This window comes from Cnephaeus nilssonii (genome assembly GCF_951640355.1).
Source record: "Cnephaeus nilssonii genome assembly, chromosome: X".
Taxonomy (NCBI): Eukaryota; Metazoa; Chordata; class Mammalia; order Chiroptera; family Vespertilionidae; genus Cnephaeus; species Cnephaeus nilssonii.
Genome location: NC_137071.1, coordinates 10190240 through 10478597, shown reverse-complemented (window position 1 = coordinate 10478597; position 288358 = coordinate 10190240). Strand labels below are relative to the sequence as shown.

Sequence of the window (288358 nt, the reverse complement as noted above, 5' to 3'; positions counted from 1 at the left end):
CACTGCTGTGGAGCCAGGAGAGGTTCCAACCACCGCCACTGCGCTCGCCAGCCATGAGCCTGGATTCTGGCTGAGCGGTGTATCCCCTGTGGGAATGCACTGACCACCAGGGGGAAATGTCTGCCCCCTGGTGGTCAGTGGGCATCATAACAACCGGTCATTCTGGTTGTTCTGCCATAATGGTAGCTTAGGCTTTTATTATATAGATAGATGCTTACAAGTAAGTTAGTAAAGTTAGTGGTAGTAGGATGAGGCAATCCTTTTCTGAGTACTTCTGTTTCCTCAACAAATTAAGAAACAAAAATCCTTAAAAAGAGTGATTTTGAGGAAAGAGGACAAAGTATGAACTAGTGGTCTCAGAGAATAGGAGAGCGAACTGAGCATAGAAATATCACAGGATGGTCCTGGCAGTTGAAATTTACAGCCATCAATTTAAAGTGAGGCCAGTTAGCAGGGCTGTGTGTTTTTCTCCAGTGGTGTTCAGCTCCTCAGACATAAAAGGAGCAAGTGTTTTCATTTAACCTGCAAGAGGATTGAGTAACTTAGAGGCCAGAGGTTTGAGTAGGAGACCTCCTCGAAAGTTCCAGGAGAGTAATCAACAGAGGAGTAGTGGCAAGAGCAGAAGGAAAAGAGGGAGGGACGGGGGGAGGGAGAGAACCATAGCTGAAATCTTCATTGAAAGAGGGGTGGTGACTAGAAAGCTTGCAGATGGAACAAAAGGTCTGTAGTGCAATAAAAGGCTGGTAAGATGGTGGCATGCGCTTCAAAGAAGCTTTAGTTTGGGGAGAGGGAGGAGAGCTGTAGGGAAAGCAGTGTCTTGAAAGGAGTTCGGTTGGATCAGTGGTTCTCAACTGTGATTATGTCCCCTAGGGGACATCTGACAATGTGTAGAGACATTTTTGGTTGTTACAACAGGGGCAGGTGAAGTGCTAGCGACTTCTAGTGGGAAGAGGCCAGGGATGCTGCTGAACATCATGGTACAGAGGACTGAGAAAGCCTGAGTTAGATCAAGACGGTAAAGGAGAAGGGGGTTCTCCATGGGCAGAGTAGAAGGGCTTGAGGATTGAAGAGGCTGTGGGGAGCTGAGTGGAAAGAGGAGATAAACAAAGGTGTGGGCATTCAGAGGGACCAGGGAAGACTAACTGCTTGGTAGTGGCTAGGGGATATAAGATTTCAAGGGCTTGATTCTGAGGAGGAGATGGAAGAGCAGTTCTGTGTATAGCCTTCTTTGGAGCTGTGGATTGAGATGAGGGCAGTGTGAGAGGTGGAGGGAGCACCCCTGGTGTGTTCACCAAGCACAGAATCAATCCCACGGGTGGCTCTTCTGTCCTCCTGTCAGTCCCAGGATAGTCAGCCATGGGAGGGGCCATCTTAACAGGAGCTTAACCAAAGTTTCCAATCTAGCCCATGGTAAGAAGATAGCGTTTTATTGTACAGGATCCAGATAGATGTCTACAAATGGACAAAAGCTCAAAGTCATAAAACTGTGTATTAAAATGTCACATTTTGAAATGATGGAAACTGAATATGTGTGGTGTGATAAAAAAAAATGTTGTGAAGTGTTAGTGTGCCAGATAAATGTACCTTAAATGTATCATTTACATTGTGCCAGTTTCAAATGCTCCCTTTTTATCCCTTCCTTTGTGCTAGAATGTTGCAATTTCAGAGAAATTTGTGGCTCTTGGTGTAGAAAGATGCCCTCCCCCTATTTTCATAGAATTATTGAATTGAAGAAAATCTACAGATTTCTTAGAAATTTTTTTTTCAAAACGAATGAATAATTTCACTAAGATTTTAAAAACAAAATTAATATTAATGAGTACCCGCTCTGGGTCAAGAACAGTGACCCAAAGGAATACAGTAATTCAATGATAGCATTTCTAGGTATTTCATTAAAACTCATTTTTGGAGCAAATCAAACAGCACAAAAGTTTAAGATGATCATTCAAATTCACTTGTAATGTTTTCAACTTTAAGGATTTTAAAATTTGCCCATGTAGAATATTTCACATTTTAAAGTGTGCCAGTTTCAAATTTAAAATATATCTGTGATTTAAACCATTGAATAAGATTTCAATATCAGCCGAAACCGGTTTGGCTCAGTGGATAGAGCATCGGCCTGCGACTGAAGGGTCCCAGGTTCGATTCCGGTCAAGGGCATGTACCTTGGTTACGGGCACATCCCTAGTGGGGGGGGGGGGCGTGCAGGAGGCAGCTGATCGATGTTTCTCTATCATCGATGTTTCTAACTCTCTATCCCTCTCTCTTCCTCTCTGTGAAAAATCAATAAAATATATTTTTTTAAAAAAGATTTCAATATCAGGTAAATTCAAATTCAGTCAAGTCAAAACACTATTCACAACCCTGAATTATCTTATTTCAAGTACCAAATTATTAAATTATTGCACTATGAATCCACATTGTTCAGAGATATTTTCATGATGAGCGAATGACCAAATGTTATCAATACACTGAGTGGCCAGATTATTATGATCTCTGAACACATAATAATCTGGCCACTCAGTGTATATCCTATATAATAAAAGGCTAATATGCAAATTGTCCCCTTGACCAGGAGTTCGACCAGCAGGCAGGCCGGCCAACTGCCCATGTCCCCTCCCCCTGGCCAGGCTGGCTGGACCCCACCCAGGCACGAATTCATGCACCGGGCCTCTAATATATATAGAGAGAGTGGCCAGATTATTATGTGTTCAGAGATCATAATAATCTGGCCACTCAGTGTATAGCTGTTTGACTGAGTTCAAACTCCCCAATGGTGATTGTTAAAGCAGTCCTCCTGGCTTCCCTCTTGACCACCTTGTCAAGACATATCTTTGGTCTCCAGGGGACCTGAGTTGCAGTGTGGACAGATCAACTGAAATTCAGCAATACCACTGGGAAAGCCTCCTAACACTGAGTGTAAGGAAAACAGTGGAAACCTCACTTTGAAATGCTGCTTAAACATCAGTAAGGTGTTTTGCTCTGTGTGGATGATAGTGGGCCTAGAAAAAAACTGTGTCTGCGTAACTTATTGAGGTTGCTGGTAAATTTTGGTGCAGGTAACCTCTTGCTAGGATGACCAAGAAAAGGATTATCTTCAAGTGAAACTGTGTCCAGCGCCACTGCTTCCTCCCAGCAAGGACATCAAGATGGAAAGGGACTGAGGTGGGCGAGTTCAAAGGAATGAAGCCATTTATTCCTTTAGAGAAGGAAAAGAAAAAGGTGTGGGAGGGAATGAGAAAATGACGCTATCTATCTAAAAACACCTTGGTAAAGACTTCTTTCCTCTTCTTTTTATTTGTCTGCCTAGTGGAAAAATAAACAAGAAAGAAGAAAGAGGGAGGGGAGGGAGAAAGAAGAGAGGAGGAAGGACGGGAAGAGGGGAGAGTGAGGGGAAGAGAAGAAGTAAATGCAAGGAAAGGAAATGGAGAGGAGATGCTGTGTCATTCTGTCCCTCCCCTGCTCCCCCTCCCAGGACTCCTCTGGCAGCTGATGGAAACAAAGGCTGAGAAAGCTGCAGTCCTGTTGTGAATGAATAAGCTGTGAGGACTTGAAATCAAAGCAAAGTCACAGAGCAGTAGAGCCAGGAGGAGCTCGGGGAGTTCAGCACCGCAGCAAGCAGATGAGAAAAAGGAGCCAAAGGTTTCCCTTTCTAAAGATGTAAAAGTTAAGAGACAAGAAGACCAGGCATTATCATACGTGTCAAACGGTGAAGAGAGGAAATGTTTCAACTTAGGCGGGCTAACTTGACAAGCTGCAATTAAATAGCCTTTGTAACTGCTGTATCTTTTATAATACAAGTCTAATAAAAAAGCCCTAGCCCAGTTGGTTTAGTGGATAGAGCACCGGCCTGCAGACAGAAGGGTCCCGGATTCAATTCAGGTCAAGGGCATGTACCTCAGTTGCAGGCTCTTCCCTGGCCCAGGCCCTGGCCCGGGCACATGCAGGAGGCACCCAATCGATGTGTCTCTCTCACATCGCTATTTCTGTCTTTCCCTCTCTCTTCCACTCTCTCTAAACATCAATGGAAAAATATCCTCAGGTGAGGGTTAAAAAATAAAAATATAAACAGATGCATGTTTGGTAATTATAGTATTGGAAATGCACATTCTTTCTTGGGAGGAATTTAAGCAGCTTCAGGAAAACTGTCATAACAGCCCCACTGAAAAATGAAGAAGGCATCGGCACCCAATTGGCATTCAATAAACATTTGTTGAAAGGATCAATAAATGAATTGTAAACCGAGGCGTATTAAAAGGTTTAATGGTTTGAGAAAAAGTCGTTGTGAATTGGGCAGTATCCCATCTAACAGCCAGACAGGAGCATAAAGGAGCTCCTCAAAGTGGAAGACTTCTACAGGCAGAAGGAACAGGCACAAGGAAGTTATGCCAGGCAACAAAGTGGATTGCCTATTGCAAAGTCACTTCCTTTAGGCCAGTGGTCGGCAAACTCATTAGTCACCAGAGCCAAACATCAACAGGACAACGATTGAAATTTCTTTGGAGAGCCACATTTTTTAAACTTCAACTTCTTCTAACGCCACTTCTTCAACATAGACTCGCCCAGGCCGTGGTATTTTGTGGAAGAGCCACACTCAAGGGGCCAAAGAGCCGCATGTGGCTCGAGAGCCGCAGTTTGCCGACCACGGCTTTAGGGGATAGCAAGGGTATACCAGGCAGATTACCTGACTAGTGCTGATCAGGTGACCCCTAACTTGGCTGGTGTTAAGATTCCATTTCTGGGAGAGCCAAAACTATAATTAAGTCTCCTTTTGGCGACATGGAGCTTAGCACAAGTGACTCCATTTGGGGCCTGTTGTCTTGTTTATAACAATAAATGAAGGCCTGCATTAATGAATGAATGAATTCATGCAAGCAAGCTGGACACAGAATCCTGAAAATTTCAGGAAAATGTATTCAGATTGAAAAAGCAAACTCTGGATAAGAGAAAACCAAACTTACAAACTATCAGAAGATGCCTCCTCCTGCAGTGGAGAGCATCACTCAGCTGTTAATGACACGGTATATGCATATTTACACTGAAATAACACATGGACTTGACAGTTTCGTTCACAGTGTTTTCTCCTCACCACTTTGTTTCTTTGGAAATCTGCTAAACAAGAGCTAAAGGCCCAAATGTATGCACTGTGGCATTTCTGATGCTGAATGACAGTGAACAACCTCTGTGGCATAATGTGATAGGCATTTCCTCCCAGGAAAGCTTCCCAGAATGTGCAACTTGCATCCCATTTGCGGTGCTTGAGACCGAGTGATGTGCCCGCCATTAAACATGCTTTGTAGTTAATCCTCTCAAAAGTGTGTTCGTAAGCCAACCAAAGAGCTCTGTGCATTAAGAGATTTGGTCAATGACCATGTTTTAATGACCATCAGATCACCAGGCAGTGGAGTTCTTTTACCTGCAATTTCCCCTGATAGGCCCTGCTTTGAATATGCAGGCACTGGGAGAGGAGCTGGGAAACCAAGCCAAGAGGAAAGAGTGTGAATTATAAGCACATCAGAGCCTTGGAAATTGGCAAGCCCGCTTCATAAGTAGAAATGTCCCTTAGCAGAGGCCATCTGTCTCATATTCCATGTTGAGTCTTTTACCTGTTCTTTTAAGTAACAAAATATGGCACAGCAAGAACTTACCACCCAAAGGACACGTCTTCCAGAATAAATGAATAGCCGAAACCAGTTTGGCTCAGTGGATAGAGCGTCGGCCTGTGGACTGAAATGTCCCAGGTTCGATTCCGGTCAAGGGCATGTACCTTGGTTGCGGGCACATCCCCAGTAGGGGGTGTACAAGAGGCAGTTGGTCCATGTTTCTCTCTCATCGATGTTTCTAACTCTCTATCCCTCTCTCTTCCTCACTGTAATAAATCAATAAAATATATTTTTTTAAAAACAATAAATGAATAGCTCCATTTAAAAAAGCTCTCAAAATATTGGATATGAGTCTGGGGAAAAAGCAAGGCCACCCTTACCATACCCTTCCAAGCTGGCTTAGCACCTCCCTCACCACACGTGGCCCCACCACCATGAAATGTCCAGGCTCGTCTTGGTTTCCTTCGGCATGATTTTGTAGTTTTTATCTAATTTAGGTCAAAGCATCACAGATCTTGATTCAAGTAACTTCCAGATTTGAAACTAACACCTTCACTTTCTGGCAATGTAATCCTGGAAGAAATAATGTGAACCTCATTAGGACTCCATTTCTTCATGTGCAAAATGGGATAAGACTAGTACCTCTTTCATGGGGCTCATGTGAGATGTGGGATAACACATGCAAACTGTTTATCAAAGTGGCATATAATACATACTCACTGGATGCTCACCAATAATAATAACAGCTGTCTATTATTGTAATTACAGATATCCTATGCAACTGTCAAACCTTAAAGGTAGCAGAGGTTTTAAGAGCATTAAAAATCATGGCTCCCCATTAAAATCCACTATTACTATGGTTCTGTTTTTTAGTACTGATCCTCCTGGTCCCACCCCTCAGAGATTGTGATTGAATTGATCTGGGTGGGGCCTGGGCACTGGGATCTTTTTTTAAAAAAATAATCTGCATTCATTGCATTCTTTTTAAAAATATATTTTTATTGATTTCAGAGAGGAAGGGAGAGGGAGAGATAGAAACATCAATGATGAGAGAGAATCATTGATCGGCTGTCTCCTGCATGCCCCACACTGGGGATGGAGCCCACAACCTGGGCATGTGCCCTTGACCAGAATTGAACCCAGGACCCTTCAATCCTCAGGATGACACTCTATCCACTGAGGCAAACCAGCTAGGTCAGAGTCAAAAACTACAACCCCCCTCATGTTACAGGTGATGAGAATGAGTCCCAAAAAGCTGCATCAACCTCTTCCAGGTCACATGGCTATTTGGTATGGTCAAAGAAAAACCAGAGCTAGACAGTAGTTAAAGCAGTACAAATTGATTTTACTTAGGATTTTTGTAATAGGAAATTTTATTCAGGATTGTTGGAATAGGGGAAAGAGACCACGGGGCTCAATTTGGCATACAGCATGAGCAAGTAGCCAAGGAGCAGCAAGGGGGGCAGTGGATAAAAAATTACTAAGACCCCTAGCCAGTTTCACTCGGTGGATAGAGCGTCGGCCTGCGGACTAAAGGGTCTCAGATTCGATTCCGGTCAAGGGCACATGCCCAGGTTTCGGGCTCGATCCCCAGTGGGGGGCATGCAGGAGGCAGCCAATCAATGGTTCTCTCTCATCATTGATGTTTCTATCTCTCTCCCTCTTCCTTCCTCTCTGGAATCAATAAAAATATATTAGAAAAAAATTACTAAGAGAAAATGTCAGGGGTAAGGAGGATTCTTTCTAAAATGACTTTGCTGGGTTCTTTGCTAAAGACAGGCCACATTGATCAGACATCACCCAGTGAGTGCTGGAGGATGAGTAACCTGATTTGATAGTGAGGGGGATTAGATATGCTGATGGAGGGCTCCTGCTAAAATGACTTAGAACGGTTCTTGCTAAAATGAGATTTTATAAGGAAGTACCCAGATGGGCCTAGGAGAAGATTCAGGTACCTGATTAACGTTGGGTCAAGCAAAGAATCTTTATCAGTATGTCTGAGCCTCAATCCCAGTATTGGTATTTCTGTCCCCTGCTTAACCTGGAAGGGTCTCCTCTGTGAAGTTCTACGTGACAAGACATTCCTTATCTTCCAAAGAATGTATTTTTCACCTACAATGAAGCTTGAGGAAAAGAAGATGCCCAGTCCTTGGTTGGTAGGTAGCCCCAAGGGGCAGCACAGTCCTCAGTTTAGGGAACCTAAGTGTTTAATGGTCTGGGACCCAAACAATGATTGCTGGCTCCTGGCCAGTGAAGCATAAGCTGTTCGGATGTTGTCACCAGGGGCATGTGTGACAGAGGGCCATCCTGGTGCAGGCTTCCCTGTCCGATGCTCAACACAAGGGCAGTCAGGAAACGGACAAATTAGTCATATCTATTAGAGCCTGTTTAATATCCAGGCCATGGCTTTTCCTGCTTCTGCTTTTCTTCATTTTGGATCATGGATGTCTAAGTATAAAATCTAAAATCTTAAACAACATAAATTTGGTTATGCAGCAGCCTTACTCCAGCCCAGGCCTATTCCTGCCTCCAGGCCTTTGAGTATGCCATTCCACCCTCCAGAAGTGCCCTCCCTTCGCCTCCTCCTTCCTCTCTATGCAAAATTCTACCCATTCATCAAGGTCCATGTTTGTCTTAATTAGCTCTACTTTGAGAAATTTTCTCTTGCCTATGAACTATCACGCCAAGTCAATATCACACAGTTCAATATTTAATCCAACTTAGAAACTTAATTATGAGCTCCTCGAGGAAGGGAATTGTGGGAACATTTTTCTGCATATAATACAACACTAGAATATAGCGGAGCACATATCAAATTTTTGATGAACAACTCTGGTTTGCTTCAGTTTGGGTCTATTACTTCCTAAAGGGGAAGTAATGGGTAGGTTAATGAAGGAAAAAACAGTATGGATAAGCTAGGAATTAAAATTTTAATGGGCAGATAAACATTATAAGAATAGATTGAGGAGGAGCTAATAATAACAAGGAGGAAACAAGCATATAAAGAATCTATCAGATGCTCAAACCTCAGAGGGAAGGTAGGGGAGGGTGAGGGTAAGGGGTAGAGGTCAACCAATGGACTTGTATGCATGCATATAAGCATAACCAATGGACACAGACACCAGGGGGGTGAGGGCATGAACGGGAGTGGGGTGGGGGGCAATGATGGGATAAGGACACATATGTAATACCTTAATCAATAAAAAAGAATCAAAAACCTCTACTCTGGAGAGCAAAAGTGGGCCTCCTGGAGGTCATCATGGAAGAGAGGATGGATCCTTAAAACCCTCATTCTCAGTTCACACAGAATATTTATAAGGAGAGCCGAGGAAGTACTTTCTTCCCTTTGACACTCAGAGGAAGAGTTGAGGTACCTCCTGCAACAGCTTGGATTATTGTTCAGCAAATATTCCTCCCCCTAGCCCACCCACTATGAATACTCTACTTGCTTGCCCCCTTGATGTTAGACTTCAGCGTGTTAGAAGACATGATACAAGCAAGGCCTTAAATGTCCTTATATAATTGGGCTTGGATCTTCCACTCCAAAATTCATCCATGAAAAGACCATGCTACAAAAGCCAAAGCTCCTTCAGCCTGGGCTCCAGAAACAGGTACATGAAGCACACCTGAACCCAACCCCCAACTTGAAGCCAACTCCAGCCAACATCCAGCTTGAAGAACAGCTACCCTGCCGGAACCAGCCAAACTACAATCAACCTGCAGCCCTGTGAACAGAATAGATGCTTGTTGTTATAAGCCACTGAGTCTGGGGGTTGTTGTGCAGTATTATTGGGCAGCAGCTGGCTAATACACCATACATAGTCTGAAGGGGAATGTTGGGTTGAATGTGCCCAAAAGTAATAACCCAGATAAATTCATTATCTGAGTCTACAACACCCGGTTTTATAGCTTACATGACTCATGGCCTTCTAAGTAGAGCCAGCGAGAAACAAAAGTTCTAAAAGGGAGAAAATATCCCCCGGCTGCTGCAAACATTTTCTTCAATACGGCAGCACCGAAACGTCTATCTAAAAGAAGCTTTGGAGAGGTAATAAGATTGGGGGGCAGCAACTGCTGAGTTGAAATCTCTATTTGCATAACAACTGAGAATTGTAACTCTCCTCCATATAAAAGATTGGAAGTGGCCAATGACAATTCGGAGGGAGGGCTGAAAAAGCCCTTATGCTACCCTTTGGTGTCATGCGTTTTTTCCTCCATATGAACCCATAGAGAAGGGAAGGGAAGCATCCACAGGTTTAAACCAGACTCATCTGATCCTATTCTATTTTGGGGTTTGATAGAAGGTAAAGTTCATAGGAACAGCATGAGGGAAAAAAAAGGAGAAGGTAAAGATAAAAGGCTAAAGTATTCAAGATATCAACATCTTTCAATTTTATATACATACACATATACATATATATTTACTTTTCCAAAAGGTAATACATTCATGTTATTGAACATTTGCATAGATGTGTGTTTACAGGCATGTTTATGTATATATGTATGTATTTACATATATGTGTATGTGTGTATATATGAAAACTCTCCCACCCTGTCCCACATTAATCTATTTCCCCATACCCTAAAATCCACAAGTAATTACATTTATTAATTTCTCAAATATATGTCCGGAATTTCTTTAGGCAAATAGAAATATGCATTATCATTTTCTCATTTTTAACACAAAAGATAGCACTGCTATACCCACTGCTGTCTACTGCTTTTTTTACTTCAGAATATATCCTGGAGAGCTTTCCATTTCAGAACAGAGAGATATTCCTCATTTTTAAACAGTCACATAATATTCCATTCCTTGATTGTTATTGTGGCCTTTTCAACTTCCAATAAGACTGTGTTCCTGCTTGAATGATTTCAAGTTTTATATTTCTTACAGATAAATGGGTTATCACTACATTTATTATAAATGGGACAATAATGATTCAAAAGGAAAATGTGGTGATTACAGGATGAGTTTTATGATGTCTGAAACAATCTCTGAGATGTCAGGGACCTTACTAATAAAAATTCAAGAATCCCAAAGACTTCTTGGCAGAAAATGTGAATTTAAGAGTAAGAAATTCCTCTGGGGGAACCATCTTTACAAAACAGAAGAGTGGACTCATATTAATGAAACGCCTACAGATGTGAACTAAGAGATCTTGTCCTTAGGTGCTCATGTTTTAAATCTTTTCCTGGGGAGCAAACTAAATTGGGCGAAACAAAGTCCTCTTTTTGTTTGCTGTAGAATTCCGGGAATGTGACTACTATTTCCATAGGTCTTTTGGGGCCACGTTTCTCTTGTTTTTATCTTCTCCCAGGGCACCATCTGGGTTTAGATTTAGTGTCTATTCAAAACTCTCACTTTTATAAAATCAATTTCCTTGCTTTTCAAATACAAGCTGTTGAAACCACTGGCTGAATGACAAAGTTTAGCACAAACTCCATAATGTCGCCTGCTAGGAGTTAAAGAATGGGCTTCCCCGGGAAAAGGGAAATTTACAAATTCAGGGTCAGGAAACATGGAAGTCACACGTCCCCCCATCCTCTGTTATCCTGAAGAGAAACATGCTAAGTCTTAGACAATCTGCTGGTCATAAACCATGGGTCTGTGTTCCCCTAAAGCAGTGGTTCTCAACTGGAGATGAACTGCATATTGGGGTCACCTGGCAGTATCTGAAGACAGTTTTGATTGTTACAAATGGATTTGGGGGGTACTATTAGCCTTTTGTGGGTTGACACCAGAGATGCTGCCGACGCTCCTACAAAGGACAGGTCATCCCCCCCACAAGAAAGAATGATCAGGTCCATAATGTCAATAGAGCTGAGGCTGAGAAACCCTACGCTAGAGGACTTTTCCAAATATGGCAATCTCTCTCCAACTAGGTTCTGCATTTCAAAACGTCTACTCTGCTAACCTTGCATCCTACAGTAGGATGGGCATATTGCACCATTTGATTTTAGTTCTTCCCCAAAAGCAGAGCCTGAGACAAGTCCCTCATGGCATGGCTTGCATACAGGTAGTTTAGTTTGGAATATAGCCCCAAGGAACAGAAATGGGGTTATGGAGAAGAGTGAAATAGTGAGGGTGGGAAGCCAATTTAAGGACACAATATTATAGTCACTACTGTGAACAATTGGAGCTCAGTCCTTCTGAAGATGCCTTGAAGGGCCACGTAGAATGCACCTCAAAACTGTCTGCCCTAGGGACTAATATTTATCTACTGACTGCCATTCCCCAAAGGCCAAGCATTTTCCCATGGGAGTGAACTCCCTTCAGGTTTCTACATTCAGGCTAATTAGTGAAGCAGTTAAGGTAAGGTACATATATCCATCTACATAGAGCTGGATACCACCACAGAAAAATAGGCGGGGAAGAGGATATGAGGCTGAGCACAAGGTATGTCGAGTACACACTGTTGAGCTACTTATTTTGCAGTAGGGGGTCTGGTATTAAACCCTTCCTAATGCCCGTCATTTAACTTGACAGATAGAAATAAGCAATCAGACATCTAGCAATTTTTCTAGCCAAGGGTGAGGCTCTAGCCTGGAGAGAGCTTGATTCTCTTTCCTGGTAATGTTCCACTTCTAGCTGTTTTGGCTATTTTCTAAACAGCTCGTAGGTGGTATCCTCAGGATGCCCCCAGCTGCTCCGATAGCATCCTGGGGTGATGACTCTCTCTCCATCCTCCGTCCTTAAGAGTTCAGAGCTTTCAGACTCTGGAGGGAACAGAGTGGGCTGCTTCAACCACCTGATACCACCATTCCGCACACAGGATTCTGCTCTCACAGTGAGCCCCCCACTCCAGGATTCCCAAATGTCAAGCTTCCCCGTGTTCTAGTATTCTCAGGTGGACAATAAAGCCACTGGGCCACTGGCCATTCCTGGGCTGAGTTGCCTGGCCTGCCCACACAGGGGCTATGGCAATTCAAGATCAGCATGGTCATCCAGTGGCCTTCCCTCATCCCAGATGACCCTGCTCACCACCTGTCCAGATACCTTATCTGCATCCCCAGGAGGGGTATCTCCTAATGGCAAGGTGGCCCACTGGCCCCTTTCCTACTGGACAAGATACATTTTGTTCACCTGCTGTGTCAGGTGGTCCAGTGTGGTTATCACCTCTTGTGTTAAAGGACTGAAAGTAAATGCCACGAGGTAACACCATATAATGTGGGCACATACAAGGCCAGGGTCATAGGATAAGAAAGGACACAAATGTTCCTCCTTCCCATTAGATACATGAAGAGGTATCCCAGGGCCAGGTCATTGGTTTGCATTCCTGGATATGACACTGGCCCTTGTACTCTCAATCTTAGAGCAAATATGAGAGAAACTGGCCTTGGCAGAGAGGATACAAACACGTTCCTGGGCACCATGCTGTCTGGATGTGGGTCCCAGCTGTTGGCAGGAGTTGTCTGAAAATACCAACTGGCAGGTATCTGGGGTATATGGGGCCTATGGGAAGCACAGCCATTTCTGTCCAGGTAAGGGAGCTGCACATCCCACGGAAAGCTGAGCGTGGGTGCAGCCACTCTTCCTGGGAGAAATAGGCAACGAGCTCTATGACCATCCAATCCCTTCAAAAATAACCAAAAAATCAAAATAAATAAGAGAGATCCGCCATCATTGCATTAAAATTCCAAAGCAGTAGATGTACTTGATTGCTAAAATACAACCTAGAAGAATCGGGAGGGGCTAATGCTGACTTTCAATATTGGGCTGGGAAACAATGGGGAGACACTGACAAGCAAAACACTGCCTGTGTTCCGATTTTCTCTCTCTCTCTCTCTCGCCACTACTGCAGCCATTAATTTTCTGCCCGGATGACAGCATGCCTCCTAATGTTTGCCTTGCCTCTTTGCTTTTTGCCGATCAGCTCCAGCAAACCCCTTGCAAAAGAGAGTAAAACAAGTGCTTGGTAAGGAAAACACAAATAAAGCTTCCCTGGTCTAGACAGACATGTGCCATCATCAGCTCTGACAGCAGCCTTAGAAAAGGAGCCTCCAAAATGATTTCCTTCCCTTCTTTTAAAAAAAAAATGAGTAAGAAGGGAAAGATCAAATTATAATACGTATTGGGGAGGTTTCCTTAAAAAAGGAGGTAATAAAAAAGACTGCCATTGTGTTTGAACACAGTTGATTCCCAGTGTGTTTCCAGAACAGACGACAGAAAACACGAGAAACTGCAAGTAAACAAAACTGCAAATGTCATTTGGTCCCGAGGGATGCAGCACCCGAACAGCCCAAACGCTGTGGAGAGAATCAGTAATCACGTCCTCCTTCAGCCTGTGGTTAACAAATCAGCAGCACCCGGCTCTCTAGGTATAATGGTGTTCTAAAAATAGCCGCCTCGCCTCCTTATGTAACCCCCAGGCAATCTCATTCCGTTTCTAAATTTAGAGCCCAAGGCAAAGGCCAGTCTGGTGGGGAGGTAGTTGGTGGTGCCAGTTAGCAGAATGACTCATAGATCTCAGCTAATCAAAATTAAGTTTCTCTCCCCCTGGAATAATATATGAAAGCATACAAGTATGGGAAGCGTTTTTAAGAGCCCCAAATAAGATAAAGTGAGCTCCATTATTGCAATCGGGGAGGGAGAGGACAGCTCAAATTCTCTTGTAATAGAAACAAAAATCATATGTTTATCTAGTAACCTTACGAGGAGGGATTCTGAAAGCGTCAACTTGACGCCACTGATTGCAGACTGTTTATATGTATGGGTCAGCGACTGGGTTCATGGTGACAATTTCTGAAGCAAAAACAAGACTTATTTACTTTGAAGTTTTCCACTAAACAGACACACATGTTTCCTATTTGAACCCCCTAACCCCCACTGATCATCTTTTGCATCTGTTTTAACAGCAAGTTTACAAACAGAGCGACACACACATACACATTACAGATGCATATCTCTGTCATAACATACTAAAATGGACAAGTAATAAAATAGCCAGCTTTGTTTCTAGTCTCTATTCACAAATTCTCATTTACCCCGGTAAAGCTTCCATTTATCCAGCATGCACACCACCAGGAAACGCTAACAGCCAGAACTGTTTGCAGTAATGTTCCAAAATAACAAATGCTCGCAATGGTGGTTGAAGTGTTACAATAACCTAAAGTATGTTTTGAATTATGATAGAAAGACAGCTTTCTGGTTGGAAGGAAATTGTCTAAATGTAGATGGATGAGAGGAATTTTCCACAGGCTGCAGGATGGAAAACCTAGGTCCGAGTCCAGCCTGCTAGCAATTCACTTCAGAGGAATTCATTTAAACTTTCTGAGCCTCAAAAACCCTCACCTGTAAAATGAGGCTAATAATAACTTCTTAGCAAAGTGCTTATAAGCATCAAATGCAATGTATAAAAATATTTTGAAATTATCAACTATAAAATTGTTCAGTTTTATATTTTATGCTCTAATGACTAGGTGGAGCAAAATTTAACAGCATAATCCTTTCAATTCTAGATAAATATAAATTCATTGTATTCAACTTGTGCATTTGTACAGTAACAAAATATAACCACAGTGAAAGAAAACATCAAATTCATAACTTGCACTTTTATTTACACACCCATTTCCAAAGCTAATTATTTATTCAACTAGAAGCGTCTTCCCTAAGTAGAGGCTGTAGGGAAATGAGATGTTGGAAAAGAAGGAAACATGATAGTAATAGCTAACACTTGTATTGCCTGCAGGTTATACCAAGTGCCCGCTGTACACTGTTCTAAGTACTTTGCAAATATCAATGCATTTAATCCTCCTAACCACCCTCTGAGTAACTACTATTATTGTCTCCGTTTTATATATGGGGAACTGAGGTGCTGAGAGGTTAAAAAGAACTTTCCTGAGGTCTCTCAGCATCTGAGTGACAGCTAAGAGACCCAAACGCTGAGTCCAGCCCTTGAGGCTGGGTCTTTATTTAACCACTATACTACACTGCCTGAACCTGGGGTCCTTTTCCCCCAGTGAGAATTCAGTCTGCTGACCCTGACTTTGATTCCAGATCCAGAAGCACCCGTGTCACATGTCACCATCTGTAAACTCTGCTCATTGGAAAAGAAACCTGAAGCCCTGCATATAAAATTCCAGTGCTCAGCTTTGTTTGACTTAACAAACAAATAACAAGTAAAGGAGATTGTAATGGACTTTCTGGTTGGGTTTTAGGGTCCTTTTTGCCTCTAGGGCCCAAGGCTTTTGGGGAGTTTCTTGCCCCAAAGAAACCCAAAAAGGGCTTGGACCTTGAAGATGAATAGTGTGGGGTATGATAGCCGATCAATGATTCTCTCTAATCATTGATGTTTCTCCCTCCCTCCCTCCCTCCCTCCCTCCATTCCTCCCTCCATTCCTCCGTCTCCCTTCTTCTCTGAAATCAATAAAAATATATTTTTTTAAAAAGGGAAACCCAAGGTAGTATTCAAAAGGTACAGTAATGGCAGGCCATGTAAGGAATCAAAACCCCTCAATTGCATCAGTAGAGCCTGAAGACTCAGCACAACCATTGTTATTCATAGTGATCCTAACTCATCCAATACATTTAGACCAGCAGTCGCCAACCGGTGATCCACAGACCACTGGTGGCCTGTGAGGTCTGAAAGGTTGGCCACCACTGATTTAGACCACATTCAGAATTCTCGAGTGAGGGAGTCAAAGAGGTAAAAATACATTATTAAACATTTCCATAAAATAATTAAAATAAAATGTTGACATGCATACAATTTTTCTCTAAATGGAAAGTTTCTCCAAATGGACCATATCCTTTCATTATAATGTCAGCACATTTACTGGTGATTACCCTGAAGAATCTTTGCAATGCACCGTACTAAGAACTTACTAGTAAAGCAATGGCATTCAAATTAGACTGTCTGAAAAAAAATACAGAAATAGGGTTTAGGGTTTACTCTCTAGGCAAGGTTAATGGAGAGGCTGAATGTGAAGAAGAAGAAAAGAAGGAGGAGGAGGAAGAGGAGGAGGAGGAGGAGGAGGAGGAGGAGGAGGAGGAGGAGGAGGAGGAGGTCATAAATGATGAGAAAAGAGAGGGAAGAGCATTTGCAGTTGGAAAGGCATAGTCATTTTAGATGCAAAAACCCTGGAGTGATAACATTATCAAAGCTCTGAAATCCTAATCAAAAACCTTATCATATGTGAAGAGATGCTATCTCTGAAATTTAAATCCTTGAACCTGTTTGCTTACGATTTCTTGAGACTGCAGCACCAACACCTAGGTTTTCAAGGGATGCTTAAAATTCTCTGGAAGACAGGAATCTTCCAGAAAATCCAGTTTCACAATGTTGCAATGCAAAGGAATCCCACGTGGGGAGCTTGCTGTCATGCCAGCACCCTTAAAGGTAGGTGAGTGAATGAAACAGCCAGAAGTTTTGGGGTGTGGAACTGGGCTGAATGAATCTTCGTATTTCACACTTTGAGCTGGCCACAAAGCACTAAACAATATGGTGCTTGTTTTGTGTCACCAAAGCCAGGAAGCTCAACAAATCCTAACATATAGACACACATTTAGCTGAGTCAACAGTAGCAATACTCTTTATTTCCTACGAGAGGTGCAGCATATTGATCCGACTGCTATCACTAGGCAGAGAGACAGAATTCAGATTTCATCTGTTTTCCTTTGTACAGAAAAGCCTTTCCATCCAATGGGGCATAGATGAATGACCTACACAAGCAGGTATTGGTATGTTTATCTTTCTCAATATTTGTATTTCCCCTATATATGTGTGTATATACAGCATAGCTTCCCCCATGACTACTGTAGTGAACGAAGTTGGAATAAGATGATGGAAAATCCCCTCACAGAAATCCCTACTGTCAAACAGCATCTCTTACTGAGTCATTTACTCCTCTAACTGCCTAGAAAATGGCCTCTTCCAGGGAACTAAATGGCATCTCAAGTTGCTTGAGAAATCTAATGCACCACCTTCTACCAGACAATCTGTTCTCTTTTCATACGTACCATTAGGCCTATTATCCTTAATTCTACACCCACACAGGCTGTTACCTAGGCAACAATACCCCAGATCACAGATTGGTCAAGACAAAATTTCCATCCATCTTTGTGAATCAAATGGGTTGCTAATATGATCAAATATACCAAAGTTGACTTTCAAACAGTTATAAAAGGAAAATTGTAAAAATAGCTAGAATCTCAGTGGTCAAAAGGAAGGGTAATGTGTGCAGGGAGATGTTTATGTGGTTTTCAAGGCATAAAGATAAGGTCTCTATAGACCAGTAGAGTCATACATACTAATACTTAGCCTCCCCAGTTCTAGCAACAACAGAGAAGGTGCTGCTGGTTGTTTGGGGATTATTTTTTTAATCCTCATCTAAGGATATGTTTTTTTTAAATGGATTTTTAGAGAGAGAGGGAGAAAGAGAGGGAGAGACATCAATAAACATCACTCAGTTGCCTCCTGCATGCACCCCGACTGGTGATCAAACTCGCAACCTGGGTATGTGCCCTGAACAGGAATGGAACCCATCACCTTTTGGTGTATGAGACAATGCTCCAACCAAATGAGCCATGTGGCTGTTTGGGAGATTTTTTGTTTTTGTTCCTTAGAGGACAATGTATGATATTGTTTCCATTTGAGATATCCTAGAAACAGATCCTGACCCCAGGATTTGGGTACAAGTAGTTTATTTGGGAGAGGATATACAAGACAGGCAGAAAAGGGAAAGAAGCCAACAAAGCAGTAATGATCTGGTTATTGTTGTGGAAAGTTGGGGCCCCATCCACTGGACACCCTCTAAAAAGAGTATGGAACACAACTCAGAATTGTCTGACCAGCAACAGGGAGCTGATGTATGTATCCATCTTTTTGGTTGAGGGCTGATCCCATGCATGAACTCCCAGGTACTTTCAGTAATTTTCCTAACTTATTTGTGCCTCAGTTTCCTCATCTGTGAAATGTGGATAATTCTAATACTTAACCCAGGATTGTTGTGAGAGTTCAATGGGATTATCTTTATAATGTGCTTAATATAATGCCTAGCAAATCCTACATACTCAACAAATGGTTGGTCAGGGGAAGAAGAGGGATTGAGTAGGTTTGCAGACTGAGGGTATGGAGGGTATGGAAAGTGAGATGTTTAATGATAAAGTTGGAAAATAACATCCTAGAGGGAGAAGAAAGGGATAGAATTAGGAATCTAAAGCATTATATTACCCAGGGAATTCTGTTTAAAACTCTCTAATGATGATTCATCTTGTTGGGTCATAATTTGTTGTTTATGGGACTAAACTGAACACTTCCATGAACCTATGCTTATTGAGCTCAACCAAAGAAGTGAACTGAGCAAAGTGCTACCCTCATAGGGCTTCCCGTGGTGTGGGGGAAGACAGGCATAAATAGACATAAACAAATACATAACAGAAAGAGTAGGCATGAGGGCAGAAAAAAGAGGAGGGCACAAGGGTGGCAGGTGAAGATCATCAGGGAAAGCTTTGCTAATAGACTGACATTGAGCAGAGACCTGATAAAAGTGAAGGAAGGGGTCACATGGCTATCCTGAAAGGAGTATTCTAGGCCAAGGGGAGAGCAAAAGAAAAGCCTGGAGGCATCGGGACCATCACTGAAGAGTGTGGGGAAGAGCATGGAGGCCAGTGGGGTGGCCAGTGGAGCCGGAGTGGAGGGAACAGGGGAGCTGTCTGAGCTAAGGTCCCAGAGGTAGCAGGAGGTCAGGTAAGGCAGGCGGTCTCAAACTCCAATGCACGGTTACAAGCACATGGGACGCTTTGGAAAATGCCACATTTCAAGCTGTAGCACAAACAGGTTGAATTAGAATCTGGGGTTGGGACCCTGGCAGGAGATCCCCAGGAGATGGATGTGAGGCAAAATATGAGAACCACTGATCTGGTTCTTTGAAAGCCATTTTAAGAGCTCTGGCTTTACCTCTGAGAAGGGAAGCCATTGGAGGGTTTTAAGCAGAGAGAAACACGATTTCTATCGTAAAAGGCTTGCTCTGGCTGCTGTAAGTAGAATAAGCTAGAGGGGAGAGAGGAGTGACACAGCTAGAGCAGTTAGGAGGCAAGCACTACCTTATTGATTTTCTGTAACCCAGATGCTTAGGACAATTTCAGGCATAAAATTAATATCCCAAAGACATTCCCTCTGCCTGAAACCTCTTCCTCCAGACATGTGCATGGTTTATCACCATAGTTCCTTCATAGGGGTGCCAGAAAAATAATTAGGACATCCAGTTAAATTTGAATTGCAGATAAACAATGAATAATTTTCAGTATTGCATGAGACATGCTTATACTAAGAAATTATTCATTGTTTATCTCGTAGTCAAATTTACTTGGATGCCCTGTATTTTTATTTGCTAAATATGGCAACTCTACCTTCAGGACTTACTTAGAGAAAGCTTTCCCTGACTATCAAATATAAAAATGAAGCACTATCCCCCAAGGATCCTCTAGCTTTTTTTTTTATCCCACTTCATTTATTTTCAAAGCTCTGATCATTATCTGACGTGAAATACACTGATTTCTCACTTGTCTCTCCCACTGGAGAATGCTACAAGAGAGCAGGAATTCTGTGATATTCACTGTGGTATCCACAGAACCAAGAACAGTGTCTGGCATATAGTAGATACTCAATAGATGTTCGCAGAAGGATGGAAAGAAGGAAGGAAAGAGAGAGAGGGAGAAAGGGAGGGACACGATGAATACATAGAAGATAGGAATGCAAAAAAAAAAGAGCAAAAAGAGAGAACTTATGGATAACAGTGTGGTGATTTCAAGGGGAGAGAGAGGGTGGAGGTGGAAGAGGACATAGAGGGGATAAATGGTGATGGAAAAATTAAGTTAATATTTAAAAAATAAGATAAGAATGGATGACACTATATATACATTTTCTAGAGGAGGAAAAGAGTTTAGAAAGCTCAATTCTGACTTTTTCCTCTAAGGCCATAGGAGTTGAGGTTATCTGCTAAAACTGTGGGAGACACAGTTGGGCCTAAAATTCAATGAGAGAGAAAAATGTTTAGAAAGTCACAGTGGAAAAATGGGAAAGTGAGTAAAGAGTGGAAAACATAAAGAATCGTTAGAATAAGGAGGAATACCTGAGGTTGATAAGTATTGGTTGTAATGAAACTCAGGCTAGGTAAGCTCACAATTATCTCCAGTGGTACTCAGAGAAGTAGGATTAGGAAAAAATATACATAAAGCAGTTTGGGCAAAGGCCTGAGGCTTAAGGGCCAAAAGATCGAGGAACCCATAAGTTGATTCATAACATAAAAGATCCTAAGATTCAGGCTGGGTTAGGAGGTGAGAGGATCTTAGGGGGCGTTACTAGACTTGTACTTGAGGAAGGAGCTGAAAACCAAGTCTTGATGTACAAGAGTGTTAAATTAGGTCATTGTAGCCATAGAGAAGAAGTTTATAGAATATGAATCACTAGAAGAGGTAATAATCTAGAACAGTTATAACAATATACTGTAATGAAAGTTATGTGAATGTGATCTCTCTCTCTCTCTCTCTTAAAATATCTTATTGTACTGTACTCACCTTTTTCACTTAAAGGAAGCACAGCTTCTCATTGGCCTGTCCAAATAGACAGCATCACTTCTCTTGCACTTGCTTTATAAATTGTGTTGTGGTGATTAAGTCAGTTAATTTATGTAAAGTACTTAGAATAGTTCACAGTAGGTAGTTTGTAAGTATTAGTTATCATAACTATGGGTGTGGGTTGTTACCATTTAGTAGAAATAAAATACATTGTAATATAGGAGATCCACAGTGAGACAAAGAGATCAAATATGCCAGATTAGTTTCATCTTGAGAAAAAAGGCAGAAATAACTCCAAGGAAAGTTAAGGGAAGGAAAAAGTAGAAATAAACATATAAAACAAATATGAAAACATCATAAAAACAGAACTGATCGATTCAAGACTTAGTTATTTGGGTAACATGTGTTGGCAATGATGTGGTGAAAAGGGAACCCTTGTGCACTGTTGGTGGGAATACAAATTGGTGTGGCCAATGTGGAAAACACTATGAGGATTACTCAAAAAATTAAAAATATACCAGCCATGCCACCCAGAAATCCTACTCTGGGTATATGTCCAAAGGAAAAGAAATCACAACCTTGAAGACATATCTCCCGCTCCCATGTTCATTCCAGCATTATTTACAATAGATGAAACATGGAAACAACCTAAGTGCCCATTAATAGATGAATGGATAAAGAAAATGTGGTAATATACAGTAGTCCCTCCATATCTGCAGGAGGTATGCTCCAAGACCCCCAGTGAATGCCTTAAACCATGGATACTACCGAGCCTTATATACACTTTGTTTTTTCCTATACATACACAATATGACATTTAATCAAATACTACCAGAAGCGAAGAAGCCCAAAAACCAACAGAAAAATGGATCCTGCTCATATACTCTCAGAGAGGATCCAGATATAAGAGTTAGCAAGCAAGAACTTTGAAATACCTAAGTTTAGTAAAGAACAGCAGAAAAGAGAAAGAATAGATGAAAATAGAGAAAGTATCATCAGAGAAATAGCACCTATTAAGAAGGAATCAAATGGAAATTGTAGAACTGAAACCTACAATATTTGAAATTAAAAACTAAACAGATGTATTTACCAAGAGATATGACATAGCAAAAAAACAGGATGTATAAACTGGAGCACAGGTCAATAGAAAATATATAGACTGAAGCACAGAGAGGAGAAGCTAATGGAAAATACTCAAAGGAATATAAGACACATATGGAAAAAAGTAAAATATCTAACACAGTCACAGAGAAAAGGAAAGACAGAAAAGCACCAAACCACAGATTCAAGATGCTTAGTATATGCCAGGCAATATAAACAAAGAAAAGCAAAGCTAGGCTTATATTAGTAAAATTTGCGAAAATCAAAGACTAAGAGCAAATCTTTAAATCAGAGGTAGAAAGATACATAGAGGGAAAAAAATTAAGAGCTAAGCAGGTTCCCCAAAGAAGTATAGAACCCAGAAGGCAATAGAAGTGGCACCTTTGAAGTGCTGAAAGAAAGTAACTGCCAACCTAGAATTCTATACGCAGTAAAATGTGCCTAAAAATGTGGGTGAAATAAAGATATCACCTAGCAAAAACTGAGAGAATTCATCACCAGAAGGCCTGCAACACAACAAATTCTCAAAGGAATTTTTCTGGAAGGAGGAAAAGCATCTCAGAAAGAAACATGGAAATACAGGAAGGAAGGAAGAACAAACAAAAGGTAAAAATGAAAGTAAATCTAAATGAGTAGTGAATATAGAAAATGATGAAAATATTTTCTTGTAGAGTTTAAAATATACATATAATAAAATTGCATGACAACACTAGTATAAAAGGAAGATGAGATAAAGTTCAATTCTTTTAAGATCTAGCATTGCCTAGGAAGTGGAAAAAGTAAAACCTTTGATTAAACTAATAAATTAAAGAAGCAGGCCAGAGTCTCTGGGGTACCATTAAATGAATAGGAAAAAGATGTATAACTAACAAGCTAACTGAGATGGGAAACTGAGTAATAAGAAATACTGATTATCCAAAGGAAGGTAAAATTAGAGTGAACTAAAAGTACATGGACCACTACAGAAACTGCCAGTTACTTTCTAATCCTCTCAATTGCTGAAATTGGACAGAGGTGATCAAGATTCCTAGTGCATCTAGGCATCTGGCAGAAGCAAATGGGAACCTGCTCTGGAGGAGAATAGCATCATCTTGGGCCCCAAATTAGTTTTACAATTTTTCAAATACAATGTCCATCAGGCAAACAAAAGCAGGCAAGACAACATGAATTAAGACCAGCATGAAAATAAAAAACAGAAATACAATAACAAGGGAGGATGTTGGAGTTACCAGACAAACACCTTAATATAAATATGCTCGCTAAATTCAAAGAGATAAAAAACAATTGTGAGAATTGCAGCAGAGAAATGAAAACTATACAAGAGAACCAAGGTCCTTCTCCCAGCAGCAAAAATCAACATGTCAAGTCCAAAACCAAGTGGACATTCTTTGTAGCACTAGCATATGAAATTACTGATTCGTTTATTTAACAGGAATATATTGAGCTAGTTTTCTGTGTAAGCTATAGTTAGACACGGAGGGAGCTAGGAAGAGAAATAAAACATTGGTACCCTGCTATTAAGGACTTTATATCTTATAGCCATATTATCATGTTATTCTATTCAAAAAGCACTGACCGACAATGCCTTAAGATTCTCTCTCTGTTGTTTTCTTTAAAGAGAATATGTTTTGATGTTTAAATGGTCTGGTCCTAAATCTATTCTGTAGGGAATTTGCTAAAGATGGATGGATGGGAGGCCATCATTAGGTGTATAAGGATGGTCACTTTAATCTGGAATGTCAAAAGAGCCACAATCCTTCATACCTCACAGCACAATGGCTTCCATCTAAGTATTATGATCACATAGGACTTCAGGTCAGCACCATTCTTCAGCCCACGTCGGAAGCACAAGAAACTGGCTCCCAACTATACGTATTTGAAGCTGGATTGATTTGGGGGCTGTTGAAAGCAATATATTTCTTTTCAATTTCTTTAAAGCAGGAAACTGCTGGGGCCTCCTGGAGGAAATAACCTATTCTCAATGCTGAGAGGACACTTGAATTAAAGTGTAAGTCACTTAACTTCCATGATAAATATCCCTCATTGTGAATATGGCCTTGAAAATTTTCCATTTGGAGCCTGGGAGGGAACAAAGTTATTTCTTAGAAGCATAACTTCTCTAAGCAGATGCATAAAACAAGGGGATTAAAGCTGATGTGTTAAAAGAAAGCACATCCTAAAAATCCCCTCTATTAAAGGACTATAGAAATTAGGAAAATCAATGTCCTCTTATACCACTCTCCTAATGGATGTTCTTGTATAATGGGTAGTCCAATGGTCTAATTAAAGGTAACATTTCTTAGGTGGTTAGGTAGTTGTTGCGTGGGTTATTATAGATATTTGGTTAATAGTTAACTTAAGTGTATTCTATAAACAGGCAACTATAAGTGTTGGACATGCATAGTCACAGAGAGTTTCAGAGAGATTCCAGTTTATCTACCATTCTTTTCTACTAGGAAATGGAAAAAAAATCACTGATTAAGGATAATTAAAGATAGCAAACCTCTTATAATTCATTTTCTCTCTCATCACATTACTGGTGCATTGTACACAAACACATTTCTGTAACTGTCCAATGTGGGTCCAAGCTGGCTCATATTGGACTCATCCTGCCCTCGTATCAGAGGTGATATATATATATTTGAGAAGTAGTCTCAGGGTAATTTATGAAAACTCAGTGTTTAAAATTCACGGCCTTCATCAAATGCATTTCTATGGCTCCATTTCCATCGCTATTTGCAATAGGTTGTAACTATTCTGCAGTATAACTGAGTTTTATAATACCTTCTGCCAAATCCCTGCAAGGCAAAGCCTTTTACAACGTGGCTGCGGGGGTTCTTCACCTCTCCATCTTTAGACAAGAACAGGGAAAGTTATGCTTTGAAAGTTGCTTGCAAGAGCCTCCCCACTACTAAGACCACCCTTGTCTGTAAGATTGCTTCCTGTTCCCCACTCTCAGCTCCCTTATCAGCAAGAGCTGATAAGATAGGCATTGGAATGTTTCTGTCTCTTACACTTACTTTATTTAACTGAAGAGCTGAACACTCCTGTTTGGGAACTGGGGACCCAAAGCTTCTAATATGGACTAGACTCTGGAAGCCAGGGCTGGGCACAACATGGAATAGAGATTGCTCTCAACTGGGAAGCATGGATCTGGAGCTGACCAAACATATTCATGGGTGAAGGTAGATTGAAGATCACACAGACAATGCAACAGAACCACTAACCCCAAGCCAGATGGGGAGAGGAAAACAATACAGTAACAAGGCAGACACTGACCACAGTGCTCTGGGTGGCTGGGTTCAGAAGACAGATGAGAGGCAGATCTGAGCGATCACCTGGGATTCTTAAACAATAAGGGCTTTTTAAAGGATGCATCTGGCCTTAACTATAAATGAAAAGGGATACCAGTAATGAAAGACTTGGCAAGTTTAATCTAAAAACAGGCTGTTTTTGTTTTGTTTGTTTGTTTTTACTTAAAAAAATTTTTTTAATTCTTCAATTCAGTTGACATACAATACCAGTTTCAGGTGTACAACCCAGTGATTAATAGATATTATATAACTTACTAAGTGATCATCCAAATAAATCTCATACTCATCTGACACTGTACATAATTATAGTGTGAATGTTACTGGACAGGGACTGGCCCAGAGCCGGTCTGCCTCGGACCGGGCTGTAGTCGGTGGGTCCTTGACTTCGTGGTAGGAAATATTTCACAAGACTAGCCCAGGGGATTCTAAGAGGATGTTCATTAAAGCTGGGGACAGTGAAACAAGAAAGGGCTTAGGGTAGAAGACGTAACAGGAGAGAGCCTACGCGGTGCTATGCTGTGGCTCCCTAGGAACGTTATAGGAAAGAAGTGAGCCAAGGAGGGGCTGCTGTCCGCTCAATGGGAAGTCAGAGGAAAGGGGGGCTTTGGGGGGAAGTTTAAGGCAGCGGTCGCCAGCCTTTCGACCTCACGAACCACCAGTTGTCCGCAGACCACCGGTTGGCGAGCACTGCTCTAGAGCAGCCCACACTGAGTCTTTGTCCTGAGGGCTTTTTATCTCTCTTCTACAAACAAGAATCTTAGGGGAGGGTTTCAGGTGAATACTCATTAGCTTTCCGGGTGAATTTTTAATATGCTGATGCATCAAAATGAGCGTATAGGGGAGTTTGGGATTATTCTTTGGTCTTCTTCACTGTTTTACTTTTATCTGGCTTTAATGGGGTTTTTGTTATTTGTCCCCCAGACTTCATCTGTCCTTGGCTTTAGCTGGCACAAATGGCATTCATTGGGTCTTTGTTCTCTATTTTCCAAGGCAGGGTGATTTAAGCTATGTATTCTCGGGTTAGGGAGGAGAGTCTAAACCATTTGCTTTCAAGTGTCCTTGGTTGGGGAAGATAAGGTCTCGAGACTCACAAATTGGCTGTAAGCTGTTCAAATTGTTTGGCCTTGTTTAATTTTCTTGTCTCAGTTTCCCTATTCCACTTGCCTAGGAATTTTCCCAGCTTCTTATCATCCTGCCACATTAAGAAGTCAGTGTAGAGGTTACTCTTAGAATGTGGCACAAGGGACCTCGAGGGGTTGCTGGTTATGTTCCGTTTCTTGCTCTGTGTACAGGTTAAATAGATGTGCTCCTTGTGTGATCTGTGATTTGTACCATTTTCTGTAAGTATGATATACTGCAATAAAACATGCCAAGATCTACATTTTATTTATGAAAAAATGCATAAATAAAACCAGGCTCTTGAGAAAAAAATTTTAAAGTATTCACATTCCCCCTTTTCAAAGATGGATTATTTGATAACACATTAATTCTCTTTTTTAAACATTTAAGCTGCTGTTTCTAATGTACGGCCATAATTATTTTCATAGATCTCATGTTCTCTAGCTGCCATCTGGGACATGTTTTCTTGGGTAACCTTGAGTAAAGTTCAGATTTTACATTCAGAACTATAAAATCATGGGGGTCGGGGTACTCTTTTCCATAAAATGTTCTAAATCATCACAAAATTTTCCAACCACTTTCTTCTCAAGAAATGACAATAAAAGAGGGAAGCCTCGATCTCTCCAAAGAGTCCATGAATTAAGGCAAAAGGCAATATCAATTTTATTTAAATCTCCAAAAATCAAGAATATGTGTTGTGGTAGGCAGAATAATGCCCCCATCCCAAAATGCCCACGTCCTAATCCCTGGAATCTCTGAATATGTGATGTTACACAGAAACATGGAATGAAGTTTTCTAATCAGGGGACCTTAGAATAAGGAGGTAGCTTGGATTACCAGGTGGGCCCAATGTAATCATGCAGGGCCTTAAATGGGGAAGAGGGAAGAGTTAGAACCAGAGCGACGCCATCATGAGATTCAATCAGCCACGGTTGACTTTGAAGATGAAGAAAGAGATCACAAGCCAAGGAATGCAGGTAGCCCCTAGTCTAGGATATGGATTCTCTCTAGAGGCAACAGAAGGATCTCAGCCCTGCCAACACCTTGATTTTAGCCAAGTGAGACCCAATTCAGACTTCTAGCCTCCAAAACTGTAAGATAATAAATTTATTGTTGCTTTAAGGCACTAAACTTGTGGTGATTTGTTACTGTATCATATTAACACAAGTGTTGAAATGCTTTGGAGCATTTTGGACTTCCCTGAGGTAGCCAGTCTCTTTAGAAAAGCTGGCACAGAGGACAGTATTTCTTGAGTATTCATGCATCTTCTTTCAAATAATCCCCATGTTTCTTAACATGCCACTGTGGCCAGCCAGGATTCCCCTGACACATTAAATTATTTTCCCCACACACAAACTGCTGGGCTCCACCCCTGGAGTTTCTGATCTGGGGTGAGGCCCAAGAATTTGCATTTCTAACAAATCCCCAGGTGAAGCTGAAGCCGCTGTTCAGGATGTTATCATCGTAATTAGCTAGTTAATGTTAATAAAAAGAAGATAGCAAGGGGAGAGTCAGACATTATTGAGCATATACAGCTGGGAAGCAGAGGCCTGTTTGCTCCACCAGGAAACTACAACTTCACACCCCAGGGAATAGCAACATTGCCCCTCTAAGGGGATTAGCACCTCACCTTTCCCCCCTCTGGTACTGGATAGTCGGAGGAGGAGGGGGAAATAAGGACATGCACGGTAGAAGTCAGGGTGGCCCAGGGAAGGTGCTTGCCTGTCAATCTAGTCCGGGGAATAATGGATTGGTTAGGGGGTGGACCCCATCAGAAACACACAAAATCTTGGAAAGTTAAAATCCCCAGATAAGAATTCCTTTTCTCTTGCTCTTCTGCTTGTTCTCTTGCTCTCTCTTGCTCCATGACCTGCACTCACCTGTGTGCTCACCTGTTCTCTCTCCATAGCCATGTGGCCTTAAGCAGTTGCATGGCCCATGGCCTTGGGGACCCCACACACAATGGACTGCAGCTGGGAACACAAGCTAAGCTAGCCAGATGCTGGGCTGGACTGTGCTTTATTATGGAGCAGAGATTCTGGCCAGTGGCCTTCATTCAGGCTCTGCTGAAGGCTGGACTTCTTCCATGGTGAGACAGATGGAGATGAGACCTTGCAGGGGAACCCCCTTAATTTTACATTATCAATAAAGCTTTCCACAAAACCCTGTGCTCCCATAGGGGGCCTCAGGAAATTCTTTTCCTCGCCGCCCCCGCCAAGAACTGCACTTCCACTGATAACCAGGGGACCACCCTTTAAGACTCACAATTGTAGTGGAATAAAAAGGAGTGTAAAGAAATAATTAAATACAGTATGATCACTGGCATGATGTAAAACATACAAATGGTACCATGATCACAGCGCGGAGGCATCCAAATCTTACACTTGATTGGAGAAAGGCTTTAGAAAGAAATATTGTTTCCACTAATACTGAAAATATATTTTCAAAAACAGAAAAGACAATGAAAAGGCGAGGAGGGGGAAGAGATTTGGCAGAGGGAAACCTGTATGGTAAGACACAAAGGGGGAAACCAACAGCTTTTTTAAGGACACCAAAAAGGTGGGAAATGAGGCCAGAGAGGGAGACAGGCCAAATATGAGGGCCTTTTTATGCTAAACAAAGAAACTGACATTTTCCCAAATGTTAGCGCTGTGTATTAGTGTCTATAAACAGACTTACATGTTAGAGGGCTTACTTGGCAGATGTGTTAGATGAGTGAGACCGATGTGAGATCAGAAGCAGGGAAAGTGCCAAGAAGGCTCACCCAGCAGTCCCCAGAGGAACCACGAGTGTCTGCACCACGGTAAAGGTAGAATCTACAGACCGTGGCTACCAATTAAATATGGGGAATGAGGGAGAAGTGTGGAGGCTAAAGAATGACCACCAGGCCCTAACTGGGTTGGCTCAGTGGATAGAGCGTCGGCCTGCGGACTGAAGGGTCCCAGGTTCGATTCCGGTCAAGGGCATGTACCTTGGTTTCGGGCACATCTCCAATAGGGGGTGTGCAGGAGGCAGCTGATCGATGTTTCTCTCTCATCGATGTTTCTCTCTATCCCTCTCCCTTCCTCTCTGTAAAAAATCAATAAAATATATATATTTTTAAAAATGACCACTAGGGTTCTGACTTGTACATTTGGTTGCCTAAGGGAAATGGATCACCAAGAGAGAAAACAGTAGAGGAGGAGTTTCCTGGCTGGGAGATGATGATGAGGTGATGGATTCATTGGGATTGGGATTGAGGTGCCTAGATTAATCCAAGGGAAGTAAACCAGATGAGAGTTATAAATACCTATGAGTTGCTAGTATATCAAAGCACAAAATGAAATTTAATGTTCAATCAAATAAAAATGTTTACTTACGGACTTTTTAAAATAACAAAGGTAGTTCTATTTTCATCAGATACTTTTCATAGAACAGTATGCAGCATCCTTCCAGTCTTCTCTCACTTAATGTGTGGCAAGGCCCTTTCAAAGTCAACAGCATTGGGAAAGAAAAAAGAGAATAGGAAAAGATTTAGTAATCACGTATTTGTGACAGAATAAACCTAATGGTAATTATACTGAGGTAGGTGCTCTTTGTCAAAGCACCTATTCTGGAGTTGCCTACTACTTAGCTCCTTCTCTCCTATAAACAGTCAATGACTTGAAGATGTTCTGTCTGTGCCCTAAAGAAAGAACTGTTGATTGCAGTGAAACATAGGCAAAGTGTGGAGTAAATTAAAGTTAATGTTTTCAATTTTAAGTGACCATATAGATATTGCCTTAATAATCTAAGTAAGTCCAGCTGGCGTGGCTCAGTGGTTGAGCACTGACCTATGAACCAGGAGGTCATGGTTCCATTCCAGGCCAAGGCACATGTCCAGGTTGTGGGCTCAATCCCCAGTGTGGGGCATGCAGGAGGCAGCCAACCAATGATTCTCTCTCATCATTGATGTTTCTCTCTCTCTCCTTCTCCCTACCCCTTCCTCTCTGAAACCAATAAAAATGTTTTTTAAAAAGAATCTAAATAATTTATTTATGCCCTAGCCGGTTTAGTTCAGCGGGAAGAACGTGAGCCTGGGGACTGAAGGGTTCCAGGTTCGATTCCGGCCAAGGGCATATGCCTAGGTTATGGGCTCGATCCTCAGTAGGGGGGTGCAGGAGGCAGCTGGTCAATGATTCTCTCTCATCATTGGTGTTTCTATCTCTCTATCCCTCTCCCTTCCTCTCTAAAATCAATAAAAAATATTTTTTAAAAATAAATAATTTATTTATATTGAGCCCTAACTAAAACATATCAAATGCCATCACATTCAAATGCAAATAAGTCATGTGGTTTTAAAAGATAAAAATTAGAAGTGAACCCTCTATAACAAGTTCATTTAATTATTAATAAAAGAAAAAGATTGTACAAAAGGTTAAAACTTGAAAACTTTTTTACAGAGTATCATATAAATGCATGTAAAAATATATACCAAAAAATCACCTATAGAATGACAGATAATTTTAATATTTTAGCCTTTTCTACGTTGTATATTCAATAATGAGCACTATTGCTTTTTAAAACTAAAACATGATTTTAAAGCTATTTTCCCTAAAAAGAATAAAAGTATTTTGAATTACATTCTTAAGTATATTCTAAACTGAAAACCTAAGATTATGCAGACATCTGCCCCTATAACAGATGTTTGCTTAACTGCCCTTTCACTGTCTAAAATGCAGCTAAGTGGTATCCAAAGCTATGTCAGTCTTAGTGACAGACATCTGGGCTTATGAAGAGCTGGGGGGCTAATAGCTTGTTCATATGAGATTGAAATATAACAAAGAGAGATATGGGAAAGCTGGACTACATGGAGAACAGAAAGTTTTAGGATATCTTGGAATAAAATAAACAGAGAGATGGGAAAGCTGTGCTACATAGAGAAATGAAAGTTTTAGGACATCAACTTAGAAAGCCATTTAAGATTGTTGGGAACCATGAAAAGATAGGGTTAAATGGATGGTTCTTCTTCAAAGTAGCCCACCCTGTGACTATGGCTCTATATGATCCCTGAATACACATCTGTCCTTCATAAAGAATAGAGCTTAATCTTCAAGGTAAGAGCAAGGTAATAACTCAGCTGTTGTACAAATGGCTGCCACAATTTTAGGAGATCCCAAGACAGCAATTCAGAAGAGAAAATCTGGAATACGGTTTTATGCTGATAAGCACAAGACTTTGCATATAGTCTTCAGTAATTTGATCACCAAGACTCTAGGAAACACCAGCTGCATATGTAATGTCTACTTAAACTTAATTCTCCACAATTTGTTCAAGGTTACTATGCAGTTTATTGAAGGTTAATCATCCTTATAACTTGGATATTAATGGGGAAACTGGGAAATGAATATGTGCAGATGATAAAACCTGAAGAAAATATTTAGTGTATTAAACCCTTTCAAATGTGAACTCTCCCCATGTCTGAACATCAGATATTTGTAATTCATATTTTTAAATATCACATTAGAGCAAATTTTAATTGTAAAACTGAACAGTGTGTGATTCTTTGACTACAAGGAGAAAGTGAGAACAAAAATGGCTTGTGTGAGTTAGCTATCACTGTGTAACAAGCATCCAAAACTCAGTAACTTAAAGCAATAAGTATTTATATTATTTCTCACAAAACTACAGGAAACCTGGGTGGTTCTTTTGGTCTCAGAGGAGCTCCTGCATGGGTCTGCAGTCAAGTGTGGCTTAGGTTGGTAACTCTGCTAATCTTGGCTGGGCACTCTCACATGTTTTGAGTTTGGCTAACTTTAGGATGGCTTTAACTCTGGGATGGCTTTGAATAGGAAAAATGAGCTCTCCTCAATGTGTTCTCTCATGTCCCAGCAAGATAGACCAAGTTGGTGGCAGAACTCTGGGAGCCAAAGCAAATCACAAGGCCAGCCCATATTGAAGGGGATGTGGGAGGGGGAACCAGACTCCTTTGATAAGAAGAATTGTGAAGACACACTGAAAGAGCAGAGATATAGGAAGGGGTGAAGAACTGAGACCAATTATGTACACACATAAACCAAAGAGAAAATCCAAGTCAAATGTTAGGAAAAAGTTAAAATACAGCAAGCAATGGTCAATGAAGTAAGCAGTCCATTTCTTTCCTATTGTGTGATGACTTGTGATTAAAAAACACACACAACTAGATTAATTCAGCAGAGGAAAAAGGGTTCTGTATCCCCACTTCATCCCAGTCATATATGAATTTCATCTATCCCACGGTTTTACCTAGGTCTGACCTTGAAAGATGCTTAAAACATAACTGAGTTCTCCCTATTAGAAATGAAATATCTCTGTTGACTATTTTGTCAAAGAAAAAATATATTATTTTATCCAGCATAATGCTGTTGCAACTGTTATGAGATGTGCCAAATTCTGACACCTTTCAGAATGATTCAGATGAAACTCTGCCAAGAAAATTCCAATACCTGAGGCATTTTGCTGAATTTTGCATTTAATTATCTATTTCTTCCCCTTCCTTCATTTTTATAGACACAATCCAAGCAGATTTTATTTTCCCATCTGTGGTTCCTGAGCCATTTGAAAATCAAGAATACTTGGATCCAGAGTAATAATAAAAATATTTAGCCCTGGTCAGTGTGGCTCAGTTGGCTGGGTATCACCCGTTGTACCAAAAGGTTGCTGGTTTGGTTCCTAGTCAGGGCACATGCCTGAGTTGTGGGCTTGATCCCCAGTAAAGGATGTGCAGGTGGCAGCTGATAGATGTTTCACTCTCACATTGATATTTCTCTCTCTCCCTTACTCTCTCTAGCTACAAAATCAATACAAATATATCCTATCTAATAATAGACAAATATGCAAATTGACTGCACCTTTGCTACGCCCAAGCCACACCCACCAGCCAAGCCATGCCCACCAACCAATCAGGACGAGTATGCAAATCACCCCAACAAAGATGGCGGCTAATTTGCATATCAAGACAGCCTCGAAAGAAGCCAAGAGCTGCAGAAGGGAGTAAAGCTTTGGAGAAGCAAGCAAGCCGGGGGGAGGAGAAGGGAGGAGCGGAGGCAGGGCCGGGGGAGAAGGGAAAAGCAGGTGGGCTGGCGGAGAAGGCGGGGCGGAGGAGAAGGGAGGAGCGGAGGTGGGGCCAGGGGAGAAGGGAAAAGCAGGCAGGCTGGCGGAGAAGGCAGGGCGGGGGAGAAGGGAGGAGCGGAGGCGGGGCCAGGGGAGAAGGGAAAAGCAGGCGGGCTGGCCGAGAAGGCGGGGCGGGTGACAAGGGAGGAGCGGAGGCGGGGTAGAGTGCAGCAGGAAATCCTATTGCAGGATTTTTCCTGCAACGGGAACGCTAGTATTTTTAATATTTAACAAAAAGGATGGCATGGGCACTGACCAGTCAGAATATAGCCTGGCACTGGATTTTGCTATGCTGTGAATCCCACCACAACACCACTTCCCACTAGGAAGAAGGGATGGAAGATGGCCGTCCCCAACACCCGGCACATACCCTCACCCCTACCCCTCACCCCCCACCTCCCACCCCACGTCTGTGCCCAGAGAGGAATTCTTATCAGCTACAAAAGTGCTCATGAAAGAATCAATTCTTTAAAATTATGGGCAGGCCCAGAAAGCACCAATCCAGTTTCTTATAGCACCAAATCAAGTGAGAACTTTCCTATTTCCCTCACCTCTCCTACCCCAAACCCTTGCACTCTGACTCTGGAGAATCAAGACTTCCAGTTAGTGGAATATGGGGAAAGAAATTAAAGAAGATGTCACTAAGGCAAGAAGCTGACCACAGCATTCACCCCCAACTGCTAGTTTTCTCCCAGTCACAGCTGGGGAAGCGGGGAAAGGCCTCAACCTTAAATCAATTCCAAAGTTTGACCATAACATTTAATTACTAACAACAGGGCTTACCATAATCTAAAAGAGTAAACAAAAGTCATGAGATAGCCCAAATTTTCACCTGGGGCAAAAGAAAATATAAAATGAAGCAAACAGCAAGAAACAAAATTAAAATATTTTATAATTACGTAACACTCTTTGTCTTTCTTTTATGGACCAATACAAAAACCCACCTGTCTTTAAAATGACATTCTTGTAGAGGAAATAAAACTAAGAAAGCAATCTATACTAATAAAAGGGTAACATGCTAATTACACTGGGTTGACTGGACATCTTCCAGATGTCCAACTTCCTTCTGGACAAAGCCACGGTGGCCAGGGGCCAAGGCAGAGGCGGTTAGGGGTGATCAGGCCGGCAGTGGAGCAAGCAATTAGGGGCGAGATCAGGCTGGCATGGGGGAGCAAGCAGTTAGGGGGCAATCAGACAGGCAGGGGAGAGCAGTTGGGGGCAATCAAGCCGGCAGGAGAGCAGTTAGGCGGTGATCAGGCAGGCAGGTAAAGGTGTTTAGGGGCAATCAGGCAGGCAGGCAGAGGTGGTTAGGGGCGATCAGGCAGGCAGGCAGGTGAGTGGTTAGGAGCCAGTGGTCTCGGATTGTGAGAGGGATCCCAGATTGGAGAGGGTGCAGGCCGGGCTGAGGGACCCCCCCACCCCGTGCACGAATTTCATGCATCGGGCCTGTAGTAAGTTTTTTTTTTAAATATATTTTATTGATTTTTTACAGAGAGGAAGAGAGAGGGATAGAGAGTTAGAAACATCGATGAGAGAGAAACATCGATCAGCTGCCTCTTGCACACCCCCTACTGGGGATGTGCCCGCAACCAAGGTACATGCCCTTGACCGGAATCGAACCTGGGACCTTTCAGTCCGCAGGCCGACGCTCTATCCACTGAGCCAAACCGGTTTCGGCGGGCCTGTAGTAAGTTATATAACTGGTAGTACTAGTGCCATGAAGAAAAATTAAGCAGAATTAGAGATACAGAGGGAAGGAGGGGATAGTGGTATTTTCCACAGGGTGGCAAGAAAGGCATTTGAACAGAGACATGAAGTGAAGATCTGTGGGAAGATGGTCCAAGAAGGAAAAAAATAGCAAGTGCAAAATGCAGAAGCAGGAATGAGCTTGGTGGTCTGATAATCAAAGAAAGGGCTGTATGGCTAGAATAGAGGGAGTGAGGAAAGAATAGAGGCCATGAGTGTGGAAAATTCACCAGGAGACTAATTGTACACAAAAGTCACGAAAAAGAAATTGATACTGAAGTCCGGGGCAAAACCATTTGAGGGCCAGTTTCCATTCTCAAATGATTACCTTGGTTGCTACATACACAAAAGATGATAGACCCCTGAGAATGGAGACTGGGTGACTGGCGACTAAATCTCTCAGACAGCTGCTTCCAAATCACCTAGGATACCTACTGAAAGGGCAGATTACTAAACCCCACCCATCCCCCAAACTTACTGAATCGGAATCTTGTAAGAATAAGGCAAATGATGCTATTTTTAGCTGACTCTCCAGGAGATTCTCTCTTGCTGTCAGATTTACACAGTGTCCATTTTATGAGCACCCACAAAAGGACTTTAGTTCAGTATCAGACTTACGCTCTCTGTGAAATGTGAATATTTTGACTTGCTTCTTTGCTTTAACCACATTTCATCCAACATTAACAATGGTGCAGGACCTTCTGGTTTAAATTTTTTTGGTTCCAACTTTAATTTAGGCTTGATTTTATTATTTATTCTACCTTCATTATTATTTTCCATGATTTTTATTTCTTATACTTTTTTTCAGTATGTATGCATCCATTTTATAGTTTTGAAGAATTAAAATGCCATTTCAGCCACCTTCAGAATAATATAATGCACTGTATATACATTTAATTTAGACTTACGTTCATTACTAGAGACCTGATGCATGAAATACTTGCAAGGGGCTTGGCCCTCGCAGTCCCAGTCAGCCCTCACAGCCCCTAGCAACCTCGGCCTGCCCTCGCATCCCCAGCTTCATCTGGAAGGTCGTCCAGATGGTCATTCTGCTGTTTGGTCTAATTAGCATATTAGCTCTTTATTATATAGGATAGCTTCAAATTCTTTTCTGACAAAAGGAAGGGTTCATATTATTTTTTTTTCCTTTAAGAAACATTAACATTAGCCCAGCTGGAGTGGCTCAATGGTTCAGCATTGACCCATGAACCAGGATGTCATGGTTTGATTCCATCAGGGCACATGCCCAGTTGCTGGCTCAATCCCCAGTAGGAGGAATGCAGGAGGCAGCAGATTGATGATTTTCTCTCATCATTGATGTTTCTATCTCTCTCTCCCTTTCCCTTCCTCTCTCTGAAATTAATTTTAAAAAATTAACATTCATTTTATTATCTTTCTGCATACTACAGCTATTCAAAGAATAACTGGATGAGTTTACTCCTAATGCCATTTAAAAATTTTGTCACAGCATGGAGGGACCTGGACAGTATCATGCTAAGTGAAATAAGCCAGTCAGAGAAAGACAAGTATCACATGATCTCACTCATATGTAGAATCTAAGTAACAAAATAAACTGATGAATAGAGTGGACCCATAGACATGGAAGAACAGAACAGAGTGCGGAATCTCGGAGGGAAGGCAGGGGAGGGTGGGTGGGTGGGTGCGAGGTAATCAACCAAGGACCTTGTATGCATATATGCATGGCCCATGGACACAGACAATGGGGCAGTGAGGGCCTGGGGGGGATGGAGGGGGTCAATGGGGGGAAAGAAAGGGACATATGTAATACCTTTAAAAATAAAGTATTATTTAAAAGATAAAAACAAAAATTTTGTCACTACGACGTATTTATCTGATCTGCTTTGCTGCATAACATATGTTTCCTAAACCGAAATGAAAATAAATCAAGTTTTAAAGTCTGTCTTTATAACAAGTGAAATTTTATCATGATACTAATTTTTTGGTCCAATACAATGTCTAAATGGTTTCATACCACATTCAACCCTAGTGGATTTCAATAAAAGTAGGAGAGCTCTGCATAGATAATGAAAAGACTTAAAGTGATTTTGGAAACATGGAATGATATTGTATCTTAACAATCTTAACAGTAATATTTTAGCAGCCCCTAACCTCAGGCAAAAAAGATAATCCAATTTATACCAATCAAAGTACCTACAATAATATAATAGAAGCATTTACCACCAATATTTCACACTATTGCCCTCTGTGCTTCTAATAACAAGGCTTTCTCACCAGAAATATTGAATTAACACTGGACTCTCAGATCGCTAGGTGTGAAAAAATCACTTACTTTTAAAAAAAAGTGTATTTGTTATTTCAGAGTGGTAAAGATTAAAATGTCCATTTATAATATTTCTAACTTCATCTCTAAGCTCAGAGATGCGTTGCCATTATTCAGCCAAAATAATAATTTATTTTGCCTGTATCCCACAAGATAAAATGATAAATTAGCAATGAGTTCATCCTTTCCCAAAAATAAATATATTCTAAATTCATATACTATAAACTAATAAATTTATCTACATACTATACATTTCATGTTTATATTATGTACCATTTAAGGGAGGAAATACTTCATGGTGGTTTATTCAAATGATTTATAATAAGAATGTCAATTTATACATATGAATTCTGTATAAAGTGTAAATGGTCATCTTAGCAGTAATATAAGAAGTCCTTATAATGCAAAAGCTGATTATAAAGCACCTTATAAAGCAGTGAAATTTATGTAATTTAGTCATTACTTTTCTACAATAGAAAGTTATCCAGTATTCTTCACTGTTAACTTCATGCTAATATGTTTCAAGTTTAGAATCCTTTACCAATAAAAGGAATAGGAAAGAAATTAATAGCTTCTTTTACTTCAAGTAAGAGGAAAAACTCTTATCACACAGTAATGAAACCAAGCAAATGTGGGTCTGTGACTATAAGAATGCCTATCATTAATAAATTATTCAAATTCCTCCATGGCACTTAAATTGTAATTTAAAACCCAATAAGCAAGAAACCATAAGAAAAGGACCCAACTCTAAAATAAAATAAGGAATTATACTAAAGTCTATTCAGCCCTAAGTATTTAGTTGAAGACAATGGCTGGAGTAGCACATGCTTCATCTAAATGACACCATTTAAACAGTGCTAAAATATAATGTTACTTAAGACTAATAAATATGGTACATTATGTGACTCCAACCATTCTGAAAAAAATGTACTAACAAGTACTGTAACAGCATCCCCACCAGCTTGGAGCCTACAAAGTCAATTACATTGGCCATATCTTTCCAAATGATTTAGGAGTGCCTTTTAACATTACAAACATAAATCTATCGCAGTGTTGGAATTCCGATGTATTTTTGTGCTTCTGGAGCTGCCTAAAAATGAAAAGGCATCCAAGTGAAATGCATTATATACTTATTATACTCAAAATTGCAGTGCCTAAAATGTGAAATAATTCTCTACCATTTAGCTGTCTGCCTTACAGTATATTCTAGATTGCTACTTATATTATACTTTGAAAAGTTAGTGGCTAAAGATGTTTTTTAAAAAAGATAGTATGTGACTGTGCTTAAGTTTATATAAAAATAGCATCTTTACAACCATACTGAAATTTAATCCTACAAAAGGTAACAGAACATATCACCAAAAACAAACAAACAAACCCCAAAACAAAAACAATACTTTTGAAAGGGAAATAATGTAAATTTATTTCAGGAACTCATATTACAAAAGGTCCTCTAGGTCATTTTACCACACTAAAGTAACAAAGTTGTTAAAATACAGCACATTACAGTATAGAACTTGAAATAAATCCTAAAGTCATTGGTGTTATAGCTATCTTTATAAGAAGTGCTTTTCCTTCCTAGTATGTCAAATTTTAATTACTATATTTAATGCGTTTTTCCTCCTCATCTCTTCAGTTCCCTTGTTAATATGGTCTGTACAGTATCTTGTCCGATCTGAACGATATGATCCAGGAAGTGAGGTTGGGGAAAGTAGACCTTGCATTGGTGGAGGTAAAAATCCTTTTGCTATAGGGAAGGCCATATACCAGGATTTGTTTCATCTGGTTGTGTAAAGGGAGGGCCCAGAGTTTCTTGTTCTTCAGTGAAGTGGGGTAAAAAGTTAGGATTGTGATGGTTTAAAGCTCATTTTCAAGCAAGTGAACCACCATTTTGAGATAGAGGAGATCCTGGAGAAGAGTTCATATAAGGTGGCACCTGAGCAATAACATATCCAGGGGGAAAGTTACTGGTAATGGATCTGAAGTCATGGGTGGAGGTAGCTGATCATTGTGCTTGTGTCGTACACATTGCCTAGGACAGTGGTTGCCAACTGGTGGCCTGCAGACCACTGGTGGTCTGTGAGGTCCAAAAGGTTGGTGACCGCTGGCCTAGGAGGTGCAGACAGCATGGTGTACTGCTCTGGTGGAATGTGGGTCACGTGGTCCTTGACCAGCAGCATTACAGGGGTATTAGCTATTGGTGAGGAAATACAAGGATGAACTTTTTCCAGCGGAGCACAAGTAACAAGTTTTTCAGTTTTCTTATGGCAGTGGTTGATATGAGGCTTATAAGTCTCTTGGAGAAAAAACATGTTCTCTTGCATCCTTGGACAGTGCTACATGTGAAGATAGAACTGTGCATGCTCCTCAATTCACAGCACAGGAACACTGTGGCCTGGACACATCTCCATCTTTGGGGGGATTTAGTTTGTTTGTTTCTTTGTTTGTTTTGCATAAGTTAGCACAGTCATAGCAAAAAGCATGCTTGCATGGAATCATGTGCACACAGATTTTAATAGGAAAATCAAATTTGTCATAGAAATGAACTGGTGAATCATCCCTTTCACCTATGATGTTTACCTTAAAGTCCTCCCAAAGGCATTCAGGAAAATCTTTGTTTTCTCAACAGTTTACCTCCATTACAGTCAGACCTTTCTTTGTTATATTCAAATTCTTCACCAGCAGGCCTCCTATTCATAGTCCTTAGAGTTTGGCACATAAATCTGCCTTTGTTCACCTGCTTGAAAATGAACTTTAAAGGAGTCCTTCAAACATCAAGGCCACACAAGGATCCAGAACTCTCAGCATCTGGTAATCAATTATCAGCGTCTGTGGGATCCACATTGGCATAATCTATGGAGCCCAGGAGACAGAGGTTAGATAAGATCCCACTCCCAACCTGTGTAGCTATAACCTCCGAGGGCTTTCTTCCTCTCCCCTGGCCTATCACACCACTCTGGTGAGGGAGTCAGGCATAGTTTGGACAAGGAGAAAAGAAGCTTCAGTGTTGAGGTTGCAAAGGCTCCTCTTCCTGTGCCATAAGAGAAAGTGGTCTTTAACTGGGAAAGAGACCGATGGGAATGGGGAAATAGGGCACAGCCAAAAGAATAACTTCGGAGAAACCAATATGGCGGCATAGGTAAGCACCTAAACTGCTGCCTCGCACAACAATTTCAAAACTACAACTAAAAGACAGAACGGACATCATCCAGAACCACAGGAAAGCTGGCTGAGTGGAAATTCTACAACTAGAAGGAAAGAGAAAAGCTCACAGAGAATCAGAGGAGCTGCAAAGGGCTGAGGTACAGAGACATGCACGCAGAGAGGAAGGGCGGCCGAGTGCCTGGCTGGCTTTCTCTGGCGGGAGGGGGAAGAAAGCCCCCGACTGCACTGAACCCCAGTTCCAACTGCACTGAACCCCAGTTCCGGCCGAAACCCCATGGACCCAGGCTCGTACGGGGGGAGTCTGCACTGTCAGGTAGAGAGAAAGGCACATGGAGACTCGGAGACTTGGGGAAGCTGCGGCGGGCAGGGGTCTGGAGGCGCGTGCGCACAAGTGCGCGCAGAGAAGGCTGACTGCGGAGGTTGCCGCAGGCTTTCCCTGGCGGAAGGGAGTCGGAAGCTCCTGACTGCACTGAACCCCAGTTACTGAACCCCAGTTCCGACTGCACTGAACCTCAGTTCCGGGAGAACCCCTGGGGACCCACGCTCTTACGGGGGGAATCTGGACTGTCAGGTGAAAACTCAGGGGAGCCGCGGAAGGCAGAGGTCTGGAGGCACGTGCGCGCGCAAGGGCAGGGCTGACAGAAAGTCAAGACTGTCTGCTCAGCCCTGAGACTCCGCCCCTTCCAAGCTGAGCACAGAGGCTTTTGCAATTTTGCAAGTCTGGTCCTATAAGGCTGTCTCCAGTACAGAAGGTCTCCCGGCGTAGACACAGCTGATACTCACAGGCAATTGGCCTGGAGGTCAATTCCTCCCAGTGATACCAACAACAATCAAGACTTAACTATAACAAGGCTGTACACACAGTCCACAAAGGGGTGCACCAAGAGTGTCCACCTCAGGTAACTGGGGAGGCCGACCAACTGGGCCATACAGGAAACCTAGCACACAAAGCTACCCTACCAACTCAGGGAAGCAGCAAAAATGTGGAGACAATGAAACAGAACACAAATGAAAGAAATGGAGGAAAACAAACAACTGGATATAGAATTCAAAACCACGGTTATAAGGTTTTTCAAGAATTTCCTAGAAAAGGCCGATAAATTTAGTGAGATGCTCGAGGATATGAAAAAGGACAAACTAGAAATTAAACATAAACTGACTGAAATAAAAAATATTATACAGAGACCCAACAGCAGACTAGAGGAACACAAGAATCAAGTCAAATATTTGAAATACAAAGAAGCAAAAAACACTCAACCAGAAAAGAAAAAAGAATCCAAAAAGTTGAAGATAGTGTAAGAAGCCTTTGGGACAACTTCAAGCGTACCAACATCAGAATTATGGGGGTGCCAGAAGAAGAGAGAGAGCAAGATACTGAAAACCTATTTGAAGAAATAATGACTGAAAACTTCCCCCACCTGGTGAAAGAAATAGACTTACAAGTCCAGGAAGCGCATAGAACCCCAAACAAAAGGAATCCAAAGAGGACCACACCAAGACACATCATAATTAAAATGCCAAGAGCAAATGACAAAGAGAGAATATTAAAAGCAGCAAGAGAAAAACAGTTAATTACCTACAAGGGAGCACCCATATGATTGTCAGCTGATTTCTCAACAGAAACTATTCAGGCCAGATGGGAGTGGCAAGAAATATTCAAAGTGATGAATAGCAAGAACCTACAACAAAGACTACTCTACCCAGCAAAGTTATTCAGATTGGAAGGTCAGATAAAGAGCTTCACAGATAAGAAAAAGCTAAAGGAGTTCATCATCACCAAACCAGTATTATATGAAATGCTGAAAGGTATTCTTCAAGAAGAGGAAGAAGAAAAAAGTAAAGATAAAAATTATGAACAACAAATACATATCTATCAACAAGTGAACCTAAAAATCAAGTGAATTAAAAATCTGAGGAACAGAATAAACTGGTGAATATAATAGAATCAGGGGCATAGAAAGGGAGTGGACTGATAATTCTCAGGGGAAAGGGGTACGGGGGGTGCAGGAAGAGACTGGACAAAAATCATACACCTATGGATGAGGACAGTGGGAGGGAGGTAAGGGCAGAGGGTCGGGTGGGAACCGAGTGGAGGGGAGCTATGGGGGGGGGGGGGAAAGGAGAAACAATTGTAATAATCTGAACAATAAAGATTTATTAAATTTAAAAAAAAGAATAACTTCCCAGCAGGTCCCACAGAGCATTGCCTTCTGGGATATCCTGATTTTTCTCCGACTGCATTTTTGTAAACTGCCTTAAATCTCTTGATGGTATACGTGTGCATGTGTGAGAATGTGTATGTGTACACATATATGTATGTGTGTATATATGTACACAGATATACATATATGCACACACATCTTTAAGATTTTGTCATGATACAGTTAATTTAAAATCATCTTTGTCTGGAGGAAAGGAGTACCATATTTATCTTACAAAGGAAGAGTCGTGTGAAAATGGTAATTTCACAGGACTAGACATTTGGTATCCTTGCTTAAAGAATGATGATGGGAATTTAGGCCAAATTTCCTCAGGTTTCACATTTCTGCAGGTAGAAACAGGACCTCAAAAATAATCACTTGGCTCCACCCCTACCTCAGAGGGGTCTCTCCTGAAGACATTCACCTTTTTGGCTATGTCAACTGTCAAATATCCCCAGAAAACACCAGGGGGGAAATCACTGATCAATCAAAGAAAGTTTTTAAGACTTAACTGCAGTATAGGAAAACACTGCCTTAACAGAATCTAAATAGTGTCTTAGAAGAAGGATGATAGCAGGCTAGAATATCAGGGACTGGGCTGGCTGATTTCAGGGCAGGTCTTTAAAGGTTAATTGGGCAGATTTTATAACATGACAGCTATAGATTGGTAGGCACAAGGAGGTGAGAATACTGAAGTGAGTATTAACGGGGACCAGGTTATTCTTGTTAAGTAAACTCTCTTCTTTGGCTCATGATTTTATCTTTTAGGAAAAAGTATTTCCTGGAAAAAATCACTGAGTTTTGCTTATTAGAATTATTTAACACTAGAGGCCCGGTGCACGAATTCATGCTCAGGTGGGGTCCCTCGGCCTGGCCAGTGATCGGGGCCAATGGGGGGCAGGGGGTGGCCGGCTGGGGGAAGGGACCACGGGAGGTTGGCTGGTCAGGGGAGGGACCATGGGAAGTTGGCCGGCCAGGCCAGCCGTGGGAAGTTGGCTGTGGGAGCGCACTGACTACCAGGGGGCAGCTCCTGTGTTGAGCATCTGTCCCCTGGTGGTCAGTGTGCATCATAGCAACCAGTGAACCAGTCATTTGGTCACTTAGGCAGATAGATAGATAGATAGATAGATAGATAGATAGATAGATAGATAGGCACAGAAAACTATCCACATTCCCATTATTATTCTGCATGATGACAGGAAATTATGTTGGTTTACTTTTCTCTGGTCTGGCTTGTTGGGCTGTTGATTCTTGGCTACACCAATGGCAAAAGCACAATAATGCCATGAGAGTTACCACAGGCACCAGTACCCAGAAATGCCCAAAGTCACTGCTGCCCTAGGAAAAAAACAATACTCACTGGAGGTGCTGCTGAGTCCAAGAAGAACAATGGGCTTCCTTTCCCTCTTTCCTTTCACTCTATTACATGGACTACAAAGCACTTCAGACTCAGCATTTCCAGTGTGTTAAAGAGAGTTTGCTGAAATCACTCTTTTAATATTTACTTGCTCTGAACTATTGCCCCTGACAAAGACTCAGGCAGTGCAAACTGATGGTGGGTGGTTTAAACTTGAATATTTAATGCCATTCACCTCTGACACCTCCTCTATTTCTTGAGCCTTTTCAGTATTCCAGCAATGCTACCTTCTCTTAGGACCATTCACTCTCAGAAGGCAACTGCATCCGCTATGCAAATGCATTCCTCACGGGCCCATCTCATGGAGTCTCCACCTAACCTACCTAAACTCTACAGCCATCACACTTTATTCTCTTAAGCCAGGCCTCCTATTACATGTCGATTTAAATTTCATTAATGTGAAATTTTGTTGGCTTTAAAAAAAAGCTGTATCGCTCTAACCGGTTTGGCTCAGTGGATAGAGCGTCAGCCTGCGGACTGGAAGGTCCCAGGTTCGATTCCAGTCAAAGGCATGTACCTTGGTTGCGGGCACATCCCCAGTGGGAGGTGTGCAGGAGGCAGCTGATCGATGTTTCTCTCTCATCAATGTTTCTAAGTCTCTATCCCTCCCCCTTCCTCTCTGTAAAAAAGCAATAAAATATATATTTTTAAAAATAAAAAAGCTGTATTTTCTTGAATAAGTCAAAGTGGTTCTTACCAAAGTATGGATGTTCTACTATTATAACCAGCAAGTCAAAATTCTGAGCAAAAACTAAAACATAGCATTAAGACATACGCAAACATTCCTGTTTTACAATTACTATTACTTGTTTGCCGGGCAGTTTATGAGGGTTCAGTATTTTTTTAATGGATGTGCATATAATTCAAAGACCATGAATACAAAGGGGGAAAGTCTGTCAAATATAATGTCCATACTTCTTTTCTTTCCCAGAACCAGTGTTTTTCTGTCTAAATTGAGACATTTCTCATGTGACAAAATGTCCTTACACCTGACCCTGAGGGAAAAAAAGCCAGCTTTCTTTCCTAGTTAGCTAAATTTGCTTTTGCTGCTCATTGGGTCTACTTCAAATTATTTTGTAATAAATTCTAAGTTCAGCCTTTGCGTCATGAAAGCATTCTTCACTACAGACAAGTGATGTTCACCTTTTGCACTCGGATGTCGAGTGTGACTCGACACGGTTAGCATCGGTAGCAGCTCGTATGTCGAATTGTATTGAATGTATCAATAATTTGAAATATAAAAAATCCAAATAAATAAGTTTGTATGAAAAGAAACTCGAGTTTTTTATTCTACTGCCGTGCTTTGTAAAATCTGGGGTATTTAAAAAATTAAATCCCAAGTAGAATAAAGGAATCGAGAAAAAAGCAAGCGAGTACAAAGGGTTAACTTGTAGTCTAGACACCCCACACCCAGGAGCTGCTCTGGTTCAGCACTTGCAATAGCTCTGCTTAAAGTGTGTGCTTGTTTATAGCTGAGAAGCCTAACCTGAAAGCCCTTAATAAATATTATTTGGTGAAATTGTTGATAAAATAAAGGGTACTGACCTTCCATTTATCCCCATCAGATTTAAGAAGCTATCTTGCTATACTTGAAAAGCTGCCATTACAAATTGATTCCTATTTAGTGCTTTTAAACAAAAAGTTAAATGGGCTTCCATTCAGCCACCTCCTTTAGGACATAGCAATTCTGTCCTTCAATATCATTCTCTTAAAAGTTGCTAGACTTACATTGGATTGACAAAAGATTCAGTGTCAGCCTATAACAGTGACTGGATATCAAAATATTTGGGTTTGGAGATTTAGAAGAAATTGGATCTTTTGAAATTGCTTGGATTCATGGAGGCCTGTTTGATTTCGACTGCTTCAAAAAAAATCTAAATGAGGTTGGCGATGAAGAATTATGGACTGCACAATGAAGATCAACGTGCACAATTAATGCTGGGAAACAGGATGAGACATCTCCGTTTAAGCCACGTTGCCATCTGGCCCAGACGCAGTCATTCTACCAGAGTGACACCAAAGGTCAGCGGGAGCGAGAGCCGTATGTCCCTCTGCCAGGCTCCTGGATTTTATTTCTCATTTAAGGGAATCTGATCTGTCATTCTTCTGACTCCTGTGGGCTTTAAATTCACATAATCAACATATCACTGCCAGAGACTTAGTAATAGCTGAGGCAGTTTAAAGGTGAGTGGAGAATAATTGTGCTCCCAAGCCAGATGCCTTCAGTTTTGCAAAGAAATAAAAAGTCCATCTCTGGTCCAAAAAGTAAGGCAAATTGCCCTGTTTGAAAAAGACCTTGGCTGTCCTCCCAAATGTGCCAGTAGCTATATTTTACATCCAAGCAGGGCTGGCCCTCTGCAAAAGTTTAGAGCAGTGGTTCTCAAAATGTGGTCCATAGACCCCTAGGGATACCCAAGGTTCTTTCTGAGGGTCCTTCAGATCAAAACTACTTCTATAATAATAGTATGATGTTATTTGCTGTTTGACATTTGCAATGATGTTACAAAAGCAATGGTGGGTAGTACTCCTGACATCTTAGCACTAAGCAAGGCAATGGTACCAAACTACACCAGTCATCACTGTATTTTTTACTGCCACACAGTAAAAAGAAAATACCAGTTTCATTTAAGAATGTCCTTGATGAAACTCTAAAAGTTATTAACTTATTAAACCTAAACCCTTGAGTCCTCATCTTTTTCATCGTTTGTGTGACAACATAGAAAGAACTCATAAAGCACTTTTGCTGCATACCGAAGGACAATGGCCGGCGCAAGGAAAAGCATTTATGGTGCCATTTGAGTTGGAAGGTGAACTATCTGCTTGTTTCGTGGAACACTATTTTCACTTGAGAGAGCGAGTGACAAACTATGGCTATTCAACCTTGGGTATTTGGCAGAAATTTTCTCAAAAATGAACAAAGTTAGCCTGTCACTTCAAGGAAAACAACTGACAATATTTATTGCCAATTATAAAATTCAAGCTTTTGAATGAAAATTAGAATTTTGAAAATCATGCATCTGTCACCATGATCCTGACAGTATTTATATGATGAGATCAGTGGTGATTAATAATGAATGTATTTTTTAATTGTATGATGAAATGTGTCAACATTTAGAAGTTCTTCATAACTCAGTGAACCAATATTTTCCAATGGTTGATGTTATAAAATCATGCATGATTAAAAGACCCATTTAAAATCAAGACAACAATGAATTTTAATGTAACAGAATATGAAAGCTTCATTAATATGCTTCAGATTCCATATTGCAAATAACCTTTAAAAAATTATCACTTGTTGAATTTGGGTTTAGTTTCAAAGAAGACTATACAAAATTATCTAAAAGGCTATTCAAATAAACCTCCCTTCTCCAACAAATCTATAAGAACCTAAATTTTCCTCCTTTATTCCACCAAAACCAAATATCACAAAAGATTGAATACAGAAGCAGATATGAGAATCAGGCTGTCTTCTATTTAACTAGACATTATAAATATTTGCAAAATTTTACAACAATGCTGCTCTTCTCAGTAATTTTTTCCTTTGGGGAAATATCCTATATAATAAAGAGGTAATATGCAAATTAACCCTCACACCCTCACAAGATGGCTGCCCACAATCAGGCTGGCAGAGGGGTTAGTGAGGGACGACCAAACGACTGAACAAGCAGGATGCGTGGGGCAACCAGGCCAGCAGGGGGGTTAGTGAAGGACGGCCAAACGACTGAATAGGCAGGCTGCCTGGGGTGACCAGGCCGGCAGGGGTGAAGTTGGGGGCAACCAGGCCAGCAGTGGGGGCTGTTGGGGGCGACCAGGCCAGCGGGGAGGGCAGTTAGGGGCAACCAGGCCAGCAGGGAGGGGGCAGTGAGGGGCGATTAGGCAGGCAGGCAGGTGAGTGATTAGGAGCCAGTGGTGCAGGATTGTGAGAGGGATGTCCGACTGCAGGTTTAGGCCCGATCTCCCAACGGGTCCCAGATTGGAGAGGGTGCAGGCTGGGCTGAGGGAACGCCCCCTCCCATGCACAAATTTCGTGCACCGGGCCTCTAGTATTTTCATAAAAGTGTTGATTTATTATTTTTATGTTTAAATTAAATAATAGAAATATATATTTTTAAATTTCTCAATAGATATACTCCATATAAACAACAACTCTTTGTGGTCATCAATATTTAAGAGGGTATAGGAATCCTGAGAGTAAAACGTTTGAGAACTGCTGCTCTTGGTGATCTTTAACATCTTTTCACCTTCCCTCTCAGAGACACGCCACCTCTCCTCACATTAACTGCCCCAAACTCTCTCTCATGCAAATTGAATTGCCCAGAAGGTCTCAGATGGTTCTCATCTTCAAAATAAGCAGATGGTGGTATGGGAAGGGAAAGAAAGATCAAGATCACTTAAACACCAAATACTGTGCTATGAATCTAATATATGGTATCTCATTTAATCTTCACAACAGCCTTATGAAATGATGATGATGATGATGATAATGTGCCCAAATAAAGGGGCTTCAGGACACATGGGGAGCGAATGTTATTGCAAGGGTCAGCAAAACCACCGTCTCACTAAGAATTATCTGTAGACCAAATAAATAAAAGCATCTTACAAATACAACACTACTAATTTTCAAATATAGGTGGGTACTGCTATATTGAAATAAAACCTCATTGGAAAGCATTATCAAATTCACAAAAGCTTCTGGTCATTAGTTTTTTTAAAAATTTCAATCAATGAATCACAACACATGTGGGAGATAAAAAAATTTTTTGACAGTGTAAAGGGAACAAAGGGATCCTCATCTTTGAAAAATATTGAGAATCTCTGCACTGTAGCATTCTAACTATACTGAATCCACAGCAAATTTAGTACTTTCAGGACAATGCTAACCTGTTTAGAGTGACATCGTCACTGCTAAAAGCTCACTTTTGCCATCAAAGCATTTAAAACTCTAGACAGGGAAGTCAATAAACACATATGAAAGCCAACAACAGCCTGGTATAGTACAGGGTTGGGTGAGGGAAATGGACAGAAAGCGCTGTGAGAGTCCTGGGGACATGGGAGAACTTCTGGCTGAGATCTTCAATGAACTAAGACTGGATCTGCATCTTTAAAGATCGAACATAAATGGGCAGAGAGGAGAGTGACTGGCTTTCCAAAGGAATGACCTAGACAAAAACTCATGTGGGAAGCAGTTGTATTCCAAGGGCAATATACTTGGCTCAATATAGGGGTCATATAAGAAAACAGTTGGGAGATACAGTTGGGAAAAGCAGTTTAGGGCCAAATGTTGGGGGACCTGGATGGACTAATGAGGGCCGTAACTTATCCTATAGGCAATTAAAAAATCATTGAATAAAGATATAAAAAATTGAGCAGAGTGTAGTGTAGATTGGTAAACTGAGACAGAAATCAGAAAGTCCTATGAGGAAGCAATTTAGGGCTGAAGTTGTTCAGGTCTGATTGTGAAATAGAAGCCAAAAAGAATGAGTATGAGGGAGATATTGCAAGGTTACAGTCTGAATGGCAGCAGGCAATGGAGAGGAGGAAAAGATTCCCAAGTTTTTCAAGCCCAAAAGATTATCACATGGTCTAATTAGGGAGGAACCATTTGGCCTGGGGCACATCTACTTATTCAACATCCCTGTAAGTTTGGTCCTGGTCCACCAGACAGTCTGAGGCCTTTGTTTAGTGAGGAACTTTGTCTTAAACTGAAAAAGAAATCAGAACAGTATCCCAAACTCACTACTAATCAATTCTTCAGCTGTCTGGAAGATGCCTACTTTTCCCCACCCTATGACAGTGAGACTTGAACTTGAATGCTGCAGTTCCCACTCACTACTGAACAAGTCTGCTGGATTCTCCCTGGGCTTTTGGACCAGCAAGGCCTTTGGACTCAGCTTTGTTTTTAGAGGACGTTACCTTGGACTGGGAACCTTGGTTTTGTCCTGTCCCATGGCTCAATTATACTTGACTTTTCTCCACAGCTGTGCACCTGTTTGGGCTCCCTGTTGTTTTCCCACACCCTGTTTAACTCTACCTTTTCCCATCAGACGGAGAGCAAGATCAACTAGGCTTTTTGCATAGCACTAGGTCCAGTTCTGAAAAGTCTTTGGCAATAGTTAAAAGTAAAGAGATCAGAGAAATGACAAGGGGGAGGACAAGGAAAAAGCTAAAGATGAACATTTTCATTCCAGAGAAGGGGCAGGAGGTGGCATGATGATGACGAGACAGTATCTTCAGGTACAGAAAAGGCTCTGTTGGAGAGAGGAAGCGTGATTGTTCTCCCCTCCGGCCAAGGGCCAGCTAAGGGGAGCCAAGGGCTTAGTTAGAGCATGGGAGATTTATAGAAGATAAAAGAATTTCTTAGACAAATGCAGAAATGGGTTTCAGAGGAGTTTTGTGTAATTACCTTTGCAGGACATGGCTAAGAATAGTACAGCTCCTCTGGCAGCCGGAAGGCGAAGAGGTGTTCTGTGGAAAGCAGAAGGTGAACTTGGATGATTTCTTGTTGCCCTTTCCAGAACTACCCTCCCCGACACACACACACACACACACACACACACACACACACTTCTTTTACGGTTTTATGGTAGGAATAGAAATTTCCGAACTTGGTTAAGCCCCCATGGAAGAGCTCTGAATCCTTCTTCAGAGCAAAGGCTCTGGGCCAATTCCTGATATTTTTAGAATAAAATCAGCTAGTAAAACTGTTGCCCCAGTGGTCACCAGAGCACTGCAGTGTTGATAATTCCAAAAGCCATAGAGCCAATTTCTGCCTAAATGATATCCTACGCAGTCTAAAAATTGTTTCTTTAACTGAAGGGTTGCATGGCTGGTTTTTAATTAGAATGGATTAATACAGTGTTCCCATTTATAAAAACCAAAATTGAAAGGAAGGAAATGCAACAAGGTAATTCAAGTAAGGAAAATATTCTCCAGGACCTCTCCCACCCAAATATAACCTTAAAAATAAAGAAAAAATTTAAAAAAATATTCTTTATATACCTAGACACTCTCTATATCTAAAATCTCACAGGTATCACATAGTTGTGTAAGTTTCATATATATAAGGGTGTGTGTGTGTGTGTGTGTGTGTGTGTGTATTTACCCATATATGTGTATGCATATTTTATACCTATGTAATCATCCATGCACATGCACAAATTGATTTTTTTGTATTACAGTATATGACAATGTATATAGGTACCACTTTTATTCTATTTTCAGAATGGCACTAACACAGGGCTGCTCAGATAAACTACATTTTTCCCTCTCAACTGGCTCATTTGGAAAATTAAGTAAAGTTTGCATGCTAGTGCATAAGATGATCTACATGATTATCCACTGGAAACACATATGAAATGTGTCACTGAGTTTTCATTCTAAGAAGCATACCCAGTCTCTTATCTACATTTCTACAACAAATGCAGGGTTACCCAAGAATACCAACAAAGCAAGAGCTCAAAAAAAAAGTGGGTAGAAAAAATTTTTTTTGAAGAATATGATATTCATTATTTCCCTCAAAATGCATCAAATTAGTTATTTGGGGGGGGGGGGGAATCAGAACTTACGTGGATTTTTTTGTATTTATTTTACTGTTTAAAAAAACTTTATAGTGACGCCCGGCCAGTGTGGCTCTGGGGTTGAGTGTAGACCTATGAACCTGGAGGTCACAGTTCGATTCCTGGTCAGGGCACATGCTGGGGTTGCAGGCTGGATCCCCAGTATGGGGCATGCAGGAGGCAGCCAATTAATGATTCTCTCTCATCATTGATATTTTATCTCTCTCTCCCTCTCCCTTTTTCTCTGAAATCAATAAAAATATATTTTTAAAAAACTTTATAGTGAAATATACATATATAAAAGTATACAAATCATTAATGTAAGTAACATCCAGATTAAGAAACCTAATAGTATAAGTATTTCAAAAGCCACACTTGTGGGACCTTCAAGTCACTTACCTTCAAAAACCAACCATTGCCCTGATTTCTAATGGCATACATTAGTTTTGCATATTTTTATGTTTCACATAAACAGAATTATAAAGTATGTCCTTTTTATGTCTGGTGTCTTTCATCCAGTATTATGTTTGTGAACTGGCAACACTCATATGTGTGTAGTTGTAGTTTGTACATTCTTGCCCTTGAAGACTAGTGTTCAATTATTTCCTTTACTGTTGGGCATCTGGACAGTTTCCCGTTTTAAACTATTATAAAAAGTGCTTCTATGAACATTTTTCTACATGTCTTTTGGTGAGCATGTTTGCATTTCTGTTAGTAGTACATCATATTGAACAATAGGAAATTGCCAATATTCAACCATTTTGACCTATTAAGATAATAACTTAATACCTAGAAATAAAATTACTGTGTCATAGGATACATGTATATTTTAACTTTAGAAGATATTGCCTAATCGCTTTCCAAAGTGCCTGTACCTGTTTATAATCACAACAGCAGTATATAAGAGTTCTGCTTATCTAAATTCTTTTTTTTCTATTTTCGCCATTCTACAGAGAGGGGTATATAAATAAATCACACTGTAGTTTTAGTTTGCATTTCCTTAATGACTATTGAAGTTAAATACCTTTTCATAGATTTGTTGGAAATTTGGATATCCTTTTGTGTGAACAAGTTCAAGTAATATGCCCAATTTCCTGTTGAGTTGTCTTCCGTATTCATTTATTATTATTATGTTGATTTCACAGCTGAGAGAATTGTAATTTTTTTCATTACTTGCCTTTATAAATATTTTTATCCAGTTCTGTTCCCAAAGAACCCTGTGTTCACCTTTATTCTACGTTACATTATACTGCGGAAATATTTTCATATGTACTTTTCCTTATGAATTGTTAAATAATTTTTAAATCATTAAATAATTGGGAGCTACAACTCTTATTCATCATTGTATTCCCAGTCCTAGATAATATCTAAAAAGTGATTCAGTAAATACTTGTTCAGTTACCTGATACGCATTTGACATTTTATTTTTCCTAAATTTGTGTTAATTTTCTATACTCTTTTGTATGAAGCTTATTCCAGCAAGGCAAATTATATGAAATAGAGCAGTGGTCAGCAAACTGTGGCTCACAAGCCACATGCAGCTCTTTGGCCCCTTGAGTTTTTAGCAAAGGCCAGCTTAGGAGTACACTAATTAAGTTAATAACAATGTACCTACCTATATAATTTAAGTTTAAAAAATTTGGCTCTCAAAAGAAATTTCAATCGTTGTACTGTTGATATTTGGCTCTGTTGACTAATGAGTTTGCCGACCACTGAAATAGAGCATTCTGCCTGTCTCCACTACCTTACAAAAGAGCAACATTAGTTAAAGAAGTACAAAGATGAGGATCGGAGCGGAGCAATAAAATTCTCCATTCTCCATTAAAATAAATAACTACAAATAATAAGTAATAAAAATATCACAATTGAAAAGAAAAAAATCAAGATCTTAATAGCTTAATGAGCAAAAGGCATTGATGTGCAGGTAACTTACAGGAAGTGAAGTGAAAACCAGAAAGTTAATTAATAAAATTAGCAGCCAATCACATTTTAATATATTCAATAGATGCAAAATATTAGTAAAGATAAAGTTAATAACACCGAAAGCTGATCAGGTTTTGCTAAATGTGGTACCTTCTTATGGTGTCCTTTGTTACAGTTGTTGGTTTACATATCTATTTCCCCCAATATACTGTAACTTTTTTATGGGTAAGACCCTTTTCTGAACTGGTTGTGTTATAAAACAATATATGAATCCTCATACATGCAACTTTGTAAAACGCAATTTGTTACTATATTTCGAAAGCCACAAAAGCACATACATCATTCCCCTCTGATCAAATAAATTCACCCTTTGATATTTATTCTAAGAAAACAATCAAGAGGAAAGGGGAAAAGTACACATTAAGATATCTATCTCTGTGTTATTTACAATAATTAAAAATGAATTCGCTAATCAATTTCTAACAATAAAAATGATTGAATAAATCTTCCAAAGAAGATTATTCTGCCATTTAAATGGACTATTATAAAGCACCATGGATGCATGCCAATAATGAATGGAAAAAAAATCATGCAAAATTATATTATACTCTGACTAAAATTATACCATATAATTATGCCTGGATCCAGAGAGCAACATGGAAAAAGACAAATACAATAGAAGTAATTGGAAATTTAAAGCAGTGAGATTATGTAGAAGTTGTTGTTTTTTTTCTTAAAATGTATTATTGTTCATTTATTACCTCCCCTGCCACATTCCTGGACACAGCCATCTCTCGCCTGGGTGATTGCAACAGCCTCCTAATTAGTCTTCCTGCTTCTTCTCTGGTTCGTCCACAGGCTTACCACAACCAGAATCATCCTGGAAATCATGAGTCAGATCTTTTCACTTTTCTGCTCAAAAGTCTCCAATGGCTTCCCATCTCACAGAGTGAAAACAAGAGTTCTTACAATGGTCTACATGACCATCAACAACCTGAATGCCAGTTTTCATTCTGATGTCATCCAGCTACACTAGCCTCCCTGCTAGCCCTCAAAGTCCTAGGGATGCCCCTACCTCAAATTGGGAGTTTTTATGTTACGCAGAATCCAATCTTATCTTTTCTTAGCTATTATAATAAAGCAAACATGCATGAACCTTTGGTATTTTCCACTTCTCCTAAAGACGTATAACTTAGTCTTTGGAGAATACATTTGAGATGAAAGGAATGTATCTCTGTCCACCTTCCAAAGTTGCCTAGGAATATATCTAGGAGAATGCTAGAGTGGATTTGTCACAGATGCTCTGAAGAAATTTTGACTTATCAACAAGGGCCAAGAAAGAGAGAAGACAAGAGAAAAGAGAACTGGCAACTGGTTAGATCTAGGAAGATGTAAGCTAGGTGAGATGATAGACTAAGAAAGTGGATGGTCCTAATTTCGATAGGGTTATATGAAAATCATGCAAAGACCATTTCAGGCAAAGCAGTAAAAGTCCTGAGACTGAGAGGATAGGAAAAAGCTTAGTAAATCTGAGAAACATAAAGAATACCAGTGTAACTAGCAAGAAGTAATGGAGACATGACGGTGCAGGACCTGCAGGTTAGGGTAAGTTGTAATTTTATTGTAAATATAATGGGAAGATCACTGAAGTGTTTGAAACAGGAATGATGATGCTGTTATTATGAATTGTTTATGAAGTTTGAGGTTAAAGTCACCAAACTCCCGGATTAATCAAAATGCAATATGACTGCTACAGTCTGCTTCATGTGTTACAGGCATATGTTAAAGGACAATTTACTTTTTTCTTATTCTGTAATAAATATTACTTCATAGATAATGCCCGAACCTGGTGAGGGAGTACCTTCATCATTACTAGCATTTGCAGAGTCGTTTTAATATGCTGGAGGCTTTAAAACGGTTTTTATTCAATGTTCTCAATAAAATTGAGGCACTGAGCTTTCAGTTCCTGAAGAACCATTTAAGCTTAAAAAGGCTTTTGATTGATTTCTTCCCAACAAGCTATGTGCATTAACTCAAACTCAATCTGTGCAGGAGCCTGCATATGGGTGCAAATGAGGGCTGAAATGTGAATCTCCAAGGATGGAACTTGGCCCTTGTTGACAAGTAAAAATTTCCTCCGAGCATCTGTAACAAATCCACTCTAGCATTCTCCTAAATGTTAGGCCACTTTGGAAGGTGGGCAGAGATACTAGTACATTCCTTTCATCTTAAATGTATTCTCCAAAGACTAAATTATATGTCGTTAGGAGAAATGGATAATACCAAATGTTTACTCTTGCTTTTTTTTATTAAAATAGCTAAGAAAAAATAAGATTGGATTCTGTGTAAAATAAAGTGTCCCAATATTCAGCAGTTTAAAAGAAGCTTTAGACTCTTCACTTACAGATATTGCTGGGTACGGACGATAATTCAGTGTAGAACTATATCTATAGCAGCACTTCCTTCAACACAAATTTTTATTATATTTTCCCATTAGAAAACAAAATGTAGGCTTTCAGTTACTCGGATATCAATCTATTCTCCTTCTAACAAAAAAGATACTAAAAATATTTTTAAATTCATAAGCTCACACAGGCAAAAGTAAAAGACCCCTACTAGAAGCAAGCTGAAGTACCCTGTAGAATACCAGAAGGCCTCAGGCCTTGGAAGCTCTAAGTAACAGTGAATGTCAGTATGCACGATAGGTTAAAAACAGGGCAACTACTGAAAAGTCTGTAACTGAACTCACAGGACCTCAGCTACCTACAGGCAAGATAGCAAAGGTTTTATTCTCTGGAGAAGATGACCTGGAGACATTCTGGTTTCACAAGACCCAACGGAGAGCACAGGCAATCACAGGGCTGAACACAGGTAAATCATCTGAGCTGGAGGGTTATTTCAGCCCAGAAATTCAGGACTTAGGGTCACCACAACTATACATTTGCCTATGGTAGTGCGTGGATAAAACTAGATTCAAATCTGGCCCAGCAGTTTGCTAGCAAAATAATCATGGGCAAGCCAATGACCCCTCCAAGCTTGGGTTGCTTTACTTATAAAATGGGAATGATAACAGGATAATATTGGAGCTGTTGTAATGATTAAATTGGATTAAATATAGCATTTAGTATATGTCGGGCAGGCACATGGTACATGCTCACTAAATGGAGGCCAGCATCATCAGTGAAGAACAGGTTCTGGGGCACTTTCTGAAAGACTCAATATGGAACTAATACCTCTAAACTGATTCCTGTCTATGGAACATAACCTGAAATCCTAATAAGGTCAAGGTCAATATTAGGTTTGTGAATACTGTCCCATATGCCCAAAAGAGCTAGAAGTCAGACAAAATCAACTTTATTCTTGGCTCCTCCAATAACTAATGTGGTCTTGGCAAGCCATGCAAGCATTCCTCACCTGTGAAGTGAAAACACAGTATTTGCAAGACTGTTGTGAAGATTAAGCTATAATGCATGCTAGACACTAGCAGAATGCCAAGGACATGGTGGGTGTCAAGAACTGAGAGTCATTTTTATCATGATCATTATTAGGAAAAAAATCATTTACAAATGCCAACTAAAAAACTGGACAATTTTGGAAAAATGTGCTCTGGGTTATGTTTTTTTTCTTCATCAAATGTCACTGGAGTGAGGATTGTGTGACTGTTACCAGGGAACTGATTCTGCTGACTTCTAAGTCAGTTTGGAAGTTGACAGAGTATACTTCTAAATGGTAAACACTTCTCTTTTTGCCTAGAACATCTGCAGACATTTCAGCCCAACTGGCAGCATAAATGATAATCAATGATTCAGGTATACTTTACACTGGTGATTTTAATTTACTCACTTAGTTCTTCTTTCTCTGTACAGTGGAGTCTCAAGCCAGAATTACTTCAAACAGTACTTTGGTGGCTTAGACATGGACACATCTTCATTTCTTGGATTCTGAGCCGCAATTTCTCTTTCAAGTAGAGAAAACATAAAACAAGACATGATGAGTAGAATTTCTCATCTCATAATGAATGAAGTAAAAATAAATTTCACATAAAATCTCTAAAGATACTAGAAGATATAGCGCAAAACTTTTATTTCCTAGGATATTTTATTTACCGTCTCAATGGAGTGTATTTTAAAATTTTAGAACATATTGTAAACCCGTGGCATAGCTACAGAATCTTCTATTCAGTTATCTTCCTAATTGAGACAATTAACAAAACAAAATACACATTCAAATGAGACATGTATCTAAACCATTTAGAAATAATTAAAAATTATAGATCAGGTTTTCTTTCACTGATCACAAGCGATAATAATGCTTTTGTGGTGCTCATTTCCTGGCTCACTTTTGTGTGTTTATTAAAACACGGCACTGTCAGATCACAGGGAGTATCTTATTTTCATTTTCATATCTCCAATTCTAAAGGGGATTAATTTATCCAATTAAGCTGTTAATTAAAAAGACTCCTACAGAATGAACTGCAGGCTACCAATTGCATTTCACATTTTCATTGTGCTGTGCTCAAAAGCAATTTCCTAAATCCTTAAGAGCTCAAAGTTACTGCTTCATATTTCACTTTAGAGGGTGCAGGTGGGATGGCTAGCTGATAGCCAAACCCATTTCCTCTTCTTTTGGGGCACACAGCTAGACATATATCCTAGCCTCCCCTGTGGTAGGTTTGGCCAATGGAATATGAGCAGAAGTGATGTAGAGAACTTCTAGGCCTCTACCAAACCTTCTACTTAGTATTTCCCATGGTCTCTTCTCCTCCACCAGCTTCTTGTAGGTGAGCATGCATTCAATCATGTCGAGAATGGTGAAACCACAATATGAAAGGAACGTAGGTCCCTAAATCACCAACTAGAAGAGAGAATCACACTGATCATTAATATCTACTGTGTATGTAATGAAAACAAGAACTAAACTTCAATTGGATTAAGACATTGAAAACAAGAACTAAACTTCAATTGGATTAAGACATTGAGATGATCTGCTTTAACAGCTAGTGTGATCTTAATAAAGCAGCTGAACTTGAGGAACATGCAAATACGTACCTACAACCTAATTGGGAAATATTAGTTTCCTTCAAATTTTTATCATACATATAAATTGAAGCAGAGTCAATACCTCTAGTTCTGTATCAGGGTGGGGAACATCCAGCCCACAGGCTGTATAAGGGCCATGAAATCATTTGGTCTGGCCCTGCCAAGGCATTAGGGTGAGTTAATTAAATATATATTTTTATTGGTTTCAGAGTGGAAGGGGGAGAGAGAGAGAGAGGGGGGGGGAGAGAGAGAGAGAGAGAGAGAGAGAGAGAGAGAGGGAGAGAAACATCAATGATAAGAGATTGATTGGCTGCCTCTTGCACGCCCCCTATTGGGGATCGAGCCCGCAATCCACGCATGTGCCCTTGACTGGAATCGAACCCGGGACCCTTCAGTCCGTAGGCCAACGCTCTATCCACTGAGCCAAACCAGCCAGGGCAGGGGGTGAGTTAATTAAATGTTTGACCAAATATAGCAGGTTAATTTTTAAGTTGATAAGTTTGTATGGCCCGCAAATGATGTTATAAGTACCTAAATGGCACCTGGTAGGAAAAAGGTTCCCCACCTCTGGTCTATATGGTCTATAAAATCTATCAGATAAACCATAGCAAGAGATTCTAGACTTCTTTCCCCCAAAGTCCCTTCTTCCTGCCCATGCCTCCGAGATCACTCATAAACTGACATTTTTATGCATCTTTCCTTCTGCCACTACCCTACACACAAAAATTCTTATTTCAAAGGTCAGTTCACAAACTCTTTAAGAAGGGCATTAACAGGCCATACTCAGTTACTTACTACCCACCAAGTCTTCATCCCATCTGAGGTCTAGCTCCTGTACATGGATGTTGTTGCACAGCTACTACAAACCATTGCATACTTTCCCAGATCTTAGAACATATTCATGCCAGAAAGATCTTTAAAATAATCAACAGGGTTGGGGGGTGGGGGCGGACTGGGAGAGGTCAATGGGGGAAAAAGGAGACATATGTAAGACTTTCAACAATAAAGATTAAATAAATAAAATTATCAACAGGGATTATTTTATTTGTTAATTGAGACAATTAACAAAACAAAATACACATTCAAATGAGACATGTATCAAACCCATTTAGAAATAATTAAAATTACAGATTAGGTTTTCTTTCACTGATCAAAAATTATGGTAATGCTTTTGTGTTGCTCATTTCCTGGCTCACTTTGGTGTATTTATTAAAACACAGTAGTGTCAGATGACAGGGCGTATCTTATTTTCATGTTCTGTACTGGCACTGACAGCTCAACACAAAAATTCACCAGAGAAGTTAGTATGAATGCCATGGTATGCCTCTGTATTTGTCTGGGCTCAGGTAAGGCAGTCAAGCTTTTGTTGTCCTGCACCACTGAGTCATTGTCCAGAGGTCGCCAGGGGACAGAAACTGCCCAGCACTTACAACTGCAAGTTGCATGGGGCAAAGAGACTCCAGTAGCATGAAGGCAGCCACCCTAGAGAGTCACAGCGAATTATAAAAGAAAGCACACAGAAGGTGAGGCTAGGGTGCCCAGTAAAAGGGATTTTCCCTATGGTGGTTGATAACTGGCTCAGAAGCCTCTTTTTGCCTCAATCGGAATATTATTGCATAAGCAATAAGCCACATGTGTTGACTTACGTCCTGGAAGAAAATGCAATGACGACCTCGCAAGTCTCTCATTGTCTGTGGATAAAGTTACTGCATTCAAAACCCACTTTCCTAAGCCAAGAAACCTAGTCTAGTACAGTGCTTTGTGTACTTTATGGGCAAATATTATTGTCTAAAACAGAACTAAATAGGTTAATAGATGTAATATATTTTAATATTCTTTAAAATAAGAGGAAACAGAAATTTTTCAACTTTTTATTGTCCTTAAAATGATTGTTCACATTGTTTCACAAGCAGAGGAAGCAAATACAATGACCATTTAGATATGAAATGCATAATCCAAGAACATCTTTCTTTAAACCAGTGGGGGGCACTGCCACTGGCGATGAGAATGTTATTGCATGAGATAATCATATATCCTTCTATAACTTAATATGCAACTGAGACATTATGCTAAAAATATCAAGGACGAAGCCTATCAAATGCGGAGATTATAGAAATACTATAAAATGAGCGTATTTAGAGATGGGTAATCTAAGGGATGAAGGCTAATGCCAAGGTCAGCAGCCTTCTCTGACTCTGGAATACTTGACAAGTGATTTCAAACCTTTCCACTTCTCTGGCATGAGCATAACCTGTATGGCAAGCCATAGCTCCTACTTGCTTCTTAGCAATGCTCCAGGGATAAATCAGATAAAAATTTATGTGCTATGCTTTAAGCTCCATTGAGGAAAGGCACTGAATAAACTTCAGGATAATTTATGAATCCTGAGCTTGCATTAATCATGTCCAAATCCATCTCATAAAAGGAAAAAAAAATGGAAATAAGAGGCCAATGCTGTGTAGTTGGTGAAAAGCTCAAGAAACTTTGGGCAATGGTGGTAAGCCCAAACAATAACATTTTATATACATGAAATCCTTGACTAATCCAGATTTTCATAAAAAAAAAACTAACTCCTTCCAATGCCCAGAAATAGTTCACTGGCAGAACATCTGGTATATGAATCAGAGAAGTGTGTTATGGCAGTCCTAGTCTGAGATCCAATATCTAATTTCCTTTTAATTTACCATAATTATTTTTATAAAACTTTATGGCTTTCCTTCAGTGGATGTGCTTAGCGAGGACTGCCAAAATACCGCCTTCTCTTCAGAATCACATTCTTAGGCCAGCTTCTCCCTACTTGTTTCCTTCCCTTCCAATTGCATTTTACCCTCTACCCTTAACCACTGTCTGCTTCTTTTCGCAATCTGTATTGAATAGAAGGGACAACCAGCGTGTAATCTGAAAACTTAAACGCAAGCATGTATTCGGAAATACAATCCTACTAGTACATTGTTCTAGCTAGAAGTGATGATTTGGTACTAATGCTTTGGTTTCATTTTATTTTAACAATGGCCATCCTTTCTCCAACTTTCAGTGTAACTGAGTTATATCAAGTAGAGTTAACGAGAACAAGGCAGGCTCATCATTTAGAAACTGTGAGGCTCCCAAGTGATCACCAATCAGTTTTTCTAAACCAACAAGTGACTGAACAATTCCCATTTTCAAAGTCATAATTCTATGCTTTTATCAAACACTTGCTCTGATTTGCAGGAATGTGTTTATTTGGAGTTTAAAAAGACAAATGTAGAAGGAAAATGCTTTTCCTAAAAGCCTAACAACCCTCAGCTGATTTTAAATGTCCACGAACAGGAATAAAACAAGGAGTTATCTTGTTATGTCTAAAACACATCAGAATGACTCCTCTAGAGAAAAGGGACATATGTTTCCATCACCCCTAACCTACGAGTGCTTGTTTTTAACATTACAAACTAATGTCATAGTAAGCCATAGTTAAGAGGAGGAAAAGGTAGCTGCCCTTCAGAAGTTTATCCATTCGGAGAGGAGGAAGTCAAGGGGAAAATCACTCTCCTCTGACTAACACAGTATAATTATTTTCCTCATGATGGTGCCCCTGCATTTTTCTCCCTTTAGAAGTTCCCATGGTTACAAAAGGACATGCCACACACACACATATATTTTTTTAAAAGGAGGACAAATCACAAGGATGCAAAATGGCCTCCTATAGTCGGTCTGAATTTGTCATTTTGCTTTAGAGATTTTCCCATTGGCCCACTTAATCCAGAATCACATGTACAATGAATAATGTAAACGGAGGGATGGCTATTTTAAGAAACCGGAAATGCCAAGTAAACACTTGAAGGCCATTACGATTTTATCCTGCGCACACACACACACACACACACACACACACTGATAAGAGAGAGTTCACTTGAAAGGATAAAGCTCTGAAGATCAAAACAGTACGGCTCTTCCTTACAGACTCTTTAGAAGAAGACTTGAAGCATAAAAATGTTTATTTGAACTATGGAAAGAACTTTACATTTAATCAATAGATTTGAAAATGACTTCAATCAAGAAATGTTTCAAAAAGGTTTTTTAAGTGACAGCTAACATTAACTGAACCCAAACAGAAGGGCACTTTGTGCCCTCCTCAATGTAGTGTTTGGCCCTTTGCACTAAAATGGAATGAAAGCTCTCTGTTCCTAATGGGAAATTCAAACAGCATTGACTCGGTGCCTACTAGTTTTAGAAACAGGAGAATGTACATATAGGAGGGTAACAAGACAAACAGCAATTGGACTAAAGAGAAGTGTCTGGCAGACAGACATAATCACTGAGGTTTGAGCAGACTACATCAAATTTTGGAGATTTCATCTCCTAGTGTCCCTGCTGTTACATGAGTAAGAGTTTTGACTTCTTCTGGGACGTTTTTCCTATTTGATAAACTCAAGTCCTTTACCAAGTAGCCTTTCTCCCAGCCTTGTTCATGCCGACTTGAACAAGGCAATCGGCTACATCGGATACAAGCTGTGAGGCCATTTTCATCCCAATAGATTCCAAAGCTAAAGTCAAGCACGTCATCAAAAATTATAAAATGAAGATATAACATATTTCTAATGTAACTACCTAAGATTTAATAAATGCTGGGTAATGACAATACATAAAATCTAGTAACACATTTCACAGAGCAGGAAAACCTCCCAGATATCCACGAACATGTCCTCATCATTTAGGGTTCAAAGTTTAAAAGACAGAATTTTTTTCTGGATACATTCTACTTAGGCCCCTGAAAAGCTGTAGATTAAAATGCTATGTACCACTTAGCTGTGGCTGACACACTAAAATGGACAATTGTAACAGTTCAGCAGATAGCGTTTTAACAAAAGTTAAGTATCCTAGAGATTTTTGTTGGGTTGGTTCTCTAAAGAAACATGCTTGGTTCACTTCTTGTATTCCATTTTTTAAGGCTTACGACTTTGAAAAGATACTGTTTAGATCCAAGCAATACCCAAATAATGAAAATGCATTAAAAATAAAGGTCCTCAGGGGAATATAGGCCTAACGCAGTAGGCGGTGCATGCTCAGTGCAGCCTCTACTGGCGCTGTACAGCTCTCTCGGGATGGCATACACCAGCAGTCCAGCTACCAGAGTCGGCAGGAATCCGTGCCTCTGTTCATCGTGGAATTGGATGGACAGTTAAAAGCTTTCTGGAATTCTTCAAAGTTGCTAATTGCACCATTGACCCTAAAAAAGATATTTAATGTCATTTAATTCTTATATATCAACAGGTTCTGATTAAAAGTGTAGCAGCATATTGTTAGAAGGGATGTTGCAGTAATCTAATCTCTGTATAGGGCAGATAAACTGAAGCCCCAAATGTTTAAGTAAACTTCCAAAAAAATTTAACAGAGCTGAGACTAGAACCAGCACCTCCTCAATACCAGGCAAACAATCCTATTCATCTTCCAAATATTTTCAAATTCCTATAAACTGTAGGATTTACAGTTCCAATATAATGAGTATAAGACTGTATAATCCTAAACCTTTACAAATGCCTATAAACTGTAGAATTTACCGATACTTAGCTTCTCTATTTTTTTACCTTTTTGGGGAAGGTATAACTGATATAAAGTGCACATGTCTTAAATGTAAAGCCCATAGTTGTTTTTTTTATGTGTATAACATACCCATGTTACTATCACTCAGATCAAAACATGAGATATTTCTAGCACCTAGACAGCTCCCTAGTGTGCCTTACCAGTAGCACCTCCAAGGATAGCGACTAGTCTGACTTCTATAGCCATAGATTAGTTTTACCTGTTTTTGAACTTCATATGAATGGAACCACACAGTAGGCACTCTTTTGTCACTGACTTCTTTTATTCAATACTTATGTCCATAAGATTCAACCATGTTGTTGCTATCACTATCTTTAAAGAACCCATTCATTCTACACAAACACTTTCTCTAAATTCCTATTATGTTCGAAGGCTCATATGTATCTAGAATCTGGTTCATGTAACAACAAACCAATGAATGGTGTCTAGTAGTTATTAGTGAGTAATGCTTTATTGGCATTAACTTCAAAATCTGGGGTTCTTGCAAGTTCCCCCAACTGCAGTAAAGGCTGCAGATTACTACTTAGCACTCTGGTTGTAACTGCCTTGGGGAAGTAGTATTTCCATTGTGTGATTTCTGCCGTACTCAAAATATACAGTTATTGCAAATATCACTAATAAGCCAGCAGAAAACTCCCTCTTCATTTATTTCTTACTCAACTGCATGTTCAAAGGGCTGACTTGAAGATTCAGCATTCTCAGTCACTGACTATTTCTTCCCTAATGACTTCTTTACCTATGAGCATCTGAATAAATATAATGGCCAATATCCAAAAAACATCCCCATAATCTCCTGTGTTTTAGTTGAGATGTGTAGGTAGGGATGGATATTTCATGGTGTGATTCATCCTGCATAAGTGTTAAAGATAGAATTTAGTTGATAATTAGTGAGTATGCTCTGCAAAATTATCAGCTAAAATCAAACATTATAGGCAACTAGTTAGTAAAAGGAAATTCGTTTCTAAGAACTTATCTGTTGAGTAATTAATCTACCGCATTTGTCAGAGGGCGCACATTTTAGTCCATTAGAGACTGTCAGCATTCTTGACAGTTTAGGCTAGTGGGGGAGAATTTCTAACACAGTGATTAGATTTTATGCTATTGGGTAATTTATAGTCAATTTCTGAAGCATGTTTAAGGCAAGGTTTTAGGAATAACATTTTAAAATATAGGAGAAATTTTAGATGATTTTCTTGCAATATGCTAATGTACTCATTTAAACATTAAATATAAAAATATACAGATATAATGTTCTAAGCAAAGAATGAATAAATATAGTTAAGGTTTCCTATATTTCCCATTATAATTCTTGTCCCCTACTATAGAAAATTTCCCTCAAACTATGCTAGACATCCAGCACAGGCCAAGTAATATTAAACTTAATTTTATTTTTACTTAATATTTTATACATTTTGACAATTAAATAAGATTGTTACTCATAATCCTTTTCCCTTCATATGTAAGCAAATGTTTCAAAATAACATTCAAACTAAAAGCCAAAATACAGAGCTTTTTACTCTAGATATGAATTATAATAGCTTAATATGACCATATATCTTCCTTTGTGTTCAGAGCTATTCAGAAAATGGGCACTCATTTATGTTTGTTGGTCGGCTGCATAAAGAACCAGATGCATTAAACAGTATATTCTATAACACAAAATAAACCAGAGCTCTCTGTGTTTTAAGGCACAGTACGTAAGATCACATCCTTGTCTAAGAAGAGACTTTTTGGGCCCATGCTTAGTTTCTATTTGGCCAGTATTTTTGCCTATAAAATGGAGATATCACAATTCACAATACAGGCTTTGGTTCAAATCACCTATTTGGTAAAGCGCTGAGAGGGCTGCATAGGGGAGGAGGAGGGGAGATGTACATTAAAAACTAGTGTTAAAAAAAAAAAAACTAGTGTCACCCATTCGCCCTTTTACCTAAACTCGGGAGGGCTGTGAGCACCAATTTGGACTTGTTCTCGGGCAGCTTCTGGTCTGTAGGAATTGCACCTGACCTAGAAGAGAAAAGCATACTGGTAATTACATTTCCATTCCAATTACACATTTTCTACTGCTTTAACTGCTCCATATTATACTGAAGAGTAATTTTAGACTCAATGGATGACAGTTTCAGTAAATCAGATAAAACCTTAATCTGTAGTAACATCTATTATTCTAATCCCTAGAGTAGGTTTTATCATTGTAAATAATTCTACAATTTGAGTAAATTAGGAAGGTTTCCAGACAAATGCTATAAATCAAGAGAACGCTATATATGCCCAGGAATCAACCAATGTATTCATTCAATTAATATCATGCTTGGAATAGCCCTTATCAAATGTAACCATATTTGAGTCAATAAAATGAATCAACCACCATTATTAAGCATAGTCATGAGAAGTCAGTTTTTTGCTTGCCCTACCTTAGGCCAGCCCTTGGATAGGAGGACACTTCTCCATCTCCTTTGAAGTTAGGCATGGCTATATCACTTGCTCTGACCAATGAACTAGGACCGTGGTCGGCAAACTGCGGCTCGCGAGCCACATGCGGCTCTTTGGCCCCTTGAGTGTGGCTCTTCCACAAAATACCACGGCCTGGGCGAGTCTATTTTGAAGAAGTGGCGTTAGAAGAAGTTGAAGTTAAAAAAATTTGGCTCTCCAAAGAAATTTCAATCGTTGTACTGTTGATATTTGGCTCTGTTGACTAATGAGTTTGCCGACCACTGAACTAGGAGAATTGACATATGGCACTTCCTAGAGAAGATTTAAAAACTGGCAGAAGTTTTAAGAGCCTTCAGAATAATTTAAGATGCTACACTAAGAACCAGTGCACATTTCCTCATATTTCTTTCCTACTCCTGTGGTGACCATGGAAGCACACGTCAAGATAAAGACTCTAAAACCCAGGTCCTTGAGTAATAACTATAAGCAGAGACCCATTAATGACCGATGTTGGACACAGATCATGAACAAGAAATAAACTTCCCTTGTTTAGTTTGTCCCTGTACCATAACCTACTTAATCCTGACTTGAAGCATGTCTTGAAACATGATATAGTCTTGAAGTATGAAAAGAACTAGGACACATGAATATGATTGGGGGGTGATTTAAAGTGGAGGAGAAAAGGGAAGCAAAGACATATTTGAGAAAAAATAAAAAGAGCAAGACACTCAGCGTGGCTGGACTGTGGTGCCTAATGGGCAGCAATGGGAGACCAGGGGTGATGGTGCCAGGTTTCTGAAATTCTGACCAATACCCTAAAGTGTTTAAACTATACCTAAACATCATTATGAGCAGGAAATGATAAAATCATATTTTAGAAAGATGTATCTGTCAGGGGCATATAGAAGGAAATTAGAAACTAGTTAGAAGATTATTTATGCATGGGCCCCAGGAAGGTTCCCAATGAATATCCACTAAATGAGTAGAAATGGGAATGGAAAGAAGTAGAAAGATAAGAAGATCTGAAGGGGGAAATTGGCAGGTCACAGGAACTATAGGGATATAGAAAGCAGGAAAGGCGGTATGATGCTATCACTTTTCATAAAGATAAACCATCAGTCTCTGTGGTTCTAAAGTTAACTTTGAAGATGTTTTTTCTAAAATGATTCCTTAATTTCCTCAGAAGCTAGGTACTGTGAAGTTGTTTCTAGCACTCCATATTTCTTATATTCTTACACTAGAGGCCCAGTGCACAAATGTCGTGCATGGCGGAGGGGGGGGTGGTCCCTCAGCCCGGCCTGCGCCCTCTTGCAGTCTGGGACCCCTTGGGGGATGTCGGCCTGCCAACTTAGGCCCATTCAGCAAATGGACATCCCCCGAGGGGCCTTAGCGCTGCCATGGGAGCTACGCTCGCCAGCCATGAGCTCAGCTTCTGGCTGAGCAGCGCTCCCTGTGGGGGCGCACTGACCACCAGGGGCAGCTCCTGTGTTGAGTGTCTGCCCTCTGGTGGTCAGTGTGCGTCATAGCGACCAGTCATTCTGCCATTTGGTAGATTTGCATATTAGCCTTTTATTATATAGGATTATTGTATAGTATTGTCTTTGCTTCCTATATCATTTAAGCGAATGCTAAAAACACATTATGGTTGTTACTGTTTTCCTAGGACTTTCTCAGGAGGGAAAATAACTTTGCTCCCTATAAGCAGACATATTTCAAGGTGCAAAATATTTAAAATCTCCTCACTCTGTCAGTAGGAAAAGCTTCAAGATAAATTTCTCATTAGTGATATAAAATGGTTTTCCATGTTTCCTAAATCTCTTTAGTTTAAAAAAATCAGATATGGTTTGGAATTTTATTTGGAGGCATTTCAAAAGTATGACTGTTAATGTTGCTATCAGTTTACTTCATTCATCTACAAGGAGCTGTTGTGAACTAGAATGTAACTAAGATGGACCTTAAGTTAGTAAGTAAGAACCTGAGTAAGAACTGATGGACCTTGCACCTTAGAGTAGGGGCCAGCAAACTTTTTCTGTAAAGGGAGAGATAGTAAATATTTTAGGTTTTGCTGACCATAAGATCTCTTTCAACTACTCAACTCTGCTGTTGTAGCATAAAACCAGGCATGGACAATACGTAAAAGAAAGTGCATGGCTGTTTTCCAATAAAATGGCACTTATAAAAACACACAGCAGGTCATATTTTGGTCCTAGTTTGCTAATCCCAGTTCTAGAAAGTTCTGACTATGTGTGTGTGTGCTTATTTTAGATATATGACCCAGTACTGACCTATAACCAAGTCTCCTTCATTGAACTGTGTTAGTCTTATACTTATCAAGTATCTTCAATATACCCAGCATCTTTGCTGGGTGCTATGGCGATACATAAGAAATGTAAGGATCCAGAAGATTAACTGTGAATTTAAACTAGAAGTCTTCAACATTTTGAGAACAGTTAAATATTCAACTACATGGTAATGAAGGTAAGTATAACAAAATTGGAGATTTATAAAAATGAGAACTGGAGTCCTTGTGGAAGTGTATGGATGGTGTGGAGGAGGTGGAACTTGACATGGATCCTGAAGGATAAATATGGGATTCAATAATCTGAGGGGGAGGAGAAGACAGAGGGTCACATTATAGAAGGAAAATCAAAATCAAAGCCAAAGAGACAGTAATGGGCATGGCATCATGGGGTGGAAGTGAGGCCACCTTCCCAGCAAAAGATGAGTCTTATGGAGCTGTGGGAATTAAGAGCTAGTGGGTAGAGTTGGATAAGACTGAGGAGAACTTTTAAGAAAGGTAACTGAAAGTGTTTGGCCTCAATGCGTTAGGACTTGGGAGCCACTGCAGTTCTTTAGCTGGTCAGTAATGAAATAAAAGTGGTATTTCAGTGGTATGTAAGACAGACAGTGTTGGAAAGATGCCAAAGTCTGGAAAACGTGCCATAAGGCTGATGGAATAATCCAGAGTAAAAAAGATCAAGGCCTAGCCTATAGATGATGAAATAGGGTAATGGGGAGAAAGAGAGGCTGAATCTGAAGAGCAGTTAAAAGAATGAAACATCTAGCTTTTGGGGCATATGTCATAAAAACAAGGATAGATAAATCAAATAAGACCTAAGAATCCAGATTTTCTAAGCAGGAAGACCCAAAGACTGGGGGTGTGTTAAAAGAAATGGGAAAACTTAAAAGAAAAGTCATTTTGTTCATGATTACACTTTTGCTGATATTGGGTCAGTAAATGATAATTTATTAAGAGCTGTTATGTCCAGCTTTTAGAAATAAAAGACCCCAGACAGGTGAGAGTCATTTAACCAGAGTTAACTGAAGGATACATGGGAATGCATGAACTTACTGAGAGAGAATACTGACTTAGGAACCAAAGGTTGTACTGATGAAAACTCTTGTCTAGTGTTGAGCATACAGATACACATCTGCCCACTTGAGGCCATGTGTCAGAACCTTCCACAATTCATCTCTGAGTTTTTGAGCATGAGGCCTACACATTTGTGACATAAACCACTAATATAGTTAATAGCAACGAATTAGCACTTGCTTCATTAGCCAAAGACTGGAACTCAGAATTGTGCCTTATTTAGTGCACTTCTTTCTATTTCTGCTCAGAGAGCCTATTAAACTCACAAAAGAGTTACATGACTCTTCTTGCCTTTATTGTTGTTGTTTTCAGCTCTAACAGTCATCATATATTCATTTGACAGTTGAGAACACCAATGAATGAGTCACTAGAAATGGTTATTAATAGTATCAAATAGTAACATTGAGAAGTCAGGCTATATTACACAAATACCAAGTGAGTTACCATAGTAACCCTTGATGATAAAAAAAAAAGCCAAAAAACTTTGATTCAATCAATTAATTATGTCTCATAGTTGGGGGACTGGATGAAAAAGGTGAAGGAATTAGGAAAGTACAAATTGGTGGTCGAAAAATAGTTCCAGGGATGTAAAGTACAGCACAGGGAATCCTATATAATAAAAATGTAGTATTCAAACTGTCCCCTTGACTGGGAGTTCGACCAGGGGGCAGGGCTGGCCCGGGAAAGGGAGGGAGGCCCAGGTCAGGGACTGCAGGGGCAGGAGACTGGGGGAAGGGAGGGAGTACCTGGCCGGCAGCCGGCAGCCGCTAGGGACCCTACCAGTGCACATTATTTCATACACTGGGCCTCTAGTATAGTGAATAATATTGTAATAACTATATGTGATCCATGTGGGTACTGGAAATATCATGGGCAAGGTTTGGTAAAGTATGTTATTATCTAATACTAGAGGCCCAGTGCATGATTTAATCATGCACCTGGTGCACCAGCTGGCTGGCTGTCCGCTGGTGCACCAAGCCTTCTGAAAGCCTCTGGCGTGGCGGAGGCTTTCGAAAGGCCTTGTGCCGGAGCAGACAGACAGCCAGCTCCCCCGCTTTGGCTTTTGATAGTGGGGGAGCTGGCTGTCTATCCGCTGGTGCACCAGGCCTTCCGAAAGCCTCCGGCGCAGCCATGGCACAGACACTGAGCTCGCGGTGCCAGTGGTGCCACGAGCTCAGCGTCCTGCTGGCCCAATCAGCTACCCCGGCCACCCTGAGTCCCGCCCCCTGCGCCTCCTGCTGGCCCAATCGTGGGCGTAGCGGAGTGATGGTAATTTACATATTACCATTTTATTATGTAGGATGCTGTACACCTGAAACTAAGAGAAAATAATACTGAATATAAAAATGCTTCCAATTAAAGTATAATCGACTAAAACTTTATGTCTCATAGAACACTTAAAAAATGAAATTTTCCCGGCTGGCATGGCTCAGGGGTGAGCGTGGACCTATGAACCAGGAGGTCACAGTTCAATTCCCAGTCAGGGCACATGCCCAGATTGTGGGCTAGATCCCCAGTGTGAGACATGCAGGAGGCAGCTGATCAATGATGCTCTTTCATCATTGATGTTCCTATCTCTCTCTCCCTCTCCCTTCCCCTCTGAAATCAATAAAAGTATTTTTTAAATGAAATTTACCCTGAAAACAAGCAGCAAGATAAAATTTCAGCTAAAATCAAAGTTATGCCATTAAACTTTTGTTCCAAACTTTTGATCAAGGAAGCAAGCCAAAGTCCCACATTTCATCTTTGATGTCCCTTCCTTGTTCTACTCACATGAGCATAACTCAGGAAGAAGAGCTGGTTATTGGTGAATGTGATACCTGGTAGCAGAGGCTCCTCAACTCCCTGCCTCTTGTCATTTATCCATTTCCTATAAGCCTGGTGAGAGAAGCAAAATGAATGATCCTCTGCAATGATGGCTTTTCTCTTTCCATCCAGTGCAGAGATAGTAAATATATCCTCTACCATGTGCAAAATGTATTTTGTCAAGGTTTCCTTTAAGAAAACAAACCTGGAAATGCAAATCAATGTTGTATGGCTTAACAGTGAGGCGGGTTCACCTGCAAAAAGACCTTACATTCAATAAATACCAAAGCAATAGGGCCAAAGTGTTCAATAACTACCCTCCCTGGGGGAAAAAATGTTCTTTCTCTTCCTACCAGGGAACAAACAAATCAAGCACAATGACAAAGCGTATGGAAATACATTTTGGGGTCAAAATACTGCCAATTTTTAAATTTTGCCAAGTAAGAGGGAAAACAATAATCTTCGATAACCATCATCTTGTAGAAATAAAATATATTTTAACTATAATAGAGGAAGGATTTAATCTTGGAATAACACCCTGGTCTTTACATTGAATGGATTTAGCTTTATGAAAATCTTTCCATATCACCCTTATGTTTCTTGTTTAACCACAAATCAGTGGATGATGAAAGCATTATTATGGATTCTTACCTGGCCCACTATATGAGAACCACTAGCCTCTGGTCATAATATATAAGTTTGATAGTTTAAGAGAAAATTATAAGGAAGGAAAACTCATATGAACCTAGCCCCCAGGAGATTTCTGTAGCCTGCTTTGATATTATTATATATCTTTTATTATGTATCTGAAAACTAGCTTTTAAATACATGATTCTTAATAATAAATATTATTGTTTAGGAAGTAACTTTACACCCTAAAAAGGAAAAAAAGAAATGTAGCTCTATTCATATAATAGAGTATAATACAGTCAATGGGGCAATATATTTCTACTTACAGAAATTCACAGAATTTACAGAAATCTAATTCCTCAAGAACATGACTATGCTGTAAATTGAGATGTACCCATACGGTGTTTTAGAGCTTAATTTAAAAAATCACAGCAAATGTTGCAGTACATACCCTAAAAGCTTCCCGCAGACCTCCATTATCGGCAATATTTTCTCCCAGGGTCCTCTTCCCTTTTACCTAATAAGAAGAAAAGGAAAAAAGAGTGTTTCACAGTCAACTATCATTCAGCAAGAGGCATAAATATGATAGCAATAAAAAGTGCCATATTTTAAAGAGAAAATTACATTCAATAAGTCAGAAGTAGTCATAATATATTTTGAGATAGAAAACTAACCCCAGCAAGGTGCTCCTGAATATAATAATTTCTATTTTATTATGCAACACATTTCTTTCTCACCAACCTCTTTATTCTCACCCATTTAACCAGCTCCAATAAAATGTTAAAAAATATTCTCAGTGACTCTAGTTTAAATGGGGAAAAATAAAAATGTCAATATACAGATTACTTTATCTGATTAACTCACTTAATGTATTTTTTTCAGTGTGTTCATGTTTCCAAAAATTTACCATCACATAGGAACAAGAGTTTCAGACCAACCATCACCAGTTCACCTTCACCAATTTCCAAGAAAAATTAAAAGGAGAGTAGTTTTCATGGGGAACAAAGGTCAAGGCTTGCAATATGTATAACTAGCCAAGCATGGTGAAGAAATTCTTCTAAACATTTGAAGATTATTCCTTAAACCCTTTTATAGGCTATGACAAAGAACAATCTAAACCAATACAGCCCACAAGCCAAAATCCAACCTGCTGCTGTGTTTGTACAGGCTGCAAGGTAAGACTGGATTTTACATTGTTCAGTCTTTGGGGAGGAGGGATAGAAGAAAGCTATATCATAATATTTTGGGGTATGTGAAAATTATGTGAAGTTCAAATTTCAGTGTCCATAATTCAAGTTTTATTCGCACACAGCCATGTACATGCCTATTCATGTACATGTTGTCTGTGGCTGTTCTATCACTACTGTGGCAGGGTTGAGTTATTGCAACAGAGAACTTATAGCCCACAAAGCCTAAATTATTTACCAATTGGTCCTTTACAAAACAAAAGTTTGCCCATCCCTGCATAGGAGGCAGAATAATGTTCCCTGCCAAAAGATGCCTATGTCTAATCCCTGGAATCTGTGAAAATGTTACCTGATGTGACAAAGGAAATTTTTAAAATATGATTACTGTATTTTCCAGCGTATAAGACGACTTTTTAACCCAGGAAAATCTTCTCAAAAGTCGGGGGTCGTCTTATACGCTGGGTGTCATCTTATAGGGCGGATATATCCCAAACTCTATATTTTAACTGGAAAAGTTGGGGGTCGTCTTATACACCCAGTCGTCTTATACGCCAGAAAATACGATAAGGTAAGGATATTGATATGGAGATATTAGCCTGCATTGTTCAAGTAGGTCTAATGCTATATAATAAAAGCCTAATATGCAAATCAACTGAACAGCGGAACAACCGGTCAGCGGGGGGGAGGGGGGATGGCGAGCGGGCAGTGCCAGGCCAGCCAAGGTGGGTGCCAGCGGGCAGAGGGAGGGGACAGCGATCAGTAGGCAGCGGCAGCTACAGGGCAATGGGGGGGTGGGGCTGGGTGCTTGCCAGCCAGTGCTGTCCCCCAATCAGCCCCGCCAGTCAGCAGGCCTAAGCTGTCAGTCAGACATCCCCTGAGGGCTCCCAGACTGCAAGAGGGCGCAGGAAGGGCTGAGGGACGCCCCCCCCCCCCACCGAGTGCACAAATTTTCATGCACCAGGCCTCTAGTGTAATTATAAGGGTCCTTTTCAAATAAGAGAAAAAAGAAGTCAGGAGAGTGAGTGTCTCAGAGTGATGCAATGTGAAAAGACTCAACCCGGCATTGCTGGTGCTGAAGAAGGAAAGGGCCATGAGCCAAGGAATGTGGGAAGCCTGTAAAAGCTAGAAAAGGCAAGGAAACAGATTCTTCCCTAGAGCAGCTAGAAAATAAAGCAGTCCTAGTGAGACCTGAGTCAGACATACAGAACTGTATAATAATAAAGTTGTGTTATTTCAAGTCACAAAGTTTGTGGTGATTTGCTATAGTAGCAACAGGAAACAATACACCCTGTTCTAAACCTGCAAGCCATGGATCCTATCAACTCTTTATTTTCATGCTAGCCCAATCACCCAAGTATCAGGCAATACAAACGAATGAAAACAAGTCTTCAGATAACATTGATCTCTATAATCACCCAGGACTTTCCCAGCTTCAGTCTCAAAAAGTTACCACTCCAGCTTTACATATTATCTTACACCACAAACAAAAATTAACTCAAAAATGGATTAAAGACTTAAACACCTAAAACCATAAAACTCCTAGAAGAAAACAGGCAGTGCGAGCCCCTTAACAGTGGTGTTTTTTTTTAATCTGACACCAAAAGCAAAAGCAAAAATGAACAAGTGGGACTACATCAAACTAAAATGCTTCTGCACAGCAAAGGAAACCATCAACAAAATTAAAAGGAAACCTACTGAAGGGGAGAAAATAATTGTACTAGTAAATCATTTATCAGATAAAGGGCTAATATATAAAATATACAAAGAACTCATACAACTCAATAGCAAAAAAAAATTCAATTTTTAAAAATGGACAGAGGAGCCAAAACCGGTTTGGCTCAGTGGATAGAGAGTCAGCTTGTGGACTGAAAGGTCCCAGGTTCGATTCCAGTCAAGGGCATGTATCTTGGTTGCGGGCACATCCCCAGTAGGGGGTGTGCAGGAGGCAGCTGATCGATGTTTCTCTCTCATCGATGTTTCTAGCTCTCTATCCCTCTTCCTTCCTCTCTGTAAAGAATCAATAAAATATATTTTTTAAAAATTAAAAAATAAAAATAAAAATGGACAGAGGATCTGAATAGACTTTTTTCCAAAGAAGACATATAGATGGCCAATAGGTACATGAAAAGATGCTGAACATCATTAATCATGAGAAAAATCCAAATCAAAACCACAATGAGATATCAGCTCACAGCTGTTAGAATAGCTACTATTAAAAAGAAAAGAAATAACAAGTGTTGGCTAGGCGTATAGAAGGAACCCCTGTATACTTTTGGTGGGAATGTAATTAATGAAACTACTATGGAAAATGGTATGAAAGCTCCTCCAAAAAATTAAAAATAGAATTACCATATGATCCAACAATTCCACTTCTGGGAATGTATCCAAAGAAAATGAAAACACTAATTCAAAAAGATATATACACCCCCATATTCACTGCAGTAGAAACAATCTAAATGACCATTAATGATAGATGCATAGATAAATAAGATTTGAAACACCCCCCCACACACACAATATGGAATACCACTCAGCCATAAAAAATAATGAAATCTTGACATTTAAGACAACATGGATGGACAATAGATGGTATTATGCTACGTGAAATAAGTCAGACAGAGAAAGATAAATACCATATGATCTCACTTATATGTGGAATTAAAAAACAAAACAAAAATGAAACTGAATTCATAAAGAGAACAGAGTGGTGGTTGTTAGAGGCAGAGGGTGGGGGTAGAGGAAATGAGTGAACTTGTTTTTGTTTTGTTTTCAATTTAAATAAACTGAATTAAAATTATTTTTTGTTAGTCCTCACCCGAGAATATTTTTCCATTGGTTTTTAGAGGAAGTGGAAGGGAGGAAGAGATACAGTGAAACATCAGTGTGAGAGAGACACATTGATTGGTTGCTTCCTGCACACTCCGACTGATGTTAGGGATCGAGCCTGCAACTGGGGTACATGCCCTTGACAGGAATCGAACCCGTCACCCTTCAGTCAGCAGGCCGATGCTCTATCCACTGAGCCAAACCAATCAGGGCTGAATTAAAAATTTTTAAGAGAAAAAAATAAATAAGGCTACTGATTCTCTCAGCAGAGCTTCCTTGACAGTACTGCTATTCTACCGTGAAGAAATAGTTTAGCTGGGCTCTTTATAATTTTGACTACTGGTTAGGGTGGGAGCATACCTTGGACATTTTTCATGGAAATATTTGAGCAAGAATTGTTGGAAAACTACATAATTTCATCTAGTCATTACAGGAGATGGACAGCTTATTTATAAGGTTGCTGTTCTTTGTTTCAGTATAAAAAAAGCAGTGGAGCATCAGAGAAATACAAATTAAAACTACAACAAGACATCGCCTCACACCTGTCAGAATGGCTACTATCAACAAACATGGGTAGAAGAGGTTGTGGAGAAAAGGGAACCCTCATGCACATTTGGGGGGAGTGCAAATTGGTGCAGCCACTGTTGAAAGCAGTATGAAGTTTCCTCAAAAAATTAAAAATGGAACGGCCTTATGACCCAGATATTCCACTCTGGGAATACATCCAAAGAAGCCCAAAACACTAATTTGGAAGAATATATGCATCACTATGTTCAATGCAGCATTATTTACAATAGCTAAATTCTGGAAGCAGCCCAAGTGTCCATCGGTAGATGAGTGGATAAAAGAGTTACGGTACATTTATACAATGGATTACTATGCAGCTATAAAAAAAGTAAGAAAATCTTACCATTTGCAACAATAGATGGTATTATGCTACGTGAAATAAGTCAGAGTGAAATAAGTCAGACAGAGAAAGATAAATACCATATGATCTCACTTATATGTGGAATTAAAAAACAGAACAAAAATGAAACTGAATTCATAAAGAGAACAGAGTGGTGGTTGTTAGCATGGGTGGATCTGGAGAATATTATACTAAGTGAATTAAACCAGTCAGAGAAAGATAAGTACCATATGATTTCACTTATACGTGGAATCTAATGAACAAAATGAACTAATAAACAAAATAGCAACAGACTCATAGATAGAGAACAGACTGACAGCTGTCAGAGGGGAGGAGGGAGGGGGCTGGGTGAGAAGGGTGAAGGGATTAAGCTAAGAAAAAAGAGACTCATGAACACAGGCAACAGTATGGTGATTGCCAAAGAGAAGGGTAGGGGAGGTAAACGGTAAAGAGGGAGTTAAGTGGTAATGGAAGGAGACACCACTTGGGGCAATAAACACACAATACAATAAACAGATTATGCATTACAGAATTGTATACCTGAAAACCAGTATAATTTTATTAACCAATGTCACCTCAATAAATTAAATTTTTTTAAAATGTTATGGGTGACTAGCTATCTTGTTCAGGACCAAAAGTTGGAATTTGTCCCTTGCCATCCTGTGGCAACCCGATGGCTATAAAGTAAATCCATGCTTCTTAAAGTTAACACCTAAAATCCCTTGTACTACTAGACACTTGGACTTTAACTACTCCCCAAAACACAGCACATCTTGACACAACCTTCTTCCCCAAATGTGAGTGAACTGGAAAAATAAAAGAATTTGTATTCCTAAAAATTCCCCAGGGGAGAATGAAGCTGTTGGCCTGGGAACCACACTTTGAGCACCAATGGTCTAAAGCAAGCTAACATCCAAACGAGAAAAAATCCACAATATGTCCCCTTCACCACTGTCATACTCACATTTAAGCCAGCTTTCTTCCAGTAATAGTTGCTATACTGGTTAACCATGCACTTTGTTTTTTCCTTAAACTTTTCTTCGGAGTCTAGAGACCACCAAGGATCCAGGTTTCCATTTTTATCATATTTTCTACCTAGCAAAAAGGCAAGTTAGAATATATTTGTATTATTTATGGAAACTAATTTCTTCATCTTCCCTATCCCTCATTTCAACAAGTCTTGAAAAGGAAGTCCCAAGCAACAGGGACTACTCCTGGGAGCTGCTCCCACCTTCTCCCCAGTGTTAAAGGTTCATTGTAAAAGAGGAAAAAGGAGAAAGAGGTTTGAGGAAGTTCTTTCCTTCGAAGCAACACAGAGCATTTTAATAAGATTCATCAGCTTATGGCACGCACCATTCTTAACCAATCTTGGATTCTCTGTAGTCACCTAATCTGACCCAAAATCTTCTCTGGATTATGAAATTAAATGGCTTCATTCAGAAAGCCCGTGGAGGGAGTCGGAATAAACATACCAGTGAAATTCCAAATGATCCATAGGAACAGCCCTAATGTGTCATTCACACCCTGCAACCACAGCCCCTGACTCAACCCTATAGGAACGTGTTTCCTCCAAGTTGCCAGGAACTGAGAGACACATAAAACCTGTGTTATGAATCATTCCACAGCCATCAGTGTGGATGGAAGGCCCATCTGTCCTGCTATGACAGGAAGGTTGCTCTAAAAAGAGAACTTGGAACAAGAATGGAAATCTCCAAAACATAATGGGAAATGTTTTTGTATTTTTTCTACAGGCTCACTCTTCACTTTCTCTATACCCTTCAAAAATGTTTGAGTGTATCTGAACTATCTTCTGTACTCACTCAAGATTACTATTGGTTTACTTTAGTTGTTGTTGTTGCTAATCCTCATCCCAGGATACTTTTTCCATTGATTCTTTTAGAGAGAATGGAAGGGAGGGGGAAAGAGAGAGAGAGAGAGAGAGAGAGAGAGAGAGAGAGAGAGAGAGAAACATTGATGTGAGAGAGACACATTGATTGGTTGCCTCCCACACGCACCCCGACTGGCACTGGGGCATCGAGCCTGCAACCGAGGTATGTGCCTTTGACCAGAATCGAACCCATGACCCTTCAGTCTGCAGGCCAATGTTCTAACCACTGAACAACCCGGCTAGGGCTAGTTTAAACTTAATTATGCAGAGAACTCTTTGTTGGGCATAAAAGAAAGCTCCCTAACCAAAGATGTTAGTTGCTCCGGCTGATGTGGCTCAATGGTTGAGCATCAACCTATGAACCAGGAGGTCACAGTTTGATTCCTGGTCAGGGCACATGCCTAGGTTGCAGGCTCCATCCCCCAGTAGGGGTTGTGCAGGAGACAGCTGATCAATGATGCTCTCTCATCATCCATGTGTCTATCTCTCTCTCCCTCTTCCTTCTTCTCTGAAATCAATAATATATATATATATATATATATATATATATATATATATATATATATATATATAGATGTTAATTGGAATAATATGAAGCTCTTCAATAAGGCTAGATGCCACTACCACCCTCTCTGGAAGAGTATGGAGTCACCGTCCTCCAACCACTAACCAACCAATTATAAAATAGATACTGGGCATGTCATTATATGTACAATGTACTGTTCTAAGTACTGATTACAGAGTGAAATTGCCATCATTAGATTTTGTCCTTTGAGAGACAATCCTGAAGGCATCTAGAAGATTCTGAGGAAGAATTGTACTTAAATTTCCTAGGAAGAAAGACCCAGAACCAAGAGGCCAATACTGGCTTTTGTTTCTTATCTTAGCCTATCCTCTCAGATAAACCAAGCATGCAAAGCTAGAAAGTATTGCTCTGGGTATTCAGATGACTACAAGGCAGCTATATTTTAACAGGGAGGAAAGACCAGGAGAGCACAAAGCCTATGTGACTAAGGAAGGGCTAATGGGAACACAGGAAGAATTGTCCAGAAGGAAAAGAACCAAAATGGTCTCTGGCCCTGGGTAGGCACCCAGTAAAGGATGTTGGAGATATCACAGACATGAAAGAAAGAGGTCCCTCTATTAAACAGTGCCTTGAGCCAGCCGGGTTCTTGGGTCTACATGGAAATCTTGGTGTGGATGTAGATGTAATCATAATTTACTGCTAATTCATAACTTTTGGAGATTTCATATGGCTTTCCAATAATACTCCAAACATAAAGGAGAAAGAAGTGCTGTCTAAAAATGGTAACTCCCAAGGAGTGATCATTTCTTTAGTTTATGCCATATTCTGCTCTTTTCTTTTGCTTAAATGTCTTCAGGATATATAGCATATTCTATATTATGCATTATTAGGGAAGCATAGCCTTTTTAAAATTCTGAATATATGCCAGCATAGAGAAAAACAGAGATTGAGCATTGCATAATCCTTGAAACGGTATAAAGGAACCAGTCAGCCAAGCTCCAGATTCCTAACTCACTGAGTCCTCATTTGGCAGCATGTATAATCATCCTCAGAGCAGAGCTCACACCTCCAGGGAGAGCATCTCAAGATGGTGAATAAAGAAATGACAAAGGGAAGAAGCTATAAAGGAATTCCTATAATTATTGTGGCAGCTACAACAATTGTGATCTAAATGCACAACTAACTTCATTGAAATGACAAAGTCATTTTTTCATCATTCTATCCCATTGCAATGGGAACAATTATTTATTTATTGCAAGCTATCTCTGCAAGACATGGGGAAAAGTTTTCAATCAGCAATCATACTATATTGGATAATCGTCAATCTATGATGATGCCACTATGCAAAAATAATAGCGACAATTACCATCCACATAGTCAACATTATCATAAAAGCAGCAGCTTATACAATGAACCAGTACTTACCATTATTATCAAATCCATGTGTAAATTCGTGTCCGACAATTACTCCTATAGCACCATAACTCAGAGATCTACAACATAAATATATAATTTGGAGAAAATTACAAGCATGAATCTAAGAGCATAATCCTTTTTTTTTTCAATGAAAAGCAAAGATAATTTGTTTTCTAGTACCCATGTTAATAATAATCACAAAATTGTAAAAAAAAATCTAAATGTGCCCTTCTCATTAAAATGGACAAAGAATATATAAATTCTAACATTATCATTATGACCATATATGGGCCTTATTTTTCCTATGCTATAAAATTAGGAGTGTGAAAGAAATGATTTCTAAAGTCCCTTCCAGCCCTAAGATTTTTATTATTCTATATCAGCTCTAGCTGTAGTTCATATTTATAAACACCCAAAGCAGTAGCAGGGTTTGAAAAGATCCCGTCAGTCAACATACCATTTATTTTTTATCTGAGAACCTGTTGAAAAATCGCTACAGACTTAGAAGTTAAATTGTTTTTCAAATGTAGTCATAAAAAAGGAATAGAGCAGAGATTAAAAGGGATCAGCCTGCTGTCAAGGTAGTCACGTTTCTCTGCTTTTGTGACAGACACGCTCACAACTGAATGACAAAGACTGTGAAGCCTTAACCAGATTTGGAAAAGCCATCTTATCATTTCTCTTCACCTCTGAAGATGCATGTGGTAGATTACCTACAAGGGTGACCACTGACAATTCCACACAGCCTGAATGCATGTGCCACCTCCTCCCATCAAGAGGCAACGACTTCCTTTCCCTTAAATCTGGATAGGCCTCCAGATTTGCTATGCTCAACAGAAGGCACAGAAGGGGCCGGATGTGGCTTCTGGACCTAGGCTTTGACAGGCCTTAATGCTTGAAAATGTCCTGCCTTGGCAGTCAACTTCCATGTAAAGAAGGTAGACTAATCAGCTGGACACAAAGAGGCCAAGTGAAGCAAGCAAGAGACACCAAAAGTTGTCAGACTTCTAAAGGAAGAGACGTAGCTAGGCCCCAGCCTTTCAAGGCAGCCCAACTGGGACAGCAGACATGTGAGCAGTCATCTTAGATCCCCTGGTCCCAGTCAAGTTGCCAGCCAACAAACACCACACAGAACAGAGACAAGCATCTCGGCTGAATCTTGCCCGAACTGTGGCTTCATGTGCCAGTAGTGGTTGTTCAGTGGTGCTTTGTTACATGGCAATATAACTGAAACAAGCATGTTAATGATATATGAAGTATTCAATAAGGGGGCTTCCACTCATGTGTGTCTGGGATCTTCTCTCTCAGCTTTAAGTTCTATGAAGGTCAAACCCTTATCTATTGATTGCTGCTAAATTCTCTGTACCTAGTACACAGTATGAAAGTAACAACGATTTAACTAATAGATTAACGTTACCGTTTCATGCAAGTGACAGATTGATATGTACCTTATTTTAGTTATTTAATGTATGGATAAGGATTATAAACAACTTAAAATCCTTGTTATGAGGATACTTCCTGAGATTTGCAATTATGCTAAAAATACCAGTATTTCACAGTTGCTTCCTGACATGCAACATCAAAGTAACCCGGCAAATAGACAGGACCAGTAAGTGGAAGGAACGAGAATTTTTGAAGCAACATGTTATTACAGGACATAATAATCCTTAACATGCTAATTGTTTGTCTCAACTATACCCAAGGAAGTGCTGCAAGATTTAATTTTTCCCCTTGGTGGCAATTCTTTCCTTTGTTATTTCTTTCCTGCAAGGTAATTTGCATTTGAAAAAATGCTTCCTACTGTTCTCCCATCACTGCAAACCTTCATTAAAGAAGTAAGAGTGAAATTATGCATTTCAATCATAGAGCTATCATAGCAGTGTGGGACAAACTTGTAATTTTACATAGTGCTAATTTTTGCAGCAGTAGCTATCACTGTGCAGCCTGTAACATTTCGTTTTTCCAGACCTCTCAGCCCTGACAATCATATTCGATTCTCTACAAGCCTTGGTCAGTGCTGTTGAATTTAAGAGATGAACAATGGACATTTACCGGAACTGTTCTACAATAAATATCCCTTCAGAGAGACTGCTCCAATAAGCTTCCTACTTGCAAAGGGTAATAGAGAATTCAGAAAATGATTGAATCATTGTAAGTTCTGATTCTCGGCCAAATAATTGCAATCCTTTGGACAAGAGACAAAGAAGTAATTTTACATGACTAAGCCTTACAATGATAATGGTTCATAATACTAAATTCACATATTCCACGTTATCAATGGACATTATTTAAATTAGCATATAGTAAAAATAAATAAATAAATAAACAAATAAGTAAAACTATGCCTTTTAACAATACGACTGGCTGGCCAGAAAAAGAAGACTCCTGCAGAGAAAAATCTAGCCTTCCAAAAATAAAATGGGAAAGATGAAATGTTTCCACCTACTCAGTTTCTCTTTTGTTCTTACTACCCAATGGACTTAACAAATGCACAGGATTTGCTGTCAACAGGGAATCAATCATACTGCTGTCTGGAGCAACCATTATCTCAAGCGGTCATCAAGTAAGGGCTACTCTATGCCTGAAATGTAAATTCATAAAAATCTCAGAGTTAGAAGTGTCTAAGGTCATCTAGTTCTACTCCTTAGCTGAAGCAGGGCCCCCCACCCCTCTACAAAAAAAAAAACACAGTTCAAAAGGTCCTAAGACTTCTCCTTGGGCACTTTCAATCACCAGGAGCTCGCCCCCTTCTGAGGTGGCCCATTCTCTCATCAGTGGTTGTAAATAAAACAGATCTCGCCCTGGCCGCTTTGGCTCAGTGGATAGAGCCTCGGCCTGAGGACTGAAGGGTCCCAGGTTCGATTCTGGTCAAGGGCATATGCAGGGGTTTCAGGCTCGATCCCCAGTTGGAGGGCATGCAGGAGGCAGCTGATCAATGATTCTCTCTCATCATTGATGTTTCTATCTCTCTCTCCCTTTCCCTTCCTCTCTGAAATCAATAAAAAAATATATTTATAAAAAATAAAAATAAAATAAAACAGGTCTCCCTATTGTTAAAATGGAATCTCTTTCCTATGTCTTACTAGTATATCCATTGGTCTAGTTCAATCTCTCGCTGAACACCCTCTGACATCCCCCCCAAATATAGTAAATCATTCTGCCATCTTAACTTTCTTTCAAAAAATATGAAGTTATGAGGTTCTTCCTCAAATGCTCTCTTCTCAAGTTCTTTCAACTATTTTTCTTCAGTCATGAACCTACACCAACATTTCCCAAAACATAGAAAAAGAGGGATTTTAGGAACCTCTAGGTTAAACACATTTAAATAAGTTTCTTTCTCATCTGCCTGAGGACTGGGGGGGAGGGGGTCCCAGGTTCAATTCCAGTCAAGGTCACATACCTTGGTTGCAGGCTCCTCCCAGGCCTGGGCTCTGGTTGGGGCTCATGCAGGAGACAACCAATCGATGTGTTTCTCTCACATCAATGTTTCTCTGTCTTTCCCTCACTTTTCCACTCTCCCTAAAAATCAATGGAAAAATATCCTCGGATGAGGATTAACAAAAAATAAAAATAAATAAATAAGTGAGTCTCCGTCTTACAGAGTTTCTTAGGAATTTTTATGCTGCTAAGTATTGTGGTTCTCCAAAACAAAGGGAAGGGGAGGATGACTTACCTCTATTACTACTTCATGGAACACACACTTTGGAATATGTTGTCTTAGGCCATTTACAATCCTGATTCTCTCCTCTGGAAACAATTTAGCCTACCAATGCCCCCATCATTATACCCAACACTCAGGGGAGGGCTAAGCTGACCAGTGTGGGCAGAAAGGATAAGCACTAGCTGGTTCTGAAGGCTATCTGTCCAGAACAGATGCATGTATGGGAATCCATCTCACTGGACTTTGATTCCCACGTGTCCAGCATCTCCATATTTCCAATGCTGATCTTAATAGAGGAGGGATGGTTTCAGTGCAGACACAGAACTCTTTAGGGCAGTGATGGCGAACCTATGACATGTGTGTCAGCACTGACATGCGTAGCCATTTCTGATGACACGTGGCCGCATGCCAAGGATGAAACATTTGCTGCTCCTGAGGATGAAACATTTGCAACTAGAGTCTTGGAGTTAGTTTTTTCCTCAAAGTGACACACTACCCGAGTTATGCTCAGTTTTTTGGCGAAGTTTGACACACCAAGCTCAAAAGGTTGCCCATCACTGTTTTAGGGAAAAAATGCAAATCTCTCTTTCACTGAAGTCTCAAATATGGCTCAGCATAAGGCTGAACTAATAAATACTATTATTATGTCCTAAGTTCCTATTATTTTAATTCTTATATTAAAAAATCATCTCACAGACCCAATAAACAATTTCATAAAATCAATAACTTCAAAACTGAACCAGACTATTTCCAAGTCTCCAGGTATATAACCACAATAACAGAAGATCAGTTAAATTGCTAGTGATGAGCAGATTCAAAGAATTCTAGAACTTTTTTAGTTTGAAGGGAACTTAAAGAATATTTAGCCTAAACCTCTAATCCTACCTAATAAAAGAGTAATATGCAAACTGACCGCACCTTTGCTATGCCCAAGCCACGCCCACCAGCAAATCAGGGTGAGTATGCAAATTAACCCAACCAAGATGGCGGTTAATTTGCATACATACCTGGGTCCGGGGAACCTCCTCGGCACCCAGGTCATTCCCAGCCGGCCATCAGGCAGAGGCTTTAGTCTTGGGAAGGGGCCGAGCCTGCGATCGGAGAGATGGGGGTCCCCTTCCCAATCCTAAAGCCTGAGGTGGAGGCTTTAAGCGTGGGAAGGGGCCGAGCCTGCGATGGGAGGGGTGGGGGGTGAGGGTGGGAGAACCACTTCCCAAGCCTAAACCTGGGGCAGAGGCTTTAGGCTTGGGAAGGGGCGGAGACTGCGATCGGAGGTTCCGGGCGGGGGGTGGGGAGGAAGATCCCTTCCCAAGCCTAAACCTGGGATGGAGGCTTTAGGCTAGGGAAGGGGCTGAGCCTATTATCGGAGGTGCAGGGGGTGGGGAGGGACCCCTTCCCAAGCATAAACCCTGGGATGGAAGCTTTAGGCTTGGGGAAGTGCTGGGGGGAGCCCCTTCCCAAGCTGAGCCTGTGATCGGAGGTTCTGAGGGGCTGAGCCAGTGATCAGAGGTTCTGGGGTGGGGGGAACCCCAAGCCTAAAGCCTGGGGCAGAGGCTTTAGGCTTGGGGAGGTGTTGGGAGGAACCCCTTCCCAAGCCTAAAGCCTGGGTTGGAGGCTTTAGGCTTAAGAAGGGGCAGAGCCTGAGATCGGAGGTCGGGGGGGACCCCTTCCCAAGCCTAAACCTGGGGAGGAGGCATTTGACTTGGGAAGGGGCTGAGCTTGGGATCAGAGGGAAGGGGAAAAGATCAATGGAAACATATCCTCAGGTGAGGATAAAAAGAAAAATAAAGAAATGTCATATTCTATGAAAGACACATCTTGAAAATGCTTAAAGAAAGTTGTCATTTTTTCATGGTGAAGGGACTGGGGTCTGTGGTGATGAAAATACCTGGGCGGCTGTGGTGACTGGCAGTGGCTGCAGCAGAGGGGTGATGGGGCAGGCGCTTTCCCCTGATCAGCCCAGTCGCCTCAAGCAAAGGGAGGCCAGACTGCGGCTTAGGTACACTCCCAATGGGGAGTGGGCTTAAGCCATTCATAGGACATCCCCTGATGGCTCCCAGTATGTGACAGGGGGCAGGCTGGGCTGAGGGACTCCTCCCCAGTTCACGAATTTCGTGCACCGGGCCCCTAGTTTTATATAAATATATTTTTTTTCTAATCTTAACAATAGGGAAAATTCATTCCAAATATCTGAACACTAATGAAAACTATGCAGCTGAGGCCTGGGATGATGTTAATGGATTTGGGCGATACGAACCACTTTCATTTTCATTTATGCTAACAACTTTGCTTTCCTACCATAGGCTTTACTGTTGCCTGCTCCTGTCCACTCGGCACTCACCATTTCTAAGCACAACAATCCAACTTTCAACTGGCAGCACCTGAAACTACAGGTGCTCCTCCATTTGCAATAGGGTTACATCCCAATAAACCCATTGTAAGTGGAAAGTAACTTAAGTTGAAAATGCATTTAATACACCTAACCTACGGAACATCATAGCTTAGCTTACCTTAACTGTGCTCAGGACAATTACATTAGTCTACAGTTGGGCAAAATCATCTGACACAATGACTACACTGCAGAGTATCAGTTATTCAGCTTCATGATCACTTGGCTGACTGGGAGCTGCAGCTCACTACTGCAGTCCAACATCACGAGTATCACACCACATAACGCTAGCCCGGGAAAAGGTCAAAATTTCCACCAAATGCATATTGCTTTTGCACCATTGTAAAGTAGAAAAATCTTAAGTTGAACCATCATAAGTCGGGGACAGTCTATAGTTGCTTGCAGACTTTTCCCGGCCACCAAAGCCCTCTTGGCCTAGGCTGGGGAATGCCAGAAGTTAATACACCTGGTGGAAGCCCTCAAGCAATGATGGAAGGTGAGTTGTAGGATAAATACTCCAGCTCCCTTGCCCTTGAGACAGGATCACATTGAAGCATATTCTACAGCTCTGCAGCAGGACTGAGCCCTAGTTGTCCACAGTGATAACTGGCTTTGTAACAGATGTGTCATAGGCAGAATAGTGGCCCCCAAAAGATGTTCACATGCTAACCCCCAGAACCTGTGAATATGCTATTACATGGCAAGGGGTAATTAACACTGTTTATCAGCTGAGCTTAAAATAGGGACACTATCGTGGATTAAAGAAGACAGTGGGAAGAAGATGTGACTACGTATGAATGGTCAAAAAGATGCAACTTCGCAAATTTCAAAGATGGAGGAAGAGGGCCATGAGCCAAAGAATGTGGACCACCTCTAAAAGCTAGAAAAGTCAAGGAAATAGATTCTTCCCCAGAGCTTTCAGGAAGGAATGCAGCCCTGCCCATACCTTGTCTTTAGCCCAGAGACCCAGGTTAGACTTCTAACCTACAGAACTATAAGCAAATAAATTTATATTGTTTTAAGCCACCAAGTTTGTGGTAATTCATTATGGCAGCCATAGAAAACTCTTACAACACAATTTTTTGGCTTCCTTCCCTCCTTGTCTCTTTTCCCCACTCTACTGCTGGTGTTTCCTGGTGTCACCTCCCAAAAGAACTATGTGCAGTTGAATCCTTGTCATAGGGTGTGCTTCTGGGGAAGCCCAAATCAAAACACTGACACCATATTTAATCATATTTAAATTGCCATTTATACAAACCAAAATACAAGAGACTGGACTTCTAAAATCAAGACTAAATTTTCTGTGCACTAAAGCAAGGAAAATCACATAATAAAAGTGGTGATGTTATTGACAATGATTATTATCAGAATTCCCACTATGTATAGAAATTCTGCATTACTTAAGTCTACAATCTGTTGGTATTAATGACCTTTAAACTGATATACATAACTCCAGACACTGTCAATTTTTAAACTATTGTATAGCTACCCAGATTATATTTCTAAAGACAAATCTGATTATCTTTACTTGCTCAAAAACTTCAATATTTTCTATTGGCTATTAATGCCCAGGCTCTTTACCCGGCATTCAGAGCCCTCCATATCAAACATCAACCTTCTTTTCTTGAATTCTTTTCCATTGCTTCCCTTCATATACCACTTAAAACAGTCAAACTAAACTCTTTGCTAGTCTGTCAACACATTTCTTTCCTTTTCTCACATTGTTTCTTCTATCTGGAATATGGTTTGTTTGTTAATCTTCACCCGAGGATATTCTCTCCATTGCTTTTTAGAGAGAGTGGAAGGAGGGAGAGAGAGAAACATCACATATCAATTGGTTGCCTCCCACATGCACTCCAACCAGGGCCTAGAATGGAACCTGCAACCAAGGTGTGTGCCCTTGACCGGGAATCGAACCAGCAATCCTGTAATACTCGGGCTGAAGCTCTAACCAATGAGTCACACCGGCCAGGGCTGGATGGTTTTAGATCCATCACCATCAACTCAAATGCCAGCAATCCTTCAAGCTCCAAATATTAGTAGTATGAGTCAATGCATAAGTGAATAAATGCATAAAAATTACAACTACCTGTATATTAGTTGGCTTTTCTGTCCAGACACATGCCCTGGTAACAAGAATCAGAAAACAAATACCTAAAATGGTGAGAGTGGGTCCAGCCCATGCCAGGTTCCATGTCCTCTTTTTGTTGAACAACTACTGACTTTGTTTTTTGTTTTTTTAAACTTCTGTGTTCTGCCAAAGCAGCATGTTCTTATTTGTCAATAACTGGTTTCTTTACTCATTTACTTACCGAGGATATTCTGTTCCCCAAAAGAAAGGCTTCTGGAGCTCTCCTGCTGGAAATCCTGGGAGAAAGACAAACAAAGTGTAAGGGATACAGAGATTGATTTGATGATAAGTACCTGGTTCCAGCTTTAGCCTTGAAGTTTCAAAGGCCCATATGAAAGGTACTCCTCAGGGAGCTGGGAACCCTCTAAGACCGTGGTCGGCAAACTGCGGCTCGCGAGCCACATGCGGCTCTTTGGCCCCTTGAGTGTGGCTCTTCCACAAAATACCACGGCCTGGGCGAATCTATTTTGAAGAAGTGGCGTTAGAAGAAGTTTAAGTTTAAAAAATTTGGCTCTCAAAAGAAATTTCAATCGTTGTACTGTTGATATTTGGCTCTGTTGACTAATGAGTTTGCCGACCACTGCTCTAGGAGATCCAACTGTCTTGTCTCTAAGATGATATTAATTCAACTGAATTTGAAATAAGTACATTATATCAATTTCTCTTTCATCATTTTCATATGATTTATTTTTTTAATTTATCTGTATTGGTAAAAGTATTACAGATGTCCCCTTTTTTTCCCTAGTGACCCCCCTCCACCTTTCACCCACTCCCTGCCTCTGGCCTTCACCACACTATTATCTGTGTCCATGGGTTATTATATATATGCATGAGTTCTTTGGTTAATCTCTCCCCACCCACTCACCCACCAACCCTCTGCCTTTCCTCTGAGACAGTCTTTCCATGCTCCTATGTCTCAGGATCTATTTTGCTCATTGGGTTATTTATTTATTTTTTAAATCTTCATTACTGAAAGTATTACATATGTCCCCTTTTCCCCCCATTGACCTCTCCCAGCTGGCCCCCGCCTTCCACCCCAGGCCTTCACCCCCTATTGTCCGTAGGTTATACATATATGTATACAAGTTCATTGGTTGATCTCTTCCCACCTACCTACCCTCCCCTGCCTTCCCTCTGAGGTTTGAGAGTCTGTTTGATGCTTCTATGTCTCTGGATCTATTTTTGTTCATCAGTATATTTTGTTCATTAGATTCCACATATGAGTGAGATCATGTGATACTTGTCTTTCTCTGACTGGCTTATTTTTCTTAGCATAATACTCTCCAGGTCCCTCCATGCTATCTCAAAGGGTAAGAGATGCTTCTGCATAGCAAAAGAAACTATCATCAAAATGAAAAGGGAGCCCACTGTATGGGAGAACATATGTGGCAATGATACATCTGATAAGAGGTTAATTTCCAAAATATATACAGTACTCATACAACTTAACAAAAGGAAGACAAACAATCCAATTTAAAAATGGGCAAAAGACCTGAATAGACACTTCTCCAAAGAGGACATACAGATGGCCAAGAGACATATGAAAAAATGTTCAATGTCACTAATCATCAGAGAGATGCAAATCAAAATGACAATGAGGTATCATCTCACACCTGTCAGAATGACTATCATCAACAAATCAACAAATGACAAGTGCTGGTGAGGGTGTAGAGAAAAAGAAACCCTAGTACACTGCTGGTGGGAATGCAGACTGGTACAACCACTATGGGAAACAGTATGGAGTTTCCCCATTACATCAATTTCAAAGAAACTATTTTGCATGCATATGCTATTTGCATGTCTAGCCTGCTATGAACTAGAGTCCTTCATACTCAGAGTGTGCAGGAGACTTCCAGCTATCCAGCAGCTTCCCCTAATACATGAAGGATCACCTTTATGGACACTCACCCTGTGCAGTCATACAGGCCCTCCCATGCAGAAGGACCCTAAACTTGGTTTAATGCTCTGCTGTCACTGTCTTGAAACTCTTAATAATTTTATCTTTGAATTTGATTTTATAAGGGGCATCCAAGGGGACAAGGAAATATGTGTGTGAGCAAAGGAGCCATGCATGATTTGCGGGCCCATGGTTCCTAGATGCCTCACTTGCATTAAGTATTCATGATACTCCCCAGGAGCACAGAACTCCTGTAGACCCAAAATGTGTGGGAATTCAGCAAGACGCAAAGTAAGTATAAGGTAAGCATGCTACATCCAGGACTGAGTAGGTGGGGGCTCTGACAACTCCAAGAGGGCTCTTTCCATTAGAACCAGAATGTGCTTTGATCACCAAAAGGCAGTAATGGCATTCTCAGAAACAAAAATGATTAAGGTAACCTGTCATGCTCTTTCTTACTATATTAGCCAACCACATACACCAAAAAATGATGGCATAGAAGGAAAGGGAAAGATAAGGTGGCCCACAGTTTCTTTTCCTTTCAGTCCTTTCTTACTCATCAGTAAACGAAAGGTAGAGTAGATAGAATGTGCGTGTATTAAAAAGTGAAATAAAAACAGCTGAGTTAGTTTTGTGCAGTGTTCTGGTAAGAACAAAATACATATGCATGTACCAGCTACAAAATACAAATTGAATAATTTAGGTGATTCCACATACAAGTTAAAAGTTCTTATATTTGCATTTAAAACTGGCATTGCACAATATAAAGATGAACAGTAAAATTATGCTGAAGATTTAAAATTTTAATTTTCCTCACAACAGCACTAAATAGCAAGTAAAAAAAAATGACAAGTCTGGAGAACAAGAGGCCACAGAAGGCAGGATAAAGTTTTATATTTTAGCACCTTTAACGGTACTTTTTCCTGCTTTCTGAACAGGGGGCGCCCATATTTTTATTTTGCACTGGGCCCTGCAAATTATGTAGCTGGCTCCAGGTGCAGATGAGTGGGAGAAATGCTTTGCTTTGCCGTTGCAGCTCACTACTAAATTTAGCACCCCAAGTTGATCCCAGGAGCTGCACTTACAAGTCATCACAACTGGGAATACAAAGAATAGTAACAAAAAGAGAAAGAGAGATGCCGCCTTCAATGTCCTTGCTTGCTCCAGAGCCACTGTTCAAAGCCCCTTGAGACTGAAAACTCTTTTATAAGATAAAATGCTTTCTCTTCTCTCTGTCCCTCTTCAACATTCTTGCTACCTCCCCTCTATGGCAGAAAACTGTGAGAAATGAAGGTAGGAAATCAAGTCCTTTTTTAAAAAATATTTTTTTTTATTTATTTCAGAGAGGAAGGGAGAAAGAGAGAGATAGAAACATCAATGATGAGAGGGAATCATTGATCGGCTGCCTCTTGCACACCCTCCACTGAGGATGGAGCCCGCAACCTGGGCATGTGCCCTGACCAGGAATTGAACCGTAACCTCCTAGTTCAAAGGTCAATACTCAACCACTGATCCAAGCTGGCTGGGCTCAAGTTCTTAATTTAGAAATGAAATGTTAATTCTATGTAACTTGTAGGTATGTATAGTCTTTATATCTTCTTAATAATGTCATAGTTTGAGATTTCAAGGTGTAAAACCCTAATTGCAAAACAGAGATGGTCCCAGCTAGCAGTTCTCCCTCTTCCTGTTGCTTTCTGACTTTGAAGGGTAACATCATATTAATCTTCATAATCTCTACATTTCCTTTCATATCTTTTACATCTTTATATCAATAGTCCATCCTCTCTGCTGGTGAATACTTTTAGTAACTCATTCTGATTTCCATATGTACAAACCACAGTGTTTATAAGCAAATTCCATCTCACACAATATATGACCAAAGCAATGCTATTTCCTAATAAGAACAATGACCATAAGCGAATGTGATTTAATTATTAAATCATTCTGGTTTTCCTGCTTGGAAATGTGCCCAGCTGGAAGCATTTATGTTCACTGCAAATCTCTTTGCAGGAAAACATCTAACACTGCATGAGCCTCCATTTTGCCACTTTAGCTGTTAGATAGAGGCCCCAGACTCACAGGCGGTGGCCATCACACTCCCCTGATCAGCTGTATCTTTCCAGCTTGTGGGGGCCATGGAACCCAATACTGATCAACAGAAGAATCTGATGCCCTTAGAGCTGTTTTGCTGAAGTGAATGGATTAACAGTTTAAGCTGCATTTTTGGAGATGTCGACTGGCAAGAGTGATAGATTGAATCCCAACAGGGCCAACTCAATATCTTATCTCATAAGTGGGTAAGTTGTATTTAGCAAAGGTAGAAGTAAAAAATCTATAATAATAACAGCATAATATGCAAATCAACCAAATGGCCGAACAGCAGAACGACCATTCGGATGACCTTCCAGACGACCTTCCGGACAAAGCCGGGGCTGTGAAGGCCTACTCTTGCATGAATTTCGTGCATCAGGCCTCTAGTAATTAAATAAAAGGAAAGGGAATTCTTTTTCTCGCCCCTTTTAATGGGCTTTTCTTATGTTTTCTTGCATCTCCATTGCATTTCCTTTCTTCCCCATTTCAGCACTGCCTCACCACCTGTTTCACACTTTTAAACCCACTCCTTTTTCTATCAGTGTATTTGTGGAAGGCATTCCTCGCAATGTAAATGTGTACACACATATATGTATATGAATATGAAAGAGGGAGGGAGATGAAAGAGAAATTTAACTATTGGGTTGACACAAATTAATAAATTTAATAATAGGCAATATTGGCCAGGTGTAGGAAGTGTGCTGGTGGGAGTGTAAATTGTTGCAAGCATTTGAAGAGCAATTTAGTGATCTCTTAATGCTTTAAATACCATTTTAAAAATTAGTAACTATATCGCCCTGACTGGTTTGGCTCAGTGGATAGAGCGTCGGCCGGCAGACTCAAGGGTCCCAGGTTCGATTCCAGTCAAGGGCATGTACCTTGGTTGCGGGTACATCCCCAGTAGGGGTTGTGCAGGAGGCAGCTGATCGATGTTTCTCTCTCATCGATGTTTCTAACTCTCTCTCCCTCTCTCTTCCTCTCTGTAAAAAAAATCAGTAAAATATATTTTTTAAAAATTAGTAACTATAGAGCAAGGGGTGGGAACATCCAGCCCTCGGGCCATATAAGGCCCCGAGAAATCATTTGGTCTGGCCCTGCGAAGGCATTAGGGGTGAATTAATGAAATGTCTGACCAAATAGAGCAGGCTAATTTTTAAGTTGATCATTTTGTATGGCCTGTTAAGGATGTTATAAATATCGAAATGGCCCTTGGCAGAAAAAAGGTTCCCCACCCCTGCTATAGACAAAGCATGAAGAGATGTTATTAAGTAAAGAAGATAAGTGAAAAAATAGCACTCAGTCATGTATGGGGTCCTTTTATGTGTAGCACATATAAATGCACATAGTTCTGCTGTAACACTTGTACTGAAAAGGCAAATTTGTTCCAACATGACTGATATATTAGGGGGAAAACTGGGGCATATCTCCAATTTCACATCTGCTTATGTGCTATTTCCTTCACGAGAAATGTTAGATGAAGGCAGAAAACTGCACCCAAATGAACTGCATAGGAAGACACAAAATGCACACATCCCAACATGGACCAGCTACCTCCATTCACTGTGTGTGTTAGAAGCCTCACCCACCCACATCTCATATTAAAACTGTCCTTCCAATTTCAGATAACCCTCCTTCTACCACTACACAATAACTCACAAGCTGCAAGCCCTCCAGGGCCCACTTGCACAAGCAAACTTCAGGTCTTTTCTAGGGAAAGTGCCATACTTACTGCAGCATTTATGTATTTACCCATTTAACATGTGCAAAACTGTGCTATTATTTTTATTAGGCTCCTAACTTTTTTTTGTGTGTTGCTGACAAAGTTTTTGATTGTTGTGTCCCTAACCCTTTTTTCCCATAAGCCTTGTGGATTTTATTGAATAATTTTGCGCTGCATAGTGATGTTTAGGAACACATGTCACATTATAGCAGAACTGATTGTATATGTACACACACACATCTTACATATCTATATGCATATTGCTGGACCCCACCCTCAGAATTTCTGAGTCAGTAGGTCCAGAGAGGAAGATAAGAATTTGTATCTCTAACAAACTCCCTCATGATGCTGATGCTGCTGGTCCAGGGACCACACTTCAAGAACCACTGCCCAATCACTGGGTCACGTGCACTGTGGAGTCACGGCTAAGCCTGCACATTGCTGTGTTGCTGTAATTGAGAAAAGTGTACAACAAAATAAATGTCCATCAGGAGGGGAATGACAATTATGTATAACCATATTATGGATTGCTATGCAGCAAATGAAAAGAAAGACACAGGGCTCAATAGTCTAGTATGGAAAAAAATCCAAGACATATTGTTGGAATAAAGCAAGGCACATATATATATAAATACTATTTATATATTTTAAATAAATATCCTATCAGTATGAATATACAGGTGGGGCAAAGGTAGGTTTACAGTTGTGAGTATGTGAATTTATTCCTGTATTATTTATTCATTATTATATTATCGGCCATATGAACAGCTGTAAACCTACCTTTGCTCCACCCTGTATGCATGTAAGTGCACATAAAAGATCTGTAAAATACATGTGAAAGTGATCACAGTGGTTACCTATGCCCAGACCTATTAAGCCACAATTTCTAGGATGGAGTTCTGAGCATCAGTATGTTTTAAAAGCTCCCCAGGCAAGTCTAATGTGCAAAATTTTCAGAATTATTGGTCTAGTAAAAACAGGGAACTGCTTATGTATGTAAATCAGCCCTCCTGTCTCATTCTCCTTTCTTAACCACTCCTCGACATCATGCTTGTAACATACAATTAGCTATTTTTATTATAATTTTGCAGACTATTCTTTCAAAAATGAGACTTTACATGACTTAAAAATTATGACTGTACAAAAAGACAAAAATAGCTTTAATTGCACCTGCCTTGGAATATCGAGGATTAATGCTCACTCTAAGAAAGAATGAGTATTACATCTTATTCAGGATTAGTTCCTGCAATCAGATAAACTGGATACCATTCTTCTAGAATCTAGGGGTCCATCAGTTGGGACATGAAAATCTCTGCAATTACAAAGCACTTTTGGTTATGTTTTTTTGCTATATGGGGGTTTCATTATCATCACTCTAAGATTAATAGTGGCTTTTTTTTTTCCATTTAGCATCTTGCAGTAGTTTGGTGAATACCAACCTTCTCCTTTCCAGAAAGTATCCAGTTCTAACAGCTGTGACTCATATCAAGGGATTCAGCAAGATGCCTTAGCCATCTGCTGGCTTCCTGCAGGTAACCTCCTGCCACCACATCTATCAGCCTAGAACTGACAAGCAGGAAGCAGCTTCTAAAACCTGCCTTCCATCCTGAAACCTTCTCTTCTGTCCCTTCTATTCTTTTTCTGCCATAGTTACCTTTGGGCTGCAACAAAGAGAACCTCCTCTTCTTTCCCAGGGTGACTAACCACTCTGTTTGCCCAGGACTGAAGGGGCTCCTGGGATGTGGCATTTCAGTGCTAAAATTGGGACAGTCCCAGGCAAACCAGAATGAGTTAGTTCCTCTCCCTTTACCCAACCAAGCTGTACCTCTTTTGAATTTGCTGCATTTTTATAGCTCAGTGCTTCTCAAACTTGATCATATAGCAGAACTTTGATAGTTAAAATATTAAAACATGAATTACTGGGCCCACCCCTGAGGTTTCGGATTCGGTAGTTCAGGGTAGGGCCAGGTAATACTCATTTATCACAAGTAATGCTGATGCTGCTGACCTAGGGACCACACTTTGAGAACTGCTGTTATAGTTCAACACCTGGCAGAGAAAACAAAAAGTTCCTCCCACTTGAAGCTCAGTATCTCATATTCTACTCATATTCCAACAATTCCTTTCATACACACAATTGCTGTCCTAGGTATTCAAAACTGACACTAGAGGCAGTGATGTCCAGCCTAGGCCTGAGAAAGCAGCAGATTCTCAACAAATACTTGGGTGGGTTCATGATTTGTATCTGGGTATGAGATAATGGTCTCAAGAATAAATATATGACTAACATTTTCTCTCATATCAATTAGACCAAAAAACTGAGTCTCTTTATTCGTCTCCTTCAATAATATCTTTACGATGTATATTTGGTAAAAGAAACCCATCTCATCTATTGTTAGAGGAAATATAAACTGGTAGTGATACCACTATAATTAGCTAGTTATTAAAAACTAGTGGCCCAGTACACGAATCCGTGCAAATTGAAAGGAAATTAGAAGAAATATTTTAATATCACTATTTGCCCTTTCTCTATAATAGAAGTGTCAACCAAATTCATGATCGACAATGACAGATCAAAACACACGCGTGCGATTGGCGTCAGCGAGAAATTTATATGTATCATGCATGCGCAAATCAACTTAGCCTTTTATAGATATAGAATGAACTTGCTTAATTAGACCTGCTTTCTGATTTAAACTTTTTCCAGCCCAGTGAAGCACCCCAACTTCTCTTTCAGGTACACAGTAGTAAATATCAACATGAAGCAGATTATTATTGTAGATCACACAGGGAGAACAAAGGGTAAAATATTTAACTGTGGCAGTGTTTGACTATATTCTGGGCAGTGAGAAAACCTGAAGTCATTTTCAAGGTCTACCATTTCTTACTTCTTTTCAGTCAGGTCAAATTTCTAAGCTTTCTAAATCTCCGTTTTCCAGCTAATGAAAAGAAAGCAGGATTCTACCAAGTCTCCTATCTACCTACTCCAGGAGTTCTGTGAGGATCAAATGAGATGAGGCACTGGGAAAATGCTTCACAGACATTTGGTTAAAGTGTAAAATGTTTGCACCTGGCTATAAAGCAAGTCATGTTCCTGGGCTGAAGAAATTCCAAGGAGGCTAGTCTCTAGGGAGAGGAAGCCAGGCGGTGCTACGTGACGTCATTACCCAGCGCCCACAGCCACTGTTTCTGGGCTGGGCTGGGCTGTGGGTCGCATATTGTGCCATGGGATCTTGGCAGCGTTGGCTGTGATTTGGTCGAGTGTCACTCCGAGGTGGTGGCGGGGCCTGTGTCCCACTTGGGGGAAGCCGAGTGTTGCTTTGTGGGTGTCAGGTCCACAGTGCTGTTTCTCTGTAAATGGCCAGTGAGCACCATGGAAGCTCCTGCATTGAGCGTCTGCCCCCTGGTGGTCAGTGTGCTTCATAGTGACTGGTTGGATGGACACTTAGCATATTAGCCTTTTATACAGATAGACAGGAAAGGAGCAAAGGGATGGCCAGACACTATAGGCCGGTCATCTGGGCAGCTTAACCAGGAAGCTACAACTCTGTAATCCCCAAGGAACCACTGGCCTATTCCCTGCAGATCACTGGGGGCAGGGGTCCAACAAAGGGGAGATGAATGATGCACAGTTAAATTGGGGTGGCTAGGAAAAGTATTGTGTATTGGTCACACCTGGGAACAGAGATCACTGGCCAGAATGGGTGTGGCCATTGTAAGCATTTGAAAATGTGGTAATACATAATCTCCTAAACCTAAACAAAGGAGTTCTCTCTTGTGCTCTTGGCTTGCTCTTGGCTCCATTGCATTCACCCGTGTTTCCTCCATAGCCAAGTGGACCTGTTTACCCCACATGCAATGTAATGATGGACTGCAGCGGGAAACACAAGCTAAGTTAGCCTGGTACTGGATTGGACTCTGCTCTAACATGGAAAGAAAACTCTGGATACTGGCTCAGATTTTAGCTCTGCTGAAGCCCCAGATACACTTCTTCTATGGCAGGATAAAGGGGAATGGGACTATCCCATCCTCCTATGTGAATATCAGAAAATTCTTTTTCTCAGGATATCACAAGAAATCCACCCCCACTAGCACCAGGTGGGGACTAGGACCTCTCTTATCTGAAAACAGTACCACTTTTCTCAAGGGAAGTCAGGTATACTGTATTTTAAAATCCCTAAACTGGGCATAATGTTTGACTCATCAATTCCTCCACATCTAGGAATTTTCCCTTTAAAAAAGAGTCTCAGATTTGCACAAACACTTAGCCACAAAACAATATTTTCTACAATGAATATTAGCTACTTTTAAAATAAGGATAAAAGACAATTGATTTTTTTTCAAGGGAGGATGTGTGAGATTGTGACCATCAAGATAAATTAGTGAGATTGCTCCCTGACTTCCTGTTCCCATCAGCATGGCTCTTTTCCAGCTCCCTGATGCTCTCCTCAGTCTGGCTTACATCCAGGTTGCTCACTTCATGCGAGTGACCTACTCACACCATACCTCTTTAATGGACCCTGATAATCAGTCCATGCTTTCTGCTACCAGCCCTGCAGCAAACCTGCTCAGTCCTCTACTATCTAAAAACAAGTACCTTACAGGCGGCAAATGGGTCCCTCCAGGCATTGGTCCTGGGACTAACCACAGTAACAGGAATGCCATGAGACTACAGGGCTCCCCACTTGAGAGTACTTTTGTCCTCTGGTGGCACTACCCAGAATGTCAATCTTGGCTGCCTCGTTGGTCAGGCCTCAGAGACAGGGGCTGTATTAGGACCTCCAGAGTCCTTGACTGCATCAGGACAAGAACGTCTTAAAATAGCTGTAGCAGGTGATCCAAAAGCTTGCTTCTTGAATGCCTTCATGACATGGTTGCTGGCTTCCCCAGAGTGACCAAGTCAAGAGAGCAAGGCAGAAGCCACAATGTCTTTTATGACCTAGCCTCAGAAGTCATCCTCCATCATTTCTATAGTATCCCGCTGTTTACAAAGGTCAGACTTATTCAGTGTGGGAGGGGGCTACACTGGGGCATGAATACCAGGAGGTAAGAATCACTGGGGTCTCTATAAATATTCAGTGAATAACTGGAAAAAATTACTAAGAGTTGCTCTAAGTGTCAGGATCTCTTCTAGATAACGAGAAGCTTGGATTAGGTGACCATTTCAAGTTTCCTTCCTTCTAGCTTCGAAACTGTGGAAGACTATTCCCAAAATGTCCCCCCAAAACAGCAGCAAGTGGATTCGGGAATTCAATTCCACTTTATGGTTTTAGGCAGAGTCAATGAAGTACAAGAAATTCTCCCAGCTTGAAACATAGTTTTTTCCTTAATAGCAAAATAAATCTATGTTTGATTTCAGGATTAATTCTATAGTTTGATGGTAGCATAAGCCCAGCCTCTGGACAAAGGCTTATTTTCTTTAGCAGAATATCTGTGATTAAACTGAGGCAACCAAATCCCTTGTGTATAACAGCAAAGATAATAACATCATTGGTTTTAGTCCTCAGGCCTTGCCTATTTACAAGCCAAGGTTTTATTGGCTTAAAATAATTCCTTAATATGACTTGAGGCATATGAAAATAAACTGAAATGAGGCACTTTGCAGATATGCTTTGATATTGAATATATGAAATGGATTTTAGTCTAAAGACCAATCCATCCATATAAGTATAAATGAAAATCAAAGGTGAGCTGTTCACTCTACCACCCTCCAACACAGTTCCAGTACTGAGAAGGTGGTTAAAGTAGAAAACAAGGAGCTGAGGTGATTGGTTTCTACCTGATTAGATCCAAGTTTAAAACTTGTCAAGTCTCCTGGCTCCATCCTCAAACAGTGCTCTACAATAGGGGTGGACAAACTACAGTGCATGTAAATAGTTTTACTGGACACAGCATGCTCACTCGTTTATGAATTGTCTGCAACTGCAGTGGCAAAGTTGAGATTTTGCAACAGAGACCACATGGCTCACAAAAACAAAAATATGTACTACCTGGGCCTTTAGAGAAAGTTTGCTGATCCCTAGTCCAGTGGTCGGCAAACTCATTAGTCAACAGAGCCAAATATCAACAGTACAACGATTGAAATTTCTCTTGAGAGCCAAATTTTTTAAACTTAAACTTCTTCTAACACCACTTCTTCAAAATAGACTCGCCCAGGCCGTGGTATTTTGTGGAAGAGCCGCACTCAAGGGGCCAAAGAGCCGCATGTGGCTCGCAAGCCGCAGTTTGCCGACCACGTCACTAGTCTATGCCTCTGGAGGCTTGGCCCTGAGGTAACCTGTTATTAATCCAAAATGTCTATGCATGCTATATGCTGTTCCAAATAATTTCATGGGGGAAATGAGGGTATCACTGTTGATGTTGAGGTATTACATACATACAGTAAAGGCACACGTTTAATGGTAGGATTCAATGAGGTTTTACACATGTATCACCTGTGCAACTACCTCCCAGATCAAGATAATATTTCCTGTGCCTCTTTCCAGCCAATACCCCAACACAGATAGCCATTATTTTCACTTGTAGTCCCTTAGATCACAGATTCATTTGCTTGTTCCTGAACTTTATGAATGGAACAATGCACTGTTTCATTCATCATTAAGTCAGTGGCATTCTTACATACTGTAGAACAAAGCCATCTGCTCATTTTCATTGCTATATAATATTCAATTGTATTAACATATCAATTTACCTAGTCTTCTGTTGATGGACATTAGGTTCTTTCCAGGTTTTTGCCATTATGAATAAAGTTGCAATGAACATTTGTGTTACATGTCTCATTGTGAGCATAAGGATCCATCATCAAAAATGGAATTTCTGGGTTACAGGAGATATCAACAAACTGCCAAACACTTTTCCAAATTGGTTGTATTTTTTCAGTATGTAAAAATATTGTTTTAATTTATAAAATATTTTGAGATCAAAAGTCCAAAATATGTCCCTCCAACATTTTCATATTTTGCTGTCTATTCTGTGATGGACTGGCTCTCCTGGGGATTACTGGCATACCAGTTACCTATCTATATAAAAGCCTAAGCGACCAGATGACCAGCTATGATGCGCACTGACCACCAGGGGGGCAGATGCTCAAAGCAGGAGCTTACCCCTGGTGGTCAGTGGGCTTCCACAGCAAGAGCACCGCTCAGCTGACAGACGGGTGCTAGACGCCAGGTTGACAGCTGGCAAGCGCAGCTGTGGCGGCACAAGCCTCTCCCGCAGACACTCCCCCTGCACAACTGAGCAGCAGAAGCAGACACAGCTGGGCCAGGATGAGTAGGAGTGATGCAGCACTGCGCCCAACCCAGCCTCGGGCTCCTCCCCTGCTGCCTGCCCCTTCCCACACTACTTCGTGCTGTGCAGGATCAATGCAGACAGTGGGCTGGAGCCCAACCAGCTGGCGGGTAAGGCCAGGCTGCAGCGGCGCAGAGGTCCACTGATACCCACAGGCCAGGTCAAGGGACCCCACCGGTGCATGAATCCATGCACCGGGCCTCTAGTAGATATATAAACCCTAACCTTGGCAATGTGCTGGTACTTTTCAAATTCATCTTATTAAATCCTCACCCAAGACTCTGTGGGCTAGGTAATTTCAACATGTAGCAGATGAGGAAAACAGGGGTGAGGAGGGAAAAATACCTTGACCAAAGTCAAAACTAAATCAGTGGAACTCAAGGTCTCCCATTGAGGTTCTCGCTATTCCCCTACTCAAACTAAGCAGACCAGTTTTGCTGTTACCACAAAGTTAGAGAAGCCCAAGCTTGGGCACCAATCACCTCAGCTCCTTGTTTTCTACTTTAACCACCTTATCAGTTCAAATACAATTAAATTCTGTAACAGTTCCTGAGCATAACTCCTCCTAGAGCAGACTTAAACCATTACTATCTTACTATTATTTTGTATCTGAGGACATTGCTACCCAGCTTGACAAGGGTAGAAAAATAAGGAACTATATCCACCCTGCAAAAAAATCTAACATTGAAAGACAGTCACAAATCATAGTGTTTCACACAAAGGTGTGGATTTGAAAAAAAAAAAAAAACTACAGGTTTTTGGTTTTTCTATTTTCTGCTCAGGTCTCTACTGTATGCAGAAGCAGACTTAAGTGGCATAAATCAGAAAATGATAATGGGAACTGAATGAAATCCTCATAAATCACGTTACTAAGTATAGTTACATCTTAGATGTGAAACCCAATTAAACAGATGGCCACATGCTGTCAGAATCAGGCCCTAATCAATAAAGATGTTCATTTCAGAAAATCACCTCAATTTTTCATTTCTTCAGTGAAGCAAAAAGAAGGCAGTTGGGGCTGGGGTGTCCCAGGAAACCCAGTGGGGAAATGTATAAGAAGGTACTCCACCTGCCTTAATTTGTAGTCCAGAAAAATCAGAAAGGAGAGAGAAAAAAAAATCGCCCAAAGGATTCCTTGTCATCTTGTCTGGGAATGTAATTTACAATGAGAGCAAACACTGGTCATTAGGAAAATAGAAACAGCTGAATCTCTTAATTAAAATACCACTTCAAATTGTTCATTCCAAACCCCCTCTGCTAATGAGCTTTCCAGAAAAAACTGGGTTACCCTAAAATGGTTGCTTCTTCAGTAAATCTCTGATAGGGGGAGAAACCAAGATGGCGGCATAGGTAAACACCTAAACTGCAGCCTCGCACAAAAATTTCAAAACTACAACTAAAAGACAAAACGGACATCATCCAGAACCACAGGAAAGCTGGCTGACTGAAACGCCTACAACTAGAAGGAAAGAGAAAACCACAAGGAAAATCAGAGGAGCTGTAAAAGCCTGAGGTATGAAGACACGGGTAGAGACACGGGCGCGCGCGCGCGTGTGGGGAGGATGGAGCCGGAGAGGACAGGGCAGCTGAGTGCCTGGCCGGCATTCTCTAGCGGGAAGGAGATAAAAGCTCCAGATTGCGCTAACCCCAGCTCCGACTGCACTGAACCCCAGTTCCGGGCGAGACCCTGGGGACCCAGGCTCATACTGGGGGAATCTGGGCTGTAAGGTGGAAACTCAGGGGAGTGGCGAAAGGCAGAGCTCCGGAGGCATGCACGTGAATGCGCGCAGAGGATGGACTGTTGACTGTGCCGCTGAATTGCCCTAGCAGGAAGGAAACAAAAGCTCCGGTCTGCGCTGAGCCCCAGTTCCGACTGCACTGAACCCCAGTTCCGGGCGAGAATCTGGGAATCCAGATTCATTGGGGGAGAGACTAGACCAATTATGGGCAACCTTTTGAGCTTGGTGTGTCAAACTTCGCCAAAAAACTGAGCATAACTCGGGTAGTGTGTCACTTTGAGGAAAAAACTAACTCCAAGACTCTAGTAGCAAGTGTTTCATCCTCAGGAGCAGCAAATGTTTCATCCTCAGCATGTGGCCACGTGTCATCAGAAATGGTTACGCGTGTCAGTGCTGACACGCGTGTCATAGGTTCGCCATCACTGGAATAGACTGTTTGGCAGCGGACGAAACTCTAGGGCGCCTTTCTCTCAGAGGTGCTTGCAGGGAGTACCGAGGGACACTGAGGGACACTGAGACCCAGGAACCTCATAGGGCGGGGCTGATGGGAAGCCAAGGCTGTAGGCTCCACCCTGAAACTCTGCCCCATCCAAGCTGAGCACAGAGGCTTTTACAATGTTGCAAGTCTATTGAATAAGGCTGTCTCCCGGCATAGACACAGCTGATCCTCACAGCCAATTGGACTGGAGGTCAAATCCTCCCAGTGTACCAACAGCAATCAAGGCTTAACAACACCAAGACTTTGCACTCAGCCCACAAAGGGGTGTACCAAGAGCGACCACCTAGTGTGATTGGGGAAGCTGAGCTACCGGCCCCTATAGGTAACTGACCACACAAAGCCACTCCATCAACACAGGGAGGCAGCCAAAATGCGGAGACACCGAAGTATGTCACGAACAGGAGGGATGGAAGAAAGTAAACTAATGGACGACACAGTGTTAAGAACCACATTTATAAGGTTACTCAAGAATCTTCTAAAAACCGCTGAGAAACTTGAAGAGACCTTCAAGGACCTTAATGAGAATACCAAAAAAATGGAAAAGGATTAGTCAGAAATTATGCATATACTGTCTGAAATAAAGAATATACAGAAACTCAACTGTAGATCACCATACCCCAAGAGTCAAAACAAAGATCTGGAACATGAGGAAGCAAAAAACATCCAACCAGAGAGGCAGAAAGAAAGAAGAATCCAAAAGTGTGAGGATAGCATAAGGAGCCTCTAAGACGGCTTTAAACGTACCAACATCCGAATTTTTGGGGTGCCAGAAGAAGAGAGAGAGCAAGATACTGAAAACCTATTTGAAGAAATAATGACAGAAAACTTCCCCCACCTGGTGAAAGAAATAGACTTAAAAAGTTCAGGAAGCGCACAGAACCCCAAACAAGAGGAATCCAAAGAGGACCACACCAAGACACATCATAATTAAAATGCCAAGGGCAAAAGACAAAGAGAGAATCTTGAAAGCAGCAAGAGAAAAACAGTTAGTTACCTACAAGGGAGTACCCATACGACTGTCAGCTGATTTCTCAACAGAAACTATGCAGGCCAGATGGGAGTGGCAAGAAATATTCAAAGTGATGAACAGCAAGAACCTACAACCAAGATTACTCTACCTAGCAAAGCTATCATTCAGAATTGAAGGTCAGATGAAGAGCTTCACAGACAAGAAAAAGCTAAAGGAGTTCATCACCACCAAACCAGGATTACATGAAATGCTGAAGGGTATTCTTTAAGAAGAGGAAGAAGAAAAAAAGGTAAAGGTAAAAATTATGAACAACAAAAAGACATCAAATACATACCTACCAACAAGTGAATCTAAAAATCAAGTGAATAAAAAATCTGAAGAACAGAATGGACTGGTGAATATAATAGAATCAGGGACATAGAAAGGGAGGCGATGGAAAATTATCAGGGGGAAGGGGGTTTGAGGGGTGCAGGAAGAGATTGGACAAAAATCTGACACCTATGGATGAAGACAGTGGTGGGGGGTAAGGGTATTGGGTGGGGTGGGGAATCAGGTGGAGGGGAGCTATGGGGGGAAAAAAGAGGAACACCTGTAATAATCTGAACAATAAAGATTTATTATAAAAAATAAATAAAAAATAAAAAAAATCTCTGATAGGATCGGTTCTTCCCAGACAAGGAAAAGGCTGAGCAGGGGTGAATCCTGGAGACAGAATTATTATGAGACTTACTTAAATCTTCAAAGGAGCAGTAAGCATTCACTGAGTATGGAAACACTTGTGAATAGTCTATCTCAATGCCATTTCTTGCATAACAGCTGATCTATTATACTCACTACTATATTGGTAAAAATTAAGTCTACCAATGCCAAGAAGTGATGAAAATGATAGTTGATGAAAACACTTCTGTAGTCTGGAACACTCACATTGGAAAACATTTGGTGTTAGCTAGTAGAGTATTTGCATACCCTACAAGCCAGTAATTCCATCCCTAGTATAGACTCCAAATACTTTTTTAGGGGACATGTATGAGAATATGGTGAGCAGTGCTGTTCATAATAGCAAAAATATAGGGGGAAACACATAAGTCTCTCACCAGAAAAGATCTGTAAAACAAATAAGTAATCTGGGATACAGTCACACAATGGAATATTATATGGCAGTGAAAATAAAATAAACTACTGCCACATGCTACATGGATGAATCTTAAAAACATGTTAATTGAAAAACCACATTTGCTTAAGACTGCATATCATTCTTACTATGCTACAACATAAATAAAAATAAATATATTGTTTGGGGATACTTAAATTATTTAAAATTTATTTTAAAAAACAAGAAAATGATAAACACACAAATCAGAATAGTGGTTACTTCTATGGTGTGGGAGAGGAATAGGATGGAAAGGAGCATGGACAGATGCAATAATATTGGGAATGTTCCAGTTCTTGGTTGGGTGGTGGATTCACGGGCATATATTTATCATATGTTTCCTTATATCCTTTATAACTTTATATATTCTAGCATGTTTTATATATTATTTTACATGTACCAAATCCTATATAATAAAGAGGTAATATGCAAATTGACTCTCACACCCTCACAAGATGACTGCCTATGACCAGGCCAGCAAAGGGGTTCGTGAGGGACGACCAAACGACTGAACAAGCAGGCTGTGTGGGGTGACCAGGCCGGCAGGGGGAGGCAGTTGGGGTGACCAGGCTGGCAGGGGGGGGGGAGTAAGAGGCAACCAGGCCAGCAGCAGGAGGTGCAGTTGGGAACAACCAGGCCAAAAGGGGGGCAGTTGGGGGCGATTAGGCTGGCAGGGGGGGGGCAGTAAGGGGTGACCAGGCCGGCAGGGGGGGCAGTTAGGGGCAACCAGGCAGGCAATCAGGTGAGCGATTAGTAGCCAGCAGTCCAGGATTGTGAGAGGGTGCAGGCTGGGCTGAGGGGACCCTCCAACCCCTGTGCATGAATTTCGTGCCCCAGGCCTCTAGTATTACATAAAACATTTTATTTTACTGTGGATAATCTACAGAATTTTCTATTGCCCAATAGGTTATTTCAAGTAATATTATAATTCATACTAGAGGCCCAGTGCATGATTGAATCATGCACATGTAGGGTCCCCTACATGCTTTCGCTTTTCGCGGTGGAGCTGGGTGCCTGTCCGCTGGTGCACCAGGCCTTTCAGAAGCCTCCGCCGCGCCGGAGCAGACAGGCACCCAGCTCCCCCACTTTTGATGGTCCGCGGCCACTGAGGGGGCCTGCCACGGACACCCAGCTGCGCCTCTCAATGGCCACTGAGGGGGGCTGCCGCGGACACCTGGCTACCCTGCCCTTGAGAGGCCTGCCGCGGATCTGGCCGATGAGAGGCACAGGGGGCGGGAGTCCCGCCCCCTGCGCCTCTCAACAGCAGGGTAGCCCCCATCAGTGGCAGCAGATCCGTGCCTCTCAATGGCCAGATAGGCCACCCCGAGTCCCGCCCCCCAGCCTCCCGCCCAATCGTGGGCGTAGCGGAGTGATGGTAATTTACATGTTACTCTATTATTAGATAGGATTATATAAATATAATTCATATTATTATAATTTATAATAATTTATAATTGATAACCCTAATATCATGTTTCCATATGCAGCATAATTTTTAACTTGGAGCTATATTAAAACATCATGCTGTACATTTTAAGTTCAGACAATTTTTATTTGTCAGTTATATCTCCATAAAGCTGGGAGGAAGAAAGCAATGGTATTTTCATGATAATAGTGAATACTTGTACAGTAAGGAGTGACATTCAAAATATTTAATAACTGATTTGATTACATAAATTAATGTAAAAATCCAAAATTACCACCATCTGCTTGTTTTCCTTCTGTTCACTACCCTCTCAGACCAGTCCTGCAGAGACTGCCATACCTAAGTGTGGCCACATGAGGATGACTCTAAGGAGATGTGCCTGCTAGGAGCAGGAGACCACAGCCTCAGGGCTGTCCTCTGTGGCCAGGGAGTCCTGTCCAGATGAGGGCCAGCATGAAGGGTATACTGTGAGCATGCAGGATGCCTCACTGAGAAGGTAGTATTTGAGCAAATATTTGAAGGAATTGGGAGTGTGAACCATACAGATTACTTAGGGAAGTTTTCCTACTCAAAGAGAGTCCAGAGTATAAATGCCAGGAGGGAAGGGTCTCATGCTTTAGGAACACGAGGGAGGCCAATGTGGCTGGAACAGATAGAGGTAAAGGCATCCTGGTAAGAGGCCCCTGGCCATTGTAAGTAGCTTGGCTTTTAATCTGAATAAGATAGGAAGCTGATAACAGGTTCTGAGCAAAGGAGGAAAATGAGGTGATTGTAAAACATCTTAAAATGGCTGCAATATTATATTTAGAATAGATTGAAGGGGGATAAGGACAGAAGCAGGGATGCCAGAGAGGAGGTGATTACATGTATGGGGAGCATGGTCAAGAGTGGCAAGTCTTTATAAATTCCATCCCCCACATTCAACAAACAGCACAGAGATGTGCTTAAAACCATGAGATTAGATGTTATTGCTAAGCAAGGGAGTGAAGATGGAGACCTGAAGCTGTGGGGAGGGGGGATGAGAAACTTGCAAGGGCTCAAGCAGGAGAGGACCACCTTCTCCATAACAGGTCACCACCAACCTGAATTCATCATTTGTCATTCTCATGAATGTCAAATAGAATTGTCCTGCATGCTTCTGAACCTCGTTTATATAGTAGCATACTCAATATATTTTCCCCAAGTTGTTTTTTCCACCACACAATCTAATATCTGTGAGGCTCATCCATGTTAATACATGTCACTCTGGGTCACTCGTTGTTCACTGCTATGTGGCATTCCTTTGTGTAAACATGCCACATTTAATTCATTTTCCTGTGGAGGGACACAAAGCTTATTCCCCTTTTCCTGCTATTATAAACAATACTGTTATGAGCACTCGCACATGGGCCTCACTATATGAGACTTCTTTAGGGCAGTAGTTCTCAAACTATGTTAGAGTCACCTAGAGAGCTTAATAAAAGAGATTTCTGAGCCCTGTGTCCAGGGTTTGTGAACAATAGGTCTACGGTGCATTTTAACAAGTTCCCCCGTGATGTTCTTTCTGTTGTCCCAGGACCACACTTTGAGAATCACAGCACTAGGGCGCATGCCAAGAGTACAAATGATGGTCAGAGATATGCATGTACAACTTCGACTTTCTACATTGCCAAATTGCTCTGCAAAGTGAGTGAACCAATTTATACTTTCACCAGCAGTGAATATCTGTCCTAGGTGCCAACACTTGGTGCTGTCAGATTTTTAATTTGTGCCAATCAGATCTTTAATAATTTTTAAACTTATCATGGCATTTATAATTACTAGTACATATATCCACAGCATGTAAATAAAAGAAAGTCAAGGCTTTGCATCCTAGGGTTAGTCAGAACATTTCCAAACTTTATATATATATATTTCCCCCCCTCAGGTTCTACAATCTCCCAGTTATTTGCTTGTTTTTCTGCTCAATCCTAAAAATAAACAAAATGGTATAGACAAAATCAGTAAGACCATTCTGAGAGAAAAGTGGAAACTTGTTTCTTTTCATGGCTAACTTCATTGTATTTTTATTTATTGTAGTTGGGTGTTTTTTTCACTCAATGGTCATATAAAGCTTTAAAAAACTTGTAAGGTGAAGGGAGTGAGGAAAATTGGGCATATCGGTATGGAAACAAACTTCTTTCACCAAAATACCTGGTCACTTTTGGGGAAAAAACAGAAAATGCCCTACCCTTAATCAAAGTCATGGAAAAGTTCCCTCCATTTTGTACCAGATTAACAAGGAGAAGAGAAGCTGAGTACTCACGGATCTGGTTGGTGGATGCACTATAGAAGGCATTGACAGTCGTTGGGTTTGTAAACCACCTGTAGCAAGAGAAACAAATATCACCAAGTGCTCATCATTATCCAGGCAGGAGGGCAGGAGAACAAACACAATGTTAACCAGGGAACAATGGGGATATGAGGCAAGTGGGGAAATTATCGCTTCAATTTAGGGCTATTGCTCTGCTCAATAAACAATCTCATCCTAAACTGAACATGGTTCAATGAGAATATATTAACATGCCTGGTTATTCGCTGTTACTAACTACAGAGAAAGTCAGCACCAGTGCTTCTGAAACAGTTTAATGAGAAATCCTAGACTCTTAATGGGCTCTCCCTGCAGATGGAAACATGGCAACAAGCTGATGTTTGCCAGGCCCTGTTTAATGGGCCCATGGGACAGCTGAGTTACTATGCGGCATAACCTCTGACCTGTCCACATTAAAAAAAAATTTTTTTGGAATAGTGTTAACACAGAGGTCCATGTAAAGAACGATTAATAAAGTACAGCCATGCTACCCAGAGTATCTGCCTACTCTGGTAGAAACTTTACTGACTTAACCACCAAAAGATCAATTGACTCATTCTGCCACTCTCACCAACTAGCTGTGCCATGGTGGAACAGTCGCCCACTTTCTGAGGATCGGCTTTAGCTATGAAAGTAAGGTTGCATTAGGAGATCTTGGGAGTACCTTCCAGCTATGAAGAATCTACACTCCACTTAGATTAGAGCTCAGGAAAATTTTTTTTCTGTGAAGAGTCAGATGGTAAACATGTAGGTATTTTGCAAAGAGGCAAAATCAAGGATGTTATATAGGTTCTTCTATAGTGATCAATTTTTCCAGAAATCTTTAATGAAATTCAAAACATAATAACCATGTACAATTTTTTGTAATATAGGACTATTAATAAAAAGAATGGAATTCTTTTAGTGCAGGACAACATTTTGCCCAATTGGGGTTCAAATTTTGTGCTTTGCATCATCAAATCAACTACAAACATTTATCTCTAAAAATCATTCTTAGCTCACGAGCCATACAAAAACAGGCAGCAGGCAAGATTTAGCCACAAGCCATAGTTTACCAACTCTTGACTCAGATGGCTGTGAGTTTCAGCCACTTCCGTTTATGATTAAAACAAAGCAATTTGTTTGAAGCTAAATTGCTTAATATAAATTCCTTTTCAGAACAATCATTTTACTAATTTATGTTTAATAGAATAATTATGTCAGTAATCTGAAACTAGTAGGAAATCTAAGTGTTGATTCTAGTTGGCTCACCCATACCTTCTCCCCATCTATAAAGAAGTCCATGAATATGTCATTCTATTATTATTATTATTACTAGAGGCCCATTGCACGAAGAGATTCGTGCAATAGGCCTTCCTTCCCTTGGCTTCGAGTACCGGTTTTCCTCCAGCATCCAGGACCCAGGCCTTCGCTCTGGCCAGAGTCTGCCTTCTTTGTCTTTGCTGCAGACTCCGGCCGGAGTCTGCTATCTTTGATTTCACTGCTTTGCTGCAGACTCTGGGAGTCTGCCGTCTTCGTCTTCACTGCAGACTCCAGCCGAAGTCTGCCATCTTCACTGCAGACTCCAGCCAGAATCTGCCGTCTTCGATCTTCGTCTTCGCTGCAGACTCCGGAGTCTGCAGTCTTGTCTTCGCTGCTGCGGCACTCCACTCCTGTAGATCCCTTCATACCCCTCCCCTCACCCTCCCTCTCATAGCAGGCGTCCTGCCCCATCTTTGGCCTTCTAATTTGCATACTCACTCTGATTGGCTGTGGGTGTAATGGAGGTATGGTCAATTTACATCTTTGTCTATTATTAGGTAAGATTAACTAATATTCACTAAGCAATTACTATGTCCTCAGCACTTCCTATTAATAGGTTTTTCCCCATAGCAACTATAACAATTATTAGCCCATTATACAAATGAAGACAATGAAATTTACAAGCATTATATACTTGTACAAAGTCTGGTCAGTCTGAACTTCAAACCAGTTTCTCTTAAGTATTATAGTATACTGGAGACATTATTGGATATCAAGAAAGAGAGTGTCCCTTCTCTTGTCAAAACTGAAACCTATACTCTCTTCCATAAGTGTATATTCTTTTCATTCAACTTTAAGATTCATATGTCAAAAGGTCTTAATTATTAACACAAAGTTACTGACTGGACTATTTTCCTGAGGAAATAAGTGGATATAAAAGCACCTTTATTTGTTGCTATCTATAGTAGGTAGAATTATGGCTCCCAAAAATATATCTACATACTAATCCCTGGATCCTGTGAATATGTTACATCTCATGGCAAAGAGGACTGCAGAGTAATTAAGTTTAAGGACCTAAAAATAGGGAGGTTATCCTGGATTTTCCATGTGTTACCATTTGAATCACATGAGCTCTTAAGAGCATTAAACCTTCTCTGACTGGAATCTGAGAGATCCAACATGGAAGAGGAGGAAGTCAGAAGAGATGCTACACAACCAAGTCCAGAGATTCCAAGAGTGAAAAGGATTCCACACACTCTTTCTGGCTCTGAGATGTAGAAGCCATGTGCAAGGACCAGAGAGAGACCTCAAATGAAGAGTGGCTCCCAGCTAACCATCACGAAGGAAGGAGGAACCTTAGTTCTACAACCACAAGAAACTGGATTCTGCCAACACCTGATGAGACTGGAAGAGGCTTCTTCCCAGAGCCTTCTGCTAAGGGTCTGCCCAGCTGACACCTTAATTTCAGCCTCGCAAAACCTGGAGTCGAGAAACCAGCCAAGCCAACCCACACTTCTAATCTACAGAACTGTGAAATAATGCATTTGTGATTTTGAGTTGCTATGGTTGTGGTAATTTATTACAGCAGTAACATAAAAATAATACATTACCCAAAGACCCAGGCATTTGTATGTCTGCTTTTTGGGTCAAGAGGGGGAGATTCCAGGTGTATCTCAACTTGTCTTTTAAATAACATTGGACTGAATTATAATATGTTCAAAAGATTAAGTGAATTCCTAGAGCTCACCCCTTCTCTTTCCATCCCTCCCAACTCCTCTCCCTTTTGCAAAGAATAAACTTTCAGAATATCAGGGTAACAGCCATACAAGGAAAATGTTTATAACTGCTGATGGATCAAGATGGACAAAACAAAGAAATCAAACAACCACATGGGTGCTCTAAAGCTTCAGCAAGAATACCTAGAACATTTTATTTCAGATACATGACCTCAGCTTTCCTGACCTCCCAGAGCTCTTGCTGATTCTAGGGCATATTTAGAGCCTTGATTATACCCAGAGCTCATATCAGTTGTGGATGCTATTATTTCTTACTAGAGGCCTGGTGCACGAATTCAGGCACAGGTGGGGTCTGGCCACCCACCCCAATAGGGGCTGATCGGGGCCGGGCTGGCGGGCGGGGAGGGGATGCAGGAGGTTGGCTGGCCAGCCCTAACCCCGATAAGGGTGGGGGGCCAATCGGGGGCAGGGCTGGCTGGGGGAAGGGGCTGTAGGAGGTTGGGGGTACTGATCAGGGCCCCTATCAGGCTGGTTGGCCACCGCAGTGCACGTCATAGCGACCGGTCATTCCAGTCGCTTGGTTTTTATATAGATTGGTCAGTGCCCATGCCAAAGCATTTGTTAAATATATATATATATATATATATATATATATATATATATATATATATATGTATAGGGCATAATGTCACAGGAAAATCATAGTATCCTGCCACCTGTGAAGAATAAGCCCAAGTTGCTGTTGGATGTGTTATTCACAGAGGAGCCATTCTTCAGGCACTCTGCTCTCTTCACACCCAATATTTTCTATATCGCCCTTATTACATCCAAGTTTATTATGTTCTAGAGGCCTTGTGCACGAAATTGGTGCATGGGAGGGGGGGGGGTCCCTCAGCCCAGCCTGCACCATCTCCAATCTGGGATCCCTCGAGGGATGTTCAATTGCCTGGTGGGATCAGGCCTAAACCAGCGGTTGGACATCCCTCTCAAAATCCAGGACTGCTGGCTCCCAACCACTCGCCTGCCTGCCTGCCTGATTGCCCCTAACCGCTTCTGCCTGCCAGCCTGATCACCCCCTAACCACTCCCCTGCCAGCCTGATCGATGCCTAACTGCTCCCCTGCCAGCCTGTTTGCCCCCAACTGCCCTCCCCTGCAAGCCTGGGTCCCCCCCAACTGTCCTCCCATGTGGGCCTGGGTCCCCCCCAACTGTCCTCCCTTGTGGGCCTGGTCCCCCCAACTGTCCTCCCCTGTAGGCCTGGGTCCCCCCCAGCTGCCGTCCCTTGTAGTCCTGGTCCCTTCCAATTTCCCTCCCCTGCTGGCCTGAATACCCACAACTGCCCCCGTGCTGGCCATCTTGTGTCCACATGGGGGCAGCCATCTTTGGCCACATGGGAGCGGCCATCTTGTGTGTTGGAGTGGTGGTCAATTTGCATATTACTCTTTTATTAGATTAGCTTTAGTTTTATTATTCTCTAATATAAGGCTACCTGTGCTAGTTCTAATCTGTGTTTGCAATTTTTTTACATCCTCCCATTAAGAGGTGAAATCTAAGCTCCTCTCCTCTTGATTATAAGTTAGCCTCGATGACTCACTTCTAAAACATACACTGCAGTGGACAATGACACCATGTAACTTCCAATGCTAGGCAGTTAATGGTGATACAACCTCTCTCCCCCACCAGGTGATCACATGTACTGCCCTCCCTCACTCTCCTTCTTAGGAAACTTGCTCTTTGAAGTTTCTTGCTCAATCAGCATGCTATAAAGAAGCCCAGTACCCACGGAGAGCTGCAGCAGGCATTCCAGCCAACAGCCTGCATTAACCACTAGACCCGAGAGAGGAAGCCTTTCATGTAACTCCAGAGTCAGTCACTATCTGACTGTGACTTACATGAAAGACCATGAGCAAGAACCATCCAGATGAGCCTAGTGACCTCCAGAGCCACAAGAGAGAATAAACAATTACTGTTGTTTTAACCCTCTAAACTTTAGGGTGGCTTGTTATACAACATTACATAATTGAAATACTGAAAAGTTAGCTGTCCAGAGACTAAGTGCTACCCTATAGGTCGAATTTTTTCATAAAAATGTTTCATTTGCCCAACACAATGGTTTTAAAAGGTACTAAATTGGAATCCCTTAAAATGAGGTGTATGATCACTAGTGCTCCATAGTACACTCCATCCCGTACATTTACACCTGTCTAGGCCACCATTTGTTAGCTCATGGGCCTTAAAGGCATTTGAGTTTGCATAACTTATCTCCCAACAAGATTTTAAGTTCCTTATGGGCTAAGACTATTGTCCAAGTGGTATGTGCTGAGCAGAAGATCACTAAATCTATTTAAATGAATATACTGCTATGTATACAACTATTTGGATAAGTAATGTCATTCATGTGCTTTAAATTCTTCTTACTATGTCTTTAGGGTGTTCCTCTATGGTATGTTTGGGAAATGATTTAGTGGATAAGGAGGGAAGAGGTCTCATATAAATTTCAAATTCAAAAATATATGGAAATAAAATTATACGAGACAATGGGATACATAAAAGGACTGTAATACTGAAATACAATAATCTAAAGAAAAGGACATTGGCACCCTGATTTATATGAACCCTATAAAATAGTTGTACATCAAGCTAGAGTTTTACATTTTACCTATCAACTCTTAAAGATAGTCTAAGGAGTACAGAATGGAAAAATTATAGAGTATTTACTGCTTTATTTCTAATATCCTGTAGATTATATCCTTCACATTCCATGTTATAGATAATGCTTTTGCAAATAAAAATTCGGCACAGGACCATAATTTGTGTAGACGTTTGATATATTTTTACACATTTTTTTCAGAAGCTAGAGAAAGAAAATCCAGTCATGTTTGGTCACGGTAGAATGAGAATGAGTTAATAGGGAAGCTAGCTTAAAATCATTTCTGTCAAAGAAGGGGGATCCTGAGGGAAAGAAATTACTTTTGATTCAAGCTGAGAAATGAAGTAAATCCCCTATTTTTAAGCAAGCTGATGAAGTGACAATTCTGAGAACCAATACTAAATATGTACCTTCAGGGATGACCACCCAATTAATTCCATTCTTACTGACATTTATCATCACATTAGAAACTTCTTAATGCACATTAGTGCAGCAAAAATGGGTTGCATGAGAATGAAAGATAAAGGGTATTTATCTCCTATACCCACAAAGAAGCAAAATGTTATTTTAGGGCTTTATAGAAATATAATCATGATGTGCTGAACTAAGTAAACTAGTGTAGTGGAGATACTCCACAATCGTCCTCACTCTATTAACTCATGAATTTTTAGACCTAAAAGATGTCTATTAAATCCAATGGGTATCATAAAGGTAAAATTACCTACCATGCCAGAAAAGGACCAGCCCAAAATTTCTTTTAAAAAATTAACTATCACATCACCTTATCATGTAAAAAGGACCTTAAATTCCTTAATGTTGCTTTCCCTGAAATAGACATATAATCAGAGAAAACAAGAATTACTAGCATTGTGCTGATTTTCACTCCTGAAGAACTTTCCAGAAATATTAACCAATTTAATGTCCTTCTGAAATAGTTATTTGTGATGGAGAATAAAACTTATGCAAATCACAGTTTTTCTAAGCCTACAAAGTCAGCCAGCAAAAAATTAGAAATAGTCAAGGCTTTTAGAACCTGACAGCCCATCAGTATTTTAGGATGATGTTAAAGATGACACAGATAGGAGTTTTTCAAATAGCAACCCAGCCTTTGCTACACACCCTAATGAATAACGTCATTTTGAAACTGAACAATTAACTTGGCAGCATCTCCAATACAAAGGAGTCTCTGAAAAGACCCAGAAATTTCACAGAAATACTGGTAAGAGTCTTGCATTTTCCACAAGTTGGAAAAAAAGAGTTTGAATTGATCTGAAGTAGATCTGAAAGGGCAGGATGATATTCACAGATCTGTGACTACCGTACTACATGTAGATGTTCATTAGGATATTGGAAACCATTTGCTGAAGTCATTGGATTTGAGAAGCTAGTTTTAGAACCCTAAAGGTAAAATTACTAGTGAATGATTTAGGTTGGGAATGAAGTAGGATAGACTAAGCGATACTATAATGAGAGGAGTGAACCAAGGGTAGTGGAGCAGATGGCTTTAAACCAGTTATCTGTCATTTCCAAAGAAGCTCTAAAGCCTTCTGCTTTCTTCCTTTGTGCTTTTGATTGGCCTCAGGGATGGGTAGGGGAGTGATTCAGCTTTAGGCCTACTCCTGAAGTCAAAGTTTTCACTAACTGTGTGGGTGCGTATTATAGGAAGGTTTGAATGGCAGGGGGCAGAAATGGCTAGATGGGAATCATGGCTAAGAGGGAGAGGTGGTAATCACAGTTCACAGCAAGGGATGGTATGGGACCTAGATTGTCTAGAGGCCAGAATAGAGCAGGGAGTTGGAAGAAGAATAACAAGAGACCCAGAGAGCATAAAAAGAGCCAGCCAAAAATCTGGAGACCAGAATATAAGACAGGTTTAAAAAGTGGGCCATGAAAAAAAGGTGGGCATGGAAGCCAGGCTTCCAGCTATGATGTATGAGAAGGTCAACAAATCTTTCCACAAAAATCACTTGGACAAAGTTGTTAACAAACAACCATTTTAGGGCTCTGGGAATTGATCAAAGGCAAACAACAAATTGAAAAAAAAAAGGTTTTATTTAGGAAAAACTGCTAGAGCTGGAAGTAAGTAGAACAGAAGTCTATAGCCTAGCCGAGGACTGCTCCCATCCCTCCCAGCTCAGTCCATGAGAACTTACTTTTATCAGGATAGGGCTGGCTGGACAATCAGCAGCTTTTTGCCACAAGGGGTGGACTCAATTAGGAGTGGGGGTGAAAACCTGCAGCTTTGTCAGCTCAAACTGTTGAACTTGTTAAAAAATAAATGAGGAAGACCCATAGCTTTGCTAGCCTGAAATTATAATTCCCACTGGGGAGAGCAATGGACCAGCCAGAAATTTAAAAGTAAGATCCTGGAACTAAGAGTCTTAGAAGGGTGAGATAAGCTCTCCACACATCCCTGTCTGACTGGGAAACAAGGAACATATAGAGGGGACAGCAGAGAGTGCCCAGTGGGAAGTAAAATCTAAGGCAGGTTGTAACTTTGAATGCACTCCCAACTCCCACCACAGACCAACTGGCAGAGGGTAAAAGCCCTACAGGCGAGAAGTGTTTGAGTAAAGCACAATCCCGATCTCCTGAGCACTAAACTATGCAGATATAAGGACAAACTCTAGGAAGTGAGGCTAATAAATTTTAAAAAAGAATTTAAAAAATAAGCAGAGACATCCACAGCTGCATACCATAGGGGACACGGATTCTGTAGTGTGAGTCCAGGAACATTACTTTTTAAAAAGCCTCAGAAAAATCAGGATCCACAGTTGCTAGAATATGTAAAATGTCATTTTCACACTTTCAACAATGAAGATTTTTAAAAATGTCATTTTCAATATGACAAAAATATGCTATTCAAAGAAAAAGTATAAAGTCAATAAAAAACTATCAATAAAAACTGACTCTAAATGAGCCCAGTTGTTGAGTTTAGCAGACAAAAACGTGAAAGCAGCCATTATAAATTAGTTCAAAGAAATAAAATAAGCTATATTCAAAGAATTAATGGAAAATATTATAATGATTCAACAAATAAAGAATCACAACAGAGAAACAGAAACTATAAAAGGCATCCATATGGAAAGAAAAATACAATAACCAAAATGAAAAATGTGTTAGATGAGTCAACAGCAAATCTGAGAATGCACAAGAAAGAATCAGTGAATTTGAAGCTAGAGCAATAGAAATGATCCAATCTGGAGAACAGAGAGATAAACACATTGGAGAAGTGGGCCATAGCAGATCAGAGTCAAAAGTGCTAGCAAGAATGAACAAAAAGTCATCTAAACCTGAGCAGAAGAGTGTCTCAATTGTAAGCCTCTTATTCATTTGTAAAATGGGGATAATAAGTAGTACCTAGACCTCACAGAATTGACAAGAGGATAAAATGAATTAAAACATGTGCAGCACTTCCTGGCATACTATAAGCACATAATTGTTCCCTGTTGTCATCATCATCACACACATTTTGTTAGGGGGAAAATATCTAGCCCAAAAGTTCCTAAGGAAACTTTCTTATCTTCAGGGACAGTACCTATAGGCAGCTGAAAAGAAGGGGGGTGAATCATAACTACTATTAGAGGGAAATAATAGAGCTATCAGTTCTTTGGCACTTATTATCTCATCAAATATCCTCTAGTTACTTACTAATTATACTATTACTTCTACATTTGTAATCATACTTTATTTTTTTAATATTTGTTCTTTAAGATCTTTAAAAGTTCCTACCTGAATGTGACATTCTAGAGAAATTTATCATATATACAAGTTATATATATATATAACAAGATCTAGAAGTGCTTTAAATGCGGCATCCTAATAAGCCCTAATAAGCCTTCTTTTGATATGCGTTGATGCTAGGAGTGAAAGAGCCATAATTAAACTGAACAAGTGATTCATATAATAGCAGAAATAAGAGTTGCCAAAACATAACACAGATTTTGCCAAAGCAAGATAACTGGCAAGCCAGTTACTCTGACTTGAGGGGAATTACAAAGTCTGGTCCAAAGAGACTCCTCTTCCCACCAACATTATTTATCTATTTCACTTTTTTTTTTTACTCACTCTGTTTTTGGAACAGCTTTTCTCAGCCAGAAGAAATCAGACTGTGCTAAATACTTGCGAGTCTGCAGGACGTTGCCAAAGTAGTCAGATTCTGAAAACTTGATCTGAATAAAACAAACCATAAGGATCATTGTTCTAAGTGCAGATAAGAGGTAGCTCTGAAAAAAAGATTTCAGCGCACAAATGAGTGATCAACAGAGAAGCTGCACTCTTCACCGCCTCTCTCAGCCATCATCAGTTAACAAAGCATTCACAAAGCCATGAAATTTCATCTCAGTGATTTTCTTTTAAAATAAAAAGCACAAAAATCAATATGGTCATTTCTGGATCACAGTGAGAAAAAAAAAAAAAGAGCAAGGCAAGCCGCAATAATTTACAATGTGTTTCCTTTGCTTTATAATTGAAAAATCTACTTGAACCCTCACAGAACATACTATCTTAGATTTGAAATTTCTTGGCCCACATGATTCTTTGAACTTTTCTAAAATGTGTGCCTTATTTATTTGTCACATAGGTTCTTCTAACAACATTCAGTTTTGTCAACTGAAACCTCATTTAGCTTATAGGTGATTATTTTAGTCAAATGTTCAATCTAATTTACTGTATTCGACATTTGCTCATGAAGGGAAAAAATGAAAGCTATTCAGAGACTTATTTTCCACCACAAGCACAACTGAGTCACAAAGACAATTTAATTATTAATAGAATTTATTTATTAACACCCAAAAATGTACTGGTCACCAAAAATTAATGAAATTACAGAGGCAAGTCATAGATTACAGCTTGCATGGAAAAACAAGAAGTTGTTGGCTCACAACAATGTTGTCTAATAAAATAGGGAAACAGACATAATTGATTCTTGAGTTCCCTTTTCTTTTTTGAAAGGAAAATGGCAGGCAGTTTCAATTCTATAGGCACTCTCTACATAAAATTAGCAGTATTTAGTTAAAATATTGTAAATAATATCTGTGTAAAAGTAAAAGCTATGGTTTTAATGACCTCTAATGCTTTGGTTTTAAAATATAATATTGTATCAAATAAAACAAGAAAAATATACATTGTAATAAGCAAATAACCAAGAGAATTAAATTCTTATTAGTTGTAATATTTTGTAAATTTAAACCATGAAACTCTTTTATAGGTAAAAATTAAAGTGCAGCAAGGGAATGTACAGAAAACCCACGGGGATTACAGTACAGATATAAATGTATATTTACAACTTGATGATTATAGACTTGACAGCGACCTATTTGTTGGCCAATGTCTGGCTTAGGTTTATCTCTTCCCTAACATATAGTGGGTACCCATTATGTCTGTAGAGTAACTTCTGTTAGTGATTCAGCTTAGTCTTTTCAGGGGGCCAGGCCAAAATAGAAAGAAAGGAGCAAAATAACTAAAAGCACAGGTAGAAAAGGCAGGAGTGAAAGTATCAAATTCTGGCATCCTTGGTGTTCTACTTGACCAACCAGTTATCTACACTAATAAAAGAGAAATATGCAAATTGACCATACCTCTGTGATGCCCACCAGCCAATCAGGAGTGAGTATGCAAATTAACCCAACAAAGCTGTTGGGTTAATTTGCATACACAGGCGCAGAGCGGCCAGGCGGGGTAGGACGCCTGCTATGAGGGGGAAGGCGAAGGGCGGAGGGAGCTACAGGAGCGGCACTCCAGCCAGAGCAGAGAAGACTGAAGGCTCCGGCCTGAGCAAAGACAGAAGGCGGCGGCCAGAGCGAAGGCCTGGGTCCCGGGTACCAGAGGAAAACTGGTGCCAGCAGCCAGGGGAAGGAAGGCCTATTGCACGAATCTTCGTGCAATGGGCCTCTAGTAAAGATATAACTTTAAATTGTCCCTCCATCAATCCTCTTATGGGGGTAGCTGATAAATAAATTGTGGTATAATCACATAATGGAAAACAATACAGCAGTTTAAACAAATGGTCTGTATGCATGAATATGAAATCATCTGAAAAGCAATGCTGAGTAAGACAAGTTATATGTCTGAAAGAATTTAAAATTTTATAACATGTAAAACAATAATGCATGTTGCTTACAGATATGTACCTATCTTTCGCAAAAGCATAAAGAAATGCATGGGAATGATAAACACTGAATTCAAATTAGTGTTTATACCTAGGGAAGAGGAAGGCAGGGGAGAAGGACATTAGGTCAATGACAAGTGCACAAAGAATTTCCAATATATGTTTTATTCATTTAAAATATGTGTGTGCATGTATAAAGTTAATATGGCAATATGTTTAATGTTTGTTAAAGCTATTTGTTCAAAATATGATTTTACCCACTTTCCCAATGTTTGCGATTCTTCATATTAAAAAGAAATCTTATAATTAATTGTATTTTAAGGTAGATATTCGTACTCAGCCTCAGAAGAAACAGAGTAAGCGCCTTGTTTTAGGAAGCAACCTCATCTAATAATTCTAATGTATTCCCAGTTTAAAAAATGTGTCCACTATTCAACCCTTAGCTTTTTTCAGTTTTATTCCCAAGATAGTTCTGCCAGAACTCTCAGAATATGACTGTAACAGAAAATTCAGATACATTATTGGGTTCAGAACAATTTCCAGGAAATTCTCCCAAAGTAATTTCCATCAAAAATATTAACTTTTTGCCCTGGCAGGGTGGATCAGTTGGTTGGAGCTACATCATGTGCACCAAAGGGTTAACGGTTCAATTCCCAGTAAGGGCACATGCCCAGGTTGTGGGTGCGTATGGGAGGCAACTGATCAATGTTTCTCTCTCGCATTGATGTTTCTCTCTCCACACCCCTTCCTCTCTCTCTAAAAAAAAAAAAATCAATAAAAACATATTTTTAAAAAATATTAACATTTTTGGTAATATCAGTAGAATCAGTTGTTACTTTTAGAAGAGTTTACTATTTGTGAGATTATCCTGTCCATCTGAGAAAAAAACTTGACATTCAGGTTGTTCTACAGATATCAAAAGAAAAACCAACCAAACGTTTCCTAAAGAAGAAGAGTCCCATGTCTAAAAATAATTTTAAGTAAATAAGGTCCTACCACATCCATGAAAATAACCATGAGGACCAAAACTCAGAGGTAAGTAATTACAATTTGTCAACAGTTTATCATCTATGTTTAGAAGAACAATTTAAAATCTGTTTTATTAAATGGATAGTATTTGCTATTAGCCTGGTTTAGTTGATCTATTCCATTTATTTAATGGAAGTTACAGGTGATAAGAGACAAATTTTACTTTTTCCTGTGAGACAGGTTAAGTGTGGGGGTAGAAAAGGGTCAGCCACAGATATTACCTTGTGATAGATGGGACACAGTTAGAGAAATTATGCAACTTGGCAAAGCCATATGGTCCAAATCATTAGGTTCCTACTTCAATGTTATTTTCATTAGTCTTACTAAGAAAACCAGTGATTTAACAGAAGGAGTACAGGGAAGAAGGAGGAAAAGGTAAGAATTACAGTAAGAGAAGCAGTGACTAAATAAATCATGGTACAGTTTAGTTTACTTAACATATACAGCTGTTAAAATAATGGTAATGAAGGCTACAGAAGACAAGGACAAAATAATAAAGGTCAGTATACAACATTATATATAAACACCAATTACAGCTATAAAAATAGAAAGAAGACACTAAAACGAAATTATGTATTAGCATGTTCGAGTACCAATATCACAGGTACTATCTCATTCCTTTTCTCTAGTTCCCAAATTTCCACCATGTGAGAATACTTTGATAATTTCAAATATTTTAACAGGCCCTTGGGTAAGAAACAACTATGCAACTTAGCAACCACGGGGAAAGTTCCACTTGTAGAGATAGCAACAAGAATGAACGCACATGAATATTTTAAAACCACGTGTAATCCTCAAAAAAATGTTTAAACTCTGCAAGGGACAATAGTTGGCTGAACAGCCTCTTGTCCTTTTAGTTACTGGTGAAAATCTAGGTCAAGTTGGTAATGACTTTTAATCAATTCCATCGCCTGACTTTTCAATTGAGCGACCTTTGCAAAATTAATTGGGACTCTTCTGTCCTTTCCTAAGAATAGCTAACCAGATCATAAAATTTAGGGGAATCTGAATTTCTCACCAAATGCCTCAGACTAAATAGAAGAATGAAGCTACCCCCACACACACACCAAAGGTGAAGAACATGTAATAAGGACAGAGCAAGTATGTTCAGCTTCTCTGCAGAATCACTAAGTACATGTTGACTAAACACTACATAAGTCAATAGGAAGTATAGATTCTAGAATACTTTTTGTTTATGTTAAATCCATTTAAAGAGACTCAGAGATATATCCAAATATTTTATATTAGGCACACAAAGAACTTTCTGAATACTTAATGCATCCAGATTTTTTATTTATGCTTTCCCTTATTTAAATAGGAAAGCAATATGCAAGATTGTTTTATTTAGATAGCTTTGTCCATAAGTAGTGTGCATGTGTGTACATGTGTGTACACACCTACATTCAAAACGTTTAACAACCTACATATACGGTACACTGCGGAAGATGCAGTTCCCACAAGCAGCCACAAAAGGTGAGATAGCAGTAGGTAGCACACCAAACAGGAACTAGATGGCACCAGATGCCCTGTCACCACCACCAGGGGTAAAGGGAAGTCTTGGTCTGCTCTGGCCAGTGGAGCACTCTAGATGAAGGCCAGGGTGTGGGAGTTACAGAGGGCTGGCTGGAAGGTTGGTGGATACCCCCTTCCAATGCCCACTCTTGGCTCTCCAGGGCCATGGTGGCCAGAGATCACTTTGGGAGGGCTGAGGGCAATGTTTTATTTTGATCTTCTACTAAATAGTACAGAGGTATTTCAATGTTTTAACAACCTGTCTTTCTGGAGCATTCCACCTAAATATTACCTCACTCTTGCATAGTGGCAGTAGCACTCTCTGTCGTTTATACACACATAAAACACGCAACACATATAAATATTTATACATTTATACACACACACAAACACACACACACACACACACACCACATATATATGAGTGCTCCACTGGCCATAGCAGACCAAGACTCACTCTAGAGAATATTATGTGGGTTCACAAAATACCTATACATCTCTATATGTATATTTATGTTTATATGTATGTTTGTATCATTCACCAGAAACATTGATCTTTTCTGAAAATTTACCCATATCCAGCCCTGGCTGATGTGTCTCAGTTGGTTGGCATTATCCTGTACAGTACACCAAAAGGTTACTGGTTCAATTCCCGTTCAGGGCACATGCCCAGGCTGAGGGCTTGATCCCTGGTAAGGGGCGTGTAGGAGGCATCTGATTGATGTTTTGCTCTCACATCTGTGTTTCTCTCCCTCTCCTTTCCTCTCTCTCTAAAAATCAATTGAAAAATGTATTTTTTAAGTTACCCATGTCCAATTCGCCTAAGTAAATGGATGTCAGCTGTGATTCTGATTTTAGTCCCTACTACAATTCTCTGCTGGCTTTCACAAGAATGAGTAAAGTGCCTAATGGTGCCAATTACTTACTTATTGTCTCTCGGATACATGCCCACCCTTTCACTCTGTTCTAGAATGCTGGGGCTGGGCATCTGAAAACTATGTTTCCCAGGCTCCATTGCCAGTTAGCTCCCTACCAACAGGAGGGACTGGGGGAAAACAGCAGTTGGCAGGAGGGGAAAGAATTCTGTGTTTGATCTCTTTCATTCTTTCTCTCCTCTTTCTTTTTCTAACATTGACGGTAGAAGAATCTTCATTTCCTCTTCACAGCCCCAGCTAAAATGGCAGTTCCTCCTCTGTTCTCCTAAATGATGGTAACATCACTTCCTCCCTTTTGTGCCCCTAGATACAGGGATGGTAGTAGCTTCCTGAAGTTATTGTCTCTGATCTACCTCACCTTCCTGATTTTTGCCTTCCCAACTATCTCCTGTATGAAATCTCCTCTCTTTGAAATACCTAGTGTGGTCTGGGCTTTTCTTGATGATACAGTAATCTTTCCAAGGTTGGTATCATACCAGTCTTGAGTCTGTTTCCACCAAGGAGCAATAAAGGACCAGTTAGTAAGGCTAATTTGAAAATGTACTGATACCTACTGTTTTTGGCTAATCAGTAGGCTTTCCTGTATGCTACTGGGGGTTCACATAAAGGACATTTCCTTCATTCTTGCTCTTTCCAAAGACTACAAAAAGATTATTATTCAGAAAAACAAATGGGTGTATCAATTTATCTTCTCTTCCTCAAAGGTTGCGGGGGGGGGGGCAAATTTTCACTAATTCTTTACATTTGCCTCTAAGTTCTTTCCCAATTGCTCTTATCTCAAGGCCCAACTTCGGTTTTCAGCCTTTCTCCTTGACCTTCATCTAATCCATTATCTAATGTCTATCCTCTTTCCTTTTGCGTTTGTACCTGGTAAATCATATCTTCACTTGTGTCAAATAAACTAAGCTGTTTTTCATTTGTAAAAGCCTCTCTCATGCTCAGAGCTTGTATAACCAGACATTTCTTATAGGCCCTATAGTAGTCCTTATCTACATATTTCTCCAAACTGAAAATACAGTTCCATTGTGTACCTGCAATACTTTAGTCCTTTTGCTATTAACATCAGTGACACTATTGCTATCACATCAAGCAAGCATCCTTTACCTATTTTCTTTTCTTTTTTTTTTCAAGTTGCATTTTATTCATATTCTCTATCAGTTTCCAAACACAAATGTCTTTTATTTTCATGTATTTGGATTTTTTCACTGTCTTTTAAAGTGTTAGAAACTCTTGGGTGTAATTGTGTCTGCTTTTTAAAAAAATTTTTTTATTGATTTCACAGAGGAAGGGAGAGGGAGAGAGAGATAGAAGCATTAATGATGAGAGGGAGTCATTGATCGGCTGCCTCCTGCTCGCCCCCGACTAGGGGCCGAGCCCACAACCCGGGCATTGAACCGTGACCTCCTGGTTCATAGGTTGATGCTCAACTACTGAGCCACGCCGGCCGGGCAATTGTGTCTGCCTTGGCAATGAGTTACACAAAAACCATTTCTTCACAAAAGTGCTTAAAAATCTTGGTTTCTAATGGCTTCTGTTCAGACCTTGAAGAAATGAGAGAAAATGCCCAACACCGCATCCTGTTCAGCATCTGGTTTCTTTTTACAAAAGGTACCATATTCAGTGAGTCAAAAAATGTGGGGCACTGACTTTAAACAGCAGCACACTGCCAACAAAACATGATCAACTAAATAGTGTGAGTGAGCCCTAAATACTACCTTATTTGATTAAAGCTTGAGACTGTTCCATTTGTACAGCCTTTTCAATCAATTTGAGATACTTGGATACTAGATGAGTTAATTCACAATGACTTTTCCAAACAAAAATAATTTACTATCATAAGTGCAAACTGAAGATGTCATAATTAACTCACATATTGTGCTTATTGTGCACCAGGATCAGTTCTCAATACTTTAAATATGTTAACTTATCTGATCCCCACAGCAGCTTTATAAGGGGGGGATTATTATTATCTCCACTAGAGGCCCGATGCACGAAATTCGTGCAAGAGTAGGCCTTCGCAGCCCCCGCTGCCTCGTGGTCCTGGCTGCCTCATGACCCTGCCCCCACCCACTGGTCATTCGGAAGGTCTGTCCGCCTTCTGGTCTAATTAGCATATTAGCTCTTTATTATATAGGATGTTGACATGAGGAAACTTAAGCAGAGATCCTAGTTCACATAGCTATGTAACAGTAGACCACTACACCAAACTGCCTCTCAAACCTTATTATCTGTATCCTTGACTCGGAATATTTTCTGATCACATGTAATTGTACAGGTTCTCCTGCAAAGGTACTTTGTGCCCTGGTGATGTTCTTCTTAGCAGCAATGGTTCTCATACTAATCCACAAAGTAACAGCTACCATTTATAGGGCGCCTACATATGTGCCAGTCATTATGGTAGGTGCTTTTACATTTATATAATCTCCCTTAATCATCCCAGCAATACTAAGACTTGATTATTATTATCTCCAATATCCACATAACCAAAAGGAAGCTAAATGAAGTTATGCAAGCTATACAAAACCAAACTAGTTAGTGGAAGAGGCAGAACCACTCTAACGCCTGCGCTGTTAACAACTGGACAATATGACCTTCCTTCTTCTCTCCGCCCTTCCAACCAGCTCTAGGCAAGCAGCTCCCACCAATTCTTCAAACCCACCCCTCTGTCCCTCCAGCACGGCTCCCTGACAAGGACCCTGCAGAACCCCCTTTCAGATTACAGGCAGAACCCCCTTTCAGATGACAGGCAGAGCTTCCTAGGCCCAGATTTCAGTCCTGGCTTTGATACTCTGTGTGGACTGAGGAAATCATTTAACTTCTTTGAGTCTCTACTTCCTTTTCTGAGAAATGGGGCTAAGCACCATGTACTTCAGAGGATCACTATGATGCTTAAAAGATAATGTACACGAATGTGTCAAGTGCATTAGTATTTTTAATTATAATAACTGTGAGCTTTTTCAGCATCAAACAATGTAGAATAAGATAGGTGTCTGAACTTTGGGATACTGTGAAGCATAATTATCTTCCTCCATGACAACTAAATCAATACTTGGAAGGGCATATCTTAGAGTCCAATGGAAAAACTTACTAATTAAAGCCTTCTCTCACTTTTGAATAATCTTGCAGAATTCTGACATTCATCTACAAAGCTGGAATTGCTTTCAGATATACAACTTGTCAAACCTCAATTTCAGGTAAGAGCTATACCTCAGAACCAGATATTTAAAGAATTCCAAAAAGAAGTACTTTTACAAGAAAATCCAGTGAATGGTTCAATCAGGAGTTTTGTAAGGAATCACAATTCTTTATCAGAAGTATTTAAAGAAAAGGAAATAACAGTGGTTGTGATTAGAAATACCTGTAGTGAATACATCTATTGGAAAATACATGTCCCAAAATATTGGAATAAAAAAGAATTATTAGTATTCCGACATCACTAACTACTGAAAATATACAGTCCAAGTCACAATAAATTATAGTCATATGTATATGCACTTAATTTGCAAAAACATTCACAAAGTTTAATAAAGTTAACTCCTATCTGGCAGATTTATTACTAGTCATTTAATATAAATGAAGCACATAAAGATTAACAACAAATATCATACATTCACCATAAGAACATACCCACTAATTGCAAAATACTCAATTTGCTTCATTCTTTCCTTTATGATTAAACTGGGCCAAATCCAAGCATTTTTGCTTTATGGTACCTACTCAGCTATACATTCTTTCTGACACTTCCTTTATTTTGAATCTGTTCTAAATCTTGTGATATGCCTGAATATTAAGGCTCATTTCTAGCCAAGGAATGAATAAAAAGTTGGTGCTTTCTGGCACCACCAGGTTTAATTGCTTGGATTTGGGTTAACTGAAAGGCATGAGGCCAGTAAAACTTGCCAGAGGAAAAAAATACAGTAAATTTAGCACTTACTGCTTTGAGGTCTTCATTAACGTAAGTATCATTCATTATAAACTCAGGATAGCCAACTTTTGACAAAACAGCTCTTGCCTATAGAAATGAAAAAGAAAATTTATGTCAGCATTTCAGCACTTAAACCATTAATAATCACAGAATGTAGGAATGCAACCTTCACCTGAAAACTACATTTACTGAATATCTACTATATGCAACCCACTGTGAAGGGCAAAAAAAAATTGTTAGTCACTGCCCTAAAGCACTAAAAAAGAAACTATAGTGAATGTAGCAAATAACTGTATGTATAACATAAATAAAATAAAGGCTTTAATAAAAATAGATACTATTGTTATCGAAGTCCAGAGCAGAGATTATTTCCACATGGGGAGAATGCTTAATGGAGCAGGGGCCAAACTGACTCTTAATAGAATGGTTGGGATTTCAAATTGCAGAGCCGAGCAGAAGGGCACTCCAGGAGAGGAAGCAGCAGGGGCAAAGTCAGGGAGATGGAAACAAAGGGCATGTGGGAGAGATGGTGAGGAGCTGCTATACTTGGACCAGGAAGCACATGGGCGGGAAGCAGAGAGCAGTACAGAAAAACTGGCTTGAGCTAGATCACAGGGATTCCCGAATGCCATGCTAAAGAGTCTAGATTTTATTTTACAGATAACAGAGAACTAAATATTGTTAGCAGGAGTAAAATGAGAGAAGCCACACTTCAGCAAGATTATCCGTGCAAAACTGTGAATGGTGAAAGATTGGAGGTAGGGGGTCCAGCCTAATTTAGGATGCATTATAACCATCCTTTTGACAGCCATCCTAATTATTCCCTGTGTTTTGCAGCATATACAGAATGGGTAAAGCATTCACCTTAGGCACATACAAGGAACCTCCACAGGAGGAACAGGCAAACTATGGCTCCTAGGCCAAATCTATTCCTCCCTCCCTCACATCTGCTTTTATAAATAAAGTTTTATTGTGACACTGCCATGCCCACTCATTTACATGTAATCTATGGCTGCTTTTGCACTGCAATGATGTTGTTGACTAGTTGGAACAGAAACTCTGTGGCCCACAAGGCCTCAAATAATACTACCTGGCCCTTTATAGAAAAGGTTTTCCAACCCTTGCATTTGCAAGTGAAAATTTTTCTCTCTCCTCTCCTCAGATTCTGGGTTTCATAAAAACAAAAGAGCAGTTTACTCAAAGAGTAAGTACGTTATTGGGGCTTTCCCCAAGTCTACTGGGACCCCTTTAATCACTTCTGTACATCCCCTCCCCAACATCTATATTCTTTTTCCAAAATATATTTATATTATTGATTTCAGAGAGGAAGGGAGAGGGAGAGAGAGCTAGAAGCATCAATGATGAGAGAGAATCAATGATCAGCTGCTTTCTGCATGCCCCACACTGGGGATCGAGCCCGCAACCGGGGCATATGCCCTGACTGGGAATCAAACCATGACCTCCTGGTTCATAGGTGGACACTCAACCACTGAGCCACGCCAGCTGGGCTCTTTTTACTTTCTAATGGCCAGCACCTGAGAGTTTGAAGGTCCCTGGGAGTTTATCTGTCTCCAAACACATCCCCATACCAGCAGCCCTCAGCTAGTGACTGACTGCAGGAGCATGAAAGCCCAGCAGCTCCGTTGCAGTTCAAGACAAACTTCAAGATATAACTGGTGCTCCAGAGTTCCCCCAAGGATCAGTCTGTCTGAGATTTCCCCTGAAATTCAGCCTTGCCCATCTCTCACCCTTCCCTGTCTAGCTTCACTCATTCCCTTGCTGGTTGCTCTTGAGAGAGCACTTGCTGAATAAATCAAAAATCACTTGCACACAAATCCTCATCACCAGCTTTGCCTCTGGCTTTGCCAAGATAAGACCCCAGGCAACCCCAAAAACATTGAGTATTTTTCCAGCAAAGCAAAATCAGTGACCTTTACATACTGCTCTTGGTAACAAGTTTTTTCCTTCACTCCCTTTCAATTTTCCTCACTCAAAATATAAATAGAATTAAGATAGTACATTTTCCTTATCTTCTTTGAGATAATTCAAATGTTAAATATCAGCAGACACCTGAAACTCAAGACTCAGAAAGGATTTTACAAGTGCCATAGGACACAGTTATAATGGAATTTGCTGTTCCAGAGACGCAAATATAGCATAGGTCAAATTCTGTCTTCAAAGCCCTGTGAGTTACACTGAAAGCCTGATGTGACCCAGATACCAGCTAAGTAGAGATTACAACTCTCTCCTCAACACCAAACAATATGGCATCTGTCTATAGGTTACCATGTTCCAAGACTGTTTCATTATTTTCCTCATTGTATTTAATACCTCATTGTATTTTATCAGCTCACCACAAGGCGCATACATACCTACAGCAAATAAAGAGCTCCAGACAGTTTCCCCCAAAATAAAGACATGTACAAGCTGAGTCATCCACAACTGTGTTCTGAACACTGGTCTTTCCACAGCATACTGGTAAATTATGCAGTTTTACAAACCTCACGCTCTGAGACCCCACATTGCATTATGAAGCTACACAGAATATATTATCGTCTGCACCAGCTATGCAGGTCATTGAATCCTTTTTTTTTTTTTAGCAACACCATAACTTGAACAGAGCCAGAGCAGAGAAATGATTCCTATTCATCTTCCAAGGACACAGAGGTTGAATAAGGTAATAATACTAGTAGCAACATTGCCAAAATCTGAACAGAGTTCTCTTCTTCCCAAAATGTGCCAAATAAATGTCTTTATTCAAACTTAAATGCTCCTTCTGCCAGACAGTGTGTTGTCAATTCCACATCATCCCATCCCACCCCATTCTCCATTCTTCCCTGAGAAGCTTCAGAACTACATCTCCCAAAATTCCATGGGCATGGTTCCAGGTTAGTCTCTGCCAATTAGAAGCACTAGAAGTCACTGTTGGTAGCGTGGACAGGTACAAAGACATCTGCAGACAGCAAATACAACACTTAGTCAGAAGTTTCCAGGCATTCTCCTGAGAAGACCCCTTTTGTGTTAGGGCAGCAGAGATCATTGGCAGACTCTGCTCTTCACTCCCCAGCCTTCCCAATGGTTGCATAAGCCCGCAATTCCCCATATTACATATCTTCCTGCTTCATATACTTAGAAGGGCATCTCTATTCCTGAATAAACTCTATAACTGATATACACTTTAAGGCAAATAGTGATCACATCACCTTTTAATTTTTTTCAGAATAAAGGCAATGAAGCACCAACAGTTTAATGACTTGTTGAAGGGTAAAGTATTAGTGAGGCAGGCCTGAAATCAATTGTCTCACAGGCTACATGGACAAGAAGCAAAGGCAAGTCCCACTGCAAATACTGAGAGAATAGTGGCATTAATAGATAGCAGACTGTATATTATGTCCTGCAAAAAATATTTCCTAGCCTACTTGTGGTTGATAAAAAATTCCAGTTTTCCTTAACCAGTGCATGTATCCCCATCCCTTATTCACACAAACCTCTGGAAAGAGTGTGCTCATGACAACTGCCTATTATCTACCTAATATCCATTCTCCTTTCCTTCCCTTACTATCAGACCCAAATTCTGATCGGGGAGATAATGAACCCAACAAAAAATAGATGCATTGCCCAGCTTCCTTTGCAGCTAGAGTTGGCTGTGGGATGAGATTCTGGCCAATGACATACAACAAAGTCTTTGGTCCACTTTCACAAATCCATTTTCAAACAGGATAGACTCACCTGGCATATGCTTTCTGCCTTTATGCCAGTTTCTCTGCCTTAGCACTACTGACATTTCAGGCCAGATAATTCTTGTTGTGAGCACTGTCCTGTGCACTGTAAATTTAGCAGCATCTTTGGCTTCTACACACTAGATGCTAGTAGTAATACACACACACATCCTAAGGTTGTGACAACCAAAAATGTCTCCAGGTGTCGCCAAATATCTCTTAGGGACAAAATCACACCCAAATGAGAGCCACTGTTTTAGCCTTTCCTCTTCTTCCTCTCTGTAATGCTGATGCAATGCTAAGGGTAGAGCAGTTGTAACCACAGGCAATAAACATGAGAAAGAAATCTACAGGCTAGAGATGCTGGAAAGAAGTATTAATGGTATCTGAATCCCACCATATCAGGCCTGAAATGCCTTTTCCCCCCTCCAGGACAGGAGGAAAATAAACCCCTTATTTAAGGCACTGTATGACATGTTTTCTTTTAACTTTTGTTGGATGTAATCCTAACACACCCTCCTATTCATCAGATATAGTTTGAAGGGGAAAACCCAGTACCTACTTCATAAGGTTGTCTGTAGTGATTCAGGATGACATACATAAAGCACTTTTTATGCCTTGATTCAGACTATATGATGAATAAATATTGCCTGTATACTACACAGGGAAGTAGAAACATGACTTCTTCCAAGGATTTAGAATAACTGTTGGGTGCCTGTTTGGAGGGTCTTGGACAGGAGCTCAGACAACATCACACCCTTAATTGAATACCTGAACTCCCCTGTGGACATGTCACTCTCTTTGGTCATAGGCCCAGTTTCAGGGGGCCACACAAAATGGTGAGAAAGAAAGGCTGTTGAAGCAACTCTGAGATCAATGGGGAGACAAATATACCCACGAGGTTCTTAGAGCATGGTGAAAAATTTCTGGAGCAAAGCCAGACTCTAAGCATGAGCCAGATAACCCAGGCTATTCACACCCCAAAAAATTCTGAGGATTCTTTTGAGGGACCCTATTTGCACACCTCAGAAAATGGATACAAGAAACACTATGAAAGCTGATTCTAGAAAAGATCAACAGTTGCCTTCGCTATTTGCCATCTTAATGTTGCCTTCCCCTCCTTTCTCTTTCCTGCATCCATTCCTCTCAACACCTAGCTAGCAGGCCCTGGGTGTCACAACACTTGCTCTCCAATCATACCCAAACTGGCCTCTCCTTGGCAATACACTCTGCTCCAAATTCATCTCCCTTTCCCTCTTCAACCATCAAAAATGTTATTCTTGCAAAGCAGCTTATCCATTAGCTGTCATTGGGTCCTCAAACTAATTTAAAATAAAATGTGAGTGACTAATAGGAATCATTAACCCTGAAGAAATATCTGTATTTAAGAATGGTTCGTTAACCAAAGGGATAAATCCAATTATATGGGAGATTTTATAACTAAGAGAGCCTTCCTTCTCATACCACTCAAATTAAGCCAATAGCCTGTTCCACATAATCACCATTGTGTTCCTCACATGGAACGCAGTGGAAGGCACATAGCAAGTGATCAATGCTCAATATATATTGACTCATATAATTATTAATTTATTTGATAACCCCATTCTGATCAATGTCACCAATCGTATCAGACAATATGAAAAGTTATAGTCTAAAATATGACCAAGAACATCATTCAATGCTGCTCACATCATGACATATTTCCATATTAACTGACCTTACCATAGGAGAAAAATGAGGAGAAAGAGAGAAAGACTTTGTAAGAACCTAGGGAACTTTCTTTAAAATGAAGCAATGTTTCAAATCCATTGAAATCTAGTCTTGATGATAAACAAAACTATATTTGTAATTTATTTATAGTGTGTATGGGGGGGAGGTTAATTTAATGTCATAAGACTACAAAGGACACAGTTCCTTAACATTATTGGAAGGTAGTAGATTTGGAATACCAAAAATATCTTCCTTTATTTCAGCATTTCTCCATGATTATAATAAATCATCAAGAACCAAAATATATGGAAAGTGTTTAATTAAAAAAGATAATATCCATGTTCAATCTCCCTGATAAAGTGAGAAGATCCTCTTAAGATAACATTGCTTATATTAAAGGAGAGAACAGTTTTCACAAGGATGATGCCTTATTTCTTTTTAAAATTTCCATTAAAATCCTTGGTAATACTAAATTTAAAAAAAATTATACTTAAGATTGCCAACAAAATAGGAAATGGACTTAGATATAAAACTATATTTTTAACATAGCTTTTTCAATCAATTGACAAATACTGATAATGCAGTCTTGGCTCAGGACTCTCCTCAGTGCTAAAAGACATCCTACCTAATAATAGACAAATATGCAAATGACCATACCTCCGACATGCCCACAAGCCACGCCCACCATCCAATCAGAGCGAGCATGCAAATTAACCCAAACCAAGATAGCTACAGCCACAGAGAGCAAGGTTTCCTAGGTAACAGAGGAAGACAAGCTTTCCACCTGCCCTTGCCAGGCCTAAGCCTCCACTCAAGCTACAAAGTTTCAATTATAGAAGGTAAACAAATTCAAACAAATGGCAGCAGAATGGAGCTTGAGAGAGCAGGCCAGGGTTGCCACCGGCAACAGGGGAAGCAAAGCTTTCCGCAAACCCTGGCCGGGCCCACCCGCTTAAGGCAACAAAGTTTCAATTATAACCCCAACAGAAATGGCTGCCGGCCTGGAAGGAGCCCCAGGCTTGGCTCCGCTCCAGGTTACAAAGTTTCAATTGTAGAAGGAAAATAAATTCCAGATACCAGGGCCTCCGCTTGGGTTGCCAGGGGGTGTGGCCGGCCTGCAAACCACCACAGGCCCCTCGCTCAGGCCGCCCCATGCCCCAAGGGAACCCCCACCTAATCTGGGACACCCTTCAGGGCAAACCAGCTGGCCCCCACCCCTGTACCAGGCCTCTATCCTATCTAATAAAAGAGTAATATACAGATTGATCATCACTGCAACACACAATATAGCTGCCCCCATGTGGTCAAAGATCCTGCCCCCATGTGGACACAAGATGGCCACCACAAGATGGCCAGCAGGAGAGGGCAGTTGGGAGGCACCCGGCCTGCAAGGGAGGGCAGTTGAGAAGGACCAGGCCTGCAAGGGAGGGCAGTTGGAGGTGATCAACCCTGCAGGAGAGGGCAGTTAGGAGTGACCAGGCCGGCAGAGGAGGGAAGTTGGGGGCAAACAGGCTGGCAGCAGAGTAGTTAGCGGTTAGGGGCAATCAGGAAGGCAGGCAGGCAAGCAGTTGGAGCCAGCAGTCCTGGATTGTGAGAGGGATGTCCGACTGCCCGTTTAGGCCCAATCCCCGTGGGCAGTCGGACATCCCTTGAGGGGTCCCATATTGGAGAGGGTACAGGCTGGGCTGAGGGACAACCCCCTCAGTGCAGGAATTTCGTGCACCGGACCTCTAGTTATATATAAATGATCCATGGCCTCCCTGTATTTGTATAAAGGAAATGAGGAAAAACATTCTATGACTACCAGACATTATCGTGACTACAAAGAATCAGCAATACCTTAACTTGCTGAACCTTTCTGGTCCTCAGTTTCCTCATTTGTAAAATGTGGAAAGCTTACTTCTAATACCTACACAGTGACATGGAGAGTTTGAAAGAGACATTTGGATGATAAAGGAATTGGGAAAGAAGTTGAATTATCTAGATCAGGGGTGAACAGACTTTTTCTATAAAGGGCCAGATAGTAAATAATCTTAGTTTTGCAGACCAGATGATCTCTATCACAACTTTTTAAAAAATATGTTTTTATTGATTTCAGAGAGAGGAATGGAGAGGGAAAGAGAGATAGAAATATAAAAGATGAGAGAGAAGCATGGATCAGCTGACTCCTACACACCCCCTACTGGGGATCAAGCCCAAAACCTGGGCATGTGTCTTGACCAGGAATCGAACTGTGACCTTCTTGTTCACAGGTCAGTGCTCAACTACTGACCCACACTGGCTGGGCTCTATCACAACTTCTTAACTCTGCTGTTGTAACTGGGAAAGCAGCTATAGATGACACAGACATAAATGGCTGTAACTATGTCCCAGTAAAACTTAATTTATAGGCTTCCAGTCAAGATGGTGGAGTAGGTAAATTTGTATCCTCCCACAATCACATCAAACTTAGAACTAAACTACAGAACAACCATCATTCATAACCACCAGACAGCAGGCTGAATGGAATTCTACAAGGGAATTAAAGCAGACTGGTAGGAGGGGCTGCAATGCAGGCCCCACCCCCATATATAGAGGTCTTCCCTGAGAAGCGAGGGGTCCCAGGCCTTCACCAGGCCCCCTAGCCTATGGTTCTGGTGCCAGGAAGAAAACTCCCCATAGTTTCTGTCTGTAAAAACCAGCGGGGATTGTGGCTGAGAGGGAGGGCAACTGGAGCCCTAGGCAAGCCTCTTAAAGGGCCTATGCACGTACTTACTTGGACTCACTCCCTCTGAGCTCCAGCACTAGGACAGCAGCTCAAAAAATGCCAGGAATATACAGGGAGGAATTGAATTGTTTGGCTTCAAAGCAAGAGCTGAGGGCCAGCTTTCTCCCAGACAGAAGTGCTGGCAGAGGCCACTGTGCCTTTGATGAGCCATTCTCCCCAAAAGCCAACAGGTAGGCGCCATATCTGAATCTTCATCAACCTGGCTAGCACTGTTCACTCCTCTGGTGATTCCCTGAGATCCCACCCCACCCAAACTGCAGGCCCACCGAAGCCATTTCCAGTGGTTTTTCCATACAAATGGTCTGTCTTGGCTCATGCTACAGACTTTCCTAAAACATCTCAAATAAGCAGCATCTGGCCTTGGCATGCCCTGAACCTCTCTTTAAGTGGACCCTGGCCTGGCTCTAGCAGAAGCTGGCCTTGGTTCACAGCTTGGACCCTCCCAGGCACATACAAACCAGCACAAGTAGCAGGTATCTAAAGATAGCTTTGTAGCTCATGCCAAATGGCTCCAGGTAGGGCACAGGCAGTGCCTGACATTGGCCTGCATTTCCTAGGAGGCCTCTAAACCAGTTCACCCAGTGGCCAGCTTCTGGACAGCTTCATACCACACCACAGCATCACCCAACCACCTCCACAAGCAACACATTCAACAGGCAGACTCATCCAGCACTCATTCAGAGCCCTGCTGAAACAAGTCCTGCTTCATGGGGTGGGATCCTCCAGAAAAACAACTAAACAAAATGAAGACAAGCAATCTACCAGATGCAGAGTTCAAAACACTGGTTATAAGGATGCTCAATAAACTTAGGGTAAGAGTAGATTAACTGCCGAAACCGGTTTGGCTCAGTGGATAGAGCGTCAGTCTGCAGACTGAAAGGTCCCAGGTTCGATTCCGGTCAAGGGCATGTGCATTGGTTGCGGGCACATCCCCAGTAGGGGGTGTGCAGGAGGCAGCTGATTGATGTTTCTCTCTCATCGATGTTTCTAGCTTTCTATCCCTCTCCCTTCCTCTCTGTAAAAAATCAATAAAATATATATATAAAAAAAAGAGTAGATTAACTTAGTGAGGACTTCAACAAAAAAATAGGAAACATAAAATCAAAGATAGAAACCATAAAAAAAGAACCAGTTAGAAATGAAGTATACAATAACTGAAATGAAGAATACTTTAAAGAGAATCAACAGTAGATATAGCAGAGGATTAAATCAGAGATTTGGAAGATAAGGGAGCAGAAAAAAAACAATCAGAACAGCAAAAAGAAAAAAAACAGAATTTTTTAAAATGAGGTTACTTTAAGGAGCCTCTAGGAAAATTTCAAGCATATCAACATTTGCATCATGGGGGTACCAGAAAGAGAAGAGAAAGGGCAAGAAATTAAAAACCTATTTGAAAAAAATAATAACAGAAGACTTCCTTAACCTGGTGAAGGAAAAAGATGGACAAGTCCAGGAAGCACAGAGAGTCCCAAATAAGATCAACCCAAAGAGACACCAAGACACGGTATAATTAAAATTCCAAAGGTTAAAGACAGAAAGAGAATCTTTAAAGCATCGAGAGAGGAACAGTTAGCTATTTACAAAAGAGCTTCCATAAGATTTCCAGCTGATTTCTCAACAGAAACTTTGCAGTCCAAACGAGATTGGCACAAACCATTCAAAGTGATAAAGAGCAAGGAGCTACAACCAAGATCACTCTACCCAGCAAAGCTATCATTTAGAATTGAAGGTCAGATAAAGAGCTTCCCAGACAAGAAAAGCTAAAGGAGTTCATCAACACCAAAACAGTATTACATGAAATGCTAAAGGGTCTTCTTTAAGAAGAAAAATTTTTTTAATAAAATGGCAATAATTATTTTAAGTGCAAATGCAAAGGAATTAAATTATGTAATACTGTACATAAGCTCTAATTGAAAAATAAAAATTATTTTTTTGTTTAACCCCTTAACTTTTTTAACCAGCCCCGCAATGCCCCTTCCCTTTGACAGCTGTCAGTCTGTTCTCTATCTATGAGTCTGTTTCTATTTTGTTTGTCAGTTTAATTTGTTCATTAGATTCCACATATAAGTGAGATCATATGGTACTTGTCTTTCTCTGACTGGCTTATTTCACTTAGCATAATGTTCTTCAGGTCTATTCATGTGGTTGTAAAAGGTAAGATGTCCTTTTTCACTAGTATTCCATTGTGTAAGCAAAACACACACACACACACAGACACACACACACACACACACACACACACACACAAAAAAAAAAAAAAAAAAAAAAAAAAAAAAACAACCACCTCACAAACACAGACAATAGTATGGTGATTACCAGAGGAAAATAGAGGAGGGGAGAAGTACAAGAAGGAACAGCGGGGTATAAATGGTGATGGAAGGAAACTTGACTTAGGGTGGTGAACACACAATACAATATACAGATGAAATATTGTAGAACTGTACATCTGAAACCTACATAATTCGATTAACCAAAGCCAGTTAGCATTAAGTTGACTGGCAAAAATGTCACCCCAATAAATTCAATAATAAATAAATAAAAGAAAAATAGCCCTGGCTGGTGTGGCCCAGATGGATGGAGCGTCATCTGTACATTAAAAACAGTGGCAAGTTCGATTCCTGGTCCGGGCAGATTCCAGGTTGCAGATTTGATCCCCAGTCAGGGTGTGGGTGGCAAATGATTGTTTCTCTCTTCTCTCTTCTCTCTTCTCTCTTCTCTCTTCTCTCTTCTCTCTCTCTCTCTCTTTCTCTCTCCCCCCCTAAAATCAATTTTAAAAATTTTAAATAAAAAGTATTTAATTTTTTAAATTTTTTATAGACACAAAATATTGAATCTCATATACTTTTATGTATCACTAGAGGCCCGGTGCACAAAATTCGTGCACTAGGGGGGGTGTCCCTTAGCCCAACCTGTACCCTTTCCAATCTGGGACCCCTCGGGGGATGTCCGACTGCCTATGGGATCGGGCCTAAACAGGCAGTCGGACATCCCTTCCACAATCTGGGACTGCTGGCTCCCAACTGCTCGCCTGCCTGCCTGATTGCCCCTAACCGCTTCTGCCTGCCAGCCTGATCACCCCCTAACCACTCCCCTGCCAGCCTGATCGACGCCTAACTGCTCCCCTGCAGGCCCAATTGTCCCCAACTGCCCTCCCCTGACAGCCCAGTCACCCCCAAATCCCTTTCCCTGCATATTCCCTCTTTATTAGATAGAGTTTTTTCTTTAACATATTGGACAGCCCTAAATGGTTAACTCAGTGGATGGAGCATCAGCCTGCAGACTCAAGGGTCCCAGGTTTGATTCCAGTCAAGGGCATGTACCTTGGTTGAGGGCACATACCCAGTGGGGAGTGTGCAGGAGGCAGCTGGTCGATGTTTCTCTCTCATAAATGTTTCTAGCTTTCTATCCCTTTCCCTTCCTCTTTGTAAAAAATCAATAAAATATATTTTTTTAAAAGAAACGTTTAAGGTTCCTCCATATCTACCTGGCTGGTGTGACTCAGTGGTTGAGACCCCAGGCTGCCGCTGGGAGGGGATCGCTCCGTGGGGGTGCGCGCCCCTCCCAGGCTGAGACCTCAGGCTGCTGCTGGGAGGGGATCGCTCCGTGGGGGTGCGTGCCCCTCCCAGGCTGAGACCCGAGGCTGCCTCTGGGAGGGGATCGCTCCGTGGGGGTGCGCGCCCCTCCCAGGCTGAGACCCCAGGCTGCCACTGGGAGGGGATCGCTCAGTGGGGGTGCTGGCGCCTCCAAGGCTGAGACCCCAGGCTGCCACTGGGAGGGGATCACTCCATGGGGGTACGGGCACCTCCAAGGCTAAGACCCGAGGCTGCAGCTTTGTGTGTGTGGGATCACTCTGTGGGGATTGAATTTGTTTTTGTTTTTTATAAAGGGTCAGGAGGACCTCTGGACAGCATTCTGCCAGGCCGCTTACGCTGCCGGCTCTCAGCGGCAGCCCTCTCTGAGACTGGGTGACTCCGGCGGGGCTGAGAGGACTGAGCGCCGCCATCTTGTGACTATGGGTGCCACCATTTTGTCACGGAGTGATGGTTAATTTGCATATTACTCTTTTATTAGATAGGCTGATATAGTCTTCTTCTTTTGATTTCTTTAAACAATTTAAAAATGTAAAATCTGTTCTTAGCTTTTGGGTGATACAAATACAGGCAGCATGGCATGCCGAACATAGTCTGAGAGCCACAGTTTGCTGGGCTGACAAAGATAATTCAATGAGGGTAGATTGTTCAGTGAGCTACCTCAATTAGTGTGGCACAGAGCCTAGTACACAGTAAGTGATCAACACTGCTTTCCAAATTGAACAGTATTAAGTGTGTGTATGTATGTGTGTTTGTGTGTGAATGCACATGTGGGTTTGTGCATCTGTGGCTTAGCTACATTTTTTTGTTTTGGTCTTTGCTATTACTTACATGTATATGCAACAAATCTTAATTGCTTAGTTTATTACTTGCCCTAAAATCTTAGGGCTACAGCTTTAAAAATTACAATTAATTTCTGTGGAAATAACAGAGTTCATAAAGTGAAGATTATTATTTTGAGAGAGGAAAATATCACAATTGAACTCCAAAAAACATTGAAAATTTAAAACACAATATGATTTAACCTCAAGGACACCCCCCCCCCACCCCCGCAGAAGTTTCCACAAAGTATACTACAACTTGATAGTGCCGGGGGAAAGAACAGAACCAAACGTAATTCTGCTTTATTTGGCTGTGAGCTCTGAAACAGCATACAAGTTTTACACAGATAACCAAACTGATTTAAAGATTGGTTAAGTTGACTGCTTTACTTCTGAATTTTCAAAGCCATTTACCAGTAGTATTAAGCTGATCGGCAAAAGGCAAGACAGAAAGCTCATTTGTTTTAATCCCCACTGACTTGTCTATTTAGGAGAGTCAGGTAAATTTCAAATGCCTTGCATGTATTACATCAAGGCCTTCTCTTTAATCACTTAATTAAATAGCTTTGTGTTTTTTCTCTACATAGTTAAGTCTCCGCATATTTTTCTTTTTTATTAAATTAACCAACATAAGAAAACATGGAACAACTGATGATCAACTGCCCTTTAATAAACAATTTATAGCACAACATTCTTAAGTTTACAATGGCTTTGAAAGTTTCAGTCAGGTTTAACCACACCAAGGCCTCGTTCTCTGATGAGTTCTGTAATAATTAATAAACATAAATCAAAATTCTGAGCTTTAAGCACTCAGAAGTTCAAGAGCGTGTACATAAATTATGCTATCCTTCAAAGCAATGGCTGTTTCCATAATGCCAAACAAATGATTGGCTGAAGATATTATCCTAAGCAGAGCTAATGGCATTGATGAAAATTAGCCTGAGGAACAGACTTTAATATCCTTTGAGGCTATCTGGATCCCACAAATAATAACAATGCAGTTATCTAACAAATCTAATTTTATCATCTCGATAAGAATGGCACTGATGTATTATGAATCTTCAAAAACTTTAATTCTGCAAATTGCTTTTGGGTGTGGTTCACAGGCTCATGCATCATGCTGGGGTGGAGGCTAGGTAAGCATCCTCATGAATTGGAGAGCTTTATAAGTACAAGTCACAGTTTTGATTTTACAAGAGCTGGAAGACAGGAATGCACAGATTTTGGGTCTCCCATCCTTAACCCTGCCTGAGGACCATCTCAGTGCAGCAGAAAATCCCCATTTCTCTCCAATATGGACAACATTCTAGGAAGGCATGTTCCAACTTATAAGCCAGCTCCATCCATCCATCCTCTCTTGAAAACACCAACTCCATGTATTTTGGAGGTGGACAGTTTTTCCAGTCTGAAAAAGGAAACTAACTACTCAGGCCCAGGTAAGTCATAATTGAGCCACAATGACACTAAACATTTCCCTGGTGTCTTTGTGATTGTCTTCTCACTTGGGTGGGTACTGTGTTCAGCAGAGTTAAAGAAAGAAATCAATATTTATGTTTTCTTAGTAAATAAATGGAACAGGGAGTAGCAATAGAATTAAGAACCCCAAACCTTCCAATGATTAATCCATAAAACAACACATCCTCCTGAGGGTAGGGGCAATATTACCTTAAAAATATAGACAACTCTCATATGTCACCTTTAAAACTGAATAGGAGAGTGGCCAGATCATATAATCTTTTTTTAAAAATTAATACCGTTTTATTATTTTCAGTTACATGTAATAAATTGCTCACAAAGTTTTTGCAAATAGAATAGCTGCTAGACCTGCTCAAATGAGTAACCTAAGTCTCAATTACCGGTAGTTAAATCTGTATGTTCAGACACAGCCAAGATAGATATATGCCCACGAGCCAGAACAATCCTATATTATAATTAGATTTTTATATGGGTAAAAGTAAATAATACCTTTCTCTGTCCAACACACCAGGCTCTACCATCAGGGGTCATAAAACTACAACCTGCAGGCCAAAACCAGCCCACCACCTGTTTTTTTAAATAAAGTTTTACTGGAACACAGTGAAGGAGTCCAGCATATACTGCTGTGGCATAAAAATTATTTTGACCTGAAGGCGTTTGAGAATCAACAACTGCAACAAGAGGCCTTCTCTGTACTACCCTTATCTGCCCCAAAGCAGAGACTTCCAAAAGAATTCTATGTCCTAAGCCCCCCGTAATGGAGGCTTCCCATTCTAGGGAGAAAGCATGACTCCAGAAATGAGAAATCAGCACCAGGATGAGAAATTGAACAGGCCTCACTTAAACAAACCTTACCTTCCATTAGTTTCCCCCATATATTTCTCATCCATTTCCCAACATTCAGTGTCCCTTGAAATCCTAATTCCCTCCACTTGTTAAGATGGTAAATAAGGCCCAAATTTTCACTGCTTCTTTGAGCTATATTTTCTGTGTTCTCCCGCCCACTCAAGGGAATACTTTGTCTTTTCTCTTGCTGATCAGTCAGTTTCATTCACAGGCCCTCAAACACTGAACCTAAAAGGGTAGAGGAAAAGTTTTTCCTCTCCAACAACAGCCATGCTCATTTGCTGATGTATTATTGTCTATGGCCACTGTCATGCTACAGACACAAAGTTAAGTAGCTGCAACAGAGAACATAGGGCCTGCAAAGCCTAACATATTTATTATTTGACTCTTTGCAGATAAAAGTTTGCCAACACTTCTTCTACATAACAGGTTCCAAAATTTTTCAAAACGAATAGTAAAAAAAAAGCAAGGAAAAACTAAGGGACAAAGTTTAATTTTTATCGAGGTATAACTGACATATAACATTGTATTGGTTTCAGATGTACAACATAATGATTCAATATTTGTATATACTGTTAAATGATTACAAGTCTAGTTACCATCCATCACCATACAAAATTACACATTTTTTCTTTTGATGAGAACTTTTAACATTTACTCTCTTAGAAACTATCAAATACATAACAGAACACTGACTGTAGTCACCATGCTGTACCTAACATTGCATCCCCATGACGTATTTATTTTATAACTGGAGTTTGTACGTCTTGACTTCGTTCACCCATTTTGTCCACCTCGCAACCCAACTCCCCTCTGGCCACCACAAATCTGTTCTCTGTATCTGAATTTTGTTTTGTTTTTTGTTTCTTTTTCATATTCCACATACGAGTGAAATCATACAATATTTGTCTCTGCCTTATTTATTTCACTTAGAATAATAACCTCAAGTTTCATCCATGTTGTCATAAATAGCAAGATTTCATACTTTTTATGTCTGAGTAGTATCTATATACCACATCTTATTTATCCATTCATCCATAAATTGACACTAAGGTTGCTTCCATATCTTGGCTATTGTAAAAAATGCCACAATGAACATAGAGGTGCATATCTCTCTTTTTAATTTTTTTTAATTTTTAAATTTATTTTTATTGTTGAAAGTATTACAGATGTCCCCTTCCCCCCCCCCCCCCCGCATTGATCCCCTCCATCCAGCTCCCATCCCCTCCCCAGGCCTTCACAGCACTATTGTCTGTCCATGGGTTATGCATATATGCATATAAATTCTTTGTTAATCTCTTCTCAACCCCCACGTTTCCTCTGAAATCCATCATATATCTTTTTAAATTAGTGTTTTCATTTTCTTAGGATAAATACCCAAAAGTGGGATTGCTGGATCATTTGATATTGCTTGTCTTTTTATGATAGCCATTCTAATAGGTATGAGGTGATAGCTCATTATGGTTTTGATTTGTATTTCTCTGATGATTAGTGATGTTGAGCATCTTTTCATGTGCCTGTTGGCCATCCATATGTCTTCTTTGAAAAAAAAAATACTTATTCAGAACCTCTGCCCATTTTTTTAATCTGATTGGTTGGGGGGTTTTTGCTATTGAATTACAGGAGGTCAACATATTTTTTGAATATTAACCCCTAAAAGGTAAATATTTTTGGACAGTTCCAACAAGATATAAAAATATGATGAAACTGTAATAATGCTTCATGTTTTGTTGAGGTAAATACCTGAATTTTAAAACAGAGCCCACATAAAAATATTAACCAGAAATGGGAATCAATACCATGCAGAAAAAAATCAATGCACTGGGGTAAAAAAAATGTATACAAATTATTAAAAAATAATTTGCAAATGTCAAGAGTCAAAGGGCTTAGAAATGCACATGCAACATCTGGTCCCTAACACTTAACATTTCTCAGCTAAGTTTAATCAGCTCCTTATTCCTCCTCCAATTGTTAAATTACTTATTTAAACAAGAGGCAAGCTGGAGATTAACTTAAATAAGCACACCCCCATTCTCTCATCAACAGCTCAATTGAGTGGGAATTGTCATCCATTAAGATTTACCTCTGAGAAAGGCAAGTACCATATGATTTCACTTATATGGGGAATCTAGTGAATAAAATAAACTAACAAAAAAAGAGAAACAGACTCAGAGATACAAAGAACCGACTGACAGCTGTCAAAGGGGAGGGGCATTTCAGAGCTGGTTTAAAAAGTGAAGGGACTATAATGAACAACATAAACTGATGAACAAAAGTAGATCCAGAGACAGAGAAACATTGATCAGACCATTAAACCTCAGAGGGAAGGTAGGGGAGGGGAGGGGTAAGGGGGAGAAATCAACCAAAGGACTTGTATGCATGCATATAAGCCTAACCAATGGACACAGACAACAGGGGGGTGAGGGCATGACGGGGGGTAGGGGGGTAATGGGGGAATAAGGACACATATGTAACACCGTAATCAATAAAGAAATTTAAAAAAAATGAAGGGACTAAGCAAAGAAAAAAAACTCATAGACACAGAAAACAGTATGGTGATTACTAGCGGGAAAGGGGGGTCAAAGGATGTAGAAGAGGGTAAAAGGTGGATAAATGGTCATGGAAGGAGACTTGACTTGGGGTGGTGAATACACAACAAAATATAGAGATGATGTATTATAGAATTGTACACCTGAAACCTATATAAGCCAATGTCAACCCAATAAATTCAATAAAGATTTTTAAAAATAAAATATTTACCTCTGGCATGAACAATTCTTTTTTAAAAAATATATTTTTATTGATTTTAGAGAGGAAGGAAGAGGGGGAGAGAGATAGAAACATCAATGATAAGAGTAATTGATCAGCTGCCTCCTGCACACCCCACACTGGGGATCAAGCGCACAACCTGGGTATGTGCCCTGACTGGGAATCAAACCCTGACCTCCTGGTTCATAGGTTGACACTCACCACTGAGCCAAGCTGGCCGGGCTGAATAGTTCTTTATTAGCCTAAAAAAAACTTTTGAACCACCATCCTCATAAAACTGTGGGGAGAGATCAAATGAGATAACTTTTCTGAATTGTCATAGTTTTTCTAACAGAGGAGGATACTGTAGGGCCAATGCCCATACATACTGCATGTTCCTTTGACCCTGGAGTCCTCTAGTTCAGGGCTTTTTAAAGCTTTGTGCTTAGACTGGCAGCATCAGCACCACTTGGGAGCTTGTTAAAAATTCAAATTCATGGACCTACCTCAGACCTACTAAGTCAGAATGTCTTTGGGTTGCAACCCAGGAATCAGCATTATAACAACCTTCCCATAAAGCAGGGTTTCTCAACTCAGTACTACTGACATTTGGGCCAACTTATTCTTATTTACAGGGGTTTATTCTGTGCACTGTGGGTTGTTTAGTAGCATCCCTGGCCTCCATCTATTAAATGCCAGTATTTCTCCTTCCCATTTTCCAGTTGTGACCCAAACCATCTCCAGACCTTGCCAAATGTCCCCTGGGGTACAATGTCACCCTGAGTTAGGAACAACTGCTATAGGAGATTCTCATGCATGCTCATGTTTGAGACACTCTTTGCTCTAGGTTGTGGAATTTGCCAGGTTTCTGGGCCCACTTCTGGGAAGCCCTGACATTGTAATATCCATTCATAAGAAGAGGGTTCCTCCACTCCTTCAATATTCCTTAGGGATTTCACTAACAGTCACCACTATTATGCCATTAGGAGCACTTTATGGAAAAAAAAGCATAATATTCTTTCCCACAAATTTTTTAATGTGCCTCAGGTATTTATAGTTCAACTTAATTTCTGACCAATGGCACCTAAATCCCAGGATGATGGGAGCAAAGAATTAATCAACAATTGGAAAATGCTTTGCAACTGTAAGTCACAATATAAATATAGCCCAAGATCTCAAAGTTGTTTAGATTAAAAGTTCCAATAACTTTTCTCTCAGTAATTTGGCAAAATCCATTTGTAAGTACTTTGAGTCATCTAAAAAGCCACGTTAATACAATTACAGTTCACTGAAAAATTAGCATGCAATCCAGTTTGAAAGCTGAAATCAGTCATAACAGGGTAATATTCCATTTAATTATAAAGATTAATTCAACCTTCATTTATTTGTGTATGTGTCTGGTCTTTTCATTTTTCACAGAATACCTGAAATTCAAATACCATCTGGTAGAATTGCTGCACAAGTGTCAGTAGCAACTATTAGAGTTGCAGATTTCATTTCAAAGTAGAATTGATAAAAAGGACAAAGGGAAGGAAGAAAAGATGGAGGTAAAGGGAATGGAGACTCAATTAAAAAATGAGGTTTTCCACCAATTTGATGGGCTTATCTCCCTCTTTCTCCTTAATTCCCTGACATGCCACCTGCACACATGGTCCCAAATAACAAGTCCTGACATGCCAATTTACCATATTTTCTGAAACAGACAGGTGAAGATTCAAAGTGTTATGAGTAACAGTGTGAACTCTAATTATGATTCTCATCCACCGTGTTTTTTCAAATTCTATTTACAACTTCCATAAAACTTGGCCTTTAATCTTCCTTAATCATCTGGTGATTAAGACTGACCACACTTTCTTCATCATAACATCAGTTCAATATTTGACCTTTTACTGAATGACTACCAATTGCCAAACAAGCACTACAGACTGGAAAACATCTTTTAACATTTTTGCTGAATTATAACATATACAAAGTATACAAACATTAAGTGTACAGATCAAAGATTTTTTTAAACGCACACACATGGCTGTATTTGTAGCTCTGAGACAAGATTTAAAACATTTATAGTACCCAGAAGGCTGCCCTGGGTGCCCTGCCAGTCAATAACCCTTCTGATAACCACTATTCTGACTTCTATCTCCATAGATTAGGTTTGCCTGTTCTTGAACTTAAAAAATGTGTTCTCTTTGGTTTGGCTTCTTTCACTCAACAGTACATCTGTGAAATTTGTTGTGTTATGTGTAGAAGGAGTTGAGATACACAGTTTAATAAACTGCATCCCTGTCCTCAAGAAGTTCACAGTTGGTCACATAAGGAGAACAAGATGCAAAATAAAACTTTAAAAAGCCTACTAGAAGAATGCAGAAGATGGGATAGGCCAGGATGGTCTGGAATGGGAAGGAAAAGGAAGTTCCTTATGAAATGGTCATCTGCAAAGAGCAGAGCTAAATGGAATTAGTAACACTACAAACAACATTTTTATTAACAAAAACAATGCTCTTCACTGAACCCCTACTATGGACTAGGTGCTGGACTAAGTATTTCCTCATCACATCTAAAGTTTACTTCAACTCCACAAGGGGGTACAGATAATTTCTATTCCCTAGCTGAGGTGCTCAGAAAGGAGAAATAACTCTCCCCAAATCCTATAGGCTAATAAGGGCTAAAGCCAGTTTCTGAACCCAGATTAATTTAGCTTTAATCTAACTTCAAAAAGCCCATGTTTTCCAAAAATGCCTTGTATTTTGCAGGCTAAAAATAATATTAAATAAATATTACTAATTCTTATAAATCCAAATGAACTAAAAATGTATAACATATAGACCACCTCTGCATCAGTAACCATATTCAACATGCTAAGGCATATAATATTTTCAGCTGTAAGAATGACAACACCCTTGCAGATTGAGTTTATGCATACTTTTAAGAAATTCTCCATCCTGCCCTAAAAATCTTACCACTGAGCTTTTGGTTCTTGATACCAGTGATACTAAACTTTAACTGTGAGCCACTGACAGACCAAGACTTGGCCAAGAGGTCAAAACAGAAAAGGAAAGGTAGGAAAGTATTTCTAGTCAGGAAATATCAAAACATCTATTTTTCAGACCAGTCAAGGTAATGAGCTAGATGAGATTTCACCAGTAAGAGAAAGGTCCCAGGGAACTGGGCCCCAGGGAGAGAAGGTTGTCAACCTCATGGAAGAGATCCACTGGCAAAAACACCCTGAGAAATGGAGTCCAGCATGAACATCCCTGGCTCAAGAATTTTTGGCTTTCATCCTCCCGTTTCAAAAGAGGAATAACATCTCTCCCTTGGGGATCTTCATATTGTCATAAAGACAAATGAGAGCCAGTTTCAATTTTGAACCAATACAACTCAAAACTTTCCTGAAGCTTAACTGTGACTGGCTTTTGAGTTACAAGTGCAGTAACGTACCATAAGCAGCAGACCAGGAACCTCTGAACCTTACCCCGGAAGCCCATGAGATGGAACATGGACCTTCTGAGTAAAGAGTCCTTGGTTCCAAATTTGGGTCCCCCAAAATTGACAATTTGGTCTTGCATTATCTGCTTGTAAGAATATATTACCAGCAACATGTAACTTTCTGCTGCTGTAATAGCCATAACTCTGGGTATGGCATATGTCAATGTGAATCACATGTGTCCAGGTGCCTCGCAGCTCTCTAACTCTCAGATAGCCAGAGTACCAGCCTCCATCCCTACAGACTAACCTCCAGAAGTGAATGGAAGAAGACAGATAAAGAAACTGCAACCTAAAGCCACCCTCTGCCTCCACAGTTCAGACCTGATTATTTATTCTTGGATGCCCATGGGCCACATTTTGGAACAAATCTTAGCTCTGTTTTGATCTATCTTTGAAAAGGCAGTCTAAAGAAGGAAATCAGAAAGGCCACCTATACACAAAGCAAAGCAATGAGCCACAGCCAAGGGACAACGTGGACTGTTTGTAAACAGCAGCTTAAATGTCATCATCAATTATTCATCATTCAACAAAGCCACTGAATAAACTCGTACAAAACCACTCAATTCTTATTCAAGATTCAGCCCAACAAGAGAGGAAAGCAGCAAGATGTTAGTCAAAAACTTGAGACTAAGAAAGTTCTAGACGAGGTTGGCAAGCCATGGCTTGCAGGCCAAATTCCAGCTGCTGCCAGTTTTTGTAAATAAAGTTTTATTGACACACACCACACCTGTTTGTTCACATGTCATCTATGGCTGCTTTCATGCTATACTAGTACCTCTGAGCAGCTGCAACAGAGACCACATGGTCTATAAAGCCCAAAATATTTACCCTCTGGTCCTTTGCATGAACAGTTTGCCAACTCCTGCTGTACACTATCACTTCTCAAAATCTGGTCCAGGGGCATCAACCTCTCCTGGGAGCTTGTCAGAAATGCAGAATCCCAGGCTCCACTCCAAACTTGCTAAAAATCTGCATTTTAATAAGGTCCCTGGGAGACAGGTATATACACTCAATTTGAGCAGTACTGCTCTAATAGGGCTCTGCTTCTCAAACTCGATTGCTTCAGTATTTACAATAGCCAAGACATGGCAAAAACCCAAGTGTCCATCACTGGAGGAATGGATAAAGAAGTTGTGATTAACATACACATATGAATATTATTCGGCCATAAAAAGGAGGAAATCCTACCATTAGCAAAACATGGATGGACCTTGAGGGCATTATGCTAAAGGAGATAAGTCAGACAAAGAAAAATACAGTATGATCTCACTAATATGAGGAATCTAAATTGTTTTCAAAACCCAAACTCATAGAAAAAGTTGTCATATTTGCGGTTTACAGAGGTAGGCGGTGGGGAGAGGGGGAATTGGAGGAAAGTGGCCAAAAGGTACAAACTTCCAGTTATAAGATAAATAAGAACTAAGGATGTAACGTACAACATGATGACTATAGTTAACACTGCTGTATGACGTATATGAAAGTTATTGAGAGTAAATCCTAAGACTTCTCATCACAAGGAAAACATTGTTTTACTTTTTTAAAAATCTCTATGAGATGATGATACTAACTAAACTGATTGTGGTAATCAGTTCATAATATACATAAGTCAAACCATTATACTGTATACCAGAAACTTATACAGTGCTATATGTCAATTACTTCTCAATAAAACTGGGGAGGAAAGATGGCTGCTTTTTGGAATCACCTTTGAGGAGTTGTTTTTTAACTACTAATGGCCTAGGTCTGAGGGGCATCCAGAACGAAAGTTTGCAGAGCTTCCAGCTCCTCCTCAAAGGTCACATGGCACCCCACACAGCTCTCATTCCCATTAGATGTTGAGAAGGAACACTCAAATAAGTTACCAATGGTTAATAGGGACGGTTTGCGAAGTGGGGAGAGAGAAAAAGAAGGGGAAGAGATTCTCTCCTCTTCTATTCTCTCATTTTCTCATTTCAAAACTGCTCTCTCTAACGAGCTCCTTTTTGTGAATAATTTCTAATGGAAATTAGAAATTACTTAGAACTTATAGGACCTCGTTGGAAGACAATTTATTACATATTTATACAAACCACTTTGCCAAACCTTAACTTTCATTTCCAAAAGCCTAGAACCACCAGCGGAATTTATTTCATAAACTGGCAGATTCGTTTCATAACTTAACATCAGTATCAAGCAAAGGCTCTCTTCTGCAGCCCTAAAGGATGCAACCTCAGCCTTTTCCTCAACTTTATCCTGCTCTGGGACAGTCCCATTCGGCTCATTAGTTTAATCCTTACAACCCCCCACCGGGAAGCTCTTGTTAGCCTGCATAGTGAGTGTCAGTGCTGGGAACACCAGACTATATCAAAGTAGCCTATCTGCCCCCTTTACCTTAGCTCAGCAAGGACACATAGTGAAGCATGGTCCTTTCCAATGCCAGGAGTCTTTGGTCATGAAGTACATACAGGAAATCAGCGTAGGGGGTGTCTATACTGAAAATTAAGTTTATTTAGTAAGAAACTCAAATGTAAAACTGAAAAAAAATGATTTGCCTGCTAAGATGGGTTTGAGTTCCTTGTGGCTTAGTCCAGGTCTGGACTCTAAAGCCCAAGAGGAATTTCTTATACCTATGCAGGAAGATCCTGCAGCCTGAGGCTGAGACCTTTCCCCATCATAGTTCAATAATAATTAGGTTTACTCAAATAATTCTGTGAGTTAATGTATATACTGGTCTTGAGCTAAGGAAAAAATATTCAGTCAATAATAAGAAACAACCTAACCAGTGGAATAGGAAAAGAGAAAAAAAGTTAAAGGCACCCAGTGGTCAGGTGTTAAAGATGGGGTAAAAATACTTCCAACTCATCTAATGTAAACAATACAAAACTGAACACAAATGAGAGAGGCAAAGAACAGAGATTATAGTTAAGTACTCTCCAAAGATGGCTGCCGATAATGCCTACCCTCACTGTGTATTCATGTTGGTCCTCACATAGAGAGATGGAGTCACTCTCCTGCCCTTGAATATTGACTCGTCTTATCTCTGGGTCTTACTAAGGGAATATAGCACATAGAGCATTATGGGAGTTCTGAGCCCAGATCTTAGGAAGACTGCCAACTTCTGCTTCCTCCTTCTTGGAACCCGTAGGTCCCCGGAAGAGTATCATGCTACCCTGCTGGAGAAAGAAGCCGGAACAATGAGATACCAGACACATGACTGAAGAAGCTACTAAGACATTCAGCCATGGCCACCATCGGAATGCAACTGCATGAGAGACTCCAGGTGAGACCAGTAGAAGAGCCATCTAGTTGAGTCCCAGCCAACTCAGAGAATCCTGAGAAATAATAAAATGCATGTTGCTTTAAGCCAGCAAGTTTTGCGGTGGTTTGTCACACAGCAATAGGGAACTCAAGCACAGAACCACTGCAGTAAGTGAGTCATTCTACCGGCATGAAGAAAATTAAAACCTGCTCTCTTCCCTCTGGCAAATGATCCAGAACAAAAACAGCACAAAACTCCAAAGTCTACTATAAGGAATTAATCCTTCCATAAATTCTTTTTTTTAAAAAAAGAAATTTTATTTACTTGAAACACCAAGAATAATACTTAAAATCACACTGAAATTGATTTTGTAAAATTGTCGGTGCCTCCTTCTATCAGAATACTTTGGTCGTGTCATTTCTTCCTAGCACCGCTTCCAACCCCAAATCTTTACCTTCTTTTCCAATTTCTTTCACTCGTCCTACTGTTGGCATCAGGCTGTTTCTCTGGTTCATAAATGAGATTCTGTCAGAAGTGGATTTGCTGTCACACCCTCTGCCTTTCCCCAGCTATACTAGGGTCTAGAAATGACAACTCAGAAGACCGGGTTAATACAATTTCTCTCTCTTCACCTGTTTTCCACTATCTGCCTGTCTGGCCCTGGGGTTATTAATGGAACTGACATTCCCATACAACTAACTGAGCAGGACCAGCAGCCAGATAAGAAGGGAGCCACTGACAGCAGCAGACGCACCCCAGAGATAGCAGATAAGCAAACACGTCATGGCTATTAGTTTCATCTTGGGCTGAAAGGGAGGAGCATCACAAAACATACACAGGGAACGTAAACATTCCTAATGGACTCTTTCCTTATGAAATTAAAAAATCAATATATCAAAATTGAGTCTCCTTATTAAACCAACTAAACATGTATTTTTAAGTGAATTCCTAACATACTCAATTTGGATTTGGACCAAAAACAAATAATAAAGACAGGCTTTAAACCTCCCCCACCCATGGCTACAATAAAAGTAATAATAATTCTCCATAATTTTTAAAAAGCAGCTGTTGGCTTTGGGCCTCTGGAATTTTACTCTGAGGCTACCATGGCATTTCCCGATTGCTTTCGAAGTCCTACAACCAACCAGTCCCTTGACCCAAAATAATCCCTCATATACACTTAAAAACTAAACATTTTTACAGTACCACATTTACACTATTACCACTTGCCGATATTATAAAATGTTTAAATATTTACTACTCCAAGTTTCATCTTTTAATACAGTTCCATTGTTCCACATTGTTCAAAATAGTTCTATTCCTTGACACTGGCATTATTTTTTAATGTATGGCATGGTCATACACTAATTAGACACTTATTTATATTCTTGATGATCAACATTGAGAATGAACACTACAGAAATTTTCAAAACCCACAGAGTATATATTACACATACGTCCACTGACATGCCCCTTACAAATGATAATTAACATCAACTTCTCACCCATATTTCTGCAAATTTGCTTTTTATTGAAACTCAGTAAGGAGCCTCTCTCCTCCCCCATGACAATAAAAAATCAATATACGTACTACTCATTGGTGAAAGAACTAATTAAGCCCCTGATTATAAATTGTTCAAAACAGTTTGTGATTAAATAGAAGTCAAACACTACAGAAGATATCTTTTCATGCCAGGAAGCAAAGACACTGTCAAAAACAATTGCAGTGGAGTCAAAATTCCCTAAAGGATCAGCCTCAAGTTGGCCAATATGAGACAATTTGAGCTATAAAATAATAATGATTGTAATGGGTTTAAACAAATCAAATACATAAAATCCCCTGGGTTTATCTAATTCTTTTTAAAAACTGCCTTGGCATATTTGGAGTTACTAAGCCACCAACTCATTGTGAAAATTAATAAATACAGACAGACATTTATATGCTGCCTTTTCAGCAATTTATATCATTATAAACTATATTCAGCATAATCAAGTGGTTGATGAAAGTCCTTTTTTAAAAAATATTTTTATTTATTTTTAGAGAGAGAAGAAGGGAGAGGGAGAGAGAGAGGAAGGAAGGGGGAGAGAGAGAGAGAAAGAAACATCAATGTGAAAGCGAAACGTTAATGGGCTGCCTCCTGCATACCCCCAACCAGGGATCGAACCAGCAACCTTTGGTGCACAGGACAACACCCAACCAACCGAGCCACACTGGCCAGGGTGAAAATCCTTCCTATTTTAAAAATATCCAGCTAATAAATGCAGAAAGAATGATAGAATTTTGAAAATTGCCAGTTGCAACCCCTAATGAACTTGTGCATCTATTCGATAGTATCAATGACTTTAAAAATAATTAAGACAATGGTTTTCAAACCTGGTTGCACACTTGTATCTCCTGAGAAACTTTAAAAAATGCTGATGCGTGGTCCCACCCCCCAGAGAATCTGATGTCATTGGTCTGGGGTTTGGGCTGAGCGTTAGGATTTTTTAAGCTCCCCAGGTGATTCTAAGGCACAGTCAAGGAGGACGGCCACTGGAGGTGAAAGGTTGACGGAGAAGTTAAAATGGAACGATCAGGCTGACAACACCTGAAATCCACTGCTCGACCTGTTCAGTGGAAGTGGGAGAGCCTGGCATCGCGCGCCTTTTGGTGGGCTGTACTGCCCACAAAGCCTTCTTGACAGAAGAAAATTGAACCTGAATCAATTCAAATCTCTGGATTCAACTACAATTTACCGTAAATGTAAGGAACAGAAGAACACGTTAAAAGATGACATTAGGATATAATCAGCCATATCAAGATTGTTGAAAATTCTACCAGGCAAATGACAATTTCTTCAAGTAAATTTCATGGGTAAAAGAGAAGAGGATGGCTCGTAAAATTTTTAAAGTTTTAAAAGATGTACCTATTAACTACAATATATATACCCTGCTTGGATACCGATTTGAACCAACCAACCATTTATAAAAAAGAAACAAACATTTTTTAGATAATTACAGAAAATTGCACACAGACAGGATGCCAATTATCTCGGTATTGTTGATATTGTTGGGCTTGTTAACGGTATTGTGGTTAGTTTTTGAAAAATCCTTATCTGTTGGAGATAGATAATGAAATGTTTACAGTAAAATGATGTCTGGGATTAGCTTTAGAATTCTCAAACATAAAAACAGGTGGGGTGGGGAGTAGATGAAATCAGGATGGCAAACATCTCTCACTAGCGAGCTGGGTGATGAGGACCTGGGGGTTTGTTATATACACTTTTGTGCACATTTTTAAATATCCACAATAAACTTTTCAAAAATATCAAAGTCAAAATTAATAAAAATCCATTTTGTACCTCTACCTCAAAGAAAACAATGTAACTGCCCTTTCTTTCCCAATTATAAGAGACTGCAATAGGGCACTACATTATTTAGTGAGGAGGAAATAAGAGAAAACTTGGGGGGAAATGAACATGTCATTTTACTAATACTGAGCATTTGCTCTTTCTAATCACTGTACATATATTAGTTGTTCAATCTTCCCACTCTATGAAAACAGTAGTCTACTTCTCATTTCATGGGTGAGGAAACTGAGCCCCCCCCTCAAAATGTGCACCTTGCCTAAGGGTTTGGTGGAGCCATGATTCTTAATAAGGTCTGCTCCGTGACCAAAGAAAAGAGTGCCAAGCCGTGTTAGGTTCTAAGCATATTACAATAAACCAGCCGGCCATAGTTCTTCCCCTATATTTTGGGGGTAGTTTTTCAATTATGAATAAACACTACGATGGTATTTCAAAATCTCAGAAAATACAGGAAATATCTATCAGAAATGGTAAAAAGTCTTTCCAAGACTTAAATGGGGAATTAGATTTTAAAAAAAGGATGAGAGGATATGTTACAACATGGATGAACCTAGAAAAGGTGATGCTAAGTGAAATAAGCCAGGCACAAGAGGTTACATATTATATGATTCTATTTATATGAAATGTCCAGAATAGGTTAATTCATAGAGATAGAAAGCAAATTGCTGGTTGTCTGAGGCTGGGGAAAGGAAAGAATGAAAAGTGACTGCTTAATGAGTCTGAAGTTTCCTTTTGGAAACTTACGAGGTGATGAAAATTTTTGGAACTAGATATAGGCGGTGGTTGCACAACATTGTGACTGTAGTAAATTGTACACTTTAAAATGGTTAATTTTATGCAGAAAGAATAATAGAATTTTGAAAATTGCCAGTTGCAACTCAAAAGTCTAAAGGGATAAGAAGCTAAGGGAGGAAAGAACTATGAAACAAAAATGGTAAAGATTTGAAAAGTTGTTTGGAAGTAAGACTCAACGGGATTTGAGTGCTTCCAGCTGGCTGGGAGGGAAGATTGAGATGTCTGGTTTGGGAGTCTGAAAAGCTGGCTGTACCCCATGGAATGATGTGATCTGTACTGAGGATCACACAGGACCTTAGAAAGAGTGGGTGCCCAGTGAATGTTTGTTCAATTTCATCAGGTTGCCACTTTTTAAATAGACAAATAGATTGATAAATGGTGTAATACCCTACAATACAGTGTAACTGGGTTATATCAAGGCATTGGAAATATCTCATGAACTTCTTGCAGACAAAATGGAGAAATCGGATGACAGTTCCATGGAGTTGGTGGACGTAGAACAACTGGACTAAAAATCCATTGGTTAGTGAATTAATTAATACCTAACAAAAGACGTGCCACGGAGCAGGTTCTCCATGAAGATGCTCAAAAGATGAACCTGGAAGGAGTCTCCAAAGGATGAGCAAATAAGCTGATTCCAGTTCCATTTTTTAGCTTGCTCATCAATAACCCAAGTACACAATCATATAAGAAAGCAGATTTATCAAATTATGAATAAGATAGAGGTGAAGACAGTAGTTGCTATACTGAATGAGATACAAGGTTTTTAACAGTCTTTTGAGAAGCCATTCTAAGGAATTAGTCCTGAATTGGGGGAAAACTTTTATATACAAAATATTTAGCATAGTATTGTCAATAATAATACATCCTAAATACCCAACTGTGGAGAACTGTTTAAGTGATCTCCTACACAACCACTAAAAGAATATGCAATAGCAGTGAAAATTCCTTTATAAAGACTATGTAGTAACAGGATAAATGCTTATAATATAAATGTTAGGAGAACGGAGAAAAAAGGAAACAAATTCATACACTCAGCATTATTCAAACCTATGTGCAGAGGAAAAAACAAAGTCATGCATCAATATGTTAGCAGTGTTTATGTTTGGATGACAGAACTAGCAACATTTGTTTTCTTTCTCCTTTTGTATTTCACTTTCCAGATTTTTTTTTAAGGAGCACAGGACTTTATAACAAATATAAACACAGAGAAAATTCAGAAATATATACTTTTAAAAGCCAGAGCCATGAACAAAAATTAAACTGACTTTAATAAAAATATATATGAAGTTCTTGGATGAGGTTTTTTAAAAAAAATGCCAAGTTTAGGACTTAAAGTGACAGGACCTAGCAATGGTTCCTGTGGAATTTTAAAAAAGACCTAGAAATCAACTGACTGTAAATTCATTATAAACCAACAGTGACATGGCTGAGGGGAAAAGATAGCCATAATATAAACTTCGGATTTCTTAACATAATTTGTATGCAAAACAAAGGCAGCAATAATATTCCCATTGTGCTGTGTGAGTTGTACTATATCTAGAATATTGTGTTCAGCTTTAAACTTGAGCTTTAAAAAAAGATGTTGAAACCTGGAGAGCAGCCAACAGGATGAGGCATCAGAACCACAGCACAGAGCAGTGGTTCCCACATTTTGGCTGCATCAGAATCACCTGAAAGGCTTATTAAAATGCAGATTTGCCCTACCCTGTTTGGCTCAGTGGATAGAGTGTCGGCCTGCGGACTGGAGGGTCCTGGGTTCGATTCTGGTCAAGGGCATGTACCTTGGCTGTGGGCTCTATCCCCAGCTCTGGTCAGGGCATGTGCAGGAGGCAACCAATCAATGTGCCTCTCTCACATTGATGTTTCTCTTTGTTTCTCGCCTTCCCTTCCACTTTCTCTAAAAATCAATGGGAAAATATCCTCAGGTAGGATTAACCAAAAAAATTAAAATAAAATAGCCGAAACCGGTTTGGCTCAGTGGATAGAGCGTCGGCCTGCGGACTGAAGGGTCCCAGGTTCGATTCCGGTCAAGGGCATGTACCTTGGTTGCGGGCACATCCCCAGTGGGGGGTGTGCAAGAGGCAGCTGATCGATGTTCCTCTCTCATCGATGTTTCTAACTCTCTATCCCTCTCTCTCTTCCTCTCTGTAAAAAATCAATAAAATATATTTAAAAAAATTAAAATTAAATAAAGGTTAAATCCTTTAATAAAAAGACCTCAATTTGATAAATGCAGATTCCTGGAGCCCCTCTCAGAGTCTCTGATTCTATAGATCTGGGGTTGGGGCCAAGAATCTGCATTTCTAACTAGTTCCTGGGTGATGTCGATGCTGCTGGTCTGGGGACCACACTCACACTTTGAGACCCACTGGCACTGCAGATAAAAGCAAAGACCAGATTGCCAGAAATGGGGTCCCAGCTCTTCCACCTACTAACGGTGTGACCTTGGGCAAGGTTGCTTGCCCTCTCTGGGCTTCAGTTTCCTCATCTATAAAAGAGAATGATTTTATCTACCTCAGATGGATATTATGGCTTTGAAGTAGTTAATATTTATAATGCATTTAGAACATCCAGCCTGGCATATAATGTTTGTTAATTTAATGAAGAACACTTAGAGATGGTTCATCTGAAATAGAAAGACATTTAAACATCTTGAAATATTGGAAAGGCTTTTATGTAGAAGACATATTCTGCATGGTTCCTGGGGACAGACATGGAATGAAAGAGTGGAAGTGACCAAGAAGGAGCATCTGCATCTATATCAAGAAGGGCTTTTTGTATGGAAAATATAGTCAATAATATTATAATAACTATGTATGGTGCCATGTGGGTACTAGACTTATCAGGGGTATCACTTCATAAATTATATCATTGTCTAACCTCTATGTTGTACACATGAAACTAATGTAAAAGAAAAAAAGTAGTATATACTCTTCTTGAACTTATTACACATTAGAATATTAAGGGCTCTGAGTAGTTAAAAAGAAAGAATACAAGTTACCTTTGTTTTAAATAATATTTCCCAAACTTCTTTGACCACAAATCCTTTGGTGGTATAACAACTATTAATAATGTGAGGAATTCAGGATCTGAGAAACACATTTTTAGGAATGCCACTTTAATGAAATATCACTGTCCAGGATATCAGTAAGCCAGAGTTAACTAACCTTAACAACGTTCACCCCTCTACCTAAACTCATACAGACTAAAGTTGAATAATTTTCAGTAATGATTTACTTCAAGAAAGCAACATGCTATCTATGTATCAGGTTATTTCTTTTGAGTTGTACACTATTAACTACATAAATTGCAAGTACAACAATTGGGCCTCTCTTCAGGTTGTTATAAATATTTCATAGACATATAAGAAATATATAAATTGAATGAGTCCATTGAAAAAGAAAACAACATGCATGGGTAGTTTTATATTATGTAAATTATATCTTAACAAATCCTTTTTAAAGAAAAAGATAGAACTGAAAATTCCACATTGAATTGCACCTTTGTTACAGATCAGTTGGCCAGGTATAAGTGAGGCTATTTCTTTATACAAATACTCCACTCTCTTGATTGCTCTAGCTTTGTAGTATATCTTGAGATCGGGAAGTTCCAACTTTGCTTTTTTTCTTTTTCGGGGTTATTATTGCTTTTCTAGGTTCTTTGCATTTCCATATAAATTTTAGAAGCATATTTTTTAATAAACACAAAAACACATGCTGGAATTTTATTGTGGTTGTGTTGACTCTATAGATCAACTTTGGAGAGAATCAGTATTTTGGCATTATTGAGACTCTGAATCTAAGAGGACTAAAAGTTTTACTCCATTTATTTAAATTTTTAAAATTTCTCTAAGCAATATTTTGTTGTTTTTGATGTTCAGGTTCAAAGCCTTTTGTCAAATTTATTCCTATTTCACACTTTTTGATGGTATTTTAATTTCTAATTGTTTATTTCTATTACATAAAAATACAATTAATTTTGCATATTGACAAAAAAGAAAGGCTTTTTGGCAGATGGATCAATAATGGAGCAGATTGCCTGGTTGGGTTATGAGTGTCCCAATATTCCCTTAGGATACACCCCTGTGAGAAATGGTGAAAAGGGATTCCTATAAGGGGTAAGACAAAGTAGTCCCTCAATAAACGTTAGCTAGTCTAGTAACACAACCTTGTTGCAAGGGAGTTTTCACCTGTAATCACCTACAGTTCTCAAAGTATTACCCCAGACCCGTGGTCGGCAAACTGCGGCTCTCGAGCCACATACGGCTCTTTGGCCCCTTGAGTGTGGCTCTCCAACAAAATACCACAGCATGGGCGAGTCTATTTTGAAGAAGTGGTGTTAGAAGAAGTTTAAGTTTAAAAAATTTGACTCTCAAAAGAAATTTCACTTGTTGTACTATTGATATTTGACTCTGTTGACTAATGAGTTTGCAGACCACTGCCCCAGACCAACAGCATCACAGAAAACTTGTCAGGCATGCAAATTCCTGAACCTCAACTCAGAGCTACTGACTTAGAAACTCTGAGAGTGGGGGTCTGGCAATCTGTGTTTTAACAAGCCCTCCAGATGGTGCTGATGTACATCAAGTGTGAGAACCAATGACCTACAGCGTCACCCAAAGCAATATTACCATGAGGCTATAGAACACTGAAACACGATTAAAGTAAACTGACTCAAATAAGGTATCAGGTATAAAGTGCCTTTGATAAATATATGCATCAAACTCCTACTTATACCAAATATTCGCTTTTGTGTTTAAAATACAGGGTGGGACAAAAATAGGTTCAGTTGTTTGTATGGAAAATAATAGAATAATTAATAAATAATACAAGTTTTGCATACTCATAACTGTAAACCTACTTTGGCCCCACTCTTTATATATCACAAAGGTAATGCTGAATTTGTTCAAGAACAGAAAATCCAACATCCACAGAGAAAAGCAATGCCGACGCCCCGCGCCCCTCCTCCCCCATCACCCTCTTGACAGGGGCTGCTGGTTATTAACCACCCTGCAGGGGCTGGGTGAGGGGATGCCATGAGGGGAAGGGCAATGTTCTGACATGGAACATAAGAGCACATGAGGGGTGAAAGGGTCCTCAGAGACCATGGTCTTGTGTCACCTCCTTCATAACCCAGAGGAAACATAGTGACCTGGATACACCCAGAACCTCACTTCGCATCTCCCTCCTCTCCCTAACCAGTGTGGCCAAAGCGTCTCTGCTCCCACAGGACAGCGGTTTGGAAGAGACAGCTGAACACACTTGGAGAGCCTTTCTCATGCTCCAGGCACTCTTCTAAGTATTGAAGGTATATTAACTCCTTAGGAAAAATCTTTAGGTAGGTACTAATCTCATTTTGTAGATGTGAAGACTGAGGGTCCAAAAGGTTAAGTAATTTTCAAAGGGTCATACAGCTAATATGGGGTAGATGTTGGCTCTCAACCTAGGCAGTCTTTCTCCAGAGTCTGTACACTTAACCTCTATATGGTACTTCCTGTTGAGGACAGTGAGGGAGAGGAGTTACAAGGCCACTAACGTGGCTTGTATGTGCATATGAGAGTCAGAGAGACACAGAGCCAGGGAGATGGAGCCAGAGAGTACCAGCAAGCTCAACATGGTGACTCGTGTGAACCAGGGACCCTGAGGGGAGAAATCCCAATGATGGTTTACATGCTGTTTTGTCAGTCCCTGGCTGTCCCTGGGTATGCACTGGAATGGAGGCAGGAACCAAGGTGACTGCATTCTTGAGCGGTTACGCAAACAGGCTTGAATCTGTACCAGCCTAGGGAAGGAGATAGTTTGATCAAGCCTCTCCTTTGCCTTTCTTCTACAAAAGCATTTAGAAGGGATATGTGAAATGAAGCAGGAGTGGAGGCACCAGGGGAAAGTAACAGCAGAGTTGTTGGGATTAGGAAGGAAGGAAGAGCCGGAGGAAGCCTTGCCCACAGGCTGCAGGGACACGTGCAGTGATGAAGAAGGGGGAGCAGCAAAGTGGGCACTCCCCGAGTCAGGTGCCCCCACACAGCATGTTTGGGCTCCTTAGAAGCATCCTCCCCTAGACTCCCAGGACCGCTTTGTGTCTCCATCACATTAACTTACACTTCTCCCCATCTGCCTGGAATCCACGCCCTGCTGTGCCTTCCCGGGACTGTGAAAAGCCCTGCAGAAAAGGGACTGCAGTTGATCGCCTCTGAATCTGCAGCTCCTGCTACATCGTCAGTTCCGGAAATGTTTGTGGAATTGAATTTGCTGAAGTGGTGCTAGCATCCAGATGCTAGCATCCCGTGTGTTGTCACCTTAAGGCGAGGAAGGGTTGTGTCCTAGTTGGGGAGCCCCTAGAACTAGACCCTGAGACAAGGATTCAAGTGCAAGCAGTTCATTTGGGAGATAGAAGAAACACCAAACACCGATAGGGGTCTGGCGAAGTGAGAGGGAAAAGGCAGGGTATCTGTTTGAGCCAGCTGTCAGTGTGAGCAGCTGGAGTTTACCCCACTGGAGAAGCTCTGGGAGCCTGTGCAGAACACACACTAAAGGGAGGAGGGTGTTGGGGCACATACATGACAAACCCCATCAATCTTTGGGTGTGCTCATTCCCCAGACTACTGGGCCTTTTGTGTGAGTGGCATAACAGACTCCAGCAGGAAGAGAAAGCTCTCAGGCAAAATGCAGATGCTGGCAGTTGGAAGTCAGGCAAGGGTGCAGTGAACTGGTAATGGCAAGGGCAGTGGGCCTCAGACCTGAGCGTGCATCAGAATCACCCAGAGGGCTTGTTAAAATGCAGGTCACAGGATCCCACTCCCATAGTTCAGCAGGCCTGGGGAGAGGCCCAAGAATTTGCATCTCTAACAAGTTCCCAGGTGAGGCCACTGCTGCTGGTCTAGAAGCACCTGAAAACCACTGGGCTCGGGATGCGGGCCCAACACGGTTGGTACAGACTGGATACTTGGGGGAAATCTAAAATCTAGGGTCAGGCAGAGCTTAAAGATGAAGGAAACCAGAATGTCACCACAAAATATGTCTCTTAAACATAAAAATTATTTTGAACTGAAGGTAATAGAAGCAACAGAAATAAGAAAAGTTCCCTGCTCTCCAATTTGCAAGACATAAATTTTCAGTTGCCCTCCTCCCCTCTATACCAGGAAGGATAAAAGTGAATCACTGGAGACAACTTTAGACCCTAACAGCCCGGAGATATACCAGAGGAATCTAGGTAACAAATTTCACTAACTAACCTGTACCTCCCATTAGTTTCCAATATATTTACCTTCCCACAATTGCCGCATTTGGAAGTCTAAAACCACTTTCCTTTGTCTTGTCATTTTTCTCTACAAATTTATTGTTCTTTGTGGAAGATGCCATATAAGCCCGAGTTCTAAGCCAGCTCTTTGAGTTACTCATTTCTCTGAGTTTCTCTCAGAGATGTATGAGATATACATGTTAATCGACTTCTGTTTGTTTTTCTCTTATTAACCTATCTTTTGTTACAGTCAAGAACTTAGAATGGTAAAAGGAAACATTAATTATTTCCTCTCCAACAGAGACAAAGCCAAAGAGATGAGACACACTTTTGTTTGTCCTCTCTATAGGAAAATTCTTCCCACCTCACCAAAAGCCTGTGCCCAGGAGTCACATGACTGGGGAAATGTGACTATGCAGCAGGAACCCTCACACCTGCCAAGGTTAAGGCCACTCACAGCATCCTGAGGATATAGCTACCCTAGGAGTCCCATCCGGGTCGTTTTCTCTGGGGGTGGCTTTTTGGCAAGCATAGGCTCCAGGGGCAAAGAGTACAAACAAACCATTTTCCCAAAATGATCCAGCTTCTGCTACAGAATCAAATCCAACTGGTGACCAACAGAGTTCAGGAAGCTGCTCCTCCTGATCTGACACAGAGCTCGCCAGCAGAAACCTAGCCCCCACCGCCAGGATGGTGGAAGGCAGTGCTGTGTCCCTTCCTGCCACACCTCAGAACCCTTACGTAGTGACCTTGAGATCCTCCTGCTCAATTCTGGAAAAAGCACATCTTTCAGAAGACAACCCCAAAATAATCTGTATCACTTTACATGCACTCAACATCTATGATAACCCGAAAAATAACAGGCCTCCTGTCCTTTGCTGCTTGTTTGCAATAAGAGCACATGCTGGCAGGGAACACAGAATCCTAAATAAAAATTGGTCCTTATTTCACCATATTAAATTCCCAACCGAAACCTACACTGTCGGTTTCACAACACAAAACCGCTCTCGACCTCTTAAGAGATGAGAGGGAAGGCAGGGAGATAGAGATAACAAATGTATCCTTTAGAGGAACAGAGGCATCCTTGTTTACCTTTTACAGTGATCACCCTAGCAAAGCGCATGACAAAGCCACATCCCCACACTTCCATTTTGAGACCTGGGTCACTGCCACAAAAGCCAAGGTGGTAGGCCTCAGACCACTGCAGGTATCTGGACACTCCCAGTTCAGGCCAGTCACTAGGGAATGCTGAGGTCAACCCCTTAGGAGACACTGTAATTAGCTGCAGTCCAGAGCTGAACAGTAAAGGAAAGAAAAGCTTCTCCCCTTGCAATTCGGAACATTTTTTCCATTTTCCCAATGGGTTGCCAAGTGACTCAGCATTGGCCCGTGTGGGCACTATTATTGATGAGAAATCTTCCACTTGGGTGATATACTGCATACAACACATGCCTAAAGAACAGTGCCAAGTCATACCAGGAAGAGCAGGAGAATTTTTCACCTCCACTTCCAATGTAGGCAAATCCTGTCTTAATGCAGGGGCTACTTAGTATCAGAAAGACAAAGCCCTAAGATTGTCAGAGAGTTCCTTCTAAGATTCAAGGAATTATTAAGCTGAGCCTCTCCTTGCTTGTTGACTATTAAAAGGCAATCAAATCGAGGACAGCAGAGAAAAAGGGCAAGAAAAAAAGAATTTTTCAAAAACAACCCCAGAGCAGAAAAGCTGCATAAAAGCCTTCAGCTGTCTAAATGTTGTCTTTGTGAGTACTACGAGCTCCACCCAGAGGTCATTTCTAGAACTGCATGTTCATTGAATTCGGAGAAAAAATCTCCATCTCCTGGGGTCCAGGGCCTGACCTGCCTTTGAGAACTGTTGCAAATTCTTGGACCACATTCCCTCTTTCTTGCCTTTCATTAAAGGAACTTCTCTGAACTCTGAAATACAGCTATACTCAGGGAACCGGATGAGATCCAGTAGAACAACTGCCTTTGATATCTGCACTCCTGGCAGGTTGAACTCAGCTCAAAGACAGCCTGGAGTGTTCAAAGAATACAACAGGTCCTCAAATAACATTGTTTCACTCACCATCGTTTTGTTATAACATTGATGAGATACCATAGGAACTTAACTCTTGTTTATATCAATTAACCTGTAGTAAAGCTGGTTTCATTATACATCATATCATTTAAAGTTGTAACACCTATTGATTACCTTAATTGGGGACTCACTGTACCTTTAGAAGAAAAACTGAAGAGTGAAGAGCAACTCGGGGGGGGGGGGGGGGGGCAAGCAGGAACATGCCTAATATTAAGACTGGGAATAATCCTTAGAGAACCAACTGGCCACCTGCCTAGAAGGCCTAAAGGTAAGGCATCCACTCCCTTATGCAACTCAGAAGATCTCTGTGCAGCAATCACCAGCCATACTTCCCAAAGAACTGACTGCAGAACCCAGAACATTCACCTAGTACCCATCCATTCATAATAGGCACACATCCCTCACCACACTACCCCATCCTCCACACTGGTGACCCTTAGTCCACAAGGGGTCAGGCTCGGATCAAGAGCCCACAATGCACTGAGCTGTCATCTACCCACTAGAAAAAAAACATCCTATTCCAGATAGCACAAGCTAGCCCTACAAATAAATGAAGCCTTTAAAAAAACACAGTATGTTGGTGCTGAAAGTTGCATCTACCATCTGGAAAGCTTCTCCTCACAGCCTGCATGCTCCTGCCTTCATCAGCTTGCGCCTAACATGACTTAAGACAGCTTTGACAGATTCTGAAGGTGGAAAAAAATCAAACTTGCCCTTTGTCTTCCTCCAACACCCCCAACCCCCGCTGTCCAATTCTTTCTTCACTGTAAACACTGAACAGCCTTTTCCTGTCTATTGACAAAAATATCTATGGCAATGTTTATCCAGCTCAGGAGTATTTAAGCTCTAGGAAATATCCTTGCTAAACCTCTGCATAGTCTCATTTCAACAAGGCTAAGCATTCCCAGAATGCTGCCCTTTTTTAATGGACTTTAGTTTTTTAGAACAGACTTAGGTTCACAGCAAAATTGAACAGAAAGTTCACAGATTTCCCATACAGCCTCTGCCCTCACACCTGCATAGCTGCCCCATTAACAACATCTGCACCAGAGTGGTACATTTCTTACTATCACTGAACCTATACTGACACATCATCATCACCCAGAGTCCATAGGTTACATTGGGATTCACAGAGTGTTGTACATTCTATGAGTTTGGACAAATGGATCATGACATGTATTCACCATTACAGTATCATACAGAGTAGTTTCACCGCTCTACAAGTCCTCTCCCTCTTTGTTTCTTGACCATACGGCAAAAATATTTGTGCACAGCATGACCCAATATGACTCTAAGCGGTATTCCTTGGGCCTGCCTAGTGATAAGAATCACCAGGCTGACTGGTTATCACAAATGTTCAGACTGCACCCTCAATTCACTAAATCAGATCTTGTTGGGGAGGGGCTCAGAAAGCTATAGAGAGTCCAGACACCCTAGATGATTGCTATCATCAGAAAAGTCTCAAAAATACATCTCTAAAGAAAAGATGCTGCTAATTTCAGAGTTTCCCAGCTGCACAGCAGCATCTGTTAAGAAGGTAGCATGTATTGCCTACCCACTTGAGCTCCAGCTCCATCAGAATACCTAGAATTCAAGGTGGGTCCCATCCTTTATTTTCAAAAGCATGGCTGCTGATACTTTTCTCATTTATTCCCTTATCTTGTTGCACAGTACCAGAAACATTTACAAGGCCTAGCAAGTGTCCACTTCTATTAGGAAATATTTTTTCTATTCCTCCACAATGGTCTACCACTGGTCTACAGTTTGCATGCGTGCTAGGCAAATCATTTGTGCAAAATGATGGGTTAGAAAGTAAATCTGCTAGGTTACAGGAAAGGATTTGCCTGAGGACATTTGCACACATCATGCACGAACAGAAGGACACATGGCCAATATGGATTTTTCTCTTTTGTGCCTTGAGGGCTCTTCTGCCAACTGCTCCCTGAGGCTCCCCACTGCTCTGCATTCTGCCATAGCCAATGATGGTTTATGGCAAAAATTCGCTGGGCAGCAAGCCATGTGTCTCTTACAGACAGCAATTAGGAGGAGAGAAAGAAAGGCTGAATTACAAGGTGTTTAAAAATGTAGTTCAAAAAAGAAAAAGTCATCTTATTTTCTCTTACCTGCTGGTGATGAGATCTATGTATTCATCCCAAAAGAGACACCCAACTTTAGGGTCATTCGGAGTCAACAGCTCAGTCAATATAAAAATCAACTACATAATGGTGAGCATGAAAATCCATTAAACCAAGAGTCAGGGTTTGGTTTCTTTTTTTCTTCTTCTTCATAAACTGGAATCCTTACCTTTTCTTTGGCTTTCTTTTTGGTTCCTGCATCCATCCACTCATTTTCCTTCTCCAGCATGTCAATAAAGGCCCAGCGAACACCCTCAATCAATTCTTCCATCTACCAAAAAGAAAAAAAAAAATACCCGAAGGAGCAGATAAAAAATCAAGAAGCTTCAGACCAGGTTTTCTAGGCCAGTGGTCGGCAAACTCATTAGTCAACAGAGCCAAATATCAACAGTACAACAATTGAAATTTCTTTTGAGAGCAAAATTTTTTAAACTTAAACTTCTTCTAATGCCACTTCTTCAAAACAGACTCGCCCAGGCCGTGGTATTTTGTGGAAGGGCCACACTCAAGGGGCCAAAGTGCCGCAGTTTGCTGACCACGGTTCTAGGCCATGAGAAAGTTCAATGCTAAACATGGTGGGAAAGAGGCTCCTTTCAGCTTGACTCTATGCTCTAGCAACATTACCTTTCCTAGAAAAAATCTTTTCCCCCCACTGCTAGAGATAATTAACCATTTCTTTCCATGAGAACAATTATTAGCCCATCCTTATCAAGGTAGCAACTAAGTTCAATAGTTGCTACCTTTAATAAGGTTTGAGAGAGAGAAGCAAAGGCCTGGGCTGTATATTTCAGACAGGTATTGCAGAATAAAGTGAGTGAACAGTTGAAAGAGATACTGGGTTTTTTTGTTTGTTTGTTTGTTTTTTTAATATATTTTATTGATTTTTTACAGAGAGGAAGAGAGAGGGATAGAGAGCTAGAAACATCGATCAGCTGCCTCTTGCACACCCCCTACTGGGGATGTGCCCGCAACCAAGGTACATGCCCTTGACCGGAATCGAACCTGGGACCTTTCAGTCCGCAGGCCGACGCTCTATCCACTGAGCCAAACCGGTTTCGGCCTGAAAGAGATACTGTTAACAAAGAAACAGGCAGGAAGAACTAGCACCCCAAAGTATACACCTCCAATATAAATCACACTTATGTCAGAACCCCAGTTCTTTCCAAATTTAGTGCCAGTGGTTAAACCAAATGTTTGGCTCTTCTCTGTTGTCTTCCTACTCTCCTCTCTACTCCCTTTCAGCTAAAAAAAAAAATCTTATGTTATTTCCAATCTCAAATGGTAGGTTTAAGGGGTGGGTGCTACTGAAATACCTGTCCCAAAGTGTTTCATCAGTGAGACCACACCCCTGTTCATGATGTGTTTGCCCTGGCTTTTCTTCCAGCGTGTGATTGTGCACCAGCAGAGGGGACTGGGGGAGGGAGACGCTAACACTTAACTTCAGAGGCCCTGCCTGTTTATGGATGCAAACTTCTCGAAATCCCATTCTCCTTCTGAGATGCTCCAGTTTTCTCAATGGGAGACTCAAGAAAGAATACATACTGGGTTTAGCACCAGAATTAAATTTTTCATTTGATACTATGGGGTTGTAAATCCATTTTTAGAATTAATTCTAGAAGGGAAAAAGTTTAGATATTCCCTTGGTTCTATAATGAATTGTCAGCACAAAGCTCAAAACAATTTTTTCTGTTTAATAAGTTTTCAGCTATGTTTTCAGTTCAATAACAGTTGTAAGGGAACCAGAGCTGTAAATCAGTGGGCTAGGTTCCATCGTATGTAAATAAGAACAAATAGCAGATGGAAAAGGGAGGGGGGAACTTCACAGCTATTTCTTCCCAATTTAGTAAAAACATTAAAAGAGAAATCTCAAGTTGGGATTGGGGCATGATAAAAACATGAAATGACAGAAGAGCTAAGACCCTTTAAAATTACTAAGTCACTGATTCTCAATCTCGTCTGCACATAGGGATCATTAGAGGTAGCTTTAAACAATCCTGAGGCCTGAGCATCAGGATTCTGATAGCATTGGTCTGTCTGGGTGAAGCCTGGGTGCTGGGAGTTTTAAAAGCTCCAAGGTGATTGTGCACACAGGGTGGAGATGCAGTGTTCTAGGGAAAACCACCTATCTATATATATAAATACCCAGGGTCCATAACAACCAAGGCTTGACCAAACACCTGAAGTCAGTGCTGGGTTGCTGTGGCGACCCAGCACTGATGCACTGGTGCCGGTGCAGCGACCCAGCACTGACTGCCAAGGGGGCTGCAGATCAGGCCCAAAGAGAGGCCTGCAGAGAGAGGCAGGGTCTGATCCTCAGCTTCCATGGCAGCTGTTGATCAGCTGTTGCCTCTCTCTTTCTCTCCTGGCTTCAGTATTATTCAGCCATGCCCCTAAACTGGCAGTCGAACATCCCCCAAGGGGTCCCCAATTGGAGAGGGTGCAGGCTGGGCTGAGGGAATCCCCGCCCCCCCATGCACAAATTTTGTGCACCGGGCCCCTAGTTTTACAGATAAGAAAATAAAAGTCAAAGTAGTCCATAGTTCCAGCTCTTACAGCTAGGGAGGGTCAGAGCCAGGACCTCACCACAGTGCTAAATGACAGTCATGAGCTTATAACTCCTAGAGGTGTCTTTAATACATCGAGGAAAATGCTAGGGAAATGGGAGGGAACAACAGAGAGATGCATAAGCAAACATTTCAAACAGAAAACCCACACAAGAAGGTGTTAAAACAACAAGGAAGTCTCCAGGGACTGGATCTTTCGCCTGAGCAGCTACCAGCACCCCTTAGTCTTTATGACCTCATCATGCAGCAACTCACATCATCCAGTCCATCACCTTCACATAAAGAGAAAAGCAGTATCTTCCCAAACTAGAGAGGGACAATGAGGATGGAAAGAAGTGAATGGATTGACTTGAGAGGGGTTCAGTGATCAAATTAATGGAATTGGGTGATTAATTTGTATGTGGAGAGGTGATGAAAGTGGGGAGATCATATTAATTCCCAGATTTCAGGTGGGGGCAACTAAGTGGATCCTGCTGCCATTTTCTAAGACTGGGAAAGAGAATGGGCTGGAGACAGAAGCCATACATCAGTGGGATGAAGAGGGCATGAGAAGAGAAGACAGCAAGTCGGAGAGAAAGCAAAGACAGAGTAGGAGTGGTTGTAGGGTTCAGAGAGGGGTCTGTGGGTTTTGGATTTGGGTTGTGTGCATGTTTGTTAGTGCTGCTACTGCTGCTGCTGTGTGGTTGTTGACCATATGAGAGATTTGACTATTTAAATAGCAATGGAAACTCAACAATAAAAAAAACCCTGATTTTAAAATGGACCAAAGACACCTCACCAAAGAAGACATACAAATGGGAAATAAGCCTATGCAAAGATGCTCCACATCACATCATCAGGAAAATGCAAACTGAAGCAACAATGAGATACCACAATACACCTACTAGAATCCACAACACTGGCAACACCAAATGCTGGCGAGAATGTAAAGGAACAGAACTCTCGGTCATGAGAATACAAATGGTATATTCACTTTGGAAGACAGTTTGACAATTTCTTACAAAACTAAACTCTTACTATAGGATGCAGCAATTGTGCTCCTTGGTATTTACCCAAAGGAATGGAAAATTTCTGCCCACACAAAACCTGCACATAGATGTTTATAGCAACTTTATTTATAATTGCCAAAATTTGGAAACAACCAAGATGTCCTTCAGTGGGTATTGAATGAATAAACTGTGGTATAGCCACACAATGGAGTATTATTCAGTACTAAAAATAAATGGCTGGGTGGCTCAGTTGGGTGGAACATGGTTTCGGGTTCAATTCCTGACCAGGGGACATACCCAGGTTGTGGGTTTGATCCCCAGTCGGGTGTGTTAGGGAGGCAACCAATCCATGTTTCTCTTTTACATGATGTCTCTCTCTCTTTTTCTTTCCCTTCCTCTCTCTCTAAAAATCTATAAAAACATATCCTTGGGTGAAGATTTAAAAAATAAATTTAAAAAATACATATGCATATAAATTCTCTGGTTGATCTCTTCCCTCCCCCCTTCCCTTTGAGAATCCTCAGTCTGTTACATGCTTCCAGGTCTCTCCATCTATTTTGTTTGTCAGTTCAATGGAGGGAGGTGAGAAGGGGAACATCTGTAATACTTCTAACAATAAAGATAAATTTTAAAAATTAAAAAAATACAAAAGTTATATAAAAATAAGTGAACTATCACATGATAAGAAAACATGAAAGAACCATAAATGCATATTACTAAGTGAAAGAAACCAATCTGAAGAAGCTACATATTGCATGATTCCAACCATATGACATTCTGGAAAAGGCAAAACTATAGAGATAATTTAAAAAAATCAGTGGTTCCCATGGTTGGGGGTGGGGAGAGAAAATGAATAGGCAGAGCACAAAGAATTTTAAGGCAGTAAAGATACTCTGTCTGATATTATAATTATGGATATATGTCATTATACTTTTATCCAAATTCATATAATGTACAACACCAAGAGTGAACCCGAGGTAAACTATGGACTTTGAGTGATTATGATGTATAGTGTAGGTGCATCTTTGGTAAACAAATGTACCTCTGTTAAGTGATGTTGATAATGGTAGACTGCATGTGTGGGGTCAGAAGGTATATGAGAAATGTCTGCCCATTGCTCTCAATTTTATTGTAAATGTAAAACACTCTAAAAAATGTCTTTTTTAAAATTGAAAAAAAAGATACTGATTTGACCCAGTGAGGAGGAAAACACTGAAAATATGGGAGTGAAAGACGTGAATAAACCATGAGAGGGTAAAAGGGAACGGTATCCAAAGAATACAGATGCCCCTTGAACAACACAGGTTTGGATTGCCATGGGTCCTCTTATATGTGGATTTTTAAATGCCATTCCTGGGCATTATAATGATTATCAAATTAACTAACATTTTAAGCATTCTGCATAAGTTTTCAAAGCTCTCTGTCTGTACACTGCTGATTGGCATGCCAAATGTAAATAAAAATTGAGGCAAAAAGATTTCAGCCTATGCCAGGATGAAGAGTAATAAACAGCTGACTCATATGCAGCTTCCTTCTACCTCTTCCTTTCCTTCTTGCCCTTCTCCCCACCCCCACTGCCCACCTGTGTCTTCCCTAAATATTCATTCTTTGGTAACTCAGCATCTTTGTGGCCCTCTCATTGACGTCAAAACCCAAATAGTGATCACTTCCCTCTTTGCTTTTCCATGAGCCTCAATACTCTCTGCCCTAGTCCTCTCAGGCACCACCACCCCTCGCCCCAGACCCCATCACAGGTTCTCAACTTTCTCTTTTTTGTAGACTTTACAGACTTATTATATAAAATTTCTGTGAAATGGTGCTGAACTACCCCAGCAGACTTCAAGAACGAGAAAAATCTTTGAAGCTGATTAATGTCATTAGTTGGCATGTCAATACAAATAAGAGAAATAATGATTTTAGCATGCTGGAACTACAAAGATAAATCCACTGAACACTTCTGATTTTTATCTTTAAACTACTCTACAGCATCACATAATAATATCACCTTCAGTCAAGTCATGTTCCCTGAGGCAGCAAAAGCCTGCTATAATTTTAAAATGCATAAAGAGAAAGAAATTGTATTACTTCATCAAACCTTGACCTAATGCTCCAACAAGGCAACATATAATATTAATAGAAATTACTTAAAGTGGAAGTCATAGGGTGAAGTTATCCATAGAAAAATATTTATTTAGAGTCAAAAGTCAAAATATAACATATAAAAATTAACCCAAGTGTTGTTATGATAAAATCGGTCACATTCAGGATAACGGCCCTCCAGGCAAAGCAGCAACTTGTTAGGCATCTATTTATTTCTAATTTTATGGATCTACACTGTGAAAATACAGTTCATTTGATTGGTCTATGGGCAGTTGTTACTTCCTTACCTCAACCAGTGTTATTTAAAAGTTGGTTCCCCTTCTCATTCTCTGTACCCCAGGATTTTTCCCATAGTGTTCTACATCAGACACACATGCATATGCATGCACCTGTTATGCTTCCATCAAAGGTTTTGTGTAATGAGATTCTTCTATCTTAGAAAATTACAAATTGTCTCACCTGCTATTTCTCTTTTGACCTCTCCTTAACCTTTTTCCCATCGTATGGATATAGGAACTGAATGTGTTTTATAAAGAGTCAAGATGGTTCAATTAATGCATTTGAAGGGACGTATGCCAATACAGGCATACCTTGTTTTACTGCGCTTTGCTTTATTGTGCTTCACAGTTATTGCATTTTCGTCAATATCTCACAGACCCCCCACCAGCAAAAAAGATTGCTACTTACTGAAAGCTCAGGTGATCATTAGCATTTTTAGCAATAAAGTATTTTTAATTAAGATATGTAACATTGTTTTTAGACATAATATTAATGCATGCTTAATAGACTATAGTACAGTCTCTAGCAATAAAGACATCCTATGTGGCCAAATCAGGCATGTGCCCTGACCGGGAATTGAACCTGGGACCCTTCAGATCCTACCTCATAGGCATGAATCCCAAACACTTAAGCCCACACATTCAGTGCCTTCTCTGAGATCTGTTAGACATATAATCAGAATATAGGTGTGTGTTTAATTGCCATTTATATTTATTTGGATCATGATTTAGATCAAATGAGATCATAGATATATAAGCAAACTCTAAAGCGTTGAAGGGGATCAGAATTTGCAACCCCACAATATGCCTCTTTGGCATAAGGATTACTGTTAAGAAACAGAAGACAAAGGAAAAGCTCTGAACATGGACATTCATAAGGGGAATCTTCATTTGTCTCTTTACTAGGAAGAGGAGGATGACTCAATATCTAGAAATAAGATCTTATCACTAGAGAAGGCAAAGATTTCAATCTGTATTACAATCTTATCTTCATTTACTATGCTTTTCCTGGTCCCCCCCCCCCATAACTGGCTTCCCTCCCCCCTCAATATCTTTTCTTTTGTCTTTAGCTGGGGATGGTATTTAAGGTGGAGGCTTGGTCTGTTTTGAAAAGTTACTCAATTGTCCTGGATCTCTCCCATGTATACAGGAGGTGTACATGTTATTAAAATTCTGTTTGTTTTTCTTCTGTTAATATATCTTTTAAGAACAGAAGGGTCTCAGCCAAGAACCTGAAAAGGTAGAGGGAAAATTCATTTTTCCTTCCCTACAATGTTCTGTGAACATAAAGTTGTCAGTTTTACAATTTTGTGTCTCACGTATTTTTCACATGATATGATTTCATCTCTCGCATAATATATATAGCAGTTGCTCAATAAATACAAATTGATTTATGCTTTCATAACCTCCAGTGGATATACAGCAAATAAGTGAAACTTAATCAAATATTGTTTACACTAGAGGCCTGGTGCACGAATTCGTGCACGGGTGGGTTCCGGCTGGCCTGCCCTGATGGGGGCCGATTAGGCTGGACTGATAGGGAGGTTGGGGGCGGGGGGGGGCAATCAAGGGTGGGGCTGGCCAGGGGGAGGGGCCGAGGGAGGTTTAGGGGGGGGGTCGATCCGTTACCCATTCAGGCCAGTTGGCCACCACAGTGCGTATCATAGCGACCAGTCGTTCTGGTTGTTCCATTGTTCTGGACGCTTGGCTTTTATATATGTAGATATGCTAAAGTACAACAGTTATCCCAGCAGTTATTCCAAATATAAACTTTAGTGGAAATCAAATGATTCAGTAAGTTAGCCCAGTCCATTCTGAAATTGGTGATTCCAGCATGGTATAGGACAGATGGCTAAGAATGGTTTCAATATATATTAATATATCTGATAGAAATACTCATAGGCTGATAGTGTTATCATTGTAATTAGCTAGTTATTCATATTAATAATAGAACAGATGTGAAGGGAAGCCAGATATTATAAGCATGGCCATCTGGGCAGCTTCACCAGGAACTTGCAATTTCACACTCCCTGCAGATCACTGGAAGAAGGGGTTCAACAAAGGGGAAGATGAGCTCATGTGCCATAAAGTTGAGGTGATGTAGAGGTGCTTGTCTGTCAGTCTAATCTGGGAACAAAGTCAGAGGGGCTGGAGCCATAATCCCCAAAGGAATTCTCACTCTCTTGTTCCTTTTGTTTCACTCCTGCTTCCTAGCACTCACCCATGCTCCCTCCATAGCCATGTGACCCTAGAAGCCCACATGCAATGGACTGCAGCTGGGAACACAAGCTATCCTGGCCAGATGCTGGACTGGACCGTGCAAATATGGAGCAGAAACTCTGGGCACTGGCTTTGATCTTAGCCCTGCTGAAGACAAAATGGGGCTTTTTCTAGGGCAGGACAGAGGGAGGTAGGACCTAAGGAAACTCAGGAGTTTAATTTCACAGAAATAAAACTTTCCACTATACCTCATCCTCCTATGGGGGCCTCCATAAAATCTTTTCCTCATGGTACCCCAAGAAGCCCATTTCCACTGGCAATTGGTAGAAACACAGAGGACACTCTACCAATTACAATAGAGTTCTTAAAAAAGAAGAAAAAGAAAAATCTTCAAGGTTGAGTACATGTATTAATTTTTAAATAATGTAATTTTAATGAAATTCTTAAATAAGACAATGCTGAATAGATTTTCCTCTTTAATAATTTAGAAATTATAAGTAATATCTTAATAAAACCTAACATTAAAAATTCTCCTGCCTTAGCCAGTTTTTCTCAGTGGTTAGAGCATTGGCCCACAGTCCAAAGGGTCTCGGGTTCGATTCCAGTCAAGGGGACGTACCTCAGTTGCAGGCTCAATCCCCAGCGTTGTCCGGGGCTCACGTGGGAGGCAACCAATCGATGTGTTTCTCTCACATCGATGTTTCTCTCTATCCCTTACTTCCACTCTCACTAAAAATCAATGGAAAGATATCCTCGGGTGAGGAACAATAAAAAATTCTCCGGTATCCCTCTTGTCTTGATCAGGGCAATGTTCCTTAAGTTATAACCACTTGATTAGTGAATGTGAAAAATGAAAATCATTATCATTAATTTATGTGGCTAGCCCTAAAGAAATAGGCTACAATCTGAGGGAAGTCCCTAAAAATTTTCTTTCTGGCAATTTACTAGAAATAGAGACATTAAATAAATAAATGTACCAATAAATATTAAATATTCATTTACTCACTATTTACATACTCTATTTATAAAATGGGTTTGAATTGATTCTTGATAAAGATATAATAATGGCACTAAAATAAGAAGTAAAGAAGGCCCATATTGAGGTGGGAGAAGTGGTAAATTCAGAAAAACTAAGGATAGTTAGAAAATGCTGAGGTTTCTAGCAGCCAGGCGAGCTAATAAAACAAATCATATCAGTTTGTCAGGATTAACAAACTTGCATAGCTAGTTTGCAAAAGAAAAATCATGTTGGCAAAAGAAAAAAAGGATATCAGGTTATTTGAGCCCCAGACATGCTATAAAGCATGCTAGTTTGGTGGTGCAAAAGTTTAGTGTGTCCTTTTATCAAAAAGCCTGAGACTGGGTCAAGGACACATGCCTGATTGTGGGCTCCATCCCCAATAGTGGGTGTATAGGAGGCAGCCGATCAATGATTCTCTCTCATCATTAATGTTTCTATATATCTCTCCTTCTTCCTTCCTCTCTGAAATCAATAAAAAATACATTTTTTTAAAAAGCCTGAGACTGGGGTGGAGGAAATAAGAAGTAAAATCCTATTTACTGGATATGAACAGATAGGTTGTATTCTAATTTCATAACTCATCTTTTCCTGTTTCCCACTTTCCATTATCTGAATGGGAATGAAATAAAGACCAGAATAAAATTTAGAAGTCAACCGGTCTCATAATGATCAGGACTTGGGCTGTGGGTAAACTCCCCTGAGCAAAATAATTCTGCCTGGTCACTTCAAAAATTCAGCTCTGTTAGAGGGCATAAATGCTTTCTTCCAGTGAATTAATTTCCAGTATAGGGTCTTTGCAGTCCACAGATCTGATCAGATATGCTTAACAAGACTATGTGGCAAAGGCAACAGAGTCCAATGTTAGCCAGAGATGTAGACAACAAACAAGAAAGGTGGACCAAATGTGCTGTCATTGTAGAAGCATACTCAAGGACAAGGCAAGAGTAGTGTCCAGACTTATTTCAAGAGCATTCCAATGGGATTTCTAAACTATTTGTTGAGCTGGGTGTCATTTTATCAAAGGTTGCTTATAAAGAACTGTCATAATTGGGGTCTGATTCCATTCTTGTGATGAAATTTAGTGGATAGTTGTGAAACCTCGATCTGTTATGGAAATTACATTTGACTCCTTGAGTAGTTTCATGAGACTCTTCTCTGAGCCAGATTTAGCATTAAATGATAGAGCAGGTTCTGAAATGTGTAGGGCACTAGCATTAAAAGGATCTTTACCCCAACTGAAAACTACTACATGGGCATGTATGGAGGACTAGGAACAGCAAAAACCCCAGGCACCTTCCTCACTCTCACTCTTTCTAAGAGAAAATAGAAAGAGATGAGCTCTCAGTGCAGAAGAGTTGTCACAGTTTATGCCAGGACTTTGATATGAATTATCTCTTTATGATTAATCTTAGGCACGACACACAGTAATAACAGTAGCTGACATTCACTGGGCACTTACTATGCACCAGGCATTGTGCAAAGCCTTCTCTGAAAATTATCTCACTTGGTCCTCACCGTAAACCAATGAGGTAGGTGCAGTAATCCCCCTTTATCCACTGTTTCCCTTTCTATGATTTCAGTTACCTGTGGTCAACCACAGTCCAAAAATATTAAATAGAAAATTCCAGAAATAAACAATTCATACGTTTTAACTTGTATGCTGTTCTGAGTAGCATGATGAAATCTTATGCTGTCCCACCCAGGATGTGAATCATCCCTTTGTCCAGCGGAACCACACTATATATGCTTCCCACCCATTAGTCACTTAGTAGGTATCAGATATCAGATCGGTGATGAGAGAGAGCGAGAATATTCACATAACTTTCATTACAATATATCGCTATAATCGTTCTATTTTTTATTAGTTATCGTTCATCTCTTACTGTGACTAATTTATAAATTAAACTTTACCAGTTATGTATGTGCAGGCATACCTCATTTTATTGTGCTTTGTTTTATTGCTTTTCACAGATGCTGCCCTTTTTACAAATTGAAGACAAGACCCTCCACCAGCAAAAACATTATAACTCACTTTATTGTGGTGGTCTGGAACTAAACCCAAAATATTCCCAAGGTATGCCTGGATAGGAAAAACCATAGTATATATAGGGTTTGGTACTATCCATGGTTTTAGGCATCCACTGGGATCTTGAAACCTATCCCCCACAAATAAGGGGAGACTACTGTACTTTTGTATCCCTATCTGATTCACTGCAATGAGGTTTAAATTCTATACCCCTTCCTTTATCCATACCCTTGGCTGTGTAGCCTTGCAGTTCCTTCCACTAAAAATGCACAGTCTATTTCCCTACTCTGTCAATCTGGACTGGCCTTGTGGCTTGTTTTAGTCAAGAGAATGCAGACATGATATTATGCCAATTCTGAGCTTGGGCTCAAGAGGCCTCGCAGTTTTCTGCTTGCTCACTTGCACCTCTGCTATCGCTATGAGAACGTGCCCAAGCTAGCCAGGCTGAGGGAAGTAAAACACCTGGAGCAGAGCCGAGTCATCCAGATCACCTCTGCTGAAGCCAACCTAGACCAGCCAACCCCCAGACATTCGAGAAGCCTGCCAAAATAAGCAGAGTTGCCCTTGTGAACCCAACTGACTCCAGGTGTATCAGCAATAATTGTTTATTGGTAAAGCTCACTGAGGTTTTGTGATTTATCATTATGCAGCATTACTTTAGCAGCAGAAACTCCTGTACCATTTATACAGGAAGACAGAGGTGCAAAGAGATTAACTAACTTGCCCAAATTAATAAGAGTAGAGCTGGGATATGAGATGCTAATGCAACTTTGCAGAAAATCGGATGCAATTTCTATATGTCAATATCTTATAACTATATTTAAAGACCTTTAAAATTCAAATCCCAGAGAAACTGATCTTGACATTGTAGCTGATACCATTGACTAGACCAGTGATGGCGAACCTATGACACGCGTGTCAGCACTGACACGCGTAGCCATTTCTGATGACACGTGGCCGCTGAGACGGCCGCATGCCGAGGATGAAACATTTGCTGCTCCTGAGGATGAAACATTTGCAAAATAATGTTTTTTCCTCAAAGTGACACACTACCTGAGTTATGCTCAGTTTTTTGGCGAAGTTTGACACACCAAGCTCAAAAGGTTGCCCATCACTGGACTAGACAAACAGAAACAGGGACACTTGGTACCAGAGAGGATATCCTTTCTTTGCATGACTTGTGGAGAATGGCTATCCTGAGACCAATCCTCATGAGTACCAGCATCTGCAGGGAACGAAGAACCCTTCCATATCAGAGCATTGCTATAATGAATGACACTGACTTTCATGTGACTTCTGCCATCAACGTTAGAGTTACATCTCATTTACTCAACCACTGAGAGAAACAGTGAGTGGGGGAATGGGAGAACTTGAATATTAATTGCAGGACATCAATTCAATTATCTTGGTTCACTAATGAGGTGAACTCCTAGTGTATGGAGGTTGCAAGTTCAAACTCCACCACTGCAATTGGACCCATGTGGGTACTTAAGTCTTCGGCACCAGCTGCAGCAGTATGGGGTGGGAGGAGAAACCTGTTCTTGGGATAAGAATTACTACAGGAATTGCTCACCAGAGCAGCTCAGAAACTTGGAAGATACTGTAGGTCATCTATTTCATTATTTGAGGACATGAACAATGTCTTTACCATAAAGAGAAAAGAAGAATAAGCTACTAGAGTACAGGAGACATTAGAGAATTGTTTTACACAGTAAGTAAAGTTTTAATTCTTCACTCAGTAAAGTCTGTATCTGAAGTGTAATAAAAGATTTGTTCCTCGACAACTAGATTAACCTTCTTTATACATACAGAATGTTTTAATGTATAAGAAACCAGTGACTTTAGCTTTGATTTGAGGGTTGACAAAGACTCTCTCCTTGACTAAACTTCAGCCAGATTCCTCTAAGCCTTCTTCCTTTTCTCTTTTTCTTTTTTTTTTAAATATTTTTAATTGATTTCAGAGAGAGGACAGAGAAGAGAGCTAGAAACACCAATGATAAGAGAGAAAGAATCATTGATCGGCTGCCTCCTGCACACCCACTACTGGGGATCGAACCCACAACCCAGGAATGTGCCCTTGACTGAAATTGAACCTGGGACCCTTCAGTTCACAGGCTGACGCTCTATCCATTGAGCCAAACCAACTAGGGCTAAGCCCTCTTCTTCTTCTTCTTTTTAAGATATGTTTTTATTTATTTCAGAGAGGAAGGGAGAGGGAAAGAGAGAGAGAAACATCAATGATGAGAGAGAATCATTGATAGGCTGCCTCCTGCACGCCCCCTACTGGGAATGGAGTCCGCAACCTGGGCATGTGCCCTTGACTGGAAGTGAACCCAGGACCCTTCAGTCCACAGGCCAAGGCTCTATCCACTGAGCCAAACCTGCTAGGGCTAAGCCCTCTTCTTTAGTAGGCCTTGACCTTGGCCTCCACCCTGTCCTTGCCAGGCCTACACAGCCCAGTTTTAGCAAGAATCCTGATTAAGTCAGTTTAGAGAGAATCCTCTACCCTTTATAACTGAGCAGCATACATACCTATTTGGTCAAACTACTCAAACCCCACCCCCTTGATATCTGACCACTCTGGCCTGCCTTCAGCAAAAGTCCCCTGATCCTTGATGTCTCCTCTTAATAATTTTCCATCCATTGATCCCCTCAAATATGTTTTTTGGCCATAAATCCCCAGCTGTTGAATCCAACCTCTCTCCCCTACTGTGAAAGTCTTCACACCTTTTGCAATAGTCCTGAATAAAGTCTTCCTTAGCATTTTAACAAGTATCAGAATTTTTTTTTTCTTTAACAGGATTCACCCTATAACAAAAACACAAAAAATTTGAGGGAGCAGAAAAAAAAATGCCTATTGGCAGAACTGAGATATATGAATAAAGATAAGTAGTTTGGGACACTATCATGAAATAAAATGATAAGCTTTAATAACTTGCTTCAGCGAAAATGTTTAAATGGGAGCTCCAATTTCACTGAATTTTCTAGAAATGACAGTTAAAGCAGGAAGATCGTCTGTGGTTTGTTTGTGGTTGTTGTTTTTTGCTTCAACAGTTAATAGAAAATTGTTCTTGGACAATTTCACATTTGCCTTAGTAACTAAAGGATGGTAAACTTTTTTAAAAGACTTTTTGATGAAAAATCTTACAGAGCCTTAGGTCACCATGCCAAATATCAAGGATCACTCCTCATAATGATATATGTAGAAAATACTGGAAATTGAACTCAGTGTGTGGACTGAGCCAAAAATATACCTAGAAAGTTGCTCTTAGATGAATTTTCTGATATTCAACTTATTTCTTTTTGTTTCTTCTGAAAATTATGGAACATAAAAATGCAATGTCCACTAGTGGGACTTGAATTAAGATTTCAACTGTATTTCTCTTTAAAATATTGAAATACTAGAAGCAAAATCTATTCCAACTGTTTCCTATCTCTAAAATGCTAATAGAAAAATGTGTGTCTTTTATTTTTATAATATATTAATATATGAATAAATAATATCCTGATAAAGGTGAATTAATTATTAAAAAAGCCGCTGAGTCTCCTCATTATGACAGGTCTCTTCATTACAGTCATGAAAATGGTAAAAATTCTAGTGTTTTTTTTTAGAGAGAAGCAAGGGAATAGAGCACTGGCTTAAAGCTAGATCATCTGGGCTTAAAACCTACCTAAACCATTTTCAGGTTGTATGTTCTTGGGAAATTTACTCTCTGAACCTCAGTTTCATCATCTGGAAAATGGGGGCAATAATAGCAGTTATAGATCCATTGTGAGGATTGAATGAATTAACTTATGGGAAGCACTTAGAAGAGTGCCAGACATTCAGTTAAACCTCAGTAAAAGTTAACTACTTTATTACCATTGCCATATTTTTTAAAACATTATACCTGACCATCAGTCACACTAGGCCCATGGAGACCATCCCTTCCCAGCCATCACTGGAATCTTCACCTGCCCTCCATGGATGTGGATATCTATGTGGGAGCATTTATTCACATATTACAGATATCAATTCTCATCTTCTATATATATAAAAGGCTAATATGCAAAGTGTCCCCCTGGGAGTTCAACTGGGAGAACGGGAGTTTGATCGCTTGCTATGACATGCGCTGACCACCAAGGGGTGGTATGGAACATGGCAGGCGACCAGCGTTGGCAGCTGGGCACTGAGGGAGCAAGGGAAGGAGGAGGCAGGGGGGTGGGGAGGCGGGGAACCTGATTGGCCCTGATCGCCAGCCAGGCCTAGGGACCCTACCGATGCACGAATGTCGTGCCTCTAGTTAATAATAAAAAGGAAATGGAAGAGAAAAATTATAGGTAATAACTTTAGACATCCCTCTTCCCCTCATGCACACACATACCCCTCCCTAATCCTCTCTCCAGTCATGTAGAGGTCATGAACATACAGATCAGGGTGTGTCACAGTGGCACTGGAGCAACATCTCTATTTACAGTGACAGTACATCATGGATTCACTAAAGGAGTCCCACTTTCATACCCTGTGTATAACTTTCCACACAAACAATGTGTTCAACATTCAGCTAATATGCTATATTTTAAAATTATGCATGATCTTCAACTAAATAACAAAAAATTAAAGAAGTTCACTGACATACAAGGTCCTGATTTGGAGTTCTGAAGATTGGAAAGAGAATGTTAGTGTTTAAAAGCACAAAATTGTATTCCCCAGGATATATTAAGTTTGGCTTCCGAAGTATTGACCAAGATTTAAAATGTGGGAGTTTTCACATAAAAATCCATATTCCTGACTTTTCTAAAAAACAAAACAAAAAAACACTCCAGAATCCTAGTAACCCTCGATGGGCATCTGCAACAAGACAGCCTGAGCTGAACGGTGGGTAGCACATTCATGCCTCTCCATTACTATTGTGTCCCAGACACCGAGCCCCAGAGACAATTACCATTCATTGTTGGACTTGCCCTGGTTTTTGCTGATACCCAGCCAGCTTTATTCATGTATGTTATTTAATGTTCCTAATTGACTCTGAGGGTATTTGAGCTTGGATCCTCTGGCTTTTGAATGAGTCCTTTGCACCTCCCAGGCACTAAACATCTTGAACTTGCAGACTCCACCCAACCCAGTCCCTGATCCAATGAGAACCAAGCCTCCAAGATGCTTACATCAGAGTAGGGTCTGGAATTCCCCTCCTCCTCTAAGCTGGTATGCCAGAGAACCTGAAACATCTTCATCAAGTAGCAGCTTGGCTCCCACTCCTATTCCCAGGCCATGAATCCCAGTATTGTTTGAGTCCTTCCCTGCTGATATTAGAGTCCTCCATGAAACTTAGCAGGTCAGGAACCAAGGATCTCACCTTCCCAGTCTTGGCTACTAGCACCTGCTCACTCAGAGACTGAGCTCTGCTACACTGAACTCACGAGATCCCTCTTCAATTCTTTAGATGGTCACTGTTCAATAGGTAACCACATGTCCAATATAAGAGCCATACATGGCAATTAAAATGTGGCTAATCCAAACTGAGATGTGCTACAAGTATAAAATACATATGGGATTTCAAAAACTTAGTATGAAATGAAGTATATAAACTATAACACCAATAACTTTTATATTAATTACTTGTTGAAATGCTCTCTCCCAAACTCTATGACAAAGGGTGCTAACCAGAAGCAACCCTGCCATTCAGAGGCTATAGAAACAGAAATACTGAGAAGCAGGAAGTCCCTTGGAGGAACCTAGGTGCCAGTTTTCAAAGGAAAACTAAATAGTTGGGGGGTAGAGGCTTGGAGGCCCTCACACAGGGTTTGGGGCAGTCCATTTAAACCAATTTGAATCAGGGAAAAGTTTCAATGATCTGAAAACTGAAGAGGTTCCTTGTACTAATGCAATGGACTTTTGTAAAAGAAGTACTGCTGTCCAACTCAGCAGCCTGCCCTGCTCACATGAATCACCAGGACAGGGTTTCTTAGTGGTTAACTGCAAATGCAGTGGTCCGTAAACTGTGGCTCTTTGGCCCCTTGAGTATGGCTCTTCCACAAAATACCACGGCCTGGGCGAGTCTATTTTGAAGAAGTGGCATTAGAAGAAGTTTAAGTTTTAAAAATTTGGCTCTCAAAAGAATTTTCAATCGTTGTACTGTTGATATTTGGCTGTTGACTATGATAGAGCTAAACTAGACTGATTCCATGAAGCCCTTTCTGTTACTTTTATAATGTTTCTTTACCCGCCATTCTACAACTCTTCCTGCTGCCCTTCCCTGTAAACAGCGAGAATGTAACAGTTGTATAAACCTGCCAATAGGAATGTAGAGAAGTGGACTCAGTCCAAATTAGGCAAACTGCACAGTGCCCCTGTGTAACCAGACCCCTGCCCCTGCCCCCTGACCAATCAACGGGGCCACGAACGTTCCCCCCCCACCCGCCCACTGCTTTGGACCCCCTATAAAATCTTTATTCTCCCAAAGCTCTCTCTCTCTCACACTCCGCAGCAGCGGTGATTGTTGGAGATGGGAGCTCGTGCTAGCACGAATAAAAGTTCTCTTGCTTTTGCATCGGGCTCGGCTCCTTCCTGGTGGGTTTTTGGGGATCCTGAACACTGGGCATAACAACTAATGAGTTTGCCAACCACTGTGCAAATGAATGATGTGAAGGCCTTGCTACTCCAAGTATCCCTGGAATTGCAACATCAGCATCACTTGGGAGCTTGTTATGCAAATTCTTGGGTCTTACCCCAGACCCAAGGTAAAAAGATCCTTGTTAAATGCAATGAGATCCTCCTGTGATTCCTGTACACAGCAGAGTTTGAGAAGTACCTGAAGTTTAACCTTCTGTGTTCATTTGCTTAACAACAGATTTTTGTAAATAAAACAAAGGCAGCCTTCCGTCTGAGTTAGAGTCTCTGGAATTTGTCCCATTGGGGATCTTTCTGTTTTTCTTTTTCTTTGGGCTGTAGCTAACAATAAAAAATATTTTTCATGTAAATAAATCAGTAGTTCCAGGTAGTTCTGGGATGGGAGCCCTGTAGCAGGGTATAAAAAGCCAGATATTTCTCATGTAAGTTTCCAATTTAAGTTTTTCCTGAGGCAAACAGCTTCAGCTTAAGGAATGCAAATAAATTTATGCAAAATAGATGAGTATCTATGTAACTATCACACTACCTCCATGCCCATGTACATCAAAATAAGGGGGGTGGGGATAGGAATGCCAAAATCAACTTTGTTTTAGAATGTCACACCCTAACATGAAAAAGTCCCACTACATTAAAAAACACCCCCATTGTCCCTTAATTGTTTTTATATCCTTCCAAGAGGTTATGTTACCACTGTGATTATCTGATAAATTTCAACACATTTACTCCAACCAAGGAGTGAAAGAAAGCACACAATGGGAATATTGAGCATTTTGAAATAAGACATCAATTCTTCAGTGGAATTATTTGCAATAAGAGGACTTTCAGGTTCAAACATATAATCTCAAACATGGCTTAATTCTCCAAAGTATCAAAAGACATAAAAAATCCAGGTAAATGCATTTAGATTTATGGCATTCCAAAACGAACTTCAGCACATAATACATAGTTATGCATTACATATCAACACATAACACCAACCAGTTGGTATTATCATGTAGCAGCCCATAATACCAACCATGTGAAATAGCGTAACAGACTTTCTTTTCTCTTTGCCTTTAAATTCAAGCTGCTGTTTGCCTTTAAATTCAACCTGCATCCAAGCTGCTCATATATTTGTATATGGTTGATTATAATGTACTAGAGGCCCGGTGCACGAAATTCGTGCACGGAGGGGGGTTGTCCCTCAGCCCAGCCTGTACCCTCTCCAATATAAGACCCCTCAAGGGATGTCCGACTGCCCGTTTAGGCCCGATCCTGGTGGGATCGGGCAGTCGGACATCCATCTCACAATCCAGGACTGCTGGCTCCCAACTGCTTGCCTGCCTGCCTTCCTGATTGCCCCTAACCGCTTCTGCCTGCCAGCCTGATCACCCCCTAACCACTCCGCTGCCAGCCTGGTTGATGCTTAACTGCTCCCCTGCCAGCCTGTTTGCCCCCAACTTCCCTCCTCTGCCAGCCTGGTCACCCCTAACTGCCCTCTCCTGCAGGGTTGATCACCTCCAACTGCCCTCCTCTGCCAGCCTGGTCACCCCTAACTGCCCTCTCCTGCAGGGTTGATCACCTCCAACTGCCCTCCCTTGAAAGCCTGGTCCCTCTCAACTGCCCTCCCTTGCAGGCCGGGTGCCTCCCAACTGCCCTCCCCTGCTGGCCATCTTGTAGTGTCCATCTTGTGTCCACATGGGGGCAGGATCTTTGACCACATGGGGGCAGCTATATTGTGTGTTGCAGTGATGGTCAATCTGTATATTACTCTTTTATTAGATAAGATAGAGGCCTGGTGCACGGGTGGGGGCCAGCTGGTTTGCCCTGAAGGGTGTCCCGGATCAGGTGGGGGTTCCCTTGGGGCGTGGGGCGGCCTAAGCGAGGGGCCTGTGGTGGTTTGCAGGCTGGCCACGCTCCATGGCAACCCAAGCAGAGGCCCTGGTATCTGGAATTTATTTTCCTTCTACAATTGAAACTTTGTAGCCTGGAGCAGAGCCAAGCCTGGGGCTCCGGCAGCCATTTCTGTTGGGGTTATAATTGAAACTTTGTTGCCTTAAGCGGGTGGGCTCGGCCAGGGTGTGCCGAAAGCTTTGCTTCCCCTGTTGCCAGTGGCAACCCTGGCCTGCTCTCTCAAGCTCCATTCTGCCGCCATTTGTTTGAATTTGTTTACCTTCTATAATTGAAACTTTGTAGCTTGAGTGGAGGCTTAGGCCTGGCAAAGGCAGGCGGAAAGCTTGGCTTCCTCTGTTACCTAGGAAACCTTGCTCTCTGGCTGTAGCCATCTTGGTTTGGGTTAATTTGCATGCTCGCTCTGATTGGATGGTGGGATGGCTTATGGGTGTGGTTGTGGGTGTGTCGGAGGTATGGTCAATTTGCATATTTGTCTATTATTAGGTAGGATTGTTATTAGTGAAGGGGAGCAAAATCTACCACCCTAAAATATGACTCTTTGTCATAGTAATTATTTGGGGCTGATTAGTTTTGAGAGGCCCCAGACACAAGAGAAGCTCTAAAAAGCGAGAAGTTACCTTTTTGTGAGAGAAATTAACATTTGCAACAAAAATCTCCATTGTAAGGGTGTCTGCCTCTGTGTACCAGGAAGAAAAGGATGACTATGGCTCCAGAAACCCTTATCACTAGAGAAGGCATGGGCTTAAATCTGCACAACAACCTTACCTTCCTTTACTGTGCTTTTCCTGGTCACCTCCCATAACTGCCCCTCCCACTCCAACATCTTTGTCTTTAGCTGGGGATGGTATTTAAGGTGGTGCTTTGGCCTATTTCCGGGACTTAATCTTTCTGGGTCCTCCCATGTATACAGGGGGTATACATGTTACTAAACTTCTGTTTGTTTTTCTCCTGTTAACTGGTCTTTAATTATGGGGGATCTTAGAACCTAAAAGGATAGAGGGAAAATCATTTTTTCCTCCCTTACATTAGTTAATCATGCCTAGATATTTTGCTTCATGCCATTTGTAAAAAATATTTCTAGCCTGTTTGGATCAGTGGATAGAGCGTCGGCTTGCAGACTGAAGGGTCCTGGGTTCAATTCCAGTCAAGGGCACATGCCCAGGTTGCGGGCTCAATCCCCAGTATAGGGCATGCAGGAGGCAGCCAATCAATGATTCTCTCTCAGCCTATCAATGTCTCTATCTTTCTCTCCCTCTCCCTTCCTCTCTGAAATCAATAAAAAAATATTTTTAAAAAATGCACAGCTTCCTCCAACGCAGCTGAAACAGATGAACAAGAACACACTGCCAAGGTACGGAATCTCTTTAAATTTATGAGCTCCAAACTCACCTCGACCTTTACTGCCTCCAGGCAGCCATACTGCATTTCCTCAGTTTCCTCATTCTCCCACTCCCCTGGACAACTATTTCACACCTTCTCCTCTCCCCACCAACCTTCAAAACTATCCTAAACTCAAAATGTATATAGCCTACTGCCTCCTTGACATCTTCACTTGGAAGTCTAATAAATCTCAAATTCGACAGGGCCAAGACTAAACTCCTGATCTCCTCTTCCAAACCTGGCCTTCCCACAGTATTCCCCTTATCAATTAACAACTCCATACTTCCACTTAATCAGACTCAAAGCTCTTACTCTCAGATCCCTCATCCAATCTGTCAGCAATCGACTCTACACTTCTGAATATATCCAGCACCCACCCCCTTCTCACACTCCTACTTCTACCACCTAGTTCAAGCCACTTTCATCTCTGGCCTAGTGCCTCCAACAGTCTCCTAGCTACTCCCTGCTTCTATCCTTGATGCCCTATAGTCTCTTCTCAACAAAACAGCCGGGGTGATCCTCTCAACATGTTAGGTGACATCAGGCCTCTGCTTAAAAGCCTGCATTCGATCTTCACTTCACTCAGGGTAAAGCCAACATTCTTACAATGACCTACAGGCCTTACAAAATGCCACCATCCCTATTACTGCTCTGACCTCAGAGTCTATTTCTCTCACCTTCATTCCTCCCACTCCAGTCTTGTGGACCTCCCTGCTATTCCTAGATCCCTCCAGACACAACCCTGCCTTATGGCTTTTGCTGTTCCTTCTGGACACTGTTCCCCCAGATAGTTGCCATACCTAATTTCTCACCTCCTTCAAATCTGTGACAAATGTCATCTTCAGAGTGAGGTTTTCCTTGACCATCCTATTTAATCCTACAACCCACACACCCACATCTTCTAGCATGCCTGATTCCTCTTTACCCTAGCTCCTTTTTCATTTTTCCAGAGTTATTGTCATCTTCTAACACACCTGTTAATTTATACATTGTGGTTTCTATTGTCTACCCCCCCTTCCATTTGGATGTCAACTCAGTGAGGTCTGCTTTGTTCTCTTATGTATCCCATGGCCTAGAACAGTATCTGACATACAACAGGTGTTCAAAAAATATTTTTTGACTGAATGAATGAAACTAAACCTCACCTCTTATTAGATGTATCTGGCTGGGCTATTAATGCCATTGCATCAATTACAAACAGCCAGGGACCATAGGTACCTAGAAATTCATTACACTGTTCTTTCCACTTTCATATGTTTAGAAATTTCCAGAATAAAAGGGTTTCTTTTTAAGTTTATGAAAAAATAGACACAAAGTGTTTTCTGTGCGATAAGTGTCACACTCCTTTAGTTTTTAGAAAACAATATAAGGAGAGAAGAAAAAACCTGCATCTTATTTTTAAGCCACTTAAAAATTGTTAAATATATTGCAAATCACTCCATCTCTGGGTCTCTGGCTTCCTCATCTCTAAAACAGAGAGTCCTGACTGGAAAAACCCCTACCTTTTGTAATTACAACAGTTCAAATAGCCAATCATAAAATTATCTAGGCCCTTTTTTCCTAAGCATTGACTTCGCACATGTAATTTCTCCAGGGAAAATTCTGACTCTATGTAGCTTGATTTCATACTTTTCTCAGTTCGAAATTTTCCTCATTTTCATGATTACATTCTGTGTTTGCGTTTTTAGTCAATATGAAACTGATTGCAGCCTGATGGTCATATCCATGTCAGATCTGGTTAGCGGCCACTGGCTTTAAGTTGGGGAGCAGCACTTACCATCTCCTTCTTATCTTCCTGGAAGTGCACATCCACAAACATTTTTCCAACAACATAAGGCAGGGCACTTTCGATAAAGTTTACACATTTGTCCCATTGAGGCAACAAAGTTGTTGTCCCCTGGATTACCTGTGGGAGACAATCAATACAGATTTAGTTTCACTTGGATAAAACCTATGGCTGAAAAAAAAAATCAACCTGAAGAAAACAGTCTATGAAACAGTGCACACCCCACCCATATACATGTGTCTGATAGTAGAGCCAAAGGTAAAATCAGATGAAGAAAAAAATTCTGCTTGTCCCCAGTTATATTTAAAACTAAATAAAGCCCTAACCAGTTTGGCTCAGTGGATAGAGCATCGGCCTGGGGACTGAAAGGTCCCAGGTTCAATTCCGGTCAAGGGCATGTACCTTGGTTGTAGGCTCCTCCCAGGCCTGGGCCCTGGTCGGGGTGTGCAGGAAGCAACCAATCGATTTGTTTCTCTCACATCGATATTTCTCTCTCTTTCCCTCTCCCTTCCACTCTCTCTAAAAATCAATGGAAAAATATCCTCGAATGAGGATTAAAACAAATAAAAACATTTGACAGTGGAAAATAATATAATTCTCCATCCCTTCCAATTTATCCCATTACAAAAGGATCTAGACAATAGCATAACTTTTCTGCAGTTTACAGGGATGTGGCGGGATGCTGTCCAAATGTCCAGGGAGTATTTAGTATCTACTGAGAACTTAAGTTCCACCAAGAAAGGTCTAGAATCAATAGGGGATCCAAGTTCCTGCCCAGCGAGGGTTTCCTTGTTCTGGGCAGAAACTCACAAGGCAGACCAGGAGAACATGGCCCAGCATGAACAGCCCAGGAAGCATATTTACATTGTGTCATAGCAAAGAACACACTGGTAACCAAGGAAAATCCAGATGTAAATGTTTTTCCCATCTGTCCCAATTAAATCATTATAAGAAAACATTTACAAACAAGTAAGGAAGTTCCAAAACAGGACTTGCAAGACTCAAAGATTTACTCTTGGGGATGAAAGCAAAGAAATAAATATTATTTAGTTGCACTCGGAGGTTGAGAGTCCGGGGCACTCAAAATGTAAAGTGAAGGCAGGCAGTGAGGAAGGGAGGCCCCGAGAATGGTGGCTGGAGGCGTCCCTTGAACAATGTTAGACCCAGGTTATTGGCACAAGGCGAATGGGATTAACATTTAAGTTCATTTATTCTTCCTCTACTCTCTGGTCACACAACCCCTCTCAGAGGGAAGGAATGAATTTATTTTTAAAACCTCTAGAGAGAACGACCCTACAACTTTCTTTGGCAAGTCAATATTATATTTAGCACTTTACACTCAAGAAACATCCTCTCATACCTAACCTCAAAATTTTCACACTCTACTTCTTACACCTCTCTCTCTGACTCTCTTCACAGTGGGGGTAGAGAGCAGCTGGGTACTATCTCATACGTGATCCATAGGAGTTAAATATATATATATATATATATATATATATATGAAATCTACTACTTTTGTAGTTTAATCCTTTGATATGTCCTCAATATATATAGTTTTTTTTATGCTGTTCTATATAAAGCTCAATAGTCTAGTGACTTTGAAAGGCCAAAATATATTCAAAATAATTGTGTTACTCCTCAAGAGTAATTACCCACTAAGAATTTCTGTATTTACCAGTTTCTGTGATAACTAAAACATTTGTTAAATGAAACCATAGCTTATAAAATTCATCATTCAAATACAGAAAAAAATTTTTAAAGTCACTAAATTCTTAAAATGTTACTTTTTTAAAATATATTTTTATTGATTTCAGAGAGGAAAGAAGAGGGAGATAGAAACATCAATGATGAGAGAGAATCATTGATCGGCTGCCTCCTGCACATCCCCCACTGGGAAATGAGCCCACAACCCGGGCATGTGCCCTTGACTGGAATCAAACCCAGGACCCCCCAGTCCACAGGCTGACGCTCTATTCACTGAGCCAAACCAGCCAGGGCTTAAAATGTTACTTTTTTTTAAATGCCACAAAATTCTTAAGTTCTCTAGTGGTGGGAGAATTATTCAGACAAAAGCCTCCAAAACAACCCTAGCCAGTTTGGCTCAGTGGCTAGAGCTGCGGCCTGCGGACCGAAGGGTCCCAGGTTCAATTCCGGTCAAGGGCACATACCTCAGTTGCAGGCTCCCCCCAACCCCCCTCTGCCCAGGCCGGGCCCTGGTCAGAGTGCGTGCAGGAGGCAACCGATCAATGTGTTTGTTTCTCTCACATTGATGTGTCTCTCTGTCTTTCCCTCTCTCTCCCACTCTCCCTAAAAATCAATAGAAAAATATCCTAGGGTGAGGATTTTTTAAAAAGCCTCTAAACAAAGATAAGAGTTAACACCAATGTAAAATGAGAATAAGAGTGGCAGAGAAGTAATGATCAAAGAGTCAGATGAGGAAGGAAGGAGAAGAAAAGTGTTTCAGACAGTTGAATGAGGTCTCCCAGGAGTCTAGATTTAGGCCTCTTCGGCCTAGCAGAGTTAAGAGAGATTCTAAGATTGAAGATTAAGATACAGTTAGAGACGAAACTCTATGCCTAAATTAAAGATGAAACTTTACTATCTAATACATATGCCATGCACATTTTAAGTGTTCAGAATACTGAAATGAAAAATGGTTACAAATACATCACTAAGAAATATTAAAACTATAATTATAGTGAACCAGTTAAAAACACTGGGGGCCTTTGGCCGGTATGGGTCAGTTGGTTGGGCATCATCCCTTGCACCCCAAGTTTGCAGTTCCATTCCCAGTCAGAGTACATGACCAGGTTGTAGGCTCAATCCCTGGTGGGGGATGTGCAGGAGGCAACCGATCAATGTTTCACTCTCACATCGATGTTTTTCTCTCTCCTTCTCCTTTCCTCTCTCTTGAAAAATCAATAAAAATATTTAAAAGAAAAAACAAATGGGGGAAAATGGGAATAAATTGACAAAAGGTGGAGAGTGAAAACAATGTGATGGTCCCAAGTATTGCCCTAAATATCTTACATAGCCTCATCAACTATATATATTGAGGTCATATCAAAGGACCATAACTGTACCTTACTCTATGTCTCTATGTACCTCAATAAAAATAAAGAAAGAAAGAAAAGAAAAAAAGTAGAGCTTGGCCTGCAAAACTCCCTCTGTCCAATTCCTAAAGATGATTTTTATTGGATTAGCTAATATATAAACTATTCCTGCATGTAAAGTTATCAAGTGATGTAACATTGCAATCTTTTTAAAACTTACCCTTGAGAATTCCAGCCACCTATACTGAAAGCGCCTGCTAAGGTTTGGAATTCTGGAATAAACCATCCTCCACACCAAATAGTTGGCAATGGTCCTGTTAACAGAGAGATGCACATTTATTATATTTAGGTTGCTATCTGATGCTCTGCAGAACACCTTAGGGAAAACTGTTGGCAAAGCCCCTTGGAGGAATCTCTTGATTAAAAAAAAGAAGAAAAAACAACTGCAGAACTTTCACTTGAAAAATGACATAAGATGATACAATGTCAATACACTTAACCAAAATTGGCTTGCTTTTCACCACCTACTACAGATAGATGAAATGAATATTCCATCTCCAGGCCTCATTTGTGAACATTTTGCTTTCCCTCTCAGGGCATGGAGTCCACTGTTGCCCAGCGTTCCATGTCTAGAAATTATCCACACCCACACCTTTGAATTATTAGGCAACTTGATAAAAATGCGGATGAATTCTTATCTTTGGAAACAAACAGCTATATATTGGCTAATATCAATTATCTAGATTTGCACCCTGGTTCTATACTTACTAGATATGTGAGCTTGGGCAAGTCACTTACCCTTGCTGATGTTATCATCCTTTGTCATACAATGGGGATGATTCCTACCTTACACGGTTATTGTGAGGTTAATATAAATTAAGAACATACTTGACAAATTATAAATTCCAGATTTTTGTTGTTGTTATTCACTTCCAAACATATAAACAAACCCATATGCTCGTGTAATACTCGTAATACATATCTTAAAAATCCACTACACTCTATCAAGTGTTGCCTTTTTCTATAAGCAAAAGATGCCTTGACCTCAGAGGATGTGTGACCTGAGTTAACTTCTAAATCAACAGTGATGATGAATTTTTAATGACCCATCTCCTCCCAGCTGTGCCATTATCACAGTGACTAATAACACACATTCCTGAGACAGCTCTTGAGTCAGACAGCCATGGGAGAGCAGTGTGACATGATGATGATAACTGGGCCATCAAGAACAACCCACGTTTGTACTAGACTTACGGGGGTGATCACTTTGTAAGTTATATAAATGTCTAATCACTATGCTGACTATCTGAAACTAATATAATATTGTATGCCAACTGCAATTGAAATATTAAAAAATAATTTTTAAAAAGAATGCTCTCATTTGGCTGGCACTCTAACCCAGTAAACGTGCACTGTTAGCAATAAAGTATTTTTCAGCATATATAGCCAATATATGTGTAGTTATTTTCATTTACATAGAGATAAGCTATTGGACTAACATATTACAAATGTTTTGACAAATGCAGAAATAGAAATTTTGAAGTTAAAGTGAAATAAAGAAATTTTCAAAAATCATTAGTTCTTCAAATACCATTAGTTAATTCTTCCAGAAACATTATGCATATAGGATTAGGATAATACAGTGACAGTGGCTGTAGATCCACATTTCATATAGTCTTCTTGGCTATTTCAAAACGTTTTGGACCATATCCTTGTCACATCTGGTTAGACCACCACTGTTTTTACCTTGTCATCTGGCTAACCAAGATGACAAACTAGAGTAGGAAAAGAGGCACTTCTGCCATTTTCTTGCCATTCACTTGTGCTTACTTTACTAGTAGGAGCTACAATTCCTGTTTCTCCGCAAGAATTTTTAAAGTCATTTGTCCATTTTGGAGGGATTAAACTAGATAATAAAATTTATAAATCTACATGTATATGTAAAGAGTTCGAAATTATTTTCATATATCTAATGAAAACAAACTACTGTGGGTGACACTACCCACCCCATCTGTGCCATACAGATCAAATGCAGAGTTTGTGGCCACCTATAAAGAACAATATAAAACCTAATTCTTTTTTTCAATAAAAAATAGACATATAGAAGTTTTCAGATTTTCTCTTGAATTTAGTGGATATTGTTGGGATGTGTGCACTCCTTCTCAGAAGCCCCTGTTCTTATCAGTAAAGTCTAGCCCTTATCCATGCTCTGTTGAGGCTACTACAATATATATGTAGTTTTAGATCATTGCCTTGGATCTTTTCAGTTCACATCCCTACTCCTGAGCAAGACAAGAAGTGCTCACTGACCATTTACTGCTGCCCAAGTATTGCTCCAGATGCCATGAAGAATGTAAAGAAATAGGAATCCGGGGCCTACATTCAGAGAACTTAGAATCTAGTTGGGGGACACAGGACTTCAGATTTCAGCTTGTTCATATAATCAGGTTTCTGAATTGAAGGCACACACAATAAGAACATATTAGATCCTCCTTTCACTCAATCAGCACATTCTGGGCACCTAGATATGTACTAATAGTTCTAGGTACTGGGGAGATGGAAAGGCAAGAAAGATATAGTCACTGATCTCTTGAAGCTTTTAGCTGAGCAGGGGAAATGAGGCAAGCACATCAAGAATGCTTTGGCAGACACTGGCACCCAAAAGTATGTGCCAGACACTTCACAGCTCAAACTGAGGGATGAGAGTAAGCATCATGAGAGGGACAGGGCCTGGGCTGTGCCCAAAGGATGGAAGGCTTAGGGGTGTGAAGCAAAAACATGAACTGTAGACAAGCTAAATAATGTAGGAATAGCTTGTTTGGAGGGGATGGTGAGCAGGGTCCTCACTCTCAGACACAAAAGGCCAGCTGTAGTAAGGGAGACACAGGCAACAATCAGGGTCCAGGGTAGAGAATGCCAATGGGGCAGAGCCTGACCCTAACTCAAGGTCTGTATGTTCTTCAAACTTAAAATACTGCTTGTTGGGTGTGACAGCTATGCTGGATTCATAGGTACAGATTAGAGGGTCCCTGGCCAGCAGATATCCTATGTGAATTCAAAAAATATTCCTTCGAGGGAGCAGTGATGAGCCAGATTAACTAGGGACACTGTTAAGAGGGACCTGATGGCAGTAGAAAAGACATGGTGGTCATTTGTCCACCATCCAGAACTGAAATGTCAGTGCTGACATGTACACATAAGGAACTGTTGGACATAGAAATTGGGACTCAAAAGAACTGTTGGCCCAGAAAGAAACTCACTTCAGACTGATTCATTTGCCTCTCAGCATAACCATTATTGCTTCTCATTTTCGGTTCTTATAAGTGAATTTCTAGTATCACATGAGCTCACTCGTCTAGGGGAAATGAGGAACAACATAGACTGATGAACAAGAACAGCATCAATCAGACTGTCAGACCTCAGAGGGAAAGTAGGGGAGGGTGGGGTTAAGGGAGATTGATCAACCAAAGGACTTGTGTGCATGCATATGAGCCTAACCAGTGATCGCGGACAACAGGGGAGTGGGGGTATGCGTGGGGAGGGGGTTGGGATGGGAATGGGGAGGATGAGGACAAATATGTGATACCTTAATCAATAAAGTAATTAAAAAATAAAAAGAAAAGACATGGTGGTAGAAGCATACTGAAAATTTAGAAGTGTGGGCCTTTCAGCTCCCTTGAAGTCATATGGCATTTTCTAGAATCCCCACAGCAACTGCTATAGATGTTATTGTACCCATTTTACATACAAGGAAACTTGAGGCCTAGAACCATTAAGTAACTCCTCATTATTATATAGTCAGTGGGTCTCCAACGTAGTAAAATCACCTGAGGAGTTTTAAAAGTCCAGATGTTCAGGCCCCTCCACACCAATTACATCAAAATCTCTAGGGTGGAACCCAACATAAATAGAACCGATGTAATAAACGATGGAGGCTTGACCAGACTATGGTATGTCTACCTCTAAGCCTGTGTGTTTTTCCCCGTACTACACAATGATGCATGAATGCCTGTAATTCTGAAAAAAAATTCCTGACCAATCACGGAGACCCCAAAATACTCTGACAAAGGCACTTAGCAGAAATCTGTAGGTATGAAGAAAGAACAGTATGTGAGGTCTTCATGGGCAAGGTATTACTAAGATGCTAGCATTACAAGACCTTGGAAAGCCAGGAGCTGAAATGCGGGAAGCTCGCACAGTGAGACAATGGTGCTGATGAGCTGCTCCGGTGTGTGACAAATACACTGACAGAACGCGGGGAGCACACAGCTGGAGAGTGCTAATATTACCAAGCCAGGAGCAGATCTGACCATAATGACTAAATTCATGCCACCTAATGCTCAGACACACCAAGAAGAAAAAAAATTAGACTCAGCAACAGCACTTGAAAATAGCAAATAATATCTTTGTTTTTTCCAAAAAGCATTGTCAGCAGTATGGTGCTTTCCCCAAATGACAAGAAATAAAGGAGAGAAAAGCAAAACACCTCAGAAGAGAACCCACCACGAACAGAGCAACATGAAATCATTTCCCAAAGCCTCTGACCAGGAATATGTTTTTAAAGAAGCATCTGCTGCCCTTTGTTCTCAATCAGTGGCAGCTAACATTTGTATTTCATTTCAAAGATCATAAAGTACCTTTTTTGATCCTCATTACCGATGCTATGGGGCGGTTATTATTATGATCTCCATTTTCAGATGAAGAAAACAAAGGTCAGAAGTCAAGGGACTTCCAAGGATGTGTCAAATCTGGGACTAACATTTGGTCCTGAGATTCCAGAGCTTGCATTTGCTCCTCTCAGTCATACTCCCTGAGGTGAGCCAGTTTCTTCTCAAAGGTTCTCAAAGCCAAAGAAATCTCCCTAAATCCTAGAGGCTGCTCAGAGGTATGCCTAAGGCTGTGATTCCCAAGCTGTGTCCCTAGCCCAGCAACTGCAGCATCACCTCAGAACTTGTTAAAAAAAATTCCTGGGCCTGCCCCAGAGCAGCTGAATCAGAAACTGTGGGGTGGGGCTCAGCAGTATGTTTTAACAAGCCCTCTGGGGATATTCCGATGACTGTCAGGTTTGAGAACAACTGGTCCAGGAAAACTCCATCTCCTCATCTTTCTGCACACACAGCTAAACTAGGACTTTCTAAATCTCAGATTCTGCATTCCTAACATGCTCTCAGGAGAGGCCAATATTGCTCTCCATGGGCCATACTTTGAACAGCGAGGCCCTAGATCACCATCAGCATTGCTGAACCCTATAAGAGGTCCACAGAACAGCACATTTTCCAGGTAAGCCTCTAGGAGTACCTGCCCAACAAGAATCATCTCACTTTAATGTATACTGTGCATGCTTTATATGAAAATAAAATGGAGGACAGGAAAGATCACAGAGGCTTGGCAAAAGCTCCCAGTCTGCTTTAGGCCAGACTGCTGAAGTACGGGTGTGCGCACACACAGAAGATCCCAAGTCAAATTTCTCTGTTCCCATATTTCCTCAGCCTCCCCCTCCCATTCTAGCTCCTCAGACCAAATTAGATGGAATCTAAGACAGCCTCAAGTCAGGAGTGGGTGGAAGAACTGAAGGGAGGCAGAAAGGGATGGAAGTCTGCAGCACCCATCACCCAGTGATGTTCTAGACAACTGGCTTGACAAGAAAAACTTGATCTATAGCATTTGCCAATTTCCAGGTTGTAAATATTCCCAAGCCAGGAGCAGATCTGACCATATTGACTGAATTATACTGCCACCTAATTAATGCTCAGGCACATCAAAAATTAGAGTTGATTTCAAATTATTCATGTGATCTCACTCCACATGGAGTTGGAAAGACATGCCCAAAACCTGAGAGACCCAGCACATCACTGCATCTTCACACCCCCCTTTCCACCTTGAACTCCAACTCCATATCCCTATAGGCAGCCCCCATGCCAAGCCCTCAAATGGCCCTGCCCTGGCCACCTAATTCCTTGTCCCTCAAGGGCCAACAGTTTCTGGAACAACCTCTGGGGGATCTCACTGCTCTAGATTTGTACCATGAACCAACTTTCAGAGTCAGTGCCTCTGTCCCCAAAGCCATTCAGTCAGAAAGAGAGGCCTAACCCCACCAGGCTGGCAGGAGACATGATATAAGAAGGTAAGAAGCCGTCAAGAAATGAGCAGCTAATACCAACCCAAGATGGTTTGGTAATCCTGAAAATTAAAGGAGAGTTGTCTGTCTCCAAACTAACAGGGAAGTGTCTGAAAGGTGTCTCCTTTCCATACAGAGACATGTATGGAAAATAGACAGGACATAGAAATGAGGGTCACCGAGTTCAGAATCTCAGCTCTGCTCCCTCTAAGAGGTGTGTCCTTAGGCAGGTCACTTAACCTCAGCTTCCTCATCTGTAAAACGGAAACAACATATAGTTATTTTAAGGTAACTGTTAGTCATAATGGTGGTTAACATCATCATGACCCATGTGTGATTTTCACTGGCAGATTCTCAGAACAGAGGCACAGCAGAGACACCCAACTTGAGAAGGATTGGCTGTTTCTTCAAAGGTACCTCCAGGGGAGAGGTGAGAGGATGCTAAAAACCTTTCCTTTATACATTCTGAGCCCAAACCAACCCCTCAAGGCCTCCCCAGCTCTCTGGAGTCCTGCTTCGAAGGCAACATGCTAGTCCCATCACTGAACATATGCAACATCCCTTTTTCACTCTCCTCTACCTGGAAAACTCCTCCTTATCCTCTGCGGTTCTGCTTACATATCACCTCCTGGATAGTGGTGATTGGGGCATCTGGTTAATTTCTAGAAATTTTTATGAAGTATCTACTATGAGAAGCATTGTGCTAGGCCTTGAAGTTACAAAAGCAATTACAGCAGATCCTCAAATAACATTGTCTTGTTACAAACTTGATGAGATGCTATAGGAAGTTAACTCTTATTTATATCAATTAGCCTATGGTAGCCCTACCTGGTTTGGCTCAGTAGATAGACCGTCGGCCTGCGGACTGAAGGGTCCCGAATTTGATTCAGGTTTAGGGCACTTTCCCAGGTTGTGGGCTTGATCCCCAGTGGGGGGCGTGCAGGAGGCAACCAATCAATGATTCTCTCTCATCATTGATGTTTCTATCTCTCTCTCCCTCTCCCTTCCTCTCTGAAATCAATAAAAATATATATATTTTTAAACTAGCCTATGGTAAAACTGGCTTCATTATATATCATTTCACTTAAAGTCATAGAACCTATTGATGACATTAAGTGAAGACTTATTATACAAGAGTGGCCACCAACAGGTGCTCAACTGCGTCATTTGGGGGCAGGGTGGAACAAACAAGAAAATGTCATTTCAAGAAAATTAGAACACTTATGTGATATTTTCCTCCTGGGCACACGACTTAACTATACTTCCCAGCTTCTTCTGCAGTTAAATGGGTTATATGACTGTGTTCTGACCAATGAAATAAGGGTAGAAGGGATATGCACCACTTTTAGGCTTTACCACAAAAACTTCCTTGCAATCTTCTACCCTCTCTTTCCCCACCTATCAGCTGAATGGAGAAGATTCCAAACACCCAGAGAAGGGCAGTCACAAGAAGAAGGAGCCTGGGTTCTCGAGTCACTACTTAGAAGAAAGCCATCTTATAGGGACACCCATGTTGGACTGTTCCATGAGCCGAGCCAAGAGTATAATTTTTATTGTGCAAGCCAATGAGAGTTTAGAGGTACTTATTCCAGCAATTGACATGTCCTGACTAATATGTAACTGTGAGGACCCAGGGGATATTTCCTGGATTGGAATACAACACAAGTAAAGATCAAATATGATTAGCAGTATAAAAATGCACTGTGATGTGCAAATAAAGTACTAATCTTTTCCATATGTAAAGTGTTTTGAAATCTCATAAGAATATATAGAATACAAGTTGTTTTTGATGAATTGGTTTTTGAGGCTTCAATTATGTGAAAGAGATGTTTTCTGTCTTTAAAACTGAAGTTTCATAATGTCTAGAGGTCATTTTATATCATGGATATACTATCTGTAGGTAATTTTTCTATCTATATACACTGAGTGGCCAGATTATTATGATCTCTGAACGCATAATAATCTGGCCACTCAGTGTATATCCTATATAATAAAAGGCTAATATGCAAATTGTCCCCTCAACCAGGAGTTCAACCAGCAGGCCGGCCGGCCAACCGCCCATGTCCCCTCCCCCTGGCCAGGCTGGCCGTACCCCACCCATGCATGAATCCATGCACCGGGCCTCTAAAAAAAAACAAAACACACACACACACACACACAAACTCTGAGTGGCCAGATTATTATGCGTTCAGAGATCATAATAATCTGGCCACTCTGTATTCTTCCAGTGCTGTTCACTACATTTACATCAAGTTATCATTTTGACAAGAAGCAGATTAAAATCTCCCTCTACTCATGGTCTTTCTTCGTCCCTTTTGTTATAACAAGTCCTGCAGTTCTAAAGTATCATCATCACCATAGAGATGATTTTTCTAATACAGTAAGCCAAGGCCCAATCTATCATGTTGTTATAAGTTAGGCTTTTTTTGGAAATAAAATTAATTTCCTAAAGCACCTACTAATCTGAAGAATACATATATAACATGGTAAACTTCACCTTTCAATGCAAGTTACCACCAAAATTTAAAATGTGCCCAATAACTCAATGGCATAGGAGTAGAAAATCATTTAGATCATATTTTATAGTATTTCAGAGCTAGAAAGCACATATGAATAAGTATTCTAATGTAGTGAGTTCCCCCCCCCCTCCTCCCCAAAAAGGTAAGTGTAAGACTTTCTTGGGTTGCTTGTTAAAATACAGATTCCTGGGCCTCACTCCAGATCTACTTTATAGCCTCTATGGAGGAGGGGCCTTGGAATCTATATTTCTACCACAGGCTGCTGGCATTACTGGTCCATGGAGCACAGATTGAATAGCAAGGCTCTACCCCACACAAATACTATTTCCTCTAGATTCAATTTTTGCTTAGAGAATTTTCAAAGAATCGCTGCTTATCTCTGGTAGAATTTTAGGTGAATTTATTGTTTCTTCTCTCCCTTCTCTGTATGTTTACTGTCCTGCATGCTTTCCTCAATGAACACACACTGCTTTTTCCATAAGAATGTATCATCTTAAAAAGAATACAGCTCTTCAAAGGTGTCCTTTTTTAGGTGGGGATGGATGCTGAATTTCATTCCTAGGACTTTTGCAGGTGCCTTTTTTTAAAAAAAATAATAATAACCCCTTGCAACATGCCTTGTGTAAGTCCAAATAAGAAAATAAGTTTTTTCATCCTGGCCTGGCAATTCGCCTTTGTCTTTGTAAACTAGTTGACCTTTCTGTGCTTCATTTTCTGTAGTCAAATCTGAATGGCTTCATAAAGATGTAAAATTCTCTTTCCTGGGCATTTTTCGGGCTTCCTTGTTTTGTAGTGCCACTAGTAAAGCAGCATCGCAACAAATCCTAAAACATTCTTTCTAATAAGAAAAACCTGACAGTTCCTGAAGTTCTTTCATCAGTGCAATTTTTCTACAGCTCTCGGAGTGATCTTATGTCTTTTCAATATAGGTACTTCGGTTTACTGCCACAAAGTGACTCATTGGCTAAAAAGAAACAAGGGGGAAAAAGCAGCAATAGACTAAGAATTAACTGGGGGGAGAGGGGGGACATGTTCACATAGAAGTCTCAGAAAACATTATTATATGACTAGTTCACAAAACTAACAAATAATTTAGGTTTTCAGAGAGAAAAGATGGAGAAATACTGGAAATAAGGAGCAAAAATGTTGTGCATGTGCTGTCATTGCAGCAAGTAAATCACAGCAGACGATGGTTTGGGCCAATTTGTCACAAAGGGTACCATGATTTCCCCCAAGACTCTTTTGATGCAACTTCCATTAAAAACAGTTTTCAAAAGATGTGAGAGGTAAGGCCTTAAAACTTACAAGGAAAAACAAAAGTCACAGTAAAATACACAAGGAAGCTCTTACTTCTTCCTCTCAGAGCCTAATATCCTAAACAGATCCTTAAAGTACTGCGGGACACGAACCACCACGTTCTCTGAGGGGCCGATGTCCTTTAGGTCAGGGTAGAGTCTGGTATCGATGACCTTCTTGATGTAGCCCAGCCAGTCAAACTGAGGAGTAAGAGAAAAAACCAGAGTCAAAGTACCTCCTGCTAGGCAGCAAGGCAAATATCATCAGTTTAACATAATCCATTGCTTGTGATTTCAAACCAAATAATTAAAGATGCAACTGCTCAAATCGAGAAAATAAATGCCCAATCACTGCCACCCAGACCTACTACTTGCATCATAAATGAAACATGTGTTCCATCTGCATATGGACAACACATACACTCACCTGGTAATACTCATACTCCCTCTGCTGGTTCCTCCAGTACTCTCTGCCCCTCCCTCCTCAACTCTCCTCTCCTTCATTTCCTCTCCCCCCACCGTCCTGTACTCCCCCCTCCATTCTATGCCCCCTCTCTCTCCTCCTTCTCTCCTCCCTTTCCTCCCTGTACTCTCCTTGGCTCCCATACTCACTGTCATGTCCACAAAGACACAGATGCCCCAGGACATTACTGGTCTTCCTTCTGACACAACCTTTCTTTCACAGGGGAAACAAGCAGCAACAAAATGTAACATATCCCCTCTTCAGAGCATCACTATCTTGCTGTTTTAATTGGCCCCTCCCTTGCTTGCCTCCACTATTGAAATGAAAAACCAGCTACTCACTGGCCCAGCCATTCCTGTGGGTAGGGATGGCCACATACAAGCCCCAATTCTACTCAATAAGAAATAAAAGGAAGACACCTGGGAATATTCTAGAAAGACTTTGGTTTTTCCTGATAAAAGAATTAGATATGGCCATCACTGCCCCTCCCTCTTCATCCTGCCCTGATGGCAGATGTGATATATGGACCTGTGGTAGCCACTTGCATGCTGGAGTCATCACACATGAAGTCAAAAAGCCAATACACTAAAGAGAATGGAGTGGAAAGAAAGAATTTGGGCCTTTGACAACATTGTTAAGCAGCTAAACCAACACCAGTAGCCACCTATGTCTGAACTTTTGTCATGTAGCAAAATGGGCTGTAAGTTTTTAAGCCATCTTGGAAAGGTTTTCTGTCCCAAGAGCAGAAAGCATCCTGATGCACAGAAAAGGGATAGTGTATGTGATAACGGACAAAGATGATGATAACCAAAACCACTGGTAGTAGGTTTGACAAGGCAAAAATTTACACACAGATGAAATACAATCACTGGTAAACTAACCAGTTAAAATAAAATTCCCTGGATTGTTTTCACCAACCTGGGGAATCATAGCACTCAGTTGGGAAATGTTCATTTTGTTGTACATGGCCTCGCTGGTTCGGTTTTCATGTGGAATCATTATCTGTTGGAAGGAGACTTTGGTTATTTTTTCAAAGGAACAGTTTCTTACTGCATGACACCTTCTACATGTGCGCAAACATCTGCAGAGTATCATACAGTTTTTCAAGATTTTGGTGTGGTGCTGAACTTGGGAGAGAAAAAAAAAGACATCACTTTAGGCAAGATTAAGAAATAAAAAGAAACTTCCTGTCCTGTTCACTGGGAAACATTGTCCTCAGTACAAATGTAACTACCCAGAATCCCTTCCTCACCTACAATGTGGATGGCCAAAATCTATTATTGGCCCAGTTTTGACACCAAAGTCCATTGAGACAAACACCTTACCTTCACCTGTGGTGTCCAGATAATGAGCTCTGTGTGTCAGGAGCCACAGACCATCCTTCATCCCTAGGGCCACATTTTCACTGAAGAACACTAGACTATCTGGACACCAGTGCCTCCTGTAATCATTCTGTCAACAGCTCATTCCCTCACTTCCCTTCTTCCCTCTGGTTTCCCTGGCTTTGAGAGTCCCCAGGCCCCACTGCTGGTCTCACCATCCTGATACACATTTCCAAGTGTGCATCTCCAGCCCTGACTCTTCACACTCTTTCCATTCCCAATATGCATGCCCTTGCCACTTTGCCAATATCAAAACAAACTGAAGCTTCTAGCCTTTGCCATGTTTAATCTAATCTAAGAAGAGCAGCAATGATCACCTGCCTCATGGGCCATCCTAATCACGTCCATGAACAGGCAGTAGCTCCCCATACCCACCCCTGAGTCACGTCATCTGGTTCCCTTGCATTTAACTTGCCACTTACAACCTCCCACAGGATTCTCCTACCCTTACACCCCCGTCCACAACCACCACGCCCAGGGTTTGAACTATGATTCCAGACTTTGCCTAGATTCATTTCCTCTGTCAAATCTTGCCATTAAACTCCACTTGGCTCCAATCACAGGGGCCACTCCATCACTAAGACCTCCCCTGGTGCACATATCTCTAGCTGGGATTGGTCAAATGCACACTTCCATGGCTGTATTTAAAATGACTTATTTGTGCGGGACTAAGCTGTCCTGCCACCCGAGGGCAGCTTCAGAAGTTTCCCTAGAACTCTATTTCCCACTAATTTTGAATGTCCCCAGTGACCTGCAGTGTAAGAGACGGAAGTGAGCGCTACTAGCATGCCAAAAATCATGTGCCATGGATTTTTCAAGGCAAAGACACAGAGGGCTGAGTGGTGACATCTGTCCCCTCTTTTCTAAAGGACTCAGTGCCCTCAGCTTCTCCCTCGTCAGCCTCCACAGGAGAGACTTCCTGTGTCTCACAAACATCTTCCTGGCTTTGTTTGAATCATTGCCTCAGAGATGTCCACTCCTCCCTCTACTCAGGCTTGCAGCCCCAGGTTGGAGCCCTTTGGCCTCAAAGCTGTTTTGAGCGCTCTGCTAGCTTTCTCCCCATCCCATGGATTTGTCACTTCATTTAGCCTCTTGACAATTCCCAGTCTTGCCTCAGTCCAGCTGTTTTTAGTTCCCTTTTTGGTCTAAATCCCTGGCTCAGAACAAGGCCTTCCCCGATGTATCAGAGCTTCGGTCCAAATTAGAGCTCTGGGTCTCCTATTTGCCTAGGAAGGGAATCCAGACAGCCTTGGGACATGGCTCAGAGGCACAGTCTTTGACTCCAGAACATCTGCAGCAACCTTCATCACACAGTCTACAAAGGTGACACCCAGGAATGGGCTTTTTGTGCTGCGAGTGCGAATTTGGAGAGAGGTCCACACATGCAACACTGCTGCTGAGAGAAAGACTAATTCCTCCTCGCCCTCATCCATCACCCCAACTCCATACCTCAACATCACACCACACTTCACCAAACACAAACCAAGCAACACTTGGAGTCACGTGAACTTTAGGATTTTTAGCAACTTGTTATAAAAGACTACCAACCCATATACAAGTGTTTCTTGCCAAAAGTTTTTTTTCCCCACGCAAAGTATCCCAACAAGCGGGTCTCACGATACTTGGATCTCTCTGGTCTTGGGAATGTATAGGGGTTTTACACTTTGGTTCTTCTAGGGAAAAAAAGTTATTCTATAAAGAAAGCTAACCATTTAGGATTTCTGACTCTCCCTTAAGTTGGTTCTTATATCTTTTTGTTCCTAGCATTAGCCTGGAAAAATTTAAGGTGACCTACACAGAACATAGTGTATGACACAATGAGATTCATTAAAGCAGGGCAAGAAAAGAATGAAAAAACAGGGCTAGATACAAAGTAGTACCAGAAAGGCAGATAAAAATGCTCACCCTATACACTTCTACGTCAAATTTGTGTATCCAGTATGGTGGGACAGACTTCTCTAAGTCCCTATCTTAGGTCAGACTGACCCTGAGTGGCAATGGGGAAAAGAGTAGGTTAGATTAAAAATTACCTTCCAGCCCTAGCCGGTTTGGCTCAGTGGATAGAGCGTCGAGCTGCGGGCTGAAGGGTACGGGTTCGATTCTGGTCAAGGTCACATGCCCAGGTTTTGGGCTTGATCCCCAGTAGGGGACGTGCAGGAGGCAGCCAATCAATGATTCTCTCTCATCATTGATGTTTCTCTCTCTCTCCCTCTCCCTTCCTCTCTAAAATCAATAAAAATACATATTTTTTTAAAAATACCTTCTACTCAAACCAAATCAATAAAGATTCATTAAATAACTATTCTTCTATTGGAGCCATACAGGAGTTTCTCTTGGAAAATATAGCCAGATGGTCTTTGGCCATAGCTAAGACTTTCCAAAGGAGGTGCTATTAGTTACACCTTGGACCCAAAGGACAATATCACAGAATGCTATTTTTTTTTTTTCATTCAGGATATACTGCCTTTAAAATAAAGAAAATAAAAGAAACATATTTTAGATTAAGTCTTACCTCAGCTATCTTAATTTCCAATTTAAGCACTGACTTCATGTCATGCTCTGCTCGGGAGCTATTAGCACCCAAAAGTACAGCAGTATCCACCATGAACTTGTAAAGGGCATCCCGATACTGTAAGAGATAAAGAAGCAAGTGACCATGACAACAGTCTATTAGAAAGTATGTTTCAAAGACATTGGGGAGCAGAAGCAGCAGGTGGAAATAAATTCCCTTCATTTTCACTTGTACTCAATGTACGGTACAGTCATTATATGATACCAAACACCCACCTACCACTTTGGGAGAAAGAAGAGTGACAGCTCCTTGGATACTGTTTCCATGAGAGGCAGAATGTCCAGCCACCGAGAATCAAGAGAACTAGTTTTGTAGCAACCGACAATATTATGGATATGTGAAACATCTCCAAATGAGCCCAGAATAGAAAGTTAAAGGTCAGACTCCTCTTTCCAGGCAAGAGAGGCTTTAATAAAATAATGGGAAAGAGCTGTTGCTAAAAGCAGAAGGCATGATCCATGAAGACTAGTGGGAACAGTGATTTATTCTCTTCTAGCTCCGTTTTCCCACCTTCACACTAAAAAAAATATAAAACACCATCAACTGCAGCCCTAGGTCTTTCTAGTTTTGCACAGTTTTTTACACAGTTCTCCTCACCACCTCAGGAAAAAAAGAAGGGAGAGATGAGAGAAATGATGAAGTGAAACTGAGCAAAGAGCAAATATAGAATGTCCTCCCTGCATGTCCATAAACCCATTTTCATGACACATATATTACTGGAGGGGAGAACCTTATTTTGTGGGAACTGCGGAATCTCATTGGGGGTCATTTCTCCTTTCAGATATACTTGTAAGAACTCAATATACTAGGTATTAAATAATTTCACAGTTATGCTTTAGGAATAAGATTTCCTGACATACACCTTGAATCTGTAAGCTATTCTCACTGTGTTTATGACGTTGGAACCTATACAGTGCTTGGCATATAGCAGGCCCCTAATAAATATTTGTTGAATCAGTAAGCAAGCTTTGCAAATAGACTTAATTAGAAACAATCTTTTGCAATGCCCAGTTTGATTAAAATTATTTAATTAATCAATACATGTGCAGATGTCTTGCTAGGCATTCTGTGCATAAGCGGGGGGGGAGTACAGATGAAAAATTAAATAATACTTAAGTCTGATTTCCCAGTGTGTGATCTGGTTCTGTGTGTGTGAGGGAGATAAACATGTAATTACTAACTTTAATATTAGACCAACATAAGTTCTTTAATAAAGCTGCTAAGTGCTTGAAGATTAAAGAGCTGGAGAATTTCAGCCTGGAGAAATCGGAGACCTGTTTGAAGGAGACAGGTTCAGGAGCAATAAGGAGACCTCCTATGAGGTGTATGAGCTGCCTTTGCTGGGAGGGGGGGGATAAATAGATGGCACAGTAAAACTGGTTTGGGACCAGGTCATGAAGAGGCCTTGAATTCCCTATGAGGAATTTATATCCTACCTTGTGAGCAAAAGTATGATGTGAGCTGCACTGAGAGGAGAATTGGTCAAGTGGTACTACAGAGGCAATGAAGGGGGTGAATGGAATGGAGGGAAGAAGGTAACAATCAAAAGGCTATCTGCTGTAATAAAGCCAAGAGTTACCAAGGGCCTGACCTAGAGTAGTAAGAATAGAAAGGAGGGATGAGGTAGAAGAGAGATTTTGAAGGTAGAATCCAAACAGGACTTGACTGATTGGTTATAGGGGGAGATTTCAAGCCTAGTTGCTGATAGGGTGGTGACCCCAGCATAAGCAGAGGTACCGCCAGACTGACAGAAGTTCATTACATCCACTTTCACCCTGGCTGGGTGGCTCAGATGATTATAGCATTGTCCCATACACCAAAAGTTTGGGGGTTTGAATCCTGGCCAGGTCATATAACTAGGATGCAGGTTCAATCCCTTATTGGGATGTATACGGAAGGCAAGCGATCAATGTTTCTCTCTCGCATTGATGTTTGTCTCTTTCTCTCCCTTTCTCTCTAAACGCAATAAAAAATAAATAAAAACATATCTTCAGGTGAGGATTAAAAAATATTTTTTGAAGTTCATTCCATCCACTTTCAAGAAGGAAAACTTGCCAACCTTCTTTGATGACTGCCCTCAGCCCAAAGATTGCCTAGGCTACTGCCTGCCCTCCAGAACCTTCCTGCCCTCCAGAGCCTTCTAGATATAGGATTTAGTATCAGCAAAGGAGCAAGGACTTACACTGTGAGCCAGCACTTCCCAGTCTAAGTTCCTGCGTTCTCAGGCTGGGCCAGAAACCAGAGAGCTCCCTGATCGAGGAGATCCTGGGTCTGAAGCTCTTTTGGAAATTCAACAAAGTTTCCAAAATGAATTGAAAGTGTTATGAATGAACCAGTTCTAATCTATAATAATAAAAGCGTAATATGCTAATTAGACTGGATGTCCTTCTGGACAAAGCTGGGGCTGTGAGGGAAGCCTGGGTCCCAGGTGCCAGAGGGAAGCGGGTGCTGGCAGCCAGGGGAAGGAAGGCCTACTGTTGTGTGAATTTCGTGCATCGGGCCTCTAGTCCAATATTTTTTTTTTAATGTAGGTTTCCAAGTCAACCCAAAAAATCTAACCTGATTGATCCCATCTGGTTCTTATTAATCTGGGGCAACCTGTTAAGAAAACAGATTCCTGGGCTTACTTCAAGTCTACTAAATCAGATTCTCCAGGGCTGTGGCCCAAGAATCATACCTTTAATAAATAGAGTCCCAGGTGATTCTTAAGCAGTACAATTTAAGAATCATTATTTGAGAAGGTATCCCTCCCCACACGTTACTTCTGAAATGTGTAGTGAGCTCTGTACTTCTGAGGAATGACTGCAAGCTAATTTCTTAGTAAATTCATTTGGGTGTGCTGTCTCCCCAGCTCCAACCTGAGAGCACTGAGCATGGGGATTTGTACAGCCTTGATACCCAGACTTCCAGAAGTGCCATTTATGTCTCAATAAAAAGCCTTTGGTTCCTTAATTGGAAATATGGTCATCAAATAGCCACACTGCTGTTCTACCCGGTTTCGCTCAGTGGATAGAGCATCGGCCTGTGGACTGAAGGATTCCGGGTTCTATTCTGGAAAAGGGCAAGTATCTAGGTTGCAGGCTCCACCCCGGCCCGGGCCCTGGTCGGGGCTCGTGCAGGAGGCAACCAATCGATGTGTTTCTCTCACATCAATACTGCTCTCTGTTTTTCCCTCTCTCTTCCACTCTCTCTAAAAAAAAAAAAAAAAAATGCCGCACTGCTCATTTCCAGTAGAGTCAGAAATTCTAGAACAACTTATGAACCCATCAACAGCCTGACAAGGTGCAGAGTTGAAATATAAAACTTACAGACTTGGCTTCTGTGCTATTGTCAAGGTAGTCTTCCCTCACAGCTAGGGAGAGCGTTGCTTGGTCCAGCTGTTAAAATAAAAACAAAGTATTTTGCTTGCACTGTAAATTCTTAAGCACCATGTTAACAAGAGTCATAGATCTGAATCCCAGTCATATTTTGAGCTTGTGTCACCATTACAAAAACAACTCATTACACTCAGCTCTACCTGTAAATAGACACTTCAGCAATGATAGATATTATAAAGTTTCAGGGACCTGCCTCTGCTTCCCCAATTCATGGCTTCTACCCCTTTCAAGGTTCTATCAATAGTAAATAACATCAAAGATATTTGAGTGGGAATAGTTCTTAGAGATTATCTGATTTTCCCCCTTACTTGATGGGTGCAGACAAAAGCCAGAGAAGTGATGTGACTTTTCCAAGGTAACACGGTTGGGCAGAGCTCAGAGAATCACTGTCTCTTGTTGCCAGACCCAATACTCCTCTCACTGCAGTATTTTGCAAAATGCCCATCTGGATGGAACAGACTGTCCACTTCCCCACCCCTAAAATACTGTGTTGGATTGATTTAAATGATAATTTTTAGAAATCTTAACAAATTTAGAACCCTCCCTGGAAAGTTAGGATAGGTGGTAAAAATACAAATAATAGGAAACAAAATAACTAGAATTATTATGGAAAAGTATAGCATAATCATTGCAATTAAAACTTTCAGCACTTTAAAAGTGATCAAAGGGAAGAAATAGTTCTTTCCAAGAACATGCTAGAATAACTTAACATCCATATGCAAAAGAAAAAAAATGAACCTCCACCCATAGCTCAAAAATTAATTCAAAATGAATCATAGACTTAAATGTCAAACCTAAAAACTATAAACTTCTAGAAGGGAAAATCTTGTGACCTGAGGTTAGACAAAGAATTCTTAGACATGACACCAAAATTGCAATTCATAAAAGAAAAAATAAATTAGACTTCATCAACATTAAAAAGTACTGCTCTGTGAAAGAGAACAAAAAGACAAGCTACAGACCGAGAAAATATTTAAAAATCACATGCAGGATGGGGCAAGAATGGGTTTACAGTTGTTCAAATGGAAAATACAATAATCTATATATATAAAAGGCTAAGCAACCATCCAACCAACCAGTAAGTATGATGCGCACTGACCACCAGGGGGGCAGACACTCAATGCAGGAGCTGCCGAGCTGCAGTGACTTGGCAACGGAGGTTCTCGGGTGACGCACCCCGGAACCAGAGAGGAGGGAACCCGATTCCTCGTGGGGCTGTGCAATTCCACCTTTGGCCATGGGTTATGTGTTGCTGGGGCACTGTCCCAGATCTGGTTTCCTGCACACTTGCGTTTGCGTTCCACACCCTGTACGACAGCAACTTTGCAGAGTGCCCTCTCGCACTCCGGGACCCCTCAGGGGATGTCGGACTGCTGCTTTCAGCCCAATCCCCACAGGCCAGACCAAGGGACCCCACCTGCTGGAGGGAACCCGTTCACTGTGCAGATGCCCTTCAAGCCGTAGTGCCACCCCAGGTGTGGCCGGCTGGGGATGTTGGCTCCAGGACATGTCCGGCCCATCTTGCCCAGTCCCACCCCACTGGCCACCTTCTAATTAATTTCCTTTCAATGTGCACAAATCCGTGCACTGGGTCACTAGTAATAAATAATAACACAAGAATAAACTCTGTTTTGCATATTCATAACTATAAACCTACTTTTACCCCACCCTTTAAATGACAAGGATATATATCCAGAATATATAAAGAGCCCTCAAAACTCAACAATAAGAAAACAACAACCCAATTTAAAAGTAGGCAACACCCATGAAGATATGCAAACAGAAAATAAGCCCATGAAAAGATGCTCAACATCACTGGTCATTAGGAAAATATAAATTAAACCCACAATAAAACACAACTACGCATCTATGAGAATGGCAAAAAATATATAACACCAAGTTCAAGTGAAGATTCAGAAAAACTAGATCACTCACACATTGTTGATGGAAATGCAAAATGGCAGAGCCACTTTGGAAACCAATTTGACAGTTTCTTATACTAGTAATGTTAAACATACACTTACAGATGACCCAGCAATCCTACTCATAGGTATTTACCCAAGAGAAATGAAAACTTATGCCCACACAAAAACCTGCATGTAACTTTATTCATAATCGCTAAAAACAATATACAACCCAAATGTTGTTCAACTGGTGAATGGCTAAATAAACTATGACACACAATAGAATTCTAATCAGCCATAGAAAGGAACGAACTACTCATACATGCCTTAACATGGGAAAATTTTAATCACATTCTGAAAAAGATAAAACTACAGGGACAGAGAACAGGCTTTGGGGATGAAGAAACTGGTTGACTACAAAGGGGCAACATGAGGTAATTTTGGGTGGGGTTGATGGAACTATTCTATTTCTTAATTATGATGATGATTACATGAGTCTGCATTTGTCAAAACTTATAGACACATTCATCACAAAAAATGAACTTAATGGCATGTAAATTTAAAAATGAAGTTTTAAAAAGAACTTTCGCTAAATCTATGGTCATTTTTTTCTTGAATGTGTCAACAACTGCCTAAAGACTAAATTATGTGGATCCCAACAGCAGATTGTCTCATTTAAACTTGATTCAGACATAAAAATGTTAGGTCAAATTAACAGGATATAAAATCTAAAAAACAAATAAAAAATTAGTAGCACCTTAATAAAAACTGGATCCCATATTCCTATATCATTAGTTTTTACAATGCTAGATTTGCTTGGATCTATCTCTATTTTCTTCTTCATTTTACTATAATCTTAAATATTTTCTATGTATAGGGTCATGATTTTCCATGAAAATCTTCTTCATAAGCAACAAATTCTACAAAGGCCAAGTTAAGAGTTAGCAAAGTCATGAAATTTTTAAGAAAAATATTGCTCGTTTCAAGGTGGGGGGGAGGGAGATGTTTCCATAACATTCACTTTGTGTGTATTACTAAAACCCTCAAATTATTGTGTTCGATCTTTTTCTCTAATTGGTCCAAAACAACCAAGTCACAGGCCAGCCTGGCTTCATCATAATGCAATTCCCAATCTACCACTGTTTCTTCCAAAAATTAAGTAAGCCAGAACCACAAAACACAATATTATGATTAAGATGTTTTGGTTTTCAATTAGATTTGGACCACTTCGAGAATCTTTTGATCTTCAGTCTCATAGGAAAGGAAATTGAGTAGACAACATTAAGAGAGCCAAAGCTTCTCTCTGATGAAATGAAGTTTAATCCACTTATTGTAAAAGTCTCAAAGATTCAAATGAAGTTACCTGACCTTTTTTAAACTGTCACATTGTTATGGTTTCTAGGGAACCTTTTAAATACACAAAACAGATTAAATAAGGTCTGTCAACTGAATCTCATTAGGAACATATAAAGTCTTGAGGCAAAAGAATTTCTCAAGAGGCCAACATTAGGACACTGTTATTTGAGGTGTGTTTTTTTTAATTCTTGTGTCTGAATATTGCAAGTTGAAAATAAAATATCTGTTTAGGAAACCTAATACATTGAACTGAAATATGAATTTTTTCTCCAACTGCAATAAACCTCAGGTTAGGAAACAAAGTAATAATAAAAAAAAGAATCATCTGACAAATTATGATATAGGAAAAGGACAGACAAAGAAATGAGAAAAAACATCATTTCTAAGAGAGGCTGTCCTTGTCATCCTTTTGGATTTTGCTAGGAGTCAGACAAAATCACTGAGTGATGATGACTTTAAGTCACTGTTTCAATAACACATACGGATGAGACAACCCTGGCCTTCCAAACACTCAGGATCACATATATTCAAGTATTTCACTATCCCTTAAATCCTCATTCTTGTTATCTACTTACATAAATAAGCCCAAACACGTGTAACAAGAATTTGGGGCATCAACTTCTGTTGTTTTCTGTATGTTTCTGTCATTTAAGCCTGTGATAAATCCTGCGCCATCTCACCACAGGGGAAAAGGAAGTCTAAGTACATTGAGGGAGGATGGTTTGAGGTAAGAGAGACTTCTCCCAGAGCAAAAAGAAGTTCTCCTAGGTAGCCAAAGAAGTCAAAATGTCTCCTGAGCAGAGGGACCAATCAATGTCCCTAGAAAGTGGCAGGATCTGAAAGGGTGTGAGGGCCCAGGGCCCCAACAGCAGAGACATACATTTGAAGGGCAACATGGGCTGGGATAGTGGGTTTATTTTCTGAAACAGGTTACTGATGATTGGAGGGTCTCCCAGTAGCCAAGAAGGTGGCTGAGAAATGGGGCAACCAGGAGGTAGGGAAGTGTCTAGACTGGTTCAATTTCCCACTAAAAGGTGGGGTGGGAGCTCAGTCAGTGATGAAATTGACTAAAGAAAATGTCCATTTCTCACATACCTGAATTTGAAATCTGAGTGTTATGTTGGTTACAAAAATTAAAGAGAAACACTCTCCAAATGGTTCTGACCAGTTGCCTGGTCGTGCTTTAAGACAGGGGTGGGGAACATCAGGCTGTTGTTCTGTTTGTTTTTAAAAGAGAGTAATCTATTGACACAAGGCAGAGGTCAACTGGACCATTACCATCATTGTGTCTTGCACAGCATGTCTTGCCCTGATAGCATTAGAATATGTGTCAGTGCCATGTTGTTTATCACCCAACATGGAAATAACAGCTGTCACTGAAACTAAGAATTTTCTCTTCAGTAGATGGGAATTCTTTCAGTGTCTAAAGATTTTTATTGAGACTTCCACTGTCTAACCTAGAGATGGGCAAACTACAGCCTGCAGGCCAACCAGCCACACACCCACTCATGTCTACAGCTACTTTCCCAGGTACAACAGCAGAGTTGAGCAGTTGAGACAAAGATCACATGGCTCACACAGCCCAAAATATTTATATCTGATTCTTTCCAGAAAAAATTTGCCAGCTGCTTGGTATAAATAAAAAAAATGAACTCTAGCCCTACCTGGTTTGTCTCAGTGGATAGAGTGTCTTCTCTCACATCAATGTTTCTCTCTCTGTGTTTCTCCCCCTCCCTTCCACGCTCTCTAAAAATCAATGGGAAAATATCCTCGGATAAGGATTAACAAAAAATAAAACAAATTAATTCCAGAGTGTGGATTTTAAAATTTTGATAAATCAGGAAAGGGTGACACACCCTAAAAGTTTTATACTTCTATGATTTGAATATCAATATATCGTTAATGTTTTCTAGCTCAACAAAGGACAGAACTGGGAGAGGGGAAGCAGTGACTCATTAAAATTTTCATTATTAGTCAAGGTAACTGAGGATGCAAAATATGGTAGAATCAAAACACAAACATTTTGAGAAATGTTATTTGAAGTCTTGCCAAGCTCTTTCATTGATGAATCTTTCATTGTTGGTAGTCTCCTGATTTTACCAATGTAATAATCTGTGTCAAGGTATATCTGTGTGGCCTATTCCTTGGAAGAGAAGGGATGCTTACTCTCCCAATAGAAAATGCAAGCCAAGCACTTGGAACGAGCTTCACTTTACCTTATGAAAGGAAAGGGAGAGATTCAGACTGAACTTGACAATGAAATTTTAGGCATATACGCAAGACGACTTTAGTGATGGAGGAACAAAGAATCATGGCATGTGTTCTCTCCTTTGTCAGGGGAATGAGGAGGTAAGGGGAAGAGGACAGTTCAGAAAGTCTTTGCACAATAATATCATAATAAGTATGTACGGTGCAGAGTGGGTACTAGACTTATTGAGGGATCAGTTCACAAATTATATGTCTCACCACTATGCTGGTCACCTGAAACTAATATAAAATAATACTGAATGTCAACTGTAATTGAAAAATAAAAAAAGAACACGCTAAATGAAAAAAAAGAAGAAAGTCTTTGCAGCTCTCTTCCCACTGGAATTTAGGGGCCCACACATGCTTAGAGTAGATATTGAGGGCCAGATCACATGAAATTAACTTGCTCACTAGCTTCTTGAAAGGCTGATAAAACTGGTTTGTTCATGATTTACAGTCTGCACATCTGTAAAGGGGGTAATACCCTAGATCAGTGATGGCGAACCTATGACACACGTGTCAGCACTGACACGCGTAGCCATTTCTGATGACACACGGCCGCATGCCGTGGATGAAACATTTGCTGCTCCTGAAGATGAAACATTTGCGACTAGAATCTTGGAGTTAGTTTTTTCCTCAAAGTGACACACTACCCGAATTATGCTCAGTTTTTTGGTGAAGTTTGACACACCAAGCTCAAAAGGTTGCCCATCACTGCCCTAGATCCTAATGTTTAACATAATTTTTTCCTTATCATTTCACTAAGGTGGTATGAGTCTCTTTCTCTAGGAAGCACCCCAAAAAGCTAACCTTGGACTGAACAAACAGGATGACCGAGTCTTCACTATACCTTCAAGATGTGTTCATTGGATGCCTTGTCGTCAGGGGACACATATAAACGGATAAATACGGAATTGCTGTATTGACCACGAAACGTTGCAAGTGTCTGAAGAAGGCTGAACTTCCTCTCTGACCAAACCCCTTCAGGACCGATATTAGACTCGAGCACAGGCCAACGAAAAGGTGAGTGCCGCAGGATGTGTAGCAGTGGCTTGGCATCTGCCTTTTCGATCGCTTCTGAAAGGGAACAAATATTAAGGGAGAGTTAGAATTGCAAACTGGATTTCCAAGCTAGAATGCAAAGGTATCTTCTCAAGAGAAAATTCTCATAAGGCTCCAACTGAACATTTCAGCTGTTATGGAGAGGTGCCATAGACTGAAGATAACCAGAGACAGAGCTACCTATGACTCACACTGCAATGTAACTGTCTAAACCGGGTATTCTTGCCAGGAGAGCTGACTAGGGAGCCTGCTGGATATTCCCTACAATAAAAGATGGGCTTACCACATTGACCCCAGGCAATGGGCGATGTTAGGCTGATAATACTCTGCAATGCTAAGGAACAACCCTAGGTAAAGGAAACTGCTCAATAAAACCAATCACACCCCAATAAAAGTGAACGAATGCTGCACTCTTTCATCATCTTTCACTGCTCTCTTCTAGCTAACCGAAAACCCTAAACAAGTTAACACACTTCCCAGAAGCACTGGCTTCTTTCTGCAATGGCCTTGAAAGAGCAGACGAGATAAAACGATGTATCTCTTTTAACTCCCATCAGACCCAAGATATGGAGACATGCCTAAGACAACCAACAAAGGTTACCCTTAGGCTGATGGAGAAGCAGGAGGAGCCTGGCCTGCCTGGGAATCTGGATTTCTCTAGGCCCCAGTAGGTCCTTAGGGGACTAGCAACACTCCCAAGTGCTCCCCCTCCAAGGTTCCTTCTCAGACCAGACCTGGCCTCTAGATTCTGGCTTCTGTACCACATAGAGTGGGGTTTGCCCTTCTGATCCCACCCAAATTTCTCATGGAGTAACTGATACCTAAAGAATCCTAGCCATAGAAATAGAATTATTTTCTCCATCAAACCAACAAGAGAACATTAAGACAGGGCAGGGCTCGTCAAAACCCAGTTTTTGAGAGTTGTTCCTTTCCTTAAACAATATCTTTAAACATTAAAAGAACTCTGAAGAATAGGGGTGTTAAATATTTTATTTATTTTTCTTTCTTTATTTATTACTCACTCTCATTCATGCAAGATGAATAAAGGATTTTGGCTTTCTGTATGGCTTCGATGTCCCGCCTTCTACTGATTGATTTCTCCAAAAGTGCTAGAAGGTTAAAAAAAGGATTATTAGTATCCACCCACATGTGGTGCTGAGTGGGAGGTCATTTGATAATCATAGTCTCCGCCTCCAGAAAATTCTATGTAAAGACAGACAACCCTAGAAAAGACACTTCTATAAAAGATAGGCAGACAGCAGAGCCGATTCCAACTTGCTTGAAGTTCAAATAAAAACAATTTAACATTCTTTTCTCAAAGGTTCTACTAATTCAAAGAAACCAAAAGTTCAATTTCCAACTGAGATGGGACCTTCTGCAGGGGTTAATGTTTTCTGCCACCTACACAAAAAGAAACAGAATTCATTTATTCAAGAACCAAAAATAACTAAATTCTGTTCCTTGTTTCTGCACCGAGTAATAGTCTCAACGGAGGCAATTTCATCAGGGTCGGGTTTCTTAAGGTTTCTTCACAGTCCAGTCTCTCAGGGAGGTCACCTGGAAGAAATTTCCCATTAGAAGTTTTATTCAATGTTGTATAAACATGCTGTGGACATGGAAGAAGTTGTTTAGACAGGAAATGGAGAGGCGAGATTGGAAAGCCTAACCAAATTGCCTAAAAACTTGCCCATTTACACATTTGAAGGCCTGGCCGTTTAAATGAGGCCATGTGTATAAAATGGTTGCCAGCATAGACATAAGCCTGCCTGGAAAATGATTTTCTATTTACAAAATCACTGATGCTATTGTTTAAAGGAGGGAAATGACAGTTGTCACTATTTTGAGGAAGGAAGAAAACTAAAATTCAATAAAAAGCTACCCTCCCTCAAAAAAGACCACCTTGGTTATACTTGAGAGTATCAATTTACCAACACTAAGCCAAGACAAAGAATCCCTATGCAGCACCGTGGCACTGCCCCGATTGATCTATGTCAAACTGGTATTATCAAAGCATTTGGGGGTTATTTCTGAAATGTAGCAGCCTCCAAATGGCGTTACAACAGATGCTCCTACAGTACTCTGAATTGCTTCAAAGCACAATGTACAGTGCTAATCAAATTAATAAATAATTACATATTCTCTGAAGAGGAATTGACTTCTAAACTAGTTCTATATTTCAAAAAATAAGAGAAAAGCAATCCAGAGCTCCTGTCCAGGTTTTTTAAGCATCTGCAGTACGTCAAACAAGTCCATGTAACTAGACAGATTCAAATAAAATAAATTGAGTTGGATGTGGGTGTTTTCAATTATTTCAACTTGTATAGTGCTTCTTTCTTGTGTATTACACAGCAATAAAAGTGGAATAACTAGCCCCAAGGATAAAGAAAGGAGTTTTTTGGGATTTTTTAGTAAATAGAAAGCTCTGAAACCATACCCACATATATTTCTATTCAAATCAGATCATGTGCCTTTCTGCCACATTGCTTCCACGGCCATTGACTGAATTGTTGGGGAGACACATCTGGAATAATTTCACATCTCCAAATTTAGAGATGTGATATTATTCCAATGCTATAAACACTCCATAGGCTGCAAACATGAAGGCCCTGAAAACCAAAAACAAACCACAGCAGCAAAAGAACTCAAAGTATTATATATCTACCTGAGTGGACACAAAGCCATTCTGTATCAGAAGAAGGAAAAAAAAACATATATATGCTAAATAGGGCAATCCCAAAATGCTAACCATGCACAAATATCAATAATTTGTATATGTCAAAATTCTGTTCCAGAATTTGTCTTTTAAAACAAATTCAGCTATTACGAATATCTGCTTACCCTTTCCCTTCTCCTCTCTTTCCCTTCATACCCAAGCAGGCAGGAGAGCATTGATATGCAGACAGTGATGTGGCAATCAGTTAGCAGCATCCATTTAATCTAGCTCTGTATCTGAATTAGTGGTAAGAGAAATAAAATCTAGCCTAGGGAGTTATTAATAAGCAGCAAACAAAGTATGGCTATCAAAGGCAATTGCTCAGATTATTAAAATGTCCCTAATGCACAGAGAAAGACTGGTGGGTCACCCATACAAGGGCAGTCCTATAATAATCTGACTTGTTTCCTGGAAGATTTCTCAGTCCTCCATCCACCCCATATCCAGTTATTCCTAACCATGTTACAACAGAAATGAAAAATTCCAGTTCATCAAAAAATCTGTAGTATAGCAAATCTCAGACTTTAAAATTGATTTCAAAGTGTTTCTGGTCATCAAATTTGAACATTATATATATTATATAGGTATTTTTTATTTTCATTATGCTCAATCAAATATAATTTTTAAAGGCAGCATAATAGACATATAAAGGGGGTGAGCTTTCAAATGACACAGACATGGGTTCCAGTTGCAGCTTGCTGATACGTTCCAGCTAGAACTTGAGCAGGTTCTTTAATCTAAGCCTCAGTTTCTTCATCTATAAAGTTGGATAAACATAGCACCTACCTCCAGAGTTGTGGTAAGGACCAAACCTTTTAATGCACGGAAAGTGCCTATTTCAACACCCGGACACATGGTAGGTGATCCATCAATGTTGGCTTAAACAGGATTACAGGCTGAGTCAGCCATGCCCAAAATTGTAAAGCAATCAACCTTATTTCTAGTGTTTCTTCCATAAATGGTCTTTCCTCCTCCTTCCTTAGGATATTGTAGCCACCCCATGTGTAGGATGATTCCACAAATTGGACCTGCCCTGGCCACGTTGCAAAGCCCATGCTCTCAACACTTCCTTTGCTTTCACAGTAGAGGCAATGCTCCATGAGGAGGGATATTTTGCAGTCAGTGTTAACCTCTTGAGAATATTTTGTTCCTCCTGGAAACAAGGCATTTTCTTTTTTATGTAAACATTTCCAATGAAATTACAGAAAAGTACATAATTTGCAGGACTTCCCCAAAGTAAACATGCCCACATAACCAACATTATGACCAGAATCTCAGAAGCCTCTTATGCTCCCTTCCAGTCACTAACTCCAATTAAGACAACCAACATCCTCTTAATCAATGTCACCTTACTCAAGTCTATTTCCCATATTTTTATTGGGTAATCTACCTTTTATCAATTTTATCAACACAAGCCCTTTGTTGAATATTTATATTGCAAAATCTTCTCCCATTCCATATTCATTTTATTAATGGTATCATGTGATGAACTAAAATTCTTTATTTTAATGTAGCCTAATTTGCCCATTGTTTTTCCATCTATGGTTAGCATATTTTGTGTCCTATTTGATAAATCTTTGCCTGCCCTGAGGTCATTAGGATATTTATGTTTTCCCCTAGAATCCTTATAGTTTCACATTTAGATCTATAATCCATATAAAATTTGTTTTTTCCCACGATGTGGACAGCCACACCTTTTGAACACAAGCCTGGCCTCACAGAGGATGAGTTATATGAGAATTTCAATAGAGAAGGTATTTTTGGTCACTGGGCCTCAAATATTATCACCAAAAAATACTTTTGGTACATAAAATTGGCATTAACAATGGCTATTTTCTATGAGATGGAGTACTCTCTAGCGGGGGCTGGATCACATTCATCTTTGAACACCCAGGGCCTAATGCTTGCATCGTTGATGTCCAATGCACATTTGCCCTAGTTGAAATCCTGACAAGGAAAGTCTGAGAGAGAGTTTTTATCATACCGGAAAGGAACTGTGAGAAGTTAGACTGACTTATCTTTTTATAATCAACAATGTCCTGATTATGCTAACATCCATAATCTCCTTTTCTCACATTTAAGTCCCTATGTCATACAATGAAATTCAAGACGTCATCTGTTTTCATGAACAGCATGGGTTTTTTTAATTTTTAATTTAATTTATTGAGGTGACATTGACTAATAAAATTATATAGGTTTCAGGGGTACAATTCTATATCATCTTATTATATTGTGTTCACCACCCCAAGTCAGTTTTCCTTCCATCACCATTTATCCTATATTTACCTTCTTCTACCTACCCTCCTCCCCTTTCCCTCTGGCAATCATCATACTATTTGCTGACTGCCTATAAATTGTTGTTTGTTTGTTTGTTTGTTTGTTTGTATAATCCCTTCACCTTTTCCACCCAGCCCCATTTGGTTTTACCAATGGTCTCATCTTAATCATCCACTTCTACTTCTCCGCTGAGGAAGGGGAGAGGGACGGATTCTTAGTTAGCATTCAACTTCCTTAAGTGCAGGAGCCAGATAGGACTATCCATTCTACTCATTCAATTCATTTCTCCTGCTCAGACAGGCCCTTTATTTAGAGTTCTGTAATAGGAAGAGGGAATTTCCAAGGAAAAAGAATGAGACTCCTGAGGAGTTGGCACTCCCAGGGTAAGTTGAGAGCTCAAGGCAGTCATTTGAAGATTCTACAATATTTAGCACCTCCTCAACTAATACTGTTTTCAAAAATCCCACATGCATAATGTTTTAGGCCTTTGAACAAACACCTACCAAGAATCTCATTGTTGAGCTGAAGCCATTTTAACGAGATGGCTTGAGATAATAGGAATTCTTTCAACACACACTCCTTTGTGTCCTTTCCCAGACCCTGCTCTCCTTCTATCTACCTGATCTACAGGAAATCCTCTGGCTACTTGCTGAAAGACAATAAATGCTGGAGCTGCTTGCCTGATTTGCTTTACAGAAACAGTAACTGCAGTCTAAAACACTCATGTCAAATGTCATCAAGGTGAATCTTCAATTTAGCGTATATTATGCCATTTTTCCCTTAGAAATCGGGGGGGGGGGGAGGGCGGGGGGGGGAGGCGGGAATGTCCTCTTAATTCTAGTGAGAGAAAGAGTCTGAAAAATACCAAGTTTGGAAAACCAAATCTACATTTTAAGGAAAGGTGTGCCCTCCCACACTTACATAATGAACAGAATGTTCTCTAGACATATATATTTTTTAAACCTCTCATACCATGGCCTGGTTTCTCCTTTGGTGGTACTAAAAAACCACCTTCGGATGGTACATGGTTGAATGTCGCCTCTAATCTTACTATTTTTAGTCCTTGTTGATTTTCCAGGCTACAGACTTCAATTTGGTTTCCAGGCTCCTCAGTTTATTTACCGCGCTGAAAGACTTCATTTTTCTAACGCACACGTGCAAGGTATTAAACTCGAATGCAGTTAAACCTGGAGACTTTAAATCAGCTCGCAAAGCCCGTTGTTATTCTCATTAAAAAATAAAATTCAAGTTAACTAAGTCATGGTCTGTGGATCCCATAGCTCTCATGTTTTCACATGAATTGTGTGAAACTCAACTCTGCAGGTCCTGGGCCCCACAGCCAGTCAAGCATGGGATTAACTGAGTCTGAAAGGACAATAAAAGCTGGTATTTCTCATTCTTCTGGAAATCCCCCACCTAAGTATAAGGAGAGAACCTGTCAGAATTCTTTTCTCTGTTCATTTTTATGATCATCCTATAAATGATAATTATTGGCAGCAGCTTAAAAAAAGGAGGCAGATAAAGATTTTTTTTAAAAAAAGAAGTCTGTCAAAAAAAAGAAAAGGGGGCAGAGATTATTTTAGGGGAATCAGAAACCTCTAACAGCAATCTAAATCATGGGTTAGCAAATAACATAAAAATACCCTCCGTTTAACATAAAAGACCTCTTTGTCCATAATGAAATCAATTTTATAAAACTGCCAGATACTACAATAGTCTAATAGAAGGTAACTTTTTTATTATGTTCACTTATAAGAGAAGTTATAAGGATTATACTTATCGGGGTTACACCTCAAAATAATTTAAATTAAATTTTAACATTACTCTTTGATAGCATATTATTACAATGAATTTGCCAATATATTTTAACTCATAAAATTAACCTTCCTACTTACATAATTTGTATCTTAGGGGATAATTCCATGTAAGGCCTTTGCTGAACTTAAAGTCATTAAAATCCACCTTCAGTTTTTTGCCTATAATAAAAACCCTAATTATATTTTCCCTGCCTCCTATTCCTACCATCTTAACATCACAAGGAAAAGGCCATGTGTGGTTATACACCCCCTGCAGTGGTCCTTCCTGAGCAGTCCTCAGACATCCAAGGACCCAATGGTGATAGCACTCATTTACTAAGTACCTGCTCTGAGCCAGGTGTATGACCTCAGTTAATCCCTGACCAACCTTAAGAGGCATGTATTTAACCCCATTCTAGAGGTGAGAAACCGGTAAGAATTTATCCAAGGAAACTCAGCTAGTAAAGGTTAGAGCTTGGGTTTGGACTCCTGTTCATTCCACCAGCAAGTAGCCAGTAAAATTCCACCAGTTGCTTTCCTGTGTGAGAACTAGGCCCCCAGTGGCTAAAGCAGAGGCAGCACTGCCCTCATGGACTTTCTAGACAGCTCTCTCAATCATAACTGGAAGAAAGGCCTTCCCAGGTTACATAGAGACTTGTTTTCTGCAGTGGTGGAGTGACTCTGCTCTGAGCCATCTAACCTCTTTGCCCTATCACCCTATTTGTGATCAGAGACATACTCCTGAGGCACCTAGCTAGAGATGGCAGGCCTGGTAAGGTTAGAAAAAAACAAAGTTAGCTGGTCCCTAAGGCTGGACCTCACGTTATGCCCTAGTCTAAACCAGTGGATTCCAAACTTGAGCATGCAGCATCAGTATCATCGAAAGGGCTTGTTAAAACACAGTGTTGGGTCCTGGCCAGTGGTGCTCAGTGGTTAGAGCATCGGCTCGCACACCAAAGGGTCTCAGGTTTGATTCTTGGTCAAGGGAATGGGATGCAGATTCTATTCCCAGCCCCAGTCAGGGTGCATGTGGGAGGCAACCAATCGATGTGTCCCTCTCTCACATCGATGTTTCTCTTTCTCTCCCTCTCTCCACCCCACCCTTCCTCCCTTCCACTGTCTCTAAAATTCAATGGAAAAAATATCCTCGGGTGAGGATTTAAAACAAAACAAAACAGTCTTGGGTCTTTTCTGCCAGAGTACCTGATTCAGTAGGTCTGGGTAGCACCCAGGAATTTGCATTTCTAACAAACTCCTAGGTAATGTCAATGCTACAGGTCAAGGGAACACACTTTGAGAACCCCTACCTTAAAGCAACAGTACTCACCAGCCCTCCTTTCCCCAACTTTATTGAGATATAATTGATAATTATCACCAGTCCCTTTTCATGCCTGTGATCCCAGGACACATCACCAGCCCAGATTCCCTCCTCCCCCATTCTCCACCCAACCTAAGGTCAAATTAAGGAGCTTTTGTCCTTTCTTTGCTGCTTTCATTCTGCAGCTCCATTTTAGTTCAATGTCAACAATCTTCAAGGAGATCACTACTTTTTTTTTATACTGGAACACTCTCCTTACATTGGCCCATTTAGGTCTAATTTAGTTCCTCAATCCCGCAAAACCCAGTTTTAAAAAGTTCCCTTATTTTTTATTAAATTTATCGGGGTAACACTGATTAATAACATTATGTAAGTTTCAGGTGTATAACTCTATAATACAGCTTCTGTATATTGCATTGTGTGTCCACGACCCCAAGTCAATTATCCTTCCATCACTATTTATGCCCCCTTTATGCTCTTCTACCTTCCCCTATCCCCTCTTCCCTCTGGTAATCCCATACTGTTGTCTGTATTATGAGTTTGGTTGGTTTGTTGCTTTCAAAAATGATGAAATACTGCCATTTGCAACAACATGGATAGATCTTGACAGTATCATGCTAAGTGAAATAAAATAAGCCCGACGGAAAAGGACAAGAACCATATGATTTCACTCTTATGTAGGATATAAAAAGTTCTTTACCTTCCTCAAAGATAACATGCAATAAGGGTTTGAGATGATGGTCAATTCACTTGTTCAAGACGGGGGTGGGGGGGAGGGGAGTAGCACTATGCCAGGAAGACTCCTAAAGTGGAGGGGGAAAACAACACAGAGCAGCTATTTTCAATTCCAGCCTATACCACACCCTGTGAGGAGGAAGAGTGGGATAAATACTGCATCCCTGAAATCCTAAAAAATCTGAGCTGCAGACTTCACAATTCCTCCCCTCATCTATGACAGCGGCATCAAAATACTGTAAACATAGGTTTAAAAAGCCACTTCCCAACTAACCCCTGTTTTCACTCCCACCTTCCATGAGGAGGTGAGAGCAGCAGAGGTTCTATTCTTGGCTGTTCCAACCACAGTGTGTGGTGGAGGGATGTTGTTCCTCTAAAATTGGGTTTCTGACAGTGAGGGACTGGGAACTGGGCTCTCTTTCCTTCTCTACCCAGAATCCTCTTCTCCAAAAGAGGGGAAGCAAAAGCACCTTTGACACAACTGGAGGACCCAAAGGGGCAGAAGGGCCAGTGAGCCGAGAGCTAACTTCTACACCCACTTTGGTTGCTGCTGTGGCTTCCGTAAAGGCTTCTGCTGGGTGTCTGGGGGTGTTTGGCAAAACACCTAAGTTTAAAACAAAACAGGAGCTACAGAGATGAGACAATGACCCTTCATTGCTGAACTGGGGAGAAAAGAGAGTAAAGGATACCCAACAATGCTCGGGGATTTCTGTAACGAGGAAAACAAACTCTACCTTTGTCTGGATCCCAAGCTAGAGAACAGAACAGCATGATGGGACCTTCTGAATTGGTCTCAATACATCAACTCCCTCCTCCAAGCCATTCTCCACATGCAGCCAGTGTGCTCTGGAAAAGCACATCACTCACAGAGCCCCTCGACATGACATTTACAAATGGCTTCCCATTGCCCAAGGACAGAGGCTAAATCTTTACATGACCTACAAGGCCTGCATACTCTGGCCCCTCCTTTCTCTTTAGTTTTATCTTTTGTCCCTTTTCCCTTCTAACTCTGAGCTCCAATCTCACTGGCCTTCTTGGGTTTCCTCAAAGGCACCAGCTAGACAGAGCCTCTGCTCATGCAGCTCTTTCCGCCTGGGTTAAAATGGGAGACATTTGAATTGTTAGACCCATAATCTGTGGGGGACAAATGATATGGCTGGGCTGGTTTGGGCAAGTCACATAATTTCCTTGACCTTCACTTCCTCGGATGTAGGGCAAAGACAGAAATAAACAATGATGGCCGACATCACAGAATTAAAGTGAGGAACCATAGAGAAAACAAATGATATGCTAAAGGAATAAAATTAGTAACAAAAATCATTTAGGCCTTGAGGAAGTGGATTTATGAATTCAGAATAAACAGCAGGTAACAGAAATAGTTCGATTTAGAATAATATAAATGGCCACTACAGGAAGTCTCTGGTTAGGAACACAGGTAAACTTGTGAAAACACTAGCACATATTTGTGTGTGCGTTAGTGTGTGCATGTGTGTGCGCGTGCGCAATTCTCTCTCACATAAACAAAAGTTACCGTATTTATCTTAATTGTTGATAAAAATTCCCTTCTCATTTTATAAACTAAAAGGTCCATGCATGTTTTAGAAAATATCTTTCACAGTGCAAATATCAATAAGGCTTTCCAAACAAACATATCTTGCCTGTGACAAGCCATTATCTAACCAGCATATAATTAATTTTCCTGTTATGGGGTAGTGCCTTTTTTAACATGGAATGTTCTCCTGACACTTTAAAGTAAATAGTCCTTCATTACTAATTCATTAAGCATTCACACAGATGCTATTAATCACAAAGAACTAATGTGGTATTAATGGGTAGGTTATTAATCTGCAATTACATGCAGATTTCCTAACAAATTCAAGTTGCCCAAGTTTTTATGAGGGAAAATGAAATGAACAAATCTTTCAGAAAGCAAAACAAGGGGAGCAATATCTCTCCCTGTACCATAAGACAGGACATACAAAATTATTTTCTTCTTATCCTAAGAAATCTTTGTATTTACCCAGAACAATGACACTTACAATATATAGGTCTTCATCAAAATAATAATAGAAATTGAGGAAAAACTAAACTCATGCACTCGGGGAAGGTGCAGAATTTCTTCAGTAATATACTGTGTCCTTAGATGTAGCAAGGCCTGGGCTACTCGGTGTGTGGGCATCACCTGAGAACGTGCTAGAAATGCAGACGCTCGGGTTCCTTCTCAGACCTTCTGAATCAGAATCTGCATTTTAATAAGATTCCCAGGTGATCTGTATATACATTAAATGTTGGGAAGAACGGTATTAAAGTACAGCTTTGTATCTGCAAATTGGAGAAGGAAGGGGGGAGTTGCTTGTATCCCATTAAACAGTAAAGCCTAAGTTTGCTGAGGAGGGAACATCACACACATCTCATTAAAATTGTTTAAAGCACAAAAAACAAGGTGGATGTGAGAAGCAGATGGGGAGCCTGGATTATCGGAAATACAATGTACATACCACATTTCCTCAATTCTAGGAAGCACATTTGTTTCACATCTGCACATCTCTGAAATTGGAATCCATCTTAAAACTGTCAGCCAGGCACAGTCATGACATAGTGGCCATTGCCTGCCCATGCGTGAACTTATCTAGCCGTTTTGCAGTTAGCACATCAGATGAGTCGGTTGCATGGCTAGTAAATTGTCACTTAAAATAACTGCAGAAAGATTTCACCACAATTTGGCAATGAAACAGAAACTTATTGCATATCCAAAAAGGCAGTCTTGGAGGAAAATCCCTGAAACAATTGGGAGCACTTTTTAAAGAAGTGCTGAATCACTGCTGTTGTTGATGGAAAGAGGACAATATTTTTGTGAGAAAAGAGCACTGATGATGTGAAATCAAAAAAGACTATGAAGAAGTTTTAGGAATACCTTAACCAATCTCTTTTGCTTGCATTTTCCATTTTAATTATATTACTATATATGACCCTTTCAATGAAAATAAAATCTCAAGTGATAAGAAAGCATTGTGTAATAACTTAGTCTTTCCTAGCATACATCTAATAATGGTACATCTTACAGTTGACAGTATTTTTTATTTGATAAAATATGCTATTAATTTAGTTAAGGCTAAGGATGACTCAGCATTGTGTGTTCTCTGGCTTAATTTTAAATCAAATAAAGTTAACCAAGAAAACTGCATGTAACTATAGTGCTACCACTACAGAAGACCACGTATTTTTCATTCTGGGAAATAATGTGTCCAGAATACTAAAGCTATGTTTGGATTTAAATCAAAGAAAGCATTATAAAAATTATTCCAAATGAATCCAAAAGCATTTTAAGGACAACGGAACCTCCGGGTGAGATGAGACCTTTGAATTCCTGAATATCAGGTCTCAGGGCAGAAACACAAGTTTGGCCAAGTGGGAAGGTGGTGTGAGGCCTTTGGACAGAGTAGCTTCGTGGGCGTCCTGCCACACCGTGGGCTATGCAGCCTTCAGACCTCAGCCGGAGCCACAATTGCCTCCTTTCCTCACCCAGCATTTCCCACGCATTCCCCACTTGACAAGTTTCACTCTGGCAACGACCTGCAGCTTTCAAACCCCAACTTCCTCTTCTCCACAGCTCAGAGGTTCCAGACTGACATCAACACCTTTGCCCTTGATTAAAATAATATAATTTTATGTCTTAATTTACTTGTACTTATGTGTATCCAGACCAGTGTGTAGATAAAGGGGGTGCGGAGGGAATAAATGTTTTCTTTTTTTACATTATCCTGGAATTTGGCAAAAATGTTGGCAAATGTAAATTGAGAGAAAGTCATAAATTAGCTAGGGCATTGCCTGGCATCATTTAATGTCAACTAGAAAAGCATATTACCAGAGTGGTTATTTTGAATGATTCTCATTTCAGAAAACTCATAGAACCTTTTCAAATGAATGGTGGCTACAGTTCTCTACCAAATTAGTTTTGGCATCATCCTTGAATAGGTTCTCAAACTTGGCTGCCTATTAGAATTGCCTGGGGGAGGTTGTTATTAAAAATCCAGAAGCCCAGGCCACCGCCAGACCAATTACATCAGAACCTCTGCAGATAAGACCCAGGCATCTGTGTTTTTAAAACTCCCCAGGGATTCCAATATGCAACCAAGGTTAAGAAGCACCTGTTCTAGAACTACCCTGACTAATACAGAAGCCAGTAGTCACATGGGGCAATTGGGCACTTGAAATGCGGTTGGTCCATCAAGCGGTTGTTCCACATAGAGATAAGTTGCAAGTATAAGACGAGTATCGAATTTCAAAGACTTAGTAGGAAAGAAAGAATGTAAAATGCCTTGTGAATAATTTTTTATTTTTTATCTTATTTTTATTTTTTATATATATAGGGCGTAATATTACAGGAAGGTCACGGGTATCCTGCCACCCGTGAGGAGTAAGCCCAAGTTGCTGTTGGATGTGTTCATCACAAAGGAGCCATTCTTCAGGCGCTCTGCTCTCTCCACATCCAAGTGAATAATTTTTTTATATTGATTGTGTGAATGAAAGTATTTTGGATATGTCAGGTTAGATAAAATAAGTAATTTGAGCTGTTTCCTGTTGTTGTTTTTGTAATGTGAAATGACATGTCTCTTGTTTTTGTGACTCACATTTCTCTTGGACAGCACTGCTCTGGAAGGTGCCTTTATAGTTCACTAGCTGTGTGGATCTAAGGGAATTACTTGAGTTCTTTAAGCCTCAGCTTCCACAACTATAAAATGGGATAAACCACCTTCCTAGTTTTCAGGGTTTTAACCGGGCACTAAGGGTCAACCCGTGTGAATTCTAATCCTAGCTCCATTACCTATTAGCTGTGTGATCCCGGGCTGGTTATTGTACTACTCGGTGCCTTTATTTCCTCATTTGCAAAATGTGGATAAATCTTACATACTTTAGGCTTATTGAGAGTTCCATTTAGAGAGTTCAACAAATAGTAACTAAGACTATTATTCAATAAGGGCATCTCTATAAAGGGCCTCGCCTATTAGGCCCTACTCTGTGTGATACACTCACGAATTTTCTTTGGAATCTACTAAAGGCCCACTTCACAATAATGAGTAGAAATTCCACCATTAGTAGTAAATTGGGGGAGAAATGAGAATTTTGCCACATTGTAAAGATGCTCAACCCATAATCAACTTCAAGTTGCAGTTGAAAAGTTGTCAGAATTGAGGGTGAGAGCATAGCCAAAGACATCTCATCAGCAAGTTTGGAAGTGCAAGGATAAAATTTCCAATTCAGTCTTGCCATGCATTTTCATGTGCAACCTACTTTTTAATTGTTCTAATGCCTGAGTTTTGCCACTGACCAATCAGGAGTATAGACAAGGTAAATAATTGACCCATTCATTTCTCTAAGATGCAGGTTTCAAGGCACAAGAAATCTGAGTCCTCTTGTTTCTGGTATGAAATCTGGGTGACGCTTGGAAACTCCTGCAAAAATCCCATATTCTCAGTTCCGTTATTATTCTAGCATCTGGCAACCAACAGCAAGAATACATGGGGCCCTAGCCATGGGGCCCTAGCCAGTTTGGCTCAGTGGACAGAGTGTCGGCCTGTGGACCGAGGGGTCTCAGGTTCGATTCCTGTCAAGGGCATATACCTCGGTTGCAGGCTCCTCCCCGGCCAGGGCCCTGGTTGGGGCTCGTGCAGGAGGCAAGCAATCGGTGTATTTCTCTCACATTGATATTTCTCTCTGTCTTTCCCTCTCTCTTCCACTCACTTTAAAAAAAAATCAATGGAAAAATATCCTTGGGTGTGGATTAAAAAAAAAAAAGAATACATGAGGACTTGGAGGAGCTTCAGGAGTCATTACACCAAAGCTCAGGTGCATTTGCCTCTGAATTGTTACCACCAAAGCCAGCTAGGATTTTTCTTTCCTTTCCAAACAGTCCTCCTTTTTCAGGGAGTGGCTTTCTAAAAACAGGTAACCCTTCTACTAGATTTATTGGAGTGATCACTTTGTAAGGTATATTAATGTCTAATTGTTATGCTGTATACCTGAAACTAATATAATGTTGTATGGCAACTGTAATTGAAAAATAATTTTTTTAAATATGCAAGCCCTCTGAACATCTGCAAAGTAAAATACACTTATACACACCAATCATGCAAAATGAGGCCTGGGTGTAGGCAAGCTAAGAAGTGTCACTGTAGGCGTATATATGTCTTTCTCAGGATGCACATATCCTGTGTCATTAGTCATGTAAAAGAATTTATATTTAGTCAAAAGAACTGAAAATTGGTTGGCAATCTTCTTTTTTTATATATATATATAATTTTTTATTGATTTCGGAGAAAAAGGGAGAGGGAGAGAGAGATAGAAACATCAATGATGAGAATCATTGATCGGCTGCCTCCTGCATGTCCTACATTGGGGATCAAGCCCACAACCCAGGCATGTGCCCTGATGGGAATTGAACCGTGACCTCCTGGTTCATAGGACACTCAACCACTGAGCCAGGGCCAGTTGGCAATCTTCTAAAGTAAAATATGTCTTTCTTCCCACAACATTCAAGCTAACCAGTAGGAAACTTTTCATAATGTATTGCAATATTTATGCAATAAAAATGCCCCCTCATCTATTTTTCCAATCCTTTTCTTCAGTCAATATTCCCATGTGTAGCATATCTAGGCTGTCACTCCACTTTCAGCAACCTCAGCATTCTCTGTTGCAAGGCAAAAATCTCACAAATAGATGTTGACATTCTTCACCCGCCCATCTCACTCCTGTCATTTCTCACCACCAGCCCTGCTCATTCCTTCCTTCCAACAAAGCCAAGTTATATTGATTTGATCTTCTCCTTGGAACTTGACTCACAGAACTTCCAATTTCATAATCCCTTTCATGCCCCTACCCTTTCAAGCTCAACCAAGAGTCCCTACCTTCAAGATGAGCAAGCTCTTTCACATACCACATAACATGTACTTATGCATAAAGACTCTACTTGGTATATTACTATTTTCAATCATTTGCACTGTTTGAAAATATTTGTAATTACACCACAACAAAAACTGTACCATCTCTAGTTGGGCATAGGCATGTGGCAACACTCAGTAATTTCATCTATAAATATATTTATTCCGTGGTATAGGTAATCCCATAAAGCTTGCACTTAATCACTTCAAGCCTTGGCACAAACCTCCAAACACAATTCTCTGGTTCCATTTAATATCCTTATAAACACAAATTAACTGTCAGTAATGTGCTCATTATCCAGGGATTCTAGACAGTGGACTATTCAAAGATGGGTATGAGTGGACCCATGGGGCCATATAATAGCCAACTCCACTCAAAACACCTAAAACAGAATACAACAAAAGGCTGGGATTAAATAAAACTATACCTTCATAAGTTTTGCCCCAGCAATCCTTAGGTAGGCGGGGCGGTGGGCGGTCTTAATCTTCTTTGTGCCATACATCCCATGGGCAGGCACTTAGAACCTACAGACCATTCTCAGAATAATATTTCTAAGTGCATAAGAAAAGGAACACAGATTTATAAAGGAAACCAGTTATTCGGAAACAGTTAACAAACCAGTTGTTTTACTATTTGACATCATGTTTGTGATACTTCATTAACTCATTAAATAAGATCCAGCCACTATTATGATTTTGAAGTGGTGATGTATGTAAATAATATCTTAAGATACCTGTAACATCTGTATTAAGAGAGAAAAATAACAATGAATTGCGATAACGAAGTGACAGCTAATAATATCAGAGTTTGTTGCCTCAGTTCATAATTCAAGAAAATGCTAAAGTTCCATCAAAGGTTAGTAAAAATAACGGTGCATTTTCCCCCATGTAAGTTCCTGAATTCTATCAAGAGCCCTCTTGAGTGGTTATGGGCCTGGGTTAAGGATCCCCTAGGGATGAGGAAAGAAAGGGGCATAGGTGTAATTGTTTTAATGGCATCTAGAGAGGATCTAGAGCAGCCTACGATGACACTCTTTCTTATTTTCCCTGATTCTCCTTTCCCCTTCTTTCTTTTTCTGTAGGAGTGATTTAAAACTCACATTCCCCAATGACTGTGTTGTCTGACCAATTGGATTATCAAGACCTTGCAGGATTCAAGGTAATGGCCATGGTCTGTCAATAAAAGTTAGGAAAACACACAAATACCATAACCTATTGTTTTCCGTCCTAGGCCTGCCATTTTCAGAACCAGCTGCCTTATTTACAGGTATGTGATACTTTTGCAAAAAAAAAAAAAAAAAAAAAAACAACTAGATCACAATATTTTCCTCTAGGAATGCTGTAAAGTTTTTTTTATAAATTCAAGTTACAATTTTTATTTGGCTTTGAAACTAACATTTCTTAAGCAACTATTATGTGCCAAGTGCTTTTAAAACATTAATTTAAGCCTCATGAAGTTAACAATAATAACAGATGCTAAGTATTGAACCCTATGCAGAAGATATTCAGCGCATCTCAGTCAATTCGTCCAGCAGTGTAACCAGAGAAGAAACTGAGGCGCACAGGGAAGTGGTTTGCCCACTGTCGCATATCCAGTAAATGGCAGAGCCCCAATTTTTTTTTCAGAGACTAAACTGGAACACCATTCGTTGAGTTCTGATTTCCCTTGTTGTAACTTGTACAAGACCATAGCACCAGGGAGTCTTGGAGCCCCGGGAGGACTCTAAACTGGCTCACTGTCCTCCCTTCCTGAGGCCTAGAACACAAACGGAGAACAACTAACAATTACCCTTCCCCTCCTGTCAGGGCCAAGCTCTGGTTATATCTCAGGACTTCTCTGGGAGAGCATGCAGAATCCCAGGCACAGGAGGAGGGGGAGGAAAAGGAGATGAGAAAACCACTTCTCCCCACCCAGCCAACCAGCCACTCCACCTCAGCACCCAGCCACACGGAGTGCATGATCATTCTCTCCTTTCTTCAACAAGTATTAATCAGTGCCAACTATGTGCCAGCTGCTAGGCTGTGTCCTGGATCACAGTGAAGCCAAAATGGACAAGATTCTGGCTCTCAGGAAATTTACCCTCTGCAGGGCGGTGGGGTGGGGAGTGGGAAAGGATGACACGCATAAGAGAGAAGAACATGGAACAAGTAAGCAAGTACAGAAACAAGATAATTTCAGATGGTTATAAATGCCACAAAGGACATTTATAGGTAACAGGATTCAGAGGGACTGGATAGGAGTAGGGGATTATTTTTAATCAAGATGTTCTCTGCCCTAACCAGTTTGGCTCAGTGGATAGAGCATCGGCCTGCAGACTGAGAGGTCCCAGGTTCGATTCCGGTCAAGGGCATTGTACCTTGGTTTTGGGCACATCCCCAGTAGGGGGTGTGCAGGAGGTAGCTGATTGATGTTTCTCTCTCATCTGATGTTTCTAACTCTCTATCCCTCCCCCTTCCTCTCTATAAAATAAAATCAATAAAATATACTTTTTTTTAAAAGATGTTCTCTGACCCTTCTTATTACTGAAATAAATTTGAATCCTTCCAAGATAACTCACCTTTCTAATGACCTCTTCAGGGCTCTAGAGCAGCACTGTCTCATAGAAATATTATCTGAGCCACATATGTAATTTTTAATTTTCTTGTAGCTGCACTTAAATAAGCAAGAAAGGTGAGATTATATGTAATAATATATTTTATTTAACTCACAAGATCTTAAAATAGTATCATTTTAATATGTAATTATAAAATAATCAGATATTTCACATATTTTTAAACAAAGTCTTTGAAATTTGATATGTATTTTACACTCACAGCATATCTCAATTCCAACCAGCCATATTTCAAGTGCTCAAAGCCACATGTGGCTAGTGGTTACCATAAGTGAACAGTGCAGCACTAGAACCTTGATTACCATATCTATTGAAACATGTTGTGATATGCTGATTTTTCATTTCCACAAGGACAATCTTGGAAGCCTTATTAATCTCTGCACTTCTGTAGCCTCCTGTGTCTAACATGATACCTCTTGCTAGATGTGAATGAGAAAGTGTACATTCTGGTTGCTATTGGCAATAATCTTACAACCAAACAGACTTAGGAGCATGAGATGGTGGACATCAGAATAGAGAAAGAAAGGAATGTGATCCTTAATGACATAGTTCAGCTGCTGGATCAACCCTTACCTAAAGTCCACTAGACATTTTGGTTACATAAGTCAGCAAATTTTTCTTACTGTTTAAGCCAGTTTGAGTAGGCGTTTTTGTCCTTTGTGACTGAAAGCAATTGGTGCCAGGAAGAAAGTAAATGCTCAGTAAATAATCTTTAGTCCACAAATTAATTAATATGGTCACAATGCTGTGCATTTCTATCTATTTAAAGTGAATGCATTCCCCCCAAGTTAAAGAGCATGCTCGGAATGGATGCAATGAATAGATCTGGTTCTAATCAAGCACAACCAACTTATTTATAATATTAACCATTATGACAGAAGAGCTATATAAAATCCATCTGGCTAAGATCAGATCTTAAAATCAAATGCTTGGAGCATATAAGTCAAAAACACACAAGAAGAAAACCTAAAATGCCAACTGCAAAAACTACTAGAACGCAAGCTTTTACACATGGTAGCCATTCTCATGGCCTCTTTACTTCCTTCAGCCAGTAGAAAGAGAACATATCTTAAAGCTACATGAACATTCTTCACAGTCTTCAGGAAGAAATTCATTTCTATATTTGAAGTGAGTATCTCCTAACAGGAAATTTCTACACTTTTAAAATTTGACAACTTCTTTCCCCTTCCTCACACTCCATGCATCCCCAAACCCACCCAAACTCAAATGGTGTATGAAAGATTAGGAAAAATGTAAACAACAACAAAAATCTTTCCAAGTAAAATCATTTCATTTGACATTCTGAAAGTCCTCTATACAGGCCCAAATCTTCATGCAGGACCCCCCTCTGGGCATACAAGAGTGATGGTGACATGTGTATAATCTAGCAATCTTTGCTTCCTGTGTGGCCACATGGAAAAGAGCCAGCATGGTCAGAAAAATGGAAATCTTCTCTGAGTGGGCACACCCAGTCTACATAGCAGATTCACTGAGGCTTACAGGGCCTGAGTTTTCACCAGGAATAAAAAGCCCACCACAATGGCCCCACCGCATCCCCATCTTGATTTTTGCAGTCTGATATCATTTATTTCAAAAAACTTAATGATATCAAGGCTCAGATTGGTATATCATTACATTATGTTCCCAGTATGAGGAAAATGCCACCGTTAACTGTATCTTCAATAATCTGATCTTCCTAATTATCCAAATCACTTTACTGGAGCTGAACTGAAGTTTTCTCTTATCTGTAAAAGTTGGTTTGGCTAGGATTATTTGTAGGGGAAAAAAGATTATAGAGGGTTATTTAATTATGAGAATCATTTGGATCTCAACCAGCAAGTATTTACAAATAAATAACTGATCTATGAATCACAATCATCTTTCTCTGCTCATTAATGCATAGACCCTGCTTCGCTTTATTGTTCCACTGATGCTGTCTGTGCTTGAACATAATAATATACTGCATTTCTTTACAAAATATTGGCAAAGATTGTTATTCCATAATAGAGATGAGCTGGCCCTACCTTGAGTCATCTGTCTTCTGTTTGACACAAGTGTTCTATCTCACTCATTGCCTCATGTTTCATAAGTGCTCATTTGCAACATTTTCATCTGCTCGTTCATAAGCAATGCGTGCTGTGTCATCTCCATGGTCACATAAAGACAAATTTGGGAGGTTTTGTAGGAAGGAAATTTTAAGACATTTAAACACATGACTATATTCAGCCTTTTTTAAATAAAATCCTGCTTCTTGAAGAGAACAAGAAATTATTTTATTTTCCAAGTAGAAATCTGAGTCTTATACGCCATTTAAAGAAAAAATTCACAAAGCCAGGTTGCTGACTTCAATAGAGGGCAATTTTTCATCAGCCAGGTCTGTCAAATCCATTTTATTTCACAAATTGGATAGCCATATCTGTGTGTTCTCTATCAGACATAAGAAAATGGTTTTCTTTTGATTGGTAGTATTGCATTTTATTTTTGGATATTCTCTTTATCGAGGGTGAGGAAAAATATCTAGACAGTATTCATGTTTTTGAAAGCACATGATATTTACAAAGGATAAGACCAGAATAATACTTAAGGGTTTCATAGACATTACTTTGTGAGACTCAGAACTATCTTTGAGATAAAACTGAGGAGCAAAGGACAAATATTTATTGAGGGCCTGCTATATGAAAGTAACTGGACTGGATAATTTATATGGGTCATCTCCTTTAGTCCTCACAAACCCCATGAATTGGGTATTGTTATCTCTACTTGAAAGATAAGAAAACTTGAGCTAGCTGAGATAAGTAATTGACCAAAAGTGACACAGAAAAGAAATGAAAGGGAACCAGGATTCAAATCCAGCTCTGTGGCTTCAAAACTCATGCTCTGAGTAGCTTACAGTAGAGGGGAAAAAAAATCTGTAAACAACCTAAGTGGCATCATAGGAATTGCTTAATCAGGGGTGGGAAATGTCCAGACTGTGGGCCATATAAGGCCTGCAAAATCATTTAGTCTGGTCCTGCCAAGGCATTAGGGATGAGCTAATTAAATATTTGACCAAATATAGCAGGTTAATTTTTGCATAGCCCATGAATGATGTTATAAATATCCAATGGCCCCTGGCAGAAAAATGGTTCCCCACCCCTGGCTTAAATAAACTGTAATCCTATATAATAAAAGGCTAATATGCAAATCAACAGAACAGCGGAACGACTGGTTGCTATGACGCACACTGACCACCAGGGGGCAGACGCTCAACGTAGAAGCTGCCCCCTGGTGGTCAGTGCGCTCCCACAGGGGGAGTGCTGCTCAGCCAGAAGCCAGGCTCACAGCTGGTGAGCACAGCGGAGGTGGTGGGAGCCTCTCCAGGGAATGGGCCAAAGCCGTCAGTCAGACATCCCCCAAGGGCTCTCGAACTGCCAAAGGGCACAGGCTGGGCTGAGGCACACCCTCCCCCAAGTGCACAGAATTTTGTGCACCGGGCGTCTAGTGTATGCATAAAAAGCAATCATGGCAAATGATGCTATAGATCTATTTTTATTGACATGAAAAGATGTTAACATGTAAACATCAAGTAAAAAGAGCAGATTATAAAAAGAGAACATATTATATGATTCCTTTTAAGTTACACATATAATATTATATGTATATTTGCAGTTAAAAAATTATAGCTAGCTCGCCGAAACCAGTTTGGCTCAGTGGATAGAGCGTCAGCCTGTGGACTCAAGGGTCCCAGGTTCGATTCTGGTCAAGGGCATGTACCTTGGTTGCGGGCACATCCCCAGTAGGGGGTGTGCAAGAGGCAGCTGATCGATGTTTCTAACTCTCTATCCCTCTCTCTTCCTCTCTGTAAAAAATCAATAAAATATATTTAAAAAAACATTATAGCTAGGTGATGGGATTTTAAGTATGTTTCTTCTTGTTATTCATTTATAATTGGTATACAATGAGCTTCTATTGCCTGGATGCTTGGATGAATGGGCAGATACAGTGAGAAATATGTAGATACATAGATATAGAATATATAAAGAGATATAGATAGAATTTAAAGATCTAGTGTTTAAAAACATAAGATTGCACGCACATCTGATATTTGAAAAGCTCTATTATACACTTTAAGAATACTCATGTGCAACATACTTGCAAGAGTTCAGAAAAATATATCTATAAGTCTATCTGTATATCAATATCTATACATTTATAGATATATTTTCTCACTATATATAAATGCACTGATATAAACAGTGAATAAAATAATATCTACACATTTATAAAGACAATGACAGAATATTATGATAAAGCAAATACAGCAAAATGGTAGCAATCAGGGAATCTGGGTGAAGAGTATATTGGAGTTCCTTGTGCTATTCTTTCAACTTTTCTGTAAATGTGAATTACCTCACAGTTTAAAAGTTTAAAAAAGTAATACACATTTTATATTTCAAACACATGGTCTGGTACAAGATTATACCAATTTAAAAAGAGACACTACTCCACCATTTGATCTCCTTATTGGCACTTGAAACAAGAGCCTGTGATCAATTTTTTAATTCACCCTTTACAGTGCTTGTCACAGAATAACTTGCGATTTATTTGGTTGTCTTCCCCAGAGCATAGAAATATATGGGAAGCCTCCCATTTTGTTTCACAAGGCCAGCACAATTTTAATAACAGAATTTGACAAACCTAGCACACAAAAATCCATGGACCAACATGAATCATAAATATAGACACACATGTAGAAAACAAATACTAGCTTATTCAAGTCTAGTAATTCCTTAAAAGAAAACAATAAATCATTCATAGATAGGGTTCATTTCAAGATTATAAAGTAAGGTCAACATGAGAAAATCTAGAGAATTTAAGAGATATTTCATCTGACTTTCTTGATAAATAGTGAAGAGAGGTTTTTCTTTAGCAACTCCTTTTTGTAAACTAGGAATAATAGAACACAATAAAGACTATCTATTACAAAGAAAAATATATTTGAGGGAGAATACTAGAGACATTACTACCCAAGCTAGGAATAAGAAAAATATACCCATTGTCATTGCTATTATTCAACTCTGTTCTGGAGGCTCTAGCCAACATAGTAAAAGGAAATTATAATTACTTCTTAATTTTATGATAACCTCTCTAAAAATTCCCAAAGAAGCCACAAAAAACGATTAATTAATAAGACAGTTTTAATCAGGTCCAATACAGTATATCAAAGCTTTATGCCAGACATCGCAAGTTAGCAAACTTTTTCCACAAGGGTCAGAGAGAAAATATTTTAGGGTTTGAAGGCCATATGGTCTCTGCAGCAACTATTCAACTCAGTCATGCAAAAGCAGCCATAGATAATACAGAAATGAATGGATGCATCTGTCTTCCAATAAAACTTTATTTACAAAAACAGGCAGTGGGCCGGATCTGGCCCACTGGCCACAGTTTGCTGACCCCTACTTTATACCACACAAATAAAAGTCGATGGAGAAAAGTTATGTCAAACAGCAAAATAATATGTAAAGACCTAGAAATTACTTTCTAAAGGGCGATTCAACTATATGAATCAAAAATTAAACTATGAATACTCTTTCAACATAACAAGTCCATTTCTGGGAATTTATACTAAAGATATACTTAGGGAAGGACATAAAGATATGTACATATGGATATTTATTATAGTGTTATTTGTAATAAGAAAAAATATCTCTGGCATAATCCATGTCTATGAAAATATATCATTTTTAAAGGTGACAGAACAGTATGCATATCAGCTAATTTTTAAGTATATGGGTGTGTGATGGTTATGCATATGTAATCACACATGAAAAAAAAAATCCTGGAAAGATATATAACCAACTAGTGGCCTGGTGCACAAAATTCGTGCAGGGGAGGGGGGTGTCCCTCAGCCTGGCCTGCAGCCTCTCCAATTTGGGACCCCTTGGGGGATGTCCGACTGCCAGTTTAGGCCCAATCCCGCAGGGGTCGGACATCCCTCTCACAATCTGGGACCTCTGGCTCCTAACTGTTCGCCTGCCTGCCAGCCTGATCTCCCCCTAACCACTCCCCTGCCGGCCTGATTGACACCTACCTGCTCCCCTGCTGGCCTGATCACCTCTAACTGCTCTCCCCTGCCAGACCGATCACCCCCAACTGCCCTCCACTGCCAGCCCCATCACCCACAACTGCCCTCCCCTGCCAGCCGGATCACCCACAACTGCCCTCCCCTGCCGCGACCTGCCTCTTCTGCCGGGACCCGCCTCCTCCACGTGAGGCGGTGGAGATGTTGGGACCGGCCTCCTCCAAGCCACGTGGAGCCATAGGACCCCCAGGACCCCCAGGCCTCACTGCGTGGAGCAACCACTGGGCCCCACCTCCACTGTGTGCACAGCCATCTTGTGGCAGCCATCTCATGGCGGCCATCTTGTGATGACGTCACACGTGAGGGCCACCTAGGCTTTTATTAGTATAGACAGTATGGGAATTTCAACTGTTGGGTTGGGGTAAACCTCTGACATTCTTGAAAAATTCTCATTTATAATTTATGATGACTAAGTTTGGGTCTCTTAGTAGAAAATGTAAGTTCATATAATTTATTTTTTAATCTTTATTGTTGAAAGTATTACATAGGTCCTCCTTTTCCCCCCTTAAACCTCTTCCAGCCTGCTCCCGTCCTCCCCTCCAGACCCTCACCACCCTATTGTCTGTATCAACACGTTATGCATATATGCATACAAGTTCATTGGTTGACCTCTTCCTACACACCCTCCCCTGCCTACATGATTTATATCTAGTGACATTTAAGCACGTTTTCCCTTACAATTGACAACAGTTATTTATTTTGCCATGTTTTGGTTATAGTATATCTATAAATTGATACATATTTGATTTTCATGTATTTAAAATCTTGGAAAAAAGGAGTTGGGGAAGAAAGAAAAATAATTATCTCTGTAAGTGCTCAGAAATTCTTTATAGGTGTAAATGAACGCAAGTTATATGGCATAACTGTTACCACAAAGAGGAAAAAAAACATTATTTTTGCCTTCTCAAAACACTGAACTTATCTGGCTTTGAAATCTAGCAATTTCCCTCCTGAAGTGGCGGTCTCCAATAGCTCAGAATAAAAATTAGATCCACTGCAAACAGAAGATCCTCTGGTAAAAGACATTTTCAACTTTTGAAGGGTGTGTGCACACACACCTATGTGAGTATGTGTATGTACGCACATGTAAGTATGTGTGTGTGATCTTGTCGTTGCTAGAGAGGCCATGGGAGAAAAGACAGTCTCCCCAGAGCCAAGTTAGAAGTTAACAGGAACAATATGACAAACACAAGGTCATCCAGAGTTCTCAAAAGTGATGTCAAAAAACTATGAGGTGTTAAGTATATTTTGTAAGCCATAAAAATCTAGGACACAATGAGCAAGTGATAAAGTTTGCTCTGAACACAACAGACAAATAAATACATTGATATAACATGGTTTGCATTAACTATTCCTTTGTTCCCAGTCTCAATCAGATGCTATTTGTCCTTTAACAGCAGAAATTACTACTGTGAAACATGAACATAATGACTTAAGCTTGTGTTGAGAACAGGGAGACTGGAATTCCACAACTTTCCTTTCCATCTTCCATTTTTAAAAATCTGGAACATGAATTCAGTATAGCTAAAAAGTGAATAATGAAATTATGTTTTTCTTGTCAAATACTGATCTCTGTAAAGTGTATCACCATCCCCAGTAGAAACTTACCCTTCAACTTGAGGTCCACATTATGTCTCAGCCAAGGATAAACCCCGTAGCTTGGCATGTCTTCAGGAATTGGATTGCTGTTTATCCAGCCATCACAAGCAAACCGGAAGAAATTATCACAAGGGTCCACAGATGGATTTACTTTACTCAAGATGGCAGCAGCTATTTAAAAAGAAAATCATAGGGTTAATGAAAATCACTGAATGTTGTGTATTGGCCTCTTCCAAATTAAACAATGATTTCCTATCAACCAGTTCCCAAGCCTTAGCTTTTACATTTCCCCTTATATGACTCCCTGAATCAACTGCACCATACCAAATTACTGCATTCAGTGTGTGGGTCGAAAGTTTCGTATTACTGTTATAGGGTTTTGCAGGAACACTCCTAATAATCTGTGGGACACAGGACAGGCATACAGATGGAGTATATGCTAAATTGCTTGCAAAGATGCTTGGGACATTTCCTTCCGGCCCGCTCATCCTTCTGCAAGGTGACTTTGCCACTCTTCCTATCAAGCAGTAGGATCCATTTCTCCTGCCTTGAACCTGGGCTGGCCTTATGACTTGCTTTGACCAATAGAATGTGGCAGAGTAACTTTCCATGAATTTATAAGCTAGGTCTTAAGAAGCCCTGCATATTGCATGTGAACTCTCTTTGAATGGAGCCCTGAGACTGTCCTTTGAAGAAGCCTCCTGGAGAAGGTGAGACCACATGGAGAAGAACCAAGCCAGCACCAACTGCCAGATATGTGACTGAGGCCATCGTGCACCTTCTAGGTCACGTGACCCTTCAGGAGAATGCAACTTTATGAATGAGCCTAGGCCAATGGTTCTCAACCTTCCTAATGCCGCAACCCTTTAATACAGTTCCTCATGTTGTGGTGACCCCCAACCATAAAATTATTTTCGTTGCCACTTCATAACTGTAATTTTGCTCCTGTTAATGAATCGTAATGTAAATATCTGTGTTTTCCGATGGTCTTAGGCTCTACAGCAGCCACAGGTTGAGAACCGCTAGCAGGGTCGCCTAAGACCATCAGAAAACACAGATATTTACATTATGATTCATAACAGTAGCAAAATTACAGTTACGAAGTAGCGACGAACATAACTTTATGGTTGGGGGTCACCACAACATGAGGAACTGTATTAAAGGGCTGTGGCATTAGGAAGGTTGAGAACCACTGGCCTAGGCAGGGTCAGTTGAGCAACCCTCACCAAACCCACAGAATCATGAAAAATATTAAGTCATTCTTATTCCAGGCCTCTAAAGTTGGTTTGTTACACAACAAAGGCTAATTGAAACAGAGGCCCACATGTTACATCTAAATATTTAAAATACTAGAGGCCAGATGCACGAAATTCATGTAAGGCGCTCCAACTCCACCACCACCGCGGCGGCCGCCTCTGTGGCTTCGTCCGGAAGGATGTCCAGTCTAATTAGCATATTATGCTTTTATTATTATAGATTATTATAGATATATTTACAATACACCTTCATAAAGACCTGGAAGGCCAGGTATGAATTTGAACCCTTTGGCATTCAGGGCAGCACTCAGAGTAATGAATCCCTCTTAAGAGACCAACACAGTCCCTGAAAGGAGGCTTGGGGCTATCTAGCAGTGAGCTCTGGGTTGTGCAAGGATGCTAAGTTGGCCCTTTAAGACTCCTTGGCTAGAGAGCAAGGCAAAGTGGACAATCTAGATGAGGGACCCAAGGCAGGGGCCTCTCTTACCCAGGTGTAGGAGCAGAACTGAGTATTTGTATAAGTTAACAGAAAAACAAAATAGACTGATGTATAATTTTTTTCCTCTTTCGTAAGCCCACACACAATTACATATGACATATAGTCGATAGGTAGGAAGTTTGTGCAAATGTAAATGTTTCCATGAGCTTTAAAAACAATCTTTCATTACAAAATGAGAAGGTTCCAATATTCCCAACATTGAATTCCAACTCTCTTCCAATTGTCATACAATTGCTGACTACCACTCTAGCACAGATATATCCACCAACCAATTTTTTTAAGACAGCTAATATTTTAATGACATTGGAAAGATGACATCCTGAGTAGTTTTCATACTCTCATTAATGCCAGAATACATTTCTGTTCAAAGTAATGAAAACCCAATGAGTTTTCAGCTAAATGTGAATAAATTGCCCCGAAAAGTATAATCTGCATACATTTAGATACACATGTTAGTTTGGCTACATGTGTGGTTCCTCCAGGTTTGAAAGTAAAGCTACGTATTTCTCTTGCCTAGACTTTCTATGAAAATTTCAAACAGCTTTTTGTCTTCAATAAAGTAAATAATATACAAACATCCTCATTTCTATAGGACTTCAAAATTCCTACCATTTTCAACCTCCCCCCCAAAAAAAGAACGAAACAAAAAAACTGATTGTCATTAATCCTATGGTTTACAAGTTTGATAAATTTTAAATTGGCTTAATATTTTCATCTTTCAGAATTCAGTTGTATCCAATTACATTTTTACTTACTGCTACTATATTATTATTATTTAACATTCAAATATGCTAGGACACACAAAATCTTCATTTCAGTTTCTATTTAGTTATACTGGCTGTGCAGCCACAGAATGAATCTTCTATGGGACACCTCAGGGTCACTGAACATACAAGTTTCAGTCCCACACAATATTTACACTCACACAAAGGAACCCCACACACACTTTTTTTTTATTGTTTTTTGCAAAAAGCCTTATTGTTTCCATTTGGTCCAATGCATGGGCGGGGGCTTCAGGGTGGTTAAAGGAATGGCTGGTAGTTTCGGGGAGAGGCTCAGGCAAAAGCCAGACCCCAGGGGCCTGCAGAGGGCCCCTCAGAGGCCTCTGGGCTCCACAGGCTCCTAGTCGTGCCTGAGGGTGAGCCTTTGGGAGAACGGGTACTGCCCAGCCCAGCCTGGGGGCCGCAGCCTGCGCAGGCGAGTCAGGCGGGGCCCATCTTCTGGAGGAGTTCCACCTGCTCACCCGGGAAGCGGTGCTCCCGGAAGTCACGGAGCTGAGGATCCGCACGTGCGCGGGCGGAACCAGGGCCTGCAGCTCCCAGAGGGCCTGGCCCAGGTTCCTCTCCGAGGCCATGGCGGCTTCCACGGGGCCTGGGTTTTGCCCCACTCACTGTGGGAGGCTCCAGCACGTCCCGGAGAGAATGCGGCCACCGCGCTGGCTTTACATCTTTAAGAGATGCTCAGCGCCCTCGAGCTTCTTTTCCACCAGCTCGTGAAAGAAGTGGCCAGAGGCTGGGAGAAGGGGCTCCCTGGGTCTGTTCCGTCCAAACACCGTTGAAGCAGAGACAGATCCGGGCCACCGAGGGCACTCTCACACATTTTTATTCACACAAGCACATTGCTTTCTGGATGCCTCCCAACCCTCAAATGTAGCCCTCCTCATCTCCTCAGTATTCTTGCAGGTACCTAGAAAAACTGCAAGGTCAGCTCCAAGCTCAGCCCTGATAGAAAGTGAAGGAATACATCACTCACTGAATTTGGAACTGAGCCCGGTGAATGGGGAAACTCTAGCTTCAGCCTCCCAATTCATCATTCACATTTCCCAGCTGGGCACAGAGCTGCATTTTGAGAAGGGGAACTGTGACTTCAAATTGCAAGGGACCATAGTTGTCAAGACACCAAAACTCCTTTCCCCCCACTCAGCTTCATGGAGAAAACCCAGAATCTTGTTTTAATGATAATATTATACATATATATACACATATATGTATATATATGATGATGATGAAGGAAATCTGTGCTATGTACTCTCTCAAGTCATCTATAATAATAAAAGCATAGCCAAGACCGGTTTGGCTCAGTGGATAGAGTGTCGGCCTGCAGACTGAAAGGTCCCAGGTTCGATTCCGGTCAAGGGCATGTACCTTGGTTGCGGGCACATCCCCAGTGGGGGTTGTGCAGGAGGCAGCTGATCGATGTTTCTCTCTCATCGATGTTTCTAACTCTCTATCCCTCTAAAAAATCAATAAAATATATTAAAAAATAATAATAATAATAAAAGCATAATATGCTAATTAGACCAGACAGCCAAACGAACAACTTTCCAGACGACCTTCTGGACGAAGCCGTGGTTGCGAGGGCCAAGCCCATTGCACGAATTTCATGCATCAGGCCTCTCAATATAAGGTGAATTGTTATGTGGTTTCCAGCTAATGTTTATGTAGTAGAGATGGAGGGACCACCCCATATACCAGGCTGAGTTTGTAAGTTTAATCAGGGCTCAAGAAAGAGGGGGAGAGTGGTGGTAGTAGTAATAATAATAATAAATATTAGGCATTTCCTCTGTGCCAGGAACTATGCTAGCCCTTTCCAGGCACTATGGCATCATCACAAACTCCAGAGCCAGACCACCTGGGTTTAAATGCCAGCAATACAATGCAGTAGCTATGTAACCTCAGGCAGGTTACTTAACCTTAGTTTCCTCATCTGTAAAATGGGACCATAATAACACCCCATAGGATTTTCAAGAGAATTAAATGAGTAAATATATGTCAAGTGTTTAGAACAGTGCCAGGGACACTGCCAAATAATACAGTTGCCAGGTAAAATATAAGATGCCTAGTGAAATTTGAATTTCAAATAAATGACTAATTCTATAGTATAAATTCATACCAATTGTTCTATGGGACATACTTCTGCAAAAAAAAAAAATTAGTGTTTGTATGTGTGCAATTCAAATTTAACTGAGCATCCTAAATGTGTCTGTAGCTAAATCTGGCAACCACACATATAAATTTTTAGTACTATAATTCCACAAACACTTATCTGAAACTTGAGGCCAGATGTTTCAGAGCTCATAGATTTTCACGTTTTAGAAAAGTAATACAGTGCATATACCACAGATTATATAACGCCTCCAGCAACATCTGGAATGGCACTCTTGAAACAAGCACATTAAAAATTCTATTGGGAATGTATACATATTCTCATAGGGGAAAACAAAGCCTAAAACAGCCTCCCATAAGTTAGGATCCAGTTTTGCCACCACAGGAGTTGAGATCAGGTCCAGTCTTGCCAACTGAGAATTACCATGCTCTCTGGGTTTGGGGTTAAGGATCTGGAATTGTGGACCTGGATTACTACCACCACAATCATTTTCTCCTATTCTCACTGGCACGATAAGTGAAAACTGTTATTCCCACTTTACAGATGGTGAAACTGAGACTTAGGGTGTCTATGTACTTAGCTCAAGATCATGTGGCTTTTAAGTGGCCACATTATGCTTTAAACCCAGGCCAGACTGTTTGCCCTTATCCACTATCGTTAACATACCCGTTACTTCATTCCTTCTTCCCTTGCATTCTTCTTCCACTTCTGATTTTGAAAGACCAATTAAATAGGAGGAAATAGAAAAGGTGAAGAGATTTATGGGGGAGACATCTTAGAAAAGGTTCGGAAGGCGAGCACTTCCTAGCGCGCTGCACCCACATACACACACGGCGCCCACATACGCACAAAGGCACAAAGCGCACGCACTCACAAGGTACCCATCGGCGTACGCACGCACACGCCGTCAGCGCACACAGACGCACGCACGCACACGGCACCTGTCGGCGCACGCAAACGCACGCACGCACATGGCACCCGTTGGCGCACGTAGACGCACGCACACGCATGCGGCACCCGCCAGCGTACGCAGACGCACACACGGCACCCGTCGGCATAAGCAGACGCACACGCACGCACACAGCACCCGTCGACGCACGCAGACGCACGTACGCACTCGGCACCCGTCGGCATAAGCAGACGCACGCAGACGGACGCACGCACACGGCACCCGTCAGTGTAAGCAGACGCACGCACGCACGGCACCCGTCTGCATACGCAGACACACGCACGCACATGGCACCCGTTGGCGTAAGCAGACGCACGCGCGCACACACACTCACGCAGACGGTACCCGTTGGCGCACGCAGGCGCACGCACGCACGTACACGGCACCTGTCAGCGTAAGCAGACGCACGCACACACGCACGCACGCAAATGGTACCCCCGTTGGCGCACACAGACGCACGCACGCACACGGCACCTGTCAGCGTAAGCAGACGCACGCGCGCACACACACGCACGCAAACGGTACCCGTTGGCGCACGCAAACACACGCACACGGCATCCGTCGGCGCACGCAGACGCACGCACGCACATGGCACCTGTCGGCGCACGCAAACGCACGCACGCACATGGAACCCGTTGGCGCACGTAGACGCACGCACACGCACGCGGCACCCGCCAGCGTACGCAGACGCACACACGGCACCCGTCGGCATAAGCAGACGCACACGCACACACACAGCACCCGTCGACGCACGCAGACGCACGTACGCACGTACGCGGCACCCGTCAGCGTACGCAGACGCACATAAGCAGACGCACGCAGACGGACGCACGCACACGGCACCCGTCAGTGTAAGCAGACGCACGCACGCTTGCACGGCACCCATCAGCATACGCAGACACACGCACGCACACGCCACCCGTTGGCGTAAGCAGACGCACGCGCGCACACACACTCACGCAGACGGTACCCGTTGGCGCACGCAGGCGCACACACGCACATACACGGCACCTGTCAGCGTAAGCAGATGCAGGCACACACGCACGCAAATGGTACCCGTTGGCGCACACAGACGCACGCACGCACACGGCACCTGTCAGCGTAAGCCGACGCACGTGCACACACACGCACGCAAACGGTACCCGTTGGCGCACGCAAACACACGCACACGGCACCTGTCGGCGCACACAGACGCACGCACGTACACGGCACCCGTTGGTGCACGTAGACGCACGCACACGCACGCGGCACCTGTCAGCGTACGCAGATGCACGCATGCACACGGCACCCATCAGCGTAAGCAGATGCACGTGCGCGCACACACACGCACGCACATGGTATCCGTTGACGCACGCACACGGTACCGTTGGCGCACGCAGACGCACACAGGCACACGGCACCCGTCAGCGTAAGCAGACGCACGCACGCACGCACACGGTACCCGTTGGCGCACGTAGACGCATGCACAGGCACGCGGCACCCGTCAGTGTACGCAGACGCACACACGCACATCCACGCACACGGCACCTGTCGGAGCACGCAGACGCATGCACGCACATGGCACCCGTCGACGCACAAGCACGCAGCACCCGTCAGCGTACACAGACGCACGCACACAACACCCGTCGGCGTACACACACGCACACGCATGCGCGCACCTGGCGTCCGCACACAGCATTGTCTGGTCCTTCCTTTGGCCACAATTCTGCAATGCGTACTCTGCAGACCCCTGTGCATAGTGGGGCTCATGTGCTTAACTTATCCTATGGCTTTCTCTTTCGAAAACACACTAGTGTCCCTGCCCACCTGAAAAATGGGGGTGGGGGCTGGAATCTGGGTCTTAACACTGCTTTATGGAGGGAGTCTAATAGCTGAGGCATCTGTAAGTACTCATCTTCACTTTAAGGAATTCACTGGTATACGGCCTGATCACGTCAAGTAAAATTTGACTTGTAATGTGGAATAGAACGACCCAAAGAGGGTCCAGGTAACAGTGGAAGCATGGCTTTGCGGAGGGTCCCTGTGTAGACGCAAGCAGGTCGGACCCACTGACCAGAAGATTCAGCAAGACTGCTTATAAGATAAATAGCAATCTATATCAAGTTGAGGCCATAGGAAGGTCAGTGGTCACAGTGTTTGGGCCTTAAAGAGAGGCCATTCAGCTTTCCAAGCCCCTTTCTGATTTCCTTATACAGGAATACCTTGGGGGATTCTTTATTGTTGTTTTTTCTTTGTTATTAAGTTCATTGGGGTGACACTGGTTAATAAGATTATATATCGTTTTCAAGTGTTTTATTGCGCTTTGCTTTATTGCTCTTCACAGGTGTTGCTTTTTTTTTTTTTTTTTTTTTTTTTTTTTTTTACAAACTGAAGGCAAGCCCCTCCACCCAGGCAAAAAAGATTACAACTCATTTTATTGCAATACTCCGTTTTATTGTGGTGGTCTGGAACCGAAATCGCCATATCTCTGTCTGCCTGCAATCACTTAGAATACTGCACAGCTGTTTTTTGTTGTTGTTGTTTTTTTCAAAGAAAAAGAAAACAGGAAACCTGCTCTCCACGACTTCACACCAAGATTTGAAAGTAAACTTAAAATTTCATCAAAATTGCATTTCATACTTTGCAAACCTCAAGCAAACAGGATACTAAAAATACCACCTGTTTTCTCTTCCACTCCCCAAGGTACCATAATTATAACTTGACACAGGATGGAAAACTGACTTACCAGCTTCGATGCATTCTGGCTTCAAGCAGTACTCCTGTTTAGCTTGGAGACGTAAGAAACCTTGACTCACTGAAAAAACAAGACCAAAATAAAGAAATGACTGCTTGAAGCAGATCACCATCAGGTAACCCACCATCAGGCACATATACAAGACTTTTGATATCAGTTCATCCTTCTCAGTATTGACACGGAACTAAAAAGTCCAGTTGGCTCAGTATCACAGAACCAGACTCTGGTTATTAGCTAAGTAACCTTGGTGAGACTCTTGGTTGCTCTGAAATTCAATTCTCTCAAACATAAGATGATTGGGCACAATTAGACCAGTGCTTCTCAGAATGGGGTCCCCTGAGCAGTGGCAACAGGATCACCTGGGAATTTGTTAGAAATGCAAATTACCAAGCCGTGCAGTCCTTCCGAATCAGAAACTCTGAGGTGGGGCCCAGCCATCTGCATTTTACCAAGGCCTCCAGGGGATTCTGATGCAGGCTCATGTTTAAGAACTACTGGGCTCGCCCTAACCGGTTTGGCTCAGTGGATGGAGCATCAGCCTGCGGACTGAAGGGTCCCAGGTTCGATTCCGATCAAGGGCATGTACCTTGGTTGCGGGGAACATCCCCAGTGGGGGGTGTGCAGCAGGCAGCTGATCGATGTTTCTCTCTCATCGATGTTTCTAGCTCTCTATCCCTCTCCCTTCCTCTCTGTAAAAAATCAATAAAACATTTTAAAAAAAAGAACTACTGGGCTAAAAAAAAAAAAAAAACTACTGGGCTAGAAGATCTCAAGTCTCTTCCATCTCCTATTATCTATTATTTAAGTCTCATAATTTTACTCTGTTGTTTACAACTATATTCTGGTTTTAGTGATGGGAAAATTGAAACATGTCATTTGGAACAAATCCTGAGTGGAAAGAGAAAGCTAGCATGTGTGGCATTTAGAGTTCTGGATCTTATCTAAACCATCCATATAGATGAGGCCCAAGGGGGAGGAAGGGAATATATATTGTATAAAACTCAATCATCTAGCAAGAGAGCCATTATTTGCCTGCTTTGTACCCCACAAACCCTCCTCCCTCCAGACCCAGCCTCACTACCGGACATGAAGCTCCATGGACCAAGCTTCCAACTACTTCCACCAAAACGAAGCGGAACAAAACCCCCCACAAGATGGAAGCAGCTTTCCACCAATAGCTCACTTTCCCCCATCTGGTGCAACATTATCTAAATGGATCTCTGCGGGAGTACAGAAGGGTACCCATTTGTAAACTCCAGGTAGCACCTGGGCACTAGCAGATGTGAGCTTAGATTTCAAAAATATTTTTGGTCGCCGAAGAACTTCTGGGGAATTCACTATCACTGGGCTCTGTGGGCGGAAATAAGGAGTCATTTGGGGAGATGCAAGTTGGTGGGGCGGGGGGGAGGCTCTTCGTGGCATCCTCAACTGAGCAGCAGAATCAGAAAGTGTGGCAGTATCTATATTTCTGCTAGAGATGGAATACCTGTACGTCACTTGCCAGCCTGTCAATCTGGTTTGTTTATTTACTTGCCTGTTTGTTTGTTTGTTTTCTGTTTTATTTATTAACCCGTATTCTGAGAGGAGCCAGCTTTTTCTTTGTTCATATCTCTGCTGCCATCCTCCAAACAGCCTTTTTACCTATTACACTGCAGATTCGATAAACTGCCTATGAAACAACTCAGGCCTGCTTTTAAGAAATGAAGTAGTGAAGCATAAAGATGCGTTTTGATTTCTTTAAAAAGCAAAAAAAAAAAAGTAGTTAGGTAAAAATATATCTGTGCAGTTTAAAAATTAGTACCAAATATTTCAATGTGCATGGGTGGTAGAACCATGGAGGAAATTTGCCCTTTAGTCTACTTCCGTATGTTTTCCAAATGTTCTTTAATGAGCATGTGTGTGTGTTTTTATAATGGAAAAATAAATTTATTGTAAATAATATTTCATGGTTCTGGACAATACCTTCTTGATACTAGCCTTGTTTTATTTTAAATATATTTTTATTGATTTCAGAGAGGAAGGGAGAGGGAGAGGGAGAGAGAAACATCAATGATGAGAGAAAATCATTGATTGGCTGCCTCCAGCATGCCCCACACTGGGGATTGAGCCCACCACCTGGGCATGTGCCCTGACCAGGAATCAAGCTGTGACCTGGTTCATAGGTCAATCCTCAACCACTGAGCCATGCTAGCCGGGCATATGACTGAGTTTGAACAGGCAGAAGAATATACCACAAAGTCAAACTAGAAGCATCTTGAAGAGGAGAGGACCTTAGCAAGAATATTGTCACAAATAGCATTGCCTGGCCCTAACCGGTTTGGCTCAGTGGATAGAGCATCGCCCTGTGGACTGAAGGGTCCCAGGTTCGATTCCGGTCAAGGGCATGTACCTTGGTTGTAGGCACATCCCCAGTGGGGGGTGTGCAGGAGGCAGCTGATGGGTGTTTCTCTCTCATTGATATTTCTAACTCTCTATCCCTCTCCCTTCCTCTCTGTAAAAAATCAATAAGATATATATTTTAAATTTTTTTAAAAAAAGAGCATTGCCTGACAGGTCCAAGAAGATTTCCAGACAAAGTCTTTGCTGGGTGCAGGGTGGAGGTGGGGGGCAGAGCCTGGGGAACTAGGAAGTGAAAAGGATAGGGGGGACAGAAGGAGTCTGAAATAGTGCAGAGATATTTGACAAAAATATAATTTACTTTTTAATTTGAGAGTGTAAATACATTTTAAAGCAAATGTCTCCGTCAGTATACATCCAAATGGATGTGGTCACCTGAAGCAATGCTTCTGAAACTTTAATTTGTAAAAATGCAGATTCTTGCCCTGGCCAATTTGGCTCAGTGGATAGAGCGTTGGCCTGTGGACTGAAAGGTCCCAGGTTCGATTCCTGTCAAGGGCATGTACCTTGGTTGCGGGCACATCCCCAGTAGGGGGAGTGCAGGAGGCAGCTGATCGATGTTTCTTGATGTTTCTAACTCTCTCTCCCTCTCCCTTCCTCTCTGTAAAAAATCAATAAAATATATTATTAAAAAATAATGCAGACCCTGAATCAGCAGGTCTGGGGTGGGTAGGGCCCAGGCTTGCAAGTGATGCCGATACTGTTGGTCCACAGACCACACTTTGAGAAGCAAAGGTGTAGAATGGCTGCACCCTTACTCTCTAACATCATTAGAGCTCCTCTTAGATTCCTGGTGAGAACCAGGTTATTGGGCACACTGGAAAGTTCTTTTTTTTTTCTATTAGATACAGAGCTCCTTATGGGTAAGGAGGTGTGTATATAATGGCTTGGTGAATTTTACTGTGCTCTAAAATCTTGAATGCTGATCCCAAAGAATCAAGTTCTCTCAAAGAACAAAGATCTGCTACCATCAAGAGTATTCCAGCCCTAACTTGTTTGGCTCAGTGGATAGAGCGTCGGCCTGCAGACTCAAGGGTCCCAGGTTCGATTCCAGTCAAGGGCATGTACCTTGGTTGCGGGCACATCCCCAGTAGGGGGTGTGCAGGAGGCAGCTGATTGATGTTTCTAACTCTCTCTCCCTCTCCCTTTCTCTCTGTAAAAAAATCAATAGAATATATTTTTTAAAAGAGTATTCCAACTAATATGCTTCAGCCTCAGAATGTAATCATAACAATGGAATTTCAAAAAAGTTTCAAGAGGCAGTAATATTAAAAAAAAAGTACATATTTTTACATAAACAATCATCATTTGGATTTTTAAGTTGGGAGTGTTTTCAAAACACAAATAGTCGAACTTTGTGGTCACTTCCTACACAGTGTGTCGTCCCTTGGCATGCCCATATCGTTTTTCCTCCAGTTTTGAATTTCAGGATAGGACACTTGCCTCAAACCCAAAAGCCAAGAGATCGCATAACAGTTTTCGAGAGCCACGAATTTGGTTGCAGGCGTAGGAGATTTAACTGTACCAGAAAACAGTCAAGCCACCTAATTCCCTAAATTTTCAGCCACAGAAAACATGGAAAGATGGTCTGCTCATTTTAGCAAAGTTTTCAACCACACAACCCTAACTCTTTTCAAGTTTAATTACTGGCTTTTCCCCTGCCAAAATAAACATGGCCTCCTGTATCCTGTATGTGCCAAGGAATGTTTCCAGGCATGCTCCATTTCAAGCTGCACCTAGAATCTGCTAAGTATAGAACTTGGTCCTATACAACTTTCAAGCTAATGAGATGGTATAGGCTGTATGAGAAAAATACAAAGGCTGATAGTCAAGGGTTCAGAATGCCTATTGTCTTTCCAATGTATTTCATTCTTTTTTATAGGAACATGTTTTTATCGTCATATATTCTCCCTGGAAACCTTATTCTCACCAGGAGTTAACATAATTCAATCCTAACACCTTTCAAATCTTGGAAGAAAACCTCTGTTTTCCTTCATATTATGTTTTAAATCTAATGGCAAGGTGGAGTTAAAATTTTATCCCACCAGGGTCACTGGATTGGAAAGGAAGAATATCATTTGGAGGTGCATTTATAAAAACTAATTCGTATTTTGTGAGTTAAATTTTATGAATTCATTCAGGCAAACATTGACAGAAATCAAATGGAAAGAAATTCCAGCATGGTTTTGATCACAGTGTAATTCTTTCCTCGCAAAATAAATGAAAGTGTCTGCCCGTGAATTCATAAACACTCATTTTGCTAAATGTAATGCAGAAAAACAATATTTGCCCCGTGCAACCGAATCCTCCAGCCACTCGGAAGCCACTTTATACCCACTTCACATCCTGGACTACGCACGGAGTCCTTGCGTGTATTTATTTATTCAGCCTCCTAAAGAAAAGGCTTCCACTATTTGCATATTTAATAGAAACTAAGGATGCACCATCTACCAACACAAGCACACAGCCCTCCACCTGCATCCTGATGAGTCCGACCGAATCAAGCACAAAGACATTTCCCTGCATTCGCCCAGCTCCCTGGCCTCCAGGGCCCCCACTTACCTAGAAAGAGGATGGTGCCCAGCACCAGGGTGCTACCGATGAACACCACCAGGGCGATCCGAGTGCCTTTGTTGGCCGATTTCCCAGTCTCCATGCTGCTCCCCGTTTCTGCTTCCATCGGGAGGGATGTGGAGGCCAGGCAAGAAGAGAGTCGCCGTTTGTGGTTTGTTGGCCGGTCTCAAGAGTCTGTTAGGTGTTGGCATCCAAAGTTCTCTTGCTCTTCTACAAATGGACAGCTGTAAAAGGTCCTATCAGGAAACAGCCCCTCACCACCCCTTCTCAAATAGTTCTTCACACAAATGAAGTAAAAGAAACCCAAAATATGGGTTGCCTCGGCTCTTCCCCCCTGACCAGACAAAATAAACAGTGGTTGCTTTATCTTGGTGTGCTCCCCCCCAGCAAAGTCCCTCTCAACCGATTATTTGGCAGGCTCTTCTCTCAGGCGTTCCGGGTGTACATGTTTTACTATGTTGCTGAACAGATGTTTTAGCTATTTAAATGTATAGTCACTTGGGGAGGAAAAACCAATTGTCTTTATCAAAACTGGATTCTCGTCAAATTCCCCCTGACCATGACAAGTTAGGTGGCAAGGATTCGCCGGACCCACTGCAAGATTGCAACAAATCACGTCATTCTTTGCGCAATAGTCATTCTGCTCGCCTGAATTGTCTTCATCAAAGATATGCTTTCAGGGAGCAAGTCCGTTTTTAAAGCCTTCTAAGAGTTCCTGGGATATCCTGGAGCATTTTATTTTGGGAACTTTGTGTATGACCACATGTGCCAAAAATCAGAGTCATAGTCCAGTGCAATGCAAAGTAGCAATTAAGACAACCTACAGAGGCTGATGGTTTGGACCGGAACATTTTTTTTTAAGGAGGAAGGAAAAGCACATCCTCTGTGTAGTGCTAAGAATTGTGCAAATGACAGGTAAGTTTTCAAATTAAGTATATTATGGTAAAAAAATTTTTTTTCTTGCATCGTTTGATGATAAGTGTCCCCCATGTATTTTTACTCTAGTCCCACGGAGGCAGTCATTGGTTACTATGTTTTTGTGTGTGATTTTTTAAAAAATATATTTTTATTGATTTCAGAGAGGAAGGGAGAGGGAGAGAGAGATAGAAACATCAATGATGAGAGAGAATCATCGATCGGCTGCCTCCTGCACGCCCCCAACTGGAATCGAACCCGGGACCCTTCAGTCCACAAGCCGATGTTCCATCCACTGAGCCAAACCAGCTAGGGCGGTTACTATGTTTTTATGTTTACATAAAGCACCCATTTCAGCAGATTCCCCAGGGTAAATTCAAAGGCAATTGGTTTCACTGGAAAGACTAATCAATGACTGGATATTTGGTTTCTTTGATTATGCTAACGTTATGAAAATCTGCTTTCTTCATGGGAAAGGGTAACCAATATTCCAATGCCATTGAAATGATATGCATTTTATGATCTGATTATGGGGGTGGGCAAGAGTAGGTCTACAGTTGTGTGTATACAAAACAGAATTTATTCTTGTATTACTTATTAGTGCACTATTTATTATTAATAATAACTACTTTTGCCCACCCCTGTATATAGATATCATTTTTTTCATTTTTAAATATATATTTATTGTTGCTAGTATTATAGTTATCTCCCATTTCCTCCTCTCCCCTCTCCTCCCAACCTATACTCACTGCCTCCCAGGTCTTTACTATCCTATTGCCCGTGTCCATGGGCTATGCATATCCTGTATAATAAAAGGCTAATATGCAAATCGACCAAATGGCAGAACGACCGGCCGCTATGACATGCACTGACCACCAGGGGGCAGATGCTCAATGCAGGAGCTGCCCCCTGTTGGTCAGTGCACTCCCACAGGGGGAGCGCCACTCAGCCAGAAGCCAGGCTCACGGCTGGCAAGCGCACCAGCAGTGGTGGAAGCCTCTCCCACCTACACAGCAGCACTAAGGATGTCTGACTGCTGGCTTAGAGTGGGCCTAAGCCGTCAGTTGGAAATCCCCCGAGGGCTCCTGGACTGTGAGAGGATGCAGGCTGGGCTGAGGGGAACCCCCCTCCCCCGAGTGCACGAATTTTGTGCACCGGGCCTCTAGTAAGTATATAAATTCTTTGGTTTATCTCTTCTTGTCCCCCCTAGATATCATTAATTCACAACACAATTATTACTTACCTGTTCTTGTTTTATTGGAGGTCATAGGACAGTGAGCATAGGGGGTGGAGCATTCAGCTACATTTAGAAGCCAGTGGAGCACTTTTCTTTCTCATACAAAACTTGTGCCTGTGGGCCTGGAGGCCACACCAGAGCACAGCAGACACCAATGAGCCCAGTATAACATGGCTCATGGTCTTATCTGGCTGATCCTGGTCAGGCTTTAGACCCTTTCATGGGATTCTCCTACGGCTTTAGACTTATTTTATGACACATCCTACCTTACTTTTGGTTCAGTTCATGTTGCCTCAAAGTCAGAAGAGCATAATCCTTCTCCAAATTATGACATTATAGTAAGCTATAGTTAATATTTGCTCATTGGCTCTTGATGTTATTGTGTTTTTATTCTATAACACTAGCAAACCTTTGGCTCCTAGGTTGGAATTCTCCCAATAGTTTGTAGACTTGACCCCATAGTACTTCTTACACTTTGAGCTCCATGAGGTCAAGAATTATGTCCATCAAGTTCACTGCTGCAGCTCCAGTCTCTACAGTTCCTTGCCCATAACAGCAAAGGGAGAAATAAGAGCAATGAAAACCATCCAAGTTAGACCTAGCTACTTACTCTTAAAAAGCAGCTTCCAGATGCTAGTAACTGGGGGTAGGGGGCTCAGCCTCCTAACGCCTTCTAAATGTTCAAATGATAATGATACTTCACATAGGCATAGCACTTTCATATCCCATTTTAACCTCAGGGCAAACCCATATACTTGATAACAAAGGTATATTTATGTCTAGTTAGCAAATGAGAACACTGATACCCAAGGACCGGCCTCAGATGGCAAAGGAGAACCAGAAAATGGAAACATAGTGAGGAGGATCACTGCCATACACATTCTCCAAATCTCCTCACACATTTTGGGGCCAGACTGACATGCAATGGTGGCCATGTGATGCCAGCTGGAGTAGCCTTTACCCTCCTTAGACTGGTAATTTCCCCACAGGTGAGGGCAACTGGGGCTTACCCGGAAGTACACCTATCCATTACACCTAGCAGCATGAAGTCATTCCCAAACATTCAACTGCTGAATGAAAAACCATAAAACAAAAAATACTATAAATAATTGTAATAGAAAAATTATGATGCATTCCCAAACTAAGATATGCAAATGCAGACAGAAAAATGTATAATTGAACAATGAAAACACCTCTATAAAAGTAATTAACAGCCCAGCTGGCATGACTCAGTGGTTGAGCATTGACCTATGAACCAGGAGGTCACAATTTGATTCCCAGTCAGGGCATATGCCAGGGTTGCTGGCTCGATCCCCAATGGGGGTGGGGGGTACGAGAGGTAGCCAATGATTCTCGCTCATAGTTGATATTTCTATCTCTCTCTCCACCTTCCTCTCCGAAACTAATAAAAATATATTTTAAAATAATTAACAGCTTCCAGGATTTTGAAAATTGTTTGTATAATCCTATCTAATAAAGATGGAATATGCTAATTGACCATCACACTCTCACAAGATGGAGGCACCCACAGCCAGTAAAGAGGGAATATGCTAATTGGCTGCTACGCCCTCACAAGATGGCAGCACCCACAGCCACAAGATGGTGGCGCCCAGTCCCCTCAGTCCCCCAGTCCCCTCAGCCCTGATGGGGAAGGCAGTTGGGGGTGATCGGGCTGGCAGGGGAGGGCAGTTGGAGGTGATCGGGCCAGCAGGGGAGGACAGTTGGGGATGATCATACCAGCAGGGGAGCAGTTAGGCATTGATCAGGCTAGCAGGGAAGCAGTTAGGGAGCTATCACGCTGGCAGGCAGAGTGGTTAGGGGCAATCAGGCAGGCAGACAGGTGAGTGGTTAGGAGCCAGCAGTCCCAAATTGTGAGAGGGATGTCTGACTGCCAGTTTAGGCCCAATCCCGGCATTTGGACATCCCCCAAGGGGTCCAAGATTGGAGAGGGTGCGGGCTGGGCTGAGGGACACCCCTCCCCCATGCATGAATTTTGTGCACCGGGCCTCTAGTGTAATATAATGAAGTTTTGTGGGGGGTTTTTTACTCACCAAAGGAATAAAGGAAGACTTCAGAATGAGTGGGAATTGGTAAAGTGTACAGGTGAATCATCTATATATACTAGAGGCCCAGTGCACAAAATTTGTGCACTCGGGAGGGGTCCCTCAGCCCAGCCTGTGCCCTCTCACAGTCCAGGAGCTCTCGGGGGATATCCAACTGACAGCTTAGGCCCACTGCCCATGGGGAGTGAGCCTAAGCTGGCAGTCGGACATCCTTAGCACTGCCGGATTTCTGGCTGAGTGGCGCTCCCCCTGTGGGAGTGCACTGACCAACAGGGGCAGCTCCTGCATTGAGCATCTGCCCCCTGGTGGTCATTGCGCATCATAGCGACTGGTTATTCCTCCGTTCGGTCAATTTGCATATTGGCCTTTTATTATATAGGATAAAAGCCAAGCGACTGGAATGACCAGAACGATTGGTCGCCATGACGCGCACTACAGCTGGACAACTGGCCTGATTGGGGGTGGGGCCAGCCAGCCAACCTCCCATGGCCCCCCCAATCCCCTGGCCGGCCCAGCCCCAATCGGCCCCAATCGAGGCGGGCTGGCCAGACCCCACCTGTTCACGAATTCGTGCACCAGGCCTCTAATTCATTATAAAGCACATTCTTCATTCTATGCCATTTTGCACATTAATTTTCAACCTTTTGGGAGATGATGATTATCTTGCGCTCAAAGTGCATTTAAAAATAGTTGTAGCACAGAAAAAATCCCCTTAGGGGAAAATACAAAGTCTAAAACAGAGAATTAATGAGTGCTCACAAAGACAAAAGCAAGGGTCTACATATTTAGATACACAAACCAAACCTGGCCCACTGCCTGTTCTTGTAAATAAAGATATATTGAAACAAAGTCACACCCATTTGTTGACATATTTATTATTGCTGTGATGCTCCAAGGTCAGAGTTGAGTCATGTTCCAACACATACATTATGGCCTTTGAAGCTTAGTATAGTTCCTCTCTGGCCCTTTACAGAAGTTTACTGACCCATGGATTAAAAAGTAGTAGAAGATGCTGCCTCTCACCCTACCTACATGGCACATATAATCAGAACAAAATATTCACTCACACTTGACATGCTTTTCGAAATCGTTCCATTCAATGTTTTCTAAAATCAAGCTGTTGTGTGAGGGAAAATGGTCAATATGTCTTTGCCTGAAACTACAATATTGAAACTGTTGTAGGCAGTTAAATAGACATGAGCAGAGCAAGGACAATGGGCCAGGTACAGAAGGTCACCAAGGTAGAGAGCCCCAGGTGCCTAGCAATGGACAATCAATTGTAGGGAACCTTGTCCCCAGAGGGACTTTTCCTTCCCTAGCACATTGCTGGTCATGAGGTTTGGACCCCCAGACCTTTTCTCCCGAGAGATAACATCTAGGCCTCAAGTTGTATTTCAGCTCCAGGTCTCGATAAGCAACAAAACCAACCATGGCTGACATCAGGACCAGCTGCATTCAATAATGACCCCCAGCCCTGGTGCCGGCCAATCACTCAGTGGGGACCACAATCCTGAAAGGACACACCTGGAGAGCTGCTGAATATTCTATTAAGATCTTCCCCTAGCCAAAACCGGTTTGGGTCAGTGGATAGAGCGTCAGCCTGCGGACTAAAGGGTCCCGGGTTCGATTCCGGTCAAGGGCATGTACCTGGGTTGCGGGCACATCCCCAGTGGGGGGTGTGCAGGAGGCAGCTGATTGATGTTTCTCTCTCATCGATGTTTCTAACCCTCTATCCCTCTCTCTCTTCCTCTCTGTAAAAAATCAATAAAATATATTATATATATAAAAAAAAAGATCTTCCCCTAGGACTTTCCCTAAAATCTCCACCCTTAACACCCTTAGGACAAGGATCCAGCTCCCGGGAGCTCGCCAGTGCCTTTCCCTTTCCTTCCCACACCCCCTCCCTGCCCCAGGCACGTTACCACTAGCTTCCTCACTCCAAATCTCCAAGGGCCCTTACTTTACCTCTACAACTTGTTTCTTAAGCCCATTTCTTCTAGGAATTGCTTTTCCTACCTCTGTAATCTACCCAATAAATGTTCTCTTACAGTTTGGGTCTTGGCTCTGAATTCTTTCCTAGCCAGAACCCAAGTATCGAGGTTGCTCAACCCAGGTTTGATCTGATCCCACCGGCCTAACGCCTGGTGCTGTTCTTGCCGCCTACAACAAACCTACAGCATATTAGTGTGTTTGGGGGTGAAAAAAAATCATTATCCTGGGATCAAAAGGGGAGAGGGTTGTCAAAAAATTGTATAATTTCTCAAGAGCTGTGAAAATGAGTTAACAAGTTACTGTGCCTGTAAGTCTGTTAATAATCTGGCCTACACCCACCCAACTATTTTAATGAAGAACCTCCAGGACTTATCTGGAGCCTTAACTGGAATCAATTAATGAATCAACACAAGCTTCTTAATATTTCTCAGTTTCCTGGCCCTGTGCAAGGCTCTCTGAGGGAAGACGAAGAAGTCATGCCACAGATTCTGGACTGGTAAACTGGGCTCAGCCTTCAGAATATGCAAAACCCTTAGCAACTTAGTTACAGAAGAGTAAAATCCAGTACGTATCCAGAGAAACAGAAATCTCTGAGCAGTTGATTTGTTGGGAAGACTTCTAGAAGGAGGACCTGCAAGAATGGGAAGCTTGGCCCTAGCAGGATTTTCTCAGTGGATAGAGCCTCCACCTGCACACTGAAGGGTCCTGGGTTCGATTCTGGTCAGGGGTACATGCCCGGGTAGTGGGCTCGATCCCCAGTAGGGGGCGTGCAGAAGGCAGCCTATCAATTATTCTCTCTCATCATTGATGTTTCTGTCTCTCCCTCTCCATTCTTCTCTGAAATCAATTAATCCTATATAATAAAAGCCTAATATGCAAATTGTCCCCTCAACTGGGAATTTGACGGGGAGTTCGACCAGGGGGTAGGAGCGGCAGGCGGCCAGTGGAAGGAGGTCCCAGCTGGCAGCTGGCAGCCGCTAGGGACCCTATCCGTGCATAAATTTTGTGCACTGGGCCTCTAGTAAATTAATAAAAAGAATGGGCAGCTTGCATATAGGTCAAGCCCCACCCTGAGCTGGGAGTTTCTTGGCCATTTGTTTCTCTTCCTGTAAGATTCACAAGTGAGATGATTTATTCAGAGATAACTGAATCCTGCAACCTCAGTGCAACTTCAGTGGCGGAGATGACAACTGAAGCTGAGCCTTTATGCTAGACAAGAATGCATCTGGTCATTATTTGGATGTGCGGGGTCTTCTGTTTCAGGCAGTCAAATCCCATGTGGGCCACAATTTCTGTGAGAAGGAAGGAAATGATTCAAATCCTGAAAAATGCATTCATCCACCTCCTGGAAGGAGGGAGGGAGGACAAAGAAGAGAGGGAGAGGAGAGCTAAATGCTGAAAACTCCGAGCTGGGGCCTATGGCGGGGCTCTGTTATTTGTTGGCAGGTCCCTCAGACTAGGGAGGCTTGAAGTCCCAGGCCTTCCACTAATGAGACTCATTACTCACATTATATCTGATCTTTTTAAACATCTTTCTTAGCTAAGTGTTCTGTCTCCCTTTCCAGGTGAGGAAACTAAAGTTGGGAGTTATTAAGTGATTTACCCAAGGTCACATAGCAGGCATTTGTCTTAAGGCCTGAGGGATTTCCAATTCCAGCCTCTTTTCTCTCTGCCATATTACTTGACAAATTTGCTTATCTACCTCAGGTAATTAGTGAAGGTAGGTGTAGCATGTCAAACTTAACACTTGAGCCAAGGAAAAGCGATAAACTATGCTTCCTCTAATTTTCTTGTTGAAAAGACTAATTATCAGGCTTCATTTCCTTAACAGGAACAGCAGCCATCACTTAATGTAGGGGGAAAAGGTTTTCAGGTGGGGAACAAAAATAGCAATACACAAAATACCTCCTGATTTGAACATTAGGAAGAACATATAAATTTGAAAGGCTATTGTTCCATGTGTTGTACTTGTTTATTTCTGAGCCTAAAGGGGGACTTTATTCCTTGATATTCTCATCTCCTTGGCCACACAGATACTATTTCTTCAGCATGTACTCACTTTATGTGTACTATCAGTCCTTATAGCAAGTAGTCCTATGATACAGGAATCTTTGGCCATGTTTTACAGATAAGGACACTGAAGCTGGCAGAGGATAAGAAATATCCCCAAGCCCTAGCTGGTTTGGCTCAGTGGATAGAGCATCGGCCTGCGGACTGAAAGGTCCAGGGTTCAATTCCGGTCAGGGGCAGGTGCCTGGGTTGCGGGCTTGATCCCCATTGTGGGGCGTGCAGGAGGCAGCCAATCAATGATTCTCTCTCATCATTGATGCTTCTATCTCTCTCTCCCTCACCCTTCCTCTCTGAAATCAATAAGAATCTATTTTTTTAAAGAAAGAAATATCCCCAGGGTTACATGATGGGCAAATTATAGAGCCCAGTTGGAACTCAAATCTATCCGACTCCTGTTTTGAAACGTACTCGGGATTTGTTTTAATCAGGTATGGTAAGAGGAGAGACACACAGACAGCCTTTGAAAGAAGAATTGCTTTTTTTTTAATTGATTTTTTACAGAGAGGAAGGGAGAGGAATAGAGAGTTAGAAACATCGATCAGCTGCCTATTGCACACCCCCTACTGGGGATGTGCCCGCAACCAAGGTACATGCCCTTGACCAGAATCGAACATGGGACCCTTCAGTCCGCAGGCCGACGCTCTATCCAGAGCCAAACCGGTTAGGGCTGAAAGAAGAGTTTCTTACTCTCAGTTTTCAGAGGAAGGAGCATGCCATGCAGGGCCACATGCGGAAGCTCCAGAGTCAATCAGATGGCAGGAGTGAGGGGAAAACATGGGCAAAAGCCTACATTGAGCTTTCCAAGGGTAGTAAGAACAGTTAGATATGAACATATACCTGTCGGTTTCCACCTGTCTTTGAGCCACTTGAGGGTTGGAATCGTGATTTAGACATCTTTATACCCGGGGGGAGGGGGGGTTGACAGAGAAGGCACATTGTAAGATAGATGCAACTGGAATTTAGTGAGATGACAGAAGTGGGCCTGAAAAGGCTAGGTTCAGAGTACTATTTGGCTTAAGAGAAAGGGATAGAGATAGAGGACTGATAAAGGTCCCTTTCTCTGAAGTGACTAGACATAATCAAGGACAAGAGGGAAATTTCTTTCAAGACAGTGGCTGAGGAGTCTTGCTTGCACCTCCTTGGCCAAAAACAACTCACTAGTGGATTCCTTAATGTCAAGTGGTCTCTGGGTACACTGAGCTTGGTTTTTACCAAATGAAGATACATCCCTTATTCTCTAGAACTTTCTGCCAAGACAATACTCAGTGGAAAATAAAAAGGATGGATGAACATTAAGTAGGGCATCTTCTATAAATGGAGGAAGGAAACTAAGATTTTTTTTTCTTGCTTCTTCCTTCTTCTCAGCCATCCCCAAATAAGAGAGAAAAATAAGAACTGGCTGAAAGTGAGGGTCCCCCAGACACTGTCACCCATCTCTGTATCCGTAGGCCACCTTATCAACGGAGCAGATTGCTCAGGGAGCTCCAGAGTCTCAGCTCTGAATACCAAGCAAGCAGCCAGGTGGCCAACTTCCTTCAGACATTGAGATCTACTTAAGGAATGGGCAATGTTTCTTGTTTACGGTAAGATTTTCAAATCTCAACTGATTACTTTCAGTTTCCTAACACACTTGAAAGATTTTTACTCTAAAAAAAAGCTTGTTTGTCACACTATAATATTTGCCATTATTCCTCCAAACATAGCTTAATGAGTACTCCCTGTCTGTATTTTAAAAAATATAATGTAGTTCCTTAAACCCACTCCTACGTGGTGGGGTCTGAGACCAGAGTACAAATGGAGGTCCATCCACATAGCATTTATTTGTTTTAAATATATTTTTATTGATTTCAGAGAGGAAGGGAGAGGGAAAGAGAGATAGAGACATCAATGATGAGAGAGAGTCATTGATCACTGCCTCCTGCACGCCCCCCACTGGGGATCGAGCCTGCAATCCAGGCATGCGCCTTAACCGGGAATCGAACTGTGACCTCCTGGTTCATAGGTCAACGCTCAACCACTGAGCCACACCGGCCAGGCTCCGCATAGCATTTCAAGCTGCAAATCAGGCTACAAATGTTAAATCAAATACATTCTCTCCTGCTAACTTGGAAATATATCTCCTATCCACCTGGAAGGCCAGGTTCCAATTCCAAATTCTCAGACTGTGAAGTTCCATGCAAAAACACGGTAGCAAAGGACTCTCGGCCCACTCCCCTTTCTCTGCTCACACCCGCCACCACCAGCAGCACCATCACCATTTCCCAGCCCCTGGAGCTTGAGCAAAGTCTTCCATCAGGATGATGGGATAGCTAACTGAGAAAGATACGCCCATGGGCCCTGGAAGTGGGCTCTGAGCAATTTGGACGCAAAATTTCAAGTCTTGGGAATACACAAACTATTCTAGAAGGGGAAGTAGGCACATCCCTGTGGCACTGCAGACCCGTCACCCTGTGGAGAGGAGCAGCACCAGACGAGAGCCAGGGTGAAACCCTCTGAAACCAGGGCTCTTGGCAAAACACGAGTCCTCATCACACAGATTACAATTTAAATCCTTTGGCATCAAACCTACCCAAATAGATTTAAACTGCAAGAATTGTTTTTAAGCAGAGAAATACAGATCTCAGAGGTGGAGGATGAGCTACCTACTGCAACTGAGGACTTTGACAGCTAAAGCAAAAGGAAAAGACCTCAGTCAGGTGTTTTTTTGTTGTTGTTTTTTTTAATATATTTTTATTGATTTCAAAGAGGAAGGGAGAGGGAGAGAGAGAGATAGAAACATCAATGATGAGAGAGGATCATTGATTGGCTGCCTTCTGCATGCCCCACACCGGGGATCAAGCCCGCAACCCAGGCATGTGCCCTTGACCGGGAATCGAACAGGGACCCTTCAGTCCACAGGCCAATGCTCTATCCACTGAGCTAAGCCAGCTAGGGCATAGTCAGGTGTTCTTAAAGCAATTTATACAAGTTCATTTGTTTAAGGAGACAATATTTTTCAATATGTCGAATTCCAGGAATATTTTACTGTGTTAGTATTACATAAAATTCATCATGTGATATATGAATTTCAAAAATGTAATACATTATATAAACAGGAAAGTAGGTATTAAATACTATATTACACAATAGGCTGACTCACCGATATATTACTTGGAGTTTACTGCTCCTCTCAAAGGCTAAGCATTATTTAACTGAAATAATTCCCAATCATATCCACTCAGATGATCAATTCTGTTTAATCACTGACATTCCTGTAATGGTGGAAAAGGCTGGATTATTTTTGTTTGAAGCTAGTACACCAAGTCCCATCGTATGGTATAATTAAGAACAACTGTTTACTTTTTCTTAAATTCGACACCCCTCACCCCCACCTCAAAAGCTAGACATTAAAGGACTAAATATAATGATCCTGGTAAACCAAATTGCTATGTTTCTGGCAGCCCTTCCCTGCTGTTTCCCTTAAACATTTCTATCTGAAACAATGAATAAAAAAAGAAAAAGAAGAAACCTGAAAAATATACAGCTTCACTGTATCTTCCACCTAACCATCAGAGTTTCTGTCCAAGTGCTTTAAAAACACTCCCTCCCTCCTTTTCCTGTCCCTTTTTGGCCATTTTATTTATTTATTTTTTAAATATATTTTATTGATTTTTTACAGAGAGGAAGGGAGAGGGATAGAGAGTTAGAAACATCGATGAGAGAGTAACATCGATCAGCTGCCTCCTGCACACCCCATACTGGGGATGTGCCCGCAACCAAGGTACATGCCCTTGACCGGAATCGAACCTGGGACCTTTCAGTCCAAAGGCCGACGCTCTATCCACTGAGCCAAACCGGTTTCGGCCCTTTTTGGCCCTTTTAGATTGTTCCTTGCATTGTTTTAAGTGTCCATGGGGCACACCATGCAGGATCATGAGAAACCAGCCCACTATTTTCTATCTATGAGTAAGTCTCCCCAAGCAGATTGGGGGGGATCTTCTTGAGGGCCTTCAGTCATCTTGGTTCACTCGGTCCCCTTGCCCGGATCTGACACATGGGAAATATGCAAATCATACATTTAATAAGGGGTTAATAACCAAAATATTTAAAGAACTCTTAAAACTCAACAACAAAAAACAAAAACTTAGTTTAAAAAAAAATGGGCAGAGGATCTGAATAAAGACTTTTCCAAGAAATATATACAGATGGCCAACAGGCACATGAAAAGATAGTGAAATCAACTAATTATTAGGAAATGCCAAACAAAACCACAGTGAGATATCACCTCACACTTGTTAGAATGGCTATTATTAAAAAGATAAGAAATCATAAGTATTGGAGAGAATTTGGAGAAAAGGGAACCCTTTTTAATACTGTTAGTGGAATTGTAAATTTGTGCAGCCACTATGGAAAACAGTGTGGAAGTTCTTTAAAAAATTAATAATAGAACTACCATATGACCCAGCAATCCCTCTTCTTGCCATTTATCCAAAGAATATGAAAACATGTCCTAACTGGTTTGGCTCAGTGGATAGAGCATTGACCTGCGGACTGAAGGGTCCCAGGTTCGATTCCGGTCAAGGGCATGTACCTTGGTTGCGGGCACATCCCCAGTAGGGGGTGTACAGGAGGCAGCTGATGGATGTTTCTCATCGATGTTTCTAACTCTCTCTCCCTCTCCCTTCCTCTCTGTAAAAAAGGATATGAAAACACTAATTCAAAAAGATATAGGCACCCCTATGTTCATTGCAGCCTTATTTACAATAGTCAAGAGAGAGGAACAACTTGAGTGTCCCTCAACAGATGAATGAATAAGGAAGACCTGGTACATATATACAATGAAATACTACTCCGTCATAAAAAGGTGAAATATTGCCATTTGTGGCAACATGGATGGACAGAAAAGGACAAAAACTGAATAATTTCACTCATATATGGAATGCAAAACAAAAAAGAAAATAATGAAGAAAGAAAACAAGAACAAACTCATAGATACATACAATAGCTTGGTGGTTACCAGAGGGAAAGGGGTATGGGGACAGGAAGGCAAAATGGGTAAAGGATGTCAAACAAATGGAGATAGATGCAAACTAGATTTTTGGTGGTGAGCACACTATAGTGTTTATGGATATCAAATTTCAATGTTGAATAACTGAAAATTATATAATCCTATTAACCATGTTACCTTAATTAAAAATTTTTAAAAAGCAAGTAATGGCCCTGACCGGTTTGGCTCAGTGGATAGAGCGTCGGCCTGCGGACTCAAGGGTCCCAGGTTCGATTCCGGTCAAGGGCATGTACCTTGGTTGCGGGCACATCCCCAGTAGGGGGTGTGCGGGAGGCAGCTGATGGATGTTTCTCTCTCATCGATGTTTCTAACTCTCTATCCATCTCCCTTCCTCTCTGTAAAAAATCAATAAAATATATATTTTTTTTAAAAAGCAAGTAATGTACATGGGTCCTGGCTTAACACATTTACTAGCATTTAAATAGTTCCCAAGAAACAGCTTTTTTTTTGGGGGGGGGGGTAGACTGCACACGCTAAAGTCCACAAACTTAACATTCTTAGGTATAACTACCATATTTGATACAATATTTGATTCACAGCAACTTCAGCAATTTGTTATAATGCAGAGATTTAGCCTTTGATAACTGCTCCCATATAACTCTGCTGTTAATTCAAATGTTTAAATTTAATGTTTAAAAATAAATTATATAGTGGGCCATCATAAAAAAAAATTTCATCTAGACTGTGATCAACATCTTTGTCCTTTTTGTAATATTACAAGATAAAATATAATCCATTGGCACTCTGCAGCCATTTGTATATCTCTTTTAAAGTACATTTTTGGCACAGCCCCACCAACTATCACCTTCTCCAAGTGCAAAAAAGCTGTTGGACCCAGAAACAGGGCCATGAATAAATGCATAACTTAACGCAGGACAACAAATGCATTTCAAATCATTGGGGAATGAATGGACAATATAATCAAGGGTACTGGGACAAGTGCTGATCACAATGGGAAAAAAATTCCCTCACAACTCATAGCATAACCAAAACAAAACAAAACAAATACACCCTTCCTTACATCCTACCAAAAAGAGGTTGGGGGTGGGGGAGTAGGGAATGACAGATAAATGAAAGATCTATTTATGAAAAGTAAAAGTTTAAAACACTGAAAAATATTAATTTAAGAGAAAATTAGGCTAAGAAAAGGTCTCTAAAATGAGACAATAAATATAAATCATATAGGAAACAGACTGACAAATTTGACTATATTAAAATAAAAACCTCATGTGCATCCAAAGACACCATTAATAAATGAAAAGACAAATACAGCCAAAGCTAGTCTCCTGATGGTTATAAAATATAATTAAAACAAAATGCTTCTGAGAAAGATTTCAGAAAGGCAGACTGGGAGTAGATTCTTGTAACTAATAAGCAACACAGGGTTATTATACTGGCGATGTAAACATCATAGATCAATTAGAAAATAAAAGCTCAATAGCCAATGGACAGAAGACAGGTATTTTTCAAAATAGGAACACTGGCTGGCCAAATAACTTATAACAATATGCCCAGCCTCATTCGTAATCAAGTGAACGGAAATTTAAACCACGAGAAATTACCATTTCACACCTCCGGAGAGACAAAAATTTTAAAGTCTAACAATGCCAGTTTGTGATAAAAGTATTGGCAATGGAGCAATTTCAGTTCTCATGCTCTGATCATGAGTGTATAAACTGGTACACCACTTAGGGAAGCAATTTGGCAACACCTAATAAAGTTGAAGCCTAGAGAAGCAAACGTGTGGGAGGGTACTGGAAGAACTGGGGATTGTTGTTTTTAATGAGTCTACGGGGAGGTGCCATTTCTAAAGAAATTGCGAATTTAAGGCCAGCAGCAAAGCCGTGGGGGGTAGCGGATAAGAAAAAGAATACAGTTCTAGGTCACCTCTGATCAACTTTGCCAAGTGCCCTTCTAACTTCTAGAAGTAATGGGTCTAATTTCTTATAGCTTTGGTTTATTAGCCCTTCATGTGCAGTGATGTTTTAAAGGAGTGATATTTTGAAATGAGCTCGTTGATGCATAACAAAAACCCACAGTGATGTTAACGTTTTCCAACTTCTCCACTGCTTTTCTCTAGTAGCATTATTGGAGCCTTCTGAGTCTTCCATGAAGATGTTGACATTAGTCTTCTAAATTTTGAAGGCCTGCCTAGTCAAATGCATTCATCCCATGAAAGAGAAGCTGGCCATCATTTTTTGTTCATTTCTTTCTCAGTGCTGAGTTAAAACATAATCACTATGCTTACTGTTATGCTGAATGACCTAAGTCCTTGAATAAATCCCATTTATTGCTAGCCCAAGCCTCCTGACTCTTTTGAGCTGGGTCCACACACCTTACGCCACATATTAGCTGTATGTGTTCAAGCCTCTGTGACACTCCTCTTATCTATCTGTCACCATCATACTTCCTGTGTCACCATCATACTTCCTGTTGGATTACAAGAGGGCAAATCTCCCTTCACTATGGTTATTTTAAATGTTTTTCTTGGCTAGTCTTAGAAATTTAATGTTACAAATGAACTTCAAAATCACTTGGTCTAATTCTAAAAAGTCCCTTGGGATTCTGTTTAGAATTATCATTAGGAAGAAAGACATTGTTCTGATATTTTCATCTAAGAAATGTAATGTCTCTCCACAGATTCAAACTTCAGTTGCTGTCTTTTAATAGCTCTTCCATAGCCAAACTGCCAGATGTTATCTTTTTGATGATTTATGTTACAGTATGACTTTGATCATTTCTATTTTCATTCTCCGTTATTGAGTAACTAGAGGCCTGGTGCACGAATTTGTGCAGGGGGGGGTCCAGCTGGCCCACCCTGATGGGGGCTGATCATGGGCCGGGCCGTGGGGGGGAGGGGCTACAGGTGATTGGCCAGCCGGTCCTGCCCCAAATTGGGCCAGTTGGCCGGCTGCAGTGGGCGTCATAGCGACCAGTCGTTTCAGAATTCCGGTCGCTGGTTTTTTATATGTAGAGATAACTCTGTGCCTGGTAAATTCCAAGGATGCAAAGCTCAATAGGGAATGGTCCCTACTCTCCAACAGCTTATGTAATATAAACATCTAACTTGAACCAATTTTAATACACAAATGGAAGATCACACAATCACCCATTCAATGAGTCCTTTCAGGACACATTAAGAACATCTAACCTGAGGTTGGGAGGGAAGAGAAGAGATAACCAAAGAACTTACCGTATTTTCTGGCGTATAAGACAACTGGGCATATAAGATTTTCCTGGGTTAAAAAGTCGTCTTATACACCGGAAAATACAGTAAATATCTATGCAGTTTGAGCACAAGTCACTTCACCTCTAAGATGGAAATACCGTATTTTCCGGCATATAAGACTACTTTTTAACCCAGGAAAATCTTATACGCCCAGTCGTCTTATACGCCGGAAAATATGGTATATACTTACTAGAGGCCCAGCGCGCGAAACTGCGTGAGACCCAGAGTCCAACTGCGCAGTGGGACCCAGAGTTCTGCCCACCACCACAGGACCCATCAATGCACCTCCTGGTGACCAGTCGTTTGGTCGTTCCAGCATTCCGGCCACTGGCCTTTTATAATATAGATATGCATAGCCCATGGACATGGGCAATAGGGTAGTGAAGACCTGGGGAGTGGGTAAGGACTGGGCAGAGGGGGGAAAGGAGGAGGGAATGGGAGATATCTGTAATACTATCAACAATAAAAAATATATTAAAGGAAAGACCATATAACCTCTTTACTGCCCCCATCTAATCATTTAATATAGCCAGTTACCTTGAAGACATGTGGAGAACCTGAAAAAATGAGCATTTGGGGGAATTAAAGTAGTAGGTCTTTAAAACTTACATAAAACCAATTTTGTATCATTGCTCTTGCTGAATGTAAAGACTGAAGAAGGCATAGCACATAGTATTAAGATCTCGCTAACTGATTTCTTTTAATGACTCAAAATACTAGACAGCGGGGCTGCACTGATATAAATTCTGATTTTGCATAACTCAATTTTGAAACCTGATACTTGTCGGGAAATAAAAAAAAGCTAAAGGTAGAGAACTTACTCTGCACCAGACACCAATCTAGGTATGGCATCTTTTATTTGATCCTCACAACAATCTAGAGGGGGTTGCTATAGATTGCATGTTTGTGACCCTCCACGTTCATATTATGAAATTCTAACCCCCAATGTGATGGTATTAAGAAGTAGGGCCCTTGGGAGGTGACAAAGTCAAGAGGGTGTATTGCAGCCCTCATAAGCAGGATGAGTGCTCTTATAAAAGAGACCACAGAGAGTTCCCTTGACCATTCCATCACATGGACACAGAGAGAAGACACCATTTTTGAAGCAGGAAAATGGCTCTCACCAGATACGGCATCTTGATCTTGGACTTGCAGCCTCCAGATCTGTGAGAAATAAATGTCTGTCGTTGATAAGCCACCCATCTGTGGTGTTATGAAAGGACTAAGACAGAAATAACATTATTATCCCTGTTTTACAGAAGCAGAGGGCCAAGGTCCCAGAACCAGGATTTGAAGCCACTGGTCTAAGCCCAGAGCCTATGTTCAAAACCACCTTTGCATCCTGCATCCAATGAATAAGTAGTATTTTCAGAAGTTGCCATGGCTCGCCCTGAATGTGGTGAGTAAATTGTAAAATCACTAAGTACGCGTGGAGCACTACGGACCCTTATGCCTGGAAATATAGGGTGGTTTCTCAAGCCAGTCTGAATCCTACAACTAAAAGCAAAGAAAGAAGGAACAATGCTGCCCTGTGACTCTTGACTTCTAATTCAGACTCGTGATTCAGGGTCTCTAATTAGCAAGAGAATATGTTCACCGAGTGGCACCTTTCCTATTTCCAGAACAGTGTTCCTTCCAGGAAGCCGTGAACGTTGGCATCTCATGCCAATGCAGGATGTCCATGCAATTCTCAGTATCATTTTACTTATAAAGTCCCTATTCATGCTTTTGGTTACTTCCTTCAAAGATTTCACCCTCTCACCCTAGCCGATGTAGCACAATGGATAGAGCGTCGGCCTGCGGACTGAAGGGTCCTGGGTTCAATTCCAATCAAGGGTACATGCCCAGGTTGTGGGCTTGATCGCCAATAGGGGGCGTGCAGGAGGCAGCCAATCAATGATTCTCTCATTATTGATGTTTCTATCTCTCTCTCCCTCTCACTTCCTCTCTGAAATTGATAAAAACAGTGTATATATATATATATATATATATATATATATATATATATATATATATGATGTCACCCTGTCTTTGCTAATAAGAGGCCATCTGTTGACCGCTTCACTTAAAGTGTGATATAGGGCTCTAAGGTTCTGTCTTCCCACGTCTGTCACAGTCAAGGTAGACAATTTGTGCTGCTGTCTCTCAGTAAGATAATTTCCTCTTTCCTTAAACACCATGAATTCTGAACAGGGGGCATTAAGCACTCCTTGAATTTTACATTAAGTTCTGAAGTTAAATGTGTTAGATTGAATTACTGCTCCCAATTCGTCACTCCCCTGTCATTCATATGCTGGCTATAGCCTCGCTGACAGAGCAGACTTCCTCGCCTCTCAGCCTTAGGCTTGGCTAAGCAATGTGCTTTGGCCAATGGGACAGTGACAGACATGGCCCAGGCAGAGGCTGGAAGTGTAGATGCATCATTGTGCTTGCCCTCCTGCACTCTCATCTGTCACCATAACATGTCTCAGGCAGCCACTGGTCCAAGGAGGTTGAAAGACATGTGAAGCAGACTTAGACCCAACACACAGCTTGGACAAAGCCCAGCAGAGCCCAGCCTGGATCTGCTGAACCCCAGCCAACTCATAGATGGGTGAGAGAGAAATTAACACTTACTGATCTACGCTGTTGAAATTTCAGGCTTGCTTGTTATATATTACTAGACGCCCGATGCACAAATATTTGTGCAAGAATGGGCCTTCCTTCCCCTGGCTGTGGCACTGCCTTCGCTACAGCCAGAGCCACCTTTCCACCTTCCCATGCTGCCTAGAGGCCCGGAGAGGCTGGTGCGGTGCAGAACGCCTGGGTCCCACCCCCTGCCACTAGGCGCCTGCGTATGCAAATTAACCCGCCATCTTTGTTGGGTTAATTTGCATAACCACTCCTGATTGGCTGGTGGGCATCACGAAGGTACAGTCAATTTGCATATTTCTCTTTTATTAGTGTAGATGGCGGTAATAGTTAATAGATAAACCCTCCTCTATCTGCCATCGATTTGGAAGACCGGATGTATTAGTTTCCTGGGGCTGCTGTAACAAAGTACCACAAACTGGGTCGCTTTACACAGAAATGTACTGTCTCCCAGTTCTGGAGGCCAGGGGTCTGAAATCAAGGTGTCAGCAGGGTTGATTCCTTCTGAGGGCTGTGAGGGAGGATCTGTCCCAGGCCCTTCTCCTCAGGCATTCCTTGGCTGGTAGGATGGCGTTCCCCCTGTGTATTCACATTATATGTGTTTCTTGGTCCAAAGTTCTTTTTATGAGGACACCAGTCATATTAGATAACAGCCCACCCTAATGATCTCTCTTTAACTTGTTCATCTGCAAAGACCCTATTTCCAAATAAGGTCACATTCACAGGTACTGGGGGGGGTTAGGACTTCAACATTCTGGGGCAGGGGACACACACAATTCAACCATAACACTATCCCAGATGTCTTTCTGGCAAGGGAGTGGAAAGACTGGAAGGACCTGTGGCCTTTGGGTTAATGGAAAATCTTAAGAGTTTATCTTTCTACATAGCTGCAGCAGGAATAAATATTAGGTCTTGCTGTCTTCTAAATGTTTGCTGTTTTACAAAGCACTTGTAGTAAATCACCTCTACCCCTACTCTCTTGTGCTTACTTTATAGCCTTTGCCTTAGTAAATCTACATTTACTCCTTCATGCTTCTATTTCCAGCAGCCCTGATAGTACCCTGTTGCTTTGGGCCAGTATTTCATGCTGCTTTTTTTTTCTGCTGAAGAGGCTGCCCACATGTTCTTTCCCTCATACACTGCCCTTAATGTAGCTCATTGTCTCCTCTGACCCTCTACAGAGGCTGCGGCAAAAGTGGCCGAGAAATGCTACAAAAAGCTTTTCTAGCACAATGTCAAAACTGAATCACATAACCTCTAATCTTTCCCTTTATTATTCTCTGTATTTTCAATAAATCCGAAAAAGACCCAAGCACAAATTGAACATTTGTTCCGGTTTTACTCTCCACGGAAATAAACAAACTTACCTAAACCCGTGAAATCAAAGCACAATCCAAGCTTCGGTGAGTTGCATGTTTGGTTGAATAAAAAGCATAATCCCTTATCCTTGTGTTTAGAACCTTCTAACTGTCGAGGCAACAGGGTCTCCACAGCCTTTCAGAATTGCAGGGAGGACTTGAACATCTCTGCACTGCTCATTACTTCAAAGTCTCCACTAATTGGTTCCATCCACCACCAGTTTTGTCATTTTTCAAATGCTGGGGGGATAAGAGCCTTTGGGGGAATATTGGGAGGTTAAAAACTGAGCCTCAGATTAATGGTTTATCCAATTGCTTTTTAAACAAAATCTATGAGGACATGTCAAAGCCTTGGACATCAAACACAAACCCATCTTAGCATTACTAGGGCACTATCTATTGCTTTGGAGGCTGCTTGTAACAGTAAGTTGATATTTCAAACATTTCATGTTAGCAGTGGTTCATGCATCAGCTTTCTCCATTTTTCTCCAATGCAACCCATATGATTTCCCAGGTCTCTCTAGCTCGGTACTATTCAAGGCGTGGTCCACAGACTGGCAGCATCAATGTCAGCTGATTATACTGTCAGAAATGCAGACTCCTGGGCCCTGCGCTAGACCTACTGAATCAGACTATTTTAAGAAGGTCCTCAGGTAATCAATTCCTATGCACACTCAAGTTTGAGAAGCACTGTCCTAGTTTTTTTTTATTTCTATTTCTAAATAGCAGGACAACTACTGTTCCAGCTGAACCTTTTAAAGTCCTCAGCCAGTTTTCTCATAAAACTAATTGAACAGCTTTTTATGTGATCCTATGTTCAAATTTAAACTATCACAATTCAGCCCTGGTTGGTGGGGCTCAGTGGTTAGAGTGTTGGCCCAAGCACCGAAGGGTCGCAGGTTTGATTCCCAGTCAAGGGCACCTACCTGGGTTGCAGGTACCTACGGGAGGCAACCAGTCAATGTGCCTCTCACATCAATGTCTGTCTGTCTGTCTGTCTCCCTCCCTCCACCCCTTCCACTCTCTCTAAAATAGAATCAATGGAGCCCAGCTGATGTGGCTCAGTGATTGAGTGTCAACCTATAAAGCAGGAAGTCACAGTTCAATTCCTGGTCAGGGCACGTGCCCGGGTTGTGGGCTCCATCCCCAGTGTGGGGCGTTCAGGAGCCGATTGATGTTTCTCTCTCCCTCTCCCTTCTTCTATCTCTAAAAAAATAAAATAAAATAAAAACATTAAAAATATATTTATATAAAAAACAAAGAAAAAACTACTATTACTGTTCCAATTTGTCAATTTCTACAATAATACCCTTTACAGCCTTTTTCCTCCAATACAGGGTCCAGTGTAGGGTCAGGTACTGCATTTAGTTGCCCTGACTCTTCAGCATCCTTTAATCTGGAAACCTTTTCACAGCCTTTTGTCTTTTTAACATTAATACACTTAAAGAATCTAGGCCCCTTTTTAATAGAGCATTTTTCATTTGGGGCCTAATGTTTATTCGAGATTACATTCGGGCAATGCCATCTTACCCAGTATTGCATAGCTGCTGATGGACCCTCCCGAGTACTGGAGGCGCAACGTCCACCTGCTCTTTGATTCTGATCACCTGGTCAAAGTGTTGCATATCTCCTCCACTGTAAATCGATGTTTCCTCTTGCAATGGGTCCTGGGCTGAATAATGGCCCCCTAAGGATGTCCACACCATACTGTAATCCCAGAACCTTGTTACCTTATATCGCAAAAGGGACGCTGCAGCTGTGGTTGAATTGGGGCGCTTCTCGCGGATCATCCAGGTGGACCCAATAGAATCCCGAGGCCTTACAACGGGGATGCACAGGGGTCAGAAAGAGAAGGCAACGTGACAGCGGAGGGAGAGAGATTTGAAGATGCTATGTTGCTGGCTTTGAGAAGGGAGAAAGAGGGCAAGCGCCAATTAGGCAGACAGCCTCCAAAAGCTAGAAAAGGCAGGAAACAGATTCTCCCCTGGAGCCTCCAGAAGGAACCAGCCTGGAGACACCTTGATTTGAGCCCTGCAAGACTTATTTTAGACTTCTGACCTCCTGAAATGTCAGAGAAGAAATTTGTGTTATTTTAAGGAACTGTTTGCGGTCAATCTGTTTGAGCAGCAATAAGAAACTGATACACAGCCCTAACCGGTTTGGCTCAGTGGATAGAGCGTCGGCCTGCAGAGTGAAGGGTCCCAGGTTCGATTCTGGTCAAGGGCATGTACCTTGGTTGCGGGCACATCCCCAGTGGGGGGTGTGCAGGAGGCGGCTGATCGATGTTTCTCTCTCATCAATGTTTCTAACTCTCTATCCCTCTCCCTTCCTCTCTGTAAAAAATCAATAACATATATTTTTAAAAAAGAAATTGATACACAGCTCATACGCAATCTGTGGGAAACAAAGCCACATAAATATGCTCCTTGTCAAAAATCTCCCAAGGTTTTGTCACCAGTGGATGATTTTTGCCTGTTTCAGTCTTCACTGTGCCAACAAAAAGCTCATTTTTCAACTGCAGCACTCCCTCCCCCTTAGCTGGTTGGTAATCAGCATTCTACAGTAAGCATCTTATCCATTTTATCTGTCCCCCTTATTTGTTTATTTGTTTTCCATGCACCCTCATGACTTCCCATTTTCTTGCAGCCATTTACAATTCATTACAATGGTTAAATGTTTTAGTGCATAAATCCATCCTGGATTTACCCAGTTGGAGCCTAGGGCCAGGCTCAAACTAATCACAAGCAGCCAGGATCAATCAGAGTCTCTTGCTATCACATCCCTCGCACAGACAGGACCAGTGGCCTTGCTGCCTGACCTGCAGGGACTGGTATAGGAACTCCAGCCACAGTCCTCTGTAAGCCGGTGAGGACCAAACTGGAGTCCACGTGCAAGCATTCTGCCCAGTGGGTGGGCCATCGCCAAAGGTGGAGACAGTCAAGAGTGACGTAGTTGACGGTGGAGCGCCAACAGGAAAGAAAAAGGGAAGAGACAGAAGTGGCTGGCACCAAAATGGCTGCAGATCCTACACTTCCGGTTTTCTGGTCTGAATGTGGAACACAGAAGTTTCTGCTCCTCCTCAGCCCTTAGGCGAAGCAAGAAGGAACCCCAAAGACTCGAACCCTGGTCAAGAGACGCCCTTCACCTACACAGTGCTGTCACTCACAGTGGGACCGCAGTCTTGCTAGGGTAGGGGGGACATTCTTGCTCCTTGATGAAGACACAGGCATGTCTCCCTTTTTTTAAAAAATATATATTTTATTGATTTTTTACAGAGAGGAAGGGGGAGGGATAGAGAGTTAGAAACATCGATGAGGGAGAAACATCGATCAGCTGCCTCCTGCACACCTCCTACTGGGGATGTGCCTGCAACTAAGGTACATGCCCTTGACTGGAATCGAACCTGGGACCTTTCAGTCCGCAGGCCGACGCTCTATCCACTGAGCCAAACCGGTGAGGGCAGGCACGTCTCCCTTTATCATCATAGCCTATTTCTCTTCATGAACACGCCCAACCCCGTGCAATTTTTTCACACCAGCCTGTTTCCCCCATGTCCCACTTGGAACACAGAATTCTAAGAATTGGCCTTTACAGTGCACTTTGACTCCTCAGTGCCTACGACACACATAAAACATGAGACCAACAATCCTGGGCTTCCGTCTCTAGGATGCACCTCTCCGTATATTGGAGGGCTTCTGTCAATATGGACTGGGCTGGTTCAGCTTGCTTCACCTGGGAGAGCCCCCAACTCATTCTGTTCCATTCCTGTGTCACGTTGCAGAGGGGGCTGTTCCCTAATGCTTCATCATAAAGGAATCGCTCACAGAAATGACCACCACATCATTGGACAGGGGACACCATCTGCGTTAATGAGCTGGCCAGCGTATCTCCGGGACCCCGGTACAGGAGATGAGCCTACTTGTCCAGTCACATTTATCATCTGATTTCCCAGGGAAATCACATCCAGGAGGACTCAAATAGCTTTCCAAAAGCACGGGACTATTTTTTGCCCATGATCTATTTCTCATTTTTGAAATAATGAATAAAGCAGAAATCGGTGGAATGACTACACCCGGTAATTGAGATTTTAAATGATCCTGGCCGAGGAGAACTGATCTGCCAGTACCGATTTGAGGTTCTGACATCAGGGTGAAAAGTACCCAGCTACCCTTGCCCACCACCTAAATACAATGAAAGCAAAAACTGTAGGTCAGGGGTTCTTAACCAGGGATCTATGGACAGAATTCTGTATGTCCCTAAACTTGGATGGGGGAACATTTTTATCCTCATTGTCACTCACCACTCACTGAAATTTGGCATTTCCTTTAAACATGAACGTAGGTGGCAAACCATGTCAGTATTGGCAGTACCTATGACTTTGTCAATAGAAATCAGATGTGTCATCACGTTTCAGTTGCTACAGATATTATAAATATTTGTGCTCATTACTACCTCAAAAATATGGTAGTCAGCCTGGCCGGTGTAGCTCAGCTGTTGAGCACTGACCCAGGAACCAGGAGGTCACAGTTGGATTCCCTGTCAGGACACATGCCCGGGTGGTGGGCTCCATCCCCAGTGTGGGATGTGCAGGAGGCAGCTGATCAATGATTCTCTCTCATCATTGATGTTTCTTTTTCTCCCTCTCCCTCCCTCTCTGAAATCAATAAAAAAATATTTTTAATATGGTATTCAACCCACCACTAGATCCAGCCGTGTAACAAGTTATTAAAGCATAAATATTAAATCATAAAATTTTTAAAATATGTATTTCATTGATTTTTTACGGAGAGGAAGGGAGAGGGATAGAGAGTTAGAAACATCGATGAGAGAGAAACATTGATCAGCTGCCTCCTGCACACCTCCCACTGGGGATGTGCCCGCAACCAAGGTACGTGCCCTTGACCGGAATCGAACCTGGGACCCTTCAGTCCGCAGGCCGACGCTCTATCCACTGAGCCAAATCAGTCAGGGCTTAAATCATGAATTTTTGAAAAACAATATAACTTGTTTCCTTCTCATTATTTCTTCTTTATGTATTAAAAACATGTTTCTGAGGAGGGGCTCACTCGTTTCACCAGGTTGCCAGAGTCCAAGGTGCAAAAAAGGATAAGAAACCCTGATGTCAGCTTTCAGAGAGCAAATTCTGAATGCTAGAAACTAGACTCAAATGGTTACTAGCCAGGGGACCCCAAGCATATTTTACATTTTGACTGCTGGCCTACTCTGTGATATTAACATCAAATTCACAAAGCTAGTTTTAGGCTGAGCAAGATAACGTAAAGGAAAGTGGTTTATTAACCCAAAGCACAGCAAGGTCAAGATTATCTGATACAAAAAGACACTCGGCGACAGGGTAATAGATTATTTTCTCAAGGCCTCACAGCAGCTCCTACCAAATAATGCGGCTCTGCCAGGCCAGTGTGGTTCAGTAGTTGAGCGCGTCAACCCAGGAACCAAGGGTTCCGTTCCAGGTCAGGGCACATGCCGTGCTTGCAGGCTCGATCCCCAGTAGGAGGCATGCAGGAGACAGCCAATCCATGTTTCTCTCTCATCGATGTTTCTCTATCCCTCTCTCTTAAAAAAAAAATCAATAAAAACATATTTAAAATATTTTTTAAAATAAATGGTAACATTTTAAAAAAATGATGCAACCCAAGGGCAAAGTGCTATTCAAAGTGCTATTCTAAGACTGGGTAAGGCACTTGAGCCACAATCAATCAATCAACGAACTGCTTCCTTCAGAGAGAAAGCCTTGTCATGAACAAAAAAGTTCAGCAGAAGTAAAAAAAAACAAGTGCTTAGAAAACAACTTAAGGACTTCACTTTTAGCAGCACTGCTCTAGAACCTCAAATACAGACCAATCCTATATAATAAATGGCTAATATGCAAATTGCCCCCTCGACTGGGCGTTCAACCAGGGGGCGGGGCCAGACAGCCTACCGCCCACGGCCCCGCCCCAATTGGCCCTGATCAGGGCAGGCCGGCCGGACCCCACCAGTGCACGAATTCGGGCACCTGGCCTCTAGTGGTATATAACATCACTTAATCACTTCCTTCAAGCTGTCCCACGACTCAAGGGAACAGAATGAAATGTATCAATTTATGGAGACCAATGCAAATTCTTATGGCAGCAATAGCTAACGCAGGCAAGGAGGGGACTATTCAACTGCACGGGCAACAGTAGCACATTTTCATTCTGATATCAGCACTGCTCCAGCCCAGTCACACAACAATCACGTTTTTAAAATATTCACTCACACTTTCAAGAGAAAATAGCATTTTATTTTTTTAATAAACCGATTTTTTATATCTGCTGAGTTGGAATTTAAACTACAGCCATATTTGTTGTCTTTAAAAAAACTGAATATGCTGTGGTATCTTCATACTACAGCATATTCAATTTTATTTTAATATATTTTAATATATTTTTATTGATTTCAGAGAGAAGGGAGAGGGAGAGAAACATCAATTATGAGAATCATTCAACGGCTGCCTCCTGCATGCCCTACACTGGGGATGTGCCCTGACCAGGAAATTGAACCTATGACCTCCTGGTTCATAGGTCAAAGCTCAACCACTGAGCTACTCCAGCTGGGCCTTTAGATTATAAAGGAGACTACAACACTATAGCCATTAAAGTGAAATAACAGTGCTTAGATCTTATCACATTTCCTTAAAAATACAGCAAAAGTGGATGTTGTTTTTAATGATCAGAATTTGGAATGTGCATGCGTTTCTTTCAAAACAATCAAGCTAAATTGTCCTTTCTTCAATATGGAGAAATGGGTAGGGTCAGAATTTGCCATTCTCACCCTACTACATTCCTTACTCTCCCCTGAATGCATCTTCCATGGGCTGGCACAACTTGACCCACCTCATTTCTAACTCTAAGCTCTTGGCAGGACCTGTATGTCACCAGATTTATCAGTGGATTGCGCCTTGGCCTCAAGCATAAAGCCATGCCCACGTATTAGTAAACACTATTTCCAGACACCAGATATACTTGAATTCTTTTCTAAAGTGGGAATCATCCCATTCTATTAACCTAAAACAGAATTTGAACAGTAATAGCAGCATTATTTTTTTAAATTTTACAGTTTACAGAGCCTTTGTAAAGCATTATAGAAGCATTTGAGGGGTGGGTAGGATTCTTAATGTCTATCCATGCCATTTTTAACTTCTACGCACAAGAAAAATACTTGCTGAAAGCCAATCTAGTTCCAACATGATTTTAACTCCTATTATACTAGAAGCCCGATGCCGAAGATTCGTGCAAGAATGGGCCTTCCTATCCCTGGCTGCCAGCACCGCCTTTCCGCTCCGGCCCCGCCTTCTCACGCTGCCCAGATGCCCTGAGCAGCTGGGGCAGTGCAGAATGCCTGAGTCATCACCAATGATGATGCAAGTATCCCGCCCCACCCCCTACTGCTTTGCGTCTGCATATGCAAATTAACCCGTCATCTTTGTTGGGTTAATTTGCATGCTCACTCCTGATTGGCTGGTGGGCGTCACAAAGGTACAGTCAATTTGCATTTTCTTTTTTATTAGTGTAGATTATTGTTTCTTCTTCCATGACAATCTAATAGGAAAGGGGGAAAAAAGTAGGCATACGCTCATTTTTAAAGACTATCTGCCAGATACCATAAACCTATCTTGGGAGGAAGATAGGTTTGTTACTAATTCTATCTCAAAAGGAACATTGAATTATCTCATTTTAATGTTATGCTTATTGTAAATTCACCATAAATGAACTCTATTGATAAAGTATAAAGATTTTACTTAAAAAACAACATAACTCAGTGATATCTAATCAGGCAAGTCAATATACCTTCACCTCATGTGGGTTGTTTCCCACAAACACACCAAGCTAGTCCTTACAAGCACTTCCTTAGGTGAGTTCAAGTTGCTCTGGTTGCAGGCCTCTCTACAAATTATCATCTATTTGTGCATCCAAAAATCTTCTCAAAGCTTCACAGCAGCGACCCAAACTGATCTTTGTTTTCACATCTAACACAGGAGTAAGATGGGGGACAAAAAAAAAAGCTTCTGACTTTCAACTTCACAGTAAGG

General features: G+C 41.0%; 1 protein-coding gene across 2 annotated transcripts; it reads right to left on the bottom strand.

Annotated features, from left to right (window-relative positions):
- Window positions 1–63861: 63861 nt before the first annotated feature.
- On the bottom strand, window positions 63862–259851 carry PHEX (phosphate regulating endopeptidase X-linked; the record flags this gene model as incomplete). 2 transcript variants are annotated; one of them, XM_079764383.1, is made up of 22 exons in its annotated part: window positions 63862–64319; window positions 66624–66700; window positions 72273–72377; window positions 73387–73452; window positions 78820–78946; window positions 81691–81762; window positions 90048–90102; window positions 110933–110991; window positions 120673–120776; window positions 130124–130201; window positions 170296–170397; window positions 192985–193113; window positions 196267–196360; window positions 206034–206179; window positions 207360–207443; window positions 210336–210452; window positions 213704–213772; window positions 220130–220356; window positions 221364–221450; window positions 246460–246621; window positions 254766–254834; window positions 259734–259851. In XM_079764383.1, 22 exons carry the CDS (start codon window positions 259849–259851, stop codon window positions 64217–64219), a joined length of 2250 nt encoding a protein of 749 aa, XP_079620509.1. The 2 variants fall into 2 exon arrangements, with proteins under 2 accessions (XP_079620509.1, XP_079620510.1); XM_079764384.1 differs by lacking the exon at window positions 66624–66700 and having other exon boundaries at window positions 64302–64319.
- Window positions 259852–288358: the final 28507 nt, after the last annotated feature.